The 266,530-nt window shown below is 36.9% G+C and overlaps 3 protein-coding genes across 4 annotated transcripts; 1 reads left to right on the forward strand and 2 right to left on the reverse strand.

Moving 5' to 3' along the window:
• Window positions 1–2,643: 2,643 nt before the first annotated feature.
• On the reverse strand, window positions 2,644–36,342 carry LOC149808332 (uncharacterized). 2 transcript variants are annotated; one of them, XR_016424824.1, is made up of 7 exons: window positions 35,956–36,342; window positions 27,431–27,481; window positions 25,872–26,068; window positions 17,585–18,029; window positions 14,221–14,370; window positions 11,501–12,881; window positions 2,644–11,469 (listed from the first exon to the last, which is right to left on the reverse strand). XR_016424824.1 is itself a non-coding variant. In XM_089975883.1 (6 exons), exons 1-6 carry the CDS (start codon window positions 36,223–36,225, stop codon window positions 12,834–12,836), a joined length of 1,161 nt encoding a protein of 386 aa, XP_089832009.1. In that variant the 5' UTR covers window positions 36,226–36,342; the 3' UTR covers window positions 2,644–12,833. The 2 variants fall into 2 exon arrangements, 1 of the variants encoding a protein (XP_089832009.1); XM_089975883.1 differs by having other exon boundaries at window positions 2,644–12,881.
• A 16,177-nt stretch (window positions 36,343–52,519) lies between these two features.
• On the forward strand, window positions 52,520–95,378 carry LOC149808333 (large ribosomal subunit protein uL4m-like). The gene is made up of 10 exons (XM_089975890.1): window positions 52,520–52,637; window positions 61,959–62,031; window positions 68,377–68,560; window positions 69,684–69,735; window positions 71,276–71,393; window positions 72,309–72,415; window positions 78,064–78,114; window positions 85,891–85,949; window positions 89,548–89,621; window positions 95,153–95,378. The coding sequence occupies exons 1-10, from the start codon at window positions 52,557–52,559 to the stop codon at window positions 95,284–95,286; spliced, it is 933 nt and encodes a 310-aa protein (XP_089832016.1). The 5' UTR covers window positions 52,520–52,556; the 3' UTR covers window positions 95,287–95,378.
• A 10,673-nt stretch (window positions 95,379–106,051) lies between these two features.
• Window positions 106,052–149,964, reverse strand: LOC149808334 (delta(14)-sterol reductase TM7SF2-like). The gene is made up of 11 exons (XM_089975886.1): window positions 149,902–149,964; window positions 145,986–146,024; window positions 139,839–140,033; window positions 135,915–136,079; window positions 131,138–131,324; window positions 126,005–126,199; window positions 123,546–123,772; window positions 120,101–120,269; window positions 115,328–115,408; window positions 111,743–111,865; window positions 106,052–109,619 (listed from the first exon to the last, which is right to left on the reverse strand). Exons 2-11 carry the CDS (start codon window positions 146,004–146,006, stop codon window positions 109,459–109,461), a joined length of 1,524 nt encoding a protein of 507 aa, XP_089832012.1. The 5' UTR covers window positions 146,007–146,024; window positions 149,902–149,964; the 3' UTR covers window positions 106,052–109,458.
• Between the last annotated feature and the right edge of the window lie 116,566 nt (window positions 149,965–266,530).

The raw sequence follows: 266,530 nt of genomic DNA on the forward strand, positions 1-266,530 counted from the left end.
TTAGAATGTCAGAGCCAATTCTTATAAAACGTAGTAGAGACAATTTTTATTATATGCTTTTCATCAATTCATCCAGATTGGAAATCTGGAAACGAACTTTTGGCCCACATCCTGGTCCTCTTACTTTGTCTTAGGGTTTTATATTAAGGTTGTTTACATCAGAATTATTAATTCCTATCTTAACATTTGATGTGGAATCTTTCTTTTAGTTGCGTCGAGTTTTAATGTGAGATGATTTATTTAAATTATTCATTGGAATTGTAAAGTTCTCATTAATACTTTGAGACAAAATCACCATTTTGGGATTATTGTGAACTTATTTATAGACATTCTGGATTATATCATTGTGATACATCAAAACTATTAGCACATCAACACTAGTCCAGGCTATTGGTAAATCAGCACAATCAGTATTGGAATTCAATCTGAATACCATTGGAATTCATTGAGAATACTCTATACTTTTGGACTTCTGATAGAACTTTTTGGACTTTTTGGGGATTTAATTCACAATACTGTTAGTTATTTTTAAATTTTCACTTTGTATTCTAGGGAGATAGATTATTTGTTGAATTTTACTAAACTGGTTGGTTTTTGCTCTTTTCTTTTACTTAGGTTAGGACCATAGGGTTATAGCAGTCACCATTACATAGCATGGTATTTTATGGCTGTGGGTTTAGGAGTCAAATTTTAGTTCAGTGTAATTCATTTGATGTCTATGACCTTCATGTACTTTTTTGTCCAGTAAGTCATTCATAAATAAACAGATAAGGGGCTTACAGCACAACAGATGGCGATACATCCACAACCTAAATTGACCTGTCTCCAGAGTTAAGACAACTATGCCCACTCATTAACATTCTACATTATATCAAAGCAGAGTATTTTATATCAACATTTACCCCATGTGAATTACTGTTAAAAAAAATTTGTGTATACTGGACATCACATGAAAATGGTTGAGGAATATTGAAGTTATGACCAATTTGAATTTGTTGATATGATATATAGTGGCACCTGGTTACTTAACAGACATTAGGTATGAACAACTGTCGAAATTCTAGTGTGCCTGTAAATTACATGATGGCTGACTTGATTGCCAGCAATAGTATTGACAAGTGGTCCATTGGTATAAAAAAAATTGTTCAGATTTGACCGACATGTAGTGTACAGTAAGCATGAAAGAGCAACAAAATTATCCTTGTCTGGCCATCAGATCCTTGTTTCCCCAACATATTTCCACCTTGTGATTACTTGAGCATCCTTATTTATTATTAGATTTCAACCAAAGTTTGCTGTGAAGCTTCATCTCAACATGCTTATTACAATTTGATGATGAACACATTCTGCACTTATAAAAGTTACATCCCTTGTTCATCTTAGCACAGACATTGCTAATGCACAATCATGTTAACACTTAAAACCCACACATATTAATAGATGTTAACCAAATTTCTGTAAAGCCTCATCTCAAGACAAGTTAAGTGATGAGAAAATTCTGTGCATATTTCTTAGAATTATGGCCCTTGGTCTTGTTAGTTTCGTTCTTGTTAATGCACAGACTTGTGAGCACTGTAGGTTCTATTTTATTTAGCTCTACTGGTCATAGACGGGGAGATCTTATGGGATGGTCTGTTCTCTGCTATCCATCTGTTCATTAGCACAAGTTTGTTATATATACAGATCCTCAACTATTTAGTGGATTACCACAAAACTTTACATGCACATTTATCCCATAGTCTAGTTGATCCAAATTAAATTGGTGACAATTGGTCATCCAATATGGTCACCACAGTGGCCATCTTGAATATCTTGCTATTGTTACTCAGTCTGAAAACCAAAAGAATTTTATGAACCCTATCTATGAAACAACACTTTTTATTCACCTGATATGCCTTTCACTTGATTCCTTTAGGCTCCATGATCACATTTACATATTGATTAATATATATACTTTAATGATGTTAAGATCATACATTTTTTTGACTGGTCAAATTAAATGGATTAATTTGAGACTATAGTGATCACAAGAGCTTATACAGTTAGGATTTGCTGGCTCTTGAACTATTTTATTATACCCCCATTACTTAATTTGACACAAAAGACATACTTAACATGATAAAACAACACAAGTCTCCATCAGTGAAAATTTACAATGCAACAAACAGTTCCCCAAGCTGTTCATCAAAACACAGCCAGTACGGTACTTAATTAGGTTCTCACAGAAGTGCTCGCAGTATGATGGTGAAATGACTTTTCATGTTATTATAATAAAACAGAACATGCCACGATTATACTGTTTACAGGTATCAGTGTGATGGTCAAATGACTTTTCATGTTATTATAATAAAACAGAACATGCCAGAATTATACTGTTTACAGGTATCAGTGTAATGGTCAAATGACTTTTCATGTTATGATAATATAGCATAACATGCCACAATATTCAGCCCATACACATGGAGAATAATTTAGTTATGTGCTAGTTGTTTACAACAAATGAAATTTTAAAAAAGTCAAGACAAGTAGAAATGGACTCAGTTTTGGACAAGGTCAAGTCCAGTATACAATGTTACATTACAATAGCATGTAATGAATTTTTTTATAACTAACAAAAAAACAATTAAATTAAATACACATAACAACATATTTAATTGGTCTTTATTCTTTGAATGTTGACACCTGTTAGCATTTACCAGAATTTTTCTTTCATTGTTATTTCACCATAATTATTTACTGTGTATTAAGAAATATTTTTCCAATAAAAAATCTAACAAAACATGTGATTTCTTATTAACACTTCTGAATTTTATGATGTTAATGAAACTTTTTGGCCACTAGCTACCATTTTCGGTGATAAAACAAATGATATGTCAAGGTTTCATTTACAATTCTAATTGCGATTTTCTTCATATTCAACACATACACATAAGGGCAATGGTCTTATATATTTTCTTTAAAAAAATCTGATCCATGCCAGACATCAAATTTTAAGTGGGTTCATGAGTTATCAGAGCATGAGTTATTGATGTAACAGAGAAGTCCAAACTGTAAATCTAATATGACTGCCACCATGGCCATTTTGAAAATCTTGTCACTACTTTCCCTGAATTGATGGTCATAATGACATGGTTTTTGCCATAAGACCCAAAGATGTTTGTTTGGTTCTAAATCAAAATGGTACCAATCTGATGTACAACGCTAAAATTACTTTCAAAATCTTTGTATTGCTAAAGAATAGCAGATAATTTCAAATCTCATCAGTTATTAGGAAGAAATGGTTTTATCTTGAATTCCTGGAGGAGCAGTAATAACATGATTGTTAAGATAGCTTCTGTGGCCGCCATATTGGATATCCAGGCAGAACCATTTTCATTTACGACCAATTAGACTATGGGGTGAATGTGTGCCAAGTTTTAAGACAATTCTCTAATCAGTTTTGGTGGAGTTGCAATAACAGACTGATAGACAACAGACAACAGACCATCCCTTAAGTTCTTCTGGTCTTTTACCAGTAGAGCTAAAACTGCCTCTGTGACATATTGGTGCAGGGACTACTCTGTAAGGCCCACATACTCCTGTCTGGACAAGCTGTCTGCATGGATATTCCTGTTGCCCTGAATATGACAGACTCTTGACAGTGTTCGCCAAGATGACTGCCCATCAGAGAATGTTCCAGACTTCCACTCAAAGACAAAGAGCATGTGTACCTTCTTGATGCCCGAGTTACACTAATACTGACTTGCTGTCAATCATAATGCAATGGTGCCTTATGGAGGGCTAGAAACAGTGACCTCAATTATAGATTGTTTATATGAAGGGTCACCTCCTCGAGATCAAAGTTCTTGAAGGACTACATCTTCTGGCTCCAGGTGCACAACCCATCCCAAATCTAATGTGTGTAAAGGAGTGGGGTTCTGAAGCATGAATTGAAACTCCATTTAGAAACAGATCACAATCAATCCATCAACTCAGGTTGTGTCAAAAATGGGTCCCCAGTGGAGTCAAAGGTGATAATGGGTCCCTGTGTAGTCTCCAGTTTTCTAGGAGTGAGAACTGGAGAGAGTAGAAGTAAAGTCTCCCATGTGAAACTAATTCTGCATCCATGTTCAAAATTCCCATGAGAGAGAGGTAAATATGGGCTGATAAAGAACTCTTTCCCATAAGACACACTAAAGAGTGCCAGAATCAGCATGACCTTCCATTGTTTGGTGAGAAAATTCATCACTACAGACACAAAGTCCTGAGAAGGGATGAGATAAACCAAAACAAGTCACCATCAACCAAAACAGGGAAATGTCCTTCCAATGAGAATCTTTGAAGACAAAGTGCATCAACCAGTTGATGAAATACTAGAGGATGGAAACCCCTGAATATCTCAAGTGCATCAATATTACCCCCATCACTGTGGTAAAAGTTCTAGGGGCAGAGGCAAGGCAGAACAAAAGAGCTTGGAACTGAAAATCCTCTCGGCCAAGACAAATCTGGATGCATTTCTTGTGAGGCAGAGAAGATGAGACTGTGAAGTTTCGCATCTTAGAGAACTATGGAAATTGACTAGTTGTTATTTACAAGTCTAGAGTTTCCAGCTTTTATGGATACCAGAACTATCCGGGCATAGAAATGTGGGTTTGGGTCATATTTTAACCCTCTCGATTGAACCCTTTTGTAGATGGGTATATTATTCTTCCCTTAGTCGAAGCAGTTTGGACATGAAAAGGAATGGGGGTCCATGAAAGTGGAGGGAACAATGCCTTTAACACTCCCTTAAAGTAGAATCGACCCACACATTGTCTGTGATTCCCAGCCAAACCTCAGTAAAGAGGGTCAGTCATTGGCACATGGAGGAGGATAGGGCTGCCTGATTGGGTGCAACTCTCTAGAGCAGATTATCTCATTAGTTAAGGGTTATCAACCCTCAAACTTTCTGCCCTGGCCTCCATGACTGCCTTGCAAGGCAAATGACAGGCAGGAAGGGTTTTGATCTAAGCCTGCTAGTGAGTTTATTGAGGCTGATTCTGCTAGAAAATTTTGAAGATGGTCCCATAGGTCATTCAGGGTGACCATGCTTGTTTGCCAGTTTCAATGGGCCTGGAGTCATGGCCAGGGAGCAAAGTTGCTGGTCCCACAAAACCTGATATGCTATGGAGGGGATTAGACCACTGAAGAGTGCTTTTGCCTCATGAGGTACAGCTCTCAAGAGGTTCTTGCTCTGGTCTAGTAAGGCCTTGGACATCTTCAAGGCTGCATCTCTGCAGAGTTGAAGAATCACTGTAGAAAGCATTACTGACACAGACATCGCATCTCTGGATATCTTAACCATGGCCTCCAGCAAGCATTGAAGCACAGCTGGAGACAATTCCTCCTTAACGAGGCTGAAAGAGGTTGGCTATAAGATGCTATCATTACTTGTGTACAAACGACTGTGAATACATGAGATGCTGTTAAGTCAAGATTATTATTATGGCTAAAGTGCCATTAATATGTCTTTTTGGGGTTTAAAATTCTACCCATACATGGCAACTTTTATTTTCTCTTGCTGTTGCCTTGACCTTGAGGCAGATAACATAGCAATGGTATATGACATACCATGGGTGGGTGGGGTTTAATTGCATTAGCATAATACTGGTGATACAGTGCCAATGAAATGTTAAGTTCCAATAGTGTAAAGATACAGAATTGCAAAAAAATTTGAAGAAAGACAAACCCTTCCAAAAAAACTTTGACATGAAGCATTACAATATGGATGTTAAAATTCTTTAAACAGTACATTAAAATAAAAGAGGTACAAACATTAAATGTCTAAAATATAGGGTGAAAATATCTTATATAAACTACATTCCTTTAAAAACTCAAACATTTTCTATGGTGGAACATTATCATATAACCAGTAAGGAATGTTGTTGTTGTTTTGGTTTTAACACCATTTCTCAGCACAAGATATGCCATACATGGTGGCCAGTATAATTAGTGGAGGAAGAACCCAGGAAAACTCAGTCAGAACCACCAACCCTCAAGAAACTACTGGGAGGCTGTATCACATTTGCCAAGCACAAAACTTTAAGCCATATGGGCAGAAGTGAGATGGCAGTGACCGGTAAAGGCAAGCACTTTTAGACCATTCACCCACCTGGGGCTCCCTGTCTGTTCATATATAAAAAAAAGGTTACAGCCCTTCAGGCCCCTTATGAGACTGAGAAAGGTCTGGGCCACTTTGAGAGTTTGAGAGCCTTAGATAATGAGAGTACTTACGAGATCTAGAAATAACTGGTACCAATTGAGGCCCTTTAGGGGTTGTAGCCCAGGTCAGACCCCCCCATTAAGCCTGCATTCCTCTATCTTGATGGCTTTAAAATTATGGAATGGAAGGGAAAGTGTGATGAAAATATAAAATATTGAACCATGACCATAAGCTTGAAGTTAGAACTCCCAGTGTGGTACACAACACACCTTCTAGTGATGATGTAAAAGTATACCAAGTTTCAACCCTTAGTCACATACAGTTTTAATGTATAGAGAAGAAGGAAAAGAAAACTTAAAATATTGAGCCATGACATTGACCTTGAAGACAGTATCTCAATATGGTACACAACACACCTTCCAGTAACGATGTACAATTATACCAATTTTCATCCTGAACTCTCAAACCTCAAACAGGCTTCAAGTTATGGAGCAGAAGGGAAAGGGGACATAAAACATAAAATAGTGGGCCTTTACCTTGACATTGATGATAGGACCCCTAACGTAGTTCATAGCACAACTTTTTAAGATAATGCATACATATATAACGTTTAACCCCCTAATTACACATGGCTTTAAAGGTAGAGAGCAGAAATGAAAGTGAGATGGGGACTTGCCATAGAATTTGCTCTAGTTGTTTCAATTAAAATTTGGCTTTGTTTTAATTAAAATATGTATTTTTTAATTTAAATTAATTTGTGAAATCCTCTTATAAGCTATTGGTAGAAAAAGTATTGCATAACTTGACAAAGTATTATGAATCCCTTGAAATTTATGGGTAGTAAATTTTGTGCTTTGGTAAAAGTTGTGAAAAAGGATGGCTTCACGAGTACTTAATGGACATCATTTAAACTGTAAAAATAATAAGCATCAAATCAAGGTAGACTTCTTTTGTAAAGATAAGATCTCCAATACCATTAATGTCTGAGCAAAAAAAAATCATATTATTAGTGAAGATGGTAGAAAACAAATTTATTTATCCTGTTTTAAAGAGGCAGAGTTGAATGACAATATGATTTATTTGTTTAGATGCAATTATTGTTTAGCTGTTCCACAATTAAAGTCCCTCAAACAGACTCTCTACTGTCTGAAAACTGGACCATTTCTTCATTTTAACTGCTAATTGTTGAAACCATTTCTGATATTCTTCAGGAATTAAGCAATAACGGGATCTAAATGTTTTAGCCAAGAAGTGCTCTTGTGGAATCTGTACGACAGAAACACAATGTCAAGCAAAATAAATTGAGATTTAATGTGTCAAACATAGTACAAAAAGTGATCGTGGTGTTTTTTTATAACCTTTAATCTGATACAGATGTACTAACCAATAATTAAATGTTCAAAATGCTCAATGATTAAATGAAAATGAACAAAATTCATCAAGGAGTCTGTTAGGTCAAATAACTTCCAACAAAGAATTGGTTTACACTTCTTATGTAAAGACTGGACTATTGTAACTCAATTCTGTCTGGTTCATCTCAATATCTACTCCAGAAACTTCAAAAAGTTTGAAACACAGCTGCTCGGATCATCCTTAGAGTACCACAATCAGAGCACACAACTCCTCGCTGCTCTGTATCTTACACTGGCTATCCATTCGATCCAGAATCAAACACAAAATTTGTTCTCTGTGCTACGTTTCACTACCAGACTCCAGCCCAACATACCTATCCAACCTCATCCATATGTACACACCAGAAAGATATCTATGCTCCTCTTCTGACAATCATATACTCATTATTCCCACTATGAAAACGAAGTCATATGGACGTTCTTTTGCATACCATGGCACAGCAACGTGGAATGAATTGCCAACTGAACTTAGACACAAAGACACAGTGATCCCATTCAAGAGTGCTCTTAAACTTACCTATTTCAACTACAAGAACAATCTTAAAGACCTAATAATGTTTCCAACCTTTAATATTTTCAGCATGTTTTTTTGTTTTCTAATTTCATGGTGTTTGTTTTTTGTAATAATATCATATGTTTATTTTATGTTATAGGTGTTGTCTAATGCTGTAAAGCACTTAGAGCTTCTAAAGATTAAGCACTATACAAAGTCCTCTTTATTATTATTATTATTATATATATGTGGCAGAACTAAAAAGAAACAAGTATCACACCTTCAAGAAATTGCTTAAAACTGAAAAGATTGATGACTATGATGTTAAAGTGGCATACAATTGTAACTCTGAGTTCTCCATTATCATATTTTTATTCAGGCCCAACATGGTATCATAAGAAGTCTTTTGGTTATAACCTCATGCTGATATGACTATCCATCCAGTTGCAGTAGTAATAAAAATATTTTCAAGATGTCAGATAGGCACCATTTTAAGCTATGAGCAACTAGACATCACAAGAAGTCTTCTGGTGAAAACTCCATTTCAATATAACTTTCTATTTAGGAGGAGTAGCAATAACAAGATTTTCGAGAGAGTTGCTATGATGGCCATTGGATAAGAAAATCTGTGCCATTTTCATTTAAAACCACCAAGACATCATGCTAAGTCTTATGGTGAAAACCCCATGTCAATATGACCATCCATCCAGGAGAAGTAGTAATGACAAAATGAATGCCATGACAGCCAGATTGGAGGTCAATGGAGACATCATGTGAAGCCTTCTAGTCAAAATCCCAATGTCAACATAACCATCTATTGAGGAGGTGTACCTTAACAAGATTTTCAAGATGGCCACTGTGGAAGCCATTCTGGATGCCTGAGCAGTATTTTTTTCATTTCATACCAAGCTGACCTTCAGATAAATGTGAGTGTAAAGTCTCATGGCAATCCTCAAAGTAGTTTAGAAGGAGCATTGAAAACAAACTTGTGCAAAATAGGCCATCCCATAATCTCTACTGTCCATGAACATCAAAACTAAAAATTGGTATTACACAAAAAAAACTAATTTATAGTAACAGTACAAAGATATGCTGAAAATAAACTTACATTTCTTAATTTCACCAGAAAGTATCAAACAAAAGTTTTTAAAAAGAATTTTTATTCAGAAGGAAAAAGAGGATATAATTGCATAAATACAAAACTACACTCCATATACTATATATTAAATTGCACAGACTGATACAAAGTCTTATTGAACACATGTAAAATCTGAGTATTATAAATATTCTCAAAACTGAAAAACACACAAATTTGTTTGATTCCTTTGCCAAACTGAAAGATATGTTGCTTGGACTTCATATGTAATGAACACAACCGCAAAACAGGATCAACACTGTCAGCTTACAATCACAAGTAGAACAACTGTAGCCTGATCTACTAGCTCAATATGTAATACTGCTAAACAGGATCTACACTGTCAGGTTACAGTCCTTAATAAACCAAACATAGACCATGATCAACTAGCTCATTATGTTATGGCAGAATGTGAAAATGCTTATTTTAGTTTGCTGCATGGTTAATATGGATAAAAAATGACATAAACAGCTTACGTTTATTTGATAACAGTAAATATCTTACATTTTAACATGATCAGGCCAGTTCTGGTTGGTAAATGTGTGTGCTGTTATCACAACGGCTATACTGAAACATTTGAATACCATGTACAGACTGGGTAAAGATTTATCACTTTTATAATCTTTTTTATTAGCAATTTTGTAAATTGTTCTTTATTTTGTGACGGATCATTAAGAATAATGATCATACAGTTTGCTGAATAATGCAATCAGGTAAAAAAGAAAATTAACTCCTGGCTCCAATTCTTCCCTGGTGACTTGGCAAATGGTATTTTAACAAAGCAGGGGTGCGATATTAAAGTTTGGCAGCATGGCATTAGGCTTGTAAATAACAGGACCTAGCACCTTCACATTAAACTTGCACATAATGAGACTTTTCAATTTCTGAATTATCAAAGTCTGTTATTTCAGAAAGAGAGTACATGTACTTTAAACTACCTTGCAGATCACTGAGTATGTTTACTATCACATACCAAACATTCCTTGCGGTTTCCAACACCATTTGTTTACTAGAAATATTTCCTCCATACAAATCAAAAGAATGTATAGAGTATAATGACATGTCAACACAATACTGATGATACAGTACTGATTAAAAGTTTTAAAACGTAAAGATTAAAAACTGCAGACAACATTATACACAAGCAGTCCTACGAGATAAAAGATACAAGATAAAGATATTGAATTTCTTTAAAAGGCATATATATATAAAAAAGATAAAAGGTTAAATTTTTAAAATATAGCATCAAAATGTGTTATATAAAGTGCATATTTTTTTACAAATCTAAGATTTTCTCATCATATATCATCATACAGATTTTGAACTAGATCACAGAAAAAAAAATTGTTTCTGGTACTGTATAAGCCAATATAATCTACCACCATTGATGGCCACTAGCCACTCTGGTCAAGGTTCACCCATCAAAACAGGTGTCAATCATTTCATTCATGGATTTATAACTTCTAACCTGATTGCTGCCAAGGGGTCCCTAACACCTGAATTATTGACATTTCAATGCTAATAGAGGCTCCCAATGTAAACAAGCAAACAGACTGCTTGCTGTCCATTTCATGTTTCTAGAATAACCTATGTCAGTAAAAACTGTCATCTGCATCCAATATTTGCAATTTCTAGTTTTAATATTTCTAAAACAAACTGAACAAATACAATGGAGGAATTCTTGTATGCTTGTGTTCAAAGAGATGTAAATCCAAAATGTATGGACTTAATGAGATTTTTCAAGAATGGTGAACTACATCACATCTGTTGCTTGAAAACAGACTGGCCCAAACAAATATGGTAACCATGTTACTAAAGAAACCCCTTTAACATCTGAAACATCAACAAGTTGACAGTGCTTGGAACCCCCTGGCAACAATCAGGTTAGAACATAAATCAATGAATGAAATGACTAAGTTCTGTGCATATCATATATCCTTGATGCCTTCTGTTTTTAAAATAGTAGGCAGGGTACAAACAAATGGGATGGTGTGAAAATACTTTAGGCAGCCAACTGTACATTTCATTTTCCAAATTTTACGAACAAATCATCTTTATGTAAGATCTGGATATTAAAGGTTAACAAATGCAAGTTTTCAAAGGCTTTCAGTTTGGAAAGGAATCTGAAAAGATGGTGCAATTTGTTTTGAGCCTCAGATGCAGCCAGCAATTCACCAGATATCAAAACTGAAGAAAACAGACATTAGCTGATGCCACTTGCCTTGCCTTGCCTGACACCGAATGCCACCTGCCTTGCCTTTCCTGACACCGAATGCCACCTGCCTTGCCTTGTCTGACACCTATATATGGACATAAGTTCATAGAGGATACTGAGAACACCTCTTGTTAAGTTTACTTACATATTTCACCGTTGCATATATTATACATACCCACAAATGACAAAATACACTCAAGCCTGCCTTAAACATCAGCTGTATCAAGTAATCAACTGCAAACTGCTTTTCAAAGTCACATAGCCCAACTATGAAAGAACAACAGAATGTATCATATGCACTGGTGAGAGATTTGGAAAATATATTAGAATTTGTGGACAGCAATGAGGCATTACTTAGAAAAACCTAAAATAGAGATGGTTTTGTCCAACTGGAGTCATCTGAAATTGCTATGTCTTCAATTTTCGCAAAATAATCAGTACAAAACAGGTCTGGACATCTTAAAACCTTTGAGACTGATTCTGAGCTTAAGATTTTGTCAGTCAGTATCAAGCAACTTTACTTCCATAATATAACTCTGAGTAATATGATCCAAAGTCCGGTTCAGCACTTAATCAAACACATGTAACAGAATCATTGCAAAACAGAACATTTCAGAGTCATTAAATCTTTGCAAATTCATGAAATTCATCATAGTCGTGACTTAATTCACATGCTGCATAATTATTTTGCTGCTTTAGTAATTTATTTTGAAACTTAACTGTCAAGATAGACTCCTAAAAACAGTATGCCGATATTTTATAATATACTTATTTATGGCCAGTACCAGTAAGAAACAGAGCATAATTTCTATTCTTACATGGCTTGACACTACCCATAAAACATGAACAAAGATTTTCTGGCACAAAATAACTGTCATTTGTCTTGCTTCTAATTTAGATCTAATGCCTGGCACTTATGGTGCAAGCTGATCACTTCTATACATATCTTTTGTGAAATAATTAATATATTTACATGGAAGGCAGTTCAATATTAAATTAAAAAATGTATGACATATTTATAAAAAATACACCAAAATCTAAGATAACATTTCTATATATACCATCAATCATAAGCTGACTATATGAGAAGTCAATATGGACTTCAAGTATGTACAATTTAAAATTATCAGCTACTCAATATAAAATAAAGTTCTCAAAATGTTGTCGATCTAATTGTAAATTCTATATGTTGACAGTTCCTGCAATGAACTTAACTTTCTTACCATTACAAATTAAGGTTCTGAATCACAGATTCCAATACAATTATTTTTTCTTTGTCCAATAAAGAAAATACTAAATTATCCTTCTATCAATGGGGTATCCCTCACTCGAAGAATATAGTATATACATTTAGTTTATGTTCTCCGTTTTTGTCCTGTGAAACTGTATTACAAGTTTCACCAATTGTCCAGAAAGTCCAAGCCTGTTTTTATTAGTGTGGAACTCTGAAAATAAAAGGATGTAGATACTGTCATTACATACATGCCTTTATAACCATGTGGTAGTGCTCTTGCTTTGCACTTCATTTGTCTGAAATTCAATACCAATTCCAGCTTATCTAAGGTTTAAGGTTTCTTCACATTTTCAATTTTCTTTTCCCTTCCTACAGATCACCTTATGCCAATATCTTAGCCATCAAAAATTAATTGAATAAGTTCTATATTCAACTTGTAAAAGGTTATTAACTTAAAATTTTAACCCAGTTACACTTACTAATCTATTTTTCACAATGTTATCAAATTTTAAGCAATCACAATCCATGGTCTGATCACCGATCATTTAACCTCTGATTATGCTTTTGTTTTATACCATAAACTGTTCCAGAATTAAAGTGGTGTAGTAAGGCTAGATGGCACCTAATTTAATTAAATATGAGTGGTGACTAATTTAGATTGTTCTTGGTACTTTTTGTTGACCAGTGAAATTCAAATTGTACAGCTGGTGGATTCACTGAAAATAGTGCCTTCAAACTTGACATGAAACATTAAGAAACTGAGACAAATTGTCACGCAACATATCAGCCTGCCTCAACAGCCTTGGGATCAAGAAAGTAGGATAAGATGGGCATTTGGAATAAAGAGGGGTCTTCATACAAAAATAATGGCTCCGTTAAGCAAAAATAATAATAACTCCAACTTTTACTCTTCTGCTCATGCATGAGTCAAATAGCCAATGAAAAACGATGTTTCTAACACAACTATACAGTATGTTATTGAAAGATGACCGGGAATTTGGTGTTTTCGAGTCTAATCAGAAATAGCTTTCAAAATGTGTTTTCTACTCGATTTTCAGGCGAAAATGTCAAAAAGCTCCAGGGGTTAATGTGTTACAGGTTTATTTCCCTTTTCTTTCTGGTTTCTCTAGAACTAGTCTGCATGGGATTATGTGCCGCCAAAAATCTGTTTAGATCAGTCAAGACAATTTAAGCATAACTGTTTACAACCTGCCTTACATAATTTCCTACTTTTGTGTTAAGAAGTCAAAGTTTTGGTTATCATGGCAGCAAACTCATAATATAATGAAAAAAATCACAAAATTTATCTGTTGTACTGTATAGACTCACTTGCAAGTTGAGTCCTATTGCAAACAACAAAGATCCTGATCTGCTGATAAGGGTCTATGTTATTTGGTCTACTGATTAGTCCTAACAAACTGCATAGACCCAGATCTGTCAGTGCATTAAGTGGTGAAAAATCTCTTTTTTTGGTGCATTTTGAAGTTGGTCTCAACATATAAATAAATATAAATATTTTCCTATATTCATAGGTCCCTACTGTATTTTACCTTTGGAATATCTACAACTGTCTCACTTGGTTTGTCATCCACTAGAAGAATTGCTGATTCAAATCCAGATTCCAAACCATCAGACCTCCGAATGTTCAGTTTATGTTTGTCTGTGTCTGTGCCTCTATCCATAGATATCTCCTCTGGTTCCTGTAAATGTAATATTACTCTACTTAAAGGTCACCAGCCATACTCCAACATTTTTCTTTTTACATCAGATTTGCATTACATGATTAAAAGTAGTTATACTCGCACAAAAAGAATAAAAAAATTATCAACTGTAAAGAAGAAATAATAATTTAATTACTCAAAATAGAAGTAAACTATGCTGTTACTTCCCCTTAGCTATGATTTCCCACATATGAAGGATGCCAATGTAAATGATGTACATTTATCCCCACAAGACGAAGTACATGCTTTATGTTGTCGAAAAATAAAACATAAACCATGGGTAGGGAACATTTGGATGAAACTAGTGAAAACTAATTTTTTGTTCAGCCTTATATCGATGTGCACGCATCATGCACTAGATTGTGTCGCTTTCAAAACTGTTCCATTGTTTCAATTTATTTTCAAAATTCAACTTAATACAGGTGAAAAAAAATCAATACTGGCTTCCCTATGTTGGCAGACTTTATTAAAAAAAGAAATTGGCATACTTAAAAGAATCCAAAGGAAACAAAGTTGGCTTTCTTACATCGGCCAACTTCATAAGAAACAATTTGCACATTTAAAATACACCAAAGTCAGTTTCCGGGGTTAATTGCTTTGTAATAAAATAATCTTTCTATCTGATATCCTGTCAGTAAATTTAAGCAAGGAGTTTATTGCTCACTGCCAGTTGTGTTTATTCATCACCCGGGCTTCTATTTGTTTCCCATATGTAATCATAATTGATATTTGCAGGGTAAATAGTATACACAGCAATAACTTGCTTCAATAATACTTTTGTATACCCATGCTAGCGAAAAGATTATCATCTGCACTCACAAGGAATGTATTTTAAAATAACGATTTTTAGTTGTGAGATACCATAGTATAGTTAACCTGGATACAATACAATCTTGGTCAGTTTGCACCTTATAACTTATCATGCATGAATGGCAGGTGCCTTCAAACAATCGGGTGATATTTTCATCTCTTTTGTGATTTTCTTATCTGACATAAGTGATACACACTACAGTAAGGATGCATACACAGGCCGGCATCCGCTAAATATACTGAGTTTGTGGATGTATTTTTTTCTTTGATTAATTTCGCATCATGAAAAAAGAAGGAATAAATAATAACAATGCAAGGTTAGATTCATTCATTTCATTTTCAAGTAAGTGTTTGTTTATCAATTTTATTGTACCATGAGGGTGGGAGAACATTCACATTGGAATAATTGTCAATAAAGCACTTTTTCCGGTGAAATTGTTCATTATTCTGTATAAATTATATTTATTTTTAAAATGTCCAACATCTGAAAGACTGATAACATAACTCCAACTGGTTTCAACAACCAACATGGTGCGCACAAACATTCATGTATTACATCACAGCTTTTTGTTTTGTTGATTAGTCTGGTTCCAGGAGTGTTGTGGGTAGCCTTTTCCAAAAAAAGGATCTTCGAAGCAGGAAACCAGACAAACTGTTGATACACTACCAAACAAGATTCCTTTTTATATAAAACAATGCAACATTTTGTGAGACCATCATCTATGATGAAACTCAATTTTTTATTTATTCAATTAGTAAGATATTGATGCCATGATTTCATTGCAAGTAACAGTGAAACTTCTTATCATCCCTGAGGATATCTCTAATGCAAATTTGGGAATTCTCCTAAACTCGTTTTCCCTAAAATTATCCATATCTGTGAAACAAAGCCAAAGCTCTTTATTTTAAGAAGTATTCATTTAGCTTGGTTGCCTTGCTATCTTTAATCAATTTTGATTGAGTAGGTTAATTTAAGGTAGATTAATCAGATTACATGCTCAATAATATTCATAACAGTGTTCAACTGACCGACTGAAATGAGTTACCTGACATACAACCGGGGCCACTGGTTCTTAAGCATGTAGGATTTGTATGCCTTTTAACTTGTTTGTTAATTCCACCTCCTTTGATTCAAAAGATGCAATTAACATGATAATAGAAAGGAAGCCTGTTTTGTATTTAGTGCAACAATACAACAAATGCTTACGCTAGTCTGATATAAAAAATTCACTAGTCTGATATAAAAACACAATCAGCACTTAATTAGGTTCTCAAAGAAATGCTCGCGACATAGCTCTTATAGTAGACTGACATGTTTTATGTTTAATTACAAGAGAACACATTGCATTTATGAAGATTACACTTAAAAAGAACTAAAAGATAAAACTAGAACACAAATTTAAGTTAATAAAAAAAATATTTAATTGGAATTATTTATTACTGCCTCCACTAGGCATAAGTGATATTTTGATTGATCAAAATTTCCTTGAAAATCATTAATTACAGTGTACCAAAAATGTTGTTTGAAAAGAAAATTTTATGACTTCTTTTTAAAGTTGATATTTCATAATGCTGATTAAAATGTCATATCTACCGTTTTTGACGATAAAACGAGCAGCATATCAAAGTTTCCATTACCAATTTTGATTGCTATTTTCTTCAAGTTCAACAAACAGGGATCAGTTTTGGGGTATTTTCTGATTGAAAAATAGAATCCCTGCCTGACCCCGCGTTATGAGCGGGTTCGCTAGTTATCAGTGTGATTTGTGATTTGGATTTTTAACATAGCTATAACAATTTTCCAGTCATATCGCTACGATGTCTGCAATGTGGCAGTTTATAGTGATGTCTAGCACTGGGGCATCATGCCGCTGACATGTAGCATGATGTCCCACCCAGTCACATTATCCTGACACCGGGCCAACCAGTCCTAACACTAACCTCTTAATGCTGAGCGCCAAGCGAAGCAGCTGTTAGTACCATTTTTGTAAGTCTTTGGTATGACTCGGCCGGGGATCGAACCCACGACCTTCCACATCCGAGGTGGACGCTCTAACCACTAGGCCACCGGGGTTATCAGGGCAAGAGTTAACAAGGGAGTAGTGTATACTGTATGGAAACAAATCATGAACATCCTTCCATCATGATTCCAAACATTTTGTTTGAAATTCTGTTGCTTGTATACCTATGTGGACAACCCTTGCTGTAGTGTCAATGCATACAATAAAGAGACATATAAATCCCTAAGTAACATGCACACATTCACCTCCCCCCTTGGGTAAAACCATCAATATCTAAATCTACAAAGTAAATTGTTTTAAATGACCTTGAACCTAATCAGACAGTCTAAGATGGACCAGGTGACAGAAAAAGCAGCACTAACCTTAAGGAGTCTCTGTTTACTGGGTGATACAGTTGAAGTGGAACTCCCTTCTGGTGCCTCATTGATAAATACTGACCAATCATCATTCAGCATTGGATTATCAAATGCATGCTCCTCCCCATTCTTCTCTCTTACCAATGAAATTACTCCATCATCTGATGACTCATTTTTGGAGAATGATGAGGAATTGGACATTTTAGATGTTACAGATTTACTCTGAGATTTTGAGGTTTTTGAAGGGAATTTTGTCTGTGGTGGAGGTTTAAAATCTGAATCATTTGAGGCTGTGAAATTCAATTTAGCTGAAGAAGGCTGGGAATACATTCCCTCTGAAGAGATAGCTGTGGTCAGGTTCTCTTCACTCCCCGTGAAAGCATAATTCACTGCTTCAGGACTTGGGTCTTCAACAGTGTGGACTGGATGAGTGGGACTCTGTGTACTGAATCTACAAAAATGAAATACATCATGAAACTGGGATCCACGCCTGACCCCACGTTATAAGATGTTGCAGAAATGAGCAATATATCAAATACAGATATACACGCACGCACACATGCATGAGATACATGAGATCATATAATGTTCACACTTTAAAGCAAAGCAACAGCATGCCATGCCATTTTGGGTTTTCACTGAATAACTCAAATAACAATTAACTTCTTTTTTATGAAGGTTATGAGAAATGTCATAATGTGCAATGAAAAAGAAAATAACTCTAACAAAATTCATAGTGATTACCTTAAACATCAGTTCTTGATTTAAGTTAACAAGAGTCTTTTGAAAGGACTGAAACTCTAATGGGCAGAAAAAATTTCTAGGAATTCAAGATAAAGACCTTTTCTTCCTTTCAACTGTCAAGTGTTCAAACCAGCTCTGATATTCTTTAGTAATAACAAGATTTTCAAAGTAGCTTCTGTGGTGCTGATATCTGGTGTCAACTTGGCATCATTTTCATTCAGGGCAAAGTGGACAACATTAGTGATCTTTTGGAAGAAGCCAATGTTATAATGATCCTCCATTCTGGAGAATTAGTGACACCATGGTTTGTAAGACAGTAATCATGGCAGCCACACTGGCTGTAAGACTATAACAATTTTCATATAAAACCAACTATGTATCAAAAGAAGTATAGAGCTGAAAATCCCATGTTGATATAGTCATCCATTTGGATAGGGAAGAGATAAGAATATTTTAAAGATATGACTTTCTGTTCATGAGTAGCAATAACAAGATTTCCAAGATGGCTGCTGTAGCCACCATCCTGGACATCAGATTGGCACCAATTTCATTTATGGCCAACTGGACAGCACAAGAATTCATCTTGTAAAAACCCCACATCAATATGAATTTCTATTCAAGTAGAGTTCTGATAAAAAATTTAATATACTGGACATCAGAATGGCATCATTTTTCTGAATGACCAGCTAGACATCATAGGAATTAAGTCCTTTAGTGAAAACCCCATGTTGTTACGATAATCCATTCTGGAAGAGTAGCAATAACAAGATTTTCAAGATGGTTGCTGTCGTAGCCACATGGACAGCAGATTGGGTCCATTTTCATTTGGGACCAACAAAACTTCATAAAATGTCTTTTAGTTTTCAGACTGAGTAACAATAGCAAGATATTCAAGACAGCCACTGTGGTCACCATATAGGATATCAGATCAGCTTCATTTTTATTTAGGACCAGCTAGACAGCATAATAAATCTTTTAGTGAAAACACCAGGCTATTATAACCAACCATTCAGGAAGAGTAGCAAAAACAAGATTTTCAACATTGCAGCAATGGTGGCCATATTGAGTCAGACTGGCAAATCTTCATTGTGGAACAACTAGTCATCGTATGAGGTCTTTTAGTGAAAACCTCAGGCTGGTATGATCGACTGCAAGAACAAACTTAAAGACCTAATAATGTTCCCTACCTTAAATATTTACAGCATGTTTTTATGTTTTCTTATTTCATGGTGTTTGTTTTCTGTAATATCATCATATATGTTGTTTTGTATGTTATAGGTATTGTCTAATGTTGTAAAGCACATAGAGCTTCTAAAGATAAGGTACTATACAAAGTCTTCATTGTTATTATTATTATCTCTACTCTGGAGCAGCAACAACAAGATTTTTAAGATGGCCACTGTGGCAGTCGTAGTGGATGTCCGAGCAGCACCATTTTCATTTAGAACCAACTGGACCATGGGATGAATATGTGTGTAAAGTTTAAAGGCAGCAAATAACAGACCTGTACTAGCAGATGACAGAAAACAGACAGATGATGGACAACTAAACACCCCATAAGCTCTTCTTGTCTATGGGATGAATGTGTATGTAAAGTTTCATAGTAATCCTCCAAGCAGGAAGAGTAGAGGTAATAAACTTGTGCTAATGGATGGATGGACGTCACACAATGGACAACAGACCATTACAGAAGGTTTTCTGGTATATAACCAATATAGATAAAAACTAGAAAATGAAAAAAAATTCATCACTTTTCTAACTATGACAGAGCTCGTTTAATTCAATGCCACTTCACTCTGTCAGTGTCTCAAGGGTTTGAAACTGACAAAGTTTCAATTCTGATTTTTCTAGCTACAAAACATTAACCATAAGTTTCTTGCTAGTGATTTTTGGAAGTGTTTAAACTACTTCAAAATATAAATATGCCAATGGACATTGAAAATATCCCATTTTGTGCTAGCTGAAAATATTACAACTATCCAAAATGTTAATTATCAGCCTTGTGTATTATTTATAAGTACATATGAAACACTAAATTTCTTAACTGGTTACCTGCAAAACAATAACAGAATTGTAACTAGTTAACTGCAGCTGAAAACACCTGTTGTACAGAGTGTGAACTGGCATGAATTACAGCATAATCAAAGCTTCCAGTTTCTAAATCCAATGAAACTTACAAGTAATAGTTGCTGATACTGTGATATTTCTCACTTGCTTTTACATGAGATCTTAGGTACATATTCCACCTTATATTGTCATATTCTCTACATTTCAGGCTGTAATTAGTACCAATCAGGCCGACTGTCAGGACTGTCAAGTGCAAATTGTCAAAGAAAAACAAAAGGTTTTGTGTGTTTGCAAATGTGTATATGTGTTTTCACGAAGTATGAGTGACAATGGTATAATATCTTAGAATAGTAAATCAATCGGCGCTGTCATATTACAATCTTAAAGATTTCAGAAGAAATGGACTTCTTGTGAATTCCTGCAAATCTTTTTCTGCTAGTAGTGGATTAGCCTCTTCAAAGGACTCTTGTCATAGTTGACTTTGGCAGTTGCTAGGCACTATTCCTTTCTTATGGTTGACTTTGGCAGTTGCTAGGCACTATTCCTTTCTTGTGGTTGACTTTGGCAGTTGCTAGGCACTATTCCTTTCTTGTGGTTGACTTTGGCAGTTGCTAGGCACTATTCCTTTCTTGTGGTTGACTTTGACAGTTGCTAGGCACTATTCCTTTCTTGTCATGGCCGACTTTGGCAGTTGCTAGGCACTATTCCTTTCTTGTCATGGTTGACTTTGGCAGTTGCTAGGCACTATTCCTTTCTTGTCATGGCTGACTTTGGCAGTTGCTAGGCACTATTCCTTATATTCATATCCTCTGCACACATATACATTACAGTGGTCATGCACTCTAAAGAACTGATCAGTTCCTAATATAATATGGGTACTGATCATTGACCATAACTTTGGGATGAATGTGATATTGCTTTAAGTGTAGTTGCAATATTGCTTTAAGTGTAGTTTTGATATTGCTTTAAGTGTAGTTGCAATATTGCTTTAAGTGTAGTTGTGATATTGCTTTAAATCTGGAAGTGGTTAATGATGGTAATTCAGTTTGGAAGTGGTTAATGATGGTAATTCAGTTTGGAAGTGGTTAATGATGGTAATTCAATTTGGAAGTGGTTAATGATGGTAATTCAATTTGGAAGTGGTTAATGATGGTATTTCAATTTGGAAGTGGTTAATGATGGTAATTCAATTTGGAAATGGTTAATGATGGTAATTCAATTTGGAAGTGGTTAATGATGGTATTTCAATTTGGAAGTGGTTAATGATGGTATTTCAATTTGGAAGTGGTTAATGATGGTATTTCAATTTGGAAGTGGTTAATGATGGTAATTCAATTTGGAAGTGGTTAATGATGGTATTTCAAATTGGAAATGGTTAATGATGGTATTTCAATTTGGAAGTGGTTAATGATGGTATTTCAAATTGGAAATGGTTAATGATGGTATTTCAAATTGGAAATGGTTAATGATGGTAATTCAATTTGGAAATGGTTAATGATGGCATTTCAAATTGGAAATGGTTAATGATGGTAATTCAATTTGGAAATGGTTAATGATGGTATTTCAATTTGGAAGTGGTTAATGATGGTAATTCAATTTGGAAGTGGTTAATGATGGTATTTCAATTTGGAAGTGGTTAATGATGGTAATTCAATTTGGAAATGGTTAATGATGGTAATTCAATTTGGAAGTGGTTAATGATGGTATTTCAATTTGGAAGTGGTTAATGATGGTATTTCAATTTGGAAGTGGTTAATGATGGTATTTCAATTTGGAAGTGGTTAATGATGGTAATTCAATTTGGAAGTGGTTAATGATGGTATTTCAAATTGGAAATGGTTAATGATGGTATTTCAATTTGGAAGTGGTTAATGATGGTATTTCAAATTGGAAATGGTTAATGATGGTATTTCAAATTGGAAATGGTTAATGATGGTAATTCAATTTGGAAATGGTTAATGATGGCATTTCAAATTGGAAATGGTTAATGATGGTAATTCAATTTGGAAATGGTTAATGATGGTATTTCAATTTGGAAGTGGTTAATGATGGTAATTCAATTTGGAAGTGGTTTAGGAGACAAGCATATTGCATTACTGTCTTAATATTTTTATCCAAGGTGATAAACACCAACTATCAATCTAAAATAATGGTGACTAACCACATTTAATATATGAAATGGCACCAGATAATAAATATATATGTCATAACTTAATTACAATTTACTTAATATTATATTTTTTATTTTCTTCAGCTTCAAATCAGATTATTCAATTTAATCTGTGTGGTGTATTTTGGGTAATTCATGACTTGTATTGAGATTGGTTTATCCTTTATTCTTAAATTATGTTAGTTTTGTGTTTCCCAAGGGCGAGAACATCCTTCACAACACAAACCCTTTGAAAAGAACTGATCAAAGGTTAATTCCCTTGCTATGCTTCTGTTGTTCATCCTTCAAGTTCAAAAATGACCATCAATGACTGGTTTGGTATCTGTGAGTGCATGAGTTGCTGATCAGGTCAATTTGTGCTCTGAACTGTCTGTAGCTTAATGGACTGGAGATGCCGCTTGGTTTTGCTTGATCAACATTGGACACAATGCAAGATTTATCCTGCTTGTTCTTCTGTACTGCCTTTGCAATTCTCCTCATCTCATAGCCTGAAGCTCCAGTATAGACAAGACTGCACCAAGTGTGAGATCTTCCCAAGACTCCGGGTCAGTATTCAAGTGTTTCAAAGATGACTTGACTGAATCTTAGAAGCATTTCTTCTGAATTCCCTGACAGTGCTTTCTCTCCTTAAGCTCACTGCATAAGATCTTTGGTAGTCACTTATATGACATCTTGGCAACATGGCCTACACATCTTAGCTGTGATTTCATCAGCAGAGTGTTGATGCTTGGCATGCCTGTCCATGTGAGAACCTCAGTATCTGAGATCCCATCATGCCATCTTATCCTCATCAGTTCCCTCAGGCAGCCCATTTGAAAGTGGTTCAGTTTCTTGGTAAGGTGTCTGTACACCATCCAAGTTTTGCATGCATACAGCAAGATAGGCAACACATCGGCTTTGTAGACCTTCAGTTTTGTTTGCAGATTGAAGCCTCTGCACTCCTACACACATGCACGTAGACTTCACAAGGCATAATGGTGCATAATATATATATATATATATATATATATATATATATATATATATATATATATATATATATATATATATATATATATATATATATATATATATTAGCTATCAGTCATGCAAAATTAATTACACTGTTACTTTCCATCAAACCAACAATTATTTCTATTTATTTAAGTGAAAAGGATCAGAGAAATTAGTGTTATTTGTCAATGTATATGTTAAGACAATCTGTTTTATCCAATCACAAAAAAATTCTTAATTTTTTTCACCTTCATAACTCTAGACCTTATCAGATGACCATGAAGTTTCTTTTTATTACACAACTCTTTTCATTCAGTTTGCTTTTCAACATTATGCACTGTCAACTATCCAAAGAACTATTCAAAATAACTTATCTAATTAAGGAAGGAATACATACTTACTGATGTGAAAATGAAGGAGCCATGTGTTGGTTTGTCAGCTGTTCAACAATGCATGTATCTTTGAGAATCTGAATATCTATTGTGCTTAAATGCAGTTAAAATCAATGCTAAGTGTCTATATTGTCAAGATCAAGGAAAAAGATACAATTATGGTTCCAATCTGTAAAATTCATTACAAATATGAACAGAAGGAGGGCAAACATTCCAGTACACAAGATATACTAACTTTAAATTGGAATATTTTAAAATAAATATGTTGAGGCTGCCAGTGAAAATTGTACCACCTGAAGGCCATAATTAATATATCAGAATGATGCCTGTGGAACATGTATGCTTGAAGTATGGGACTTTGAAATTTCCAACCACTGAACTCCTGAACTTCTAAAAAATAATGGAACCCATTTAGGGTATGGTTAACTCTGGAGACTATTGACTAATGGGTCTCAATGACCTCAACCTTTGCTCAAGTGAGCTTAATTTGTACAGAACATGATATTTTATTGGAATTACCATGGCCATGACCTCTGACCTTTAGACCCCAGAGTTTACATGTCTTTTTATTGTCCTAAGTGCAAACCATCCAAGATGTTTGGTCCAAGAACTTGCTCAAAAACAAAAGTTATTCTGCAAAGCAAATGTTCTTTGAACCACAATGACCATGATCTTTAATTTTTTTAGTCCAAAATCAATAGGCCTTTTCCACACCCTAACGGCCAGCCCTCCACTCAAGATGCATGATCTAGACTTAAAGTCATTATGGAAAAATCATATTTTGTCTTTCAGTCAGTTACTTTGACCTTTAATCTTTTGACCCTAAAATCAACAGACTTCTTCCTTACCCAAAGGGCAAGCCATTCAAGATGTGTCAAGGTCTGTAAAACAGAACTAATGTTAATTTGCAGATATCATTTTTCTTCCTTCAGTCTCAGTGATCTTAACCTTTGACCTCTTGATCCTACAATAAAAAGGCTTATTTCTTACCCCAACTGCAAACCATCAACAACGTTTGATCTGGGTATGTAATGTAGAACTAACGTTATAGTACAGAAACCCTTTTATTTTTTAATCACAGTGACTCCAACCTTTGAATTTTGGATCTCAAAATCAATAAGTCTCTTCCTACTCAAAGTGCAAGCCATCCAAAAGCTTGGTAACTGTTGACTGTGGTCAACTCAAGTTATTGTGCAGAAATCATTATCCTTCCTTTAGTCACAATGACCTTAACCTTTGAACCCTAAAACTTACAGGTTTAATGCAAGCCATCAAGATAGTCCGGAACTCTTAACAGAGGAGAACTTGAGTTATTGTCCAGAAGCCATTTTTCTTCTTTCAGTCACAATGACCCTGATCTTTGACCTTTTAACTTCAAGCACAACCCATCCACAAAGGTTGCTAATAGCTAATGTACAGAAACAAAAGTGTTAACAGAAAGATGAATGACCTTATGGTGGGCATACATAAATGCGCATAAACTACTAGCATGCCACTACAGCAAAGGGATGCTACTACATCTGGTAACTAACCATCTTGTGCATCATTTAATCCATCCAATTTTCTCCCTATTTAGTTAGTCATTATTATGGAAAATACATAAATAACATGATTTTTTTAATTTAACATGTGATATTCTATCTTTAATTCAGTTTGAGTATTTAGTAATCCTTCATACAAGCTCAAGGAAATCTGGGCAAATTTCAGATAATTTTTCAATAAATTCAATGACTTTTCAAAGAAAAAACAAACTTTTTCTAAATTCAGGGAAGTTTCAGAAGAAAAATTCACTAATTTTATTAAGGTTTTATGAACCATGATCGTACATGATAAAAACAGTTATGCTACCATATAGTAACTTAAAGTAAGCGTGTACTTATGTTTTACAAAATCTGCAATGACACTGAAACAAAACATGGGCACTTACTTTGACAGGTGTTCTGGTCTTTGGATGCCTTTGAGAAATGGTGACTCCCAAATACTCTTTGGTGTATCTGTCACAGAGAACTCCCTAGGGGCTGGACTTTGTTTACTCTCTGTCTTGTCCTTCCCCTGGGTGTTATTAGATGTGGGCTTTCCAAGCTGGTCTGGCTCCAGGTCCAAAAGATTTAATTTTTCTTGGCTCTAAGAATAAATTAAACATGAACTTTTTTTAAACAGAACATTTCAGGAACCATTACTAGAATGCATATGTGAGGGGGTAGGGGCATGTGGGTGGGTGAGTCAGTGTGGTTTAACAGCACATCATCATAATCCTGACTAAAATGTACAAGTTCCAAAAATGTAAAGGTAGAAACAAATAAAGGAGGAGAAAAGGGTAAAATCCTTTAAGGTCAACACTTTTCTACATTAACCACTCTTTCCCCCATTAAAATGTGACATTTGGGCTCCATCAATGACAACCATGTTATATACCAAACAACTGTATAGAGATTAAAAGGAAATTCAATGAATAAACAAATATGTGTGTGGGTGTGTGATAACCAAATGCCAGTCAAATGTGTGCATTTATATTGTTATCTTATATACATTCATTTTTTTTAATGGTATATATTCATTTACTTCTGTCAAATAATAATTACAATAATGGCTCAATAGAGACATGGGTGATGTTGGGTGTTCCTGTTAGGAATACAATATCTGACATCAGTTGAATACAAAAGTGACTAATGAAAGTCAAAGATAAATATTAAAAACAGGTTCAAGTGATATCCAAATCAACTACAAAGGTTTCTATTCAATCTTTTAAACAAATCTGTATAACTTTGGTCACGGGTTCATGGTGTTAATGCCTTTTTATTATCTAGAACTGCATTATAACAATGCATATTTTAACAAAGGAGAGCTGTATTTTGTTCTCAAGAGCCTGGAAATGAAATGAAATAAATTAATTATGAATGATGCAAAATTCGACCAATTTAATGGCATCAAATACCACACCTGCATTATGAGAGGTAGTCATATACCAAGGGGTTTTATAATGAGAGGTAGTCATATACCAAGGGGTTTTATAATGAGGCACCACTGTAATAACAACAGAACAAAAACAACTATGATGACCAGCTACTGCAAAAGCCCATATTGTCAATTAAATCTTTTCCTCAAACAACTGCCCATCTTACCTGCCCCTGGACAGTGATGTGTTGTCCTGCTATAGCTGCAACTATAGTTTAAATGTCACTGTAACTGAAAGTTGTATACTGTGGACCTCTGACTCTCCCTCTCCAGACCCAATCATGGAACCTAAGGGGCAGGAGTCGGAAATAATAAACATGCATTAAAAGTCTATCATTTGAGTAAAATATCCACCAAGTTTGCCAAATGCGCAGTGAGTGGTTGAGGAGTTATAGACTGAACAGTGCACAGATCAGCAGACAAACTGATGGAGGCAGAAAAGTATCACCGTGGAGACAGAGATCTGAGACATCATGATGTCTTTTGATAAATCAAAATACCGTCCAACATCATCACATGTTTCCTACCCACCTTTGTTTTCCATGAAAACGGTGCTGAATGTTCATCTTGCCAAGTCCAACACTGAAACAGAAAAAAACTGTATGAATGGCCAATGGTTTATGTAAAATACACAAAATATGTTTCATTATTACATTGATTATTACATTTAATTATTACATTGATGTCAATAAAAAGAGTTGAGTCAAACTACAAGCAACAAAGATCCTGATTTACTGCAGCAAATGTGCCTACAGATTAGGGATATCTCCGAGTTCAGTTGACCTACGTCCTACATATGTAATATCTGTGAGTGCATGTGCTGTAAAATATAGTATATATCATGAAAAATTAAATGGTTCATTTCATTTATATAAAAGAAAATGAAAATCTTTTAAATTCTTATTTACTGAAATTCATTGTGTGTGTGTTTGTGTTGTTGTTGTTGATGTTGAAGGATTTAGTGCCATTTTTCAGCACAAGATAGGCTATATATAACAGCCAGTATAACTGGTGGAGGAAGAACCCTGGAAAACCCCGGTAAAAACCACTAACCCACGAGAAGAAACTGGCAAGCTTTCTCACGTATCCACATTAGCCGAGCCTGAGACTCGACCCCACACAGACAGGGGTGAGATGGCAATGATCCAGAATGGTGAGCACTTTAGACCACTCCGCATGTGTATCGTGTTTTGATTTTTTTAATTAAAAAACAACATGCATAATTTTAAATTAGACGTAAAATACAAAGACATCAGTAGCTATCAATTCAAGTGGTATGATATAGCCATATGGGACTTATGGATTCAGAATCAATTTAACATTAATTTATTTACAGATGAAGAACTGTAATGCATGGAGGAGATGGGGAAAGTGCTTTCCTTGTCCAGTGTATTAACAGTACGTTTGCTGTACTTTTATATATTTGTAACTGCATACATGATTTGTGCATGCTGAAAAGGAAATAATGAAAAAACAAACAGGCTCTTCAATGGCAAGTCCATCACACTGCTATAGCTGAACAACAGTTGGTAACAGGTATTTATTGTAACCAACCATTGAGTGTGTTAGTGTGTCTTGTTTATGTGATTATTTATAAATATATATTTTATATCAAAAACCTGAATACAAATTCTGCCTTTAGTCAAGAGCTTTTCATTACCATATCATTATTTAAAGTGCACTTCTGAACTTCATCAAAGAACCATTTGTTAAGTTGCTTTTCAAATATTTATAATTATTTGCAAATTTTAATAATTCATGTAAGTACCCATCAGTTGGTATTAAAAGGGACATATACAAAATAAATTATGTACCCCGGTTTTATTATTTATACATTTACCTGTGTTTGATCAAATATTTACCATACAGAAGACAAAATATCAGTGTCAGTTTTTGTGTCAGTACCTCTCTCTCTTGACCGTTTTCAAGTTAAGATAACACTCCCCTTTGTCAGTTTTGTGTCAGTACCTCTCTCTCTTGACCATTTTCAAGTTAAGATAACACTCCCCTTTGTCAGTTTTTGTGTCAGTACCTCTCTCTCTTGACCATTTTCAAGCTAAGATAACACTCCCCTTTGTCAGTTTTGTGTCAGTACCTCTCTCTCTTGACCATTTTCAAGTTAAGATAACACTCCCCTTTGTCAGTTTTGTGTCAGTACCTCTCTCTCTTGACCGTTTTCAAGTTAAGATAACACTCCCCTTTGTCAGTTTTTGTGTCAGTACCTCTCTCTCTTGACCATTTTCAAGTTAAGATAACACTCCCCTTTGTCAGTTTTGTGTCAGTACCTCTCTCTCTTGACCGTTTTCAAGTTAAGATAACACTCCCCTTTGTCAGTTTTGTGTCAGTACCTCTCTCTCTTGACCGTTTTCAAGTTAAGATAACACTCCCCTTTGTCAGTTTTGTGTCAGTACCTATCTTCCATGTCAGTTTATCATAGCAGTTTGTCTGAATAAAATATTAAAATAAATTTGCAGATTGTTTTGTTTTGTTAATATTCTTTTTATATTACTACACATTTTATATATACATTATACAGGGCTTGTGTGAAACAGACATTTGGCACACACCCAGATCATTAAAATATTTGCTAAGAAGAGAAGAAAAATGTTTTGTTTTTCATTTTAGCTCCCTTGCAAGTCTGATTTTTGCATCCATATTCATCTCTGATTTTTGCTGACCCTTTGAAAATAGCTCACTGTGCAAGCGCACAGTTCACACATTATCTTGTGCTGGCCCTGACATTATACCTACTTTACTGTTCATTACGATACATTACCCGTGATGATAGCTAATACATATCATCATGCTCCTTATTTAGATGTAGTATCATAAACTTGCAGTTCTCAAAAAAATTAATGAATCTCTCGTTGATGTCAGGAGTACAACACTTGTTTACACCGATCAACACTAAGTCATGAAGAAAGAAACATTTGTCAAAAATCCTATTGTTAATTAGTGGTAATTTGTCAAAAATCCTATTGTTAATTAGTGGTAACTTGAAACAAAGATATATACCATGAAAAAAAATCCATTTTGCCAATTACTCTTCCAAATATTAAGTCCTCATTGAAGTCCTAAGGAACTAATCTGATTGGGCAAATCAACTTCCTGGAATAATAGAGTGATGTGATAGGAACATAACTCAAATTGGATAAATGCATCCATAACACTGTTTAGCATACTGTACAACATTGCAAAGCTTCATGTGAAGCTGTCTTTACTGATTTTCTTTGTTATGCTAATTTTTGTATATTTACTAGAAAAACAGACCTCTACAATATATTCCAGATTAAAATTTGCATCCGCTACATTTTTTATATAAAATATCAAAGTATTCGGATTTCCTGTCGGATTTAAGCAATAACTTTAACAGTAAATTTTCAATTATCTTTTCAGAAAATCTTGGTATATAACTTAACATGACCTATATAATTCTCTATTTGTAGATAATGGTAAGAATGACCCAAACATTTTTTTAACAACCTTCTCCATTACCCTTTTGAATTTTGTTCCTGATTTTCTGCACTTCTAGAGAAATGACTTGTGAAAGATGCATATCTACACTACCAATTCATTTTTAATATAAAAAAACAGGTCAAAAGTTATATATAATATTTTTGATTATATGAAATCAATTTCATCAGAATACCATCATGTTTATTCCTAACTTGAATTTTTCAGCTTTTGAGACAAAATCTCTTAAGAACCAAAATTGTCACAAATAAAAAACACGCTTTAGGAATGCTAAAATTAAGTATCTTCGTCTCATTTTTCCAATAAATTTGTGCTGCTGATGTTCATCTAAAATAAACTTTTTTACTGGAGCATATGAACAACCATGTCATGGGCTGATATGATTTCCTTTAAACTGCATCAACTTAAGTTACATAATACACTATGACCTTTCTAAACCTTTCCAACAAGGTTACTTCTGGTAAAAAGCATGAGGGAATATATCATTTTTTATTTGATATGCATCATATGCTAAAAAAATAACGCATGTTTCAAAATATGTGAGATGTATCAACATGAAATAACAGGTGAAAGCAATTGCTTAATTATGTCATAACAGAGGACTCTGTGATATTTCCTTTTAGAGGGCCTCATGATTCATCCAAAACCACCCAAAACCTGCCCAAAACCACCCCTAACTGCCCAAATCCACCACTAACATTACGTAAATCAAATGAAACATACCCAAAACCACAAGAAAACATTGGAAAGAGTTCTGGGGGCACTCACCAGTTATTATGTACTTTTGAGAGAGTGACGTATGTATGGTGAAGTTGTTTGCATTTAAAATATGCATAATGCATGCATACCTCTATGCTACATTAATGTAATGTGGATGATATTTCTTTGGATATTGTACTTTTGGAAACTGTACATGATCTAAGCATACTGCTAACTAAAATGACTGCTCTCTTGTGCTAAAAAATCTGCCCGAATTAGTCTAAAGTATACTATCCATAGCAGCTATTAAAGTAGGGTAAATGAATTTGCTAGACTAGACAGTACCAGCTTCTGAAAGTGCAATGAATGAATTACCAAATATATCAAATGTAAAAAAAAGTTATCAGCTCTTTTTTATACAATTTACCTCTGAAGTCCAGAAAGTGAAAATGACCAAGTGGAGCAAGCACTTTTTTGAAAGGTACACATCTGGACTAAGGCCAAGCTGTATACTCTATAACCCATATTACATCCATCAATCATACACCAAAATAAAGGAAATTAAAGGTTCTTTGAACAATGCCTAATATATACAAGGTCTTTTTAAAAAAAAGTCAGTATAACCAGTGAGGAAAGCCAGGGAAATTCTTTTTCTTTAAAATTCTAACCCTATGCAAAATACGAAACTGTAGAGCACCACCACTATCTGGTTGAAACAGACGACAAATTATGCCACACTTAGTATTTAAATTGGATGAAAATGACAAAAGGGAGACAAATGTTACTGGATTCATCCCCATTGCTGGTTATCAAGTCTAAGGCAGACTCAGTCAGTACATTCCAAATATAAACGGCCTCATTGTGAAGTAAATAATGGACCATCAGTGTGCCGTACATATCAACGAGGATGACAACAATAACATATGCATAATATTATAAATATGTTTACATGTATTTGTTATTGTCTTTATTAATATTTTGTTGTTGCTAACGGCTACAGGAATATATTCTATTTCTTCTGGACATTTTAAATAAAAATAAAATTTTGAAATCATGTAAAGGTACTGATTCTTTATTTTTAAATTGATGTGAAACTGATTCATTATTTTCTTTATACTTACGTCACTCCATTTAAGAACAGTACTGTCATTGCTTAAATTTTAATGCTAATGAGAAAGCAGTCTTCTGTACATGTGATTCATTTGTGCGAGGCAGATGGGAAGATCTATAAATACATACATATAAATGTAAGGCAAAACATTGTCTTCAAAACACAAACTTTTTTAGTATGAACCAAACTAATTGAGTACATGTTGTAACAAAGCAGTGGTCCATGGAAGTTACAGATGGCGGCACAAATCAGTGAGTAGATAAAAATAGGGTGTTCTACAATGAATGAGAATGGTGATATTATTTTGTGTGTATGTGTGATTAGGATTTTTAATGTTGCTTTAACAATTTTTCAGTCATGTCTGCAGTGTGGCAGTTTATAGTGGTGTCCAGCACTGGGGCATCATGCCGCAGACATGTAGCATGATGTTCCACCCAGTCACATTATACTGACATCAGGCCAACCAGTCCTAACACTAACCTCTTAATGCTGAGCGCCAAGCGAGGCAGCTGTTAGTACCATTCTTGTAAGTCTTTGGTATGATTCAGCCGGGGATTGAACCCACAACCTCTCGCTTCCGAGACGGATGCTCTAATCTCTAGGCCACCAGAGTGGTGATATTATTTGTAATTTCTATCATATAAGGCAAACAATTCATATACAGCAAACTAGAAGCAGATAGGGTGAACAGACCTTTTGCTAGAACAGCATTTTTGAAAAAATAAAGCTTGCTACGAAAATGACAAATTTAAGAGTAATAACGTCAAACCGAAGTCTCTAACTTACCAAGAGTTTCTCTAATTGGGTTAGTTTATTTTGTTACTTTGTTTTTGTCATTCGTCTTTTTTAAAAAGTATGTGCATTTTCGTTTACCCGCTGGACGTTTTATTGAGGTCGCACCCTCTCTGCTGCTATAATTAGATCAGTCTTTTAACCGAAGATTTTATCAAGAACTATATGATATCGTATTCTGGGATCATCTAAATTTATTGTTATAAATCCATGCGGGTAATTAAATCATCACTGATAAATTAATGGCACCAGCTATTGAGTCTAAAACAGCTAGATTAGCTCAAGAGTGACTAGAAACAATAAAGAAACTTCTTCCTGTTCGTGATTCTGTCAAACAAAAACTAAAAGAACGACAAGAATCTCAAGTTGAATTTGTAGAAGGACAGAACAGCTATTTAAACCTGTTATGAAAATAACTGAAAGAATTGCTTCTGCGATAGAGATCAGATTATGAATTATGCACTTTCTTGTACTGAATTTGATCAACTTAAAAAAATACTAATTCTTCAGATTGATGGGTATAAAAATCTCATACGATAATAAAAAATAGTGACAAAGTCCAGATTTTTTCAATATTGATTCTCTTAGTCACAATCACTACAAGTGATGTTGTTACTACAGTCACTGACAGCACTTTCATTTTCATGATCTGGCATAATCTTTCTTAACTGTCCAACATGTGTGTTTATAATCTTTTTCCTTTCGTACTTGTGAGACAACTCTGATCTAATTTTTTCAAGCTCTACATCACCTTCAAATCATGAATGAGTGAACCATATTGATTCATTATAATTGTAATTTTACTTGTAGAATATTATATCATTTATAGGCTGCAAGATCAAGAAACCTAGAAAAATTAACCGCTGCTTTTGATTGCTTTATAAGCCCTGGCTATCTGTTCCTATGAAGCAACATACAGACTTCCCAAGTGTTTATTCCATCGCTGCATATATCATGGCCAACTACGTCAATGACGTATATGGTAATCCCATAAAAACCACAGTTGATGGGAATTGCCTGTATAATGCTATTTCTATACTACTCTTTGGCAATGAAGCCATTGCAATTCAACTGAGATATCTAACATGTATACAGTAGGTGAAAAACAAGTGTATATATATGAAAAGCCCAATTAGCAATGAATTATGCTTGGTATCCAGCGACTACGATAAAGCATGTTTCAATGCTGGTATAAGTGGAGCTTTTTCCAACGCTTGGCATTTACTAGCCCTTAGTGATGTCATCATGCGCCCAATAAGAAGCATATACCCAAATGTTAATGGTGATAAAGATGGTGCCCAGATGTACCTCAAACAAAATCTTTTATCCAAGTAATCTGCTCAACAGCGCTTCACCATTGACCGTGACTGTGGCATTCAATAGGAAAAATGCCACAACTAACTGTGTATTACAACATCAACCACTTTGCAGCAGTCACTGACGTTATAAAACGTGGTATAAATAAGAAGCTAATGGAGATAATGGTGACAGAGATGATGGTGTCAAAGAATATGATCATAAATACATAGATACAATAGACAGTGATATTTCTAGCCATAATGGTCTTATGGAGAACGAGAATGGTACAGATCATTATGAAAATGAAGTTTTTAATTGCGAATACAGCGAATGCTGCATGAAGCAATTGAAGCAAAATGACAGATTTTTAAGCAATAAAGACATTTTGTCAATTCTCACTAACACCAACAATTGCCCAACTGATATACCACCAGGACCTAAAAATAATGTTTATGTTGTAATAGACATAACTGACTGCATCTGGATTATACAAAAACAATTTAATATGTATGAAACAAGTACAAATTAAGAATATTACATATATTCCAACTGAATCACAACCTGAAGAGGTACCTCCTTTCCACAGATATTACACAAAGCTTAAAGGAGATGAAAAGTTTAAAAAAACGAGTAACAACTATAATTAAGGCACCCAGTCATATCAATTTTATCCAAAAACATGCTGTGGTAGAATACTGTGGGGAACGATCTTTAAAAATTAACCAGCCACATGGAAACAGTAAGCATAATGAGTCCTATCTACGAACAAATCCAAACATTCTAAGAGAAGCTGTAAATGGTATAGGGGAGACAAAGGCTTCAGATAGATATTTACAGATGAATAAGGAAGATAGCTTTACTGCGCCAAAATCTTTGAGGCAAATTCAAGGCAAAATTTAAAGAGAAAAGAAAATTAAAACATCTGATCCAGGAAATAAAAATCTAGCCGATGATTTATTAGAAATTTTAGGTGAACTTCACACAAATGACTATGTCCAGGAAGTGATTCTGTCTACAACAAAAAAGCCCAGTCATTGAAATGGATACTACAGAACAAATTTTAGACTTGATCAAAAATTGTTCAGGACAGGATAAAAGTATCATTGGAATAGACAGAACTTTTAACTTCGGTAAGGTTTTTGTAACTGCAATGTCATAAAAAAATAGAAGCGTTGTAAACAGGAAAACTGATCAATACCCTATTTTCTTAGGTCCACTATGTCTTCATTGGGAGTGAGATGAAAACACATATTACAAATTCTTTTCGCTCTAAGATCCAATTTTTGTAATGCAGAATATTTATATTGCACTAAGCATATTAAAAACAACATTCTGCACTCTTTGCATAAACATGGATGTGACGTTCTTGTCACAAAATCAATACCTCCTATGCTCTTCAGTGAAGACAGTAGCCTAATATTCAGTCAAGATGACACTGAGTTTGAGAAACGAGAAGACGATCTGGCAATGTATTTAAAACAATATCCCAATTTCTCACAGTACTTCAAAAAGTTCATATGTCAAAAAATTAAAATGTTGTGTATAAACAACAACAACAAAAAAAACAACACAAAAACCGAGTCATGTTTGTAGTTGATTTGGGCAGGTTTTGGGTGGATTTTGGTGGTTTGGGGTGAATCGTGCGGCCGCCTTTTAGAGACTCTCCCATTACAGTACTTACGTCCGATTCAAAATTCACAATAATTTTCTCTCCTGGCTCGATTTTTAGCCTTGGAAACGAGGGGGGATACGAATCCTTCTTTTCAACGACGGCATATTTTTGTCTGACTGTCACATCTACAAAATAATCGTCAAAAATGCTCTCTTTCTCAGCCAACGTGAACTTCTCCCATTCTTCGCCAATGATCTCTATCAAGTCACTTTCATCTTTCAGGATTTTCTTGGCAAGCGGGTTGATAGACGAAAAATAGGAGAGAGCCACTTTTTCCATTTCTGTTTTAGGATTATACGTATGAAAATGTTAAAGTGTCTATTTGTTGCACTTCACAATATCTTCGAGGCACCTTTTCATTTCCATCCATCTGTCAGAAACTTATGACCTCCTGACCCCAATATTACTCATATGGAAGCGGTATAATATTGCACAAATTTCAAAACACGTACCGGAATAAACGTGTATTGAAATTTGCTTAATATAATTTCTATAGAAAGGTTCTCTATTTAAGAATGCAAGATGCACTCTAAACAATGAATCTAAAATAATGCATTCTTCCCTTTATTGCTACAGGCCTACAATATGTTATATGCATTTATGTTATGAACAGACAAGACAATATTAAAAGCAAATGGGTTTCGTTTACTATGCGTTAAGGTAAAGAAAATTTTAATAAAGTCGCGACATTTTATTTAAATAAAAAGCCGACATTTTGTAGAATAAATTTCCCGAAAAAAATCGTCATTTCGACTAAGGTCACAGAGTTTATATCTCGAAATTTCAATAAACATTTCCACGACAAAAACTCAATTTTTTTATAGCAATCTCAAAATTACAAGTTCGTATTACATTTGCTGTATTTAATTCACCTGGACTTTTTCACCCACAAAAGCTAAGTACTGTCTGACTCAGTCATATTTGTGGAATATTTAAGGGGTGGAACTGAAAAATGCGCCATTTCTTTGATGGACATATTAAAATAAAGATTTACAGTCAAAATGTACCCATAAACGCCAAGTCAAAACAAACTCATACAGTCCAAACGTTACCATGCCAAAATTTAACAGATGTATGCGATTTATTACAAAAGAATTGTAATATCTTTTACGGTTCACGCGCCAAATTAACAAAAATTATATATTATCACATGCATAAAGCAAACCATTATAAAAAAGTGTGTACATGTTCGTGATTCTCTTAGACAAAAACTTCAAGAACGTCAAGAATCACAAGTAGAATTTGCAGAGGGTACAGAACAATTATTTAAGCCTAGTACAAAGAGATTTCTGAAAAAAAAAAAACTGCTGAGCAAACTGCAAAGATAGCAAAAAGTGCTAAACAAAAAAAGAGATATTTTGAAAGATCTTCCAGCTGGAATAGCTGCTGCTCAACCTCCCCCATGGAGGAAGAAATACTTGAAGGTATTGGCAAAGTTCGTACTGAAATAGCCATGTAAAAAAAGATCTTGCACCTAAGCCTGAAGTAATGAAAGAAAATGTTGAAGTAAATAAAAAATGTAAAAAAGGTGTTATTGAAGAACTTTAAAAAAAACTGAAGAGGAAGATTTTCTCGTGTTGCATTTGATAGTTATTCTCGAAGGTCTGAAATTTTAAAACCTAAGTTTTCTAACATAAATACTGATAGTTATTTTAAACGGTTATATGGTGTGTATTATAACAAACCCCACGCTAAAAGTAATGATAAAATATATAATATAATACATTAACGACATAAATAAATTTTATTTTGGAGTCACAACTTCAACAACAACTACAATCTCCCCAGGAAGAACTTTTCCATCAACTTCCTTGTCCGCAGCAACAAATAGAACGACAAAAACAACTACAACCTCCTCAACAACAATTGCCAAAACTAATTGATGTTAGGAATAAAGTTAAGTCTAAAGGTATTAGCCTTATCATAAATTTGCCACGTGAAAAGGTAGTAGATGCACGTGGAAATCGTCAACTAGAAAAATATGTAATATCTGAATATCTTCTTCATTGGAATAATGATGATGAGATTGGATTAAAGAAGTATATTTCATACATAGTAATAGACCTGCAGAAGACCCGTATTTTCGTGATTTTAAACATGATGTAGAACTAAAAAAGAGACAAGAAGAAGACGAATTTCGTGACTTATATAGCAAAGGCGCTACTGGAAGTGGGGTTTTTTTTACTCAAGGAAGTGGTCTTATTGCTTGTCCTGACAGTGTTCTTTCTGACGTGGATAGATTAGAAGTTCTGATTGGAGGAAAACGTGGTGGAAATAATTCGCCTGAAATCATTAATGAAATATCTGATATTTGTCGAAGATTATTTACTGGCGGTATTTTGGATATCAATGTTTATCGTCTCTCATCGATGAATTTGCTGATGATTATCACAGCGACTAAAAAAAAAACAACTAATTATTCAGTATGTAATTTAAAAAATATGATTATACGCAATGCACAACGTGGACCTGTAATGGTTAGGTTAGTAAACTCACTATAGCCAACTTACAAAGCGATTTACGGAGATGGACTCGGTGATACTGTTATGGGTTTATTCAAAAGGATGGCTGCAAAAGCAATACCATTTGTAAAACAATTAGGGATGAAGGCTATTGATGATGTTCGTGATAAAGGTATTAATGCTATTGGTAATCTTGTCGGTAAAGCATTTTCATTGGTCAAAGAAAGAATATCTCGATTAGTACGAAAAGAACCACAACCAGTGAAATTACCTAGCACCGAAGTTATGCCTGCAAATGTCAGTAAAATAATAAATCAAGCCGCAAATCAAAAACTATCAGAGTTGTCTGGTGAAGCAGAAAGAAATATAACGGCAAATTTAATAGCAGGAAGCGGTCTTCGCGTTAGACGATAACAATTATAATAAAATGTTTAAACGTGTATCCGATCCAGCGTTCGATATAGACGCACCAGTTCTCAAAGATGAATCGATACGTGATTATTAATTCTATTGTTATGACGCACGAGAACCAAATCAACAGGGGGAGAATCGAATTACAAGTTCAGGATACAAGCAGATATTTCTTACCCGTTAAAGCATTTATTGAAGCAGAAGGTGAAATTAATAAAGCAAATAATACTGAATTTGCGAATGGTTTTAGAATCGGTTTTGTTAATAACGGTATTTTGGAGTTGTTTGACAGTACTACGTATATGATTGACGGAAGAAATATTGAAACGATCAAAAAAGACGTTGATGTTGCAACAACGATATTATAATGGTCTAGCAAGATCTTCAGATGATTATACAAGATCAGCTGGTCCATCAATGATGTTTTCAAAGGACATTAATGACCATCCTGACCAAAGACCTTATCTTTTGGTACAATTAGAACAAAATACTGCGCCTAATCCACAACCACCTGGAGCGGTAAACCGACCCGCCGCAGCATTTATGATGTTACAGTCTGTCAATCCAGATCATGATCAAGGATTTGCAAAGGGCTTATCAGTATTAGTTGGTAATCGTAGAAGATTTTCATGTGAAATTCCATTATCCCACATCTTTGGATTCTGTAGAAATGTTAGAAAAGTAATTTTCGGAGCAAAACATACAGTTGTACTTTGTAAGAAAGGCTACTGACGATGATGCAATCTGGCGCGCTGCTGGTGATGTTGGTAAAGTAATAATGACAAAACTGTCGTTGTGGATGCCAGTAATGACTCCAACAATTGCTGAAGAACAAAAATTAATTTCTTTTATGGACCAAGGTGGTAAATCGTTGTTGTCATGGTTGACGATGACCACAGATAGTGTTCAAAGTAACACTAATGGTTTATTTACATGGCATATAGCATGACAGCAAGGTGTTTCTGTACCACGACATATATTTATTGTTTTACAAAATACTGCACGACTAAACTCACAAGAACAAAATCCAATGGTATTTGACAAACTTGAAGTTAGTGAAGTTTCTTTAAGAATAAACGGACATCAAGAACCAGCTGATAATATATTGTTAGATTATACCACAAATCATATAGCACGTGCATATCATCGTTTGATGACATTTATGGGACGTGTTCAAAATATAGATACTGGTTTACAAATATCACAGATTTTTGAACTCTGTATCAAATCTATTACTTTTCGCTGGAGCATCTTGATTTAAGCACGACAAACTATCGTTGATATACACTTCCGAGCTCGCGTAAATAAAGGAGTTATTCCAGAGTATAGAGCAATTACAGTTATTCTTTCAGATAAAGCAATGTTGCTTGAAGGTGCTGGTGGAAGAATGCGAGTTATAGAAACACCAGTAGAAAACATGTAATTAATTCACTTATCAATTATAATAATGTCGTACAGTCACGCTAATGTCACTCTGACTTCCGGTCAGGTGAAAAAGTTACAATCAAAACTTGCAAGTAAATGCGGAATAAAAATATCACTAAAAAATGATAAAATTTCTAGTGGTGGTCCAAACAAATTATCATTAAGGTGGCGCTCACCAGATAATATGTATTTTTGAGAGAGTGACGTATGTAAGGTGAACTAGTTCGCGTTTAAAACATGCACAGTGGAGAGAACGTTTGCATACCTCTATGCAACACTAATGTAATGTGGATGATATTTCTTTTGGATATTGTACTTTTGGAAATTTTACATGATTTAAGCACACTGCTAACTAAAATGACTGCTCCCTTGTGTTAAAAAATCAGTCTGAATTAGTCTAAAGTACACTATACATAGGAGCTATTAAAATAGGGAAAATGAATTTTGCCAGACTAGACAATACCAGCTTCTGAAAGTGCAATGAATGAATTACCAAATATATACAATGTAAAAAAAGTTATCGGCTCTTTTTTATACAATTGACCTCTGAAGTTCAGTAAGTGAAAATGACCAAGTAGAGCTAGCACTGTTTTGAAAGATGCACATTTGAAGTAAGGCCAAGCTGTATACTCTATAACCCATAGTACACCCATCAATCATACACCAAAATAAAGGGAATTAAAGGTTCTTTGCATTATACCTAAGATATACAAGGTCTTTTTTAAATAGCTAGTATAACCAGTGAGGAAAGCCGGGGACATTCTTTTTCTTTAAATTCCTAACCTATGCAAAATGCGAAACTGTATAGCGCCACCTAACCAAGACTCAACTTAAACATTTTAATAGGGCCTTAGAATCGAAAACCGGAGTTCAACTTCATCTTTCTCCGAGCGCTATGAAAGACTAAATTAAAACAGGTGATATATTTCCACTTCTTGCAGCTATACCAGGATTTTTAGCCGCTGCAGCCCCAGTCATCGCGAAAACAGCTGCCCTCGGTATTTTATGCGGTAGTGCCGGAAAGGTTGGTAGTATGCTTGTTGATAAATTAACAGGAAAAGGATATAAAAAAGGGAAGGGGTCTAAGATTACCGGGAACCCATTATCGGTATGGAAAAGGTCTGAGACTTCCAGGAACACTTCGCTTATTCTGCCTATGTCAAATTTTGATTTTCTTGATGCTGCTAAAAAATTAAATATAAAAATTTCAGAGTTTTTTTTTTCTTGCATGACCAATTACCAAAACAACCAAACAATATTGAGACGGGAATTATAAATCTTGATAACAATTCAGGGCTTGGTACTCACTGGGTTGCATACGCATTTGACCCACGTGGCTCCATTTATTTCGATTCATACGGGCTTCCTGCGCCAATAGAATTTTTTAAATACGCCAGAAACATTCCAGTCTGGTATTCAACATTACCAACACAAACACTAACTGATCCACCGATATGTGGTCGTGAAGTAATTAATGTACTTGACGCTATATCAAAATCTTCCAATGCACCTCATGAAATCGTGCATAATTATACAAGTAACTGCGTCGTTTTAAACAGATCTTAAAGTATAATAGTTGATATTTACGGAAGATCTTCTCTTAGTGGTACCACTAAGGGCAATAAGAAAAAAGGATGACATTGATTTGTCATATTACGCGACTAAAGATGAACTCGCTGATATTATGAACCTCTCTGGAGTTGACCGATGTGAAGTTGTTATTTTGCAGGATAAATACGGTGTTTTAAAGACGAGCAACATCAAATGGAATGATATTGTTCGTAGAGTTCTCGGTGCCACAACGGATAACATTCCAGTATTTACTGACGGTGGTACACTCAGAGACTCAAATATATCATTCGCAGCTATTAGAAATGAAATTGCAAAAAGCATTGCTAATCGTTTGCATAACGCCGTTGATACAATGACAGGCGAACTCAGCATGAACGGAAATAAGACAGCTGTTTTAAGAGATCCAACATCTGATGAAGATGCTGCAACAAGAAAATTATATGTAGACACAGTAGATACTAAATTATCCACGCTACGAGCTGAGTATGATGCTCACGTAAATATGTTTTTAAATACTCGTAGAAATTTTCAAAAACTCAGTAAAATCGCAGATTTCTTTGGCACCCCGTTGACTGTTGACGTGAAACTCGTTGATATTAACACAAAACTCCGCGATATTAAAACGGCTATATCAGATATTGAAACAATTAGAAAAAAAGAACTAGAAGATGTTAAAGTGGAATTCCTGATATCGTTATAAAATATTGATCTGATTAAAATCCCCCACGGGCAGATTACCAACAGAGTATACACTGTGTCATCAGGATTCTCAACATGGTCACAGCAAAATAAAACTCTCGAACATACTGCAGAAGTCACTGGTGTGTATAGACGGTTTGTGTTCAGCGCTGCAAAATGTGAGATATTTACTACGTATCCCTGGCAGAATTCAGCCGATAAGTTTTCTGGAACCGTGTATATCATATTAAAAAAGGGAGACAAAGAAACATTTGATAAGCATATGATAACAATTTAACCGCAACGTCTTAATGATGGTGTCTGGAATTTGTGGCCGAAACACCTCAGTTGATTACTAAGTAAAATATAATGAATACTTCAATCGACGTTCAAAAATTCAGGTATAATCGAGCACGTGAATGGCCAAAAAAAAAATAATAAAAGATACCGTTGAACAGTATACAGTAAAAATAAAGAAATATCGCAGACGTGTAGTTATTGTTGATAAAATTGTTTATTCAGCGTCTGCTGTTATTGTTGGAACCGGCGTATTATTATCAGCAATAACACCATCACTTGTAATGGCACCAGTAGTTGTGACAATTTGTGTTTCAGCTGCGACAACGATTGCCGGTATTCTTAATATCATTGCCAAAAAAATATGTACGTGCATGAATGCAAAATTGCATGATTATATATAATACAATTACAGCAACGCTAGCATACTCCAAATTATCCTCATTATTATCAACGAGCCTTAGTGATGGAAAAATATCAGATTTTGAGTTAATGGAGATGATCAAAATCTACGAAGAAGCAATGACAGTTATTGATTTAGAAAATCAGGATTTAAATAACAATGTCAACTCCACTGACATCGCCAAGCGAGCTACTACAACAGATTGTAAATAATACGACTCCGTCAAAACCAACAATGATAACGGTAAGTTCAACTAATTCAGAATTTAGTAATAACTTTCCAACTGCAATTTCAGTAAAAGAAATCGCACTAGCACAATTACGAGTATATTACAGTTGGCCAAATATCAGATCAAAACCATTTGGTGGATTACAGGGAATAATTCGCTTGTATTTGCAAATAGAGATAAATATGATGGAACACCAGACTGGAATGTTGTTTCTATTCCTACTGGAAATTATCAAATCGAACAAATCAATGATAAATTTCAAAACAGACTAAAAGCTGCAACCGGAAGAGAAGCAAAAATAGATATTTCAGTTCACGAACCAACTTTATCATCCGCGATAGAGATAAATTCTCCAGATTACGTTGTAGATATTTATCAATCATCAATCAGATCTGTTTTAGGATGGCCTGAAATTCCACCAGAGTATCAAGGACCACCAGAACCAAAATGAGATTTTTATCACAGATGATAAAATACAGTCGACTCCACTTAACTGCACGTCGGTTAACTGCACACTCCGGATAACTGCACGTAGTCATGCCGGTCCCGTTTTTTCCCAATGCTTTTCAATGGGAACAAACTTCGGATAACTGCACTTCGCTTAAATGCACACTCCGGATAATAGCACGATAAATGTTCTGCCCGTGGCACATTATTCATTACAATTTTACTCCGGTTAACTGCACAATGTATAGTCAGGATCATTTATTGTCAGTCCACTGCTGGAGCTCTTCAAATAAGCCGACAATTACGCCGGTAAATGCAACTTTGTAAATGATTGACATGTAAAGAACGCCATAGGTGGTAGATACATGTATATTCCCGCCCACCAGGGAACAATAGCGTGGGAACAATCATATGTTGCAATAGATGACGGTCTTCAGACAGAAGGTGAAATCGACGACTCAGTAGAAAATGACGAAAGAAGTGATGACGACGACGCAGTAGATGACCAGGTTTCATCTAAAGTCGCTATTCAGTCACTCCTGAATTTACGCAGATTCATGGAACAGAGAGAATGTGAGCTGTTTGAACCGTTTTACAAACAGAGTCGTCAATTCACCAACTTATTAGTAAAACTTGTGTGCAGACATCAATTGCCGATTTCTTTCAGAAATTGTCAATTTCATTGTGTTTGATTTAACAATATGACGTTAGTGTTGTTCATTGTAGACTCTTGTTTCATTTCAGTAAACGTTGAAAGAGTGGATTCTAATCATCTTTATACGTTATTCTTCACTTATATTCAAGCCGTGCTGATTTAAAGCTGTACTGTACCGTACTTCGGTTAACTGCACACTCCATTTAACTGCACAGTCTCGTGACGGGCCCGAGGCTGTGCAGTTAACCGGAGTCGACTGTATTTATAAAACCTACAGAATATAGAAAAAGGGATCACTGGCATGATATAAGTAGTAGATCTAAGTGATTCTCCTGGTGTGCGCAGATTTACTATATCCGATGGTACAAAACCTGCTGTATTACTCACAAAAATATCTATAAGAGACATTGGAAGTCATATTCCATATATTAATGAACAAGTTATCAAAGTATTTCCTGACGATATTAAACCTGAATACACCCGCCTATTTAGTAATCTACAAAATTTGTTTTCCAGTATCATACAATACTATAGTAACGATATAAAACAACAGATCATTGAAACAATACAAATTTAAATCAGGTTATATCCGATCTTGAATTTGCCAACTGGGTTATAATTGAGAAAGTATTATCAAACGAATTGGCATTATCATATAGAAATGGAAATGTATTAACTGAATACAGACTACAAAAATTATTTCTCGATCATTATAAAATAACTGAGGCAGAACTACCAACGTTTGTAATACCAGAATTTAGAACTGACGAACTAAAAAAATCACTCAACAATCTTATCAACGAAAACTTTCCCAAAGTACTTGAGTCATGGAGAAAAATAGCCCCTCCTCCAACTATTCTTAAACACAATAATAATCCGTACCGTGAAGGTCGTCATATTTCACCAGGAACCGTTAATATAATCTCCACGACTGCCGTCAATCTTCTATGTGATGTAATCGATGGCAGCTTTCAAATAGATCTTGAAAAATCAAATCAGGCTCAACAACGATATATTTTATATACATTTACACCGAAAGTACCTCCTGGATATTTGATTGTACAAGAACCTATTAATCCTGTTTATCTACGATGTCATAATCCGTTATTATCAAGAATAAATTTCAAACTTACTGACCAAACTGGACAATTAATTGACCTACTTGGAAAATTTCTTAATATACATCCGTATGTCGAATCTTAATGATTTTCAACCTCATCATGAAAGATTTATTTTATTCTGCATAAAATTGTCGAGAAAAATCTATCAAATTTCGTAATTTTTGAGGGTGAAAACCCCAGCGATTCTCTAAATGATTTATCAATAAATCAATAAACTTCTCCTTTTTCTGCTTAAAAAAACAACTAAAATCAATCCAGAAACTGACAAAAACAACTATGAAAAATATAATTTTTAGGTGTTTTATGAAAATTTAGCGATTTATTGATAAATCATTTAGAGAATCGTTGGAGTTTTCGTCCTTAAAAATTACGAAATCTGATAGATTTTCCTTCACAAAAATGACTAAAATAGATGAAAAAAACTAAGAATTTTGACTAATTTTCATGAAAAAATAACAAAATTCAGAATAGTTCAGAAAAAATAAAATCATTATAATAAAAACATTGTCCGTAGATTTTTTGATCAATTAATTGAAATCAGGAGGTGTATTATATAATGTACCAACATGTGAGAGTTTTTATGCATCACAAGGGGGAGGTACTTGAAAACGACACCAGAACAATAATGACACAGTCTCCAGTCAACACAGAACAATTTAGTGTTGATATAGTTATTGATGAATACGGCAAAGATGATTTTTTTTATTGACGCAGGAACAGTTAAATCAACTCCGGCGAGAACATTTTTCTGTGATCACGTGTGATGGAGATCAGATTCTGAATTATGCACGTTCCTGTATTAAACTCGATCAACTTAAAAAAATATTGTCTAGAACTGAATAAAAAATCTGATTTGTTATTTTTTTAAAAATAAAAAATAATTACATATTATAACAGAATATTTTTAATACTAATTTTCATCGCTACTTTCACTTTTACTCTCGCTTTCATAAGTGACAGCGCTTTCGTTTTCACGATCTGATATAATCCTTTTTAGTTGTCTTACGCGTGTATTAATGATTTTTGCTTGTTTCATATTCGTTAGATAATTTTGATCTAATGTTCTCAATTGCGATCGAAAGTGGGACGAAATTTCTACTTGTGTATCTTTTACTGTTGATAAAGATTGTAACATAATCTGCTGGATGGTCTTGATCAGTGGATATTCTGCTGATAGTGTATATCCACCTTCAATTTTACGATTTTGTAATGATTCAAAATCAGAAATGATTTTCTCTGGATCAAGTTGAATTTCTAAGCCATCGTTTTAAAATTTATTTTATTGCAGAAATAATATCATTAATATTTTCAAAATTCATTTTGTTATATATATTATAAAATATATATTTATAATAAAATATATTAGATCATCATTGACCGTTTTTGAGGACGATGCAAGATATAATTTTTGTTTTGGAGATGGCACAAATACATATCGAAGCATATTTGCAGCATTGTATATAAGCATATATTTACAGCATTGTGTATAAGTATATTTACAGCGTATATATACTTAATTCTAAAGACGTCAAAGTGACGTTTGTCTAGTCAGAATAGCCAAATTGATATTTTTCTAGTTTGCCAAATTGATATTTGTCTAGTCAAAATAGCCAAATGATATTTTTCTAGTGAGAATAGCCAGCTTAAGATTTGGCTAGTGAAGAATAACCAACGTGATGTTTGTCTAACGAGAAATGTCAAAGTGACGTTTGTCTAGTGAGAATAGCCAATATATACAATCTTAATTTTATAATTTAATTCTAAGGACGATACAAATACATATAATTATTGTTTTAACATATACGGGACTGTGTCATTATTGTTCTGATGGCGTTTTCAAGTACCTCTACGTTCAACATATTTTTGCTCACACACACACACATAGACCCATAATTAACCCAGGTAGAGTGCAAAAGATCACCCACCACGTGGTGATATGGTGTGTGTGTGTTTTCTGTTGACGTTCGAGACGCAATCATCGACAGTTGTCAGTCATGGGATTCGATTGCCAGACCTCAAATATCAGAATTTGATGCTTTAGCAATGAGCTACGGACACATCTGACAGATATATGCTTGAGAATTATTTATAACCTATGCTGGATGGATTGCTACAGTACTGAGGAAAATTACAGCGTGAATTTATTTCTGTTTAAAAACTCGCTTAATAAAATAATTATATATATATATATATATATATATATATATATATATATATATATATATATATATATATATATATATATATATATATATATATATAATATGGATGATGTAGGCTTAGATTTTATAATCGCTGATACAACGAAGAAAATACATTTCTGAGTCGACGCAATGCTAATTTATCGGACGGAACCAAATTAGATACAATTGTGAGTTATATTGATGGTGAGTCACCTCAGTTTACTCATTTAAGATCTTCAATGCTCGCGTACGTTTTGATAAATCTATCATCGATGATAAATAGAGTTTCTAAGTTTGCTGTCAGAGTAGCTACGGATTTATTTTATATCAATAAAAATTATTTAGTATTGTTATAAAAATTGAATATCGTAAATTATGCATCATGGGGCGAATGGAGAATAAAACAAAAAAATATACTTGATTATTCTGAATCCGCCGACGTTGAAATCAAAGATTTTTATTACAGAAAATATCAGACAATAAAACTATCATCTGCACCGTCAGTGTACGATCCCGTAGCTAGACATAAAACAGTTTATCTTAATGGACCTGGATGTTCTGGTAAAACAACTCGTGTGATTGAACTCTTTCGGAATTTTGATCTGATCGTTTTAACCCTACACACAGACTTGCAAGAGAAATAAGAGGAAGAAATATTAGATCATGTACTTATCATAAATTCCTTCGATGGAAGGGAAATGAATGGACACCTGATCGAATGGGCGAAAAATACATTCCAAAGATTATCGTCTGGGGTGAAATATGTACAGTGTCATTAGAAACATTAAAAACATTTCTTGATTGGTTATTAACAAAAAATGCTGCTGTGATAATGTACGGCGATCATGGTCAACCGCCACCTTTTGTTGGATTGTCTCCAAATAAATGGTTAAAGAATTGTGTAGACTATTATGAAGAAATAGCTGATGATCATAGATCTCTTGATCCAAAATTAAGAGTGTTTTCAAAATTAATCAGATTACAACCAAATAAAATTCAGTGTGAAATAATGCGTGATATAATATCAGAAACTCCAATAAACAATTTTTTGAATTTCTGGAGACCAGATGATTTGATAGTTGCAAGTAGAAAGATAGTTCGCGATACACTTCAACAACAATTATTTATGTTACATAAAGAAAAGTTTTCAAATCTACCCGTACCATTATGTTATCGACCGGTTGATACGCGACGGCAGAATATCGACGTCGATATACCACGATCGTCAGGTAAACAAAATCTTGTGTTAAAGGATAATGTGTTGGTTCCTGTCAATGTTTTTGAGAGCGCGTTATCTATGGACAAAACCCCTTGGACGCTGAGATACGCAATGACAATTCATTCATCTCAGGGCTTAACTATTTCTGATACGCGAGTTTGGATCGTCGATGATCGTATCGAATGGTCAAATTTAGTTTGTCTCGCAGTGACTAGAGTTAGAAAAATATCTCAGTTGCGGAGGGTTTTTTATAGACGTTACAGTAACCACTCGCGATGTTATTGACAATGATATAATAAGAAAACAAATTAGTTAGTTATAAACAGTGTGAAAAAAAAAATAAGCCTGACTTTGACCTTGATGCTGGATTTATAATGACGCTGAAACAACAACAAATTAATCATTATGCGAGCTGTAATACAGTAATGTTGTGGCAATACTCGAGCAATGATCCAAGACAATTTACCGTAGACAGAGTTAACAGTAGGTCTAGTCATACGCGCGAAAATGTAATGCTGACCTGTCTTGAATGTAACCGACGTCGAGGTGCTAGTTTACAAAAGTGAATGCGGTGGTAAGTTTGTGTCTTCAGGAATCACTTGGAATTGTTCACGTACAAATCCACGTTGAGGAGCAGTTGAATCTAATCTGTAGATTGCAGGTCTTCCCGTAGATCTCACCACGCTAGATATTTACACTCCAAATAGGATCAGTCGATCTTCTTTTTCCACCTTAAAGTTCACCAGATTCATATAAATATCTGACAGCAACATTACCTAACACTGATTGTTTTGAAAAATCATATCGTTGTATTGGTATATGTTTATTTGTAATTGCATTAATGGGTTTCATAGAAGTTGTTCGAGTAATTTCATTATTTAATGCTGCTATCACTTTTGGTAATCTTGCAACCCATTCACGAGATCTCGTATCTTGAATTATTTCCTTCGCATACTGATAACCAAATTACCGCTCAGCAAGCGTTCGATTAAATCGTTCAACAATTGCCAGATCACGATGTATTGCATTATGTCCTCGTCTGATTTCGACATTATGTTTTTTCATCAGAAATGATACTGCACAAAGAAATTCCTTGCCAGGATCAACCTGTAATAGTTGTGGTCATCGCAAGGGTCCTCATTGATAAATTCGTTCAAAAGCAGATACAACTTCAGCAGCTGTTTTAGTTGGTAGTGGCTCTACTTCTTTATATCTACTTGCAACATTAACGACAGTCAACTCGTATTTGTATGTTATTTGACGTCTACCAATTTTAATAGTATCATGTGGTCAAAATAGATTATCTGCTTGATGAACTTCATTAGGAAGGCTGACATCAAAACGTGCATGCTGAATTTTTTTTAGGTGGTGGTAGATAAAATTTGCCTTATTGCCTGTCGTGCTAACCAATTTGCGGCGGCAGAACGTGTAGTATTTGCTGCATCAGCGAGCTTACCAATTACTGCTCTACCCCTCTAATATCCCCTAAATCGATTCCATTATTTCAATAATTGGTTGATTAATTACCAGCTCCGAATACTAGTTTACCTTTCACTGCAGATTGTAGATTTTATTATCAATCTAGCTAATTTCTCTTTAAAAGATAAATCTTTTTTGGAATTTGATGCTTGAATTAATTCCACATCTGCAATATGTCTTTTTTTTTAAATCATTGCTTTTATACGCAACATCACGAATATGACACATTTTAGCCCAAGGAGTTCCTGGAAATTTTGACATTAATGTAGCAATATCACCACCATCCTTACGTTGAATTTTAGGTAAAGACGAGGAAAAAAATTCTGTTACATATTGCACATTTTCCACCAAATGCTATTTTTCTATTTTTGTTAGTTGTTGTTGTAACCGTGACTAAACGTAAATAATATAGATTCATGTATATTTATAACATGGATGCAACTGATTTCTCAGCGACACGAAAGCAATAGCCAGTAAAACATATTTCAGCATCACCGAATTCTATCAGAATGATTATAACAGGTCCATCTGTAAGTGGAAAGACACAATTATTACTTAATTTGATAATGAGATGGCTAAAGTGGGATAAATTATATTTAGTTGCACCATCAGTTGATGATCAGAGATGCTACGATGTACTTAAAGATTTTAATGAGAACGCACGATTGTTAAATGAAGATGGTGACGACATTATTAATTTTATAACCGATATTGATGAAGCACCGTCCGTATATGAATTAGATGGGTTTATTAATAATCTCGTATTATACGATGATGTGATGCTGGACAAACAATTAAATCCAGCGCGGATATTTTCTCGAGGTAGGCATAAAAATACAGATATAATTTATATCACTCAGAGATATACATAAATACCAAAAGTGATCAGAGATAACTGTAACATTTTAGTTGTATTTAACGGAGCTGATACACATACCTTAAGAAATATTCATCAACTTTGTGCAGCGGAGATATGAACATAATTAAATTTAGAATTTTTTCTTCAAAACCACAAGCTACCCCACGCGGATTTATAACAATAAATTTACACTATCTCAGAACAAGATATCGTGTATGTCTTGATAAAATGGTTGGTTAATAATTATAGCAGCAGAGAGGGCGCGACCTCGTTGAGACGTCATATGGGTAAACGAAAACATATATACTTCTTAACAAACACAAACGACAAAAATAACGTAAAAAAAAATTAAAAAAAAATACCCCAAGAGAAACTCTCGGTAAAGTTAGAGGCTTCAGTTTGACGTTATTGACCTTTTTTCTTCTTTTTCCCTTGATGTTTTTAGTTTTCAAGGTTACATTTCAGCAAAAGGTCTGTTCGCCCTCTCTGCTGCTATTCTAAGTTGTACAAGAGGCTTTAACTTGAGACAAATCACAAAATATGAAAATTGTGGCCTCATAACACAGGTGTTTTGCCTGCGTGGGAAAAGTATCGTGTCCTCATAATACATGTGTTTTGCCCATGTGGGCAACATATTTGCCCTCATAATACAAGTTGTTTCCCAGTGAGGGCAAAGTATATTGCGTCCAAGAATCTTGCATCGCTACTCTTGTGTGCAATGCAAGAAATATTACAAATTGGTTAGTCAAATTTTCCTCTGACCCTTGCCATCCCATTTGTTACATTTGGACATTTATATTTGGGTGTAGCCATATGCTACAAGATACCTGTCTAAATATAAGAAGATGGGGTGTAAAGGGTCAGAAGAAACTTGGTACGATTTTCAAACTGTGTTGTTCGTGTTAAAGAATAAAACTTTATAAATTGAAAATATCGCTATTCAAGTGCGAGTCATTTAAAAGGTTCTATACGATGTTAAGTCACCAAGTGGTTTTAATTAACAAATATGATCAAAGTGTACCGTTTACACATCGAATGTTATTACTTCGGTCCCGATTTCAAACGTGTACATTGGGTTTGCGAAATAAGCTACATCACGTGAAAGAGACGCTCTTGTTATAGAATTGGAAAATTTGTGCGTTTATCTGTCACGAAAGGTCAGGCACCATCATGTTGGGAAGCAGGTTGCATAGTGTTTTCCCAGTTTGCTACACTTATGCACGAATACAGGAATTGCGCCCCCTTTTAAAGGTTTCTGAATATATATAGAGCTTTTGCAGCTTTTATGCTACAATCATCCAGCAGGTTGCAGTATAAAGGACGAAGAGTGTATCATTCTGTAACATGTTTCCGACGGAATCACATATTTTCGAAGAGGTCCCGTCTGTTGGCAATTAGTGGCACCTATAGATGCTTCCGATAAGGTTACTAGCAGACGATATTCTGCCCATTTTACCTGGAAGATGGACAATCTGGCAGTTTCTCCTATATGCGATCACCAAAATTTACCATTTTCAACAAGGCACACTGAAGCAAAGTCTACTTATAAATCGGAGATACTATAGTCTCATTATACATCCCCGTTTGTTTGTACCCCCTACCGATTTCAATAACGAAAACGTTTAATGTGATAAAAAGTGCACAGAACTAAGTCAACTGAATCATTGATTAATAATTTCTAACCTGACTGTGACCAGAATGACACTAATAATGGCATCCCTTTCACCTTTCATGCTTAACGGACTTTCTAATACTAACACGGCGACATACTGCGTACACTATGGGTTAGTTTATTTTCATCCTACAACATAATGACGTAGTTCATCCTATTCTGTAACTGCCGGATAATTCCGTAAATTACCAGAACATTGAGAGTTTGGAATTGTATCCCTTTGCAACACATGAACATAACAATTAAACCGCTTGTTAAATCCAGTGAAAGGCAAATTTGTTGTTGTCATTCTTTTCCTTTGCTAGATTCAACATTTTAAATATCGGAAGCAGACGACATGTATGTAGTCGTGCAAACACCCATTTGCTGAAAATGGATTATCCACGAACTGGAAATGGATCTTGAGCATGTCCATCTATTATATTGAAAACTTCCATTAAGCATGAATCGCCAAGATGATGACGGCATTAGGGCCACTCTACTCACAGTCAGGTTAGAAATTTTAAATCAATGAATGAATTGACTAAGTTCCTTGCACATTTTGTCACATTAAAGTTTTCCATTATTGAAATCGGTAGGGTGGGTACAAACAAACAGGGTTGTATAGTCAGACTATAACAGAAAGCTTGATTTGCGTTCTGTTTTTTTATGTAATCTTTTAAAAGTACATTGAGATTCAATGAATTTATTTCAACTTCCAAACACCATATAAAATCAACGGTAAATCTGCCTGTTGACCTAAAATATGGTGGCTGATGACATCATTCAGGAACTATCTATTTGCATTGCATCTGCTACCCAGAGGTCCTAATTATAAATGCTTGTGCCATGGAGTGGTCGATAACTGGAACACTGGTGCAACTCGCTGAATACATAATAAATCATACATTCATATGTACAAGTATGTATGTTATCTGCCCATTTTTTCTGACATGACTGGTGGCGGAGAACAACGATATGAAATCACAATTCATGCTGGAGTGTCAGCTTTGTAATTCAGTCAGATTATTGGGCTGCTCTCTACTAATTAATAAATATATTTTGACTAAGGCCAAAGTATGCTTGGTTCTGGTTACCCGACCAACCCTGTTTTTAACTGTCGACCGCAAAAAATTTCCTTTGAAAGAAAAAATAAATGATGGGATGTAACTATGATCAAAGTTAAATTCAGGATGCAAATGACCTTTTTGTCTAGTTTAAGCTTCATTTAAATTCATCCAAACCAACAACAATAAATTTGCTGACCATTCTTTCCTCATTTTTTTTCAGCCACACATACTTTTTTATTCGACTTAACCCTTGTATCTAGATGCTTAATGTAATTCACCTTCTATTGATCCATTGTGTTAAATCCTTTGGAACATTAACACTTTTAGTATTTACCTCGTCAGAATAGATCACATGTTTATTCATCGGCTGTTGAACACAGATTTGAATTGCTGACACGTGTAAAGCAACATTACCAATAGGCGGCTCAGCTAACTAAATTATTTTCTGATTCTGGTAGTCAGTTTCTTGCTGTGAGGTGCAGTGCTTAATTTACATCATCAGAAAAATCTGAAATTGGTACTCACTCCAAATTTTTACAATTTCAGACTTCAGTCAAGGTGTTGATTAGTGCACACAGATAAAATCAAGCATCCAGAATGATTCTTATCCCCGCAGTGGCCATTTTAATTCAGATTTGGCTGAAAAAAACAGTAGGCTTTTGTTACTCCAATGGCTACTCACTTTTGACATGGCACTGTACATTCTTAACTTAGTGTTATCATCAGACAAAGGCATTGTGAGTAATCCAGAAACTGGAGGCAAGTTGTGTAACATTGACCTTGATTCTTTTTAATGATCTTGATTATTCATACTAAAGATTCAGAAAATCCAATATAAAGTACCAGATTGGAAAATGAGAAGATTAGAGAAGATTTAAAGAGCGTTGAGTGGGGGGCCCTGAGTGGCCTAGTAGTCTAAAGAGCTCACCATCATGGATCATTGCCATCTCACCTGTCTGTGTGGGTTTGAGTCTCTGGTTCGGCCAATGCGGGTATGTGAGAAAGCTTGCTGGTAGCTTCTTGTGGGTTGGTGGTTCTTTGCAGGGTTCTTCCTCCACCATTTATACTGGCCACCATGTATAGCCTATCTTGTGCTAAAAAATGGCGTTAAACCATACAACAACAACAATTGCTGAGTGGCGGAAAAATTTACAGTAGTTCCCCTCTTGAACGGCCCCCCAGACCAGCATCCACCCACTTCTTATGGCCCGAATCCCTTGGCATTGATGAGTTTGTATTAAAAAATATCCCTCAAGAACAGCCACCACTCTAATGCAACCAGCAGCCAGCATATTAGTAGAAAATGTAAAATGTTCCCCTCATGAGCGGCCACTTTTTTTCAAATGTATCCAAAACCAATAATTAATTTATATCGTAATGTAAGGTAAGTAATCAGATTATCTTTATCATCGATACATGTCTCCCAATGTCAAGATTCCGTTGCTGATAGAAGTGTTGACTGAAGTACATGTACCAGTAAGATTAATATTGTATCATTGTCTGTAAAGTCGACGTGTATAGGAAATGGGCTCAACAATGTTATGAGAGAGTTTTGGGCTTCACACATCTGTTGAATTTTTCTCTTTGTTGATTACAACCAGACGTAATTATTACAGTCATAACAGGGTCAGCATAGGCTAAAAATAGATTTTGTGCATTAACACACTCAGAGAAATTAATATTGACCTTGAACAAAACAGGGTACCAGACAAAGACTGAAAAATCACTTGACAACACATTTAATGCTTTCTTTATGAAGAAGGCCTTTCGTCCACTTGACAAAAGTTTCGGCTGCATGATTAAATCGCATACAGTTAGCAACATCTGAATAAATCATTACCAAACATTAATATGTCATCACCTAAACAGAGATGTATTATTTTAGAAGAAAATCGGTTAATCTACTCAACATTGTGTGAGGTGGGGAGAAGGACTTGCCGAACAATTTTATGTAGAAAAGACTCTAATATAATAAACAATGTCGTAACTAATGGGGAGGTTATTCAGAAGGAGTGGGAAAATGGAGCAAATGGAAAGTGAATTATGTATCTACCAAGATTTAAATGACATTTTTGAATGGTTTTATAATGTGCATGACAACAATACCCGCTTGCATATCATGCTTATGCCAAGAATAAGAACTATTAATTTATATTCAGTAAGAAATAAGTCTATTATTATAACAAGAAGATCCTTTTAATAATTAATGTTACTTTCAAACAAAGATATTAAATGAAGATATTAAGTGCTTTGAAGTATATAGCATTCTTACTACGTACATTACATATACTTCTCACAAAAAATTTAGTCCCCCTCTGGAAAGGCCACCCGTCTTTTAAGGCCACTTTCCCAATGCAGAAGGGGTGGCCTTATAAGGGGGGACCACTGTACAGCAATTGGATTGCAATTTTAAAAAATGTTTGCATATTAAATAGCTAGAATAAGGAAGAACATTACATTTAAGAAGAGAAGAAAATACTCCAATAAGAAACCTTGGATCATTAAGTGCATTTGTAAGAGCTATGAAATAAAATGGAAAGGTTATGGCATAGATATCAGTAAACTGGAGAAACACTGGCCTATAAAATGTATAGCAAAAAGGAAAAATATCTCACTTTGTTTTCACAATGCTCATTATTCAGTTTATGGCAGTGTTTTGTTAGCAGGGTCCTTGGTGATGCACCTTTCACTAAGAGCTTTTGTTAACATATTTTTCTTTTTCCCTCGTGGCGATCCCAGATTGTTGTAATCTTATGAAATGCAGATCTAGAGGTCCAGAAAAATTCAAAAGGACCAGGAACATTTATTAATGTTACTGGTTCTCAGGTCAGAGAGAAATGTATGGAAATGGGGAATACTGAAAATACAACTTTGTTTACTATCCTAGAACATTGCGTAAAATGTACATAATTAATTAGAATGAAAGATCTAAATAAAAATGATAAAAATATTAGTAGTAAGGCAGCAACATTGACACATGTAAATGGCTTAGTTTTCTGCTCTTAAATGTTTGCAATATTGGTAAATGTGTAACTGAAGATGCATCTGGCTGACAGTGGCACAGGAACTACATATTACAATTAAATATTTTCATACCTCTGCTTAAGACGGCTGTATAGTAAGATTTTTCTTTTAATTATGGCTGATTTTCACATTGTCAGCAGAGACACTGCAGGTGTATTTCACAAAAATGACAACCTTTTCATGGCCAGGCAAATAATAGTCGGTCTGATGCCCCTAACCTTTGCGAGGAGGGAAGAGAGAAACAATATTTTCCCTCCCCATAGCTTCCCACCAACCAACAATGACTTGTCATACCCCCCTTCCAGTAACCCTCCAGTGTTTGCCATACTCTTTTTTTGCCAATCTTGGCTCAACCACGTTCTAGCAAATGATTGGGTGATTCAGATTATCTCAAAGGATCTCTAGATCTCAGTCATCCAGTCCATCCACCTTTGTCATCCCTTTTAATGACAGAGATCCCAAGTGATCCGACAAAAATTGCAGAAGGAGATGGAGCATTTTCTCATAAAGCAGACAGTTGAGATAGTTTGAAAACCAGAATCCCTGGGTGTTTCATTTCAGACTTTTTATTGTTACTAAAGCCAATAGGAAATAGATCAGTTATAAGCAGACACAATCAGTTTTTTTGTTATTACTGCCCAGAAATTCAAGATGGAGATGGAATCGTCTGTTTATCTGTCTGTGCAGTATGACAAATTCATGATCTGTTTCAGCCTGTCCAATAATTATTTCCACTTATTTATTCACATGGTATCATGCAAGTACCTTCACTTCAAGGGGGCCCCGAGTGGCCAAGTGGTCTAAAGCGCTTACCGTTATGGATCACTGCCATCTCACCTCTGTCTACGTGGGTTTGAGTCTCGGGCTCGGCCAGTGTGGGTATGTGAGAAAGCTTGCTGGTAGCTTCTCGTGGGTCGGTGGTTCTTTCCGGGTTTCTGGGTTCTTCCATGTATAGCCTATCTTGTGCTGAAAAGTGGCATTAAACCCTATAACAACAACAACAACCTTCACTTCAGCTTCTGTGTGGTAGTGTACGGGTACTATTCCCTTTCGTTCATGCTCGACCTCAGGTCTTGGGCCATCACCAGGACTTTGGACTACTATATCCCTCATCAGGATGTCCTCCGCAGCAGTGTTAGTGTACCTCGACAATGTTCTGCAAAAGCACTCTGTAAGTTTGGTTTTAGTTCACAATATGAACAGCCTTCTTTACTTCATTCACAGTTTATTGCCAAACACTTCAACCATATGTATTGGCCGCATCATGTGCAAGGATATTCATTTTGGTGAGCCAGTTTCTTAAACTTTTTGGCCTTCTCATTGTAGTGACAGACCTGCTCAGCCTTGGCTGCCCTTACATGCACTCGCTGAAGATGTGTCTGCTTGCACGGTGGCACCTGATCTCATGGCGTTTAGATCACTAGATTGACCAAAACGAAACACCTTTTGCTTCAGGGGAAAAACGGGGTGGCTCGGGGGAATGCCTTTAGAAACCATCCATTTGGAAGTCATATCTTTGCAGATCTCAGTTTGGGGGAGACACACACTTGCTACCAGATTTTGTGAAGGTCGTTGGAGAGAATGTTCTTTACATTAACCCTCTGGAAAAGAAGGCCATTCTTCTGCCCCCTGCACAAGGATGGAGTGCAGCCAAGGAAAGGCATTTTTGATAGTCCAACAGTTTAGTCATAATGATCAACCTTTTTAAACAAGGAGAGACAAAGTCACTAGAGCTTTGCATAACATATTGGAAATACCAAAAGTCATATATGCATGCAAGTCAGATATCCTGGGCGGGCTCATTGCCCTGGCTTATTCATTATCAATGAAAGGCCAATTGTGTCATATGGAATACTCTTTCAATCCATCTGTCTTTATTGTGTTTGTGCTCTATGTAGATGATTGATTCATTGCAGAGAGGTGGAAAAAGAAGATGCTCATCTTCATTTTTCCATTTCAGGATTCAGAAGCCTGGGTAATCCATACCTTTCAATGAGCTGGGAGGCAGCTTACGGGCTTATGCCTTTCCCCCTGACAGATATAATGAAACTATTCCAGAAAATGAGGGGCATGGCTTGTAAAATAGTTCTGATTTCCCCTCTCCAATTGGACAGGCCTTGGGTCAGTGATTTACTTGATTCAGTCTCCTGGAAAATCGTAATGACCCCTACACTGCTCTAGACTGCTGTAGCAGCCAAGGTTGTCAGTATTTCATCCTTGTTCATTGAAACTCCTACTTCATGCCTGGCTCTTTTCAGGATGCCTGTGCAAAAAGGGGTTATGCTTCAGTCATGTAGAGGTTCTCGAAGCTCTCCACTTTGAAGGTATATGAGAGGAAGTGGCACATTTTCGCCAAGTTTGTTATTCATAGCCTTCATCCCCTTGTTGGTCAACTTCCTTATTTTTCTCTTTCAGGACAAAAAGCTAGCTCCTGTCGCTATTAAGGGATACTGTTCCATAATATCAGACACATTCAGACATCATGGAAGAGACTACATTGGCTGCAAGAAGGATCTTTAGTCAGTTATATTTCTATGATAATACTTACCTGATCATGTTCCTATCCATCACCACCCTTCCCAGCAAAGCAAGCTGTTATATGTTTTGCTCAGTCTTAATCTGGTAAACATCTGGAAACTGGTAGCCATGTTGTGTGTGTGTGTGTGTATATATATATATATATATATAGTTGTGAAGTTTTTTTCTCTTAATATTAATGTGAATGGGTAAGTATTATCAGAGAAACATAATTAACTAATTACAATTAGCATTAAATATTTAAGATTTAATATCCTGATATTATATGTTGTTGTTCTCGGGTTTAACGCCATTTTTCAGCACAAGATAGGCTATACATGGCGGCCAGTATAACTGGTGGAGGAAGAACCCTGGAAAACCCAGGGAAGAACCACCGACCCACGAGAAGCTACTGGCAGGCTTTCCCACGTACCCACGCTAGCCGAGCCTTGGACTCGAACCCACGCAGGCAGAGGTGAGATGGCAGTGATCCGGAACGGTGAGCGCTTTAGACCACTCGGCCACCCGGGCCTGATATTATATAAATAGACCTATATTATATACTTGGCATAATATGTGGAATGAAAATTCCAAAGAATGTTTCATAGCTCATAACTTCATACCCATCCCTGGAGAGTGGCATCCCTTATATAGAACAAATTGCAGGGATGATATGTCATTATGTTAGTCATTTATATAGGACACACTTACCTGACAGATGCTTACCACCTTAAGAGTAAACTTAAACTGAAGTGCAATACCCAGCCAGTGACCAGTGTCAGTGAAACACAGTCTTGTTGAGTATACATGTGTGAACTTTCACCCAGTGGAAGAGTATTTTATATGAAATCAGATCAGGAACTTTACAGTTATGTTCCACCAAGAAAATCTTTTACTTTTTGAGTGAATGTAGTTTGTGTAACAAATTTGGATCATATATTTAAGGATTTTATACTTTTTACCTTTTAACTTTACATTTGTGATTACAGAATTGTAACATATTTACTTTTTTTTATATTTTGTAGCCCTTCATGTTTACGTTTATTCTGAAAGTTTTGCTCAAGAGCTTTGTGCAATTCTTCATTATTATATTTTTTTTATTTTTAATGTTGAAATTTAGTTTGCAAAATAGCAGAAATAACCAAAAAAAGTTTGTATCTTAATTGTAGTAATACATTACCTGCCAGGGGGTGGGGGCTAGTGGTCTAAAGTGCTCTCCATTACGGATCACTGCCATCTCATCTCTGTCTGTGTGGGTTCGAGTCTAGGATTTGGCTAATATGGGTATGTGAGAAAGCTTGCCAGTAGCTTCTTGTGGGTCGGTGGTTCTTCCCGGCGTTTTCTTGGGTTCTTCCTCCACCATTAATACTGGTCACCATGCATAGCCTATCGTGTGCTGAAAAATGGCATTAAACCCCACAACAACAACAACAACATTACCTGCCAATTGGCCTGAGACTTGAACCCATGCAGAGAGAGATGAAACTTCCATTTATTAAAGGGAGCTCTAGAATTAAAAAATAACATAATCCCAGTTTGATACCTTGATTCACTTCTGACATTTGAAATATCATCCATCTTTTCTTTGGACTCCCTAGGTTGCTCAACACTTCACCAATTAATTCATCTGTTGTAATTTCTGTTGTCAAAATTGCTGTACTTTTTTGTATTGTATTTTAAATTTTCTCCCTAGTCCTTCCTTTTTTTTCATGTATCTTTGTCCATTTTCATTGAATTTGCAGGTTTTGATTATATCACTAGAAAGCAGTGCTTCTTATGTTTCACCCCATCAATAGTAACCATGGCCAAGGTGCATGTACCACAAAATCCTTTTGTTGAATATTTGAATTCAGTTCTTATCTAAGTGCACACCCCTCTGTGAAATATATAACTGTGGATTGGAACCTAAGGAGTAACTATTTCTTCATAACAGTCCTGGATTTTTGTTAACTTTTACAGTAGTTGTTTGCATCTACTCCATTCCAGGTCTCTTGTAATGTGAACACATAAGCATTTGATTGTTGATACTGAAAGTATTTACTGTTAGTAACCTTAGTATTTGATTTGGGAATTTAGATTTTTCTGAACATATTTCCTGTTATTGGCATCATATTTGATGGTAGAATAGAAAGAAATACTGCAGTTAAATTGTGTTGAAGTTATTTGTTTTTCATAGAAAAATCATTCCCTGGTATCTAACCATTATAACAACAACAAGAGAAAGAAGGAGCTGAAACTTTTTAACCTGTTGTGTCCTTTTAAAAGATGTCTTATTATGCTTCTTTAAAAAAATATCTATTTTTATTCTAGAGATTCATCATTAGATCCACATCATGTAACCAAGACAACATCCTGACAGAAAAATCTTCATTAGCAGTTGGAGGTAAGAGTTAGCTAAGGTGATGTATATGAATAAGTTACACAAGATCTAGATGGTCCAGCATCAACACAGTTTGCAGGACAGAAAAGGAAACACACAGGTGTATATGCACACTTTCCAAGATCGTTGATCGAGAGAGAGAAAACCATGGTAGGTTTGATTCATCATCTAGGGAATATGGGTTTTTAATACTTGCTCAGGACAGGCTGCCTTTCAGTTCTTGGGAAAGGCACTTAGCTTCCATTTCTTCTGCATGATATCGCCAACAATATGTTGAAAGTGCCATTACAACCAACCATGATAGAGACATGTGCAATTATTGCACATAATGTTTCATCCTCATAGCAAAAGCGCCATAAGGTTCATATAAATCATATTTTGATTTGATGGCTTCATGTTGAAGATGACACCTGTACTGATGCAGCCTACAAATTCTCAAGATTCTAAATGACATTTAAGTCCCAAGGTTATTCTGCTTTCAGTAGCATGAAGCATTTGAGGGTACCCCTTCTCCCTCCCCCCGGGGGCCCCGAGTGGCCGAGTGGTCTAAAGCGCTCTTCGTTACGGATCACTGCCATCTCACCTCTGTCTGCGGCGGTTCGAGTCTAAGATTCAGCCAATGTGGGCATGTGAGAAAGCCTGCCAGTAGCTTCTCGTGGGTCGGTGGTTCTTTCCGGGGTTTTCCGGGTTCTTCCTCCACCATTAATACTGGCCGCCATGTATAGCCTATCGTGCTGAAAAATGGCGTTAAACCCCACAACAACAACAACATTCTCCCTCCCCCCACCCAAGGGACATAAGTCTGTTGTGAATGATGATTGTTTTTGAAGTATTGGAGTATTTAACTTCTAAAAAATTGAATTACAGCAGCATTGGTCAAACATATATTCCAAAACGAGAGTCATTACATACGATATTAAGGGGAAGAATACTCTTATACTCATGGTCTACAAGGTAATAGCTGAATAGGTCGTTAAAATTCACCAAATTTGCACAGGTTGTAGATCCTAGATTTCTGTTATTAAATACACAAAGAAATGGGTATGCGGGTGTGTGACTTTTTAAAGTATGACGCAATTATTGAGATCATATTGCTTTGTGCAACAGAAAACCAATGTAGCCAATTTACAGCCAGTTATAAATCCCTAAAGATTTCCAAAGGTCTTGTACACTTTTTATTTACTTTTATCCTTTTTTTTAACTGGACTGTTTTTGCAATATTAAAATTGTGTATGAAGTTGTCATTTTTATTATTTACTAAGAGAAAGAAGTCACAACAATGTCATTTCACATGCAGTTTCTTCCATAGTTCATAGTGCCATGAGACAAGTAGGCAAAAGGTGATAATCCATTGAGTAAGTTTTTGTTGCACATTAAGCATTGATTTTACAGAAGTGAATGACCTTAATGCTGCTAAGTAACAGACTAATTTACCCTATGTTGCTACTAGTCACAGGGCTCGAAATTAGCGGTAGTCCACTAGCCCGAGGCTAGTAGATTTCCTGTTAGACTAGTAACTTTCATAAGGTTAATAGTCTGATGGGCTTGTAAGTTTTGGTTATCAACAGTCAGCGTATGTTTATACCATTCCCTAATAAAGACTTGACTTCAGCAGATGTTCTGTAGAATCAAAGCAGTAACCATTGTAAACACAGTCATAAAATATTAGAGTGAGAAGATTAAGTCAATTTTTGCCTCGGAAAGGTGCGTTTATATAACAAGAAGCCAACAGATTTTGTGCAATTCATTTGACAGCGCAAATTATGGTCCTGTTATTAATAATGGAAGTTTGGTAATTGATCCTAATTAATCTGATAATGAATTAAATGCAAAATGACATGGTATCACACTTTATTCACTTGTCCATAGTAACAAACTACAAAGTGGTATACCAAACATAAGAACATGGCAAAAACTATTCAAAGAAATTAGTTTGCATGTTTGTTTAATTTTTTTTAATTATTTTTTTGGGTGGCTCGCTAGCCAAACACTCCAACAGTGCAAACGTGAAACTGCATATTTTACATTTGCATCGAAATAATTATAAGAATTAGATCACTTTATTACGATTAGGTTATTGACACTTCCTTTCCATACAACTACTTTTTCTATGATGATAAGAATAGTTTTTATATTTTTTCCCTTACAGCAATGAACAAATAATTGAATACACATGAAGAATGCCATACATTTGTTTGGAATTAAAATCTCTGAGCATGGGCATCTAAGATTTGAACATTTTCCACCTAATTATTAATTTCAACAATACATTGAGGTTTGATTAATTAGGAACAATTACCAAACTTACGCTATTAATGATGAGACCGTAATTGGAACTGTTAAATACAATGCACCAAGTCAGATGGCTTCATTTGATGGGAACACACCTTTTCCAAGCTGAAACTAACATTATCTTCTGATGCTAATATTTTATAACAGTGTTTACAATAGCCACTGCTTTGATCCTGCAGAACATCCGCCAGAGTTAAGATTTGATTAGATAGAGGCCATTTAATTTTAGGGGGAGGGAGGCAAAAGCATGTGTTTTGAAACGTGTTTCATGCTCTGACTTTCTGATATAAAGGATACTGCCATTCCTTTTCTTACTTTAAATAATTCATATCAGCTATACTGTAACATCTCATATTTGAACTCGATGCACAGTTCCCTCCTTATAAGACAGGCAAAATGTGGTGTTATCTATATTTGATTTAATTTATATTTGATTTAATTTAATTGTTTAGAAGTTTTAAAATCTTTTTATTTTTTATTTTATTACATGTTAAGTAATGTAATTTTGTTTACTGAAATTTGATACTTTCTAGAAATTATTTTGACCTGTTTGTTTTGTTGTAAACACCAAACTTTGAATCTAAAAGCTGACCTAGTTCCTAGCCTTGATTAAGAATCAAGTAAACAACTTTTTTAAAATATTTTTATTGTGGGATACGTTGAATGAGAATGAGGCTGTACTGGAATACGTGACCTTAGACATGTAAATAGCTTCTAAACTGTTCTGGAAGATGATCATGTGACCCTCATCGGGGCATCTGTTTTGTGCAGTATTCAGGTTTTATAGCGATGTCTGTAGAGAATTTAGTTAGTTGGGCCTTTACACTGGAAAGTGTTTCTTTGTGACCAGTTTGGAATTACATTTTAATTTTTATTCAAATTATTTGGATTCTACAAGATTAATTCTTTTTCCTGGAAATATTTGATTGCTCATACAGAATTCTTGGACAAAGAATTTCTTGAAATTTTGTTCGCAGATTCAAACACCAGAATATTGTTCATGAAACAACAAAGAACTGTAGACACAACAGCACAATACTAGCTACAGTATATGTCATCGCCTTCCATTTTGGAATTTTTGTCAGGACTCGAACTTGAATTCATTAGAACATTTCATTATTAGGACATCTAAAATTTAATTTGTGGATTATTCTTGGATTATTTCTGGAATTGTTTCTTAAAAACGTAAGTTCTTTTTTTTTATTTTTTACATTGTTTTTCCAGGGAAATAAATTATTTGTTAAATTTTTCAAAGCTTGTTGTTTTCACTCTTTCTTTGTTACTGTTTATTAGAGCCTAAACATGTAACATAAGAGTGGTGTTTTATAGAAGGTGTTCAGCCACCGGAAAAAAAACAAAAGTTGAATGAAAATGACATAAAAGACAGGAATGATTCTTATGATAGGGAAAAGCATAAATGAATGTTTCAGAAGACATGGACAAAAGACAGGGAATGGCTGAATTATGATGAGGAAAAGAACATTTTGTGGTGTAACTAGTGTGCGGAATTCACAAAAACAAACAGAGAAAACATCCAGTTTTGTTGCAGGTTATCAGAACTTTAAAATTGAATCTGTAAACGTACATGAAAGCCTTGGGCAACACAAAAAGATTTCAGAGAGAAAAGAAGCTATGCAGATACCACCAGAAAAAATCATTCGCTGGTAAGATCTTGGAAAGTTTACATCAGAATGTGTTGACCAACATGTTAATTTGTTTAGAAATGCACATACCATCATAAAGAACAGAAGACCCTTCATTGATTTTGTATGGATGTGTCAGCTGGATGAGATGAAAGGAGTTGATCTTGGAGAGACTTACAGGAATGATGAACAGGTTGTTACATTTACTCACTACGTGGCTGAAAGGGAAAGGCAGAAATTTGTCAAAGGTTGAAATGAAGCAAGGTTTCTTGCAGTAGTGTGCGACAGTTGTACTGACAGTTCAGTTCAGGAGGAGGGAATTATATATAGAAGAATTTGCAAAGGAGGAGAGATTAAATCATCGTTCCTAGCAATTGATAGTGTAGAGAAGGAAGAAGGGATCCTGAAGGTGATCACCACTGTACTGCAGTGTTTTAGGGAGACAGGTAAGGAGACCAGAACAAATCTCATATGGACCCAGAGTGCAGGTGGAGGATGAGAAAGGACATCTGTTTCCCTTTCTGGAATTGGATCCAGATTATCTTGAGAAACAAGAAATGTGAATTGGCTGATTGATGATTTGAAGTGGGATTTTTACTTCTGTACTTCTGCATTTCAGATGATAATGCTGCTGATGAAATAAAATTGTTGTTAATCTCAATGCAAGTGTGTGACATTGTTTTATGGACAGGACTAGTAAAGATTTGGCAGGACTAGTAAATTTCTCAGTATACTAGTCCTTCTGGCTACAAAGAAATTTGTGTTAAATTCGAGCCCTATAGTCAGGCGTCTCTGCCCTATTGCTACTAGTCAGGCTTCCTATTGCTACTAGTCAGTCTTCTCTGCCCTGTCTTGCTACTTGTCAGGCTTCTCTGCACTATTCCTACTAGTCAGGCTTCTCTGACCTATTGCTACTAGTCAATGTTCTCTGCCCTGTGTTGCTACATGTCAGGCTTCTCTACTCTGTTGCTACTAGTCAGGTTTCTCTGCATTATTCCTACTAGTCAGGCTTCTCTGCCCTATTGCTACTAGTCAGGCTTCTCTGTCCTATTTCTAGTAGTCAGGCTTTTCTCCCCTATGCTGCTACTAGTCAGGCTTCTCTACCCTATGTTGCGGTCCCGAGTGGCCGAGTGGTCTAAAGCGCTCTCTGTTACGGATCGCTGCCATCTCACCTCTGTCTGCGTGGGTTCGAACCTCAGATTCAGCCAATGTGTGCATATGAAAAAGCTTGCCGGTAGCTTCTCGTAGATCGGTAGTTCTTTCTGGGGGTTTTCCCGGGTTCTTCCTCCACCATTAATACTGGCCGCCATGTATAGCCTATCGTGTGCTGAAAAATGGCATTAAACCCTACAACAACAAGTACAACTCTATGTTGCTAATAGTCAGGCTTCTCTGTCCTATGTTGCTACTAGTCAGGCTTCACTGCCCTTTGTTGCTACTAGTCAGGCTTCTCTGCCCTAGTCGGGCTTCTATGCCCAATGTTGCTACTAGTCAGGTTTCTCTACCCTATGTTGCTACTAGCCAGGCTTCTCTACCCTATGTTGCTACTAGTCAGGCTTCTCTACCATATGTTGCTACTAGCCAAGTTTCTCTACCCTATGTTGCTACTAGTCAGGCTTCACTGCCCTTTGTTGCTACTAGTCAGGCTTCTCTGCTTTATTGCTACTAGTCAGGCTTCTCTGCCCTAGTTGGGCTTCTATGCCCAATGTTGCTACTAGTCAGGCTTCTCTACCCTATGTTGCTACTAGCCAGGCTTCACTGCCTTTTGTTGCTACTAGTCAGGCTTCTCTGCTTTATTGCTACTAGTCAGGTTTCTCTGCCCTAGTCGTGCTTCTATGCCCAATGTTGCTACTAGTGAGGCTTCTCTACCCTATGTTGCTACTAGCCAGGCTTCTCTACCCTATGTTGCTACTAGTCAGACTTCACTGCCCTTTGTTGCTACTAGTCAGGCTTCTCTACTTTATTGCTACTAGTCAGGCTTCTCTGCCCTAGTCGTGCTTCTATGCCCAATGTTGCTACTAGTCAGGCTTCTCTACCCTATGTTGCTACTAGCCAGGCTTCTCTACCCTATGTTGCTACTAGTCAGGCTTCACTGCCCTTTGTTGCTACTAGTCAGGCTTCTCTGCCCTAGTTGGGCTTCTATGCCCAATGTTGCTACTAGTCAGGCTTCTCTACCCTATGTTGCTACTAGTCAGGCTACTCTACCCTATGTTGCTAGTAGCCAGGCTTCACTACCCTATGCTGCTACTAGTCAGGCTATTATACCCTGTGTTGCTAGTAGTCAGGCTACTCTACCCTATGTTGCTAGTAGTCAGGATTTTCGATCCTATGTTGTTAAGTAGCCAAACTACCCTTCCCTATACCTAATAAAAAATTATCTCTATAATACACAGTTTTTTTTTTTCTTCTTCAGTGCCAGAAAGCAATATTTATGTTGCACAGCGGCCTTCCATTCCCCTTATCACAAAACGTGAGATTGAGTTCCCAAACAGGTACAGAGAGCCTAAACAAGCATGGCTAGAGAGTCTCGACACTTTGCAAGATGAAAAACTCGGTCTAGTTGATTTGCATCCAGATATATTTGGAACATACCCCAGGTAAAGGAAATACTGTTTTGCAAAGATATTGTATAATTGCTTGCTTTCCTATAGTAATAATTTTAGTCATTTAGTATGTTTTAGATGATATTAAAGGTTAGAGTCATGGAGTTCTGACAAAATGAAAATTATCTTTTCTGAAATTTAAGAGTTTTTATGGTTCTTTTCAAAATCTAATTTTGTTCGGATGATGCTAATATACACTCATATATAAATTTTGTTACTTAAAATAGAAAAACCTCTAAGCAACAGTCTACAGAAAATGCTCAAAATTAATATAATTGTATCCTATCCTAATTATTTTTGAAATTTGTTGAATGAAATGACTTCTTAGAGAAACTACTCAACAGAATTTGACCAATTTTTACAGAAAACATTTTGTTCACTATTGCTACAATAGAAAATCCTCTTATTGACTCCTATAATGCCACTTAAAAAATTTGAACAATATTGACAGAAAGCATGCTGTCATGAAGGGCTTTTAAGTTTGTACATAAATACTGCCAGTCTTCCATCAAGTATAGCTGACATTTTTAAAAATAGAAATTGTTCAATTTCTTCTAAAAAGCCCACTAACAGAATGTGACTGACTTAATAAAAGTATACTAACCTGAAGACCTTTAACAGTTATACAGATAATGTGGTTTCACCATTAAATGTCCCTGTTATTACTAAGATTAGAAAAACATTTCCTTTTTTTTAATCAACATTTTCTTGTTGAAAATTATCTTTATGATTGTCAGAGGATTTCTAAGCAAGTGATGACAATTTTATGAAAGTTTATACAAGAAAGTATTAAGTTATAAGGATTTGAAGTTGTATTTGACTTGGTCTCTGTCCAACTGCTTTACCAATCCAAATAAGTGGAGTCCAAATTACCATGGTAAGTACCCTCTGTTATTAGATTGGTCACAGGTAATTGAAATGTTTGTCATATATTATTTGATTGCTGGCTCTCACACTCAGCCAGTATGTTGATTTCTTTTGATCGTATTCTTTACATGATATCACAGTACTTACAAGACAAAAAGATGTAACTGCACCCTAATAACTAGATGATTCTCCAGTTTATTGGAGATTTTATTATATGATATGCTAATGAAGATGTGTCTTTCTTTTACAGAATTGATATTCTACATGCAAATATACATTGGCAGAGATGGTACAGAAAAATTGTGAGTGTCTTTTCATGTATTTTTCAAGTTTTGATTTTGAGAATCATTATCTTCTAAATGGTATGTAGGTATCTTGAACCTGATCTCAAAAGAACTGTTACATTTCTGGTGCAAAGTTTGCTAAAGTTCACCAAATAATTGAAATAACTATTTCTTTAAGATCAGCATTATCCCCTTGAATAAATATGTGATTGATAGAACTTTTGAATGTGGTGAAAATTTAATGAAAATTGTGAAGGTGAGTATGATCATGCTTGGCTGGTCTGTTTGCTGTATAAACCAGTGGATGCTTTCATGCATGGCTAGGCTGTAAACTCTCTATGTTAATGCTTTGCAACGCTGTACAATGTGTTGACCTGTGAGTACGATCATGCTTGGCTAGGCTGTGTACTATTTAAGCCTGAGAGTACCATCATGCCTAGCAAGGCTGTATAATGTATAAACCTGTGAGTACCATCATGCTTGGCTAGGTTATATATCGTATACATCTGTAAGTACCATCATGCTTAGCTAGGCTGTATACTGTATGAGCCTGTGAGTACCATCATTCTTGGCTAGGCAGTATAATGTATAAACCTGTGAGTACCAGCATGCTTGGCTAGGTTATTTACTGTACAAGTCAGTAGTACCATCATTCTTGGCTAGGCTGTATAATGTATAAACCTGTGAGTACCAGCATGCTTGGCTAGGTTATTTACTGTACAAGTCAGTAGTACCATCATTCTTGGCTAGGCTGTATACTGTATAAACCATCATGCTTGGCTAGGCTATATAGTGTATAAACCTGTGAGTACCATCATGCTTGGCTAGGCTGTATACTGTATGAGCCTGTGAATACCATCAGTCTTGTTTAGGCTGTATAATGTATAAACCTGTGAGTACCATCATACTTGGCTAGGCTGTGTACTGTATAAGCCAATGATTACCATCATGCTTGGCTAGGCTTTATACTGTGTGAGCCAATGATTACCATCATGCTTGGCTAGGCTTTATACTGTGTGAGCCAATGAGTACCATCATGCTTGGCTAGGCTGTATACTGTATAAGCCTGCAGTATCTTTATCTTCAACTAGCACCAAGTAGCCACTATTGTACTGTAAATAATTACTTCCCATCATACTTGGCTAAGCTTTGTAGTGTATAAACCTGCACATATCTTTACCTTGAACTGGCACCATATAGCCACTATTGTGCTGAAGTGCTGTAAAATTATGTACATATATACATACCACCATGCTTTGCTAGGCTGTTTACTGTATAATCAGTGAGTATTGTCAAAAATGGCAAGACTGTATGCTATAAGCCCATTAGTACCTTCATGCTTGGCAAGGCTGTATACCGTGCAATTCTGAGTACTGTTATACTTGGCAAGGCAGTATACTGTATAAGCATGTGTATAGCACACCATATGTGAACAGCATAGGTACAGATATACAGCTGCAAAATGGCATGGCAAATGATTAGTAAAATTAAAATATGGTAAATACAAATTAAAATTCCTATTATATCTGTATATAAAAAAAAATATTTCTTACTGTAGGACTATGCCTTTGTTCGAAATCGAGCAGAAATGCCAGGTGGAGGAAAAAAGCCCAGGCCTCAGAAGAAAACTGGCTTGAAAAGACAGGGCAGCATTAGATCACCACTTTGGAGGGGAGGTATGCAGTGTCTGTTCTAGTATGTACAGTGGTGGGATTCACAATTTTTTCTCAATAATTGCACCAAAAATTGAACTGAATGTGCAAAAATTGTGGATCATATTTTCAGGCCCATCCTTTATTTCTACCTTAAATCACTCCTGTACTTAGAATTTTCCTCCCCTAAATTTGCAGTTCTAGAATAGGTCCAGAATATATATGGAAATATGTCAGAAGAGGTTGTTGTTGTTGTTGTTGTTGTTGTAGGGCTTAACGCCATTTTTCAGCACAAGATAGGCTATACATGGCGGCCAGTATTAATGGTGGAGGAAGAACCCGGAAAACCCCCGGAAAGAACCACCGACCCACGAGAAGCTACTGGCAAGCTTTCTCACATAACCACATTAGCCGAATCCGAGACTCGAACCTACGCAGACAGAGGTGAGATGGCAGTGATCCGTAACGGTGAGCGCTTTAGACCACTCGGCCACTCGGGGCCCCGTCAGAAGAGGTAATTGTGTATATAATTTCATGTTATTAGATTTTGTTAGAAACAATTGTCCAAAAATAAGTACTCTGTGTGCCTGTCCCTGCATAATTACATGTATGCATAGCTTTGCAGTATCCTAGCTTTATTACTGACCATACAAAACCTAAACCTTGGAATATAATAAGAGTTAGTTTTCCAAACTTAATAATTAAATTTTTTATTTTCAGTATTATTTTTTTTAAAGCATTTTTTTATTATCATCTTTTTCTTCTAAATTTGATAGGATATTTTTCTAAGGGCAACTTTTAAGGAAAGGGAATCAATGGAACCAAGGGTTCTCCAGTTATATTCATCATATGATGCACCGTATTTTGGTTGCAAATGATACACATAGCAGTATTTTGTTTTAATTTCTCATTATCTAAGAACACCTCTACTTGTTTCAGGTGGTGCTGCTTTTGGCCCACGAGGTCCACAAAGTTTTTATTACATGCTGCCAATGTCTGTTCGAACTCTTGGATTGCGTGTTGCTCTGTCAGTCAAATATGCTCAGGTACTTTGTTAATCTTATCGTATATATCATGATATAAAGAGCTCCAACAAATAACCTAATATTTGAATGAGAATACTTTATGTAAATGTTTTTATAGAAAATTGGTATTTGAATATTTACTTGCAAGTTTGACAGCATTTCTCAAGAGAAACAAGCAAGGTAAAATATAACTATGCAACTTTACATTGTTTCCAAGGAATAACTTCAAACTGCTAAATCACATGGAAAACTCTAATTTGCAAGGTAATCATAATGTTAAAATTATGAATAGTCACATTGCTCACAACATTGCCATTTCTGTTATTGTCATTTGGGCAACCTTGTAAAGATAATGTTTAAAGAGTAATACAGCAAGTCTTTGAAGAACATGGTATAGAATATGAGTGACATCAAAATGTCTACATGGCATAGAATATGAAAATGTCTTCATGGTATGGAATATGAGTCATATCAAAATGTCTACATGGTATGGAATATGGGTCATATCAAAATGTCTACATGGTGTGGAGTTTGAGCCATATGAAAATGTCTTTATGGTATGGAGTATGAGTCATATCAAAGTGTCTACATGGTATGGAATATGAGTCATATCAAAATGTCTACATGGTCTAGAATATGAGTTATATCAAAGTCAACATGGTATGGAGTACAAGTCATATCAAAATGTCTACATGGTATAGAGTATGAGTCATATCAGATTGTCTACATAGTATAGAATGAGTCATATCAAAATGTCTACATGGTGTGGAGTATGAGTCATATCAAAATGTTACATAGTATAGAATATGAGTCACATCAAAATGTCTACATGGTCTAGAATATGAGTCATCAAAATATCCACATGATATGGAATATGGGTAATATCAAAATGTCTACATGGTGTGGAGTTTGAGTCATATCAAAATGTCTACATGGTGTGGAAAATGAGTCATATCAAAATGTCTACATGGTGTGGAATATGAGTTATCAAAATGTCTACATGGTATAGAATATGAGTCACATCAAAATGTCTAGATGGTATGGAATATGAGTCATATCAAAATATCTACATGGTATGGAATATGAGTCATATCAAAGTCAACATGGTACAGAATAGGAGTTATATGAAACTTGACATGGTATAGAATAGGAGTCCTATCAAAGTCAACATGGTAAAGAATAGGAGTCATATCAAAGTAAAAACACATGGTATAGAATAGTCTTATGTTATGTGTTTAAGCTCAAAAAAAACAGTAACACAAGAAAGAGTGAAAACAACAAGCTTTGAAAAATATAACAAATAATTTATTTCCCTGGAAAAATACTGTAAAAATGAAGAAATATGAGAACTTACGGTTTCCAGAATCAAATCCAAAAATAATACAAGAATAACCCAGGAATGAAGTTTTTGCAGTCCTAACATTGAAATGTTCTAATGATTTCAAGTTTGTCCCGACGAAGAATCCAAGATAGAATGAGTTGACATATGCTGTAACCTGCACTGTGTTGCTGTCTACAGTTCCTTGTAAAAACACAAAAATTTATCCTCCGGTCTTGGAAATCCAAACAGAATTTTCAATAAATATCCTTGTTCAAGAATTCTGTATGAACACAATAATATTTCCAGAGAAACTAGTTAATCTTTTAGAGTCCAAATAATTTGGAGAAAAATTAAGTAATAACTCAAAAACTCGAAAGTTCATTTCTGGTCACAACAGAAGAAAAAAAACTTCACATCAAGTGATTAAAATCCTTGGACTCTGAGATCTCTCTCTAAACATAACTATTAATGCTAAGTATTTTGCAATTTCGAAAATGCCTAATTGCAAAATATATTGCAAAATAGAGGATGACGTGATCATGTTTACATATAAAAGTCACATAGCTCCTGTATGTCCTTGATAAGAACCAGTCATTTTACTCCTAGAAAAAAGTTGTTTACTTTACCTTCAGTCAAGGCCAGGAACTAAGCCAAACATAGAAAAAAGTGTTTCTATTATTAGGTATCTAAGGAAAACTTCGGTCAAACTGAATTTTCTGGAATATATCAAATTCCTAGTAAACAAAATTACATTATATTGACATGTAAAGAAAATAAAAAGACTCCAAAACCCACAAACAATCAAATCAAATCAAACACAACTTAAATAAAATATAAATTAAATCTGATGTATGTAACAATAGGAGTTATATCAAAGTCAACATGGTACATGTATAGAGTAGGAGTCATATCAAAGTCAACATGGTATAGAATAGGAGTCATATCAAAGTCAAAAATCAGTGTATAAAATATGAGTCATATAAAAGTCAACATGGTATCAAATATGAGTCATATCAAAGCCAACATGGTATAGAATAGGAGTCATATTAAGTTCAACATGGTATAGAAGTGGGGTCATATCAAAGTTGACATGGGTCATATCAAAGTTAAAATATAAAGTATAATAGGGGTTATATCAAAGGCAACAAAGACTTGACATATCAATTGATTTTGGGAATCAATGTATCTCAAGTTTATTAAATTAAATTGGCCACATGTCATTATGACTTTGATTGTAAACCAATTCTGACAGAAATTTTTGAGAGAATCACACACACCGCCCCTATTTTTCACTTTTTGATACGATTATTATATGGGAACACTTTGGTGGTTTTATTTTCCAATTGCAATATTATTTTCCATAGTTTCATCATTTCATTTGAACAAACAATGATGGCAAAATGTATGAATGTAAGCTAATGAGGACATGCATGATATGTGTCTCTCTTGCATAAAGTGATTTTTTAAAACTTCTGCCTTCAGTTTATATGCAATGCAGTCGGAAGGCATTTGGTCTACACTTTTGTGATAAAGCTGGAAGAGTGAATAGAGATGGGTGAAGTCTTGGTTGATGGAAGACAGCATCTTCCATTTTGACCTGATTATATCATTGATTGCCAGGGTAGTTGGAGGTGCTATAATCACCCTATTCCCACCCCTGTTCAAAATAATACATATGATGCCTACTTCAGCTGTTATGTTTGGCCAACTCACAATGTAGAAACTCGTGGTTGCAGAGATGCCTATCCCACATCCCTCCCAGATGGTTCTGGAGTCACAAATGTGAAGACTGGTGCATGAAGCAATGGCAGTCGCTGGCCACAGAAAATGTATGCCTCTGTGCCTTTTGCAAACTTCCAGTATTAGCTTGGTGTTAATGGGAGTGTGTCTGCCCTCATTTCATCAGCAAAGAGGGCATAAGCCTCCCTGCATGCCTGAGCTTGGCATTCAGGCTTTCAAGTCTAGGCACATGTACATTTTGGACACTGATAATCCATACACCACTGCTCCAGCTGGCTGTGACCTGACACTTATGCCACATACCATTTAGCCATTCTGGGTATAGAAAGTAGTATGGGGATCTACTGAATCAGACAAGAGTCATCGTATTGCATGCACTTGGATAGGTAGAGTTCTGTGTTTCCTGTCTTTGAAAGAATATTGCAGTGGTTTACTTGGAATTCTGCTGTCTTATAAGGTTGATCAGAATGTTTTCTGTGCCACCTCCAAGTCATTGTGGCATATGGTGGCAAATTTTTTATGCTCTCTATGGCATTCATAGTGATTTTTTGCTTTGCTTAAACATCAGACGAGGATTATGCATGGGAGTAAATGGCCTGTGTTTATGAAGAAAATTAACAGGGCTGCACACCATTTTAATGCTGTTTATGCCATAACAGTGTCAGCAAATGTGGATCATAAGACAAGATGCCTGTCTCTGTTCATCACTGAAGCTCCATCATTCATTAGCTCCCCTTTCTATGTCCTTTGGTATTCCACTGCTGTTCGGTGGTAGCATTGAGGATGCACAGGAACAGGTAGTACAAGATCTCTCTCCAGCTTGATTTGCTGCCAATACCAGCATTCTGGACAAATCAGTCTCAGACACATGAAGAGCTATCAAGGAGGCCAAACACTTCCCAACTGCAACAGTTGTAACCTTGTTTTCATTTCAGGTGGAAGCTTTCCATTCCTGAGACAGTTCAATAAAGGTGATAGGAAGCATGATTTCTTCCTCCCCAACCCTCCCATCAATTATCATTGACTTGCCACCCCAGCTTCCTGCCAACAACCAGCCTGTAGGTACCAGACTGCTTCATTTTCAGCAGTCTTGGTTCAGTCTTTGTGCACAAAATTAATGGGTGGACCATGTAGTTTAGGAGAGGCTTCAAATTATGTTTATCCATGTCATCTGGTCTAGAGAAGTTGAAAAGATTGCATAAGAAGATCTGGTCATTGCTCAATAAACTTGTGGTGGAAAGAGTTCACAGGGTTCTATTCCAGGATTCTTTTAGTGTCCAAAGTTAACTGAAGAGTCAGGCTTGTCCTAGATCTCAGCTTTCTCACTAAAAACATAGCCACACCAAGGTTCAAAATAGAAACAGCATTGTCAGTCAGGTATTCTGTAGAGAGGGACAACTTTATAATTAACATAGATCTAGCCATTGCATATTTCTGTGTCCCCCTCTACCTGACTGTATGCAAGTTTCTACATTTTGCTTCTAAGAAACAGTATACCAGTTTGATGCTTTCTGGCCATAACTCTCTTCAGATTGACCACATCATCAGCAACTGCAGCATACTTTCAAAACAGTGATAATTTCATCTTTGGTGAAGGACAGGAACATTTCTTTCTTTATGTCACTTGGGGTTTCTAGTGAACTGGAGGAGTAATATCTCAACCCATTCCAACATTTTTACCCACTTTGGTATGGAGCTTTTGACCCATTTTGTCCTCATTTGCACCCTTACAGTGAGTGGCAAGTTGGGGGCAGTGGACTTATATTCTGGAACTGAAAGCATTTTTAATAACATTTCATTTCTGGAAGGATCAACTCTATATGAAGGTAATTCTAATCAATGTGGGGCAACTCAATTATATATACTCATACCTGGCGAATTATGGACTTTTAAGAGTCTAGTAAAAGTTATAAGAATGGCTTTTTCATGGATGAGAGAGTAAACTTCTGCTATAGTTCAGTTTAAAACCTCAATCTGTGATTTGTTTACTTATAACCTCATCAAATGAACTAAGTTACCATTTTTTCTGTTCTGTTGTTGATGGCATCAGCAATTCAATAACTTACTGTAGAAGTCCAGTTTGAAGAAAAAAGCTTATATAATTTAATTTCAAACAACTGTATGATATGGAAAAAGTTCTTTTTATGCAAATAGCACAGAAGCAGAGCTTCTTTCTAACTGATCTTTTAATGTGGTGGTTTAAAATCATGTAGATGCGCTTTCTGTTTTGACTCAACTTACCATTAACTCTCTTTTATCATAATTTTTATTTACTTTTGTCACAGTCTATAATTCTCCATTAGATGAAATTATAGCTGTTTGTGCCATGCATTTTTTGTTGTTGACGGATATACTGTTACCAGTGTTTGTCCATTGCTGATCCATCACATCATAGTTATCATTTCTGCTCAATAGCTTTTGAAAAAACATGAATTTAAATCCAGTTAGGTATAGGGCTTAATAGAGAAGAAACAGATAAAGTTTGATTTTCATATTTTTCTCATTACCGATTTAATTTTCATTAGCAATAATGCAGACATTCCATTTCAGTTTACAGGTAGTTTAACATTCAGTTCTATTTAATGTAAGCCATTTTATACTCTTTCAGAATGATTTGCACATTGTGAATTCTCTTGATATTCCATCTGATGATCCCAAGGTAGGTATATACAAGATTGTAACTTATAAAACAGTCAATATACATACATCAAATTCCTCTGCCTTAAGGTGTTGGCCATTTAATTTGCAGAGTGGGGGTGGGACCATCATATTTTTGGAGCTGAAATATTTTATTTCATTTTATCACAAGATAATTCATATTTGCTCCAGATAATATCATAGATATAAAATGGTGTTATTTTCCTATAAATTAGAGACAAATATTTTTCCGACTATTGACAAACAGAAATTAAACATAAAAGTGTCAGGCCCCTTCCCCAGAACATCAAATTGTTGGTCCCTCATATAACTGGTATACCATGGCATGACCCAGCTCAGCTGGAGAACCCATTAGGCTAATTTGCACAGGTAAAATGCACTAAATTAGGTCTAGGTCCTTATATAAAATGCAAAATGTAATTATTTCTTTGAAGTTTGATTTTGCTCCACATATAAAATGCAAAATGTGATTATTTCTTTGAAGTTGGGTTTTACTCTCTCTCTCTCTCTCTCTCTCTCTCTCTCTCTCTATATATATATATATATTGCAAACTATGATTCTTTAAATAGTCAGAATCGAGTACAAGAAGTGTGGTTCCTTTTTTTAATGGCAAAATGTTGAAATGTAGCTGTGATTTAGGAAAAGATGAGCCATAACTTATTCTCAGTTGGATGTCATTTTTTAGGTCATGCACACTGACCTACCCCTTGGGACCTCAAACCACACTTTTAAGTCCCCAGACCCCCCAGTACTATCGTGGAATATGGCAGGTATGTGTCTAATTTAAAGGAAAACAGAATTTTACCAATGCTTGTGCCAGCCGCATGTATGAATAAGTTGCAACCTGTGTTAACTTTTATGAGGAGGAACTCCAATAAAAATTTCATGAGCGGTATTGAACACAGGTAATTGATTATTTAAATGAACTGGAGAACAGTGATGTACATTAATATCAGGTCTAGGTAAACATTTACCCATAAGCCAATGCACACAAAGTGACTTCTCTGCAAACCTGATTTAAATGGGCTTTGATTAATCTGCTAATTGTTTAGGAGCTAGGTGATAGGTGCAGAAATGTATTTATAAATGGAAATAATATGTAATTTAGGAGATAGTCTTTACATTTGTTCATGAATCTAAGTGCTTATGATATATTGTATTCTAATTAAATTGTTTTCTATCAGTTTCAGTTCCTCATCACTCATGTACTTATCCTAACATATATTTCACATTCTCAGCACTATAGACAAACATCATATTAAAACAAAGGAGACAGGTGATGCCTTTCCTTTGCATATGATGGGAGTAGGGAAGAGGTGAACGTTATCCTGTTGATATTTTGTTGTGACTTCAAATTTGAGGCCTGATTCACTGATGAAATCAATGAAAATTGGAACCCCACACATTTTTTGTGTTTCACAGAATACTCTATACTAGTTCTAGGCACTACCCTTTGGCCTGATCATTAGCCATGTGTATTCACAAGCATTGTGGACAGTGTTGTGTCACATTGCCATACCTGCTTCACATCCATGACTTCTAACTAGTTGGACAGCATGTTGCAAAAACACCAAGTGAGTAACACTGGATCTAGACATGAAATCTGCCATAATGGATTCTTTGCGTACAGGGCATTACTTCCTCAAGTACAGTGGAACCCCGCTATAACGCGATGATCGGGGTCCATAAAATCGGATTGTGTTAAAAGCGGGGTTGCGCTAATGCGGGGTTTTACAATATTTAACTTTTTTCCGAGAACATATACGTGTATACATGTGCAATGATCAAAAGTCGGCTTATCATTAGATGAATATTAACTGGAATGCATTAATTAAGATATATTCAAAATAATCAATGACTAATATATTTATAGGTTATTACTGTGCATTAAAAACATTTACTAATTTTTATTTGTTTGAACGATAATACAGATTGACCGATAATACCAGACTATCGCTATATCATGAAAAGTGTATCAACACCGCATGCTACCGTGCCGTCGTGGCATGCAGTTCATCCATAATGGATGTAATTTCATTGAAAATCGTACAAATTTAAAATATTCAATAATTTTGTAATAGTCTGAATTCGTCGTGTAAAATATAGGATGAACAAAATATTGAAACCATTTACTTGCCGTCTGATATCGTACGGTCATTGCATGCAGCTATTCCCGGGTCTACATACGGTGTCTGTACAAATTTCATACCGCTAAAATTTTATCATATGCGACAACTGCAAGAATAATTAACAATCAACGCATGATTTCAGCGTGCAAATAACTTTTATTTCAGATTTTGTGAACATCAAAAGAAACATGTGAAAACTGCTAAATTAATCGTTGCGCAAAGTGCAAAGTCAGTGTGGTTCCAAATTTAAATTTCATCATTTCTTGAAAAATATATCCAATGACGTTTGCTTCTTTGCCGCGAACTGTTGGGTTCTAGCAAAGTCAAGAATGTTTCTTAATTGAAGGACTTTGACGCTGTCAACATCTTGTGTTTCCAGCCACCTTAAACTTGCTTCTAAATGTACTACTGCTTCAGACACTTTTGGTGGGGGAGTTGGGGTGCCATTGTCATCGTTATCATTATCGTCACTGGTTTCAGGTTCTGATTGTGCAGCTTCATTCTTCCTGCTGACATTTGTAACAATTTCGTCATCTGATATGTGTTCGTATATAGGGCAGATGTCATCTACTGAATACCAGTTAAGGATATCATGATGACTGTGCTCGTATTTTTTGAGTGCTTCTTCTGCTAAACGTACGTCGTCTTCAGTGAATCCTGTAAATTCAAGCTCATCGTCACTATCATTTTGTGTCGAGGGCGTAAAAGCTGGCCCAAGACCCTTTATCCAGCATCGTTCAATGCAGCGTGCAGTGATAGCATCCCAGGCTTTACCTCCAAGGTGACATACTTCTTTTAAGTTGAGTAATGCCAATGATGTGTCGACGGATGCGTTATTATCTGCTACCATTCCCTTTATCATTTCACGGCGATAATTTTGTTTAAATACGGAAATTATGCCTTGGTCAAGTGGCTGGATTTCTGACGTGTTTTTCAGGAGGTACGAAACTTTGATCTTGCCATCACTGCTGACAAGACTTTCCGCTGGGGGGTGGGCAGGGCAATTATTCAGCAGTAGGAGAGCTTTTTCCTCCAGCTTGAGTTTTCGTAAATGAGCCCGAACATCTGGAACGAATGTTTTGTGAAACCAGTCGTCAAATATGGAGCTATTCATCCAAGCATTCTTGCTGTTAGTGTACTGAAATGGAAGTGCCTTCATATTTACATGATGAAAACATCTGGGATCTTTCGATTTTCCAATCATCAGAGGTCTGACTTTGTGGCTGCCAGACTTGTTAACACAAAATAAGAGAGTCACTCTGTCCTTCCTCTTCTTGAAACCTTCTCGTTTGTGACTGTCAGTCTTGGTTGCAAGGGTGTGATCGGGTAACATTTTATAACATAAACCAGTCTCATCGCAGTTGTAAACTTGGTCGGCTGTGTAGCAACCGTCCTCCAGCAACTTTTTAAGCCCAATCGGGTAGGAATTGGCAGCCTCTTTGTCAGCGGAGCGGATTTCCCCAGACACAAGAACTTGGCTGATAGCGTGCCTTTTCTTGAATCTGCCTAGCCAGCCATTACTCGCCTTAAATTTGGAATCATCTCCATTGATACGGCAATCAAATTTCTCTGCTTGGGCTTTCAGAATTGGGCCAGAAATTGGAACACCTTCTGAGCGAGCTTGTACAAACCATTGGTACAAAGCTGAATCTAGGACATTGTCATTAGCTAACTTAACCCTTTTACGCTGTAAACCAGTTTCCTCTTCAAGAATGTTGGGTAGACTACGGAGCTTTCCTTCATCTGTTTTCCACCCTCGCAAAGTGGACTCGCTGATTCCTAGATCTCTGGCAAGCTGAGCTTGTTGTTTGCCCTCCTTTAGTTGATCTAGGGCATACAGTTTCTCTTTAGCAGAAAACGACTTGCGTTTTTGAACTTGCTTTTCCATAACAGTAAAATATTTTTTTATATAAGCAAACAACGTACACAGATAAAGCTCGATAACTAAGTAATGAAGGCCTGCAATGGTTACGAATCACTTTTTATATAAAACAAAATTAAGCTGAACGGATGTACCATTTCATACCCTTTTAATTTACAGATAATAAAGTGGATATTATTTACTTTCAACTGTTTGTTGTTTGATCACACCGCCAAGCACAGCATACATGTTGGCGGCTTTCGTCCTTTGATGTTTATTAAATTGTGCGACTCTTGTATCAACCAGAGCTTTGTCTGCTGCTTGGCTGTGATTGCAGTTAAATAAGAAGCCCATGTCGGCTATTGTTTGAGCAACGACTGTATACAGAATTCATGGAAGACAATCACAAAGATGATTTACTGGCTTTACTCATGGATCCGTAATAAGTAACACTTCCGATAATGTTTACTTCGGCTTAACAATTCAAAAACCTAATGAAACCAGTTTTCTGTTCTAGAGTAGAATACGGAGCTTCACCACAACCTGTTCAAATTGATAAATTTCAGAAGCCAAGCGTTGTACACACTATTTCTCGTACGTTATATATATCGTATTATTTTAGAATTCATACATGATCACTTCTCCAAAATTACTTAAAGAACCTGGATAAATTGTTAAGTTCCGATCGTTTATTATTAAAAGTCATACGCGAATTCTTCCACCAAATTATAATAAACGTTTTACACACTATTTCTCATACGTTAAACAAATATTTTCATGGACCGATAAAAATACACGTAAATGAATTTCAAATTTCAGGAACCATGCCACGATCATATTATTTTAAAAGTCACAACTAATCTCATGCCCAAAATGAAATTAATTTCTTGTTTTGTTTTTTTTTTTACTTTTCTCCAAATTTTTTTCTCCATGTGTGAATGAATATACGAAATTTCGGGAGCCATGCTACGACCGCGTTATATCCGAATTCGCTTTATGGCGGGGCGCGTTATAGCGGGGTTCCACTGTACATGCATTGAGTATCATCTTGATGGTGACTTCCATGACTTTCATCTCAGCCCAAACATTTTTTATCCTCCTAGGCTTTCTCAGTGTGGCAGCAGACCTCATTTCCAAGATTGCTTCAAATAATCTTTCTTTCACTGCCCACTGGATCAATCAGTTAAAGTTTTTGATGGCAAGAAGTCTCATCTTAGAAAAAAGGAGGACGTCAACTGGCTTATGGCAGGTGTGCCACTGCAGGACCAGTTTCAAGAAATAACCATCTGCACAGATGTTAGCTCATAAGCAGGACATAAGTTATTGCATATGAACCTTCTGAAGGCTATCTCAAATGTTTACACTCAGAAGCCCTTTTTATGGCAGCTACATCAAGAGGCTTGGGGGAACCAAGTTCCCCGACCTCGGCCTCTTGGCTTGGGATTGTCTCAAGTTGTGTCCTTATCAATAAATCCACCTTCAAGTCTGACACATTTAAATCGTTATACTAGCGGACTCATTTTCCAAGAATATCAGCTGTATGTGTGCCCACTGGCATCAACCTCGGGTACACTTTCATGTAACAAGATGGAATGCCAACCTTTGTCTTTCCCATACAGGTCAAGAAGTCTGTGGCATTGATGCCCTTTCCCTGGAATAGTCTAATGGCATGTGCCTTCCCACCAATACCTCTGATCTCCAGAAATTGCTAGAATCAGGGTGTCAAGTGAATCTCATAACATCCTTGAAATGGAGAAAGTCTTGGATCAGTGTCTTGTGAATCAAATGGCAGAGATTTCACAAAAAAAAATTGCCCATACCATGCATGCTTAAACAGTAATTAATGCAGGTTTTCTATCCAAATCAATAGTTGCTACACATATAGCTCATATTAAGAAGGAAACTCTTCACAGAGTATATGGTTTACAGAATCACTCTCAGATATAAAACCTTTCTAGTCCTTCTGGCTATGGTTGCCAGAATAAGCAAAGTCCATGCTCTTTCTGTCAACCCAAACTATCCAAATCGGTATCTCTCAAAGATTTAATTGAGATGGCTTGGTTTCTCTCATAACAGACCCTGCTTTCATTGCTAAGAAAAAACTTCAAGGCTGTCATTCTCGCATCTTAAAAACAAGTTTCTTCCTTGGGATCCAAAGTGCACCGAGAAATCAGAAGAGATAAATGTCCTTTCCTACCACTTAAAACAAGGTAGCGATGACATTATTGCTCAGATATTGTTGTCATGGTTACATATGGTTATCCATTCAGCATAAAAGGAACTAACTCGAGATGACATGCATTTCTTATCAGTTTTGGCTCATATGGTCAGGGTTGTAGAATTCAAATGGAATTACTCCCTTACCACATATAATACAAGCAATAGGTTGGAGGTTAGAGTTGATCTGTCTTAGTTTCTACCTTGGAGACCATGGAGACCAAATAACTCAACCTAGTGGGTCCAACAGCAGCAGCGCAACAAGCAGCTCTCCCAGATTCATCATAAGCTTCATAAGAATGTGGATCTTTCAACTTCAGGATTTACAGAAAAATTTGTCACTATCAAATGACCAGCATGTAACTATATAACAAGGGCTAACCCTAGTCCATAGGTTATCCATCAGAAGCTGCTAAATGTATGTTAGGGGGCTGGAGTTTGGGCCATTTCTAAGATAAGGAGATGTCCCTCCTCTTACCTGCTATCTTAACATACATGTAACATGATGAAGTTAAATATTTTTACAAACAAATTTTTTTAAGGTAAATTACTTCTTCAGTAAAACTGGACCCTGGGTGACTGAGTGGTCCAAGGTGCTCACCTTTACAGATCACTGACACCTCACCTCAGTCCACGTGGGTTTGAGTCTCAATTTTGGCCAACATAGGTACATGAGAATGCTTGCCAGTAGCTTCCCATGGGTTGGTGGTTCTTCCTGGGTGCTTCCTCCACCAGCTATAATGGCTGTTGTGTACAGTCATGTGTTGATAAATGGCTGTAAACACACAAAACCACAAAGAATTCATCAGTAAAGCATACAAAATTGGAATACAGGCACAACTTCCCATGCCCTCCATGCAGTTACCTTCCCATATATCATTTTGCATCCATTCCAGTCAAAACTGACAACTAGAGGGTATATGATGCCAATTCCTGTATTCATGGGAAGACTACTACAACTTCCTTTCTTGGCAAGCAGACAGTTTAGCATTGTTGTTGCTAACCAAGCCAAAGACATTTTAACATTGCTTTTAGACTTGGGTAGAGTACTGTGGCTGGATTTTTGAGGTAGTGGCTGTACTTCTAACATTATGATAGGATAAGTACTTTTGAAGAAACATATTTTACCTTTTAAAATAAATTGGTTTTCAGAGGTTACACTGGACTTTTTTTGTCTCACTTATTCTAAAGAGCCTAACTAGAAATCGTATTTAACATATTAACATTTAAAAATAAAAGATAATGAACTGCTGTAGAAAAAGCAGAGACCTGGCTCCTCTGTTAAGAGAATATTAATTTTGCTTTATTTCACAAAAATATTATATCAAAACAGTCCAGTGATGCTAATCAGACATTAAAAATGGCCACACTTGCAATGAAATATTTTACAAAAATATCAAAATTTGTTCTCCATCAATTTCTCTCCTTTCTTTACATCTATAGTACACATTCCACTTGTGGTAAATGTATAATAAATATATAATATGTTGAAATATGAGTATTGATCCAGAGTGAATCTCATAAAAAGTATTCCTTGTTATTGAATTGTTGTTCTTATTATTTCTGCAGTACATAGAAGATTTAATTGACACAAGATTCTGGGGATTTTCTGCACTCTTTGTTGATGAGTAAGTTGTAATTAGTCATTTTCTTCATATTTATTACTTTGGATTTTTTTCTCCATTTACTTGTACCTAGGGTAAGGGCACTTTTTGGAGGATTCAATCTAATCCTTTTTCCAGTAGTTTCCACCACCACCCTCCATTAGATTTGAAATAATAGTACTTTTATAAAAGACATTAAGTTGATGTGTTTTTCTTCCACACATTTATTTCTACAACTGTTTTGTTTTGTTTAATTTAGATGTATTAACACTGATTTTAGGGACAGCAGTCTAATGTAATAATTTGTAGGAAACAATAGAAAATGTTATGGAAAGAAAAAGTGCTGTAACATTGCAAGTAAAAATTCCATATTTGCATATAATTAACATTATTTGGGTTTCCAAGATATACATTATTTGTAGAAAAATTGTAGCTTTGAAAAACAGATTGTTAATTTAAATTAAAGTCTTCTCTCCTTTGGGATTTATCCATGAAAAGTTCATAGATGTTTTTTTTTTTTATGTAAATATTTTCTCCGTAAAGCTACTTTTAAACTTATCTCAAATAATCATCAGTATTTTCATGTAAAAAACACGACAAATTCACTAAATACCACATTTAATAGCTTATATGTCAACTCCAGCTACAGACAGTACCGATCTTTGGCACTATGGGATTTATCCATTAAAAGTTCATAGATGTTTCTGTTTTTATATAAAATTTTGCTCCTCAAAGCTACTTTTAACCTTATCTCAAATAATCTTCAGTATTTTCATGTAAAAAACACTACAGATTCACTAAATACCAAATAGCTTATATGTCAACTCCAACTACAAACAGTACCAATCTAGAACTTCCATTACTTAATGCACTGGCAGATCTAGGTCTATACAGTTGGTTAGAAACAACCAATAGGGCAGTAAAACAAACAACATAAACCCTGGTCAACCAGCATTTTATGCAGCAACAGATTGAATTATAAGCAAGTATATACAGTATTGTATCAAGACCCAAGTCATGCAGAGCACATGAAATTAAACTTATGAATATTTTTTTGATTATTGTTTTACTCTGTTACATATACTTATGTTTATTTTTATTTCTTTTTAAAAAATTTATTCATATATTGCATTTGTTATAATTTTTAAAGGTTTATAATACTTATCTGATTAATAAAGTTGACTATTAGTTGCGTGCAATATGATGCCAACCTGATCATCAGGGATACTCCCCAATACAAGCTGTAAAATTTGACCAAGAATGTGGGAATAACTAAAAGCTAATCAAGAGATTGCTTCAGTAGCTTAGTGGTTAAGGCATCCACCTTGAATGCAGGAGGTAGTTGGTTCGAACCTTGGCCAAGTCATACCAAAGACTTATTAGAATGGTAATACCAAAAGACTTATAAAAATGATACTTAAGACTGCATTGCTAGGTGCACTGCATTACGATGTAAGTGTTAGGACTGGTCAGCCTGGTGTCAGGATAATAAGACTGGGTGGGACATCATGCGACATGTTTAAGGCATGATGCCCCACTGCTAGACATCACTATAAACTGCCACACTGCAGACATCTTAGAAATATGACCGAAAAATTGTTAAAGCTACATTAAAAATTCAAAACACACACACACACACAAGTTAATCAAGAATTTCTGTATTTATTGTATGGCCGAGTGGTCTAAAGCGCTCTCCGTTATGGATCACTGCCATCTCACCTCTGTCTGCGTGGGTTTTCGAGTCTCGGATTCGGCTAATTTGGGTATGTGAGAAAGCTTGCCAGTCGCTTCTCGTGGGTCGGTGGTTCTTTCCGGGGTTTTCCCGGGTTCTTCCTCCACCATTAATACTGGCCGCCATGTATAGCCTATCGTGTGCTGAAAAATGGCGTTAAACCCTACAACAACAACAACAACAACATTTATTGTATGTAGTTTGAGAAATCTACTATGCAAAAACCAATCAACCTGAAGGTTGTTCTAAAAGTATAACATGCATGCTGTTTTTGAAAATTTCATTTACTTTTAGAAGCAAGAATTAATAGATTTTAAACATTGAATTGCATTACCCAAGTCAGCACATCAGCACAAAAGATTATATCTACAGCACTTTAACAAGATTTGAAGTCACACTGTATGAACAGTACAGTCAGACATGAACAGGACTAAAAAGAAAAGGGAAAGACACAAGGTTGTTATTCAGCTCTTTTGATTTTAATACCATATATACCTATGTATAGATACATAAAATGTGGGGCTCTGGTGGCTGTATGGTCTAAAGTGCTTGTCTTTACAAATCACTGATGTCTCACCTCTATCTACTTGGGTTCAAGTCTTGGCTCGGCTGACATGGGTATGTGAAAAAGCTTGCCATTAGCTTTTCATGGATTGATGACTCTCCTGGGTTTTCCCAGGTTCTTCCTCATCAAAGATACTGGCCACCATGTATAGCCTGTCATGTGCTGAAAAATGGCATTACACACACAAAGCCAAAACCAAACCATGACAACTTAATAACCAATATGCAGTTGATAAATATTTTTTTGGATTAGGTATTCAAGTATCTATTTTCCCTTTCAAAGTATTTTTGCATTTTCATTATCAGGAAAAAATAATGTTAACAGTGAATTAACAGAAATGTTATCTATTATAAACACAAGTTTATCAAGAATTTCAATTTATTTTGTATATATTGAGGGAATTCAAAAGTAAATAAAGGAAAATTCTCCTTGGAGGCCATTTTAGTTGTATCTCATGCATGCTATTTTTATATTACTTAATCAGTATTTCAGATTCATACATTTTAGAAGACTTGTAGATTTTATACATTAAATGGATAACCCAAATCTATTGGCAATGCAAACAAAGTTTTGCAGTCGTATTGTATAAACAATTGTATATGTGTAGGGAAAGAGAAAGAAGGAAAGATTCCTATATAAACTGCTCCTTTGGCCTAGTGGTTAGAGCGTCTGCCTTGGAAGCATGCCTTGGAAGCAGAAGGTTGTGGGTTCGAACCCCTGCCAAGTCACACCAAAGACTTACAAAAATGGTACTAACAGCAGCCTTACTAGGCACTCAGCATTAAGAGGTTAGTGTTAGGACTGGTTGGCCTGATGTCAGGATAATGTGACTGGGTGGGACATCATGCTACATGTCTGTGGCATGATGCCCCAGTGCTAGACATCACTTTAAACTGCCATACTGCAGACATATTTTATAAAGCTACATTAAAAATCCTTATCACACACACACACACATATTCCTATCTAATATTTAACACTTTTGGCCCCATACTCTCAAAACATTTTGAGCACAGAGCTTGGGCTGAAAACCAAATTAAATGACACTTGGGATATAAATGGGTCACTGAAATTTAGCAGTTATTGAAATGCTGAAAGTTCCATTTTCATTACAGTCAAACGTTTCCGACTTTGAAGTTGAGCTCTAGCCGAGTTGCCTAATTTTAGTAGTGAATCTGTTTGTAACACTCATCCAACTATAAACAGTGCGACTCCAGATATTATTGTGGTGACAGCAGATTTGGTTCTGTTATGTCATAGTTGAGTGCACATTATAAACAGCAAATATTGCATGGTCTAGTTTATCTCAATATTGTTTGTTGCAGCGTTGACATCATGCCAAGAAATATATCACTAGCATTGAAAGAACTTCCACAATTCAATCTTATGCCAGTTTATGGTAAGTTGACTATCAATATTGTCTTGCTTGATCATTTTACTTCATCCTCCTAATCATCACAATAGAACACCTAACCAAAGGTCATGTGAACTTTCAGTATTGCCTGCTTTTCTCATATGCCATTCAGTGTGCCTCATTTTAATCTGCACTATTTGTAATTCAGTGTCAATGAGTTTGCATGTCATTCAGTGTGTATCATGCTAATGAGTTTGCATGTCATTCAGTGTGTATCATGTTAATGAGTTCGTATGTCATTCAGTGTGTATCATGTTAATGAGGTTGCACATCATTCAGTGTGCATCATGTTAATGAGTTTGCACGTCATTCAGTTTATCATGTTAATGAGTTTGCACGTCATTCAGTGTGCATCACGTTAATGAGTTTGCATGTCATTCAGTGTGTATCATGTTAATGAGTTTGCATGTCATTCAGCGTGTATCATGTTAATGAGTTTGCACATCATTCAGTGTGCATCATGCTAATGAGTTTGCATGTCATTCAGTGTGCATCATGTTAATGAGTTTGCACATCATTCAGTGTGCATCATGTTAATGAGTTTGCATGTCATTCAGTGTGCATCATGCTAATGAGTTCGCATGTCATTCAGTGTGTATCATGTTAATGAGTTCGCATGTCATTCAGTGTGCATCATGTTAATGAGTTTGCACGTCATTCAGTGTGCATCATGTTAATGAGTTTGCATATCATTCAATGTGTATCATGTTAATGAGTTTGCACATCATTCAGTGTGCATCATGTTAATGAGTTTGCATGCATGTCATTCAGTGTGCATCATGTTAATGAGTTTGCATGTCATTCAGTGTGCATCATGTTAATGAGTTTGCATGCATGTCATTCAGTGTGCATCATGTTAATGAGTTTGCATGTCATTCAGTGTGCATGTTAAAACGTCATTCAGTGTGCATCATGTTAATGAGTTTGCATGTTATTCAGTGTGTATCATGTTAATGAGTTTTGCACGTCAGTGTGCATCATGTTAATGAGTTTGCATGTCATTCAGTGTGCATCATGTTAATGAGTTTGCACATCATTCAGTGTGCATCATGTTAATGAGTTTGCATGGATGTCATTCAGTGTGCATCATGTTAATGAGTTTGCATGTCATTCAGTGTGCATCATGTTAATGAGTTTGCATGTCATTCAGTGTGCATCATGCTAATGAGTTTGCATGTCATTCAATGTGTATCATGTTAATGAGTTTGCATGTCATTCAGTGTGCATCATGTTAATGAGTTTGCATGCATGTCATTCAGTGTGCATCATGTTAATGAGTTTGCATGGATGTCATTCAGTGTGCATCATGCTAATGAATTTGTATGTCATTCAGTGTGCATCATGTTAATGAGTTTGCATGTCATTCAGTGTGCATCATGTTAATGAGTTTGCATGTCATTCAGTGTGTATCATGTTAATGAGTTTGCATGCATGTCATTCAGTGTGCATCATGTTAATGAGTTTGCACATCATTCAGTGTGCATCATGTTAATGAGTTTGCATGCATGTCATTCAATGTGCATTATGTTAATGAGTTTGCACGTCATTCAGTGTGAATCATGTTAATGAGTTTGCATGTCATTCAGTGTGCATCATGTTAATGAGTTCGCATGCATGTCATTCAGTGTGCATCATGTTAATGAGTTTGCATGTCATTCAGTGTGCATGTTAAAACGTCATTCAGTGTGCATCATGTTAATGAGTTTGCATGTTATTCAGTGTGTATCATGTTAATGAGTTTTGCACGTCAGTGTGCATCATGTTAATGAGTTTGCATGTCATTCAGTATGCATCATGTTAATGAGTTTGCACATCATTCAGTGTGCATCATGTTAATGAGTTTGCATGGATGTCATTCAGTGTGCATCATGTTAATGAGTTTGCATGTCATTCAGTGTGCATCATGTTAATGAGTTTGCATGTCATTCAGTGTGCATCATGCTAATGAGTTTGCATGTCATTCAATGTGTATCATGTTAATGAGTTCGCATGTCATTCAGTGTGCATCATGTTAATGAGTTTGCATGCATGTCATTCAGTGTGCATCATGTTAATGAGTTTGCATGGATGTCAGTGTGCATCATGCTAATGAATTTGCATGTCATTCAGTGTGCATCATGTTAATGAGTTTGCATGTCATTCAGTGTGCATCATGTTAATGAGTTTGCATGTCATTCAGTGTGTATCATGTTAATGAGTTTGCATGCATGTCATTCAGTGTGCATCATGTTAATGAGTTTGCACATCATTCAGTGTGCATCATGTTAATGAGTTTGCATGCATGTCATTCAGTGTGCATCATGTTAATGAGTTTGCATGTCATTCAGTGTGCATCATGTTAATGAGTTTGCATGTCATTCAGTGTGTATCATGGTAATGAGTTTGCATGCATGTCATTCAGTGTGCATCATGTTAATGAGTTTGCATGTCATTCAGTGTGCATCATGTTAATGAGTTTGCATGCATGTCATTCAGTGTGCATCATGTTAATGAGTTTGCATGTCATTCAGTGTGCATGTTAAAACGTCATTCAGTGTGCATCATGTTAATGAGTTTGCATGTTATTCAGTGTGTATCATGTTAATGAGTTTTGCACGTCAGTGTGCATCATGTTAATGAGTTTGCATGTCATTCAGTGTGCATCATGTTAATGAGTTTGCACATCATTCAGTGTGCATCATGTTAATGAGTTTGCATGGATGTCATTCAGTGTGCATCATGTTAATGAGTTTGCATGTCATTCAGTGTGCATCATGTTAATGAGTTTGCATGTCATTCAGTGTGCATCATGCTAATGAGTTTGCATGTCATTCAATGTGTATCATGTTAATGAGTTCGCATGTCATTCAGTGTGCATCATGTTAATGAGTTTGCATGCATGTCATTCAGTGTGCATCATGTTAATGAGTTTGCATGGATGTCATTCAGTGTGCATCATGCTAATGAATTTGCATGTCATTCAGTGTGCATCATGTTAATGAGTTTGCATGTCATTCAGTGTGCATCATGTTAATGAGTTTGCATGTCATTCAGTGTGTATCATGTTAATGAGTTTGCATGCATGTCATTCAGTGTGCATCATGTTAATGAGTTTGCACATCATTCAGTGTGCATCATGTTAATGAGTTTGCATGCATGTCATTCAGTGTGCATTATGTTAATGAGTTTGCACGTCATTCAGTGTGCATCATGTTAATGAGTTTGCATGTCATTCAGTGTGCATCATGTTAATGAGTTTGCATGCATGTCATTCAGTGTGCATTATGTTAATGAGTTTGCATGTCATTCAGTGTGCATCATGTTAATGAGTTTGCATGTCATTCAATGTGCATCATGTGTATATGTGCGCTTGTCATTCAATGTGCATCATGTCATTCAATATGCATCACATCAGTCTGCAGAGGTGGCACTCTACAGATTCATATTTTGCATAGGGTTAGAATTTTAAAGAAAAACAATTTCCCCTTGTTTCCTCACTGGTTATACTAGCTATTTAACAAAGACCTTGTATGTCTTAGGTATTGCTCAAAGAACCTTTAATTCCCTTTATTTTGGTGTATGATTGATGGGTGTAATATGGGTTATAGAGTTATACATCTTGGTTTTACTCCAGATGTGTACCTTTCAAAAAAGTGCTAGCTCCACATGGTCATTTTCACTTCCTGAACTTCACAGGTAAATTGTTAAAAAAAAGAGCTGACAACCTTTTTTTTACATTTTATGTTATTGGTAATTCATTCATTGCACTTTCAGAAGCTGTTGTTGTCTTGTCTAGCAAAATTAATTTTCCCTATTTTCATAGTTAATACATATAGTGTACTTCAGACTGATTTTTTTAGCACAAGGGAGCATTCATTTTAGTTAGCAATTTGCTTAGATCATGTACAATTTCCAAAAGTATAATATCCAAAGAAATGTCAGCCATATTACATCAAAGTAGCATAGAGGTATGCAAACATTCTCTCCACTGTGCACGTTTCAAATGCAAACAACTTCACCTTACATACATCGCTCTTTCAAAAGTACATAATAACTGGTGATCAAAAGTACATAATAACTGGTGAGCACCCCCATAGTGTCATGCAGTGCATCATGTCATTCAACATGCATCAGTGTGCAGTGTCATTCCGCATGTATCATGTCATTCAGTGTGCATCATGTGTCATTCATTGTGTATCATGTCATTCAGTGTGCTTCATGTGTCATTCAGTTGACATCATGTCATTCAGTGTGCATCATGTGTCATTGATTGTGCATCATTTGTCATTGAGTACATGTCATTAAATGTGCAGCATGTTATTCAGTGTGCATCATGTCATTCATTGCATGTCATTAAATGTGTATCATGTCATTCAGTGTGCATCATGTGTCATTGAGTGCATGTCATTAAATATGTATCATGTCATTCAGTGTGCATCATGTGTCATTGAGTGCATGTCATTAAATGTGTATCATGTCATTCAGTGTGCATCATGTGTCATTGAGTGCATGTCATTAAATGTGTATCATTCATATGTCAACATTCTTCACATTTTTTGGTGCTTTTAAGCTGCTGAACTAAGTGTTATCAAACTTTATTTTAAATGTTTATTATAACATTATGCCATAGTTTTGTTTTTGATGGCTTTCCTAGAAACAGTTTGGTTTCTGTATCAACTTTTGACATCACAAAGACCTTTATGGCAGTTTGTTCAAACTCTGTAGAAATGTTCCTTAGACCCTGCTCTAAGATACAGAGCCAGTTTTAGTCAGATTTGAGTGAAATTTTTCTTAGGACATGCACTGTCAAAGTTGTTATATTGGTTACTACCGACAACCATTTGGATTCCATAAAATGCAGGTGCAAATTAAAGTTTTAATATTTCTTCTAAAACCACCAGGTCAACTTGAGTGTATACCTGTTCCCAAGGGATTAACTTGTGTTATGCTTGGATCAAACTTTGTGATGATTATTAAAAAAAAGCTTGAAACATTTACTGCCATTCAACTCATTTCATGTATTTATGACTTTATATGAATTTATTCGGTTTTAGGTCTGAATGTGTACAGTATGTAATGAACATCCATGTGATTAACTGTTGGATATCTGAATTTGTACAGTATGCAATGAACATCAAATTGATTTACTGTTTCAGGTCTGAACCTGTACAGTTTGCATTGAATTCAAGTGATTTACCTATTTTTGGGTCTGAATGTGTACAGTATGCAATGAAGATCCATGTGATTTACTGTTCCAGCTCTGAATGTGAAGTATGCAACAAATATTGTTTCATGTCTGAATATGTACAGAAAATCCATTTGATTTACTGTTTCATGTCTGAATGTGTATGCAATGAACATCCATGATTTAGTGTTTTGTCTGAATGTGTACAGCATAGTGAATATCCATGTGAATTACTGTTTCAGCTTTGAATGTGTACAGCATGCAGTGAATATCCATGTGAATTACTGTATTTTTAGGTATAAACGTGTATAGTAATGCAAGGAATATCCATGTTATTTACTCTGTGTTTCAGGTCTGAATGTGTACAGTATGTTGAAGCACGAGACCCTTGTGCTTACTCTTGCTGCAGTGGAGAAATTAGAAAAGAAACTGTTAGTACAGATGCATAAACCAGAGAATGATGTTGCCTACAGGAAAAAACATTGATCAGATGATTTTTGTACATGTCAGTTTACTAAAGATGGGAGTACTTGTTTTGTGTTTGTATGAAATAAAAATGTATTTAAGAAACCAAACTATTTTAGGTTTTGTTGCCTTGTCTATGTAAGCATGGTACATAGCTGCCAACCCTCACGAATTTGGTGTGAATTTTAAGACTTTTTCAGCAATTCACGGATTCACGCCATAAGCCAAAAATTCATGAATTTTCCAATCCTCAATTATTTTAAATCTTTAATAAAATAACTGATTTCCCATTAAGCGCTAGTCGTGATATTCGCAGTTGCCGAAACGGTCCAGTACTGCTGGTCACAATATTAGTAGATCTGCAGCCGATTAGTACCGTTGGCCCGGTAGCAGGCATTTTAGCCTATTTTAATCTATATGTATAAGAGTAGTTTTACAAATGCTTTTGAGAGAAACTGGGGCCTAACTGGAAATTTGCTCCGCGCATGCGTCAAAACACTGATTTGAGTTACCGTTCAGCATCGCATGTAAGATCTTGAAAATGTCTTCACCACCAAGGAAAAAGAAATGTTATTACTCAAAAAGTGAAGTTTAATTTGGAATATATCAAAAATTGTCCATGCATTCTGCCATTAAACATTGATATTCATTCATGCTTTTTGCACTCAGTGTGTCATTGCAGAGACGATGTGAGGAAGAATGTCGGTTGCAAAAAAAACACATACAAGTTGGGAAAATTAAGAATTCGCGGATTTCAGCTCTGGAAAATTGTAAACCATTGGCGAAAGACATGCAGGCTACCAACGCTGAAGCATTATTTGTGAGTTTTCTTGTCGAACACAATCTATCTTTATCAGCTGGAGACCATGCTAAACATTTGTTCTGACAAATGTTCCCGGACTCGAAAATCGCTTCTAAATTTTCCTGTGGAAGAACCAAAAATGCTGCAGCTCCTGTGCATTCCTCACAGCAACAGTGACGGCGAAAGAGTATTTTCTTTAGTGAGGAAAAATAAGACAGACTTTAGGGCCTCCTTAGCTGCAGAAAATTTGTCAGCAATTTTAGTCCCCAAGATCAACCAGCAGGCAAAAAGTCGGAACTGTTTAGAAAACAAATTTACGATCAAGCAGTTGAGGAAGTTCAAGTCTGCCACAGTATCATGTCTTGATAAATAAATATTTCTGCATATATGTAGTGTTTTATTTTTATTTTGTGAGCTTGATACAGTGTAGTATTAACGGTTGGAGTGGATGGAGTGGTCAGAGTGGATGGAGTTATTGTCATGGTATTTTTCACGAACTCATGTCCAAATTCACGACTTTTTATCCCTATTTTCACTAATTGTGAGCCTGGAAGGTTGGCAGCTATGATGGTAAGACATGGGTATCACCTGTAGGGCAACATCAGTAGTGTTACAAATCTGCATTATAGTTAGTTTTTTCAAGTGTGTGGCAGGAACACAAGAAGGTTATTTATTGCCAAGGCAGTTAGATTAAAATGTCTTTCCCAAGGATACACCACTCTAGCCAACCCAAGCTGATCTGATGGTAGGATTCAAACCCACACCCTTTCAATTGCAACCCCAGCATGCAAACCACTATGCTAATATGGCTACAAGGTAAGAGGGGAATACATACTCCATGCAACAATTCCTTTACAACATTCAATGCTCTTTACCCAAGACAAGACAGCTTTCAAGACTTCCACTATATCAGTTAAAATTGATGAAATCAGATTGGTCTTTAAGAATTTCCACGTTTTATTCCTCAGGTATTCCATATTGCAGGTACAACTTATAAACACATTCAACATTTACTTTTCAGTGTCAAAACCATCTATCAGATGTTGAAAACTAAGTAATCTCTGTTATAAGCAAAACATAGTTTTGGCAAATTACACCTGGTATAAGGTCTTTAAGTTTTTAGCTCTACCCTTGATAGTCCACGAGAGCTTATGGGATGGCTTGTTTTCTATCGTCTGTCATCAGTCAGTCTCTGAGCACAAGTTTGTTATCACTACTCCTCCTAACTACTTGGAGACTGCCATACAACTTTATACACATTCATCCCAAGGTCTGGTTGGTCGTAAATGAAAATGGTTCTGCTCAGGAATCCAATGGCCAGTACGGCAGCCATCTTGAAAATCTTTGTTATTGCTACTCTCTTGAATAGATCAGTGTTGGGCTTTAACTAAAAGACTGTATGTTTAGTTGATCCTAAATGAAAATGGTGCCAATTTGACATCTAATATGGCCACCATAGTAGCCATCTTGAAATCCTTCTTATTGCTACTCCTGAACATAAAGTTATATCAACAAGGGGTTTTCGGTGAATATTTCATATGATGTCTAGTTCGTCCTCAATGGAAATGGTTCTGCTTGGGCATCCAATATGGCCACCAGAGGCAATTTTGAAAATCTCATTACTATTCCTTCTGAACAGATGGGTTTGCTAAGAGATTTCTTATGTCAAGATAGTCCTAAATAAAAATTCTGATCTATTGCCAATATATCAACAATGGCAGCCATCTTCAAAATCTTATTACTTTACCTATCTGAACACAAAGTCAAATTGAAATGTGGTTTCCATCAAAAAACTTCACATGTGTAACTGGTTTTAAATGAAAATAGTTGCACTTTGATATTCAGTATGGTTGTCACTGCAGCCAACTTGTAAATTTTGTTATCGCTACTACCATGAATGTATTGTCATATCAACATGGGGTTTTCACTAAAGACTTCTTGTGACATCTTGTTGGCCTTAAATAAAAATGGTGCAGATTTGACATCCAATAAGGTCACCATGGCAGCCAGCTTGAAATTATAACCGTCCTAAACAAAATGTCGTATTGACTTAGTGTTTTTACCAGAAGATTTCTTATCTGGTCTAGTTGCCTGGACATCCATTATGGCGACCACAGTGGCCATCTTTATGATTTGTTATTACTACTCCTCTTGAATAGATGATCTTGTCAACATAGGTTTCAAATGAAAGGCTTGTGAGGTCTAGTTGGTCCTAAATATATAATGGTACCAAGTGGACATCAAATATGATCACCATATCAGCCATCATGAAAATCTTGTCACTGCTACTAGTGTCACAGGGGCTAATTTGAAAATGTTATTGTTCAAAGACAACAAAGATGGTCTCAATACTCTGCAGTTAAAAAGGTGATCTTGAATTCTTGTAAATGTTTTCAGATAGCAGGGTGCCAGTCCCTTTGAGGGACTCTTTACAAATAATGCTAATCGACTATCCAGTATGGTTAACTTACTAAAAATAGAAAACTCGCTCGACTGAATTTGATCAAATTTGATTGAAAGTATCCCAGCACGAGTCCTGCCAATTTGTAACAAATCTCAGCCAGCTGAGATGGTAGTCCTGACTCATTTTTAAAAAAAAATAGAGGAAAACCCTTCCAACAGTTTCTCTTCAAAAACCAGATTTGACAGGCATTCTGGCTTTAGTCTTTCATACATATACAGATATTGCCCACTTGCCATCCAATACGTTTGCCATTACTCAAAATGAAGAAGAAAAACCTTTAAACAAACTCATAAACCAGTCTTTTCAATGAGACTAATTTCAACACGAAAGCACACGATGACATCTTTGATCTAATATTGTCACTTCCTCCACATCACCCCAAAATATTAATTTCTTTTTGAACCTTCGTCAACAGAATTTAACCAAATTTTTAAAAAATTGTCCTGGTATAAATCCCAGTTAATGTCGTACACTAGACACATATTTGCCATCAAATATGGTTGCAGAAGCTAAACTATGAAATGCTGGAGATTTTTTTAATAAAACTAAGTAAACATCGCAATTAGACATTGTGGTGCATACCATAACCAGGCCTACTGCCTCAAGGTCAGTTATTGCATAGGAAAATTTAACTCACTTGAATCCTTTTTCAGGGTTGAACTTTTGAAGAACTCGAGATATTTCAATTAATTTTGCCTATGTACATGTCATGACCTGATGGCATACCATTCCATAGCCACACCTTCTGCCTCATGGTCAAGGTCAAGAGAAATGCAATTCTGTGACTTTAATATTTGTCCAGGGTCTAACTTTGGAAATATTGGTGATATTGTAATGACTACCACTTATGTAATATGTATAGACATTGTGTAGATGTGCCCCCCCCCCCCAAATATTTGTTTTAGTATAACTTTGAACATATTTTTGATATTTAAATGAACTTTAACCAGTTATACATCAACACTTTAGTTTTTCACTTATTCATACTCCCAACATTCAAGGTTAAGCTCACAAGAGATATGTAAATCTATAGCGGTTTCTTTTCACATTCTGTTATGTTTAACTTCTCAGATATTCTAAATGAAATTTTACAATGGTTTAATTCACATCATATAATGGTCCCCAGCTCTGTGGTCAAGATCTTTCATAGGTTAAAGGTCATGAGACTTGCTGTTTATGGTACTTGTGTATAAGAATGCAGTTCTTTTCCTCATTAATGCTGCTAATTATAACATTTAAACAGGTTCTTACAAGCATCCGTTCTGACTTCCACCTATTTATGGATTTGTATGCTTAATCTTTATCTAGGAATTTTTGTCAAAACAGCTCAACCATGATCCCTGCATTGCTGAGACTAATGCTTTACCTAACCCTACAGTGTAGACATCAACCCCGATATTTATGTTTTGGGGTCAAGGTCATTCTGCCCAATTAACAGCCCTAGGTTCAATATCTGTTAACATCAGACCAAAATCGGTTGAATGAAAGATAAAAATCTGGACCGAATGAAGCTATCTAAACACGACCTTCAATGTTTATATACTTTTAATCATTTTGTTAAAGAAACAGACTTCAATTTAATCTGATTTTGGCATTCATTGCTTTCCAGATGAACTGTAGGCCAATGGAATGAGAAAATAGGTCCATTTGCTTGTGCAAAAATTTGAATTTATTAGGAAAAAAAGCCATCAAAGTAGTCTGATTAAAACATTGACTTTAATTTGTATAAAAGCATCAGTATGGGCTGCCAAGTGAGATATTCCTAAAAATTTTACTGCTTGTTACATGGGGCCCTGAGTGGCCGAGTGGTCTAAAGCATTCTCCGTCACGGATCACTGCCATCTCACCTCTGTCTGTGTAGGTTCAAGTCTCAGGCTCGGCCAATGTGGATATGTGAGAAAGCTTGCTGGTAGCTTCTCGTGGGTCGGTGGTTCTTTCTGGGGTTTTCCCTGGTTCTTCCTCCACCATTAATACCGGCCGCCATGTACAGAATATCCTGTGCTGAAAAATGGCGTTAAACCCCATAACAACAACAACTGCTTGTTACAATGTTAGTCGACATCAGAACATGCTACACACTGCCACTATTTAGGCAGAAAGACCATGACCCCCAAAACAGAAATAGCAGGGTCAGTCTTACATTGTAGGTATAAAGCTTTATTTTGAAAACCTCTTTTATAATTGTTGTCTACCATGCAATAACAGTTTATCCTTTTTGCCATTAAGATCATAAAAGGAATAATGAAATGTGATTACATATTTCCATTTTTGATAGTTCTGGCACCACATTTTTTGGCATGGCATGCTATTGTTCATGGATTAGTTACTTTCAATGGATAGTTTTCAAATAGATGGTTTTGAAAAACCTCTGCCATATATTTCAAATCAAGAAATGTAAAATAAAAGTTGATATCTTACATTGGTATATGATTGGGTACAAAGAACAAAATATTTAATTAGTTTCCTTCCCAATGATATTTACCACTGAAGTCTTAATAAACCGTCAATTTAGTCAATGATGATTTGGAACCTGCCAATGTGATAAGTTGCTCTTATATTTACACAGTATACTATGAGCAAGAAATTAAAATAGTTTGTTTAATCTTAACTTTAGTGGATTCTGCTCCAGCATTTTCTTTATCAATCAAGGCAAGAAAAGGAGCCATTTTTGTTCAATTTTACCTGCATTAAAATCAGGGAAGGAAAATGTTTCAGATTATTCTTTCATTTATATTTGGAACATTTTTCAAACAATATGCAAATGGTGATTACTCTCTCAACATCATACACATAAAGCACTAATATTTTGAATATCTGACTTTTCTGATATTGAAGGAATTGCAACATATTCCTGATAGAATGGAAAGTGTATTGATATTAGATATTCTGCCATTTAAATAGAAACAGGTCACTGTCTTAATCATTTAATAATTCATCCTTGGTAGTAGTTCATTTAAGAATTGGTTTCTTTCATCTATTAATAAAGCTCTTTGTCCCTTTAATTCAGACTATGAAAGAGTGTGTTGAGAAACTGGATGTCGAAGATGGTAATAAATTACGTTGTAATCATCATCAGAACAGGAGTTTTCCTTAAAGACTTTAATGTGACGGGAGAGAGGTGAGGTAGAGAAGAAAAGAAAGATATTTAAATTCTAAGACTAATGCATTTGGACATGAAAATGTGATATAAATAAGAAATAAAGAATACTTTGTAAGTAAATGTACTTTCTTTTCATTAATTTTTCTTCTCACTTTTATGTTAACTTTTTTTAAAACATTTTTTAAAATGTATCTGCATAGCTGCCAACCCCTCCCCTGAGTACAAAAATACCAACTGCTAATGACAAAAATACTGATTTACAGGAACAAATACTGATTTTAAAAATGTAATGCATATGCAACTATTTACAACATCTACAACCATCAGTAAAGCAGGACAGTACCTTACTTAATTATTTAACATCCAATTTGCATATGTTGCACTCTTGCATCTTCTGAATGGGGAACCCTATTCCATTCGGGTGCCCATGTAGAAGGTGCAAGATTGCAACACACTTGGGCACAGGCTGTTTATAGGAGCCTTTTCCACACTTGTTTTTTTTCTTCTCCAAATCATTATCAATTCCAATGTACCATCTTTTATCAATGATCTGAATTCTGTGATTTTCTTTCTGAACTGTTTTCATTCTAGCACATAAAGTAATCCTTTGCAATTTTACTGTCTGGGAAACGTGTGTGAAATAAGTTGCCAGCAACACTAGTAACTGAAAGAGGAAGATTCATTAACAAAAAATAATTTAGTAAACCAAACTTAGATCAAATCACATCAAAGTTATCTGGTATTTATATACATCGTAAGTTCAGGCTATATTATGTCATCGGTGCCTCCATGCACAATAGCGAAATCATATTACACAATTTTCAAAACGTAAAGTTTTCTCCTTTACTAGATGGTTTCACAAATCTAAATTAGACGGCACAATTGTCTTTCCAGTTGTTTTCTTTTCTTTCCTAGAGAAAATTCTGAATCTTTGTTTTCCTTTCCAACATGATTAGAAGTTGAATATTACGAAGATGAGATACAGTGATAGCAGCAACTGTTTGCACAATCTGATATGGCAGTTAAAGACGGGCATGGTAGCCTCGATTCCGAATGAACCAATCATATTTAGAACTCTATTGCTATATATGTGATACATTTCTATCAAAATGGAACAGTGTGTCCATCCTAAACAGAAAATTGCATGTAATTTTTATTAATTATTTTCTTATATAATGAAAAATGAATTATAAACAAGAAAAATCTACAGCCGTATTCAGGTCCAAAATACGGGACACTCTGCAGCCATGTAACCACAGGCTTACCCTGACGTCATCAGAAACAAGTTCCTTGAAGGGACTGATACTCTAGTAGCCAAAAAGAATTGGAAGGAATTCAAGACATGTCCATTTCTTCCTTTTAACTGCCTAATGTTGAAACCATCTCTAATATTTTTGAGCAATAACAATAATATTTAAAATTGCTGCTGTGGTGAACATACTGGATGTCAGATTGGCACCATTTGAATTCTGAACTAACCAGACTTCATTTAGAACCCCATGTTTTAGAGGAATAATGATAAAAAATTAATTTCAAAATGGCTGTCATATTGGATATAAAATTGGCACTATTTCCATTCTGGACCAGCTAAACATAAGAAGTCTATTTGTGAAAGCACAATATCAATGTTACTAGCCATCTAGGTGATGTAATGATAACAAGATTTTCAAGATGGCCATCATCATGTCCATATTAGCAGTCAGATTGGCACCTTTTTCATTCACAACCAACTTACTGGATACAGGGTTCCCGCCACAAATTTAGAAAAATATTCCAGACCCAAAACATTTAATTTCCAGACCTCCTGAAGAGCTCCAACTTGATATACTAAAACTTCTCCCAAATGCAAAAGAGCATTATGTTACTGGTTTCTGACAAAGTTGTAATAACACAAATTTAAGACCTTTTCAAGACTTTTTGGTCATTTTTCAATTTTTTCAGACATTTTAAGACCTTGAAAAGTAATTTTCAAATTTCGGACCTTTTCCAGATTTTGAGACCTATGCAGGATACCCTGTGAATATCATAGGAAACTGATAGACCATCCATTTAGGAGTAACATTAACAAGATTTTCAAGTGGGCCACTGTAGTGTCCATGCTGGATGTGCAAGCAGCCCTATTTTCATTTAGTACCAAACAGACACCATAAAAAGTCTTCTGGTGAAAACGTGCTAATATTACTTATGTTCAGGTGGAGTACCAATAAGATTTTGAGGATAACCAATGTGGTGGCCATTTTGGGCATTAGATTGGAACCATTTTCATTCAGGACCAACTGGTCATCATAATGAGACCTCTTTTGGAAATCCTATGTTGATATGAAAATACATTCATGAGTAGCATTAAGATTTGAAAGATGACCACAGTGGACATCAGATCAGCATCCTTTTCATTCAATACTAACTAGATATCATGAGATGTCTTTCTGGTGAAAACCTCGTGTCGGTGCAACTTTCCATTCAGAAAGATTTTAAAAATGACCACTATGGAGGACATATCAGATGTCCAAGTGGCAATATTTTAATTAAGGACCAACTAGACATCATAAGAAGTCTTCTGCTGAAAACACCATGTCAATAACTTTCCATTCTGGAGCAGCAGTAACATGATTTCTAAGATGGCTGCTATGGCAGCCAATTTGGACTTCAGAGCTGAAACATTTAGGACCAACTAGACACAATCCTTTCATGAAAACACCATGTTGATACAACCTTCCTTTCAGGAGGAGTAGCTATACAAGATTTTCAAGATGGCCACTGTGGCAACATAGGATGTCCACGTGGCACCATTTTCATTCAAAGTAACTAAACCAAGGGATAAATGCATGTGTAACGTTTTATGGCAATTCTCAAAGTAGTTTAGGAGTAGCAATAACAAGCTTGTGCTAATGGCCAGATGACAGACCATTCCATGAACATTTTCAGGTATATGACCAGTACAGTTAAAAATTCCTGAGGAATTCACTGGAAATATATTGTGTGCTGACACTTTATTTACTTAAATTATTTACTTTATTTACTTCCATCCTCTTCCAATATGGACTGCAGCTTTACTCGAAGACAACATTTACCAACAAATGTATGGTTTGATCGCATCTAGGGGTGCATATATGTGACACACATAAAAGTCAAGTCATTGTGAACTATCATGAATTAATGAATTTGGTGAATACTTGGATGAGCTATCTCAGAGGTTCCCAAACCACAGCCCGTGGGCAACTTGTGGCCCATCACTCTCAGAAAGTGGCCCGAGAGGCCTCTATATTTTCTATAATGTATTTTAATAATTTCAAAAATTTATTGACGTTCAAATAAATAAATAATAACTTTATGAAAGTTGCAATAATGCGCAATCTACAGTATTCTAGAGTCTAGAATGTTATTTCAAAGACTTTTATAATTTTATAAACATTGATAAACATTTATAATTTTATAACGCTGTGGCCCGCTTAATTACCGAAAATAGCAGATATGGCCCTCTACTTGAAAAGCTTGGGAACCACTGAGCTATCCTAAAGCCTGTATTTAAATGTCAAATATAAAGTTTTTCTTTCAATTTAATTCTGAATTCTCCATACCTGAAACCCTAAGTTTTTAAAATTGTTCTTTTGCATAATTTATGTAAAATTATATTTAAAGGTGCTATACTCACTAGGTTGGAGCACATTATATCCCAAGGTACATTTGTGGATGTGGCACATAGGAGTACAAAGAACTGGCTTAAGTAGAGATTTCAAAAGAAAAGGGTATTCACAACAGGCCATGAAATTACAGTGATGTCATGGAAATTTAAACAATTCAAATGATTACAGCTACACCTACAATACCAGCATAATAACTGATGGCTAAAAAAAGAATAAACTTAAATAATTATCATAATTGGAAAGAATTATGAAAATATTGTGCATTTCAATGCATTATTCCTTTTGTCTTTTTGTAAATTACAAAGAGAAAGTAAATTAAAAAATTTAAAAAATACCCAGTAGTAAAAGTTAGACAAAAACTCCTTGAGAATAAACTGTTTTTTTTAATTAAAAAATTAATGAGAGGCACTATAGTAATCATCCCATAGTCAACAATATAGTTTACTGTACTCTACTTCATATTTGCCATTTTTATCCCACTTTAAATAATCCATAGAGCAAAACTAAAATAAAGAAAAATGTTTATTATAATTTCTAATGAAGGGGGAAGACTAATTGGGTAATCTCTCTATTTTCCACTATCATATGAAAGAAAGTCTGCTGTTTCTAAATAATACACAGTTCAGTGTGCTTGTGATGATTCTATTGCCTGTAATATACTTAATATAGTTTTTAAATGGTGTCATACATAATATGATACACTCCATCCACTATGGATGGAAGGCGTATAAAAAGCATCAGCATGGTACTTTAAAAACAGAAATTCTTCAGAAAAGTTCACATTTCCTAAAATCAAATTTTATTTCTACCAAATGTCACAACACAAAAATATATACATGTTTCAATGCTAAAATGAATACTGAAAATTGAAAAATAAAAACCACAAAAAAAAAACATTTGGTTATATAAAATTGCCTTTTCATGCATAATTTCCAAATATGTAAATTTGTTTATTTTATTTTCTGGGTATCACTTTCGGGGCTTTGTAACTTTCTTGTTAAAGCTTAAATTTGTGACAGGGGAGGAGGTTTTATTGTGTCAATTGATGGAATATTCTTACTATAATCCACAAAATTGCCCCCCATCCCACCCCATGAATTCATAACATTTTCAAGCATGATGTTAAAACTTTATATTTCAAGTCTAAGGTTCGTTTTGGATGGTCTACACTTGAAAAGAAAGAAAAAGGCAAATGGCTACACAATATATACAATTTATAAGACATAAAAGGAAAGTTTGGATAAAAATATGTAACACAATAATCTTTGGTAAAACTTAAATATATATGAAGTTTGTACAAAAAAGGTTCAGAATGTACAGGTTTTATTTACATTTTATTTTACAAGTAAATTTCTCTTAACATTCTGCATATGCAAAAAGTGCCCACTATCTAACAGTTTAAATCTAAATCCCAGATGTAAAAATAAATTTGTCAACTCTGATTCAAACTTTCTGTCTTTAAATGATTTCATTATTTAATAATTTTTTATTATAACAAAACAAAATTTAAATAATTTTTAAAATGTTAAAATTTCCCACAAAAGTCAACCTCAGGTTCAAAGATTTGGATTTAGTAATGATAATTTTTCAATAAAACTTTAGGTGACCTTTGACAAGATATATTATAGAATTACCTATGGAATGTCATAACAAGACAATAAAAACAATCCTCATACCAACCCTGCATCTACTGTGGGAAAAAAATATGAAAGTTGGATGTTGAATTGGTCAAACCATGAGATTTGACAGCTTGTTTACTCAATATGTTTGACATTTACTTTGCCCTACAGCATAGCTTTTGCAAAACTATTTAGCTACAACAATCACAAAATATTATGTGCATAACGTTTTAAAAACATGCCTAGATTGCAATGAAATGATGAAAGCAATCAGCAATACTGCAGCAATTCAGCTAGCAAGATTTCTTGAGCTCCCTTCCTAATAGTGTCATAGAATACATATTAAACGTAACATACCTGACTAATTAAAAAGAAAGTCTTCAAATCCTTTATCAATAACAATTGATTTAGATCAGTGGTAAAGTGACACAAATTAGATAAAGTAAAATATGAAATCAGATAAAATTTTAAAATTTCCTGTTTTGCTGACATAATAACACATGTAGCTAACCTACTTACATAAAATACATCACCATCAAGTTTCTGGCTATTATGTAAAAATATGTGGAGATACCTGAAAATGTATTAAAATGACACCATCAGAACACTTCTATGCAAAATATTCCCACAGAACAACATTTTAAAGATATAAATGCACTTGAAACAAAATTTTGACAATAGTGCAATTTTATTTACAGGTCACTTTTTTGAAAAGTTTTTTTTTCCCCCCACACTCTGGTATATTTTCTCCCAAAGAACTTGTAGATAACTAAATCTCGAGGGGAAATATGTCGCAGATGAAAGGGCTGGTTAGTCCATCAATACTTAACAAATATGTGTAATGGTATGAGAAACTCTTGCATCATACAAAATGCTGTGAAAGAAGTGATTCGTGATAAGGTATCATAAGAAACATGTTTATGAATCACTTTCGGATCCCATTTCCCTACATGGGAATTAGGTATCATCTTGCTCTCTTCATGTAGCAATAGTCATAAGAGTAACCACTGCCACATACAACATACAGTGACCCTGACCTTTGATCTACCAACTGCAGTCTTGGTAGGGAGCTACCCGTCATCAGGTGTACTGCAACCATGAAGTTGATAACAACTGAGTAAAGGAACTTCATAACATTTTATTTATCATATAGAACCCCAAATGAATATTTGAGCTCCCAAGAACTTCCATTTTGGAACTGAAAATAAATAGGGAGGTGCCTTTGTCCAAGTGTAAAGCACCTATTAAGTTTCACAAAACTAGACCCAGGAAACTTAACATCTCGATGAGAAACCTCAAAAACTACATTACTGGCTCCAGTTACCTTGACCTGTCACCACAGCCTCAGATTTGATATGTGACTGCTTTGCCCAAGTTTAGTCTGCCTATGAAATATGAAAATTAGGCCAAGGAAATTCAATTCATCAAGCAGAAAGCAAAACATTTGCATTCAACTTCATGTTTGGTTCTAGTACCGTAACAAATAGGTTTCTACCTTAACCCATAGCACAGTCATAAAAACATTTGAGAAAAAAATCTAAAGCAAACTAAAGCTGAATTGCAGAAACCTCAAAATATGAATGGATGCCCAGATGGACATCACTATCATTATATCTCCCACATCTTCAGTCAGAAGGTATAACAAAATTTCAAATGGCACACGATATCCAACCAACATAAAGTTAGTTGCCTGAGTACAAGTGAAAAGGCATATGGTTCCAACTCCGAGCTTAATCTTCACCCATTTGGGATTTGTAACTGATTTTTTAAAAATTCGAAAATTAAACAGGGTTTTTATTTGGGCAAAGGAAAACACAGATACCAAGTTATCTTCAAACTGATTATAAAGAAGTTCAGTTTTTATCAAAATTTGAAATGTGTGTGCAAAATCCGTTTTCAGTAATAAGGACCTACCAACTACAAAACTGAAATGACTCTTTCTTAGGTAGAAGGATATAATACTTGCACAAAGTTTTGCTGAAACAGGTTGAAAAGACCTTCTGATACCAAGATGAAATGCCGAAGTCAAGTACATTTGCAGCAATAGCTTCCTTGACCATAAAGCTGTATGCCATCCCACCCCCAATCAATAGGTGTCTTTCCTCACCAGAGGTGGACATTAACAAAATTTAGTTCAAAAGTGTTGTGAAGTGATTAAATTACTGGTCAGAAATAAAATGCAATGCCCAAATATACTTTTAATGATTGGAAATTTTGCGGGCTTATCAAATGATGAAATTATTCCAAAAAGCATCATCAGTCTACATGATGTTGAACAAACAAGCCTCACCAAAACCAAGCTGGTATTTAGCATGTGCAAAATTTCTATGAATTGGATTGGTACAAACTATAATCAGCAAAAATATGTTTAAAATTTCCACAAATTCTTCGTATGCAACATTTTAACAATAATTCTTGCTGTTATCAGAATTTTTTTATTCATGTCACAGAAACCACCAAACATTTCTGTCCCATAAAGCATATTTAACCAATCCAAGGTCTCACACACTTATGGATATTTTGTTGTAATTAAATAATATTCATTGTTATTTGGCACTATTTTCCTAATAGATCAATGGAAATATCCTGTATTTGACTCTTTCACAGTAGCGATCCCAGCTGGCCTTGTATTTCTTGTGGCAAATGGCAGAATCTCTTCTTTCACGATGGATCAACAAGATCAGGAAGTAGACTGGGTAGAAGTACGGGATAATGGATCCGAATCCTACAAAATGAAAGTATTAAATAAATCAATGAAACCAAAAAATAAGTTAATAGCAGACATGTCATTACCTGTCATTTGAATGGTCTTATCCACAATTTTCTTGAAAAATAAACACAGTAACCTAGCTCCGACTTCAGTGTGTTCTCTAAAACAATTATTGTAAATTTGTTCATAACTGACACAGACAAACAAACAGTTGTGGGGGGGGGAGAGGAGGAGGAGGAGAGGGGGGGAGAGACTAATTCAATTGTGTAGAACTAGCATCGATTGCATTGCCAAGGGAAAATTTAAAAAAAAGGTTTAAGCTAGCAACCTAAATAAAATTTGTGTCCTGACCCACATGTATTTGCACACAATAGTCCCCGACTATATAAATTTTGGGGTACCTCTAATAACTTCCTACTTGTAATGTAGATATTATATTTGGATTATCTCGTGAGTTTAGCTTGTATACAACTAGAAATATCGAACAAAGTAGGCACTTGTAACAAGTTTTCCGAATGGTGTTATTTGTATCCAAAATGGCGGAGTTCAAAGAACGTGAGTGAAGTGTCAGATTTTGAATCATCAGAGGATTTTACCAATTTCGACCTAGTAAAGTTGGATGAAAATGAGAGAAGGCGTCTGGAGAGGCAATGGAATGCGCTTGTGGGTGACAATGTTGACGACAAAGAGGACTTTGAAGGTTTTGAACCGGAGGAAGTGTACGCTCCATGTAATTTTGTTTGGACGATGTTGGAAAACCAAGGAGATTTGTTTCAGTTTTCTGAGAGAGCTCGACCCACCTGAGTGTTAGATGGCTCCAGGAAAGCTTTGGAATATTTTCAAATATTCTATTCAGATGAAGTTTTTGGAAACATTGTCCGTCTAACGAATTTGAATGCGACGATCAAAAACGTGCCAGAGGCGATACAGGTGTGTGGACATATCTCGCCTTGGATGAAATCAAGGCATTTTATGGAATTTTAATTTCTACCTGTCATATACCTTAAAGAAAGACTTGTGTTGCTACTGGAATTATTCACGAGTACATCTAGGGTCAATTGAACAAGTTTTGGGAACTTTCTAAGTTTTCCAAGAGGTAAATAGATAATTACTTGTATTTTACCTGTTGTGTTACCTGTTTGCACCTGTATTTTAACAGTTGTAATAAATATGCATATTTTTGTCAATTAGTCATAAAATTTGATTTTTAACCTTGATTTTGACACCTAATCCAGCCAGATATCTTTAAAATTGGCAGTTATGTTATTTCAAAATACACAAGTCGTTTTGCTTTACAACTCCAAAGTTACTTAGTGTTGAGGAGGACTCTATGCCCCCAAAGTTACTTAGTGATGAGAGGGTTAAGTTGGCTATAACAGGAATCAGACAAAGATCACATTCTTTCAAATTTATGGCCTCCAACTATTAACTGAGGAGTGTATATTAAGTGTTGACAGAGAAATTGGCATCCTGGAAAAGGTAAGCAATGCAACAGTAGCAGATCATGTATTATTGCTATTATTTCTGCTGTACCACTTCTGATATGGTATAAAATTAAGCCACAAAATTGTTTTCTTGCTCCCCACTTCTTGCTCCTCCTTTGTTTTTGAATAGTTTGAATATTTTAAATTACAAAGGATTATACTCTGGTATTCTACTAAATATTTACTTATTTTAGGTCTGAATTCTGATGTGGTACTTCAAGAGGAGGAGAGGAAGTTTTCTTACTGTTTGCAATGTCTGCTATGAATCTAAGATAAAAGTGACATATTTCCATCCAATAAACAGAAAAAGTCAATTAAACCATCTTTGTTAGTAAATATTTTCATTTCTTTAATGATATGGTGCAACAATTTACAGGGAAAATTGTTCTGTGATGGATGATACAAGAAAAGTGAACCCAGACCATGTAAAATTGTGAAACTATATTCTTGACACTAAAAAATAAATGCACTAAAATTCATTTTGATCATTTTTCAAAGATGGAGTTCAATGAAATTTCTATCATGTACTATCCAGTCACAATACCACTATAAAGTGTCAAATCCACTCAACACAGAAAAAGCTATATTAAAGAATAAAAAAAATATATTTAAATTACTTTCATAAATATTGCAAGATATAAATGTTACTCTTACCACATGGCAGGCACCAGGACAAAGCCATAATGAGATCTCCCAAATAATTGGGCTTCCTGCAGAGTCCCCACCAACCAGACACAATAAGTCGCTTCCCTGTAGTAGTTGATATTGTCTCCAAATCTTAAAAATACAATTTATTTGCTAAAGTAATTTCTCAATTTTAAGCAGAGACCCAAAAGAGCTTTTTTGATAAAATTGTTCAAGTTGTATGACATGCATCAGCATTATCTGAAAGATAATTGTTACTTGACCATCTAACAAAAAGTGTATCACATTGACAGCCAGTGAAATAAGAAGGCTGATCTGATCTGGTCCTGCCAGATGCTCTTAAAATTTTAAGGTGAGATATGAGTTAAAATATCAACAATACAACCCGATGTACTGCCTAGATATGTGCAGTGGATAGTTTTCTTGGACAACAATACTTACAAATCTGAAATGGCGTTTCTTTAAATGTTCCTAATTAAAGGTACTGTTCATAAGCATGTATTTCAAATGTTAATAATGTACTTAACTCGTTCGGCCCCAGCACTGTTTTCAGTATCTCTGCTGATATGCCTCAGAAGCACAAAGCTGTGTCTAGCTGCTTGTGCCCCATAGTTTTTACCTGTTTGAAAACATTGTGCACACGCATTCACTCTTACCTTAATTTCTCTTCTTTTATCCAAACAAAATCCATGAAATTTTCACCATTTATTTCAAATGAATTTGTCGACACATTGATGTAATTTTTTCTCTATTTGTCAAAGTCTTTCACAACTTATTTATACAGTATTTACAAACTTATGTGCAACGTTTATCCGCAAGAACTCTGTCATCATCGCTGTCAGCATCATTATCTTCGGACAATTCAATCTCAGAAACTTCTATGTCCAAATCTAAATCTCACAAAATATTCAACTGCTGAACATATTTTTCCTCAGCTTGCTCAATAATTTCAAGATCAAACCCGACAAACTCCACATTTTTGATCTCATCAAAAATCAATCTTCCGTCCGCCATCATTTACGAATTTTCATGAACAGAACACGTGTAGTTAAACTGCTCTCAAACTTCAGCCTTTTGCTTCTGAACAATTCAAATTTCCACAAATGAAAGTAAAATCATTTCTGATTGGTTTAATAGTTGTTTAGTTCTTGGAAACAATCATTTCTAACCAATCAGAGACGTTGTATCTAACACACATTCATCACGCCTGGAGACGGGATCGGCCATTGAATGCAGTAAACAATTCACAACTACAGGCGGGATCAGCCAATAAGTGCAGAAACCGGATCACGCCTACAGACAGGATCGGGGCCGAATGAGTTAAGGACATTTTTTTTATCAGTAAATCAAACTGATGTGTAATGTTGCATGTCTGCAACAAGCAATTCTCATCAACTGCTTTTTTCCAAGCAATGTAATACATGTGAAAATTAATACATACTTTAAGAATACAATTAACAGAAACATTCTACTCAACAGCCCTATTAAGTAGATATGTAGAAATGAATTTTTTTAATTACAACAGGTAGTTCTTGTATTACTGAAACGTGTACGTTCATTCATACGGTTACTGATTTTGTAAACATTTCCAGGCATACTGATACGACCATCTCATCAGATCACTTAATGATTTTTTTAAAATATGTTCATTGTAGAAGGTAATTTGAGGTCAGATTGGCACTATTTTTATTCAGGACCAGCTGGACATCATAATTAGTCTTTTGGTGAGAACCCCATGTAGATTTGACTTTTCCATTTATGAGTAGCACTAACTTATTCAAAATGGCCGCAATGGTGGCCATACTGGATGTTACAATTTTCATTTAGAAGTAACTAGGCATCATGAGAAGTCTTCTGGTGAAAACCCAATGTTGATACGATTTTTCATCAAGGTGGAATAGTGATACGAGTGTCAAGCTGGCTGCTGTGATGGCCATACTGAATATCAGTTTTGGCACAATTTTTATTTCAGACAAACTCGATGCAGTACAACATCTTCCAGTGAAAACCCCCATACTGATGTGACATTCCAATCAAAAGGAGTCGCAATCTCAAGATTTTCATGATGGCTACTGACATTTTGTGAAAAAACTCCATATTGATATGGCCATCTATTCAAGAGTAGTAGTGATTACATAATTTCAAGATATTTCTGGATATTAGTGCATAACCATTTTCATTTGGGACAAGTAGACATCACAACGTGTCTAAGGTAAAATCCCAGTGTCAATACGACTTTCTCTTCAGGAAGAGAAACAATAACAAGATTTTCTGGATGGCTACCTTGATGACCATACTGGGCGTTCAGAACCACTTTAACACCATAAGAAGTCTTTCAGGGAAACTCCATTGCTGATATGACCATACTTCTCTTCTGGAGTAGCAATTTAAAAAAATTGAGATGGCTTTTGTGGTGGCTATATTGGCTGTCAATATCTGAGATCTTCTAGTGAAAACCCTATGTTGATATAACCATCCATTCAAATAGCAAGAAAACTTTTTTCAATATGGCCACTGAGTCAGCCATATTGGATGTCTCAGCATCCTCATTTCATATAGGACCAATTAGGCCATCAATGTGTGTGTCAAGTTTCATGGCAATCCACCAAGTAGTTAGCAAGAGTAGCAATGACAAACTTGTGTTTATGGACAGGCTGATGATGGACAATAGGTCATGCCATAAGCTCTCCTGGTCTATTACTAGTAATTGGGGGGAAAAAATACGGTCTTCCATCAGCCATGGCAGTTCAGTGGTTATGGTATTGACCTCATGACCAAAAAGGTGCAGGTTAAATTAACACCAACAGATCTGCCCAGATCAGCTAATGTGTTGTGTCCTTGTGCATGATACTTTACTTTTCTCAAAATGATATAAACTTAGAAATGTTGCCTAAGTTCCAGATAAGCAGCATATTTACACATTTTATATCAAATGACTGAAAACACAAAAAAAATGTTTTCCAAGCATACAATTTAATATAACAATTAAAATGAAAGCATTTAGTCCAATGTTTTCAACATTTAGTCATGCTGTAACCACAGTCCATGTTTTATGGTGACTTTTTCAAACATTATAAACAACGCTATCAACCCAAGTTACAGCTATTTGTACATGACTGAATGGTAATACTTGATCGCTATGAGAGCTTCTAAACAGAACCATAACATCAAATGCACTCTTAACTAATCTTGCCATCAGATGCATTCAATTAGGTAACATTAACAAAATACTCAGTTTATGAAGTTCAAACTCATGAACTTCATATTTGACAAGTATTTTATGAATAAAACTATGCACATAATTAGTCTTTTAAAACTAATTTACAATTCTCTGGAACTTTTATTTTTTTACATAAAAGTTTAAATAACACAAGGTTATTACTTGCCATTCTTGCAATCCACCTTCATACAATTGCTTCAGCAACAAAGATTGTTTGTAAACACCCATGCAATAGTCATGTGAGACATTGATACTAACATTACCTTGCATAATAATTGTAATCTTAAAAACATTTGTTCATCTGAAACATTATTATGACAATAAATGAACTGAATGAACTTGTTAATAGGGATAAGATAGTGAAAGATGCTTACATGCTAAGGCAGGGTTGTTGGGGTTCTTCCTAAACTCATTCTTCTGGGAGTTGCTACCTCTAAATATGTAATAGCCAATCACTGAAAGAAAAGAACACTTTTTCTTAGTAAAATACAACCTTTATCTCAGCACCTTCACATTTAATCTGGAAGAGGTTTTGCAAAAGAGTTAATATATATGCCACAAACGTTCATGCACTGCTAAATCTAACACGAAGTTTAACATTCTAAATTCCACTTGGCTAAAATCAAGCTCTAGTTGCCTTCACCTTTCCATCAAGTGTTTATGTATATCTAAAGATTAAGCCTCTACAAACATCCCCAGTTCAAAATAAATCCATAAATTTTGCCAAGGGAAACTGTTGTCATAAGATCAAGAACAAGATCATAAAATATATCAAAACTGAGAACATTATAAGTCTCAATTAAACAGAAACTGAGCAATGGTGTTACAATTAACACAAAATATTTCTCCAAGGAAAGCATATGTTTTAATGGTACTGTGCACTAAAGAGCTGTATTTAATACAATATATATGAAAGCTGAGATAGTTTAAGGGTTGAATTAAATCAAAATTGATAAGTGCTGTGACAATGAATGAAAGATTGATCAGAAAAGTAAAACAACCAAGTATGGATTTTGTGATCAAATATAACAGTTTCCACTTTTCTTTTTAACTTTACATTTTGGGATGAAATTTCCAGAAAAGGTTAAGTATACCATTAAGAGTTTGTAGTAATGCAGTGATTTATTGTTCTGTACAAAACCAACCCAAGTGTTAACAAAATGACTGACAACAAATATGCTGGTAAACTTCCATTTTACGGGATACATGAAAGTTAACCATCATAATCTGCTCAGATTGGAGGTGCTTCTACTATGTTGTTTAATGCTAATAAAGTGTTCATTTGGACCACAGCAGCATCTACATACACATGGTACTCAGGGAAGGCACCTTTTTAAAAAAGATATGCCAGGTACTCTGATTATATCAAAAGTTGATATGAAAATGATACAAATTTCTAAACTGCATCTATGGCTGACCATTCCACATTAAACAGGGTTTATACATCTTCGGTGTCACAAAATTCTAGGACTTTATCTAATTTTTTTCAAGGCCCCCAATGCCCAGTGCACTTTAGGTATATTTATCAAATGACCATTTAAAGGATTAGTGAGAATGTTATTTCCTGACAAGGGGCTTCCAAATATTTGTGCAATAAGCTTGAGACTTTATAACAGAGAATTAAAAAAATAATCTAGGAGAATAAAACACTTTATTTCTAAGAAAAATAAATGAATTCAGACTTTTATATGAAGAACAAAAACAACAACAAAAACCCACAATAGATTACATAGCAAATAAGGTACACTGGGTTCAACAGTTCTTTAAATTCTTAACTCCAAGTACACTACAAGTAAAACTACTGGAGATCAGAGTCTGCTTGTATGACAGTTACAAATCATCATGTGAAGAACAAAATACCATGGAAGGATAAAAAGTAGAATTGTAACAATCTTTTCTTAAAATTCTACACTCAAATATATAATTTGCACACATAAAAATAATAATAAATAATAATAATAATAATAATAATAATAATAATAACGAGGACTTTATATAGGACCTAATCTTTAGAAGCTCTAAGCATTTTACAACATTAGACAACACATATAACATAAAAAACATATATAATGATATTATTACAGAAAACAAACACCATGAAATTAGAAAACATAAAACATGCTGAAAATATTTAAGGTAGGGAACATTATTAAGTCTTTAAGTTTGTTCTTGTAGTCAAAATGAGCGAGTTTTAAGAGCACTCTTGAATGGGATCACTGTCTGTGTCTAAGTTCAGTGGGCAATTCATTCCACGTTGCTGGGCCCTGGTATGCAAAAGAACATTGTCCATATGACTTCGTTTTCGTAGTGGGAATAATGAGTATATGATTGTCAGAAAAGGAGCATAAGTATCTTGCTGGTGTGTACACATGGGTGAGGTCGGATAGTTATAGAGTCTGTCAGTGAAATGTAGCACAGAGAAAAATTTTGTGTTTGACTCTGGATCGAATGGATAGCAAGTGTGGGGTACAGAGCAGCGGGGAGGTGTGCTCTGATCGTGGTACTCTAAGTATGATCTGAGCAGCTGTGTTTTGAACTTTTTGACGTTGTTGTAGGGTTTAACGCCATTTTTCAGCACACGATAGGCTATACATGGCAGCCAGTATTAATGGTGGAGAAAGAACCCGGGAAAACCCCGGAAAAAACCACCGACCCACGAGAAGCTACTGGCAAGCTTTCTCACATACCCTCGTTGGCTGAATCCGAGACTCGAACCCATGCAGACAGAGGTGAGATGGTAGTAATCCGTAATGGACAGCGCTTTAGACCACTCGGGGCCCCTGAACTTCTTGAAGTTTCTGAAGTAGATATTGAGATGAACCAGACAGAATGAGTTACAATAGTCCAGTCTTGATAGTACTAATGAACAAACGTTTTAGTGGCATCAACTGAAAGATATTTGTGAATGGAGCTGATGTGTCTCAGCTCAAGATATGCAGCCTTGCATATGTTCATGACATGTTGGTGCAACATGAGAGTACTGTCCAGAATGACACCTAAGTTTCGTACTGATTGTCTGAATTTAATGTTGGTGTTAATGATATTTATTGAGGTAAAGGATGTAAATGAGAAAGTTTTTGTGTTGTGATCAGAATGGCCTCAGTTTTATCATCATTCATCTGCAGCTTCTTACATGTCATCCATGATTTCACATCAGAAATGCACCTCTCTACACCTTGGATGGTAGCATCAACTTCAGTTGGGTGGCTAGATTTGTATATTTGGGTGTCGTCAGCGTACAATTGGTGAGACACTGGATGATGATCTATGACACCTGAGAGTAGCCGAGTGTATGGAATGAAGAGAACAGGTCCAAGAACAGACCCCTGTGGAACACCACAACATAGATTAACTGGGCTGAAGTGTATTCCATTTGCAGACACAATTTGTGTCCTGTTGACCAAGTAGGACTTGAACCACAGTAAGACTGTACCATGAATGCCAAATACATGCTGGAGACAGTTAAGTAATACATCATGGTCTATTGTGTCAAATGCTGCAGACAAATCAAGGAGGGTGAGGACTGTTATCTTTCCGCTATCCAACGCAGAGAGAATGTCATTTACTACTTTTAGAAGAGTAGCTTCAGTATTGTGGCAAGGGCGATATGCAGATTGTACATTGCTAAAAAGACTGTTTGAATTCAGATGAGATACAAGTTGGGACAGAACAACCTTTTCTAAGATGTTTGATATGAATGGGAGATTAGAAACTGACCACACTACAACCACCGACTTTTTAAGTACTAAGTTCTTTAATATGGTCAGAAATTTACTTTTTTGATAGTTTCCATTTCTGACCACTTGTGCAGTTTCTCTTGTATTCTTGTTTTTTTTCCACAACAATTTGGGTTGAACACAAACTTCCAAGGCATTTTGCTCCAAGTGAAATGGGTACGCTCTCGTAGAAAATACCCATATAAATCTTCCATACTAACAATGCCACGTACATGTCTTTATCCCTTGGTGGGTGTGAATGCAGCCTCCTGAATATTCGGTAGTGATCAGATTTCATGGAGATTATCAAAGCCCACCTTTTCTCTCTGACATACTTCACAAAAACTCATCGGTCAACCTCATATATAGCGATTTGCATAATTTATGCCTCTCTGAAATTGCCCATGGCACACAAAATTGATTTCTGGAATAACTTTGACACATGCTGTGATACATTCACGTGGCATCTTGAAATCGTCCTCCGAAAAGTATGCTGCATGTCGCTGCATCTAATTTTTTTATGTCTGCTGTCGCGTGAGTGCCCATCAAAATTGTAAAGGTACATTTACATGCAGATGTAAGTACAATGTATAGGAAGCAGCCTTTCTTTTAACAGGCATATGGCTGTATTTTACACCCAAAGTTTGGTCGTAATGCCGATACAGTCAATAATAGACTTCCAGCAGACTTCTGAATTTTAGATCGGATGCCAAAAAATCAGAAGCTTGGATATACAATAAGAAATTGTGACCACTTTTGTTTATATTTTTCATTATCTTTTGTTTCGATAGTTTGAACAGCTAATTCACCATGATTTAAAGTACAAAGATGTACCTCTGCTGCAGAAAATATATCAACGAAGAATGATTGTTGGAAAAGATTCATGCACTTTTTAACACTCTATAATCAGGTCCACCACAATTATAAATGTCTGATTGGTCACGTGTTGTAAACCACCCAACAGCAAACAGCTTTATTTTGATTACATGACAATGGTATGAAAAGAAACTTTCGTACATTCATTTGTCAATTAATTATATATTTTTTACGGACTGAGGCTTATTTTCAAGTACTTTTCAAGGTAAAAATGAGTTCCAAGTACTTTGCAAGGATAAAAAATTGAAATTTAAGTACTTTTCAAGGTACAGTGCAAACCTTGTTATAAGTGACTTCCCTGGGTTTTATGTTAATAGAATAGCCCTTAGTGCTATTACGTTATGGTCATTCAAGATGGGGTCAATGTGAGAAATGAGATTATAATAAAGAATTTACATTTTAAAAAATTTGCAAGAACATATTTGGAACGAAATGGTCACATTTTTTTATGTTCTGACTAGTAGTGTAAGTAGTCTAAGTTATGATTTTACAGCATAATGTTTGCGTATTAAGAACTAGAACATCAATAAAGAGATGAGCAGGACAGAAACTTACAGTTCAGGATGAAAATTCCAGGCAAGCAGCACCAAGGAAGTGAGCTTGGGTGTTCCAGCAGAAATCGAGTCTGTAGGCAGTACAGGAATGGTACCCAAGCCAGGTCTCCAAATGCAAGCATGAAGCCAAAACCATCATGGATGACGTCCATTGTAGTCAAAATTGCCTCCTGATGACAAATACAAAGTTTCATAATACATGAGCAAGAATCATTCAAGTTTATAATGCTAATAAAAATATATCTTAATCTAGCAACAGCCGTTAATATTTCTAAATATACTAGTTTTTAATAATGTACACTTTTTACACGGATGGGCCATTATATCATAATCTTGTTGACTGCCTTTAGGAATCATGTCCAAAGAAATTGATTGCTCATACTCTTTTAGCAAGCAAAGCATCAATTACATACGGAATTAAATAATAAGCTCAAATAATTCTGTTATAATGGATATATTTGTAATAATTCATTTTAGCTGAATGAAGCATATTTTCTTGTCTCAATCTCAGAAGTGATCTTCCAACACACAAAGGTAGAAAGAGAAAACACCTGTACAAAAATCAGTAATGGCCATGTCTGCTTCACTGTCTGCTTGTATGTTTCTTACATAACACAGTACAAGTATTTCTCTTTAGTCAACATTATACAAGAAATCTTATCAGTTTGCTTCACAAATAATGAACAACCCCAGCAAAGAGCACATGACTGTTCAAAACAAATGGCAAAGATTTTAGTTTTGACTCTTGAAACTTTCATTCTGACTTTAAGATTTTGGGGTCAAGGGTCAAATTACTCTTCAGATTTGAATCTATTGAGAACCCTGCAATGACAAGATTCATTCAATTTAGTGGGGATCATTTGCACAACTGCACATCCTGTAGAAATAAGTGAACATGCTTTTTTCTGACGAAAGCAAGGAAAATGCATGGTTGCATTGCCTTATCACTTAATAAGGCTAACACAAATGTCACAACATGTCTGCCCTGTGTTTAACAGTCTCCAATATAAGCATTAGTAATACATGGTCGACTACAATGATTATTGATCAATGGCTCTCAATGACTTTGATCTTTGTCAATGTATGCTATCTTGATATTCAATTTGCACAAGATGTTTAAATTAAAGTAATTTTAAGGGCAAAAGTTAGGGGTTTTTTAGGCACCATAATTAACCATGTGTCAAGTTACCAGGCAAAGTGGGTGACTAAATCGCCTATAAAATGTAAACTTTGCCACCTTTTGTTAGGTAAGTGAAAATGACTTCGCCCTATGATTTTTTTAGAGCAACATTGAATGAACATCCTTTTTGAGATACCCCCTCATCTTGGGCAGGTTAGTTCCTGTGTTGCATTATTTCAAGCTCAAGGCAAAATCCATGCTTCAACCCATCAGACAGCTGGTGTTGATAACATTTATGCCAACAAACTCTTGCACGTTCACAAGCATGTGTTTTGATAGCTGATTGACCATTAGCAAATACTGTATATACTCGTGTATAAGCCCATTCGAATATATGCCGACCCCCCCCCCAAACTGAATTGGTAAAACTGTTATAAAGTGCATGACCCGCATATAAGCCGACCCAAAAATTCTAGACAACCGGTACATCACAAGATGCACAAAGTGAGTTCTGAATACGTTTATTCACTGTCTCTTTTAAACCATTGGGCATACACTGGTTTTGAAAGCCAGCTTAGCCGGAAAAGAGTTTTATTATTGCTACCAGCTAAGCCCATGTTATTTTGAATTTTGTAATTTTAAGGAGCAATGTTATCCTGTCTGGATTGACCTGGGTCTCATTATTACATTTTTATGTTAATCCCACAAGAACCCTAAAATATAATGCAAGGAGTTGATTAAAAGTTAACATCTAAAAATAGCATGTATAAAAATTTGTGACATTTGCAATCATTAGTTTTTTCGGCAATGGGGAATTTGCAAGCATGTTAAAATATAAAACATTTTTTATAGTACCATAAACCAAATAAATATTGGGATATCCAATATTTCTTCAAGTGAATTAAAAAGACAGTGACAATATGTCTCCCTCTTTGATTTTCCTAAGTTCCATTCTAGGGTAATTTGGGGGTAAATCGTCACTGATTGTGAATTTGAATTCACCTCACTTCAATTTACTCTGAAATAAAGACATAATCCAGGCGATGAAGAGAATGTAACTGCATGTTACTGCAAATAGTTTCAATTGCACTCGCTTTTGCACCTGAAAACTGAGATAAGATTCAAAAACACTCCTCAAGAATATTAAGGGATTAATCCAGGTTTATAAGTCTAAAGATTGGTGCTAAAAATCACCAAAGGTACAGCTCAGAAGTCAGGTACCCTTAAGGTGATGATCAGAACTCGTAAAAGTATATATCTGGGGATTCAAAAGTTATGAAAATTATACTGTGTTGTGATTTTGGTCCAAACTTTAATAATTTTTGGAATGTAACATATTTTCTAGCTTTTAGAATGATATCACTAACTGTATGTACTTATTCCACCATGTTACCAATGTATCTTCTGGTTTGGATTACATGCCTGACTCGCTTAATTTAAAACACAATTTCAGGCTAGACACCTCAGGGCTGTTCCAGTAAAACATACCTGGGACACAGGGAAGGCATCTTTAATGTTGGGTACTCTCCCAAAGATGCAATTTAGAATTGTATCATTTTAATATGAACTCCATGCAATCAAAGTACCCTAACATATTTTTTTTTTTTAAACTGACTTCCCTGGATAGCATAGATTTTTAAATGGAACAGCCCTCAGTTAAAATTTTCATAAATATCTTTAAAAGGGCACAAATGATGCTTTCTAAAAATGATATGCCATTATGGGTCTAACAAATAAATAAAATGACCAGATGTCTTCAACTTGCATAATTCACATGCTTTCAGGACCACCTAACAAAAAACCAGGTGCAAAAAAAGCATTTTTGTGCGGTCAGGGTAGAGCTGTTCATCATTATTTAAATCATTTACTTTTTTTTTTATTATTTAAGTTTCCTTGTGTTTTTCGAAGGCCTTCTTTTTATTATAGGTTTTTAAAGTCAAACTCAAATTTTAGACTTTTTAAGGTCCACTGAAGACCCTATTTCTGTATTTCTGTCAAAGTGGCCTAAACATTTTATTCCCAGATCAATACTCTTCTTCCTTACCACAAATGCAAACCATCAACTTTATGTGCAACTGTAAATCGTGGAGAGCTTCAGTTGTAAAGAAACAATTTTTCTGGCTTCAGTGATGACCTCTGACCTTGAAATGTTTAACCTAAGTGCAAGCCACCCACAAAGTTTGGTAACTGTAGATGTTGGACAACATGAATTGTTGTATGGATATGAACTTGTTAACAGACAGATGTATGAACAACAATGTAATAAATTTGCTCCACATTATGTTGATTATGTACAATGTTTCAAATTTCAAATCAGAAAAATTACCTCAAACCAGAGAGCATCTGCCACATAAAGAAACTGGAAAAACGCAACCATAGCAAGTGAGTAGTCAACTGTGTTAGTAGTCTTGTATTGGTGGAGAACAAAGGACAAGTTCAGCATCACCCAACCAATAAGACCCGGACGAAGCTCACAGAAGAACTTTAGATCAAACATCTTTCCTATCCTTGGGTTCAATTCATGTCCGACGAAGAAGTCATACACTATATTGCCTACAAGTAAAAAGATACATTTAGAATGAAAGTGGATTAAAAATACTTTGTCATGTTTACATGTAAACAGCAACATTTGTAAGCATAAGAAATAATGCTTTGTAGCTTTGATCTTTTAATGCATCTATATACATAAAATATTTCCTATATACACAATGTACATGCATTCGCTATTCCTTTCCTCACACCTCACAATAATTTCAGACAACCATAAAAGACCTCTTAGTAAGGCAGTTTTTTAATTCTTTCCCAATTTTCAATGAGTTATAGCAAAATATCATGTATTATTGTTGTTGTTCTAGGGTTTAATGCCATTTTTCAGCACATTATAGGCTATACATTGTGGCCATTATAACTAGTGGAGGAAAAACACTGGAAATCCCTGGAAAGAACCACCGACCCATGAGAGGCTACTGGCAGGCTTTCCCACACTAGCCGAGCCTTGGACTCAAACCCATGTATTGCAATTGTCAACTAAGAAAACACATTTATAAAATGTGGAAATGTCGTCTAATGCAGCAAAGACAACATAATGTTCAAATGTTGTTGTTGTTGTTCTGGGGTTTAACGCCATTTTCAGCACAAGATAGGCCATATATGGCGGCCAGTATAACTGGTGGAGGAAGAACCCTGGAAAACCCAGGAAAGAACCTCCGACCCACGAGAACCTACTGGCAGGCTCTCCCACGTACCCACGCTAGCCGAGCCTTGGACTCAAACCCATGTATTGCAATTGTCAACTAAGAAAACACATTTATAAAACGTGGAAATGTCGTCCAAAGCAGCAAAGACAACATAATGTTCAAATAAAGAGTGCATAAAGTATACAATAACTTAAAGATCTCCAGTTTCAGAAATTGCAGTTAAGGTAATATAAATAAACAAAACTGTCAAATAAAGTCTAAGTGTAAAACTGTCCGTTTACCAACATAACCATCATGGTGATGTAAATGATGAAAAATGCAGTTTCTGTGACTGGATGGCAATCTCCCATTTCTCCTGCAACCTATTTAAGATCTGAAACCAATGCACATATCAAGTTGCAAAAGAATCTACTGAATGTTTCCCAAGCTAAGCTGATTACAAGGTTCTGCAGTGATTTTTCCAGGATTTTCAAAAGGGGAAATTTTCGATTTTTAATGTTTGTACTGCCTTGGTTACTCTGACATACAAAAATTTAAAAACATTTGGTCAAACTGTTGTGCAGTTTTAGAGCTTACATTTTTCTTTCTTTCTTCTAAGTAATGGAAGCCTTATTTGACAGCAAATCAGCATATGTGAAAATCTGAAAGCCGTTTATACCAGGATGCTCTCCATCAAATTTGCTCAAATTCCACTAGGTGACTGCCACTTTAAAATTGTTGTATTTTAAGTAATGATGACCATACTGAATAGGAATCACCATCATTTGCAAAAATACAAAAACCCTTCATGCCAGAATATTTGTTAAATTTGATTAAAATTTTCCCTCGCAATTTTAGTTTTAGAAAAAAAAGTTAAAAATATAAATTCCTGCTGGGCACATTATAAGAAAACTCATAATGGATGCTGGTCCATCCAATAAGCTCACCTGTTCTTACAGTCTGGTACACAAAATCAAATGCCATTTAAAAAAAATAACCCAGGAACATTTTTCCTTATCTTTTGTTGAAATTTGGCAATTTTGAAAGTGCACTTGTGGAAAACAGTTGTATCTACAATATGAAAATTCATTTCTTTATATCAAGAACAGGCAATGTTAATGTTCTTTGTGCAATTTCAAGTAAAGTGTCTGAGCACAAAGAAGCAGTTTTTTTTACATCAAGTGTTTGAATCAGACACCAGTTTTCCTAATAGTGATCAAATAGGTGTCAATCCAAATAAATGATAGACATATAATGTATGCTACTTTTCTATATATCATGAGAGCTGTTGAGCAAATAACTCTGTCCAGTACCTTACCCCTCTTTCAGAAATGTTGCAAAATCCCAAAGTGAAATGTAGACATTTTTTTTTCATTGGCTGTTGCATTCACACTACCTACACCAAAACTGAACTTATGCTTCCAACAGAAACATTCACAAAAATGTTTACTTGATACTTCAATGACACTAGTTCATGACGAAGTCTGTACTTACTTTGATTAAGTAATGAGCTGCAGATTACACATCCAAAACAAAAAATGTGCACATGAACAATTCTCCCTAGATACCATATTAATGCAACCATACAATGTGAGAATCATCATCTTACCTGTGTTTCCACCTTTTGCCAAATTCCTCTTGGAAGCTCTCCTGGCTTTTAAGTACAACAGAATACTGAGCACAGCAGAGAAGACTATAGCTGTAATCATCAGCTGGAAGAACTTCTTGTACAGAATGGTCAGTGGCATGTTGAAATAGACACCAGCTCCAAAGGCAAGCAGACACACAATTAAAGACAGGAATGCTGTTTAAAAAAAACAGATGGTGTTGTTAAACTTGAAAATTTTTAACTTCTCATTCCCTAATGCAAATGGAAGCACCAGCAAAATCAGCATCGGACTTTTACAGAAAGCTAAATCAATAACTGTCAGTGCAAAAGTTAACCTTCCCTAAATCTAATACCAGTCAAATGGCAGCAATTCATTAAAATTTTGTGCACAACAGCTGGACAGATCTTATTTAGATGGATGTTTGGACTCATAAAAATTTACAAGACCAGCTTGAACATTCATTGGTTTACCAGCACCCTTCTGCAATGTGTTCACCAAAGTCCATGTTTTAGGTAATGACTGTTACCAACTGTACTATTTTGTGTCAACCATTTGCATTAGTTACACTGAAGTCAATTTTAACATATATACTCATCTATGTGAGGTAGCTAAACACATCTACCTGTTATTATAATTTCAACAATACCAGTTTTACAGTGTAAAAATGATGCTATACACTATTAAAATGAACATTTGTGAAAGTGCTTCAGTTTGAACAGATCATCATTAAACAGGTCAGAATATGTGGTCAAGGTCAACACGAGTCTCAGCAGCACTGAGGAAGCCATAAAAAAGGATCAGGGCTAAAATGCATATATGGACAGGACCAGGACCTCATGCAGAGCTGCCAACCCTCCATGACACTAGCTCCATCAACTTTGTTGGTCAGTATTGCATTAAATGAAAATCCCAAAATAAAACTAAATCATGTTATTTACACTGATTATAAGTACAAATTTATTTGCAGCCAAATTTACTGACATACACAAACTTCAAACTTCACACTATTCGTCATGATATGATGTTGTGGCAAACTTGAACTTCCTCAATTGGGCTATGGTAAATTTGTTTTCAAGACTGTTCAGGCTTCTTGTCTGCTGTTTAATCTTGGTGATTAAAATTGTTGCAAATTTTCAGCACCTAAGGAGGTTCTAAGTTTGTCTTATCTTTCCTAACAACAGGAAACACTCGTTTACCATCACTGATCTTCAACTGAGAAAGGCAAGTTATATTCAACAAGAAAATTCACAAACAATGCTTCAGCATTTGTAGCTTGCAGGACATGAGTAGGAGGCTTAAGTACTCAGAGATGAAATCTGCTAGGTGCTCTTCATTTTTCCAATATCTATGTACTTTTTGCAAGCTGAGTGCTTTTTCACATCGTTCTGCCACATGCCCAGCCTACAGGGGCTCATATCATGCCTTGCAGCTTATCTATCATACATGTACTATAAAATATTATTATATAGTACATGTATGACAGGTAAATTGTAATGATAGGAACCTCCCTGTTCTAAAATTTGCAGCATGCTACTGTACGAAAAGCATTATGCAGATTGATGTTCGAAGGCTAAATGCAAGGCCAATTTTTGGTGAATTCCAATCTATATTTTACTTTTTGTGGAATACATGTTTCCATGGAGGTGAAAACATTTTAACCGTTGTGTAGCTTAATTATGAAATGGTATTAGTCCATAAGTTGAAACGTCAAGCGATTAATAGTGGTTGGCGCATGCGCAAAAATATGAACTCTTCATTTGGTGTTCGTTTTAAAAAAATTCAGTTGCTACAAGTATGTACATGTGCCATTTAAAAATAAAACAGTTGGGGACCAACTTTCTTCATAAGGATTTGTAAAACTTGTATACTTTACAATGGGGGGGGGGGGCCCCGGGTGGCCAAGTGGTCTAAAGCGCTCACCGTTACGGATCACTGCCATCTCACCTCTGTCTGCGTGAGTTCGAGTCTCAGGCTCGGCTAACGTGGGTACGTGAGAAAGCCTGCCAGTAGCTTCTCGTGGGTCGGTGGTTCTTCCCGGGGTTTTCCAGGGTTCTTCCTCCACCAATTATACTGGCCGCCATGTATAGCCTATCTTGTGCTAAAAAATGGCGTTAAACCATACAACAACAGCATATTTTACAATGCTTGCTACAGGGCAAGCTGTAACAATATGATATAGTTCTAATAACATTGTGACTAGCAATACACTACCATTATGGGTATCAGTGACCACTGCTGCTATTTTGACTAACACTAAACGGGATAAAATTTGCTATTCATGATTTAAGCCAATTGAGAATTCTGGAATTTTTTTGCATGGAGCATGAATCCATGAATCGCCATCAAAAGTTATGAAATTCACGCCAAAATCGAGAGGGTTGGCATGTCTACCAATGCAGGGCTAACAGCTATATTCATTGTTATATTGCTTGTTAATCATAGTCTCTTTCAACTAAAATGAGTGTCCAAGTGGTCTAAGGTGCCTTTAAAGATCACCTGTCTGTGTTGATTCAAGTCTCATGCTTGGCCAACGTGTTATGTGAGGAAGCTTGCCTGTAGCTTCCCAGGGGTCAGTGGTCCTTCCAATGATTTCTTCTCCCTTTAGAAGCCAAATAAAACCTATGAACCCTAACTGGGCAAGAAGCAGATTTTCTTGATCATTTCCAGCACAGATTAAGACTGGGAGTTTCAATAGTAAGACAATCTACTGAAGGTACCAAATCATAACTATGGCTGAACAAATTTGATCCTTGAACACCAGAAACCTGTTGCTATCGAAGCAGCCTGAAGAAAACCAGATTCATCGAGTAGAGGACACATGTTGACATGAAAGTCACATGACACCAACAAAAACACCATTGAGAAAAAGCCTATACTTTATGAATCAGACTTTCTCCAGGTGTCTGCAAATGCCAACTTTTCGATAGCCAAGCGGCTCTGACCCAACATCTCAACATAAATGTCAAAATAGTTAAAATGGGGTTGGAATGGTCAGTGGAAACTTGGACTGTGTAATCAAATTCCACTATAATTACTTTCATTCATCGTCGTAATCCACACAATTCACAAGTTTGATTCCAAGCTCGCTTATAAAGTAGATAGTTAAGGTGTTTACATGCACCGCATAAAAATGTTTAGTTTTAGTAGCTTGGTTTGAGTTGAAGTCTTCAACTTCAGCATCGCTGTCCAGATCACACAACTTATGGTCATCTATGCACAGGAAGTGACAGAATCCAAACCAAACCAGTCCCTCGGCAAACAAACATAGTTATTAATTTGTTTGGAAAAAAAAATAAAAGCATGGATTAACAGCAATGAAACAGAAATATGGGCTATTTAATTTTTACTGCATTGCACACTAGCAATTTGTCACAAACAACAGCACAGGAAGGAGAGTCAGATTATCTCTGATGGCTTCTGGCATTATTTTGAATCAACTAAACACGAAACTGGCATCTAGGCTCCCTCACTTGTAAAGACTGTTAAGATGTTTCAGTAGTTTGATAACCATATGAAATGAAAGTCGACTAGTTTAACAGACTAAGGGGGCAGAATTATACTGCATGTGTATACCATTATGCCACCTGAATCCATCACAGAAATAAGCCAACTCATCTTCTTGTACTCTGTTGCTGATGTCAATCACTGATTAAAAGTCGGCATGGGATATAGGACAATGAGTGCCTGAAAAGAATGGATTGGCTTCTGTCAGACTTCGTACTTTGTCGCTATACAGAGTTTCATTTTTTGGTCCAGTACAGGGACAAATTTCAAACTGTACAAAACTGGCACATGCCATTGTAATGGAATCTCTGGACAGTGCTGGAGAAGGTGCAACTCCATTGGACCAAATCCCTCCCTCCTTTCAACCAATACATAACAAACCTTTCTGCTTATCACTTGTCCCCCTTACCTATATATAGTGCTTATGGCAATTAAATCCAACAGTGCATTTCCTATCAGAATAACTGCGTGATATTTTTAAACATCCCAAATCAGTCAGTTCTCCAGCCTTGCCTGGAACTGTAACCATTTAATTATGTTTTATTGAATGGATGCTAATAAGCACTTACAACACAAGCGTTCAACAAAAAACAGTATGGGGGGGGGGGTATTTTTTATTGATATTTCTATCTATAAATAAGTTAAACTCTACCAAATGATGATACAAAATGCTGACAATAAAATTTTGCAGAAGTCTCATCAAGATCCTGATGCCTATAAAATCCAGTTAAAATCCAGAAGTAATAAGGAAAGTTCTTGTACAGAAATGAAAGTTGGTTGGGCTGACCTTGTAGGCTATAATACCACAAGACGATACACAAAGCTAACAAACTCAGTTAATGTCTCACGGAAATCAAGCAGCATACAAAAGTTTGCATGAAATGCATTAATATTCGAGTTAATGTCCAAAATAAAAATGGGTGGGTCCAACAATCAAAGGCTATAACTCTGCTAAAAGATGGTGCATAAAAATTACCAATGAATTCAGCTAAGGTTTTGTCAACATCAATTTTGCATTATAAAAAAATAATACAGTATGGGTGTTATTTAGCCAAAACAAAAGTGAACTGATCTAACAATTCCGGACAATAACTCTGCTAAATGATGAAACAGAATATCAATTATAAAAATCAAGCCAAGGTCTGATCAGTATAAAGTAGCATAACTAGCCTGTTTGAAATCCAAAACCTGGTTGAAATCCAAAATCAATCAGGCAACTTCTGTGCAGTAAAGTTATTGGGTAGGTCTGAAAATGACAGGTGGGTTTAACTACATGGGGCTATAACTCCCTTAAACTTCAAAAGCATGCTAAAAATCAAAATTAGGCTTTACCTCATCAATCTCAAGTTGCGAACCAAATTTGGCTGAAATATAATAATAAAGATGAGCTAATGGGTCTGAAAATGTGGGACTATAGCACAGCTAATTGATGTCTTGAAATGCTGATGATTAAGCTGCCAACCAACTTGGTCAAACTTCTGTAATAAGGGCATTGCAGTGTGCAAATAAAAGGCATATATACAAAACTAAAGGACATGTGGATGTACCAAATTTAATATCCCCCCTTTCCTTAGAAATACAAGTTTTACGTGCACACACACTCATTTCCTAAAGATATCTACTCTTACCATTACACCTGTACTGCAGACGCTGCCCTGATGGGGTGGGTTGTCCTAACACAACACGTCCCACTGGCAGCATATATAGGAAGCTGAGGAAGACAAACCATCCAATGTAGATGAGCACTGCTTCCAAGTCAAAATAGTCTGACAATTTATTAGGAATGATTGGCATACTTCTGATACTGCATTTGTCCTGTAAAAAATTATTTTAAACTGAAAATGTTATCCATAAAATGTCAATGCTCCTGTGAAAATTAAGCAATTAAAAGCAAAGTCAAAATTGAAAAAAGAACCACAATTCCACAAAAGTTTACAAGAGCAAAATTAAAACTTGACTTAGGTCTTCTTAATGCAAGATCTGCCAGTACCACCATGCTCATGTAATCAACCAATCCCCTGCCCTTACAGGATGTAACAAAGTCAACTCTTACGTGAAGATATTAACTGTCAAGAGTAAAACAACAGACACTGACACCACTTTTTTATTTTAAAAGTGCTGATTTGACAGAAACCAGTTGTTTTTTTTATAAGACACATTGTCTAGTCATAATACAAGAGCATCCAACAGTAAATGGGATATAAATTGTAAATACAATTTTCAAATATAGGAAGATAATTCTGAAAGTACTCATCAGACAAACTTGAATCTTTACTGAGGCACAAACTTGCAACGACACAAATGTATACAAGTTTCCTTAATGTATCTCAAATGGTTCAGAACATATTGTCTGGTGAAGTGTCCAAGAGATACATGGGCATAATATGCAATAAAGCTCTAAAAGTACTAACCCCATAAAGTTCAATCTTGTAAGAGACACAATCATGATAAAACTGCAAACCAACTTTCATGAAGATATCTCTAACAATTTATAAGATATTGATCTGAGAAGAGTTTAGTTTGGTATTTCACGAGACAGTGTCAAGGCATGAATCAAACGCGAATTAGGTTTCATGAAAATTAGAAATCTCATAGGGTTCAGAAATTATTAAGTAAACAAAAATAAATTACAACAGATGAAGTACTACACATATTACTGAGTAAAAACAATGATTGAGGATATATCTAGATCAAACAAGGACCATAACTCCATACAATTCTAATGGAGATAGTATAAAACTGAACATTAGCAAGGTCGTCTTAATTTAAAGCATCAAGCAAAATTTGATTTCAATCCATTAAATTCTCTAAATGTTCTTGAGTAGATATGAAACTAAAGGCAAACTTCAAGTCAAACATGGGCCATAACTCTGATCAACGTTGATGGAAAATGATGAAAATCAATCCTGACCAAGGTCCTCTAAATGAAAAGCTTCAAACCAAATTTTATTTAGATCCATTCTGTCCTTCAGAAGTTACTAAACTGAAACAAAACTTTCTGCTAGACATAATGCGACAAGATAGGATCTGAGGGGTCAAGACAGCTGAAGGAACTAAGACTGGATAATATCTCTTGATTATTCAAACAACAATACCATTATTTGCATATTATATTCCCTTCTCATGTTAAATAGCCCTCCATGGTGGCACTAGTATAGAATGGTTGAATGGAGATTAATGACCAACAAATCTCAATGACCTTGACAGCTGGTCAAGGTATGTGATCTTAACCTAAGCTTACTCTGTACAAAACTTTTCTAAGTACCATAAACGATGCCTTTTTACATGTAAACCCCAAAATCTGAAAGTTTTCTTTTGTTTTTGACCAGAAGTGCAAGCCATACCAAAAGCTGACCAAGGAAAATACTTTAAAACAAAAGTTATTCTGCAAAATCCACTTTCTTTGGGCCACAATGACCCTGACCACAGGCCTCTTCCATACCATATATTTATGCCCTTCAGAACTCTAATCAAGGTATGTGGTATTAATTCATACCTTTTTCAGACAGTGAACTTGACCTTTGACCTTTTTACCACAAATTCAACAGACTTCTTTCCTGCAAGTTACCCATAAACTCTGGTGAAGGTAGTGTTGAGAAGTGTAATGTTTATATACAAGGCCACTGTTCTTTCAGTCACTATAACCATAACCTTTGTATCCCAAGACTGATAAACTTTTACATTATCCCAAATGTAAGCCTTTATGTTATTGTGTGGGAACCAGTTCTTCTTTCAGGCAGTGACCTTGACATTTGACCCCAGATCGATAGGATTTTGCATTAGCCAATCCAAAATGTTTGGTCCTGGTCTGAGAGGTAAAACTAATGTTATTGTGCTGCTACCATTTCTCTTTTCCAACATGTGACCTTGATCTTTGACCTTTTAACCCCAAAATCAAAAGACATTTCTTTTTGCCAAGAACTTGTCTCTAAACTTTGGCAAAGGTAGTTGCTGTAGAACTGAAGTTAACTTGACAAAAGAAAAGTTAATGCACAGATGGATACACAGGTCATGGCATGATATGTTCTCCCAAAATGTAGGCATATAAAAATGACACTCTAAATACACTCTCATTCAGATTCAATAACATACATATTTTAAACAAATTCCTCAAGTGACAAAAGGTAAAACTTAACTTATCAAACAGTTTCACTGTATCATGAAGCATTTGTCATATTTATTTTCAACAAGACACAAGATTCCAGATGCATGCTGATGTAAACAGAATAAAGACAAAATGTTAAGCAATTTAACATGTTGGGTAATAATGTTGTTAATGTAACTCGTCAACCCCATATAAGAAGGGCAAATCAGTCAGTGTATGCCCCCAGGGGTGTAAAATTGAGGGTAAAAAAAACCTCTTTGTGTCAGAACTGGGGGTCAAAAATTTTCATCTGACCCATACTTTTTCAGCTTGAAATAGGATATTGCAACTTAAACAACATACTCTATCTCTCTCTCTCTAAATACAAATAACTAACATGCACAATTAACAAATAAATGCATTGTCCGTTCAAAGATTAATTGTATTAGTTCGTTTATCTTTTAAAGTTGTACTTTCAACAGTCTCCTTATACAGTAATACCTCGAACATTCGCAAGGATAGGTTCCAGAACCAGTCGAGGATCAGAAGGAATCGTAAATGTTTGGTACGAGTCACTAAAAATGCTAATAAATGCTTATTTCTAGGGTTTAAACACTAAATATGACCCAAATCATGCTCCCAAAGCACTTTAATTTCATTTAAAAGTTAGCTTAATACATTGCCCTTAAAAAGAGAAATAAATGGTTGACGTAAAAATAGAGTACAGTATCGCCTAATGGGTATTAGCCACACTAGCGCATTTACAGTATGGTACATGTATACTAATATTACCCCTATACTAATTCATTGGCTGCCGTTTTCTTTTGCACTCACAGTAAGGTAAAACCAAGTAACGAATGGGACTGTAAACTTAATGACTGACGTTTTCTTTGTCATTGTCAGGAAGGTAAACTAGGTAAACTTCGTATGTCACAATAGTCATATAACGAAGGTACAATTCAATAAAATAAAGAAAACATGTACGTAGAGGGTACCAATGAAAATTTTGCGAATCCATGAATCCAGAAACGCGAATGTACGGGTATTACTGTAATCTTTTTGAAGCAATAATATAGACCAACACCTTACATATAAGCAAATACAAAAAGCCAAAAATATCTTTTTAACTAAATGGCGGTTCATTTATTGCCTGTCGTAAAATGTGTACTATCATTGGTTTCAATGTACTTTCAACAAGCAATGAGACCTGACATCTTGCTAAGCTCAATGAAAATCGTGTAAGAGCTCACAATATATGGGGAAGGTACTCAGTCATAACACTGCCTATGCAAGTTTGGTTCCCCGTTTCGTATGCTCCCTGCGTTGCACGCCGCTATACGAACAGGAGTGTAACGCAGGGAACAAAGCAGGAAACCCTCGTCCAATGCATTGGATATTAAATTTCGATTGCATTGTACAAATCCTTTGCGTAAAAAACAAATGCATGGCAACAAAATGTGTGCGTAAATTTTCTCAAGTGTGTTTCCCTGACGCACAAATGTGCGTAAAGGGAAATACTGAATCAGTAGTCTGTGTGCCTTGGAAAATTTAATTATTTACTTTCAAACTATTTGACTCTAAGGTTCTAAACCTTGCTTTACTACTGGTTGCATCTCCAATGGTCTTTATTTTTAATTAGGCAACCTTTGCTGCAACAGTCTGTCTACCTCCCCCCTTCCTTTTTTTAAAAATGAAACACCTGAAGGATATAAAACAACCAAAGAACTTGGTTATTTCATACATTAATTTTACCATTCCTAACCCAATCAGTGGTATTAAGTCCCAAACGATGTCATCTCTTTCATATTTCAGACCAAGTGAAAGTTCCAATATAAATGATGAGCATGCCCAGGGTTATTTTCTGGTTCCTGGAAATGTCCATTTTCAAGGAAGGGGCAAAGTCTTTGGACTATACATACACAGAAGGTAAACAACATTGCCTGCAACCAGTATTTTTAATTCCAAATTTTCTAATCCCCTCCCCCCCAAATAACCTCAAGAATAAAAATAGGCCATCAAATTTGAAAATATGAAAAATGGGCAATTTGAAGAATTGTAAATTAACTGTATAAATTCACTGAAATAAACTCTGACATAAAAATGTATGCAGTTTTAGCAGAGAACCTAGATTTTCATTTGAAACACAAAAACAATGTTAGGGATCCCCTGGCAACAATTGGTTTCACAAAGCAGAAATCAATATATATTTTGCAGTCTTTGCCCAAGTATCATAACATTAAAACCAATTTTGCAGGCTAAGGGAAGCAACTCTATTTACAAATGCCTAAAAATCAGCATAAAAAAATAAAACACAATGTTACCTTATTGCAAGTCAGGTTTATTGCCAGCAATGTTGCAGGTAGGGCAAACATGATGAAGAATGTCCCAATGGGACCACCAAACTCATAACGCTTTGTCCTGGGAACCACCTTTTTCTCATCTGCATCCATATTAAACAATTCGTTTGGCTTTGAAGGTGTTTCCTTCTGTAAATAAATTTCTTGAAATTAAGTAACCACATGTGCACTTCAAAAATTATTTCTTTGAACATATTTTATTTTCAATCCTTTCAAAATAGTGATAACTACTAAGGATACTGTATTGATTGGAGAACTGAAAGATCATTAATGCTAGTGTATATACTCAGAAGTGAGTCCAATTGCACATTTCCCGATCTGCCATCACACAATGTATCAGCAGATCCGAGTCTACAGTTTGCCAGAAGTATTCAGTATAACAAACATCAAAGACCTTATATGCTGGTATATTCAGATACCAAGTCTAATGCAAGGTGTGTTTGTATGTAATAATCTGAATGCAGTGAAAATTTGTTTATGCCCCTGTGGTCAATGTACAATGTTTTATCTCAAACACTGTAACACAACAAAATACATTTTCATTGCCCCTTAAATCTCATAGGCAATGGACAGTGTCCCTCTTTTTTCAAAATGCAGAGAAAGGGACAAAGAAATATAGCAGATGGTACTTAATGCACTAGTAGTGGTAAAGAAAATAAAAATACAAAGATAATCTTATTTGCTTTAAATGTTTTATCATCTGTACTCACTATAATCTATTCCTCAGACATTTACATTATTATAATGTTGTATCAAGTGATCCTGCAGATATTAAAATTAATGTTAATCTGCCCTCCCAGTCTCTGATTTGTTGGTGAAATACAGTTGTTATTGTTTTGAGTTAATGTTACTGAAGTAATAAAATCTCTGAATTAGAGAAAGGACTGATGTCTGTCTGATTTTATCAGGATGAGTGAAATTTAGGCAGGATCAGTAAATGTTATTTTGGTAATCCTGTGGTTTGTAGTCCAAATTTAGAGCCCCAATCAAATAATCCATAAAAACATCACATATTTCAAATACCTGGTTCACCTGAAAAGAATTCACTATGGAATTTTCCATTCTTGATCATGTTCTCATTTAACTTTGGTGTACACACTCATTATCTACCAGCATTTATCATACTAATTCCCATTTATATGAATCATTTTGTTAGAAAGTAACAACTCACTTAATAATCGACAACTTATGTGTTTGTTACAAGTTTTCACCTCATACATATAGACCCTTTAGTCTTTAATTCAATTCTGAAAATACAACAAGGATATCTACATTTTTCTAAGCAAAGATAAGGAAATATTTCTTAAGTGGGAACATTATATTGTTGCTAGTACCAAGCCATTAGGGACAATTCAAAATGTTTCCTTTTCACAAATTAAATATTTTCATGTCTACAAAATAATAATTTTCTTCTAATTATATGTTTATAAAGGCTAAAGCCATCAATCTGCATGGGTTTTCTACATTCTGTGTCAATGCAATTAAAATATGTATTACTAAACTGATAAACAGTTCCTAAATTTTACAATAATACTGGGAAAGTGACACTTTATAAATTTAGCTTATGCATATCAAAACAACTATTCATACAAAAATGAAGAGATTTTAAAAAATTTAAACAAATTTCATGATTGGATTTATACTGTTGGTATGGGGTAGCTAGAAACATAAGTTTCAAAGACTTCAGACCATAACATCTTTAAACAAAATATTTTAATGATTCTGAGTTTACTTTTAAGCACTTTGTTCATTGCTACATTCAAATGTAAATCTAGCCCAGTAGCAGAGGCTATATCCAATTTTCAATCATCACTAAATTTCACTTTGGAATCAAAGTAATCAATGCTAAATATATCCATAATTTTCAAACACTACTGTGATGAGTTAAAATTGGTACTTAAAAATATTGTATTAGTTTTTTAACAATATTTTTAAAAACCTTTACCTCATGCAAGCACATTTGGACGCCTCTACTCCATTCGCATGGAAGCACCTTTTGATGCCTCTACTCCATTCGCATGGAAGCGCCTTTTGATGCCTGCTGTAAATATCAGCCATTTTAAGTGGGTTTCGTATCTCCACATTTGGAGAAAAAACCCTAATAGATACTACATTCATTTCTGCGAATGACCATTATATCAAATCACTGTTTATGCTCTGGTCGAAATCTGCTATTTAAAGTAACTGGGTCGTATTCTGCACTCTCCAAAATGGAGGTCGCAGATCGCAGATTTCATGCAGTACACACGAACTTTTCATGATTAGAATCACAACTATGAAAGATTCAATAACTAAAGGCTAAAGGTAAAGGCTCTGATACTGATGTAGGCAGCAATTAGTTTTTATAAATTATCAAATTCAAATGACTTAGTGATGTAGACGCGGACAAAAAAACTTGTAAATTTCGAGTATGAGAAATGGCAGCTTCACTCACTTGATGGTGAACAAGTTCTCTCAAGATTTTAAAGCACATAAAAAATTCTTCCATGAAAAATAATTACACAGCTATAACGATCGGACTTTACTCTTAAATTTTTCTATACATAATAGTAGTGTACCAAAAATGTAAAATGGTTAAAATTGCTGTTAAACCTAACATACACTACATTGCCTAACAGTCAACAGGCAGGCCTATGTGCATGGAGTCGAATAGGTAACAGGTGTTCTATTTATAGCACGCTGCACTTTGTCACTATGCTCTATGAGGTAAATGGTTAAGAAACAATCTGCTTAAAATCAGAGCTCCACTGTTATACACTACGATCTGACAGCGACTGCTTAGGGTCGTGTCCTGGTAACCTATGTTATTACCATAATCGTTAATTTTATCAACCAATAAGATGAAGTCATATATCTTCGCATTTGGAGCTGGAGCACTGTGGGATGAAAAGCATAAATCTGTACAGAACGATTTGATTCACTTTCAGATTTTTGAAAACTTCATTGCCATTGGCTAATTCAAAGGTCACCAGAACATCACCCTTAAGTGGTCATTGTCAGATCTTCATATAAGCCAGTGGAGATATGATTTTATCGGATTGCTTAAGAAATAACTCTGTGACATACAGAGGAATACTTGTAATTTAAATTGTTTGGAAAAGTGGGAGGTCCAACAAACGTTTGACAAGTTTTTATCTCATGGGTCCAACTGAGAAAACTGCAGGTCCCAGACCTTGGACCAATGCTATTTTCAAGCCGTAATAGGAATTGCAATGAAACTTCTGGTCATATCCTGGAGTCATACAATTGTGGCCCCTGGGTCAGAGCTTAGAAACCATTGATATACACCCCATAACTAAATATTAAGTGGATGTGAAAAGATTAATTCAAATATGCAAGCGACTTTGGACTCAAGGTCTCTTCTTATGTGAGACTTAGCTCCAGGATGACAATGACAACAATGCCCAAATCTCCAAAATGTAACCATATATAAAACTTGTGGGTAATGAAAAGACAAATTTATATGCAATGGACCTAGAGTTCAGGGTCTGTTTATAACATCAAAGGACTTAGCCACTAGGTCACAAATTGGAACTATTGAGATCCTCACCTAAAAACCATATATAAACTTGCTCTGCAAGACAAATTCGGTTATCTAACTGAAATTGGACCTTGCTCTATTCTTATACTTCTGGGACTTGATTCGAGGGGCACATATCTTGTGTAGTGTGACATAAGGCAAAGAAACAGAAGGAATCATGTTTTACAAATCCTACATTTTTTATCAATAATTTCAATGTGAACTGTCCTAAAGTTTCATTAAAAAATCCATGCAAAGTCAAGAGGCATATTGACTAGTCTGATTATTAAAGACTGGTCAGTTCTTAAAGTACTATAATAAAAAAAACAACTGCCAAGAGCAGATAGGAAAAGACATAGTTTTCTCACCCCTTCAACCTTAGCAGCTAGCCTGGCTGAACTCCTCGAAGGTGTGACAGACACTGGTCTTTCTGCCTTCTTTGATGGTGTCCTGCCACGGCTATGACTACGACTCCTGCTTCTGGATCTGGACCTTGATGAACGGCTCAAAGATCGTTTCTTTGTCCTAGTCCGGGAACGAGACCTAGACCTTGATCGAGAGCCCTATAAAAGACAGAATACTTGAATCACACATCCTCTTAAAATATCATTCACTTTCAGTAAATGTACAAATATTAAAATAATTAGTTCCTCTTTTTTCATTATAAAGGTGATGTTGACAACATCAGTCTTTAACAGCTGATATGCTGATATAGCAAATCATTCTAATAATGCCTGTTCTTCAAAACATGACCAAAAGTTACTCTTAGTACACAGAAGAAAAAACTGTTTTGTGTCCCGAGATTTACAGCCATTACAGTAGTGAACAAAAAGACCTAAAAATTGTCAAGTTTAGACATTGGCCTGCAGAAAAGCAGACCCCCTTCTTCCAGTATTTTTTCTTAAATTATTTGGCTTATATGCAAGTATATATGATACTCAACAGGAGCAAAAGATTTAGCTGGTTCTCCTTTGAAACAGAACCTAAAAGTTGGTTGAGAGGGGGATCAGGGTTTAAAAATATAAAAAATTTCAAGGTCTAAAAATATAAAAAATTTCAAGGTCTAAAAATATAAAAAATTTCATGGTCTATTCTTATATACATAACTGCAGACTTTTGCCCTAAAGAATCAGCCAAATGCATGAAAAATGGGCATTAAATTTTCAAGCTCTTCCTTTATTTCTTTATTAAATGTGCATAAAATTCTCCCAATTTCTTAAGGGGGAGATTTCCCACCTAACTTTTCAGTTCTACAAATAGACACTGACTCTTGGTTTGCAAAAAATCAAGATTCTTTATTCTGATGAAATTTAGTGAATACAAGAATATATTTTGGTTTCCAATTTATTTGCAGAAGCCACACATAGTTTAAAATAATATATTTAAAGAAATTATAAAGCAAGATTAAGATGATCACTACAATTAAACTACATGTTTGAAACATTACATCTGAAAGCTACATTTTCATGGCATATTTTAAATTTAGGATAGGTGCTTTGTGTTTAACAGTTTGTGAACAAATACAAATTTTCCAGCTTTGTCAATATCAAACCTGTTCCTGGACTTGCAATGAACAAATCCAAATATAAGAAATATGTGGAAACTGACCATAAAAATTGATTGCTGACTTCTGTTATTATTATCAAAGTCTATTGATTAAGATTTTCATCAGGCAATGGGAGACACATACATTGAATCAAACATGTAAGGATTGAAGGGTTAGCTATAGCTCTCAGGTTTACCACTGTTGACAAGCAGGTCAGATGATGCATTATTCAAGAGCAGTCTATTTGCTCAATGGTGAGGTTCCTACCCAAGTATCTGGGATCAAGGATACTGACACAGAAGTGTACAGGAGTGAGGGCCTCCTTGGTGCAGATCTTGAATTTGTTCATCACATCAAGTTGCTATGAAGTTGCTTGACCATTTCAAGCTTAAGCCATATGTCAATAGCCACAATGATCATGCAGCTGTTGCTCAGCCATCTTATCAATAGCCCCATCAGTTGTCTTCATTCATTCAAGATATTCTTCAGTATTCCTTTTCATACCAAAATTCTTCACCATGTCAGTATCCTTACTTAGAAATTAGACTAACTTCTGAATATTTTGAAAACTTTATGTTCAAATACACAATTACAATTAGTTGAACAGATCCAATATGTGCTTATTGAGTCTCATTTTGAACGTAAGGCATTCTAATGTTATTTACAAGTGATTTAGGTCACGAGACGGGTGCAGTTTATATTTAAAAAATATAAAAATCATTTGGATGGATGATTTTTTGGGGAGTGATTTAAAACAACCCTGCTTCAAAGGTATGGTGATCATAAAGCCATTCTTCATCAGATTAAACTAGAAAATAAAATGCAGCCATTTCTTTTGATCAAATCAAAATTGTGATTATCAGAATCAAATACTTGTATGATAACAGATGAAATGATAAGAGGTGCTAGAAATAATACCATGACTGCTTGTCAATGCTTTTCTGCCAAAGACAAAAACGTCAACCTCTCACCTGTACTTGAATAAATTCACTTCCTGCAGGTGTTATTCTACTTCAAAGCTTTCAATCTAGTCCATTATACAATACACCCTATGTAGAACAATGTGACAGCTAGTTTACATCCCCAGCTTTATTTAACATTTATGTTCCAGATATTACAGTGGGATGTGCTTTTATCAGTTCACTGCTAATTCTGAAAGCTCAAAAGTACACCATAAGGATCATGTGACTTGATCACATGGCACCCTTTCAAAAATACATTTGCAAGGTTCAGTAAATGTTGTGTGCACATTGCAGCCATCACTTCTTAAGATAATTCATGCATGTAAAAGATAGTTGACTTGTGTCCTTGTAAATGAACTACAGCACTATAGTGTTCAGTAAAAGCTCAGGTCTGAATGGTGATATTAAGTCATGTCCAGGTGTTATGACAAGCCACTGCAAACAGCTTTTAAGCATGCTAGTGATTAACTAAAAATCAAAGTATTGAGAATACTGATAACATGGTAATAAGGACTATTAAGCACCACAAGGTCAGACAAAAAACAAAAGGTGGTGGGGACTGGTTGGCCAACCATCTCTATTTCTCATTGCTTAACCTAGTAATTTTTCCCCAATGGAACACACACAAAAAATCATATTATATATTATATAAAAAAATACAACCTTCCTTCCCTAATTTTAAAACCAATGCAACCAGAAACTTTGTTTGGCGAAGTGGAACATGAATTGTAATATACTGATCACAAGCAAACACCAGCATCTCTCTAAAACCATATAATCAGAATTGTACATATTTTAAGTCTATTATGCTTTATCAAACAATTTATCAAAACATTCAATAACAACTTAACAATTTTCAGGTAGTTATCTTCTTTAAACATTTTCTCTTGAAATGATTATTATGAAATACTACAATTAAGCAGTCCAACAACATCAAGTGAGTTAACCCCAGACTAAAATCATTTCCTTGGAATTAAAATTAGAGTTATGTTCCTTTACATAGCTAACTTTTCAAGGCCAAAAGAGCTCAATATAGAAAATGCAAACAATTTCTAATGTTGGAGAGTTGAGAGAATGCTATACACTTCAAAGGGACAGATCTCATCAAGCATTGCAAGAAAATATTCATGTGATCTATAATCTGAAATTTCTGCTAAATCTGTATGATTGGTCAAGATGCAAATTATATTGTCCAGCCTTTGATAGAATAGAAATCTAAGTGCCAATTTGTCATTCTTTATTCACATAAATCAACTTTAAAATAACTTTAGCTGACCTGGTACCTCATAACAATGACCTGATATAGTGTAATCTGTAATGTGGCAGTTAACCTTTCACAGAGATATTTTTAATCCATTTAACCAATTCCAGCTTAAAATTAGCTTTCTGAAAAATTAATATCATGGTCACTTCATAAACGAAGCAATAAAATTCAACTTGTAACAATTGCTTTTAAATTACTTAGAACTCTTGTTTTATTGAATTTGAACAAAACTGGTTGATGGGACTTCAAACACATTTCAATAACAGAAAACATCCACTGATGATTCTAACAATAATATTTTGGACACCACATCCTAAGCATTGGGATCTTTTCATTGCAAACACATAATATTGGGACATTTTAACACTAGCTTATAGTTTCCACCACCAAACTACCATCACTAATAATTTTTTTATTCAATTATTTTTCTATGTTACTTTATAGCCAATTAAAAATTAATATAAACTAAAAGACTTTATATAATTGTGCTGTAGATTTGCAAACAAGTTGCCTTTTTAAATAGTAGCAATAGTAAAGATGCTCTTGCTGACTTGGGTATGATAAAAAGCTTTTTTATTACAAGTCCTTAAATTGAAAAAAAAACTTCTCTCTTCGTTTAACATGTAATTTAATCTGCATTATAATAGTTCTGTTATTTACTTAAAAACGTTTATGGTTAAAGGTGCAATATAATCATATAGCACCATTATTAAATTCCAAGTTTTAAAAGATACAAATCTGTGCAGTACATTAACCAAGCCGACAAACTCAAGAAACTAGAATATTGAACATAATTTTAAAAAATAAGCTATTAAAAAAGTATGAAATAGATTGTCATAACAAATGTGATTTCACTGATTTGAAGTAATCAAAAAAGTCATTTAGCTTTTCAAACTAGATTCAGACATGATTATGATCTTTCATTCAAAAAAGCTGAAATTTTTTTAAGGGGGTGAGTGGGGGTCCTCCCCTAACAGAGTCTCGATCTGAGGGAAGGCCCCCTGCCAAAAACGCATTTAACACTCATAAAAAACTGCTCCTGATGCAACTTTTTATCATAAAATAAACCAAAATAATCATCTGAAAAACTAACCCAAAATGTTCAACTTGACTTCATAAATTTCACAAAATCTATAGTCACACAAATTTGTTCTCCAATACTACTGATGCTGAAGTCATTTTCATGTCAGTGTTCACATCATAATTAAGTCACAATAATTTCTCAGTGTTTGCAGCAAATATATTATACTTCTCTCTTTTTTATAACAAATCTGTAAAATAAACATCCAAATACATCAACTATATACAAATAATCCCATACATTCACCTGTCTTCTTCTCCAGTGGACACAACCTTCGGGGAAAACCCCCTATTAGATACTACATTCATTTCTGCGAATGACAATTACGTCAGATCACGTTGTCACTGTTAATGCTCTGGTTGAAATTTGCTATTTAAAGTAATTGGGTCGTATTCTCCACTCTCCAAAATGGAGGTCGCATATTTTGTTCAGTATTTACGAAGTTTTTACGATTAGAATCACAACTATGAAAGATTCAATAACTTAGGTAAAGGCTCTGAATTTGATGTAGGCAGCAGTTAGTTTTTATAAATTATCAAATTCAGATGAACTAGTGATGAAGACGCAGATAATAAACTGCTATTGTACAGTTGGAAAACGTAATTAGATGTTCAGTATTCAAATCATGCTGCGATGATAAACATTATGTTTAACTGAAAAGTTTGTAAAGTACGCATAGACTTTATCTACCACTAGTGCACTTGTACAAACTCTAGTTCCAAACTCTATGCAGCTCAATGGCTTGTTGCTATCTCTCAACTTGAAATAATTCTTGGAAATTCTTATTCTTTATTTCACATGACGATGGCAATCTATCTCCCACCATGAATTAAACTCAAATTGGCATGTGATGTCCAATAAACATAATTGTGTCCATTCTAGCTTATGTTCACAAGAATTGGAATACTCCTTTTTATTCTTCTGTGTTGATTATTAAAACTTTTCAAGAGGCTTATTTTTCCATTCATCTTAAACACATTGCTTGCTGTGCGCCATTTAAAAATTTTTTATAATCAAGTATGATCATGCAGACACTTAGCATGAACAAATAGGTGCAGCTTAAAGCATCTGAGGTGCTGCTGTAAAGTTAGTCTGGTTTCCTGACTAATTCTAATATGAAACCCAGATTCAAATTAAACAGATGAACAAACTGTCCATATTTTTCAGTAATTATAATTTTTTCCATAGATTTCGCAACAAGACTTACGGCAAAATAATAAGGGTTGGCAGGTCTGCATTATGATACGCAACTGTGGTGAATCAAACTAAGAAAACTTTTAAAGAAACTTGCAGTAATATTTTCATCATCATTTTACAATCTGACAGGTAAAAAAGCCTCTCTATTTTAGTCAACTTCACCATATTCTGGCTACGGAGGTAAGGCAAAATAATGTGTTTCCAACTGGCTGACCATCCCGTTTTTTCATTTCCAATCTGAGCACACACAACCCCACCCAAGTAAACAAAAAATCCTGAAATTGATTTGTGCATCTGAGCTGGTTAAAAATAAAAATTCTGAGGCCAACAACAGTAAGTAGGGTCACCAAGTAGCCCTAATTAGTGCAGTAGAATTATTCCTGACAGTTTATCTATTCTTAGACTGCTACTGTTGATGAACAAAAAATCAGCTGAAAGTATATATGCAACTTCAATCATTATTACCTTTTTTGCTGTTGCTGCCATTCTACTTCACTTGCTAACCTAGAGAAGGAAAATGAAAAAGGCTGTTATATTAAAGGGCTATATGCTTGGACGCATCTTCCACTATTGTGTTACAAATCATGTTTATTGTATCTACATGTACTTTCACACCAATAGAGGTGATCTAGATCATTGACGCATCAATGAATCACAATATTTACTCTACCAATTGTGTATCATGTTACAAACTAATAACTATTCCTGTCATCTTTCTATCCTTTCAAACAAATAAATGCAGCTTACAGCTGTCTCCTTGTATCTACTTTATTTACCTAATTTAAATGCTATGCATTCTTTTTATATTGAAAGAATTTTAGTCTACCACAAGATATAAATTATTATTCCTTGAAATAAAATTAAATGTTATACTTCCCTGTGTACCTCTTTTCAATCTTTTTTTTTTTTACTCCATAGTCTGGTAAATATTTGTTCACCCAAGTATTCATTTCATTTGTACACTTACTCAAACTGTACACTGATTATATCCCATAAAAGTGCATACAAGACCTGCCAATCCTAACAAGACCATCTCAGTAAGGCTGAAGTTTTTCCCAAGAATGACCAACTTTCAGTAAGGTTCAACAAGATAAGCTTGTCATAATTTGATTCAAAAGACACAATTAACGTGATGATACAAAGCTTTTAATTCTGTGCAACAATAAAACAAATAATTCTGCAAGTCAGTTATCAAAACATGGTTGGCGCTTAATTAGGTTCTCAGAGAAACGCTCAGACATAGCTGTTAAGAAAGATTCAAGCATTTTATGTTTAATTACAAGAGGACACATTGCATTTATAATGATTATACTTAAAAGATAGAACTAGAACACAAATTTCAATAAATAAAAAATATTTGAATTTGTAATTATTTATTAAAGTACTGCCTCCACTCAACATAAGTGACATTTTCATTGATCGAAATTTCCTTACATATCATTAATTGCGGTGTACTAGGACTGTCATTTGGAAAGAAAATGTAAACAATTGTGACCTATTTTTAAATTTGATATTTCATAATGTTGATTAAACTTTCCAGGTGCTATCTACCGTTTTCGACGATAAAACGAGCATTATATCAAAGTTTCCATTACCAATTTTGATCGCTATTTTCTTTAAGTTCAACCCATAGGGATCAGTTTTGGGGGTATTTCTGGTTTTAAAAAATGGGATCCACGTGTATAATTGGGTTCACAAGTTATCTGGGCACGCTTTTCCCCCCAGATATTCTATTAATCCAATGAATGCCATATTTACCATAACCTGTTTTTGTTTCCCAAGAAGGATGCAATGTCCTTTTCCTGGCAAATGCACACCAAAATTTGTGTTGAAAATGGAAATAATGCTTGTAGTCTGACTATACCTCCCTGTTTATTTGTACCCCCTATCGATTTCAATAATAGAAATCCTTAATGTGATAAAAGGTGCACAGAACTTAGTCAATCCATTCACCAATTTATAATTTTTAACAAGAATGTGAACATCGTGGCCTAAACACCAGTATTCTCCGCACCATGTTGCGTACAGTATAGGCAAGGTGATTTCCTCAGACAACATTGTGACGTAGTCCATCCTATTCTGTAACTGCCAGATAATTCCATAAATTACCATAATGTTGAGAATTTGGAGTTATATCCTTTGCAGAAATGTTCATAGAAATCACACTTGTTAAATCCAAGTGAATGGAATTTTTGTAATTGTATTCTTTTCCTTTGCTTGATTAACTATTGTAAATATCAAAAGCAGACGACAGTATTTTCCTTCTACCTACATACATGTGTAGTTGTGCATACACCACTTTGTGAAAATGGACTTGTCCAGGAAATGGAAATGACTGGCAAACAAGGTCGTCTTTAATAGTGAAAACTTCCGCTTGGAATGAAACACACTAACGATAGTGGTGTTAGGGTCCCAACCGGGCATAATCAGGTTTGAAATTATAAATCAATAAATAAACTGACTAGTTTGACTATACCTGCCCGTTTGTAGCCCTTATTGATTTCAACAATAATCTTTAATGTGATAAAAAGTGCAGAGAACTTAGTCAATTCATTCATTGACTTACAATTTTTAACCTGAATGTGACCATCATGACCATAACACTAGCATTCTCTGAACCTTTCATGCTTAACAGACTCTTCATACTAACATGGCACCATGTTGTGTATGCTATGGGAAAGTTAAGTTCCTCAGACAACATTGTGATGTAGTCCATCCTATTCAGGAACTGACTGATAATTCCGTAAATTACTATAATGTTGAGAGTTTACACCCCTTGTTAAATCCATGTTAAAAGCAAATTTTGAACTGTCCTTCTTTGACTTTTCTCGATTCGACATTGTAAATATCAGAAGCAGACAACAGTATTTTCCTTCTATGTACATACATGTGAAGCTAAGCATACACCACTTCACTGAAAATGGACTTGTCCAGGAAATGGAAATGACTGGCAAACAGGTCATCTTTTACACTGAAACCTTCCATTTGGAATGAAATGCACACACAATAACGGTGTTAGGGTCCCACCTGGGCAAAATCAGGTTTAAAATGATAAATCGATAAATGAACTAAGTTCTGTGCATCTTTTATCTTGTGCTTTTTGTCTTTTAAATCTGTAGGGGAATACAAACAAACTGGAAGGTATATTAAGACTATAAATTCTGTGCTTCTTTCATCTCACTTGTGCTTTTCATATTTTAAAGTGGTAGGGAGAGTACAAACATAAGTATATTCATACTATAGGTGATTTAATATGCTAGATGATCCAAAATAAAATTTTGTATGAAGAATATAAATGCTTTTAACTTGTTTCCACAGCAAAATTCAGCAACAGTAGTATTAAATAAGAGTACTTTATTTGTTTCTGGATGTGAATGTTCTCTCTTCAAACTTTAAGACAATATGCTTAAAAGGCACTAGGTGTGAATCACACCTGGCTGCTCCATTGATACGTATACAACATTTTAGTGTCTCATCCACGTAATAAGGGTACTACTATTATAGTACTAACGGTCGCTGTGCAAAGAGATACTTCCTTTTCATAAAAAAGGGGGGGGGGGGCTCAAAGCAGTACATTATGGTTTCTATTTAAAATGATAATATATTTAAAAGGAAATGCATTCAAGCATTTTTAAATGGCTCAGCAACACCTTCAAGATCTAAATTTTGTTTCAAAACGGCATTTTCCATACCTATTTCAGAAAATATTTAACTGAAACGTTTTATTTACTAAAGACTTTAGGCTGTACACTTGCTAATTTGGGCAACTGGTGCACAACATTTTTCAAGCCAATTTCAAAATTATTCTTGAACGAAAGGATTTACAACTATTACAAAATAGTGAAGTTTATCAAATTTAAATTAATATTGTCATTAAAAACAAATCTACATTCCGCTGAAGGACTGGCATTTGCAATGAAGTGAGGTGAAAATGATATTCAGCCGCGATCCACAAATAAGCATTCCCCACTGGCGCCTCCAGTCACCGGGTCGTGGCATACAAGACACGGTCAAATTTGAACTGTAGTATAATGTTATACTTAAAATCTGTCATGGCTACATCTTGAAAATATAGCCAGCATATAGGAGTTAAGTCAAACACACGAACTAATCAACCAAAGTGGACCATAACGGTAGTTATGCAATTTACAACTCGCCCTACATTTGTAACAACATACAAACAATGGACAGCAGTAGTTATTCTCGATCACTTGTTACGTACATAACCTAAAACGAAAACAATTTGACCCAATCAATCGCAATTATTCTTAGTTAAAGTATACATTAACACCTTATAAAATTCTTTAACAACAATATTGTAGTCTCTACACAGTCAACGTGCAATATGGTTAAAAATAATGGACAAAATACAAATACTTACGATATATCGTACTACTACAGCACACGAACGTAAAACACGGCGTCTTCCTTGGCGGGCTTCGTTTTGATTGGCTAAAATATGAAATCTAAATTCATTCTGTCTTTCTGTTGGCTAGTATTATTAACCGGACTCGATTTCCCGAATGACTCATTGGCTCTTGAAAATCCCCGGTATTTGGTCCAAGAGCTGTGTATTTCAAATAAAGGAAACAAGATTATGCAGGTCCTCAAGATGTCGGCATGGTTACAATTTTCATAGAAGAAGTTCATCACCAATAACGGGCCCTCAAATAAAAAAGAGTTTACAGTGAAAGGCCTCAGTTGATGCAATGTTTGACAGAATGAAACAAATGCTATAAAACATTTGGCACGGGAAAGAAGTACTACACACATGACAATCTGATACAATCAGATCTCCAGTGTTATACATAAAGGACAGCGGAGCTCTGATTTTAATCAGATTGACACACATGATCATTTGCACATGTCCATGAGTATCTATGAGACAAACATACAGGGGATTTGGAAACTCCACCAAATATCAAACGTTAAATGAGGTTTCCCTTGTGGGGTAGTGGTAGAGAGTAGCAGTAAACAATAGTCAAGAAAAGCGAGTATCTTTTTTACATAAAATAAAAAACAACGAATAGAGAAAAGTGCGTTTCACGTATAAAAAGCTAGTCTTTAGTCTAGAAAAGTCAGTATTGAACAGAGAAAATTAAGCAAATATTGGGAAGAAAAAATCCATATAAGAAAAGAAATTAACGCTAGGTTTTATCTGCGATTTTAATTAACAGCACTTGTCATACGAAGTCTACCTTCAACACAGCACACCACATTTTGTAAAACAATGTTTCATCTCCTTTTTCTGATTTCAAATTTCGTTTTGTCCTAAAGAAAATATACCTCCTCTATCACATGTATGAATCTAAGTCTGTTGATCATTTACTACAAGTTAATTGTTTTCCCCCAACGGAACAACCTTCTTTTATCTCTCATTCTCTCTGTCTCTCTGGATTACATTCGTTTATCGCTTGCATACGTTTTTTTTATGTTTCCTTATATATATATATATATATATATATATATATATATATATATATATATATATATATATATATATATCAGTTCTGACCGCTCCGGTGGCATAGTGATCAGAGCGTCCGCCTCGGATGCGGGAGGTCGCGGGTTCAAACCCCGGCCGAGTCATACCAAAGACTTACAAAAATGGTACTAACAGCTGCCTCGCTTGGCGCTCAGCATTAAGAGGTTAGTGTTAGAACTAGTCGGCCTGGTGTCGCGATAATGTGACTGGGTGGGACACCATGCTACATGTCTGCGGCGTAATGATCCAATGCTAGACATCGCTATAAACTGTCACACTGCAGACATCGTAGCGATATAGCAGAAATATTGTTAAAGCTACGTTAAAAATCTAAATCACACACATTTAGCAGTTCTAAGAGTTCTGAATGAACAAAGTAAATAAAGTTTATAATTGTGATTTTTATTCATGTCATACAAAAAATGAATGACATGTGTGCGTCTTCACCTTCAAGGTGTATTTATCTTACCTACCTCCCTACCTACATACATACATATATGTTGATCATTTTCTGAAAGTTACTTGTTTTCCCCCAACAACCTTCTCTCTCTCTCTCTCTCTCTCTCTCTCTCTCTGGATTACAATCGTTTATCACTTGTATATGTTTTAATTTGTTTCCATATATATATATATATATATATATATATATATATATATATATATATATATATATATATATTGGGATTTTTATTCATGTCATACAATCAGGAGGAATTTCTTACAACGTCGCAATCGAAAAATGAATGACATGTGTGCGTCTCCAACTTCAAGGTGTATTTATCTTACCTACCTACCTATTTACTTACCTACCTAGCTACCTACCTACCTACCTACATACATACATACATACATACATACATACTGATCGTCTCACGACGCACATAATGACTGAAATTTACCATGAATGGATTGGTCAGTTCAAAGACCATGTTTCACAACTGTTTAGTCATAAATTAGGGTAGCGATTGATGCGGCATCTGACACTTCAGAGAATCTTGGTCCAGTAGTCTCACTCTCGCTGATTAATAGTGATTAACTGTAACTAACTGTAAATAAGGAGAGATTCTGAGATCTCGTAAAAAGATATACTGTTATTTCATACACACAACGGAAATTGTACATTGATCAAGCGGGCTTTCCGTACACCATATACAAGCAAATTTGTCGATTCTCTTGCATTACAGTTTTTGAAATTTGATAAAGTACTTAAGACAAGAATACATTCATAAATTCTGTTTAGAAAATTACTTTTCTGGCATATATATATATATATATATATATATATATATATATATATATATATATATATATATATATATATATAACACGTTTTGTCTTACACTAAAATTTTAAACGTTAGAATAATAATAATAATTAATAATAATAATAATAATAATATGCTTTCCTTTATTATGATACGTATGTCTATCCGTAGTTTGTCGCTTTGATAAGTTTCCTTCTCATTCTTGTTTTCTGAACTTGTTATTCGGCAATATTCTCCGTTTTGTCCCACATTTTAATTTTAGGACATCTTTCTCGTTCGCCGTCTACACCTCTTCTGCCCTTGGGTCACATCTCTTGAAGTGGAAGCGAGGTCAAGAAGTAATATACCTTTTTCCTGTTAAAGTTTTTCCATCACCGATAATTTAGTAATTATTTATTTACTTCATGTCTGGAAACAATATTATTATATTCTCTCTCTCTCTCTCTCTCTGGGAAAATAAGAAATTATTTTTTTTAATTGCTGGTTTAAATGAATTTATTCGTATAATAACATATTGCCAAACAACCCAAGCAAATCTCTCCCCCACCTCACCTACACCCAAGGACAGTAACGCTGTCCAGATCAAATTAAATGTTAACGTGTTGCTTCTGTATCACGAAAGATATACATAGTAGTGATAACGTAGTGACCAGTTTTGTCCTGGTAATATCGATGAACTCTTTGTTATGAATTTTCTGTCAGTTTGAAGTGGGGTTTGTTTTATAACACTGTGAGCATGATACAACATGTTCTATTATTTGTTCTTCTGCGTGCTGTAAATACTTTCCATCAAAGTATTGTGACCGTTTTGGGGGGTATGAAAGATTTTAAATTGAGAAAGAGGGAAGGGCATTTTAATTAACTTAGCAACGCCTGTTAGGCTAGTACGAATCACTTTGCCTCAAATGTCTGAAAAACATCGGTTAAAAGTACGGTATTTTTAAGAACAGATACCTCACTCTCCGGTGCAATGGTTTCTTGGTATTTAGCACATTAAAAGCATATCCGAGTCCCCACATCAAATATCTTTAAATTATGAAGAATGATAATTTATGCAATATCTGAAAGGTTTGACCCATTTGATCAATAGTTACAGAGATATTACAGGTTAAATATACATGGCATGAATAGTCCCCTAGGTCATGAACAACTTAAGCAGTCTCCTTTACACGAGTCTGCGTGACTTTGTAAATATGAATTTGATTTGTGTGGATGTCACAGGATATTTGCGGTGCTGGTTTATTTATTGTACAATTTAGACAACGGTTGCGGGATTTTTATTTGCAAAAATGGTATAAAGAAGCCAAAATGATAAACCTCTTTAAAGAATTATAGAAATTATAGAAGTTGTATAGGATGTGAAAAATACATATATGGTGTTAATACAACGAAATAAGACGGCAGTACATTCTCTTCAGGTTAGGAGAACTTCCTATAATATCGATGCGAGCAGAAACAAAATGCATAGATTAAGCTATTTGTGTTACAGTGAGGAAATTGAAGACGAATTCCATTTTTCATTAAAATGAAAAAATACGCAGCAGTTTATTCCAAATGTGAATACAAATCTTTGCAATAAATTTTATGAGGTAATCAGATAAACAACACAGTTCATATATTTTATCATCAGTTTATGGAATGATACTTTATACATTGTGCAATTATGTCTATTCTGTCATATATATATATATATATATATATATATATATATATATATATATATATATATATATATATATATATATATATATATATATATATATATATATGTGTGTGTGTGTGTGTGTGTGTGTGTGTGTGTGTGTGAATTTAAGACTTATCGCCATATTGTTGACTTAGAAATTACTCTTGTGTTTCCATCCAATTTTTATATCGTCTTCATTGTATAATATTGTACTTGAGCGAATGTCCTTATCCGAAAAGCATTTGTTTATATTTAAAAAATCTTCTTCCGATAACGAGTGTGGGGTTTTCTCTTGATTGTTTTTGTTTTTTTGTTTATTTATTGCGAGCATTACTCCACACAGGAAGGATGTGTCATGTGAGTATCACGAAAACTAAAACTAGCCATTTCGTCATCAGATAAACGTCAAATGAAAATGCACCGTATCGAATCGTGGAATTCATCGGTTAAACATATTTTATTTTGCCAAATTTTGCAAAAAAGGCGTCTGGATACAAGTTCTCACAACAATTGATAAGCCATTCCCATATAAAATATAGTGGAAAAGATTAATCAAACATGACAAACGGCAGAAGAAAACAAAAAGAAATAAAACATAAAAAAAGCAAGAAATGATGTGCGCTGAAAATTAGGGGGAAAAAAAGAAGAGGGATATCCAAGGCAAGTAAACAATGATGTCACCAATATTCGAAAGAAGTAGTATGATAATATAAGGTTTAGAATTTCATTACTGATCAAAGCCTTCCACCCCCACCCCGTGACTTTGTCCTCATATCACACACACATGTCCATGCGTGAAAGTTACCCATAACTGCCCTTGTTTGAGCAAAGTCATATGATTAGAAGGCTGTGACCTAGATCACTAATTAACAAAACTACTATTATCATATGATTCATTACATTGGCATACACTTGCTCGATTTTCACTGACTGTAAATCAGAGTCTTCAATGCTCCGGTGCTGCATCTTTGCTCAGAGTGGCCGGTGTTTTCCATTTCTGCCAACAAAGTGTCTCACTCAGTCATGATAATAATTCTATCCTCAATAGCAATTAAGTGAAGTTTATTGATTGTATTGACACTGCTTTGTGATGAAGCCAGAAGTTCTGAATAAACACGTATTCGTGAATTCAGCCGTGACAAGATTATTTTACCATCGCCGCCAGTCACACCTGCTACTACTGATACGGCTCAAACAACATTTCCGATTGATGTACCTGGAGTTGTTGCCGCAGTCTCGATTCCAGCCACACCCAGATCCATGGTGACTGCCGAGGCGATTCCGCAAATAGCATCTACAGCCACACACATGCATTTGTACTTCACAAGTAGCGCGGTCGTCTTGATGATTTCACCTAGTAGGTGTTTTGTTCTGCTTCGATTATTTTTTATGTCGGGTAACACTGTGAATCCAGCATAGATTTTCTAATAATAATAACATAAACGTCTAGTATAATTGCTCGACAGGCTGGCCTCGGTCAGACTCATCACATCCCCGTGAAAGGTGCACACGCATTTTTACCAATTATTTTTCTTCACTGGTACAACTACCACGCAATCGTTGGAAATACGGTCGCGAGGAATATTGATGTCTCCGGCGATTGTTCGCATGATTCCAGGCTTAACTAGAACCTCGCTGATTACGCCCTCTTTTTATGTAGCCAGTGGTTCTTATTTTTGCCCAAGAACTCTTACACGGACAAGCACATTTTTGTGGTATACCGATCTGAGTCTTTCTTTTGCTAGTCTTAATAATGTTAGATGTTAGATCAATATGAAGGTCAGAGAATTTCATCGTCGTGGGTTTGCCGGTGAACATCACATTGTTGTGGTTGAAGCAATTTCTGTGTTTTTACACTTGTCTTTGCAGTCAACGACTGAGCATTTAAAAGTGTTAATGTTATAACGACAAGGTGGGATCGAGTTGGTATTGGTACATCTAGATAGTCCCAACTGTCGATTTCCATTTGTCCTTAACAGGATTATATTTCAGAGAATATGAGGGTTTATTAACACAGTTCTGATGCAGATATTCGTCGACCAGCATAATAAAATCACCATCGATGTTAGCATCACTGGTCAGCTGATCCAACACTCAGTAGGCTAATTCCTAAACCTCATCACCGCAGTAAACATCCATCACTTATATGTAATGATGAATATAATTTTAAACAACAAACACCAAAGAAGGTTAAGTATCCATGCGGATAAAGGTTGAGTTCTTGAAACTGTATTTCATCTCCGGCGAGCAACGACGCGGATATTATGTATGTATTTATACATTAGTTATCTTTAACGGATTGCGTTACTTTTGGTCTACAACGCTGATTATTATTTATCGCTATTGACATTGTACAACACTCGGGATTAAAATGGACACGATGAACATGTATGATCCTGACTCGCGCACCTTTAAGATGTGTGGTTTATGTTATCAAAACCACTCCCTAAAATAATAAAAACAAATCAACCATTTGCTATATTGCCTTTTTCCCTTCTTCAGTGGTTTAGACACACTCCCCCCACCCCCATATGCCACATCATACTATTACTCGTGGTGGTGAGGGTATGGATGATAACACTTCGGCAACCTCTGCGTCCACATTCTGCTCCATCTAAGCTATTTTCAGTCATTTTTGCGACGATCCTCACATCCTCAAAACAATACCTTTACATGTCCACGTTACACGTTTTAAATTTTCCAGCTAGATAAAAAAATCACAAGCTCATCGGTGTATGCGTGGGTAACAACACGGCTAGTAAACGAAATCCAAATTCAGTCTGATGATATCAGTTTCCCTTGTGAGTGGAATCAACGATGAAAGTTTATCACGCATGTCTTTGAATGACTTTGTCAAAGAGAGTAAACCAAAAGCGGTCATTGGACACGTCGATTGCGTGTTCAATATCGAAGACATTTTGCCCAATCCTGCTTTTGAGGCTAAGAGGATCGTCGAGGACCTTTGCCTTTTTATTCGTGTATGAGATGGTATGCGAACCCCAACCAATCTTATTCATAGCCATCCCAGATGCAGTTCAGATAGCTCCTAATGCAGCCATTTGTGCAACCGCTGTATCATCAGCTTCTAACAGCGTTGGAATGGCCGTGAGGAATGAAAATATTCCTCCGATCTTTTGCATTTGTACCACGTCTAATTTTAACAACTTTAATGACCTTTTTTTAATTATTTTTTTTAATTTTGCTTTTCGTTGGCAACATCAATCTGGTCAAGGTGTGTTTGGGTCAACCGAAATTGAATAAATCTAGTTAACATTGCCCGAGATAGCCTCAATGTAACTATGCAGTCGTGTGACGAGAGGGGCTGCGTTGGGATTGTCGGCAAGAATGGGCCCACCTACACGTGTATGAGAGGAAATGTAGACCACATACTGTTCAAACAACTCATAGTGTTCTAATGCGAAGTAATAAATCGGGTACAACGTACGAAATTCGTGCTAGAAAATTTTGCAGACCCGTGTTAACTTTTGATTTAGGTCTAGGTACGACCATAGCTAGATTGGTGTCGAGGATAGACCACATTTATTCAAGGGTTCCTGATCACCGTTTAATCGAAACGAAAACCAAGCCACTCATAGTTTGTCAAATATTATAGCACTCTTGTGTTGTGTGATCTTTCGATCCATATTTTGAAACGCGAAGAACATGTGTTTTTTTTTGCATTAAGACCATGTTGGGTATTTATTTGCCATGTAAAATGTCCTTGAATATCGTCTATTGGGCGCATATATGGTGTGCGCGAGAAATGACAATGTTGAAGAGGTTCCAGATCGCATAAACGACAGGGAACGGTTTTCTATGGTCATTGAAGGGATTAGCGCATATATCCATAATGTCAATGTGACAACACGAATTGGCCAACAGCGGAACCTCGATCAAACCACACTGCATCCTTTGCGGTACCATTTCGTCGTAACAGGATTGTGTACATGGTCCCGAAAATAACTTTGCGAACATCTCTGTTACACGTAAATACGTGACTGAGGGGAATCGCACACGAATACCTCAATGAGTTTTCCTCAAGCTGTAATCAACGCTACGCAAATCCAATGTTACAATTTTGGCTGCTGTATATGACTTCGGCATTTACATCTGTTGTATTAACAACGTTGATGTTTAGTTAAGGTCCACTAATTGCATACGGTTTATGATCGGTAGTATCGAATGAGTCCTTGTGAAACATTAAAAAAAAAGGACAACCTGGAACACGGATAGATATGCGACTTGATTCAAAGCCAGGAGAAGAATCAAGAAATCGCGTCGATGCTTAATGTACCGACATGATCTTGCTAATCAAGCGACAAATGATACCCGTGCGCATCAATGTACTGATATAAATCGCATCAATGACTTAAAAACGCCATCAGTCGTACACTTGGAGAAAGAATTGCTAGATGGATCATCATAAGGGCATGAATGCTAAAATTACTTTTGGCGAGTCACTTGGAGGTAAAGGATATTGATGTAAAGAACTAGCCACGATCAACTACAATCTGTGCAGCTGTTGAAAATGTGAAGCTGCTATTGAAAAGTTAACGAGCATGGCAAAATTCATGAACGGGGTTGTTTGAGCATGATTGGCCAAACAAGTGCTGTGTCAAATTTACTTACCCATGCAAAGAAATATGTTTCGTTCATGGTTTGATGCCAAGACGCCAAACTAAATTCGTCAGTCTGATTTTGTTTGTTTCTTCCACATGATCGCCTTCAGTGAAGGTCTTACAAGAACGCATTAACTAACGTACGGTGTTGCCAATAGATAAAAAGCAGCGGATCCGTTGATGTCTAAAGATCCAGCAAGAGTCGCAGAAGCGCTTAAACGTATTTTTGCACGTTCACTGCTAACATGGCTACTGCTGTTGCAACCTGGCAAAGAATTTATGGGAGCCATTGCTGCATTGTTAATAAAAGAGAAGGTGCGGATTCGTGTCGAACATGTAACATACATCGTGACCAAGATATTGTGAAACGATTTAATTATACATTTGCAAAATGATTATTCGATTATCAGTACGCGCATGCCATGGTTGGTGGGTGAAGGCAAGGCGATATGTGCCCTGACCGCGGATCCAAGTTCGAATCACAATAGATTACAAATAACTTCTTTAACCCGTAAGATAATATTATTTATTCTTATTTTAAAATGTATTTAATATTTATCAAGCATTCCATGTATGATCCAGGGATAGTACTGTCCTATTTTACACTTCGATCATATTGCTTGTACTTATTTTTGTCAAAAATTTTCAGGCGTAAATTTGTTAATTATAACAATTATTTAATTTATTCCGCACTATACTGAATATACGAAATCCCATTCAAGAGCAGATATAAATACTCGAACTATGACCATATTTAGTTATAATTAGTCGTATTGATGGTAAGTGAACCATGCTGCTACTTCTTCATTGTCTGAGATCCCCAAAAAGACCACGTTATAAGCCAGTCATATATTATGACGTAGTCATTGAACAGATGTGTCCACTGAAAAAATCCCGACTGATTTCATCCATTGTTTGCATCTATTACTACAGTGGAAATGTAACACAATACTATAATTTGATCTGATTGTGTCCTGCTATACTTTGGAACAAGCCTTGGAATGCAGAACAGATGCCTGTATATTTCAAATTCGTTTGTACTGATACTCATTGGAGATCTTTATCTGACACAGGACTAAGGACAACTCATATTAACCATAAGCTTTAACTATACATGCAGTCAGCCATTTCATCTCTAAAATCTGGGACTATAAATCCTGTCCTGTTAATGTTTGTAGATTTTAGATGAATATATATATATATATATATATATATATATATATATATATATATATATATATATATATATATATATATATAAAGAGAGAGAGAATTATAAATATACACCAGAGTCTCCAAGCCTACACAACCACACTGATATTTGCGTTGACCTAAGTTATTATTTATTACATCTTGTGTGTGGGGATGCAGGGGTTGGTGTGGGGGGTGTGAACAATCGCTGATTTTGTTATAGATGATATCACATCGTGGTTGTGTAAGTTTAGGAATGTCTGACACCTATAGATGTTTGTTACAACAGCAGCATAAATCTAGATTACACCTCTAACAGATTTCGAGCCAGCTCAGCCAATCTGTAGCCGTTTTTCCGCTGCGGTAACTAAATTTCCCAGTACATCCCCAACCCAAATGTGTCAGGAATGATAAATAACCATTGACAAGCGGCAGTCGTGTCCTATTATATTTTCATTAAACATGACCAGATGGCGTTGGCTTGGCGCGAAGCCTTAACACAAAAAGATGATGTTGACATAAGGGCGAAAACGTCTATAATTTAATGATGATGATGTTGACATAAAGGTAATGATACACTGGACAACAAATTTTTACAAAAGTCATGTTACTGAAATAAAATTAGTCAATTCTTATCAATTTTTATGTGCTGAACACGAATATGACAGTCAAATTGCAAAATTGGCTCTGGTTTTTTTGTAATCTGCAAGAAATTAATGTTTACATAACGAAATGCATTCCAATAGTAAAAAGTCAACTGTAATAGCCTACCTATAAAAAATCAAGTCATTGACTACATCTTAGATTTCTTCGCCTGTCTCTTGTACAGCTGTTCGGGAGCATCTCTGAGGAGTGTCCAGCAGTAGTCAGCCAGCATTGTAGTGGACCATTTTCCCTGGTATCTTTGTTCCATTGTTGCGATATCTTGATGAAAACGTTCGCCGTGTTCATCACTAACAATACCACAGTTGCTAGGAAAGAAATCCAAATGGGAATGAAGGAAGTGAATCTTTAGAGACATATTGCAGCCAAGTTTCTTATACTTCATCAACATGTCTTCTACTAGTTCCTTATAGTTTTCTGCCCTAACATTTCCGAGGAAGTTTGTAGAAACTAGGCAAAAAGCATTCCATGCTTGTTTCGCGTCACCTTCCAGCAAGTTGTTGAACCGGTCATCTTTGAAAAGCTCTCGAATCTGAGGACCCACAAAAACTCCCTCTTTAATCTTTGCTTCGCTGAGTCGAGGGAATTTTTCATGCAGGTATCGGAATGCTGGCAAAGTCCGGTCAATGGCTTTCACGAAGTTCTTCATCAAACCTAGTTTGATGTGAAGGGGTGGTAGCAAGATTTTCTGAGCCTCAACCAGAGCTGGGTGTTGGATATTCTTCTCTCCAATGGCTACATTCTGCCTGTGAGTCCATTCCTTCCTCATGTAGTGCATTTCCCTTGCTCGGCTATCCCACTCGCATAAGAAACACATGTATTTTGTATATCCTTGCTGCAGTCCCATTAAAAGGGCAACTACCTTCAAATCACCACAGAGGTGCCAGCTGTACTTGTTATACTCAATGGAATTCAGTAGCTGCCTTAAGTTATCGTATGTCTCTTTCATGTGGACAGCATACGCTACTGGAATAGATGGAAGAATGTTTCCATTGTGCAAAAGCACAGCCTTGAGACTCAGTTTCGAAGAGTCCACAAATAGTCTCCATTCTTGTGGGTCATGAGTGATTTTTAAAGCATTCATGAGGCCCTCAATATCGGAACAGAATATCAGATTACTTTCCTTTCTGAAGAAAGGCTCCAATTGCTGGTGGCGCTTTCGATATGCAGTAATTGTGACATCTTCTTCTAGAAGATTCCATTGTTGGAGTCTTGATCCTAGCAATTCTGCCTTGTTCTTTGATAAGTCCAAATCACGAATCAGGTCATTTAGTTCTTCCTGTGTTATTCTGTGTGGGGTTGATGATGCACCACAGTGAAAATCTGGATCACTGCATGCTGATGGACCAGGAGAAGAACAGGTCGACTCACCTTTGTCTTCGTCAGATGAATCAAGAGAATATTCTGCTGGAGGTTCTGGAATAGGAAGTCCCTCACCATGTGGAACTGGTCTCAATGCAGACGGAATGTTTGGGTAGACTATTCTCGACTTCTTTCGCTTCATTATTCCGCCGGAAAGAGGAGGAACCAAGCAGAAGTAACAGTCATTTAGGTGGTTGCTTGGCTCTCTCCACACCATTGGGACTGCAAACGGCATTGATGACCTTTTGCAATTCAACCACTGTGAAAGCTGTGTTGTACATGTAGCACAGCATATATGCGGAGCCCAAGGCTTGTCTTGGTCACCAACCTTGCATCCGAAGTAAAGATGATATGCCTTCTTCACTTGAGAATTGATACTTTTCTTCTGGTTGGCAAATGTCACTTCCCCACAAATATAGCAAAAATTGTCCGCGGTATTAACACACTTTCGAGGCATTACTGTTCTTTATTGTACGTAAATGGATAAAATAATAAGTTTTATGTAACAGTAGCTTGAACTGTCTCGCACAACGTCTAAAATATTTTAAATGCTGAACCTATCTGATTGGGCTTTATATAGTACACTGCTTACGTCAGCTTCAGCAGCCGCCTGGCATTAGTATAATAGGCCTACACATGTATAGTACACTGCTGACGTCAACTTACTTCAGCAGCCACATGGCATTAGTATTGCATTGCATCAGAAAATGATGCAATCAACTGTGGATGATGTGAGCATGATGGTATTATGCAATGTTACATCATTATTCCGGATGTTGCTGCAGTCCTACTGGAGAAATTTACACAGTGAAACATAGAAAATGAGGTATATGAATATCTTCAAAACGAGAGCCAATACAAATTTTTCACGGTTATATTCGTGTTCGGCACACCAAAATACTACAGATTAGGGCCTTTTCAAGTCAGTAATGATTTCACTGTTGACCAGTGATATTAATGAATTAACTTTACCCCCTTTTTTTAGCACTATGTGTGTCTTTCATTTTCCTCACGTTTATCTTTATGTGATAGTTATTCATTGATTTATTTATAAACAGAACAAAATTTTGTTTTCAAATAAACAGATTATGACGGAGACAGAGAGAATAACATAATAGACAAAATTATTATTACAAGAAATATTATTAAAGTATTAATAATTACCACAAGAAAATCAGTAACAACAACTATTACTACAACTGTTACTGTGTTGCATGTTGCAGTGTGCGAGTTACGAGAGATTCTAAGGAGGTAAAACAGTGAAGAGTACCACTGAGACCTTCTGTAATAAGGGCACGAGAGAAACTGAAGAAACGACATTTTGGGATACATTAATACAATTTATTTGTACCAGAAGAATGACACAAAACCAATTTAATGAAAAGCAAAATATTTAGTATGTGCATGCATGCATACACATTCACATTACTGTCATTTTATGCACATGTATGTTGCCACGCAATGAAGTGTTATTCTTCATGTATGTATGTATGTATGTATGTATGTATGTATGCATGCATGCATGTATGTGAGTATGTATGTATGATTTGAAATTTGTGTTGGGAATGATTTTAGATTTGTGTTGGGTATGATTTAGATTTGTGTTGTGTATGATTTTATGAATTTTTTCGAGCTGTCTTTTCATTTTACGAGACTAGGCCTATCAGATGATTTTATGTTTAGTCGGGGAAGCAAATAATGTATGAACATGGTCAGAAAATTTGCTTCAAGTTAGCTTTTTCACTCAAGAAAATTCACACAATGAAAACCAGCAATATTCTTTTTTCTATTTGCTGTTTAATGGTTCATAAGAAAATAATACCGATAGTTTTTATTTAACATGAATTTCATTTTTATTAAAATATTGCTATATTATAATTGGAAAAAAATGTTTTATATTTTAACGTTTTTATAATAATGGAAATATCTGATTTTTGCGTGTTTCAAAAACAGAAGTTAGCTACTATACTAGGTTTTGAAAATAACGAATTTATAATTGATTTGCTGCTTAGTTTGATCATTCCTTTCCTGCACTGAAAATGTATTCATAAAACTATTATTGGGCTTTGTTTATCAATACCAATAGCAAAAGTACCAGCAACAGACTATCTAAATACATGTAGATGTATACGACTCCAGTCCCCCGTTTGTAAGTAATCAATTATCATAACTAGAATAGTTTAAATGTGGAGAGGGTATCAAATTACACTAAGACGTGAAAACATCTAGGGCGGCTCAAAGTTATCCAAAATGGTCTGGTAAAACAGTAGGAGTGGCTAAAGAGTGCTGCACAGAGAAAAAAAAAAAAGAAAAGAAAGCAAAACACTTAAATACCTAGCAATTTCTATCTTAACTTTGAGACTAGCAGAATTAGGGTCTTTAGAATCATAACGTTCGCCCATTTTAATCTTATTTGTTTTGGTTTTTTTTTTTTTTTTGTTAAAGAAAATAAAGATTCTGTCGAAACAGGTATAAAAATATACACAATAAGGCGTTTCATTGGCCAAAAGACACGACATTGTAAAGTGAGGATTACTCGGAACGCCAGAGCTGTCTTAAGATAATAATTTTTATTATATGATGACAAACCTCTTATATATGGCGTTCCTTAGTATGGTTACCAGCTCATGACGGGACTACTAGAAATTGAGTCACTTTTCTGTGTGTTGACTGCATTGAGTCCTATTTACCACCTCATGATGAGACTAATTGAAACTTGCCCAGGTCAGGTATCTATGTGTTGACTACAGTGAATCCTATTTACCAGCTCATGATGGGACTAAATGAAGTATACCCAGGTAATTTTTGTGTGTGTCGATAGCAGTGTCCTGTTTGTGGTGCTCGATTTTATTTTTTTTCAATGGGCGGATTATCATTCCGCCCATTGTATGTTTTGTATTTGCCTTTGAAAAGTCGAAAGCATGCATGCTGGTTGGATACTAGTTTTTCATTGTTCGTTTATCAGTTTATTGTATATAAGCTAATAAGCGGCTACCCCATGCCGACACCAAATGGTGTCGGCGAATTCTAACTTTTCGATAAGGAATGGACTCTGACCCTACACCCCAACATAAATGTCCAAATATCAAAAATGGGGTGACAAAGGTCAGAGGAAACTCGGACTACCGTAAAACCTAATAACTGACCACTACATGTTTGCCTCTCCCCCCCCCACCCCCCGACAAAGAAAATTCTGCTGGCGCCCTGCTTGATTGTCTTCTTTTCAGATATTTAGAACCATAGTTGCATCGCAGTCTCAGATATAACAAGTAAGGGACGAAATACATGTACGTTAGTGTCAAGAAAATGCAAGTGTATAAAAACTGCATTTTGCTCCTCTCTATCTCTCTCGCTCTCTCCAGCCTCTTTCGAGTCATCAACCATAATTTGGCTGTCTGGTCTCTGCCCTCTCTGAATGGTGTATATATGAAGATATTTCCCTTTTAAAAATAGATAAATAGGCAACCTAAATATTTTGTCAGGTTTTACTTCTGGGATGGAATATTATCCCCTCTCTCTTTACGTCAGATATCGTCATATTGTGATTCAACAGAGGTCAGCTTGCAGCCTGACAGCTGATAAACAAACCCTCGTAAAAGAAGATTAATGTATCTCCCTAACGGGCTTTATGGCATCCCTAACTGAACAGTGACATTCACTAGGCACAATAAATCCGTAAGCAGCCCTGCCTTTATAAATAACTGACTGGTTTCATTGTTTGCCGGTGTAGTGTTAAATTACGAGGGTCAAATTTAACACTACACCGGTAGGCGCACAATTTCTAGGTTAAATTCACATCTTAATTAATCAAATGAATCAATGAAATTCAGTTCTTGTCTTAACTACATTATTTGCTAAGCAACAATCCATAACGTAGGAATACTCAATTTTTAGGATACATGATTCATATAATTTAAGACAAATAAATTCATCCAGTTCTCTCAAACTCGTATAAAATAAATGTAATGCATGAAATTCTTAGAATATATTAATTCTATATCAAACAAGACAACAAATTATGGAAATTATAGTCACACACATATCAAAGAAAAGTTGATGTATGACTCTAAAACAAATAACTCCATACAAATAATTACAAAATCATATCAAAGAAAAAATTAAATAAGATTGAAACAAATACGTTGTGCTTTCAAGACTCACTCGCTTCTATCGTATCAGAGTCATCTCTGTACCTTTGAGGTTCCATGTTCCTCAAACCTCCAGACACCCGTCCCTTGGGCAGTTTATTTAACGAGATACTTGCTATTTTTCCTCGGAGTCAAGACTTTTCCATTCTGCGGGATATTTAAAACCTGAAATTTAGTCTGAGAAACATACCCTTGTCTTTTAGCTTAGTCATTGAGGATTAGATTTATAAAACTGCCGAAAATTAACACGAGCCTATCCATGTTTGAGTAACTCCTATTTCCGCGCTTTCCAAATAAACCTATTTCCAGAAAGTTTCATTTTATGAACTAATTTCAACGAGTACAAAGCTGTCTCTGCGTCATTTCAGTTCTAGGCATTTCCCGATACCGGGACCCAACATTCAAATCGCCTCATCTATCTGTCCGGCCTTTATCGAACGGACCCTAACTAAACATCAATCATCCCCCCAACCAGGGGCATTAAAACAATGTATTCCAGCACTGGCCATATAAAGGTTATCTCTAGCGCATTTACCTTTTCTTTGATACAGGACAGGTGGGCGGGAGGTGAGTCCTGGGTGATTCCCTATCCAGTTTCCTATCAAACGTATAAACGTTTGTCATGGTTAATTTGGGACCCAGATGCTTTTCCAACTTCGAGAAATTCCGTTTCTAGCTGTTTGAAGAATTTCTGATCGGTTAGAAAGTTAGTACAGTCGTCAGCATTTTGGAGCATTTTGAGTTCTTCCTTGGGATTTGGTGTTTTTTTAATATCCTTTTTATGTTTCTGTCGTTTCTAATCTTGGAGCATAAGACTTCAATTTCCATTACGTATAATAATAGCATGTGTAGAGGGTATCCATGTCAAAATAATCTTTCTGTTTGAAATTGTTTAGTTTTTGCACCATGTTTACCCGTACTGTTGAAATATTCTTGTACAGGATTTTAGTCCGTCTTCGGAAGATCTTTCCGAAACCGAAACTTTTTAGCATTTCATCCATAAAGGTGTGCTCTAATCGATCGAATGCTTTTTCTTGATTAAGATGATATTGTTCGCCCTTCCCTTTTGTACAAAAATAATTGTAATCCCTTCCCCCATAGTCTTAGTCATTTCCCCATAAAAAGGTGTGCTATTACATAGAGTTTATAGCATCGGAAATAATTCATTTTCAGAGAACTGATAGAATTCCGAGGTTAAATCATCGGATCCCGGTGATTTCCTATTGACCAGCTTCTTGATAGCATCGACAATTACTAATCCCCTTATATATTCTTCTTATCTGTCTTTTGTTTTTGTCCTCTTTTTGTCCTTCCTTTCATGGGGAATGGGGCTTCTTTAAGGTATGACTCTATTTCATCCCGGTGTATATTTTGGGTTATAAATAATTCCTCATCAAATAAATTTACATGCTCTAATTTTATTTTTCTTGGTATAAAATCTCAGTCCCTACTATTTTTTAATAAAATTTCGTTGTCCCCTATTTTCTTTAGTTCTTTTTTCTTGTTTGGTTCTACCCCTTTATACCCAGAGGTCTGTTTTATTTTCTTTTAGTTACTTTAAGTGTTCCCATTTGTCTATTATGTTAAAGTGCCATTTGCTTGTAAATTTAATTAGTAAAGTTTTTATCTGATTTTGATATTCGCTATCTTTTAATACTAATTTTTTTATCTACTATGAACCTGATCCCCATTTTTCCTTATCTTCTATTTTATGGCTAGAGTAACCATATTGCGGTTCGACATTATTATTAAGTCTTTGATTTCACATTCTTTAACACATTTCGTCCCTGAGATATATAATATGTATCCATTCTGCTTTCATTGCCAGGACCCTATTTATAGGTATAAATTCTTCTTATTAAATTTTGGTCCCTGTAAATATCACTTAAAATATTTTGGGATGTAAATTTTAGAATAGTTTCCCTCAGTAGATAATATTTCCCTGTTAATCCCCTACTCCTATCTGTATCAAAATCCACCCAGTTTTAATCCACGGTGTCAGAACCCCTCTACAGCATTAATGCTAATAGGGTAGAAAGATGGGCAACAGATTAAATACACGTACAATTCAAGGTAAAATGTATAACAATTTAATCAATATTATTAATAAATAAAACTATTCAAGTCATTTCATGATATAAATCTTCCAATTACACTTCACTCATAAATTAGTACATTAATTGGCCTGTTAACAAATGCCTTCTTTTTTCATCAAATGAGAGTTAAAGTCCTAATGTGAGAGAGACTCTTTCAGTGAATAGTCCCTTGTACTCATCTGCATTCGTTCTCTCTTCTTCTATTCTCCCTTCTTTTTCCCTCCGGCACTCTTCCTGTGCTACTCCTTGTACTGTTTTTCCTTCTCCTGCATCCTTCATGTGCTACTCTTTGTACTCCTCCCCTCCGCACCCCTTCTGTATCAATTCTTGTACTTCCTCCTTCTCTCTCTTGAGAGTTAAGTGTTGTGAGTCTTTGTATCAGTACTATATCGTAGTCTTAGTTTCTAAATTGATCATATTAATTTTTTCTTCATTTATGGCATTTACGTTCATAGTAATCAAACTGAAGTTCGATTCCCACATGATCACTATATAAATGGGTTTCAATCTGTTTAATGTCATCTCTCCACTGTCCTACGTAAAGATCTGACAGCAGTCACTTAGGGGTTATGTTCTGGTGAACTATGCTATTATCATAATCGCTAATTTATCAGCCAGTCAGATGAAGTCTTATGTCTTTGCGTTGGGAGACTGAGCGGTATAGCTGAAGATCATCATTGTATGCCTATCGATTTGATTACTTTAAAATTTCTGAAAGCTTCGTTTCCATTGACTATTTCAAAGGCCATCAGAACATACCCCCTACGTGGTGGCTGTCTTATCTTCACCCAGGGCAGTGAAGATCTTATTTTAATCAGATTAAACTGGTTTAACCTATTCTAAAATAATTTTTATAGCAATTCTGTATTTTTTCCGTCTTATTCATGGCTACAATCAGCCACGAATTTTTCAACATGGCAGTCATGTCAGTCTTGGCCTTCATCGTCGTTCTGCTCTTCCGTTTTCTTTTATTATCTCGTCTGTCCCCTGTTCCGTCGTTTCCGTCCTCTCTTGTTACCCCTGTTTATTTTCTGTCCATTGTTGGTTCGTATATTATTGTTTCTTTGGTCCTGTCCTGTATTTAATGTTCTTTCTGGAACAGTACTGCCCAGCTGTAATCCTCTGTTTGGGGATGACAGATATCGATGTCTTTTTTTCTTCTTTTTTTCTTCACTGGGGTTGTCTCTGCAGCCTCGCCTTGCCCTTCTCCGGAGTGTGTTACGTCTTTACCGTTTGTGTTGAAATTGGGTTGAGGTTAGGGTGTACCAGCTTCCTTCTTAACCTTAGTTTCTTCCCCCTCTTCCCTTTCCATTTCTTCACCATCATCCGATGGAGTTTCTTCGTAATTTTCTGTTACTGTGTCCTCGGCTTCACTCTCCGATGGTGCGTTTTGATTATTCTCTCAGTTTTTATTTGAGGAGACTTCCTGAAGTACGTAGTACCTTTGTATCATAGAATCTGTATTTATTCTTGGGTTTTAGAGTGAATACCTTCTTTTAAGTTGGATTGGGAGATCTCGCTCTTTTTTGGTCTGGACATTTTCCCCACCATATTGTCGTGGTTTTGGCCAGATCCCTACCAGGAGTGATGCTTTCACTCATTCACTCACTGGTGCAGGAGCCTCTATTTTGTATGTGTCATCTATTTCATGTGCTTGTTCTCCTATTTGGGGCCCCATTTCTACTATCGTCTTGTACGTTTCTTTGGTTTGGCGGTTGGGACAGTCCCGGGGAGAATGTCGTGAACATCGTCGATCCCGTTCGCATCCCCGATGCCAAGTTGTTAGATAAACCCAATGAAAAAGAAATGAAAGCTGGTACCGCTTGGTTATTTCTTTGAGAACTGCTACTATGCGGGACACACCACGATATAAAATTTCGGCCACATGGGGGTGGGGGGGACACCTCAAAGGTTTACCAGCTAATATATTTGCGAGGGGCCCGCATATAAGGAATGTACAGCAATCATAATTGCTTTGACAAATTATGACATACTCGTTTGATCTGCTGCGTGCACTTTCATGTGTGCATTCACCGTTATCGCTTACGTTAACACCCATAAAAATAGATAATGAAGCTCTCTTCTTTCTAAACTGGCTTTGTAAAGATTTTGGTTCAAGTACTCCACAGATGATTGAGGCAAGCTATTCAAATACTTTCCTGGGGGGGGGGGTCATTTTCTTTTTGTGGAGACCTTTAAATTTGCATGTAATTATAAGCGTGAAAGACGAGAAGAAGAAAAAAACTTTTCATTTGGTTTGAGTTTATGTTCAAACATTAGTTTACTAGCGTCTTTTTATAGTACCAGTTCTACTCTTGTTTTTCAAAGGTTTATATCAAATCCACATACAAGGCATTATACAGGAAGAAAACTTTTTAAAATGCTATCAAGTTATCCATACACATGAATCTCGGTGTAAAAAAATGAATCCAGACTTGTGCATACGACTTCTACTCCAAAAAGTTAACCATTCGACCAAAACAGGTTGTAGTCAAAGATATGAATTATTTTATAATACGATGTCTAGAGTGATATCTTTAACTCATAAAATGTAGTCCAGCGTATTTAAAACATTTGAGTTTTATACTAATAACTCGATTTAACGTCTTCAAGTTCAGCTTTGTAGTTTATGTTCTATAATCAGATTACTTAATCCGGTAAAAAAAAAAAAATAAAACAAAGCAGGGTGTGAAATAATATTAACCACTTGTCACATGTCCTTATTCAATTTAATGCTTATGATTATGTTGCTCCTCTAGCAAATGTTCAGTTAAATTTGATTTTGTTTCTAATTATATATTGTTTCTCGATTAAGAAATACAATCGACTGGCTTTGCAACAATAAAAGCTAAGATATGTGTAAACTCCTTTTATTGCCCCTACTTGAGCCCCCGCCCCCCCCCCCCCCCCCATCAGTCTGGATTAGAGGCAAGCTCTTAGGTGTCGGGCTTTGACGCCGCTTATCAGAGCCATAAGGAACTTTTCTGACCTGTCAATCAATCTTACTTAATGGATTTATCTTATTACCTACAACCGAAGTCTGCAGTGTGGGTATTTATATAATGTTACTTAACTCATTAACCTCGCGTGCCAATTTTAGGAGTCACGAGGTTGCAATCTACTTCTTATCTCTATACCGTCAGCACCATGTAAGATACACCAAAGTGGGTGATATTACATAAAAGTAGACAGATGTAGTTCTACAATGATAACAAATAAGGCAGAATTTCTATTCGCATTACAAAATATAACTTAATTATTTTACACCCGATTTGTTTTGCACGAAAATTACATGTTTCTGAACCAGAGTTTGTGTCCGTACTTTAGACTTTTTGGCTTGAGATTTGAAGCAGACTGCGTCCGAACTATACACAGACGATTGAATCTTTGCAAAAGGTATTACAAGTTTGAGATTTGGAGTAAAAATTACCTTGACACACAAATCATGGGTCAAGTACGAAAATATGTCAAATCTTTACCTCACTGCATGTGCGCGAGCGAGATAACCATTAAAAAATAACGTCCAAATTTCATTGTTCGGTTTCGTTTTAAAAACTATAACATATGTAGGCATTATGGGATTGTGATCTACAAGCAAGATTTACTTATCTCCGAAATTGAAGAACTTGGTTTAGCACAAAACAACGCACCTCCGAAAATGAAGATTTGACATCGGAAGTGCCACAGGACATACGGTACTAATGATATGGAAAAATGGGAACCAACCTGGAAATGGGTGCATAAAATAAAGTACATATGGGTTTGGCAGACTAGGATTGGTTATAATGTAAGTTATGTTTTAGGAAAAAGAATCTTTTGAGAGCTTATCATAGTTGTAAGTGAAAAAAGAATATTAGAGACATTGTTTTATTGATGGAATTTCAGTCCTTTAACAGTCTTGAGTTTGGAACACTCATTACTAAAATTAGCACCTGACTCTTTGGTGCGGAATTGAAAGCACATATTTCAAACACACGCAAGTCCAGAAAATGCCGCGGCTCATATCCTTTCCTCTACACAGAAGCTATCATCCAGGTTTCATCTATACTGATAAATATTGGTTTGATCATGAGCACTAAAAAATTTAAGTTATTGAATTTTTAATATCATGGTTTTTGTATAGGTTTACTATGGGAACTGAATTAGTACCGTGAGTCCTCCAATAAGCATCGGCAATTTTTGCCCATGGCAAAAACATATAGTAACACACTTTTAAAAACAAAAAGAATTGTGCTTAGTTTAAAATTGCTTCCAAGAGATATATTAGACTGACTTCACTAGGTCATGAAAATTAACAAAGTAATGGGGCAACGTGTTTGGAACTAATTTGTTACTTTTAATATACATACGTGACCTCAAAGTTGGTTGGCGTAAGTATAATAGCCAAATATTGTATAGTGTGAGAGAGAGAGAGAGAGAGAGAGAGAGAGAGAGAGAGAGAGAAAGAGAGAGAGAGAAAGAGAGAGAGATTTGGATTTTTAACATAGTTTTAACAATTTTTCAGTGATATCGCTACGATATCCGCAGTGTGGCAGTTTATAGTGATGCCTAGCAGACATGTAGCATCATGTCCCACACAGTCACATTATCCTAACATTAGGCCGACCAGTCCTAACACTAACCTCTGAGCGCCTAGCGAGGTAGCTGTTAGTACCATTTTTTGATAAGTCTTTGGTATGACAAAATTATATAGAAAATTGCCAGATAAGATAGCAGAGTCGCTTATTTAGCGACTATGGCGCAGAGTGATGCAACGTCTGTTAAGTACACAGACACCCGGGTAAAGTGGCACTCTACTTTTTCGTATTTTGATTTTTTAAGAAAAATAAATTCCCAGGCTTTACTGACAGGATGTAATGTTTATTTTAAGAAAAAGATGTTGTTTATGCTTGGTATTTTGGTCAAAAGAACTTTTAAATCCCTTTATTTTTGTGTATGATTGATGGGTGTAATTGGGTTTTTAGAGTGTACAGATTTGCCTTAGCTCAGGTGTCCTCCTACCAAATAGCTGCCAGGTTCGCTTGGTCATTTTCACTTCCTGGACTTCAGAGTTAAATTGTAAAGAAAAGAGCTGATTACTTGTTTTTCACTTTTTATATATTTTGTAATTAGTTCATTGCACTTTTAGGAGCTGGTATTATCTAGTATAGCTAAATTCGTTTGCCCTATTTTAATAACTGTTAAAAATAGTGTAGTTTAGACTAATCCAGGCTGATTTTTCGAACACAAGGGATCGGCTATTTGTGTTAGATCTGTTCTTAGATAATGTACAGTTTGCACAAGTAAAATATCCAAAGAAATTTCAGATACAGTATATGAAAGTAACATAGAGGTATGCCAAAATTATCTTCATTGTGCATGTTGTAAATGCAGACAACTTTTCACCTTAACCTGTCACTCTAAGTTCATTATATCTGTAGAGCGCCTCCTAGACCGGTACCCGAACGCTACAAGTACCCGTGCTTTTCGAAAACTGATCAAGTGTATTTAGGCATTATGAGATTGCTAACTATATGCAAGATTTATTGACCTCCGAAATTGAAGAGCTTGATAACGTGTAAAAACTACACCTCCGGGAGTGAAGATCTGACAACAAAATAGTTCCATTAGCATGGACAATTTTATGTTTTGCAAACATATGTTGGCACTTTTTTTTTACGAAGAATTTGAATTTAGTTCAAATTACAGTCAAGACAGATTGACTTTAGAAAGGCATGACGAAACACGTTCCCAATGCTAATACCATCGATTCTCGATTCAAAAGAAGTCACAACTTAGTTACACAAATGAATTAATAGACCTCACTCCTTGTCCTAACTACATTATATTGCTAATTAAATTAATTTCTAATTAAATTAACTCTCACAATTCGTATCTGAGTAATGCATAAAAATCCAATAATACTTGATTTCTTTTACATATGAACCATGTAATTCGAACAAATTGATATAATCTGTGAGTCATATAATATTCGAGACAAAATGCATGCAAACAGTTAACTTCTGAACGCAATGAAAATTGAAGCTTAAATTTAAAACGAATAATTCAGCAAATAATTACAAGCTTACATCAGCGAACATATCTTGGATGCAATTCAGACAATGCTTTTGAGCCTTTCTGAGCCTTCGCTCGCTTATCATCAGAAAGTTCTCTCTGTCTCTTCCCTGGTTACGGGTCTCTCAAATTTGTATAGATCCGCGTTCCTCGGAGCTTAATTATGACTTCCCTCAAAACTTAGACTGAATAATTTCGCGAGGGGAATTTCTTGAAACCTTGAATTCCGTATAGGAACACACACACACCCTCCTTAAGCTTAGTCAATCAGGATTAATTTCTCTAACGGCCAAAACATCGAATTCAGATTTTTTATTATCTAGTCCGCCTTTTTAAATAACTATTCTGGAAAATATCATTCTATGACACCTGTTTCAAATGGTCCAAGATTTCAAAAAATGTTTGCTCTTTTTGAACTTGAGATAAACTGTTAGGATTATTTGGGATTTAGTTCACAATACTGTAAGTTTTATTTTTAAAATTTTCACTTTATATTCTTGGGAGATACATTGGAAATAAATTATTTGTTGAATTTTACAAAAGTTATTGGTTTTCTCTCTTTTCTGCTACTTAGTTGAAGACCATATAGTCATAATACTATCTTGATAAACCCTTAACGTGTCTGCCAAGCTAGTCGGCATAGGGATGATTTTTTGTAACTGGATAGTAAATTGAAAGCTATCAAGCTTGGCATACCCGGTGAATGGGTGCCAAGTGCCTCCCTGCTTACGCCGAACAAGCATTCCTTGTTCGCACTATTTTGACACTAGCCATGTCAGACAAGCTTCATATTGTCCTCTGTATATATAACCTGTGTGCATATTTCTCATTACCACTTCGCTTAATCAGTTTCATCAGTCCATCTGTGATCAATCTAGTCCTACAGTATGCAGCAGATACTGATAAAACTAAGGTAGAGTTCTTTTTATGCCAATAATGTGTACGGAAATCTTGAGCTGAACTGATCCATACACCTTCTCATACGCAGTACAGTTTAACTGATGTTGTTCAAAAGCCTTCATTGCTCAATCAGGCTTTTGACAGGTTCTTTAAAATCACAAACTATTAGTTAAGATCAGTAGATAAAATGTGAACCTTTTCCCACATTTTTGAAGATCTAATCAGTATTGATGGCAAAATGGACTCTCTGGCAGCTCGATGACCAAATACCTGATATGTCTACCACTATAGTAACTACACACGTAAAGATTTACGTACATATTGCTGCATGCACGAGATTTATTTTTGGTGATTGCACACCTCTCTTTTTTTTAGGATTCCGCAACAGAAAACTGTAAAAGAATTAGTACATTAGAACCCGGTTTTGCATGCAGTTTTATATCAATCCTTTTTTTAATGATGTAAGTTTCCATTGTTCTATGTCATCATTTACATGTGTTATTGTCCTAACATCGGTTTTAAAAGCATGCAGTTTTAACAAGAATTGATTGATTGCATTAATTTGGCTTTCAGATATAATTTGGATACGTTTGAATTTCAACATTGTAACATATCATCATTCGGATAATCTATGGCCACTGATATCTAGTTGCTCCAACATTGGATTGCACGGCATAACAGTAATAACTGAATTTGGCATGGATCTTGATATTACTGAAACCCTGAATGAGTTCACTTTCAATGTTCCGTTACATCATTAGCAAAAAATGTCGATCCAAACTGCATATCCTTCAACTTTGATTTCAGCAACATAACCATGCAAAGGATTACACTTTTGCGATAGACAGTGATAGGTGTAGAATGTAGCAACATATTTAGAGTATATTTATTTTTCCTCCATACGTTGGGCAGGAACTTAAGAGAGAATTTATATAAATTTTAAATGAAACCAGATCAGGGTACCCCTTTGAATATCTCACCGCTGCCACCACAAATTTTCTTGTAATAATCCAATGAGTTCACTTGACCGAGTGATGTCAAATCCTGGTGCGATTCTGCTAGAGGTCATCAGTTTCCCCTAATTCCAAAGACCTATATACAACAACTGTTGTTATCTAGAAAGTCCAACGTGTCCATTCTATAAATAATTTTACTCTAATTAACACAAGACCACATATCTCACAAATTCCGAATTGTTTATTAATCGCACAACTACATGGTTTTTCTTCATTAACTTTCCGTAACGTACCGTTAGCATTTCACGCCGTAAAATTATACAAGTCCCCCTAATACAGGGAACTGATTTTACTACGCCAACTTAGGCCAGTCAAATCATGGTTTTAAGCCAATTTCTCCTGTAAAACTGCATCACATTTACCACCATGGCAACAATAAACGGCACCTGCAGACGACTTAACAGTCCCTTCGCGTTTATTCAGTTGTGTAATTTACCAGTCTCCAGTGGTAAATATTGCACCTGGAGTCACGCAGTCAATTGACACAACTAGATTTTAAAAGGGTATACTGAACTCAAGGGACACTCACGCGTCTCAGACCTGAATACACCAAAAGTAAACCATGGCATCATAGAAACTCACTAACACTTCACTCCGTGACGTTAGCTCCTAGTAACTGGTTAATTATTTCCGTCTGAGGAATATCTCCCCATGACCTACTTCCCATAATCAAATAAGTAATCACAAACATCTAACAAATCCTTAAAACGGAGCATTATAAACAAATGCGCATACTCCAAATTTATTACATTATTTATACATACAAGCGACACTGATTACAGGATATACCCTTATCAGCGGATGAACTAAGCACCAGGGTCATACTTTGACAACTACTAAAATCATCGCCATGCCACTATGTACATACTATTGTGGAATGAAAGACGTATGCACACACCCTACTGACTTTTGCCATTGAGATATTTCTTACCCAGTAGGTTCAAACTTCTCAGTGGATGTCAAAATCAGGAAGCGTCGAGATACGCGACTTGCAGACACAGAATTTTAATTGAATTATTTTGCTATCGGAAATATTGTGATCGTTTATTTGGTCATTTGACTGGACGTAGCTTATATTTGACAATCATGTAATATTAACAGCGTTAGTTTGATTTCAACTAAATTTGGAATGATGCTTTATATTTTATGAGACCGTTGATAAATTTTGATTTCCAGGTGTTTGACAAGTCTCCATTCACAGAAATTAAGGTAGTTGATTGCCAGTTGTTTCAATTTTGATTTTTGCAACTTAACTTTGTTAGGGATTTATGATTTCATCTGAAGTTAGCATACATCTTTTTCTACTCCACCACGAAAGGAACATTATAGTGTTACAACTGTCAGTCCGTTCATTACACCGTGGTTAAAGACAGAGTTTTCAAAACCGGTCTGCTAACCTATGAGAGTTTATAAAAAACAAAAACAATAAAGTATGTGACCAAACACTCACGTGCCGATTCGGGACCCCGAGTGGCCGAGTGGTCTAAAGCGCTCTGCGTGTTACGGATCACTGCCATCTCACCTCTCTCTGCGTGGGTTCGAGCCTAGGATTCGGCCAATGTGGGTATGTGAGAAAGCTTGCCAGTAGCTTCTCGTGGGTCGGTGGTTCTTTCCGGGATTTTCTAGGGTTCTTCCTCCATCTATGTTTATACCAAAGAATGCTCGCGTGCTACCGGTGCATTTCCAGGGAAAGAAGGTGGACTATAAAATCATTATGATCATGCCCATTTCTGATAAATATTTGCAGCGTGCGTTTGTTGTTTGTTTTATTGTATTTTTATTCGAAACAACTGTGTTTTTTTTAAAATAAAAAAATCATACATATCTTTCCATATCTCCCTTTCTCTCAATGAACTGCTTTTGAATTCTTTCTTGAAAAAGAGTTTTGCAAGAACATTCTCACATCAATGTTTGTACTAAATAGTCGTCTATCACGCTAAGCCTCGACAGGAAAGACAATACTCCAGTAGATTCTTGTGTCCAGGTACAGCACACTATAGTTTGCATGCACTTGAATAAAATGCATTGTTCTCTTGATGTTTATATTTCATTCATGTGTTAACGTTGTTGAAAATGGGAAACTGAAAGACAGCAACAGTAAATAAGGAACGGATAAAAATTGTCACTTTTAACTGGAAAAAGTCACACCAAAATGTCAGTCAAGTTTGAATGAGATACAGTAAAAAAGTAATATAATTTTTATTATTTTCTATAGATGCATGTCAAACGTAAAATTAATCCCCCCAAAACAACTAACAAATAATGCCTGATAATATAACTTATATATTTTATAAAGACAATTTAAGAGTAGCAACCATTTAAACGTCTAAGTTTTAGTCACATCAAATGTCCATGGCACAATCATAGCTGTCACAATCCCTGCTTGAATTCCTTAAATAATACCACTGAGCATATTTTCAATCTCTCTCTTTTTCTACTCGGGTATCTAAATGATGACTTACTCAACGCTAATTTGAGAAATCTCAGCGATATAATTAGTGTTAAATTAGTGAAAGATAAATGTAAAGCTCCGAGCCCCCAGTCAGCAATGCCGACGGTTAAATGATTGATGATACAAAAAGTGAAATTAACGAATAATATTTTAATGACAATTCAATAATCAAATGATCAAATAAGTACTCTCCTTCTGCTCGACCCTGTGGTAGCCTATTGCCCTATTGCATCATTTGATTAGTAGTGTGAGATAGCTTTCCACATGTCCTTGTATTCTACTCATCTGTGTATTCTTCTCTCCTATTTCTCCAATTTCTTCTCCTCTTCCTTCCGACGTTCTCCAGATTCCTTCTCTCCACCGACTCCTTTCCCTCCTCCTCCTCGACTCTCTCCCGACTAGACTTGTCGACTCCAACTGTTCTGCTTGTCGCACTTCCGTCTCCCCTTTTAGAGACTCGGGACTTATCTGAACGGGACAGAACGTCCCCGAAAAAGCTTCCTGTGAAAACACAAGGACGGTTTAATCTTTTCCTAAGCCCTCTCATCTCACACTACACCCAGCCTATCATCATATAATGGCTAACAAATTTCTTCGGTCACGCATTCATTCACATCGAAATACTCATACATTCTTGCATGGTAAAACAATGTCGTAAAAAAAGCACGGTATCAATTACTTCTCATACATATATCAATAAATTGCGTCACATCAGTACATATTCCTAATACCATTATACTATACAATATCACAACAATCAGATGCATTTCGTTACATTACAACTCATACTAAGTACACAAATATTAAAATACCCATGCTCTGATATATCCATACATCCATAGTAACTAATCTTACACACTTCACCCATTTTCCAAATTCACAATTCAAGCATGTGTAAAAATCTAACATATCACATGTACAAATGCACTAGTTCACTACGAAGTAACCTAATAGTGAATTACAAAACTAATTTTAACCACAAGCTAACAATCTACAGAATTCTCTACATAATACTCAAATTCACTTCTCAAATATGCATGTAAATTAAACACTACAAAGACAATTCTACGTACTAAACGAACCTAGTAATTAAGTATACATACTACCCATGCTTACAATTACAATGCTGTAATATTCTGCACAAACTGAGCAAATAACTTACTGACCTTTACTGAGGCTACGTCTTTCCTTAGAATCTCCTCTCTAAGTTTCCCGCCAAATTACGAGTGGCTTTCTCGAAATAATCCTATTTATTCAGCAATCTTTCCAGGATGACTAAATTTTCGCTTGCTAGTTAGAAGTTATAATTCGGATCGAAATTGTTATCACACACACCGTCTCAATTCCGATTGGATATAGCTTTGATCTGTTCCAATCAAACTTGGCGGACTATGTCCTTCTCGCTGTCTGTCCACGTGGGGACGGATTTAATACACCCCCCGGTCCTCACGGTTTATTCTTATCTTTGTAACACATCGGTGGGAAGTCGCTCGATCTGACGACTGTGCCGATCCAAGTGTCAGATCTTCTCTCTGGTCACGGTAACCTTGCGTAAGAGATTAACTCTAGCCTGTGGCTATGTTCAGACATAAAACATGGTTTGTAATAATACCTTAGTGTATACACGACTTATGAACTGGCCTGAGCAAACGTGACAACCACCACTAGAGATACAACAGACGATGGAACTATAATAAGAGCACTGACTGATTTAGAATAAGCAGAATGTTGAAACTATTTTTTCACTGCAATATCTAAAGTTGACGATACCAACGTTGAACCATCTTAAGTCCATTACAAGACGAATGAAACAGTATTATAAATAACTAGTATAGAACACTATGTTCTAGATATAAGAAAAATTGTAATTGGTGAAAAATCTTGTGGAGCTAATTAGATCAGTCATCGAATGTTAAAATGTGTCTCCCCAGTCACTGCGAAGCTGAATCGAGAAAATACTGGAAAGAGATATACTTAAATTTTTTTTACAATCATTTGAATTCAGATAATCTCCTTTATAAATCCTTTATAACTATGAATTTGTATTTTTCCCCCAAAACTCCGCCATGTTTCGGTTAATATATATCAACCCCCTCCGCCGATTGCATCTATCTGCTTTGGATAAACGCGAGGGTGTATGCATATTATTTTGTGATATTTCAAAGGCTTTTGATCTCGTCTAGCATAAGGATTGCTCTTTAAATTTAATTTATACTGAACAGACTCATTAAACTTGCTGAATAAGCAACACTCTTTTTAGTCAAGTTCAGAAAATATTGGTTAATACCTCTGAATCAACGAAAATCACATGTTTGCTACAAGGATCTGTTTTAAGGCCAATATTAATCCTCATGTATATCACCAACATTGCTGACAATCGAACAATTCACAATACATTATGCTGATAGTTCACTAACTAATTCTTCGTTTAATACCAGTGACATCGAATATGATTTTAACTCGGATCTGATAACTATAAACCAGTGGTCCAAGCAATGGCTAATAGGTTTAATCCCTTAAAAAACCGAAGTTACGTTGTTGCTTTTGTTTTCTCCAGCAAATTGAACCCAGTTTTCACCGAGCTTGAATTTCAAAACTCGTTTCTGCATTTTGTTGAGCATCATAAACAGCATGGGTTAACATTCACTAGCTCTGGTATCTTATCGAAACAGTTTTGATAATATATATATTTAAGTGCGTCTATAATACTAAATGTTTTGAGGTCCATTAAATACAATCTAGCTAGGTAAACACTAGAAAGAATGCATCTTTTTCAAATACGCCTTTTCCTAGAGAATGCTGATATTATAAAGGATAATTGGTCTGCTGCTGACTCATTAACACTCGAAATACTCCAACTAAAAGCGGACAGATTTGAAACTGGACTTATTCGTAGTGCTTATACTAACAATATTTACATGGAAACCGGTTGGCTCCCATTTTCGGAAAGAAGAAAATTTCGTAAATTCTGTAGCTTTCACAAAATTGTATATAGTTCTTCTCCCTCTTACCTACAAGATCGTCTACCTCCGTTAGTTGGACACACAAAACAAAAAATTTACGAAATATAAATAATTTTCAACAAATACATGATAAACATGAAACCTCAAGAAATTCCAATATAGCTTCCACAATAAATGCATGGGAAAGCATGAAATAGGTTATTTAATATTTAAACATAAAATTCCACCTCCACACAATCACGTCACTCTAGATCATCATACTGCTAACGGGGAAACATTAATTATTCATACTAGAATAAGAAACAACTTGGGCGATTTGTTGTTGTTGTTGTTGTGGGGTTTAACGCCATTTTCAGCACACGATATGCTATGTATGGCGGCCAGTATTAATGGTGGAGGAAGAACCCGGAAAAAACCCGGGAAGAACCACTGACCCACGAGAATCTACTGACAAGCTTTCTCACATACCTACACTGGCCGAATCCTAGACTCGAACCAACGCAAACACAGGTGAGTTGGCAGTGATCGGTAACGGAGAGCGCGTTAGACCACTCGGCCACACGGGGCCCCATTTCGGCGATTTAAAAAATGATCTAATTTCTCTAATGTTCTTAGTGATAGTCCATTGTGAACATGTAGATAGCACGACTGCCTTCCATACAGTACCAAGACTGAGACTAATGCATGACTTAAGCACAAGTATTCATTCCTGTTAGTACAAATGTCTTGCTGTTTGGATCAGCTGAGTTATCAAATGACCCAAATTCTCACATCTTTGAAATCTTCCAGGATTGTATTAAAGATACTAAAATATTTCAATAATCGTCCAAGACAACTACCTACTGGCATGATCTCCCTCCAACACCTGCCACGGAATCCCTTTTACGCCTCCTCCCCCTCCCCCTTCTATTTTGTTCTTTAAATTTTTTGCTTTGCACTTATTTTGTATTAACTTGTCTAGTGTGGCGAATTTTGTCATTATTCATTGGCATTACTCCACTGTGTTTCTCATCCACGCATAAGTATATAGGTGCGCTGTTAGTCCTTGTCACTTATCACCTACATACTTGTGTATTTGGGTGAGGACATTTGTGAACTCTGCGAACTTGAAGTCCGACCATATGTATTGTAAACGCCAATTAACTGTCTCACGTCCAAATACCATGTAAACACTTTTCAGCTGTCTTATTACAAAGAACTTTTTTATTTACAGATGAAACATACAATGGCAAGAATTCTACACATTGGCTGGATATAAAGAGTAATGGTGTAAAGATTATACAAATTGGCAGGATAGAAAGAGTAATGGTGTGAAAATTTTACATATTGGCAAGATAGAAAGAGTAATGGTGTAAAGATTTTACAAATTGGCAGGGTAGAAAGAGTAATGTTGTGAAGATTCTACACATTAGTTGGAAAGAAAGAGTAATGGTTGAAGATTTTACACAATAATTTGATAAACAGAGTAATGGTGCGAATGTTTTTACACATTTATTGGATAGAAGGAGTAATGGTGTGAAGATTTTACACATTTACTGGATAGAAAGAGTAATGGAGTGAAGATTTTACACATTGATTGGATAGAAAGAGTAATGGTGTGAAGAGTTTACACATTGGCTGGATAGAAAGAGTAATGGAGTGAAGATTTTACACATTGATTGGATGGAAAGAGTAATGGTGTGAAGAGTTTACACATTGATTGGATAGAAAGAGTAATGGTGCGAAGAGTTTACACATTGGCTGGATAGAAAGAGTAATGGTGTGAGGATTTTACAATTTTGTTGGATAGAAATATAATAGTGTGAAGATTTTACACATTGGTTGGATAGAAAGAGTAACTGAGTGAAGATTTTACACATTGGTTGGATAGAAAGAGTAATGGCTTGAATATTCTACAACCTATGAATGTATTCAGTATAAAAAAGTCACAAGTGACGTCATAGTATGTTTTTTTTTTTGGGGGGGAGGGGTATTATTCAAATCAAACTGCAGAATAGACAGTATGGATCCCATATGTTCTTGTCTTGATTATGATGTTATCACATACACAATCTTTGATTGATGATTTATAACTGATGGTGTAACTGCTTCATAGTCCTCGTTGAACATATTTAAAAATAATTTATCCTATAAAGTTCAGCATGTTGATTAATACCAAAACAGGTTTGTAAGCTCCTTTAAACATCTGCAAAACAATTTTTTTTTCATAATAATATCACTAAGTTATAACAAGAAATTCATTTTAACTTTATTTGTATTAAAGAAAAATTATTACAATTATATACTTAAAACTTGTAACTTTTTTCCTGTGATTTTTTTCCGTTACATTTTTGTGATTTTTTACCCCCGGTGATTTTGTTTTCCTGGAGCCTTGAAATTGGATATGAAAATACATTAGTCAGCTCGCGAGAAAGTGATCAAATTTATGTAAGGCCAAATAGAATACACGGAGAATATTTTCTTCCCTACGTTAATGCCAGACGTATTTCATCATACGGCGAAAAACGGTGAAATAACTTCATGGAGACGCGAATGACATCGAATCAAATTTCTTCGGCGAAACTTAATTTCCATGTCTGAAATGTAATGCGGTTTCTTTTTATTTGTTCTAGCTCACGAAGCGCTCGTTTTTTGTTCCTACGGGTGTAACGTCAGTAGGCACACACACTCGAGTTTCTCATAGCATGATGGGAAATCTTATATTTTTACATGTGAAAATAACCGAATGATTTTTTTTTAAATTTTATTTCGCCAATAAGTTTCCATATTTCGCTCTTAAGTATATAATAAGGTGTATGATATTTAGAGTCAGGGTATGACTGTCAGCTGAACCGAGCAGCAGGAATAGGTGTGTCTCCAAGTTTGTGGAGGGGGATTACCGCTATAATTCTATGCATGTATTTCCTAATCTTCCTTGATGCATTATTGTAAATGGCTGCTTGCAAGTTCTACTTTCATAATTCTATCAATGTATATTGTATTTTCATTGATGCATATTGTACGTGGCAGTTTGCAAGCGCTACTTTCCTTCTGTATTATTGTCAATGACTGCTTGCAAGTGCCACATTCATAATTCTAGTCATGAATTTTCAATTCTTCATTGAGCCAAGCTGTAAATGGCTGCTTGAAAGTGTTTCGATCTACTATCCTTCTGCGTCATTGTATCTTGCAATTTGCCAACAATGTAATCCACCTCCATACCAAGCATGTATGCATTACAGACTAATTCCCTGACTAATGCTTACGTATATTCCTAACAAGGACGTGTCGGGGTTAGTTATGCCGTCACTGTGGTAGGTGTGGGGTGGGGTGCTTCCAATATTTATTTAAATTAATATTGAAGCCCCACCCAGACTCGATTTTGGTTGGAAGTTAAATTAGAGAAAGATAAATGTAAAGCTCCGAGCCCCCAGTCAGCAATGCCGACGGTTAAATGATTGAATATACAAAAAGGAGAAATTCAACTAATAACAATTTAATGACAATTCAATAATCAAATGATTAAAATTTCCCAGATACTCTCCAAACCGCTCGACCTTGTGATAGCCAAATGCATCATTCGATTAGCAGTGTGAGATAGCTTTCAACCTTCCTTGTATTCTACTCATCTGTGTATTCTTCTCTCCTATTCCTCCAATTCCTTCTCCTCTTCCTCTCCGCTTTCTCTAAATTCCTTCTCCTCCTCGATTTATCTATCATTATTCTTCTTTTCCACTTTCTCATCCTCGACTCATTTTCCTGCTCCTTCTCGACTCTATATACCGGCTAGACTTGTCGACTTCGACTGCTCTGCTAGTCTTACTTCCGTCTCCCATCTTAGAGAATCCAGACTTACTGAACCGGAAGTAATTTCCCCCAAAAAGCTTCCTGTCAAAACACAAGGACGGTACAATCTTTTCGTATGCTCCCTCATCTCACACTACACCCAGCCTATACTCAGATAATAGCTATTACATTTTTTTTCGGTCACGCATTCGCGTTACGGTTCGCTGCCATCTCACCTCTGTCTGCGTGGGATCGAGTCTCGGATTCGGCCAGTGTGTGGTATGTGAGAAAGCTTGCCAGTAGCTTCTCGATGGTCGGTGGTTCTTTCCGGGGATTTCCTGGGTTCTTCCTCCACCATTAATACTGGCCGCCATGTATAGCATATCGTGTGCTGAAAAATGGCGTTAAACCCTACAACAACAACAACAACAACGACATCAAAACACGCTACACAGCGCCGTTAGTTAGGATGTAAGACATTGACGCCCACAACATAAATATCGGCGTCAGGTCATACATGTAGGACTACGTTGGCAGCCTGTATGGACACAAAATAGTAATTAATATAAATTAATAATTAATAATTTAGATACGTATGTTATAAATAATGTTACTTATTAAAAGAGAAGATATATAATGAAAATTAGTTGCAATATATGAAGAAATAAGTGGTGACAATTAATGATGTATGTAATGCAAACAGAAAACGTTTTGGGTTCAACGCCATTTTTTCCACACTTTGGCCAATCCTGAGACTCAAACTTACACAATCTTGTCTTTTTCATACATATATCTTTTTCACAACTACATATTTAAGTTCTGATAACTTGTTATGCATGATTAATAATTTACACCATCACAAAATACAATCCCTGTATGGAAAAGTAAGATACAATTTGTAGAATGCAATACAATAATGTAATGTATAATGTGATGTATATTTAATTTAATCGTTTGTTAGTTTATTTTTTAAAAATTTCATTACATGTTATTGTAATGTAACATTGTATGCTGTACTTGACCTTGTCCAAAATTGAGTTCTTTCTGCTTGACCTGATTGACTTTTTTTTTAAAAATTGCATTTATGAAAACAACTAATAATAGTTTCATTATTCTCTTTGTGTATGATCTTATTATCAGGATTATTATTCCGGTAAACAAGAAGGAGTAAATGTGTTGATTTGGGTCATGGTTCTTGGAGATTCCTACGTGAATTTTATAAGTTATTGTGTGGTAAATAAACAAGGCTCATTAGATTATTCTAGAAGGTTATTTTCCATTAGGTAATGGTCGTTTTTTAGAAAATGCTAACTGTGACCTGAGGTCAAGCAGAGAACTATATAATCTTGCAACTGTGAGGATTTTACCAGTCGTGCTTTAACATGTAAGCTGTATTATGTTGTGATCAGTTTGGGTTGAATTTTATTTTCTTCAGCTTATTGAAATCAAGTGACAATTTTCTCTGGAAATACAAAAGTGCTCTGATAACATTCTTGGATAATGACATTCACCGGAATTTATAATATATTAAAACCCGGAACAATATTTCTGTAACTCAACAAGAGACTGTTGATACATCAGCACTCCGCAGGCTATAACAGACACGTCATCACCTTCAGTTTTGGATCTCTTCGGGACTTGAACTGAGTTTTATTCAGGACTTTTTATTATTAGGACTTGTGTCTATAATTCTTGGATTATTTTGGGATTTAATTCGCAATACCGTACGTTCTTTTTCTCATTTTTCACTTTGTATTCAAGGGAAATAAATTGTTGTTTAAAGTTTTCAAAGCTTGTTCCTGGTCATTTTGTCTTTTTTTCTGGTAATTACTTTTGCTTTAGTTAGTTCCAGTAAATGTAGATACCACACAAGCATGTATAAATTTAAAAAAAAATGACTGTTTCATAACTGGAGATTCCCGCCTGTTCCTGCAATCAAAATTCTCTTATTAATTTGCTCAGTAATTCTTGCCTTTAAAATTTACTACTACGTCACTTTTCTGACAATAGCGTTAGGTACACGTTACTCTGTAATATAATTAATATTAAATTATCAAAGTTATAATTAGATATAACCAATAAAACACATTCGTAAAAATTACAATATAATGTAAGTGCTTGGCGGTGTTTCCACTGTGTTCCTGAATTACTTTACTCCCATTTTAGGCGGCATGGTATGATAACAAGGTAGGTCTTTATTTTTGATAATGTCGCCATGAATGAAAATATTGCTTTTTGTCATTGTCACTCTTTTTTGTGCTTTCAAAGATGTCTGCACTTTCAATTTATAAAACTTTAACTACGTTCACGCATAGTACTGCCTCTTATGTACCTAGCTTGTATCCTCACAGCCCATTCAGGTTGACGGAAGTTACATAGAAACTCTTGTCTTGTCCTATACAGGAACTAAAAATATGAAATATCGTGTTACTTTCGTTTTTCTGATATATGTAGTTGTTTTTAACTGATTTAAACATAATTACTTATTTGGATGACCATGCGTGAAAACGACTGTTCGAATTCTAATTTACTACAAGACCATTCATTCTCTGCATCAGTCTAGACCACATTTGCTTATGGTATAACGGTACCAATTGCGCAAGTCCAGGTGGGCGGAGCTTAAGGTGTATGGAACATTGTATTCAGAATTAAAGAACAAAACTAGCTGTGATTGGTGCATTATGTAAGACTTGTGCTTTCTGTTTGGCTTAAAAAAAAGTTGAGCCTCTTGGCAACATGTGAGCTTGTGTTAATTTCTATCTAGATCATATTTTGTATTTTTTATGATTTTTTTAAAATATGGTACACATGACTGAAAATGTGCTTGTTGTGACTAGATAACTCTTACCCCTGTCTAGTTCCAGTAGAGTTATCTCTCTTAAATGCAATGGAGTACCTGGTTATGTCATTGTCAAATTGACAATCTAGCATTGTTCTATATGACAGCGTGTGACATGCATGCCCAAGTAGGACAGAAAGTATATTTATTTCACAAAACATTAGCATTGAGGTATATGGAAAAACAATTGGTACCGTGATACCTAAAGGAAAGAATAGCCTCACAGTGTTTCCATAGAAACGCATACATGTGGGCGGCATTTATGAACTATACTAGTTTGATGTAGGAAAACAAATGTATGCTGAACACTTTTGGTCAAATATTGAAAGTTCTTTAAGAATAAAATGTATGAAATCTTTAGAAAATAGCACAAGATGGCTTTGGATGGGGACTTTTGATAACTATAGCTATGATAGATATAGACTTGTGTTACCTGATGCCTTTATGTATGTGCTGTTACCTCCTAGATTGGAATGCATGCAACAAAATAAGTTATGGAAACATAATATAGTTGATTTTGGCCAAATATTGGCTATTGTACCTGCAAAAGATGAAAAATCATGTGTACAAAAACAACTATCTTGTTCTTGTAAGGCATGCCATAAACCAGGATAGAGAACATTCTAAGTACACTTGTAGATAGATCACTTGTATCATGTGGGATGTTCTGGCATGAATAATTTTTAGGTAATTTATTAAGGATTTGGTATTCCTTCCCATTTTGATTTGAATTGTCCTGCTCTAATTGTCCCTTTTTTTTTTACACTCTCCTGCTTTGAAATTGTTCATGTAGTTAGTTCAGTTCTCTTGCATTCCCTTTTGTTGAAGTAGCAGTGAATACCAACAAACAAGAACAGTTTCCTTAAGTCAGCATTTCCCATTGGCACTTATATAAGCCCAATTATAATCTACTATTGACTTTCAATTAATCCTATTTCTTTCTGTCAAGCTGCTCCTGTGGAATTTCCATGTTTGGTCCAACATTACAGAATGATAACCATTTTAGTCACACAGTGCGTATTCATTCCATTCAAAAAAAACACTGTTCTTGAAACTTTGCATCCCATCGCAAGAATCCAAATTGGCATGAGATGATATCTGCATGGTTATGGAAGGCTGCACTCTACATGCCGGCATTGTAGAAAATATGAACTATGTGATATGAAAGAGCTGCGTCATCTTAGAAATTAAAATTACATGACTCTTGAGGTCTCCACTAAACATAGGAGCCTAAATGTTAGGTTCTCACTTTGTCAGTAATGTATTTTGAGATAATTTAATTGCAATGAAGTTAATACAGGTTGTTGATGAACTCATCTATATTACATGGATAATGTATTCAAGGTTACCACACCTTATGTATATCATTCAGTTATCTCCCTTACACCAGTCATAACATTTCAAGGAAATAAAATCGCACATTTTCAGTGACTGATTATGAAAATAAAGAGAAGATTTGTGAAGTATTATATTAGCCCTCAATCTTGATGCAAATGTAAGTAGAAGCAATTTGATAATTTCTCACAGTAAAGTTTACAAGTTTAAAAACTGATAAGGTATGTTCTGCTTGGCTCTGAGATAAGTTTCTCTCTATCTTATGCCAATTATTATTAAATTCTTATGTAGAAGAAATATACTTTATATGTATCTATATTATCTAAATTATTCACCCTTTTATATTAGATGGAAATGAACACAACTTCACTTGAAATTTGGGTCCTGTAAGGGATGTTATAGCACAGTGGCCTTTGGGCTGTCCTTGGACCTGTTGGGCCCTGCCCCATATATTTGTCCAAGGTAAGGTCATCAAACTTTCACTTCTCATTTTTCGCATTGCTGACTTTGCCACCTTTAATTCCTTTATCATAAGCTACCTCTCCCTTTTAGATAAACACTTTCCTCCTGTTTTTAACTCCATTTGATGTGCTATACTTAGTGTTTATATTTGGCATTTTTCTGTATTTTATTCCCCTAATTTCACCTCCCAATCCAAACATAACCACTTAGAAGCTGCGATTTACTATATTTGGTGACTGACTGGCTTATTGAAACAATTTTATTCACATTACAAAGGAGGAAAGCTTACTATTTGTGTTACAAAGAGGATGGGTAGGTGGACCTTTGTGTGAGGACTGGTGGTTAGTGACCTCTTGTATCTGTAGATAGTGTAAAGTGGTCAAAGCTTATACTTTATAATAAGATTGGGTCATGTCCACCTGTCTCTGATGTTAAGTTCTGCACCTACCAAACAAATATAAATTCCTTTCTTTTAGGTGAATTGTACATTTTGAAGTAGGACAGGTGCATACTATTTGGTACATTGACCTTTGACCTAGTTATTACATAATATGATATAATGTAATTTATCCCATATCACCTATGTGAAGTTCAATAATTGCTGATATGAATAAGATAGAACTCATAGTTGAAAGAATTCATTTTATTTCAAAAGATGATTTTGATGGTGAAGCAAAAGTATGAAAACAATAGTTCAAACAGCTCAATGACATTTCTATACACATTCATATAAGACATAGGTTAGTACCTCATCAAATTGTTTTTCACAAGTGAGACTAAGTATATTTGTTACTTATACAGTCCCGAACTATTTCACAGATTATTGGAAAAATTAAGGTTTGCTATAGGTATAACGGTACCAATTGCGCAAGTCCAGGTGGGCGGAGCTTAAGGTGTATGGAACATTGTATTCAGAATTAAAGAACAAAACTAGCTGTGATTGGTGCATTATGTAAGACTTGTGCTTTCTGTTTGGCTTAAAAAAAAGTTGAGCCTCTTGGCAACATGTGAGCTTGTGTTAATTTCTATCTAGATCATATTTTGTATTTTTTATGATTTTTTTAAAATATGGTACACATGACTGAAAATGTGCTTGTTGTGACTAGATAACTCTTACCCCTGTCTAGTTCCAGTAGAGTTATCTCTCTTAAATGCAATGGAGTACCTGGTTATGTCATTGTCAAATTGACAATCTAGCATTGTTCTATATGACAGCGTGTGACATGCATGCCCAAGTAGGACAGAAAGTATATTTATTTCACAAAACATTAGCATTGAGGTATATGGAAAAACAATTGGTACCGTGATACCTTATACAATAGGCTACAGAGCTGTATAAACATGGTCATTAATTTACTTCAATGCTGCATGGAATGGTATTATACTGTCGATATAAAGATCCGGGGGTGGGGGTGGGGTGGGGGGTGAACAGCAGAGAAATAAAGACGTAAGAGACACAGAGGCGACGAAAGAAGACATATATCTATGAAGATATTTGAAATTGTTAATTTGCCAGCGAACTTTACACCAATATTTATGTATCATTCACAAACTTGCCTACCTAAAATAAAGCCAATGGAGCAATCTAGTCATTATCCAGCCCATATTTTTGCAAGAACATTTGTAGTTTACAATGCTGTTTAAGAGAGCCTGCTAGCTGATTAACGTCGTAAATTAAGAATTAAATTACATGCTAAAATATATCATATATATATATATATATATATATATATATATATATATATATATATATATATATATATATATATATATATATATATATATACTTAGTTACAATTTGGAAAACAATGCCGTATGTTTCGCACATTATTTAAAAAAAACGGATGCGTACCATTATCTTACTTCCGTTCATCGCGCCTGATGTGTTATCATTCTTACTTTCCTTTCTAAAGTTGAATCTATTTTTTCTTGTTTCCTTTATTTTTAAATTGGGAACATCATTTTCACTGAATTTGTATTCAAGTGACTCGTGTACACGATTGGAATCTACATTTAAAAAAAGCTAATTCGTAATGTTATCCGCAACCAGTTGCTCTGAAGGGTGCTACAACGTGACATTGTCGAGATCATTCCAAGAGAACTTAAAATAGATATATGAAGGAAAATAAATTATTCACACTGAAAATATTTTAGTATACGTTACATTAGGAACGGCAAAATACAGTGTTGTTCATTGTTATCAACATTCCCAACGTATAAGAAGAGAGAGAGAGAGAGAGAGGGGGGTGGGTGGGGAGGGTAGAAGCATCTGCGTTCATCTTAACAGTCTAGTACCAGATATTCGCCCGCTGAAAAGTGAGGATTTATATTTGAGTGGGTTACGTGGTTGTTTAGGAGGTACGATTCGCAATCTGTAAGAGTTCCACGATATGAAGAAATAAGTTTAAAAATTTGTTGGTGTGCTTTCTGTCTCTTTATATACAGTATTCCATTTAAAGATCACAGTGCTGGCGTCAATGATCTGGATGGAATCATGCGATTGTTTAGCAGCAGTAATATTTTGTACGGGTGTCCTGTGATATGAAAGTAGTGAAGGGGGGCACTATACGTACAATGGGAATTAGCATTAAAAACACCCTTGGGGCACTATACGTACAATGGAAATTTAACATGGAGAAAAATCGTGGGGCACTTTACGTACAATGGGAATTTAACATGGCGATAAATCGTGGGGCACTTTACGTACAAGGGGAATTTAACATGGGAATAGAGTTTGGGCTTGTTTAGGGATAAGGGGAATTTAACATGGGATTTTTTTAAAAAAAAATTTTTAAAAAAGGGGTAGGCAATTCAAAAGACTATCTCTTTTCGAGAAATATGGCTGGCCCTGAAAAGGGCCTTTGGGTTTTCTTCTTCTAATTTCTTCTTTTCCTCCACCAACTTCTTATTTTATCTCCAACACTCTTTCTCTTCTTTTTTTTCTCCTTCTCTTCTTTCTTCTCTTCCTCCTCTTCTTCTTTCTTCCTCTTCTCATTTTCCTCTTCTTTTTCAATTTTTTCGTTCCATGTTCTTATTCTTATCTTTTCCTCTTCATCCTCCTTCTCCTCCTTGATCTCTTTCATGACACCACTAATCTTGTCCTTTGCTTTCCTTAAATTATTAATTTCCATCTTTACACGATGGGGACTATAGGAATAATGGTCTTCAACGAGTCTTATTAGCATCTGTTCCATTATTCCTAAGTTGTCTAAAACGTCTTGCAAGGTTTGTAATTTGTCCATTTGGTTTGACGCCATCTTCTTTTTATTCTTTGCAGAATGGTTTGAACGACCAACACTGTGGGTTCTTATACGAAAAGCGCGAACGTGAAGGAAAACATCCCCCTAAAACATAAAATGGATCTTACCTAGATCATGACCCAACAACGCGCGGACGTGAAGGAAAACATCCCCTACTTTTTTCATATAATATAACCCTAACTATACTCTTCACATACGCTAAGAAACCCATAATCTACTATTCACACAAACTTACTTCACCATTTACAAACACAAACACACAAACACACACTTCCACTATTAATAAAGAGTTAGTGTTTATATTCACACTACTCTACCTACACACATTGGCAAATTAATAGTTATTTCTTTTCTAGAGTATTGGTTAGCCCTGAAAAGGGCTGTTTTGTTTGGAACTTCATGGACACCTGGTTAATGGTGGCACCTTCCAGGCCTGGCGCCACATACACATCTTATCCCCCAGTTACTTTTTACCTTTTGGGGGGAGAGAGCAGAGGCAGGATATGTCGCTTCAGAATCCCAATTTTCACTCTCTCGGATTCTGAAATTTTTTCTTCTCTCCTTTTCCTCCTCCTCTTCTTTATATCTTCTCTCCTCCTCTTCTTTTTTTCTTCTTTCCTCCTCTCTTATCCTTCCCTCCTCGACAATGGCTTCAGCGGCCAGTTCATTTAATATGCGCCTGGCATATTCCAGATGCACATGAAGTTCCAACAGTTTCTCCAGTCTCGTGTTCATTTTTGGTGTTGATCAATCAACAAGGGTAGCTGGACTGCCGAACGAGTTTCAATTTATACTGAAAGCGCGGACGTGAAGGAAAACATCCCCCTAATAACATAAAATTCATCTTACCTAGATCATTAACCAAAAAACAACAACAACAACAACGCGCGGACCTAAAAGAAACACTCACTCACTTTTTATGCTACCCATTACTATTGTAAAATTTTTATAAATCACTTCAATAGACTATCCACATACGCAAAGCAATTCAATCTAACCCAAAATATATACCTCTAACAGCCAAAAAACTAACATTATTTTAATCTACTATCCACACCAACCTATTTTACCACTTACAAACACAAACACACAAACACATACACTTCCACTATTAATAAAGAGTTAGTGTTTATATTCACACTACTCTACCTACACACATTGGCAAATCGATCGTTATTTCTTTTCTAGAGTATTGGGTAGCCCTGAAAAGGGCTGTTTTTTTTGTTTTGCTATGGCATTCTTTTTTAGTTTCTAAGAATGCGATGTCCTCTGAGGATAGACTTTCTGGCAATAGGTCTGCTTCTTCGGAAAGAGAAGAAGAATTCTTTGGTGTCGATACGACAATCGACAAAGCCTCTGTCAGCTTCAGGTTGCTGCTGCTGTTGCTGTTGTTGCTGCTGTTGCTGCTGTCTCTGAAGTCTGTACTTCTCTGTCCATTCTTCTTTCTCCCTGTTCATTTCTTCTCTGAAGAGCTCTTCTATCAGGTCTTCAGTGATTTTTAACATTCTCACATTCTCTATTTCTTCTGGCTTCGGTATCAGACTGTGTCTGACCCTATGCAAATTCACGTAGGCTTCGTTGAGCTTAGCTAGTTTGGAGCACATCTTCTTAGGAGGATGAGTCGACAATGGATGGTTAGACTGGGAACAAACCGGTTCTTAAAGTTAAAGCGCGGACGTGAAGGAAAACATCCCCACACGGTTTTCGAGCCGCAACGTTCATGAGAGGGATAGTAAGAAATGAAAGAGCATCAATCCAACATTCTTATAGCTAAACAAAAGACAAAGGCATTTTTTTCAAAACACAACATTTTTTATTTAAAAATCACTTAACACTAAACAACAACATTTTTAACAATAATCCAACACTATAACATCAATCAATTTTCTTCAAATCACAAACATTTTTTCTTCAAATACTAACTACTTTGAACAAGGCTGACAACGTTGTGAATGAAATTGTGATTTCCACTGTTGGAAATCATTAGGCCATTGATGGACACTACGTTTCCTAGCTTGGGACAAAAGATAAGCATAATGGTCACAAAACCATCGGTCTACTTTCACATCGTTTCTAGCAGAAGAACGAGGATCGAAATGAGTCACTAAATGTTCTAAGGAATAGCCCAGGCTGCGATGATGCAGAAAATACACACAATATTGTCCACACACCAAGGAATCTGTGCCTTGTAATTTCACATTATTGAATCGGGTGGTTTGAGCATTTCTTCTCATAAAGTCAATGATATCGTCTTCCAAAGGGGGCAATCCGTACGAATCGAAATATTCCACACATCCTTCTTGAGGAAAGTAGATGGCTACCCAGTGGGTTCCTGGGAGATGACTGTCGTCCGTGTTGATCACGTAAGCTTGATGGTCTTTAGGTTTGCGATGAGGGAGTTCATCTTTAGCACAGACGACAGGATTCCAAGAAGCCGTATACGAACTGTGGTTCAAAAGGTAATAAAGTTCCCAGGTATCCATTGATTTGCGTGTGCTTTTTTTCTTCTTCACAGGTAATAATAAGTTGTCAATTCGATCCTGACTTTTTGCTTGAAAATGTCTGACGAATAAACGGTTATTCGTTCTGTTTCCTCACTCTGATTCAGGAGAGCTTCGATACGATGGATCTCTTGAGTGGTTAATGGTGGACAAGAATGTTCACGCAAGTCTTTATACCACTGGTGCAACACGTCTTTGTTCGAGATGAGACTCCAAGCTTCGTCCAGATACTCGTCCAATTTTTCTTCTTGACTTAACATCAGGCATTTATCGTGTTGAATTTGACTGGGATGATCGTTTTGACATCCATAGCAATTTTTCTTGATCAATTCCGTCATTTTGTCGACCAAGTGTTTGGCAAAACAGGAGACTAAATGGGCTTCTTGTTCTGGCCATCTCGACTTCATCATGACAATTTCTTCGTCTTGGGATTCTCCTTCCACGGTCTCCTCACATTCCATGTCCAAAGTTTCTTCACTTTGTAAAGAGGGATAACAGTCTTCCATGGCTTCTAGTAATCTAGAATGACTTCTCTCAAACTGTTTATTTCTATGGTATTATCGAATTCTGCATACAGGAGGACGTTCACCGTGTCTGGTAGAGCATTAGTAAACTGAAGTTCCACACGAATCTGGCCGGATTTTATAGGGTGGAAATGTCCCTCGTCGCTGCCTTGGTCTGGAGTGAAATCGAAAGCCCACAAAGCGTAGCCTCCTGCATAATCGTCGTACTTAATACCGTGACTGGTGTTGGTTCCTAACTGTCCGGTAGCTTCGTACAGGGACAAGTACGATCTCAAGTAATTGTTCTGGGCAAAGTTAGGCTCGAAAGGTCGGGTACACAAGGTCTTGCCGTCGCGACTGACTTCAATCTTGGACACATTGTAATGTTTAAACTCAAAAGGATTTTCATGGTAGGCTCCGTTGAAGGCTGAATTCTTGACGATACCAACAATCAAACGCTTGGGTAACTGTCCTTGGAACAGATGATCTTCGATCATGGATCGCTGTCCAGCAGGAATGGTGAAGGTTTTCACTTCCACTCTTCGTATCGGATACTTTGCGTTCGTTCTGCTCAACGTCTGACTGATGTCGTTACCTACTTTAGGCAACACTTCCACACGACGCACATAGAGCCTGGCTTCTTGGATCATGGTTTTGTAAGTGGCATCATGAGCAGCCATCAAATGGAAAGCGGCACTGCTCCGATTCAGTCTCAGGCGGATGTCTACCCCGTTTAGCAAATACTTTTCTTGCAACCACATGTCTAGATGCAAGCGATCCGTTAGTTCTAAAACACGACTTCTAGCAATTTTCTTTTGTCGTTCTACAAATCCCGTTGGATTTGAAGCATCCCCAGCAAGTGTAATGCCGTTGAACTTAGTCGCCTGGTCAGGTCTCCATACCACGCAAGCATCCAGATGACTGTCCTTGGCATTTATTCCGTACGTCAAGAGATTCTCCAGGTAGGCTCGATAAGGGTAAGTATCCATGCTGCTGCTGACTAGTTTGTTATTCAAGTACAAGTCCACCTCGCTAAACAAGGAATGCATGAAATTGTTGACGGGAGCTACTGCTTCATCAGCGTCTATGTTAGTGTTGGGTGGTTCGATCACTTTCACTTTCAAGTATAGGTAACTACTATTCAGATCGATGTAATCTTCGGGCTGTCCTTTGATTTCAAACTCGATGGGAGCGGAATCAGTCAATGAGGAGACGGGATGAAATTCCACCCACTGGGATTCTTGCATCGTCATCATGGTGGGGGGCATGGCAAACATATCCAGTTCCGTCTTGGAACAAGCGCAAGACTCTCCATGCATCATTTTTTTGTTGCTGTGTCTCAATAATCGAAAACGTCTAAGTCTCGAACGGTTCTTCTTTTCTTGGCCTTTCTAGCCTGAAGTCTGGTGAAAGGGTGTTTTCTTCGTCGTCTCTTTCTGCCTTGTCCTTGCTGAATGCCAGACTCGGTAGCGTGCAGGGCATTTATAGGTGTGTCTCGTCGGCCTAAAATGTCTTTGCCCGTTTGCAGCAAGACATTTTTGCCTGCCCTCATGAAGGCTTCTTTAGGGTTTTGTTTGTCGATGATGACATTTTGGAGAAATTCTTTGCCTTGCGTCAGTGCCGCATCTTTCAAGGCGTGCAATCCGCGTGTCACCATCGGTTTCAACACCGGGGCCACCGAACGAAAGGCCGATTTTAACATATCTCCTAAACCGTGTCCTCGCTGTCGAGCCACCCCTCGGTACACTGGATACATGACTTGCTTACGAGTCGTGAGAGAACCGTTTTCGAAAATGGAGTTTCACCGTGACTTTTCCTTTGGTGAATGGAATATTTTGTCCCAAATCTCCTTTTATAGTAATGTTGACCGTGTCCAAATACGACTTGCTAACGGGCAAATAGTGAGGATGGACAAATTCGCGGTGGACGTGGTAAGTGTTTCCACCTTCCTCGTCAGCGTTTGCGGCAGAATCCACTTTGAAAGGAATGACACGCAGTAACGGTACGGAGGTGTGTCCCACCACGTTGTATTCCACCACATCGGAATACACAAACATCAAATTCAGTCCTTGGTTCAGTTCTACCGGGGTATTAAAATACTGGCCAAAAGACTCGTTGTCGTAAATGATTGATAATTCGGGTTTTTTTTTTTTGTTGTTCTACTTTCTTCCTCATCTCCATGTTACCGCCCAACATGTCAAACAATTCATCACAAAAATAGAAACCCATGATTTTATCCTCAGGAAATTTTATCAGTAAGCGACGAGCTGTTTTGTGGTATTCCAGGGTGACAGTTTTGTTCTTGACATTCTTAAAAGCTTCCCCAAACACGCCATTAAACCTGGTGGCTATGGTGTTGACCAAATGTTGACCACTAAAATAATAACCTGGGGGAATGAACAAGTGATAGATGGTGTAATGTCGATTTTTTGTGCCAGGGGTTTTCTTGTCATATTTGCTATGGGTATCCATCCACTGTTGTATTTGTTCGTCATAAACTTCCACATCAAATTTATTTTGATTGGCAACGACACTGAGGACTTGGGTCGGGTGAATCATTTCGACTAAAGCCACTTCCCAATGGGCTTCGTGATCTAAGGGGATGGCTTGAGGTAATTTGGCCGTGTAACAGCACAACGTGTTGTTGGGAAACACCTCCATGGAACTGTCACTGGGTAAGGTTAAGTAAAATTGGTTTTGGTGACTCATAATTCCAGAGTTCTGTGGCTGTCCGAGGGAATATTAGTGGATGTCAGAGGTGTCTCTCCGCCCAAAATGGGGTTCTGGTTGTGGTTGTTGGAGTGGTGACTGACACTGGCACTGGACACAACGTTCCCGTTCGAGGAGAATTTCAGGGAGGGATTGGGAAGCAGGTAACCGATGCAACTGCTCAATAAAATGGTCCACAATTGTTTGTCTCCTTGTTGCAAACTCAAATTGGCGATGGCTGCCCCGATGACACAATACACCACGAAGATTTGGCAGAAAAAGACGATTTGCGTTTTAGGCACACGTTCTCCACACCACACCCACAAGGGTTGTTTTTGTAAATCTTGCACAGAAGAACTAGGGGAAGAAGGAGTGGTCGACGTAGCTGCGTCTGTTGCTGTGTGAAAGGGCATGATGGTCACTTCTTCTTTTTATAGTCGATGACTTGCGAAGCGTCGATCCAAGAATCGAAACTGGGTGGATATCCTTTCCAACGTACTTTGACTTCTTTGACACGTCGTTTGCCCACTTTACGGGTTCTGCGTTCGAGAATGCTTTCGATGTCGTACACGTCGTCTTCTTTTTTGGTGACACGTTGTAACTCGGGCAAATAAAACGTTCCTTTGAGTACTTCTCCGTTCATGTCTTCCAATTTATAGACGGCAGGATGACGGCCATGCACTCGTCCAGTGACGCGAAACAATTCGGTCGTCCAGTTAGGTAAGTAACCTTTGTCGAAAGTGCGTTTGGTTTTGCCAATGCGCACCCAATCTCCTACGGTCAACTCTCCACTTTTCTTGGGGACAGCCCTCGTCGGGGACGTACCAAACAGGCGCTCAAACACCAGCACTTCGTTGTCGGGAGTCACGTCTTGCGGGGCACGTCCGATGCTTCGATGGTAAGATTGGTTGTACGCTTGCACCAGGTGCGGTAAGATGTCGATGTACTTCAGAGTGTGGTGATGCGTAAAATATTTCCACATGCGTTCTTTCAAAGTGCGTTGAAAACGTTCCACGATGCTGGCTTTGGTTTCGGGATTCTCGGTGGTAAAAAAATGAATGTCACGTTTCTTTAATTCTTTTTGGAAAGCTTGGTTCAGAAATTCGGTGCCTTTGTCTGTTTGCCATCGAAGAGGGTGACGACCGCTTTGTTTCAACACCCGTTGCAGGGCTCGCACTAACTCGCTACTGGATTTGGAAGTCAAGGGCACGACCCAGGCAAATTTGGAAAAGACGTCGATGACACAAAACAAATATTTGTAGCCGCGATTGTAGCTGGCCAAATGAGAGACATCGGCTAAATCGGCTTGCCATTGATGATCGATGCCTTCCACTCGGGTGCGACTTCTGGCAAACTTGCGTCGAATGGGTTTGTGTAAAGTGTAGGTAGCTTGTTCTTGTAACCATCGTTGTACTTGAGGTAAACGGAGACTTTTCAGTCGCGTTTTGGCAGCACGATACAATTTTTGAACTCCTGCGTAACCTGCAGGATGGGAGGGATCGTAGTAAATGCTGGCTAAGACTTTTTCCATTTTTTATTTTTTGTGTTGGTGTGTTAATAAGTCACCCACTCTTCGGTGATGCTACTTTGGGTGGGTCGAAAGGGTGGTTTGGAAACGGATTTACGTGTCCGATGGGCTACGGGAGTAGAAGTCGAAGGTAGTGGTGGTGGTGGAGGTGGCAATGGAATGGCTTTGGTTTTCTTTTCTTTTTTCGCTTCTGGTTTCTCTTCTTTCTTTTTCACTTCTGTCGAAGGAGGTGTGGACATCATCTTTTTAACCCAAGCTTTCATTTCTTCTCGTTGGGGTGTGGGGGACGGGGTCAATAAGGATGCTGCAATCTTACTCGAAATGGGAGCTGCTGACGGTGTTTGAAACACTTCGCGCGTCTCTTCTTCCTCAGGTCTTCGTGGGGTAGCATCTCTGGTGACGGTTGGGGATGACAGTGGTGGTGGTAATGATGATGATGGTGCTGGACTTTTCATCAAGGTCTTAAAATCTTTCAGAGTGGGTAAAGCTGTTTCGTCTAAAGCTTTCTGGTGAAAGAGTTGCAGTCTTTGTAAGAGTTGACCGTACTTTTGCGATTTTTCTGTTTCGGACAAATCTTGGCGATCCATCAAGGATTGCAATTCGTGTTGTAACTGGGACATCTCGCTCAAATTGGGATTGGGAGGTAAATGCGGGGTGCGTTGTTCTTGCCACCGATGGTATTCCATCCATCGTTTGTAAGGCACTAAAGCTAGTTTTCGTCCTTCCATGGGGTTGTCAGGGGTGAATTCTGAGATCTTGGGACTTCCGAAGGCCTTTTTATCTTGCTCCCATCAGTCCTCCCAACATGGTTCCCAAGACTCCTTTTAGTATGGGGCCTAACAAGAGAGGTAAAATGCCTCCACGTTGGACCAACATCTTCTTTTTTTGACGAATGGGAATTTTCTTTTGAACCATTTTCCGAAGAACGTGACGATGTTTGCCTAAGCATTGTTTCTGGTGTTTGGACAAAGGGATCGTGCCTTTCAAGACGTTCAAACAACATTCGCACACGGTATCGATGACCTCTTTGGAGGCCGTTTGAATGAGTTTTTTTCGTAGGGGTGGAGAAGCTTTGGACAGGACAGATAACATGTCCCCATGTTTGGCTAAACGTGGTGGCAGTCCTTTCCTTTTTTTTCCTTGGGGTTTTCTGGAGGGTGACATCTTTGAGTCTTTAGGAACACCTAAAAACACTGATACTCTACTCGGTCACAGGCCTTTTTTATACTGGAACGCGTCGCCACTGATTGTCTTTACGGCGTATCAGTTTGAGGACAGGCATGACACGTCGTGCAGGGGTACGTAACGGACTAAATCGAGCCAGTTCTTGCTTGGACAAATCCAGTAAACTTTGTAACATGCCCGATCTTTCATGGACTTTGATTTTGGGAGAAGGTACTTTGTGAGCAGCAGCCACTGCCGCTAAATTGGAAGGTCCTGCCACTGGGGAAGTTCTTTTGGGTGTCATCAACGGAGAAGTTCTTGGTGTAATCAACGTCTCCAAGTACTCTTCAGTTCCTGGTGACATCAACGGAGAAGTGGACAAACGTGAGGCTACCGGAGACGTTGTGGCAGGTCGTGGCTTGCGAGTGTAAGGTTGCGTCCTGGCCGAAGTGCCTCTCTTGCGACTAGTTTTCTTCTTCTTCTGTGGACTTTTCTTTTTCTGGGGACTTTTTCTCTGTTTCTTTTTCTGGGGGCTTCTTTTCTTTTTCCGGGGTAATGGTGGTGGTGTCTGGTCAGAGGAGGGTCCTGCCACTGGAGAAGTTATTCTTCTTGGGGACTTGGTCTTTTTCTTTTTCTTCTTGGGGCTTCGTTGAACTTTTGTCTTGGGGATAACTCTGGGGGCATTAGGATCCCATCTTAAGAGTGAGCGAATGATGACCCCTCCTAGAGTACCGCTCCCTCCAGGTTTCAAAATGATTTGTTTTTTGGTTTGAGTGTCGATGCGGGGATCGGCTAGTTGGACCAAAGCGACTTTGTTTCGATCGAAAAAGCGTTGGGTTTGATGAGGAATCTGAATGATTCCTTGGAGTATTTGACGTGCCGTCACCGTGAACCATCGTAAGACTTCTTTGAGACTAGCTTCTAAGACACGAGCTCGTGTTTGTGGATCTTTTTCTCGACTGATGCCATACAAGGCACGAATCAATTTGACGGGAAGATGCGACTGAAGGGACGTCATGTTCACACTGTGTGAGACAGACGAAAAAGGGTCTGAGGTTTTTATAGATTTTTTTCATGGGGAGTGAAATGAAGTCGAGGACGGAGACGTGTACAGGACAGGCCCTCCGTCTTGGCACCAGTGGTGAAACAAGTGGGTACGAAATCGCAAATCCTCGGGGGCGTAGGTTTCAAATCGACGAGTAAATAGGCGTGTGGAGTTTGAGTGGCATCGTCGTACGCCTGAGTCAGCCAAGGCGTTCCTAACTGTTTGGCTAAGACTTGCACTTGCGATTTATCTCGAGGACTTTTAAACAAGACCACGTAATGCGCATTGAGACTGATGGTGCGATGGGCTTTACTTTGTTGAAACAAATTTTGGGTGATGTAAATGACACTGGCATTACGGTGATGCCCTTTGCGCGTGAACCACAATTTAATTTCTTCTTCGTCTTCTCCTAACATGTCGTCGAAAATAACCAAATGGGTTAGACGGGAGTCAGAGACGATGCCGTCGTCTTCTTTAGGAATGCCTTCCACAAACACGATGGAATCGCCTTGACTTTCTCGCAAAAGGCTGTACGCCGATTGCCACTCTTTGTAACACCACACGATCCGTTGAGGGGGCCGATCGATCAAATGATGTTTATGTTCGATCAAACGTTTGACGAATTCGGTTTTGCCAGAACCGCTAGGTCCAGCAATGAGCATGTTAAAGGGATGGCGAAGATACAAAGCCTCCCAACTGGCACGATCTAAGTGTTCGTCGATGACTTTGACAGTAGAGGAAGAGGGAGCAGAGACAGCAGAGGTAGCCATGGTGTGAGAAATGTCATTTGTGACACGAAAAACAAACAAGACAAGAGTTTATATACTTTTTCAGAACACGTTTATTGAATGTTTCAAATATGAACACGAAAGACAAAAATACATACAACCCAAATAGTGATGTACAGGAATATAAAACACAGCAAAGCGATCAAAGTGGAATATAAACAAGTGTCTGTACAACATGTTTTTGGTAACCAAGATGTCCTAGGGACAGTGTGTAATGTTCTTACAGTCTCTACATGAGGTATTGTCACACAAGTGTCCTCCCGGAATGACCTTTCAGGCCTGTCCATGACAGTCCTGTCCTGAAGCGAGTGGTTGTTCTCGGTGACGGGTTCTTCTGGCACCGTCACTAACACAGGTTGAAAAGTAACTTTTTTCCTTGAACAACTCTTGTGCATACTGGGCCACTTCTTGGGTCCAAGCCTCAAAACCCCCCTTTTTCCAGTCACGAACATCTGTCCAATGAGGGTGTAAGTCACAAGCTACACACACATCGTCATACACGTCTTGGGTAGCTAAAAGTTGACGAATCTTTTTTTCCTGTTGAGGTCGAGAAGTATCCAGATGAAACCGCAAGGCTTTGAGCAAAAGGAGTTTTTCGTGACCATTTAAGGCCATGGAGGTGGTAAGTACTGATCGTAAAGAGTCCACAAAGAATCGGCTGGTAAACGAAATCCCAGAAAACAAGTCACTAAGACACACACCACTTGTCGTCCCAAATTGAATGGATACAGTTCTTGTAATAATTGATGGTAATGATCCACGGTTTGAATATGGTCATTGAGTTCCTTCCACGGAATCTGTTGGATGACATGTGACATAAACCGTGGCATGGCAGCCTGTTTTTATATTCTCTTTTTTTTGGATGCAATACACGTACTTTCTAGCCAGAGATCTTCGTTCTCCAGTAGGGAATCTAAATCTTGCATACTGTAACCGAAACGTCAGAGTTCGTTTAGGTGTTTCCTCTTCCGCTAAGCAGATTCCACGTAAAATATGTTTGTAATCCTTTAACTTGTCTTCCTCAATGCGTTGCACTAGGTGAATCTCGAAGTAACCATAATCATGAACATGTCGATCATTAGCGACCTCAAAGTTTTGAACAATGTCTGACCATTGAAAGAATTTCTGACGAATCAGTTCCCTTATACCATTCAGGTACCAGTGGTTAAAGATCTGGTGACGTATCGGATGCAATTGTTCTTTACGTTTGACTTGTATTTTGACCAGCTCTCGGTAAATGCGTTCTCTCAGCTCCACAGGCAAAGCACGAATGTTCTCTTGTAAAGTATCCATGAATAGGTCATACTAAATCCTCTTTGGTCTGACACAAGAAATGTACTGTTTGCACAAACATGGTTTTAATTCATTGTCGAATCTAAATCGTTTCACCACTAATTTACACATTACAATTCGTTCAGAAGTTTCCTCTTTCACCAAGTTGACATTGCGTGAAAGATGTTGGTAATTCGTTAACTCTTCCTCTGGAATTCGATGCAGTACGTTTACAATGTAGTAGATAGAATCGTCCATACCAAACCATTCCTTTTTATAACCAGGAGGTCGTTGATCAATGTCTGTCCAATGGAACACTTTTAACTCAATCAGTCCTTGTATAGCCTGAAGGTACCAGTGGTTCAAACACCGGTGACGTAACGGATGCAATTGTTCTTTACGTTTCACTTGTATTTTGACCAGTTCTCGATAAATGCGTTCTCTCAACTCCACAGGCAAAGCACAAATGTTCTCTTGTAAAGTATCCATGAACAGATTATTATGGTAAGAAGTTACTTCAATGTCTCGGTCCCACTAAGGGTAAGTAATGACAATTCGGTGACCATCGAGCATGTTCTACGTAGGCCGAATCTTGCGGTTCCCAGTGGTGAAGTGACACACCGCAACTGAAGCACTTGACTTTATCTCCTTCGCCCAAGTAGAAAAATCCGGCTCTGGCTAATTCTTCGGGGGTCGGTCCTCCCAGATACTTAGGCCATTTTCCTTTGAACGATTGAAGACGATTTTCAAAGTCGCAGTATTCCGACAAACGCACAGGGAACGAATATTCGTCTTTCACAGGTTCGTTTCGATGAGGGTTGAGTGACATGGGTAGGAGTTTGCTCAGGGCTGGATGACATCCGTAGGGGGGTAGACGTGAAGGTGAACATTCCCCTTTAAAACGAAACCCAGTAAAATGTCCAAGAGGACGAGCGGCATCACTTTCACATCCCACAGGTTTGACACGCACAGCATCACTTTCCATGATAGGGGTAGGGGCACTAAAGTTCCCATGATGCTTTACGGCATCGCTCAGGTCACAAGGTACAGCATCGTACCCATCGCAAGGCTCACAATCGCATTCCACTTCCGAAGCCTCACACTTGAATTGTGCCCTTCTAAACAACTTGTTCTGTGTTTCTCTGAAAGTATTCATCTTGTTCGCTCGGTCTTGGTAGTCACAATGAACTATCGATTTTGCCTAGGGTTCCTTTTTATATACAGACCAATACCGACGTGAGCGTACGGTAAGGTGAAATGATTGGGAAGTCGAACTCGCTTCTGGTATACAATTTGATAGACTTTTTCCAAGGGTCGACTGACGATGTGGTGAGTGGGTAAACGTACAATCTTGTTCGGTTGATAGGTGGTCACTTTAAAGTTTCCATCCTCTCCCGATTGCAAGGCTTCTTTCAATACCCCAAAGTAGACCACTCGACTGGTACGATAATTCAGAGTCAGTCCTTTCACTTTGCACGTCGTGTGCACTTCTCCTTGTTTGTCCCGGTATTCGTAGCCGTAATTTTTGGGACCGCCACTGACGAAACTTAAAATCTTGTCGTCGGGATGCTCGTCTGTCCAGGCTCCTAAACGGTCTCCTTCGATGTCAGGGTGCTGTTGAATCGGGTGATGGATGTAAATGCAGCTGTCCGTGTCAAAGTACAGGACGCGTTCCCCTAACAGTTCTAAAGCCTCGTACAATTTTAAGCGAGCATGGGCTGTCACGTAAGCCGCAATGATGACATTTCCAAAAGGGTCGTCTTGTACAAAGTCCAGATCTTCTTCGTAATTGACCAAGATCAAATTCTCTCGAACGACGTCCACGTGTTTCATGTATTTGGTTTTGTCGTGAATCATCTGGAAGTAGCGGGAAGGTTCTGTCAAATATTCCGTCTTGGGTAAACACGGGCGTTGTGCCATTTTACCCCACAAGCAATTTAACATCACTTTGGCAAACGATCGCCTGCCTTCGTTTTTCTCGATGTGGTCTAAAGTGATGCCTTCTTGTTCGTAGTATTTCTCTTTGAATTGTATTTGGTCTTCGGGAGTGTGACACCAGGACGGATAGCCGCTGGCTTCTTGTTTCAGTTTCAAAAAGGCATCCACGTAGTCGGCGAAAATGCCTTTCTGACTGGGGTCACCCTTGCAGTATTGTTGTGTCTTGGGAAAGTGGCAAATTTCGTACACTTCTAACAGTTGGTATCCCATGTCCAGAGCTTTGAACAATTCCACGCTGACCCAGGTTCCCGTCAAGGCCCGTTCTTCTTGGGTGTGCTGACAAGGTTGGTCTTGGTTGCACGTTTCGGCACAAGTACGGCACAAGGGAAACATCAGTTTGCCTTGACAATGGTGAGGTAAGACGGGATGGTATAGGTTCGTGGGAGGCAAAACTTTACACTTGATCAAGCCTTCGTATTGTCTAATGTTGACCAGGTCGATGTGTTCCGTCAGCAATTGCGGGTGCCCTACGGGAAAACGACAATATTTGCACACGTAGGGATACAGCGAACACACGTCCAAGTATTTGATTTCTTCTCCTTTCTCTTCGTCGGCTTGGTACAGCAAACAGGTGGCATTGGTCCTTCCTCCGTACAAACTATCCCTCGGGTTCAGCGGGTCCACGAACTGGTAACTTTCCACGAGGCGTTTAAACTCGGGATCGGTTTTCATACGGTGATCGTACTCGTGTTCCCACATTTCCGCCACTTGGTATCCTTGCTGTTCCAACTTTAGGCGCCGCTGACAAGTGTCCTGGTACAAGTCTTCCATGGTTCGTTGCAAAAACTGATTTCACTGGACAACAAATTTTTACAAAAGTCATGTTACTGAAATAAAATTAGTCAATTCTTATCAATTTTTATGTGCTGAACACGAATATGACAGTCAAATTGCAAAATTGGCTCTAGTTTTTTTGTAATCTGCAAGAAATTAATGTTTACATAACGAAATGCATTCCAATAGCAAAAGGTCAACTGTAATAGCCTACCTATAAAAAATCAAGTCATTGACTACATCTTAGATTTCTTCGCCTGTCTCTTGTACAGCTGTTCGGGAGCATCTCTGAGGAGTGTCCAGTAGTAGTCAGCCAGCATTGTAGTGGACCATTTTCCCTGGTATCTTTGTTCCATTGTTGCGATATCTTGATGAAAACGTTCGCCGTGTTCATCACTAACAATACCACAGTTGCTAGGAAAGAAATCCAAATGGGAATGAAGGAAGTGAATCTTTAGAGACATATTGCAGCCAAGTTTCTTATACTTCATCAACATGTCTTCTACTAGTTCCTTATAGTTTTCTGCCCTAACATTTCCGAGGAAGTTTGTAGAAACTAGGCGAAAAGCATTCCATGCTTGTTTCGCGTCACCTTCCAGCAAGTTGTTGAACCGGTCATCTTTGAAAAGCTCTCGAATCTGAGGACCCACAAAAACTCCCTCTTTAATCTTTGCTTCGCTGAGTCGAGGGAATTTTTCATGCAGGTATCGGAATGCTGGCAAAGTCCGGTCAATGGCTTTCACGAAGTTCTTCATCAAACCTAGTTTGATGTGAAGGGGTGGTAGCAAGATTTTCTGAGCCTCAACCAGAGCTGGGTGTTGGATATTCTTCTCTCCAATGGCTACATTCTGCCTGTGAGTCCATTCCTTCCTCATGTAGTGCATTTCCCTTGCTCGGCTATCCCACTCGCATAAGAAACACATGTATTTTGTATATCCTTGCTGCAGTCCCATTAAAAGGGCAACTACCTTCAAATCACCACAGAGGTGCCAGCTGTACTTGTTATACTCAATGGAATTCAGTAGCTGCCTTAAGTTATCGTATGTCTCTTTCATGTGGACAGCATACGCTACTGGAATAGATGGAAGAATGTTTCCATTGTGCAAAAGCACAGCCTTGAGACTCAGTTTCGAAGAGTCCACAAATAGTCTCCATTCTTGTGGGTCATGAGTGATTTTTAAAGCATTCATGAGGCCCTCAATATCGGAACAGAATATCAGATTACTTTCCTTTCTGAAGAAAGGCTCCAATTGCTGGTGGCGCTTTCGATATGCAGTAATTGTGACATCTTCTTCTAGAAGATTCCATTGTTGGAGTCTTGATCCTAGCAATTCTGCCTTGTTCTTTGATAAGTCCAAATCACGAATCAGGTCATTTAGTTCTTCCTGTGTTATTCTGTGTGGGGTTGATGATGCACCACAGTGAAAATCTGGATCACTGCATGCTGATGGACCAGGAGAAGAACAGGTCGACTCACCTTTGTCTTCGTCAGATGAATCAAGAGAATATTCTGCTGGAGGTTCTGGAATAGGAAGTCCCTCACCATGTGGAACTGGTCTCAATGCAGACGGAATGTTTGGGTAGACTATTCTCGACTTCTTTCGCTTCGTTATTCCGCCGGAAAGAGGAGGAACCAAGCAGAAGTAACAGTCATTTAGGTGGTTGCTTGGCTCTCTCCACACCATTGGGACTGCAAACGGCATTGATGACCTTTTGCAATTCAACCACTGTGAAAGCTGTGTTGTACATGTAGCACAGCATATATGCGGAGCCCAAGGCTTGTCTTGGTCACCAACCTTGCATCCGAAATAAAGATGATATGCCTTCTTCACTTGAGAATTGATACTTTTCTTCTGGTTGGCAAATGTCACTTCCCCACAAATATAGCAAAAATTGTCTGCGGTATTAACACACTTTCGAGGCATTACTGTTCTTTATTGTACGTAAATGGATAAAATAATAAGTTTTATGTAACAGTAGCTTGAACTGTCTCGCACAACGTCTAAAATATTTTAAATGCTGAACCTATCTGATTGGGCTTTATATAGTACACTGCTTACGTCAGCTTCAGCAGCCGCCTGGCATTAGTATAATAGGCCTACACATGTATAGTACACTGCTGACGTCAACTGACTTCAGCAGCCGCATGGCATTAGTATTGCATTGCATCAGAAAATGATGCAATCAACTGTGGATGATGTGAGCATGATGGTATTATGCAATGTTACATCATTATTCCGGATGTTGCTGCAGTCCTACTGGAGAAATTTACACAGTGAAACATAGAAAATGAGGTATATGAATATCTTCAAAACGAGAGCCAATACAAATTTTTCACGGTTATATTCGTGTTCGGCACACCAAAATACTACAGATTAGGGCCTTTTCAAGTCAGTAATGATTTCACTGTTGACCAGTGTTTTTAGTGCCACGGTCAGGGTAACAGACGGGACATCCGTGAAATAAGCAACCGTTAAACTCGTACACGATCTTGGGGTTTTCTAAGTCCCAGCCATCGACCGAATACGTTCCGATGGTCTTTTCACCCCCTCCGTTGCGGGCATGCTGAATCCACTTGTCTTCCTTGTCGCACAAGTAATGTAACCAACGTAGGGCTTTGACCGAGTATTGACGTTTGACAAAGTGGGTCGTTTGAGGACTGATGACAGCCACGGTGTTTTCAGGCATGAATCGTTGTCGATACACTAAGGAACACGCTTTGGCAATGGTGCAAGCTTCTTTCAAAGGATCGACCCCTCCGTGTTCCATGAACAGTTCTCGAAATTTTCCACAGCAACGCCGTAAAATGTCCACGTCGGAACGACAATACTTTAGCATTTCTTCCTGAAAGTCGAAAGGGTCCGAGGCGTGAGCCTGGTACCAAGCGTAGAAAGCTTTTCGTTGTTCGGTACGCATGTTGTCGGGGTCGTAATAGTGAGCCTCAGGTAAATGGGGTAGAACGGCGTGTTGATTGGCTTCCGTATTGAAAAAGTGTGGAAAGTACCCTTTAGCCATTTCTGTCATTCCAAACGTTTTAGGCATTCGACTCAAAGGCATGGCCAAATAGCTCATCGAATCTTTAAACTGCACTTGTCCCACTTGCATGAAAATGATTTTGGCTCCGTTCAAAGTCACTTTAGGACGTTCGGTGCCTTGTTCCGTATAGTACCTCAAAAGAAACTGTCCATCGTATCCGGAGAAATTGTGAGCCATCACCGTGGCATGACGATGACAATCTCCGTAACGTTCGATGTCCTCTTGGCTCCACGTCTTGTCGACGGGGTCTAAGACCCATTGGGCAAAATCGGCTAACGTGTTTGGTCCCCGAAAGATTTTTTCACGCCCTCCGGGTATCTTGCTGCAGTGAGAGCAATGACTGAAGATAGGTTCTTGAATGCACTTCTCGCACGCTCGATGAGCCACGCAGAAATTAGGAATGTGAATGCCGGTCTCTTGCATGCATTCGAAATCGAAAAAGATGAAATTGCCTTTCTTCTTGTGACCGTCCTCTTTCTCTGGTGGGGGTTGGTATTTTTGCACGTAACATTGGTGTTCCAAGTCCACGATGTGGTGACAAATGTGACATTTTTTCTTTCCTGAACATACGTGTGCCTTGGTATTATTGGTACGTATGACTTGTTCACACGTAGAGCACAATCTTAGCAGTTGACAAGCGCATTTCTTCTGTGAACCTTGCGTTTTCAGATGTTGTTGGTAACAGGTAGGGCTGACAAACGTGCGCAGACAAGTTGAACAAGGCACTGGTTCTTCGCTCAGACAGGGTGAAGAGGCCAAACATCCTGTGCATTTCGATCCACAATGCTTGTGTTGCTCTCGATTGTTATAACCATGGTCACATTTCTCACAGTAATAACTGTATTTCAGGAATCCGGTGATACTGGTAATGGTATCGAAATGTTCATCGTGATGATAAAGGTGAATGTATTTTCCGTCCTTAAAGTCTTGGCCTCGAAACAACAGAGTTCCGCGCACTTCTTGAGGGTGCACTTTCAAGGTGTATCGTGGAGCTAGGGCATCTTGCAATTTTTGCATCTCAGGAATACCACAGGGTGTGTCTTTGGACAGGCCGGCTTGTCGTAACAGGAGTTCTGCTTCGCTTCGTTGTTTGGCTCGATAGGAACGTTGAATAGTGTTCCAGGTTCTTTTCCGTTCTACCGTGTCGTTCTTGTTGGCATAGGTTCGTCCCACCACGATGGCACGGGCTAAACACATCTGGTCATGAGGATTGTGAATTTGGACAAGGCTACGCTTAATGCTGCGAAGGTCGTTCACCAATAACATCTTTTTGCGTCCGGTCCCTTGAGGAGGAGAGACGTGGGTCATGTCCAATGTGGCTTTTCCATCGGTGATGTCAAACTGGTCATTAGATTGTTGCACGTGTTGAATCTTGTCCATGACTTTGGAAGCGGTCAATTCTGCAGGGGTGCTAAACTCGATCCAAACAGGGGATTTCAAACCGTCGTGTTGTATGGAAAGTCTCAAGCGATCGTCTTCTTTGGGTTGACATTGTTGCTTGAGTGAAGTGAGCAAAGAATCCCACACCTCAGTGATGAACACTTCTGCTTTCTCTAACGGCACTTCAGCCTTGAAATCTTTAAACTTCACCGTGTATTTGTAAGCCGTGGTTCTAAATTTTCTAGAGGAGCGCTTTTCCGTCTCTCGAACGGAATAGTATTTTTCAGGGTTGACTAAGGGTGGTGAACTTGTTTTAGAGGGTTCTGATTCTGGTTCACTCATGTCCTCTTCAAAATCACTGGCATGAATTTGTGCCAAGATTTCAGCTCTGGTACGAGGCGATAGATCACGTTTCTGCCTCTTACTTTCTTCTTCTTCTTCCTTCTCAAATGAATTAGATCGTTTCATCTTGAAAGCAAAAAGTCAAATGACTCAAGTTCAAACACCATAAACTACTTTATAGTCGTAGCAGACCAGCGTATATAAAAGGGTGTGTGTCTTGTCCTTTCACTATTCATTTCACTCTCAAGCCGAGCACAACGATGGAAGAGACTGACCAGATGGAACGTTTCGTTAGAGCTTTGCGAGGGGTCATTAGAAAATTCTCTTCAGACCAGCCGACAGACTACTCTCCTTCCTTTCGAGATAAAAGTCAAGATACTTGCTATATCTGTCAGAAGAAAGGGCATTGGTCTTCAGAGTGTCCAGACCGTCAAAAAAGAACAAAAACAGGGACTAAAAAAGACAAAAGTCAAGATACCTGTTATTATTGTAAAGAAAAAGGACATTGGTCTCCAGATTGCCCAAAAAAGAAACAAGAGGAATCAGAAGAAAAGAAGGATTCTTCAGAAGAAGAGAGGGGTTCTTCAAAGGAAGAGAGGGATTCTTCAGAGGAAGAAAGCAGACAGGTGAAGAAAAAGAAACAGGAGAAGAAAAGAAGAAGGGAAGAAAGTGAGGAGGAAGAAGAGGAAAAGAGTGTGACGGTGAAGAAATTCAAAAAACAGAGAGACTAAACAAGGAGACAGAAGAAGTCAATGAACTTTTTATTATAGTGTTGTGATGTGAATTGTGAATTGGATTGTAAAAAATGGAGAAAAGAATAAATGAATGATATAAGGTAAGAGTCTTTGAGTTTTGATTTTAAAATAAGAAGCTACACTCACGCACTCATACACAGACACGTACTATAAGGGTAAAAATGGGTAGGGGTTTATTTTTGAGTTATTGGCAAATTGAAATTGTATTTCTTTTCGAGAAATGTGGGTGGCCCTGAAAAGGGCCTTTTTTCTTTATGGTGCAGGGGTGAGTTTAAGCAATCAACTTTAACTGCCTTATGCCTTTGCCACGGCCAAGGCCTACTTCTGAACTGCGTAATGCTGATGATGATGATTGGGTTGAAATCACTAAGGGTGGTACGGTAGGCTTAGTCACAGGGTTGACGTGTTTAGCTCGGGAAGGTCGTATTCTCTTCGGTCGTAATAAAGAAGTCTGATACATTTGTTTCAGACTTCTTAACTCCGCTGAAATGTCCAACAGTACCGTGACCGTTTGATTTTCACCCTCTTGTTTCTTTGCTGCTACTACTTCTTCTTGCTGTTGCTGCTGTTGTTTATTTCTTACCTCTTCTTCTTCTTGTTGCTGTTGCTGTAGGAGAAAAGCCTGTTCCGCTTCCTTTTGTCGTTGTATAAATTTCTCCAATTCTTCTTTTTGTCTCTGTCTAAAATTTTCCACTTGCGGTAATGAAGAAGGTAACGAAGGTTCCGGAACAAATTCTTGCGAGGAGAGAAAATCCACAAAATCCCAATTCACTTCTTCTGAAAGTAAGTCCGAGTTCCCTTGGGCAGTCTCTCCTGCTGGTGCACCCCAATGGATCGTTTTCTGAGTTTCCGTCATGTTGAATCACTGTCGCATAGATTGACTGCACACAAGCGCTAGCGAATCTATATAGACTAAGTGACGTCACATACTGCACTCTTACGATTGGATGCGGGCTGACTGAATTCTGTAACGCGTGTTTGGATTGGTGAATGAACTCAATCCGTTTCAATCCTTTCTGTCCCTATAAATAAGCGCAGTTCACTGCATTGATTCACCTATTCTCGGAGCCTCAACATGTGGACCGACGTTGAATCTTCAACCCTTGTGTCAACAATGATGTTCAGGACGGACATGCTCATGTATGTCCGATCCAAGTGGACCGTTGTCCACAGGACCAGCAGCAGCCTGTGGATAAGAAGAGTCTATATAGAGAGACAAGGTTGCCTCAAGAGGACTCTGATGTATGGCCCTGCTGTAAGACGAAGTTTGAGGAAAAGAAGATGTCGCAAATGCCCTCTATGTTAAGGGCATATTAACATAAACCAAAGGCCCTTTTCAGGGCCAGCCATATTTCTCGAAAAGAGATAGTCTTTTGAATTGCCTACCCCTTTTTTAAAAATTTTTTTTAAAAAAAATCCCATGTTAAATTCCCCTTATCCCTAAACAAGCCCAAACTCTATTCCCATGTTAAATTCCCCTTGTACGTAAAGTGCCCCACGATTTATCGCCATGTTAAATTCCCATTGTACGTAAAGTGCCCCACGATTTTTCTCCATGTTAAATTTCCATTGTACGTATAGTGCCCCAAGGGTGTTTTTAATGCTAATTCCCATTGTACGTATAGTGCCCCCCTTCACTACTCATGAATGCTATTTGCTTGAGGTTATGAGACTTTCTTGATAATAATTACATTTCCAATTACAGCATGTTCGGAGTGTTCTTTTTGTGGGTTTTTACTGATCAGTAAGGTAGGGAGGAGCGGAGCGATACACACAGTCGCCCTTACATATCGGTAAACTGGTTCACCGCGGTATAATTTTCCAGTGGTACTTATCATGGTACTTTGTCACTAAACCGGTACTTCGGTAGTTTCCGTCAGTAACGGAATATACGGTAATTCCCGAGTAATCTCGATACGAATTGACTAATATTAACGTAATGTTTTCATTTTTCATAACAAAAAATTCAAAACAATTTTTTTTTCTTCTTCCTTTTACAAAGTTGTATTTGCCATAAACTAATTTGAATATTACAAATATAATTACCGGTATGTTTATGGACCTTTAGTAACGTGTTTGACACGTGTTGCGTATGCCAACGTGATGCTGAATGGAAGATTTGTTTGTGCCAAATCCGAATTTTGGGAAAATTTTGGATTAAAACAATAAAAATTTGATGTTTTAGTTGTTTACCTAGCATCTGTTAATGTATTAAGTTTATGTATTTATTTGTACAACCGCGAATCATCCAAAGATTTTCAGGGGAACAGTTCGAATAATTTTAACTCCACGAACTTGGCATTTGTACCTTTAAACCCATCAATGAGTGCATTATTAAATGTCAGCGTCGTAGACTATAATTACATAGAAAAACTGGTGAATTAGTTGGATAAAAACTAGTGTAATTCAAGTCTCAGGCGGGATCATAAACTTCGGAGGGTGCATCAGTAGTATATGGGGCCACCCTAGCGACAATGGGAATTAGCATTACAAAACCCCTTGGGCCACTCTAGCGACAAGGGAAATTTAACATGGAGAAAAACCCTGGGTCACTCTAGTGACAAGGGGAATTGAACATGGAAATTGAACATGGGAATGTCACCTGGGGATCAGTGGGAATTAAACATTGGTAACGTCATAGGTTTATAGGGTCAAAACCTTTTATAGGGTGAAATGTATTTGTAGGGACAAAGGGTTGATAGGGACAAACATAGACATACAGAAACAAACAAATACACATTGAAACACACAGAAAAGAGGACAGAAATATTCTAAAGAAAGACTCACAGATAGAATAGAGACTCGATAAAGAAAAGTCTGTTGTATGGGTTCAAAACATTTATTCAAGTACATATATACATGGGCTCTCTGGCCTGTGCTTTGGTCTAAGCACTATCCATTAAATGCATAAACATTTGAACATAAAAGAAACATATTTACGAGTTGTTTAGTTATTGACTCTAGTAAACTAATGTTTAAAATTAACGTTCACTCCTTTCTAAAATCACTTCATATGCAACGAATTTACATTAAATGTTCGTTTATAAGAAAAAGTCAAAACAAAACAAGTAACAAACAATCAAATAAGAGAAAGTTCGTGTTTGTCTCTCTATCCGTTACACACGTTGTTTAATATCTGGTCAGCTACCACTTGTGTCCCAGCATAGATGTTTCCGATCTCGTATTCCCTGTCAGTCGTAAATCTGCTGTTACGTCCATCGTGCTAGGTACACTTATCGGTAAGCAGATCAAGAGCAGTGATCGTCTTCTTCCCATGGAGGTGCAACATATGCCATATGAATAGTCACTTTTCCATCGGTGATGTCAAATTTTTCTCTCACCGACCGCACGTCTTCAATAGCCCTCAAAAGTTTGGAAGAAGTTATTTCTGCAGGTGTGCTAAATCCGAGACATACAGGCGAGTTCAAACTGTCGTGATACATAGATAGGCTCAAACGACCTTCATCTTTGACTTGACAATGACATTTGAATTCCTCTAACAGTGAGTCAAGTAGATCCGTAATGAAACCTGATACTTCCTCGGCTGGAACGTCAGACGCGAAGTCTTTAAATTTCATCGTGTAGGTGTAAGTTGTCGTTCTAAATTTTCTCGAGGTCGCTGTCTGGGTCATTTGGATGCTAAAATACTCCTTTAGGTCTATTGAATCCTTTCCCTTCTTGAACGCACTTTGCTGTGACGGTATGGTGGTGAAAGAGGTCAATGATGTTTGTTCCTTCTCTTTTTTCTTCTGCGTAGAGTTATTCATCTTTCTCGTCGCTTGTCCTCGCAATGAAGTGTCGTTCTTGGAAGTCGTCCCTTTTTATAGTGGGTGATATCAGCATGTCCATAAGGTAAAGTTTTGTGGTCTGGACGTTTCACTGGTTGCACGTAGTTTGTCATGGCATTAGTACATAACAACTAAGATGTGGTATTGCATTGGTGATGTGATCGTGAGGCATAGAATCACACCCGAGTTTCTCGTTGGACTTGAGTCTTACGCTCTATACTTGCTGTTTGAAAGGATTCATTTTTGTCGATTGGTCTTGGTAGTGACAATGAACTATTGGTCTTGGACGTTGTCCCTTTTTATATGCTGACCAATATCGATGTGACCGTACGGCAACGTAAAGTGATTGGGAAGTCTCACTCGCTTCTGGTACACGATTTGATAGATTTTTTCCAGGGGTCGACTGACGATGTGGTGAGTGGGTAAACGTACAATCTTGTTCGGTTGGTGAGTGGTCACTTTAAAGTTTCCATCCTCTCCCGATTGCAAGGCTTCTTTCAATACCCCAAAGTTGACCACTCGACTGGTACGATAATTCAGAGTCAGTCCTTTCACTTTGCACTCCGTGTGCACTTCTCCTTGTTTGTCCCGGTATTGGTAGCCGTAATTTTTAGGATCTCCACTCGCGAAACTTAGAATCTTGTCGTCGGGATGTTCGTCTGTCCAGGCTCCTAAACGGTTTTCTTCGATGTTAGGGTGTTGCTGACCCGGTCGATCGATGTAGATGCAACTGTCCGTGTCAAAGTACAGGACGCGTTCCCCTAACAGTTCTAAAGCTTCATACAATTTTAAGCGAGCATGAGCTGTCACGTAAGCCGCAATGATGACATTTCCAAAAGGGACGTCTTGTACAAAGTCCAGATCTTCTTCGTAATTGACCAAGATCAAATTCTCTCGAACGACGTCCACGTGTTTCATGTATTTGTTTTTGTCGTGAATCATCTGGAAGTAGCGGGAAGGTTCTGTCAAATATTCCGTCTTGGGTAAACACGGTCGTTGTGCCATTTTACCCCACAAGCAATTTAACATCACTTTGGCAAACGATCGCCTGCCTTCGTTTTTCTCGATGTGGTCTAAAGAGATGTCTTCTTGTTCATAGTATTTCTCTTTGAATTGTATTTGGTCTTCGGGAGTGTGACACCAGGAAGGATAGCCGCTGGCTTCTTGTTTCAGTTTCAAAAAGGCATCCACGTAGTCAGCGAAAATGCCTTTCTGACTGGGATCACCCTTGTGGTATTGTTGTGTCTTGGGAAAGTGGCAAATTTCGTACACTTCTAACAGTTGGTATCCCATGTCCAGAGCTTTGAACAATTCTACGCTGACCCAGGTTCCCGTCAAGGTACGTTCTTCCTGGGTGTGCTGACAAGGTTGGTCTTGGTTGCACGTTTCGGCACAAGTACGGCACAATGGAAACATCAGTTTGCCTTGACAATGGTGAGGTAAGACGGGATGGTATAGGTTCGTGGGAGGCAAAACTTTACACTTGATCAAGCCTTCGTATTGTCGAATGTTTTTCAGGTCGATGTGTTCCGTTGACAATTGCGGGTGCCCTACAGGAAAGCGACAATATTTGCACACGTAGGGATACAGCGAACACACGTCCAAGTATTTGATTTCTTCTCCTTTCTCTTCGTCGGCTTGGTACAGCAAACAGGTGGCATTGGTCCTTCCTCCGTACAAACTATCCCTCGGGTTCAGCGGGTCCATGAACTGGTAACTTTCCACGAGGCGTTTAAACTCGGGATCGGTTTTCATACGGTGATCGTACTCGTGTTCCCACATTTCCACCACTTGGTATCCTTCCTGTTCCAACTTTAGGCGTAGCTGACAAGTGTCCTGGTACAAGTCTTCCATGGTTCGTTGTAAAAACTGATTTTTAGTGCTACGATCAGGGTAACAGACGGGACATCCGTGAAATAAGCAACCGTTAAACTCGTACACGATCTTGGGGTTTTCTAAGTCCCAGCCATCTACCGAATATGTTCCGATGGTCTTTTCACCCCCTCCGTTGCGGGCATGCTGAATCCATTTGTTTTCCTTGTCGCACAAGTAATGTAACCAACGTAGGGCTTTGACCGAGTATTGACGTTTGACAAAGTTGGTCGTTTGAGGGCTGATGACAGCCACGGTGTTTTCAGGCATGAATCGTTGTCGATACACTAAGGAACACGCTTTGGCAATGGTGCAAGCTTCTTTCAAAGGATCGACCCCTCCGTGTTCCATGAACAGTTCTCGAAATTTTCCACAGCAACGCCGTAAAATGTCCACGTCGGAACGACAATACTTTAGCATTTCTTCCTGAAAGTCAAAAGGGTCCGAGGCGTGAGCCTGCTACCAAGCGTAGAAAGCTTCTCGTTGTTCGGTACGCATGTTGTCGGGGTCGTAATAGTGAGCCTCAGGTAAATGGGGTAGAACGGCGTGTTGATTGGCTTCCGTATTGAAAAAGTGTGGAAAGTACCCTTTAGCCATTTCTGTCATTCCAAACGTTTTAGGCATTCGACTCAAAGGCATGGCCAAATAGCTCATCGAATCTTTAAACTGTACTTGTCCCACTTGCATGAACATGATTTTGGCTCCGTTCAAAGTCACTTTAGGACGTTCGGTGCCATGTTCCGTATAGTATCTGAGAAGAAACTGTCCATCGTATCCGGAGAAATTGTGAGCCATCACCGTGGCATGACGATGACAATCTCCGTAACGTTCGATGTCCTCTTGGCTCCACGTCTTGTCGATGGGGTCTAAGACCCATCGAGCGAAATCGGCTAGCGTGTTCGGTCCCCGAAAGATTTTTTCACGTCCTCCAGGAATCTTGCTGCAGTGAGGGCAATGACTGAAGATAGGTTCTTGAATGCACTTCTCGCACGCTCGATGAGCCACGCAGAAATTAGGAATGTGAATGCCAGTCTCTTGCATGCATTCGAAATCGAAGAAGATGAAATTGCTTTTCTTCTTGTGACCATCCTCTTTCTCTGGTTGGGGTTGGTATTTTTGCACGTAGCATTGGTGTTTCAAGTCCACGATGTGATGACAAATGTGACATTTCTTTTTTCCTGAACATACGTGTGCCTTGGTACTATTGGTACGTATGCCTTGTCCACACGTAGGGCACAATCTCAGGAGTTGACAAGCACATTTCTGCTGTGAACCTTGCGTCTTCAGATGTTGTTGGTAACAGGCAGGGCTGAAAAACGTACGCAGACAAGCAGGACAATGCAATGGTTTTTGCCCTTCGCTCAGACAGGGTGGAGAGGCCAAACATCCTCGGCATTTCGATCCACAATGTTTGTGTTGCTCTCGATTATTATAACCACGGTCACATTTCTCACAGTAATATCTGTATCCCAGGAATCCGGGGATGGCGGTAATGGTATCGAAATGTTCATCGTGATAATAGACATGAATGTATTTTCCGTCCTTAAAGTCTTGGCCTCGAAACAACAGAGGTCCGCGCACTTCTTGAGGGTGCACTTTCAAGGTGTATCGTGGAGCTAGGGCATCTTGCAATTTTTGCATCTCAGGAATGCCACAGGGTGTGTCTTTGGACAGTCCGGCTTGTTGTAACAGGAGTTCTGCTTCATTTCGTTGTTTGGCTCGATCGGATCGTTGAATAGTTTTCCAGGTTCTTTTCCATTCTACCGTGTCGTTCTTGTTGGCATAGGTTCGTCCCACCACGATGGCACGGGCTAAACACATCTGGTCTTGAGGGTTGTTAATTCGGACGAGACTTGTTTTGGTGTTGCGAAGGTCGTCCACCAATAAGACCTTTTTGCGTCCAGTCCCTTGAGGAGGAGAGACGTGGGCCATTTTCAGTGTGGCTTTACCATCGGTGATGTCAAACTGATCATTAGATTGTTGTACGTGTTGAATCTTGTCCATGACTTTGGAAGGGGTTAGTTCTGCGGGTCTGCTAAACTCGATCCAAACAGGGGATTTCAAGCTGTCGTGATCTATGGATAGTGTCAAGAAATCGTCTTCTTTGGGTTGACATTGTTGCTTTAGTGTGGTGAGCAAAGAATCCCACATCTCGGTGATAAACCCTTCTGCTTTCTCCAATGGTACGTCGGACTTGAAATCTTTAAACTTCACCGTGTAGGTGTAAGTCGTGGTTCTAAATTTTCTAGAGGGTCGCTTTTCCGTCTCTCGAATGTGATAGTACTTTTCAAGGTTAACTGGTGGACTTTGGTTTGGAGTGGGCTCTCTATGTCTGGTCGCAGACGTGGAAGGTGTTGGTTCAGGTTTGCTCATGTCTTCGTTTTGAGCGAACACTTCTTTTCGTGTGTGAGGCGATACGTCACTTCGCTGCCTCTTACGTTCTTCTTCTCTCTCACTGAAATCGTGCGATCGTTTCATCTCGATTGCTGATTCAGAAATGATTTAACCAAGTTCATTCTCTCCATATATACCCTCTCTACCTCTTGTTGTCACAATGACTTGGTATATTTCACAAGGGCAAGTGAAAGCCAAGCATATAGGAGCCCAACGACAGCGGTGCGTCAGTAGTAAAGGGGGACACCCTACGTACAATGGAAATTAGCATTACAGGGACCCCTGGGACACTCTACGTACAATGGAAATTTAACATGGCGAAAAATCGTGGGACACTCTACGTACAATGGAAATTTAACATGGCGAAAAATCGTGGGTCACTCTACGTACAAGGGGAATTTAACATGGGGAATAGAGTTTGGGCTTGTCTAGGGACAAGGGGAATTGAACATGGGGAATAGAGTTTGGGCTTGTCTAGGGACAAGGGAAATTAACATGAGGAATAGAGTTTGGGCTTGTCTAGGGACAAGGGGAATGGAACAGGGGACTATAGTGTGGGTCTGTCTAGGGACAATGGGAATTTAACATGGGGAATAGATCGTGGGACTGTCTAGGGACAATGGGAAATTTAACATTACGGAAACCCCTAGGGGATATAGCCTCAAGGGAATTTAACATATGGAAATTGAACATGGTGGATCTGTATAGCGTCAAGGGGAATTGAACATGGTGGGACTATCTAGGGACAATAATGGTAGAGGGTCAAACACAACAGAGACAGAAACATACATACACTAGTACAAGCGTGGGATTTATATATAAAGCATTACCAAGACCTGAAATCTTGCTGGGGTGTTCAAAAATTTGCATAATTGTAATGATGCTATAAATAGCTATAATCAAGGAAATGCTCAACGACAAAATGGATGTGACTAAAAGTAACGTTAAAATGACGAAATTGTCCCAGAATTTAAAGGAAAATAAACATATCCCCGAAAATTAAGTTACAATGGTTTAGACTAAAATGGATAAAATTAGTAACTACTCACAATATCAACTTCTGTGACGATCGTGGATAAATACCTATGTATCTATAATCAGCTGAAATTCCTATGAAATCCCACTATCTATTTATAGCTCCAACTTGTAGGTTTTTCCTTTGGAAAATCCCACTATCTTTTTATAGCCTCAGCTTGAGCGACGTTCCTGTTTATGAATTCTAGTATATATGTATAGCTACAAAATGTGGAAATCCCCAAGTCGATATTTATAGTCTCAAAATTTCCAGCGTCAGTGACGTCACTGTACTGAACACTAGGGGATAAATGGCAACAGTGTTGCAAGTGGCTGACCTGAATACGCGCTACTGTAGGTAGGTAGGTAGAGTGTATCTGATAGGGATAAAGTGAGTTTTATAGGGACAAACAGAGACCAATACACACACACACACACAACATACGCGCAGACACACTCACACGCACACACACACACACACACAACATACGCGCAGACACACTCACACACACACACACACACACACAGAGGGAAGAGGAAAAAACAAACCCCAAATATACTATCCACACTCGGGAGGAAGAAAAAATCAACCAAATATACGATCTACACAACGTACGCTAACACACACACACACACGCACACCACAGAGGGAAGAAGAAGAAAACCATTATACACTATCCACACGGAGTGAAGAAATAACCCTTTATATATACTATCAACAGAGAGTGAAGAAAATAACCCATTATATTCCATCAACACAGAGTGAAGAAGAAAAAGTTTTTGAAAGCACCTAAGCCCTCACCTGCAATGACCAACTCTGCCAAACACCTACACCCCACCCCACCCCCACTCCCAACACTACAAAACCCATTTAACCCGTTATTTTATGGCATCAGTGTGTGCTTTAGGAAACATCAAGACACAAAAATGATGGATGAATAGACTGACTATTGTTTACGGACTTGCATGCCTAAAGAGCGTGCGTGAAGGAAAACATCCTTCCATTTCAATTCTAACTAAAACATGATCCAGAGGGATAGAGAGAGGTGAAAGAGCACAATTTCATAAAGTGTGAGTAAAAACAAAACACGCCATCCTTATTATACAATGTCAAGACCAAGAGACACTTACGTTTTCTTTCTAGTCTATTCTCTTTTAGAAGGTAGTATGAAATTTCACATCAGGGCCAACGCATCGGCTCACATTGTCAATTTTTCCATTTCCATGTCTTTACTGGTACAAGTTCTTCATCATCTTCAATTTCTTCTTCTTCTTCTGAATCCCTCTTCTCTGTTTCGTCTTGTTTTTTGTTTATTCTCTTTTCTCGTAGGGCACTCTGAATTCCAGTGTCCTTTCTCCTGACAACGATATTAGGTATCTTGACTTTTGTCTCTCTTTCTTAGACGAAGCAGGTATTTTGGAGACAAATACCCATTTACCTTTGCAGATATAGCAAACTTCATTAGCACTTACACACTTTCTTATGACTCTCATCAAATCAACGACCAAAAGAGTAAGTTTTGTTGCCACTTTCGCATGTGAATTATGCTTTCGTATGACTTTTAGCAAATATTTGACCAGCAGGTCGATCTATGCTGACTCTTCCATCTTTGATCGTTTGAGAGCGGAATGAATACTCTGACGCTAAGACACTCTCCTTATATACAGAGACCTGCTGCGTATGAAACCTAGTCAAATGTAATTTTGCAATAAGATGAAACGATTTCATTGAGGAAGTAAAAGGCAATGATGTACCGTATCGCCTCACACAAAACCTGAAGTGTTAGTTCAAATCCGTGTCAGCGATTTCGAAGACGACATAACTGGGCTTTAATCAATGCTCTCCATTTCTGCCACAAAACCACGAGTCCTGATTCATGCCAAAAGAAATTTCGTTCGTTCCATAAAAAATAGTATCACATCTGATAAACGCAAAAACGAACTTCCAGAAAACTGAGAACGACGGCTTACACCTACAACGTAAATGTATGAGTTCAAGTAGTGCGTAAAACTTAGTCAAATTAAATTTTTATAGTCAAGACGAAACGATCTCTTTTCGAAGAAGAAAGCAGACACCAAACGACAATGGAGATCCGTGTCACACAACACTTTTCAAAATGTGTATTATCAGAGGTTTGTTTAGCGATCTGCACGGTTAAATTAAATGTTGATGTATTTTGCAATAAGACGGACACAATTTCCATGGGATCGCCCATGGTACGATTGTTCGTGCATTAGTTTAATTTTTAAAAATATTTTTTTATATAAATCGCCTATAGGATAGACCCAGTAAAGCATGGCCATTCTCGTCACTGTCTGAATAGCTACTCAAGTCAATTCGAAGCGAACGCGGTAAGAAAATAAGTATAGCCAATGAAATGGCTTACAACGGGTGATGCATTGTTTTGTTCTAGGACTGTGTGGCATAATAATCCCTATGTTCTTGCGTTGTTACCATTACAGTGCAGACACTGAAATGTGAACTTACAAGCCCTCTTTGTGTGTGTGTGTGTTGTACCATTTCCTCTTACCACATCAAAATACTGAGCGTCACAGTATTGGTTCGCGTTCTCAAGCTGACCATTTTTTTATATCTCACTTAAACATTTCGACATAAACACTCACACTCACATCGGTAGAATCAGAACAAACGTGTTACAGTATTGAGGGGCATGTTATCTTTTTTTTTTCAAACTAATAAATTTGGGGTTTGTATGAAGTAAAGAACCGAAAGTACGGTGAAACTCAAGGATGATGACCCAATCTGTCTGTCTATTGATGCGTGTATTTACTTAAGAAGAAATATGACCTCTAAAACATAAAGAGATACGGCAAGCATGATTAGATTAAACACAACGATGTTTTTCCTTCACGCCTGTGTAATTTAGAGTTTCAATCGTCTTTGAAGACAAACTTGGTCTCCTTTTGTAGGGCTTGAAATAATAAAAAAAGCTGAAAAAATCTTAAGCACTTTGCTATAGATAATTTCATCAACAGACTAAACAACATAAATACCGTTACAACAATAGAAAGCCTTAAATCTTCTATCAAAAAGAAATGCATGAAAAAAATTAAAGATTAACGATAACTAACCAATGAAACCGAATTTAACAAAGGCAATGACATGTGAAGAAATGCCTCTCACTTTGGAAAGGTAGGTGAATGTACTCTGTCATGCACCATCAACTTGAAAAAAAATTATAAACAGAGAGAAACCTGAATTCAAAATTCAGTTGTTTTTTTTTTCTTCAAAATTATTTCGTTTCTTTTTTCTTTTTTTTTTTTTTGGAACAAATCTAAGCACTAATATAGAGTGGAAAAGGGAAAATGCACATACAAGCTTTGATATTTCTGAAAAAATAAGGGGATATTCCTAACGTTCATAACCACCTATATATGCTTGGACTTGTCCGTGACTTATCCACAAAACAAGATGTACATATTTCTGGTCAAGCTGCAAGTGTGTGCGTGTTTTTGAAAATGGTAAAAACTTGGATATACAATTTTCTCGTGACACTTATAAAGTGAAGAGTCTGTGCAAGTGTCAAAACCCAAAGTCATATAAGTTTTGTATTTTGTACGGCTTGTAAAGATTTCCACTTTAGGAAATGTGAAGTATCACAAGTTATTATCACAAACAGAAGTGGAACATAGGGGCTTGCAAGAAAGAAAATAACCCAGACAGTTGGTGTCATCAAGAGTGCTAGAGACGGTACCCGAACTTGTTTGCTTGCTTACTTGAATTAAAGTGATTTTCGCTCTAATGGAGCATGTATCACTGGTTTAATAACGCACCGCGTGATTTTTAATTACTCCTGGGGAAGGAAAGAGAGCCTCATCCCCCAGGCTTTTATGTACTCACAGACTATTTTTAAATTTAGCCACTCAGGTGTAGGACTAACTAGTCCTTAACAACCTGACTGAAAGGCTTTACACATGAGTGGGAATTGTCTCACCACACACTCATTTTTCTGTCCGAGCGTGGTAAAGGAGAAAAAGGTGCTCAGCAAGACAGCCATGGATGTTAAGTACTCACCAAAACGCTAGCCCGTACTTATTTCAAATCAAGTCGTGTCACCAAAAAAAGACAACGTGTACGACATCAAAGGCATTGTCAAACGCAGAATGCCTCAATGCTAACTGGCTAGGTCTGCATTTCTTGCTCCCGCTGCTGTTACGTATATTTCTTCCCTCCACACCGAGTTCTGGGCCTAATTCTTCTAATTTCGTTGTACCCGAACTTACATTATCCATATTATCACCAACAAAAAAAAAAAACACACAGACCTAAAAGAAACACTCACTCACTTTTTACAGAACATTACTAATTTTAAAATTTTGATAAGAGATGGAAACGAAGGACTTAGAGTCACACTTTCTAACCAAGATAAAGAAATCATGTGCTGATAGACTCACTTCTGTATTTTTTCTTCTAACTGACTAACATGTCATAGGCAATGGAATGTTATTTCTTTTCGAGAGTATGGGGTAGCCCTGAAATTTTTTTTTTTTGGGAACTTGAAGCTATGGCGATCGCTTAGGTTATAAGATGGCGGCCTCCTCTGACGACAGGCTTTCTCACAGGATAAGGTCTGCTTCATCGGAAAGAGAAGAAGAACTCTTTGGTGTCGATACAACTGTTGACAAAGCCTCTGTCAGGTTCATGCTGCTGCTGCTGTTGCTGCTCTCTCTGCTGTTTCTGAAGTCTGTACTTCTCCGTCCATTCTTCTTTCTCCTTCTTGAATTCCTCCTTGAAGAGCTCTTCCTTCAGGTCTTCAGTGACTTTCAACATTATGATATTGTCTATCTCTTCAGGTCTCAGTATCAGACTTGTCATGACCCTATGCAAATTCACATAGGCTTCGTTCAACTTGGCTAATCTTGAGCACATCTTCGTAGGAAGATGAGTCGACAATGGATGGGCAGACTGGAGACTGCCCCGTTTTTATGGTCAAAGCGCGGACGTGAAGGAATACATTACTACACGGTTTTCGAGTCGAACCGTTCAAATAGTGTTATGGGAGGGATAGAGAGAAGTCAAAGAGCATAAATCAGGATACCTATAGTTAAATAAACCACAAAGGCATTTTTTCTTCAAAACACAACATTTTTTATTCAAAATCACTTAACACTAACAATCAACTCTAAGATTTTTTTCACAATAATCCAACAATATAACATCAAACATTTTTTCTCATCACAAACATTTTTTTCAAATAACAAACATTTTTTCAACTAACACATTATTTTGGACAGGGTTGACAACGTTGTGAATGAAATTGTGATTTCCACTGTTGGAAGTCATTAGGCCATTGATGGACACTACGTTTCCTTGCTTGAGACAAAAGATAAGCATAATGGTCACAAAACCATTGATCTACTTTCACATCGTTTCTAGAAGAATGACGATCAAAATAAGTCACTAAATGTTCTAAAGAATAGCCCAGACTACGATGATGCAGAAAATGCACACAATATTGTCCACACACCAAGGAATATGTGCCTTGTTATTTCACATTATCGAATCGTGTGGTCTGAGCATTTCTTCTCATAAAGTCGATGATATCGTCTTCCAAAGTGGGCAATCCATACGAATCGAAATATTCCACACATCCTTCTTGAGGAAAGTAGACGGCTACCCAGTGGGTTCCTGGGAGATGATTGTCGTCCGTGTTGATCACATAAGCTTGATGGTTTTGAGGTGTGCGATGAGGGAGTTCATCTTTAGCACAGACGACAGGATTCCAAGAAGCAGTGTACGAACTGTGGTTCAAAAGGTAATAAAGTTCCGAGGTATCCCTGTTTTGTGTGGGTTTTTTCTTCACAGGTAATGATAAGTGATCAATTCGATCCTGACTTTTTGCTTGAAAATGTCTGACAAGTAACCGTTTCTTCGCCTTGTCTCCCAACTCTGATCCAAGAGAGCTTCGATGCGATGGATCTCTTGAGTTGTTAATGGAGGACAATAATGTTCACGCAAGCCTTTATACCACTGTTGTAACACGTCTTCTTCCGAGATGAGACTCCAAGCTTCGTCCATATATTCGTCCAATTTTTCTTCTTGACTCAGCATCAGGCATTTATCGTGTTGAATTTGACTGGGATGATCGTTATGACATCCATAGCAATCTTTCTTGATCAATTCCTTAATTTTTTTTCTGTCAAGACTATAGCATATCAGGAAACTAAATGTGATTCTTGTTCTGGCCATCTAGACTTCATCATGATGACTTCTTCGTCATTGTCTTGGGGTTCTCCTTCCTCAGGATCTTCACATTCCATGTCCAAAGAATCCCTACTAAATAAACATTGATAAAAGTCTTCCGTGACTTCTAATAGTGTAGAATGACTTCTCTCAAACTGTTGGTTTATATCGTATTGTCAAATTCAGCATACAGGATGACGTTCACCGTATTATCTGCGCGTAGATTTTCTGCAAACTGAAATTCCACACGCATCTGGCCGGATTTTATAGGGTGAAAATGTCCCTCTTCGCTGTCTTGACTTACAATTCGTTAGAGAACCGTTTTCGAAAATGGAGTTTCACTGTAACTTTCCCTTTGGAGAAGGGAATATTTTGTCCCAGATCTCCTTTTTTAGCAATGTTGACAGTGTCTAAATACGACTTACTGACGGGTAAATAGTGAGGATGTACAAATTCACGGTGTACGTGATAGGTGTTTGCACCTTCCTGGTCATTGTTTGTGGTACTATCCGCTTTGAAAGGAATGACACGCAGTAACGGCACAGAGGTGTGTCCCACCACGTTGTACTCCACCACATCGGAATACACAAAGATCAAATTAAGTCCTTGGTTCAGTTCTACCGGGTTTCCAAAAGCTCTGTAAAAATCCATATTACTTTTGATCTTGGGGCTCATATTGTTTGCGACCATTTCTGCATGTCCACCCAAAATTTCAAACAAACTACCATTGAACCTGAGGGACAATGTGTCCGTATCTTGAAATTTGATCACGAGACGATGAGCCACTTTATGGTACTCAATCTTCACACTTTTTTTGGCTCTGTTCAGTGCTTTGCCAAAGGCTAAGTTGAACCTGTCCGCAATAGTGTCCACCAAATGTTCACCACTAAAATAATAACCTGAAGGAATTTTCAAGGTGTAGATAATGAAGGCTGGATTGCTGGCTGCTCTTGTGTCCCCTAAAAACCCGATTTTGTTGATTTCTTCCTCCAATTGGGCATTCAGGATTTCCACCTCGAAAGTGTTTTGCTTTTCGGTGATGTTTTTGATTTGTGTTGGGTGAATGATTTCCACTAAAGCCACTTCCCAATGGGCTTCGTGATCTAACTGGATGGTCTGAGGTAATTTGACCGTGTAACAGCACAACGTGTTGTTGGGAAACACCTCCATGGAACTGTCACTGGGTAAGGTTAAGTAAAATTGGCTGTTATTGCTCATAATTCCAGAGTTTTGTGGCTCTCCGAGGTGATACTGGAAGTCAGAGGAGTGTCTCCGCCCAAAATGGAGTTGTTGTTGGAGTGGTGGCTGGCACTGACACTGGGCACAAGGTTCCCGTGGTTCCCGTTCGAGGAGAATTTCAGGGAGGGATTGGGAAGCAGGTAACCGATGTAACTCCTCAATAAAATGGTCCACAATTGTTTGTCTCCTTGTTGCAAACTCAAATTGGCGATGGCTGCCCCGATGACACAATACACCACGAAGATTTGGCAGAAAAAGACGATTTGCGTTTTAGGCACACGTTCTCTATACCTCACCCACAAGGGTTGTTTTTGTAAATCTTGCAGAGAAGAATTGGGTGAAGGAGTGATCGCAGTAGCTGAATCTGTGTGAGGGAATGATGGTCACTTCTTTTTATAGTCGATGACGTGCGAAACGTCGATCCAATAATGATAACTGGTCGGATATCCTTTCCAACGTACTTTAACTTCTTTGACGTCGTTTGCCCACTTTACGGTTTCTGCTAGTTAGCACTCCACCCACCTCGAGAACACAAACAACATCTAGTCAACAGCCGACTATACCTAACAAACAACCCGTCCCGGAAAGAGTGGTGGCAAAACAAAGGTCCAATTATGTTAGACAAACGGTATGGCAAACTCAAATGTAATTATCGGTGGCACTACGTTCTTTTCCCACTCCGATACTACAAGCAATCTCAGCTGAAATAACAACCACAACAACAATAACAGCGACAGACACCATAGCAGCGGATTTGAAACTATCTACCTCAACTGAAGAATTTGTATCAGAACCAGAAAATGAAATTGAGGCGGTTGAGGAGGAGGAGGGGGACGCTGACCCTCGTTGAAAAGTACACCGAAATGGGGCTAGATCAAGCATTGTATGACGTCAACATAGCAGGGCAGTTTATTAGAGCCATACAATACGTTGCCTACAGATCTCTAGACACCTTTAAACCAAGACCTTCTCAATGGGGATTAGGGGTCAGAGTTCTTCCCCAATTCTACAGACAAACCTACACTGGATACCCCCTCAGTCAACTGGTAGAAGCCGCTGCTTACATTATCGCCCATCATGGCTACGCATTTCCTGATATCAAGACTCATGAGACTAGGAGTGCGGGAAAGAACGTGAAAGCAAAAGAGAGACGTGTTACCTTCTAACAGAAAAAACAGACTTTTTTTAGGGCTCCAAAAGATTGCTTTTAATTAAATAGGGAACCATATTTGGCTTGGTATCCCTCCTTGACTAAACTATTCTCGAAATAAACTTGACCCATCGGAACACTGCAACAAACTTAACTTTTCAAACCTAACAGTGACCAAACTGGTATATGTCGCTTAGACATAATAATTTAAATAAGATCAGTATGGCTATTTTTATGCACACTAAGTACTAATATTAGACAGATATGTTAGGAAATTTAACAGACTCGTTAGATTTGAACTAATTGCACAGGTGGTTAACACATTATTGGTACTTATTATTGTCGATTAGCAAAAAACGGGACTTGATTTGAAATAAGTACGGGCTAGCGTTTTGGTGAGTACTTAACATCCATGGCTGTCTTGCTGAGCACCTTTTTCTCCTTTACCACGCTCGGACAGAAAAATGAGTGTGTGGTGAGACAATTCCCACTCATGTGTAAAGCCTTTCAGTCAGGTTGTTAAGGACTAGTTAGTCCTACACCTGAGTGGCTAAATTTAAAAATAGTCTGTGAGTACATAAAAGCCTGGGGGATGAGGCTCTCTTTCCTTCCCCAGGAGTAATTAAAAATCACGCGGTGCGTTATTAAACCAGTGATACATGCTCCATTAGAGCGAAAATCACTTTAATTCAAGTAAGCAAGCAAACAAGTTCGGGTACCGTCTCTAGCACTCTTGATGACACCAACTGTCTGGGTTATTTTCTTTCTTGCAAGCCCCTATGTTCCACTTCTGTTTGTGATAATAACTTGTGATACTTCACATTTCCTAAAGTGGAAATCTTTACAAGCCGTACAAAATACAAAACTTATATGACTTTGGGTTTTGACACTTGCACAGACTCTTCACTTTATAAGTGTCACGAGAAAATTGTATATCCAAGTTTTTACCATTTTCAAAAACACGCACACACTTGCAGCTTGACCAGAAATATGTACATCTTGTTTTGTGGATAAGTCACGGACAAGTCCAAGCATATATAGGTGGTTATGAACGTTAGGAATATCCCCTTATTTTTTCAGAAATATCAAAGCTTGTATGTGCATTTTCCCTTTTCCACTCTATATTAGTGCTTAGATTTGTTCCAAAAAAAAAAAAAAGAAAAAAGAAACGAAATAATTTTGAAGAAAAAAAAAAACAACTGAATTTTGAATTCAGGTTTCTCTCTGTTTATAATTTTTTTTCAAGTTGATGGTGCATGACAGAGTACATTCACCTACCTTTCCAAAGTGAGAGGCATTTCTTCACATGTCATTGCCTTTGTTAAATTCGGTTTCATTGGTTAGTTATCGTTAATCTTTAATTTTTTTCATGCATTTCTTTTTGATAGAAGATTTAAGGCTTTCTATTGTTGTAACGGTATTTATGTTGTTTAGTCTGTTGATGAAATTATCTATAGCAAAGTGCTTAAGATTTTTTCAGCTTTTTTTATTATTTCAAGCCCTACAAAAGGAGACCAAGTTTGTCTTCAAAGACGATTGAAACTCTAAATTACACAGGCGTGAAGGAAAAACATCGTTGTGTTTAATCTAATCATGCTTGCCGTATCTCTTTATGTTTTAGAGGTCATATTTCTTCTTAAGTAAATACACGCATCAATAGACAGACAGATTGGGTCATCATCCTTGAGTTTCACCGTACTTTCGGTTCTTTACTTCATACAAACCCCAAATTTATTAGTTTGAAAAAAAAAAGATAACATGCCCCTCAATACTGTAACACGTTTGTTCTGATTCTACCGATGTGAGTGTGAGTGTTTATGTCGAAATGTTTAAGTGAGATATAAAAAAATGGTCAGCTTGAGAACGCGAACCAATACTGTGACGCTCAGTATTTTGATGTGGTAAGAGGAAATGGTACAACACACACACACACAAAGAGGGCTTGTAAGTTCACATTTCAGTGTCTGCACTGTAATGGTAACAACGCAAGAACATAGGGATTATTATGCCACACAGTCCTAGAACAAAACAATGCATCACCCGTTGTAAGCCATTTCATTGGCTATACTTATTTTCTTACCGCGTTCGCTTCGAATTGACTTGAGTAGCTATTCAGACAGTGACGAGAATGGCCATGCTTTACTGGGTCTATCCTATAGGCGATTTATATAAAAAAATATTTTTAAAAATTAAACTAATGCACGAACAATCGTACCATGGGCGATCCCATGGAAATTGTGTCCGTCTTATTGCAAAATACATCAACATTTAATTTAACCGTGCAGATCGCTAAACAAACCTCTGATAATACACATTTTGAAAAGTGTTGTGTGACACGGATCTCCATTGTCGTTTGGTGTCTGCTTTCTTCTTCGAAAAGAGATCGTTTCGTCTTGACTATAAAAATTTAATTTGACTAAGTTTTACGCACTACTTGAACTCATACATTTACGTTGTAGGTGTAAGCCGTCGTTCTCAGTTTTCTGGAAGTTCGTTTTTGCGTTTATCAGATGTGATACTATTTTTTATGGAACGAACGAAATTTCTTTTGGCATGAATCAGGACTCGTGGTTTTGTGGCAGAAATGGAGAGCATTGATTAAAGCCCAGTTATGTCGTCTTCGAAATCGCTGACACGGATTTGAACTAACACTTCAGGTTTTGTGTGAGGCGATACGGTACATCATTGCCTTTTACTTCCTCAATGAAATCGTTTCATCTTATTGCAAAATTACATTTGACTAGGTTTCATACGCAGCAGGTCTCTGTATATAAGGAGAGTGTCTTAGCGTCAGAGTATTCATTCCGCTCTCAAACGATCAAAGATGGAAGAGTCAGCATAGATCGACCTGCTGGTCAAATATTTGCTAAAAGTCATACGAAAGCATAATTCACATGCGAAAGTGGCAACAAAACTTACTCTTTTGGTCGTTGATTTGATGAGAGTCATAAGAAAGTGTGTAAGTGCTAATGAAGTTTGCTATATCTGCAAAGGTAAATGGGTATTTGTCTCCAAAATACCTGCTTCGTCTAAGAAAGAGAGACAAAAGTCAAGATACCTAATATCGTTGTCAGGAGAAAGGACACTGGAATTCAGAGTGCCCTACGAGAAAAGAGAATAAACAAAAAACAAGACGAAACAGAGAAGAGGGATTCAGAAGAAGAAGAAGAAATTGAAGATGATGAAGAACTTGTACCAGTAAAGACATGGAAATGGAAAAATTGACAATGTGAGCCGATGCGTTGGCCCTGATGTGAAATTTCATACTACCTTCTAAAAGAGAATAGACTAGAAAGAAAACGTAAGTGTCTCTTGGTCTTGACATTGTATAATAAGGATGGCGTGTTTTGTTTTTACTCACACTTTATGAAATTGTGCTCTTTCACCTCTCTCTATCCCTCTGGATCATGTTTTAGTTAGAATTGAAATGGAAGGATGTTTTCCTTCACGCACGCTCTTTAGGCATGCAAGTCCGTAAACAATAGTCAGTCTATTCATCCATCATTTTTGTGTCTTGATGTTTCCTAAAGCACACACTGATGCCATAAAATAACGGGTTAAATGGGTTTTGTAGTGTTGGGAGTGGGGGTGGGGTGGGGTGTAGGTGTTTGGCAGAGTTGGTCATTGCAGGTGAGGGCTTAGGTGCTTTCAAAAACTTTTTCTTCTTCACTCTGTGTTGATGGAATATAATGGGTTATTTTCTTCACTCTCTGTTGATAGTATATATAAAGGGTTATTTCTTCACTCCGTGTGGATAGTGTATAATGGTTTTCTTCTTCTTCCCTCTGTGGTGTGCGTGTGTGTGTGTGTGTTAGCGTACGTTGTGTAGATCGTATATTTGGTTGATTTTTTCTTCCTCCCGAGTGTGGATAGTATATTTGGGGTTTGTTTTTTCCTCTTCCCTCTGTGTGTGTGTGTGTGTGTGTGTGAGTGTGTCTGCGCGTATGTTGTGTGTGTGTGTGTGTGTGCGTGTGAGTGTGTCTGCGCGTATGTTGTGTGTGTGTGTGTGTATTGGTCTCTGTTTGTCCCTATAAAACTCACTTTATCCCTATCAGATACACTCTACCTACCTACCTACAGTAGCGCGTATTCAGGTCAGCCACTTGCAACACTGTTGCCATTTATCCCCTAGTGTTCAGTACAGTGACGTCACTGACGTTGGAAATTTTGAGACTATAAATATCGACTTGGGGATTTCCACATTTTGTAGCTATACATATATACTAGAATTCATAAACAGGAACGTCGCTCAAGCTGAGGCTATAAAAAGATAGTGGGATTTTCCAAAGGAAAAACCTACAAGTTGGAGCTATAAATAGATAGTGGGATTTCATAGGAATTTCAGCTGATTATAGATACATAGGTATTTATCCACGATCGTCACAGAAGTTGATATTGTGAGTAGTTACTAATTTTATCCATTTTAGTCTAAACCATTGTAACTTAATTTTCGGGGATATGTTTATTTTCCTTTAAATTCTGGGACAATTTCGTCATTTTAACGTTACTTTTAGTCACATCCATTTTGTCGTTGAGCATTTCCTTGATTATAGCTATTTATAGCATCATTACAATTATGCAAATTTTTGAACACCCCAGCAAGATTTCAGGTCTTGGTAATGCTTTATATATAAATCCCACGCTTGTACTAGTGTATGTATGTTTCTGTCTCTGTTGTGTTTGACCCTCTACCATTATTGTCCCTAGATAGTCCCACCATGTTCAATTCCCCTTGACGCTATACAGATCCACCATGTTCAATTTCCATATGTTAAATTCCCTTGAGGCTATATCCCCTAGGGGTTTCCGTAATGTTAAATTTCCCATTGTCCCTAGACAGTCCCACGATCTATTCCCCATGTTAAATTCCCATTGTCCCTAGACAGACCCACACTATAGTCCCCTGTTCCATTCCCCTTGTCCCTAGACAAGCCCAAACTCTATTCCTCATGTTAATTTCCCTTGTCCCTAGACAAGCCCAAACTCTATTCCCCATGTTCAATTCCCCTTGTCCCTAGACAAGCCCAAACTCTATTCCCCATGTTAAATTCCCCTTGTACGTAGAGTGACCCACGATTTTTCGCCATGTTAAATTTCCATTGTACGTAGAGTGTCCCACGATTTTTCGCCATGTTAAATTTCCATTGTACGTAGAGTGTCCCAGGGGTCCCTGTAATGCTAATTTCCATTGTACGTAGGGTGTCCCCCTTTACTACTGACGCACCGCTGTCGTTGGGCTCCTATATGCTTGGCTTTCACTTGCCCTTGTGAAATATACCAAGTCATTGTGACAACAAGAGGTAGAGAGGGTATATATGGAGAGAATGAACTTGGTTAAATCATTTCTGAATCAGCAATCGAGATGAAACGATCACACGATTTCAGTGAGAGAGAAGAAGAACGTAAGAGGCAGCGAAGTGACGTATCGCCTCACACACGAAAAGAAGTGTTCGCTCAAAACGAAGACATGAGCAAACCTGAACCAACACCTTCCACGTCTGCGACCAGACATAGAGAGCCCACTCCAAACCAAAGTCCACCAGTTAACCCTGAAAAGTACTATCACATTCGAGAGACGGAAAAGCGACCCTCTAGAAAATTTAGAACCACGACTTACACCTACACGGTGAAGTTTAAAGATTTCAAGTCCGACGTACCATTGGAGAAAGCAGAAGGATTTATCACCGAGATGTGGGATTCTTTGCTCACCACACTAAAGCAACAATGTCAACCCAAAGAAGACGATTTCTTGACACTATCCATAGATCACGACAGCTTGAAATCCCCTGTTTGGATCGAGTTTAGCAGACCCGCAGAACTAACCCCTTCCAAAGTCATGGACAAGATTCAACACGTACAACAATCTAATGATCAGTTTGACATCACCGATGGTAAAGCCACACTGAAAATGGCCCACGTCTCTCCTCCTCAAGGGACTGGACGCAAAAAGGTCTTATTGGTGGACGACCTTCGCAACACCAAAACAAGTCTCGTCCGAATTAACAACCCTCAAGACCAGATGTGTTTAGCCCGTGCCATCGTGGTGGGACGAACCTATGCCAACAAGAACGACACGGTAGAATGGAAAAGAACCTGGAAAACTATTCAACGATCCGATCGAGCCAAACAACGAAATGAAGCAGAACTCCTGTTACAACAAGCCGGACTGTCCAAAGACACACCCTGTGGCATTCCTGAGATGCAAAAATTGCAAGATGCCCTAGCTCCACGATACACCTTGAAAGTGCACCCTCAAGAAGTGCGCGGACCTCTGTTGTTTCGAGGCCAAGACTTTAAGGACGGAAAATACATTCATGTCTATTATCACGATGAACATTTCGATACCATTACCGCCATCCCCGGATTCCTGGGATACAGATATTACTGTGAGAAATGTGACCGTGGTTATAATAATCGAGAGCAACACAAACATTGTGGATCGAAATGCCGAGGATGTTTGGCCTCTCCACCCTGTCTGAGCGAAGGGCAAATTCCACTGCATTGTCCTGCTTGTCTGCGTACGTTTTTCAGCCCTGCCTGTTACCAACAACATCTGAAGACGCAAGGTTCACAGCAGAAATGTGCTTGTCAATTCCTGAGATTGTGCCCTACGTGTGGACAAGGCATACGTACCAATAGTACCAAGGCACACGTATGTTCAGGAAAAAAGAAATGTCACATTTGTCACCACATTGTGGACTTGAAACACCAATGTTACGTGCAAAAATACCAACCCCAACCAGAGAAAGAGGATGGTCACAAGAAGAAAAGCAATTTCATCTTCTTCGATTTCGAATGCATGCAAGAGACTGGCATTCACATTCCTAATTTCTGCGTGGCTCATCGAGCGTGTGAGAAGTGCATTCAAGAACCTATCTTCAGTCATTGCCCTCACTGCAGCAAGATTCCTGGAGGACGTGAAAAAATCTTTCAGGGACCGAACACGCTAGCCGATTTCGCTCGATGGGTCTTAGACCCCATCGACAAGACGTGGAGCCAAGAGGACATCGAACGTTACGGAGATTGTCATCGTCATGCCACGGTGATGGCTCACAATTTCTCCGGATACGATGGACAGTTTCTTCTCAGATACTATACGGAACATGGCACCGAACGTCCTAAAGTGACTTTGAACGGAGCCAAAATCATGTTCATGCAAGTGGGACAAGTACAGTTTAAAGATTCGATGAGCTATTTGGCCATGCCTTTGAGTCGAATGCCTAAAACGTTTGGAATGACAGAAATGGCTAAAGGGTACTTTCCACACTTTTTCAATACGGAAGCCAATCAACACGCCGTTCTACCCCATTTACCTGAGGCTCACTATTACGACCCCGACAACATGCGTACCGAACAACGAGAAGCTTTCTACGCTTGGTAGCAGGCTCACGCCTCGGACCCTTTTGACTTTCAGGAAGAAATGCTAAAGTATTGTCGTTCCGACGTGGACATTTTACGGCGTTGCTGTGGAAAATTTCGAGAACTGTTCATGGAACACGGAGGGGTCGATCCTTTGAAAGAAGCTTGCACCATTGCCAAAGCGTGTTCCTTAGTGTATCGACAACGATTCATGCCTGAAAACACCGTGGCTGTCATCAGCCCTCAAACGACCAACTTTGTCAAACGTCAATACTCGGTCAAAGCCCTACGTTGGTTACATTACTTGTGCGACAAGGAAAACAAATGGATTCAGCATGCCCGCAACGGAGGGGGTGAAAAGACCATCGGAACATATTCGGTAGATGGCTGGGACTTAGAAAACCCCAAGATCGTGTACGAGTTTAACGGTTGCTTATTTCACGGATGTCCCGTCTGTTACCCTGATCGTAGCACTAAAAATCAGTTTTTACAACGAACCATGGAAGACTTGTACCAGGACACTTGTCAGCGACGCCTAAAGTTGGAACAGGAAGGATACCAAGTGGTGGAAATGTGGGAACACGAGTACGATCACCGTATGAAAACCGATCCCGAGTTTAAACGCCTCGTGGAAAGTTACCAGTTCATGGACCCGCTGAACCCGAGGGATAGTTTGTACGGAGGAAGGACCAATGCCACCTGTTTGCTGTACCAAGCCGACGAAGAGAAAGGAGAAGAAATCAAATACTTGGACGTGTGTTCGCTGTATCCCTACGTGTGCAAATATTGTCGCTTTCCTGTAGGGCACCCGCAATTGTTAACGGAACGCATCGACCTGAAAAACATTCGACAATACGAAGGCTTGATCAAGTGTAAAGTTTTGCCTCCCACGAACCTATACCATCCCGTCTTACCTCACCATTGTCAAGGCAAACTGATGTTTCCATTGAGCCGTACTTGTGCCGAAACGTGCAACCAAGACCAACCTTGTCAGCACACCCAGGAAGAACGTACCTTGACGGGAACCTGGGTCAGCGTAGAATTGTTCAAAGCTCTGGACATGGGATACCAACTGTTAGAAGTGTACGAAATTTGCCACTTTCCCAAGACACAACAATACCACAAGGGTGATCCCAGTCAGAAAGGCATTTTCGCTGACTACGTGGATGCCTTTTTGAAACTGAAACAAGAAGCCAGCGGCTATCCTTCCTGGTGTCACACTCCCGAAGACCAAATACAATTCAAAGAGAAATACTATGAACAAGAAGGCATCTCTTTAGACCACATCGAGAAAAACGAAGGCAGGCGATCGTTTGCCAAAGTGATGTTAAATTGCTTGTGGGGTAAAATGGCACAACGACCGTGTTTACCCAAGACGGAATATTTGACAGAACCTTCCCGCTACTTCCAGATGATTCACGACAAAACCAAATACATGAAACACGTGGACGTCGTTCGAGAGAATTTGATCTTGGTCAATTACGAAGAAGATCTGGACTTTGTACAAGACGACCCTTTTGGAAATGTCATCATTGCGGCTTACGTGGCAGCTCATGCTCGCTTAAAATTGTACGAAGCTTTAGAACTGTTAGGGGAACGCGTCCTGTACTTTGACACGGACAGTTGCATCTACATCGATCGACCGGGTCAGCAACACCCTAACATCGAAGAAAACCGTTTAGGAGCCTGGACAGACGAACATCCCGACGACAAGATTCTAAGTTTCGCGAGTGGAGATCCTAAAAATTACGGCTACCAATACCGGGACAAACAAGGAGAAGTGCACACGGAGTGCAAAGTGAAAGGACTGACTCTGAATTATCGTACCAGTCGAGTGGTCAACTTTGGGGTATTGAAAGAAGCCTTGCAATCGGGAGAGGATGGAAACTTTAAAGTGACCACTCACCAACCGAACAAGATTGTACGTTTACCCACTCACCACATCGTCAGTCGACCCCTGGAAAAAATCTATCAAATCGTGTACCAGAAGCGAGTGAGACTTCCCAATCACTTTACGTTGCCGTACGGTCACATCGATATTGGTCAGCATATAAAAAGGGACAACGTCCAAGACCAATAGTTCATTGTCACTACCAAGACCAATCGACAAAAATGAATCCTTTCAAACAGCAAGTATAGAGCGTAAGACTCAAGTCCAACGAGAAACTCGGGTGTGATTCTATTCCTCACGATCACATCACCAATGCAATACCACATCTTAGTTGTTATGTACTAATGCCATGACAAACTACGTGCAACCAGTGAAACGTCCAGACCACAAAACTTTACCTTATGGACATGCTGATATCACCCACTATAAAAAGGGACGACTTCCAAGAACGACACTTCATTGCGAGGACAAGCGACGAGAAAGATGAATAACTCTACGCAGAAGAAAAAAGAGAAGGAACAAACATCATTGACCTCTTTCACCACCATACCGTCACAGCAAAGTGCGTTCAAGAAGGGAAAGGATTCAATAGACCTAAAGGAGTATTTTAGCATCCAAATGACCCAGACAGCGACCTCGAGAAAATTTAGAACGACAACTTACACCTACACGATGAAATTTAAAGACTTCGCGTCTGACGTTCCAGCCGAGGAAGTATCAGGTTTCATTACGGATCTACTTGACTCACTGTTAGAGGAATTCAAATGTCATTGTCAAGTCAAAGATGAAGGTCGTTTGAGCCTATCTATGTATCACGACAGTTTGAACTCGCCTGTATGTCTCGGATTTAGCACACCTGCAGAAATAACTTCTTCCAAACTTTTGAGGGCTATTGAAGACGTGCGGTCGGTGAGAGAAAAATTTGACATTACCGATGGAAAAGTGACTATTCATATGGCATATGTTGCACCTCCATGGGAAGAAGACGATCACTGCTCTTGATCTGCTTACCGATAAGTGTACCTAGCACGATGGACGTAACAGCAGATTTACGACTGACAGTGAATACGAGATCGGAAACATCTATGCTGGGACACAAGTGGTAGCTGACCAGATATTAAACAACGTGTGTAACGGATAGAGAGACAAACACGAACTTTCTCTTATTTGATTGTTTGTTACTTGTTTTGTTTTGACTTTTTCTTATAAACGAACATTTAATGTAAATTCGTTGCATATGAAGTGATTTTAGAAAGGAGTGAACGTTAATTTTAAACATTAGTTTACTAGAGTCAATAACTAAACAACTCGTAAATATGTTTCTTTTATGTTCAAATGTTTATGCATTTAATGGATAGTGCTTAGACCAAAGCACAGGCCAGAGAGCCCATGTATATATGTACTTGAATAAATGTTTTGAACCCATACAACAGACTTTTCTTTATCGAGTCTCTATTCTATCTGTGAGTCTTTCTTTAGAATATTTCTGTCCTCTTTTCTGTGTGTTTCAATGTGTATTTGTTTGTTTCTGTATGTCTATGTTTGTCCCTATCAACCCTTTGTCCCTACAAATACATTTCACCCTATAAAAGGTTTTGACCCTATAAACCTATGACGTTACCAATGTTTAATTCCCACTGATCCCCAGGTGACATTCCCATGTTCAATTTCCATGTTCAATTCCCCTTGTCACTAGAGTGACCCAGGGTTTTTCTCCATGTTAAATTTCCCTTGTCGCTAGAGTGGCCCAAGGGGTTTTGTAATGCTAATTCCCATTGTCGCTAGGGTGGCCCCATATACTACTTGCATCATAAAATTAAATGTAACAAGTGTGACAAGAGACGCAAAGTCAAGGGAAATGTAAAGTTTCGGTAAGGAACATTTATTTGATTTTACGTTTTAACAGAACAACACTCTCGCAAAGAAAGTGAGCTTCTGTTTAATATTGGCCGGGAATATACGCTATTAACAAATTGGCACACATACACACACATACACAAAGGAAGAAAGTTTGTTTCTTTTGGTACTGATATTAGCCAAATACTAAATGTTAATTTAAAATAGTAAACGGAGAAAATATAAAATGCTTTCAAAGAGAACACTGTTAAACTAGATTTTTGCCTCAGTACAATTTCGCCCATGCTTAGCGTACTGTTGGGAACATCACTTGCATATCAAATGGGAATGGCTTAACTCTGGCAGCTCTCTGTATTTTCCAGTCCTTAAGTCTCAGACATATTCTACTATTTGGTCTTAAATTCCTCACACAGTACTATTTATTAATGTAATATCGAGAAGATGACAAGGCAATGGCAATAAATTGCCTGATCTTTTTCTGGTGTCCATTGTTTATTGCACAAATTTAGTTTCAACAACAAAAGCCATAACAACAACAGTACAAACACCTTTATCAACATCTTTGGTTTTCGTATACCTTCGAGGCTGTTAAGTAAATGTTTTCAAGTGTTTTGAAATAACAAGACATACACACCTCGAAACCTTCATCGTTCATTTCAAGGCAAAATCAGACAACAGGTCAAACAAACTAGGTACATGTGTTGAGCCAACATTTTTACTTGATCTAATTATTTACGGTACTGACCAGATGGTACAGCTCGTGGACAATGTTTTGAACTACAGGTGATCCAATTAGCACGCTTGAACTGGTTCCTTTGAAAACAGGCTCTGAACCGACATAAGAAACCCGGTCAATATCAACACGGAGTTTGATAGTAGATAGTGTTTGCAATGGACATTGCATAGTGTTTGCAGCGGACATACGTTTGCTAAATCAGGCCATGATAAGTAATGTTAGTTTGTGTTGCCAACCAGATGAACCTTCATTTTTTTAACCTGCAGTTGAAACATACTTGTTAAGTGTCACTTCACAATGAGCTTATTAAGCAATAATAAAACGCTACTACTACTACTACTACTACTACTACTATTGATACCATCACCACTATCGCAATCACACCACTACTATCGCTACTAATACTGATGTTGTTTATTTACTTTTGCTGCAGCCATTACCTTTCCTCAAAATTAGTTTAAAAATAATTTGGTAATACATCTAGATGCCAGGTCAGCCAAGTCTTGCATTATTTCTTGAAGGTATTACTATAATATGACCTCTGATGTCATTAACATGTTGCTTGCGAGAGTTGTTTAGTCACGTTACTAGGAATGCAAATGGCCAGATCCAGATCAAATTTCAGCAACGATGAACTTTCGTCTCGTCTGTCAGCGGATTCAATACATAACGAATGCTATGCTCGCAATTTCTGAGAAAATAAATCATATTCCTATCGATTTCATGCAGGTATATCTCGCTGAAAGGTCGTTCAAGTTTGCTGGGCCGGCTAATAAGCGGCTACCCCATGCCGACACCAAATGGTTTCGGCGAATTCAAACTTTTTGATAAGGAATGGACTCTGACCCTAGACCCCAGCATAAATGTCCAAATATCAAAAATGGGGTGAAAAGGGTCAGAGGAAATTCGGACTATCCCAGGTGGCTGCGTGGTCTAAAAGCACTCGCCTTTACTGATCACTGCCGTCTAACTAATGTCCGCGTGAGTCGAGTCACTGGTTCGGCGTATATGGATATAATATAAATTTGGAAGTAGCTGCTAGTAGGTCGATAGTTCTGACCAGGGTTTTCCCCCGGATTCTTCCTCCACAAATTATATTGTCTACCATGTATATAGCATATCCTATGCTGAGAAATGGCATTAAGCCCCAAAAGCATCATCAGTACATGATAGGCTATACATGTCAACCATATATTTCCTGGAGGAAACCCCTAGAAGAACCACAATCCCACGGAAAGCTACAGGCAAGCTTTTCTCGCATACCCAGATTGTTTGAGCTGAGACTTGATTCTACATCGATAGAGGTGAGGTGTCAGTGATCTGTAAAGGAGAGCGCCATAGACAACAGGGCTACCCAGGGCCCCACAAACATGCATAAACAGACAGAGAAATGTGTGTTGTATTACTCCAAGTAGGGAAGGAGATGCATCGTTATCTAATAGTGTTTTAAAGTGGGTGCAAATTATTTTTAAAAAGTTCAGTGTATATTGACTTATGCAAATTAACATTACCATCAATTTTAATTATTTGCTTTTAGCACATATAATCCTGTAAAATTTTAATGTAATCACCTCATAAAACCCCAAATAAGCATAATGTTACAAACAAGGGAAATGGTGAACAATCTGCTCACATACTCCTATATCCCCACCTATTCTGCATTCCACCATTACCCAATGATGGAGACCAATTTATAATCATAATAGGTCAGAATTCTTCTGAAAATAGAGTGATTGGTCATGATGCGTATCTTCTGATGATGACCATGGAATGTACAAAGTTTCACAGCAATCCACTAAAATTGCAAGAGTAATGTCATTCTAAAAATTATGTAACACATTGCATCCAGTTGTTGATAAAGAAGGTGAATAACTCTTACAACACGCAATAGCTCCTTGGAGGTATCACGGTACCAATTGTTTTTCCATATACCTCAATGCTAATGTTTTGTGAAATAAATATACTTTTTATCCTATCTCAGAATGCATGTCACACACTGTCATAGAGAACAATGCTAGATTGTCAATTTGACAAGGACAAAACCAGGTACTACGTTGCATTTAAGAGAAATAACTCTGCTGGAACTAGACAGGGATAAGAGTTATCTAGTCATAACAGACAGTTTCAGCCATGTGTACCACACTTGAAAAAAATCACAAAAAATACAAAATATGATCTAGATATGAATTAACATAATCTCACATGTTGCCAAGAGACACAACTTTTTTTAAAGCCTAACAGAAAGTACAACTCTTACATAATGCACCAATCACAGCTAGTGTTGTTCTTTATTTCTGAATGCAATCCTTCCTACACATTATGCGCCGCCCACCTGGATTTGCACAGTTGGTATCGTTATACCTGTACTCGATGCCTCTGTCTTATATCAACATTTTTTTTTACAACGATCCACAAAAGAACTGCAAGGCAGGTTGCATTCTCAAGAATCTGTCAGTAGCAAGATAAAAAGGGCAATAACTCTAAAACATTTGTAGACCAGTAATTTGCTGATATGCAAAACTTGAAATGATTACCACAACATATATCAAGTTTTAAGGTGAGCCACAAACATGCATAAGACCATTTAAGCAGCAGAGAGGGTGAAAAGACCACCTAAAAAAGATCAGCATGCACATTTTGATGTCAGCACTCCTAATCAAGCAGATATTTTATTTGTACCACATGATACTATTAAAATTGGAAGACGTCAATCACGGACATACAAATACGCGTTAACTGTCGTTGACGTTGCAAGTAGATACAAAGAAGCAGAATCGTTATCAACTAAAACAGCAACTGAAGCTTCTGCTTTAGAACGAATTTATCAACGAGGGCCCTTACAATGGCGACAACTATTAAGGTTGATCCTGGCAAGGATTTTCTTGGTGCGGTATCATCGCTGATGAAGCAACACAAAGTTGAAATCAGACGAGGACATACCGCAATTCATCGCGATCAGGCAATTGTTGAACGATTTATTCGAACACTTGCTGAGCGATTATTTGGATATAAATATGTGAAGGAAATAAGTCATAAAGATATGAAATCTCGCGAACGGGTTGCAAGATTACCAAGTGTGATAGCTGCATTAAATAATGAAATTACTCGAACACTGCCATAAAACTCGTTAATGCGTTTACCAAAAAAAATTTACCAATACAACGACATGACTTTTCAAAACAACCAGTATTATGTAATGTTACTGTAACATATTTATATGAACCTGGTGAACTTGAGGGTGGTAAAAAAAAAGAGCGACTAATCTTATTTGGAGTATTACAGCACAATTTCTAGCGTCGTAAGATCTACGGGTAGATATGCAATCTACAGATTAAATTCAACTGCTCCTCAACGTGGATTTGTACGCAAGCAATTACAAATAATTCCTGAAGACACACAATTACCACCGCGTTCACTTTTGTAAACTATCACATCTACGTCGATTACATTCAAGACAGGTCAGCATCATATTTTCGCGTGTATGACCAAGACTACTATTAATCCTATCTACGGTAAATTGTCTTGGAATATTATTTGAATACTGCCGCAACATTACTGTGTTACAGCTCGTACATTGATTATTTTGCTGTTGTTTCAATATCATGATAAATTCGACATCAAGATCAAAGTCGCGCTTATATTTTTGTGACACTGTTTATAACTAAATTTTTTCTTACTATATCATTGGCAATAAAATCGCTTTTAACAGCAGTTTCTGTAAAGTTTATGACAATACTCCGCAACTGAGATATTCTTCTGACTCGAGACACTGCAATATAAACTAAATTTGACCATTCGATACCATCATCGACGATCCAAGCATTTGTATCAGAGATGGTTAATCCTTGTGATGAATGAATTGTCATTGCGTATCCTACCGTCCATGGAGTTGTGTCCATAGTTAACGCGCTCTCAACAACACTGCCAGGAACTAAAACAATATCATTTAATGCAAGATTTTGTTCTTCTGATGATCCTGGAATTTCAACGTCGATATTCTGCTGGTCGATAACACAATGGTGCGAGTAGATTTGAAAACTTTTCTTTATGTAACTGAAATAATTATTGTTGTAGTGTATCACGAACTATCTTTCTACTTGCCACTATCAAACCATTTGGTCTCCATAAATTCCAAAAGTTACTCACACGAGTTTCTGATATTATTTCACGCATTATTTCACATTGAATTTTATTCGGTTGTAGTCTGATTAATTTCTTAAACTCTCCTTATTCTGGATCAAGTGCTCTATGATCATTAGTTATTGGAGACAATCCAACAAAAGATGGTGGTTGCCCATGATCTCCACTCATTATTACAGCAATAGCTTTTGTCAATAACCAATCAAGAAATATTTTTTACGTTTCTACCGGCATGGTGCATATTTTATCCCAAACAATAATCCTTGAAATATATTTCGCCCATTCGTCCATTTATCTCCCTTCCGTCGAAAGAATTTATGATAAGTGCACGATTTAATATTTCTTTCTCTCATTTCTCTTGCGAGTCTGTGTGTAGGTGTTGATACAATTATATCCAAATCCCTAAATAATTCGATCACACGAGATGTTTTACCAGAACCACCAGGCCTATTAAGGTAAACTGTTATATCTAACTACAGGATCAAATACCGATGGTGCAGAGGATAATTTTGATATCTGATTTTTTGGGCAATAAATTACCCTAAATTTCAACGTCGGCGGATTCAGAATAATCGAGTATATTTTCTTGTTTTATACTCTATTCATCCCAAGAAGCACAAGTTCTCATATGTAGTTGTTCTAGCAATCCTGTATTCTTTTTGATATAAACTGAATCCATAGCTACTCTGACAGCAAACTCAGAAACTCTATTTATCATCGATAATAGATTTATCGAAACGTACGCGAGCATTGAAGATCTTAAATGAGTAAACTGCGGTGACTCACCATCCATATAACTCACAATTTTGCCTAATTTAGATCCGTCTGATAAATCAACATCACTTCGACTTATAAGTATGTTTCTATTCGTTGTATCAGCAATTATAAAATCGAGTTCAGCATCATCTATAAACAATCTTGTGTAATGTCGTTTTTACAAAATCAGTCATATCAGGATTTTCATCATCAGAATATTTCTTTTGTTGTGGTAACCAAACTTCTTTCTCGGGACGATACTATATAATTACTTCACTTACACTCGAGGGTAATATTATTTGTACATCGAGCATATACCGTAATAATACTGTTACCCACATTTTTTCTGAAAAATGTTTGCTAAACCAGACATAACAAATCGGATGAAGATTTTCAGCAAACTTAAATGACTCGTTACAAGCGAATCCAGTCAAGTCAAAATCCGGTAATGGTCCATTTATTGATACTCTGGTCATTTCGTGTGTAGGATGTCGAAATCGCTAAAAAATACTAAGAACACTCTCCCATTCCAAGAAAAGTTAGCGGATAACATGCAGAGATATCAACTGAAATAACATCCCTATAATCATATTTAGTATTCCATAATCCACCCTGTCCGTATTCGACACAACTGCGTTTTATTTCTTCAAAACAATCCAATCGTGTCGGCCTCGACGAATTTTTCTCTCGGGAAAAATGATCAGCAACTGACGGAACGGTGAAACAATTACTCAGCAATTGTTCAGCCCTGACATCGTTAGGGTCATGGGTATATTTCAACGCAAGATTTTTCATTTCTTCATGGAGAAATTCTGTACGATAAATATCTCCATTAGGCCGTACAAACTGATCATAGTTTCCATTATCTGAACATTGAAACAGGCACACGGATACAGGATCATTCTTACTTATTTCGTTAATACAATCAAATGTATTTCCTTGGTAAAATTTAACAGTTCAATTTCGTGGAAATATTGTCACTGCATTAGTCCACGCATGCGCATTATGATCAATAATTTAAATCGAAGCTCCTTTTGATTTGTACTTTGATTCGTACAAAATCTCTCCGGTTATTGTTCTTACTCATATTGGGAATTTTAATTTCTTTCCTAATTCAGCAACGTCTTTGACAGATAATCCAGTATCTTTAACCATTTCTCCCCATTCGTTTATTATTTTACGACTTTTGTCCGTTAAACCGTTTCCACGTATCTTACGTTTGTAAAATGTTCCGTTACTCGTTCGGCTACACAATTTATTTTTGAAAATTTCATCGGTTTTAGATTTTTAACACTAGGTTTATCATTTATCAGATAAATTCCATATATAACCACGGTTGCAGGATACGCTCTTTCATAATACGGTTTGTCAATACCAGTCAGCATTCCTGGTTTGGAATTTTTATTTCATACGGCAATATTTTTTATTATGAAGGACAGGGTCACGTTTGTCACTGATAATACAAGTATGATTCTTTGTTTCTGCTAATACAATAAACTTCACTCTGAAAAAAATATCTTCGACTGTCGAGATAATTAATAATCGTCGCTGCTCGTTTGTCGTTCATCGTAGCAGCGATAACACCATCGGTGTTGCGTATAGTTTTAAACGTCGACAACACATGAGATGCACCATCTTTACTAAATTCTTTCTTGGCGTCAAGAATATCATTAATCAAACGTTTGTTCGTCGGACCAACCAAAGCTCGCATCAGTAAGTCAGGGGAAATCCTGTCATGATTAAATTTGTATTTACAACGCTTTATCTTAATCTCTGTTAATTCTTCCATATTTTAATTGAGACAATTATACATTTAAATTGAATCATTGTGTTTATATAATAATTCAAACAAAAAGTAAATGCAGGTGGCTTATGATAGGATCTATAACTCCCTGTGATAAAGCTTGTGTAAATGAATTCTGCGGATATCATTTACAAAATGTACGGAGAGGGAGTTTAGGACCAAAACCATGTTTAATGTGTGGTGTTGGAGTTAGAGGAGGAACGCAGTTGTGTGTGCAATGTGATGGTAAAAAATACAGAGAGCTGAAAAGATATTACGATAAAAAAATAATGCCGATAATAATGATAAAGTCATAAGAAATGTGAAAGATTATCTAGCTAGATTTTAAAAGTAATAATTTAGACAAATCATTATTTAAACAAATGATATTATTAAACAAATGGAGCGAAATGAATTTATGAAACATCCTATCATCAAAGATAGCGAGGAATCTCGTGATGGTATCATCAGATACTGTCTACTAAAAAGACCTTTATTCGGTTATGTTAATAATTTTGGTTATCTAAGAGTTACTGCTGGGAAGAAAATATATTTCTGTCATACATTATTTTCTAATGTTTCAATAGATTAATAAAGCTGCACAGCTCTGCACAATTTTCAAAGTGGGATATGCACTCTTCCCAGCATTCTTTGGTTCTCTCCTATATATACTTTCTCCTCTTCATCACTGTGAATTTGACTTGAACCATGCTCGTAATATTGACATTGATCATCATCGATTACATCACCATGGCCTTTGTCGTCCCCATTCAGGCAAAACTGGATTTCAGGATCTGGGGATTCAGACATTGTCTGTGTCAGTCAACAGGAATATCTGCTTTCCACTTGTTTTGTTTTTTCTCTCTCACTATTTTGACCACCACACTTGACAAAATATGAGGGTGGGGGATGGTGGTAGGGTTCGTATCATAGGATCGATTTCAATTTGACTTTTGAAATCCCACTTCTGACACCACATTGTAAGGCCCTTTTTGGTCCTTAAGGGTGCTACATATTTTTGTACATAGGAACTGAGAGTGTTATGTTAGAAAATGTCAAAAGCTTGGGGTTGGGGCGATGGAAGAGGGGTTATATCATCAACATAAAATCGAGAACAATTTGACATTGTTTAATGAATTGTGAAAATAAATAAATAAATAAATAAATAAGAGCTATAGTTATTGTGTACAACGAGATTATTTAATTTTAATATAACAAACTGGGGGGGGGGGGGCTGTCACATGTGGTGGGAGACAACTGCTACAATCTATTTTTGTTGGAATAAATATATTCATCTTGTTTATTTGACATTGTAAAATGTGCTGTTTCTAAAGATCCAAAATGTACTAACTCGACAAAATGCTTTTTTTTTTTAAATATCACTTTGTATTTTGGCGCCGACTGTACTGGTCAGTTGTCTGACCAACAATGACAGCGCTCCCCTATTTATAACCTTCCCCAGACACCACATGAGACAATTCGACCAATCACTGAATGCACGGCAACCCATGTAACCAATCAGTGTTTTGTATGGTGTGCCGTGTATTGCATTGTAAACAATACAGTTTTTGCATGGTATACCATGTCAACATTACAAATACATAAATTACATAACAATAAGTATTTGAATCCTGTAGGGTTTGTCAATGAAATGAATAAAAACATTTTATGAGCTCAAGTTTATGTGAAATTAAACGTTATGATGATAACTTAAGTCTTGAATAATTGAATCGATTCATGAAGACGCGTGTTCTGCACTTGATGCAGACGACCGCTATTGTCACATCTAAACACGAGTTGCATACATCGATACAACGGTATTGCAATGATGTTATCACTAAAACATGCATATTACTTTCTTATCAGTACCCTACTATCATTAGAGAGAATAACTGCAAATGCGAAAATATAGAATCTCTAAATACGAAACACTCATGCTAATCCAAAATGGCGGACATCGTGATACAAGGATATATATGGACTTTTCTAGTCATGATTTTGTATTTATTTTTCATAGATTACAAATAGAAATATCATAAGAGCATAATATGTGCAGCCGATGAGCTAAACAGTACGCTCTGAAAACTTATGACAGACTTTAAAGTCGTTTTACCGAAAGAACCTCTATCTCGAAAATAGGTTACACATGTTACGATGGCTGCTAATTTGACAGTCCATAGATATTAGAGATAAATATAATTGCTAATTTTTGTAAGTGAACATTCTAATTCATAATCATATGTACCATATTTATAAAAACAAAGTTAATAGAAGCAAAGACTGAAAATAGTATCCGAGTCATTGTGACTCTAGCCATGGTCATTACAATATTATATTTTTTGAAGTTTCCCCACTCGCAAAGGTCTCTATCGTCGGTGGACGTTCCGGATTACTGCCATCTCACCTCTGTCTGCGTGGGTTCAAGTCTCTTAATAAAGTATCGTAGTTCAGGGTATAACTCTATCGTAAGACAGAGTAATTTAATGTTTTTATGACTTGGTCGATGATATAATTTGGCAGCGTCAAGGGGAATAACTCTGTTAGATAAAGATAGAGTCTGTAATCTTGTCAATATTTTATTTTGAATTGAGTAATAATGTTCTTTTCTTTGATTTTTTAAGAAACATTATCTTTATTTTTCTGAATTTGTCAGGTTTCTTGCTTCATCTAGATTTTATCGAACTACAAACAGTCAATAAGCCACACCTGTTGCGTTAGCTACTTTTATATCTATTTGAATACAGAAATACAGTAATTGAACCTTGATTTTGTCAGTGCAGAAATATAATGTGCGGTTATTTTATACAGCGTTTTTAGAAACAGAAAATTAATTTACGCTTAATTTAATTTAGTACTGTATAGTGCAAAACAGTATAACTCACACCCCCGTTTGTTTGTACCGCCCTAACGATTTCAAAAACGAGAATGCTTAATGTGACAAAAAGTGCACATAACTAAGTCAACTGAATCATTGATTTATAATTTTTAACCTGACTGTCACCAGAATGTCACTTATGCTGCCATCCCCTGCACCATTTCATGCTTAACGGACTTTCCATACTAACACGGCGCCATATTGCGTACACCATAGGCTAGTTTATTTCCATCAGACGACATAATGACGTAGTTCATCCTGCTCGGCAACTGCCGGATAATTCCGTAAATTACTTAACGTTAAGAGTTTGGAATTATATCCCTTTGCATATATAAACATAGAAATTAAACCGCTTGCTAATCCACATGAAAAGCAAATTTGTAGTTGTTATTATTTTCCTTTACTTGATTCGACATTGTAAATATCGGAAGCAGAAGACTTATGTATGTATATCTGTAGTCGTTATACACCCCTTTGCTGAAATTGGACTTGTCCAGAAACTAGAAATGGATCCGAGCATGCCCGTCTATTACATTGAAAACTTCCGTTAAGCATGAAACGCGCATAACATGAGGTGTTAGGGCCACTCTACTAGAGTCAGGTTAGAAACTATAAATCAATGAATGAATTGACTAAGTTCCTTCACTTTGTATCACATTAAAGGTTTCCATTATTTAAATCGGTAGTGGGGTACAAACAAACGGGTTTGTATTGTCAGACTAGTATCTAACTAGACTAAGCGCTTTCGATTCTTAATGGGTCTTTTTCAATGACAAATACAAAGCATAGACAAGATAAACAAATAAAACAGAGAAACCGTTGTCTTTGTAAAACTTTACATGACTATGACTTGTTGAGGATGCTGAAATATATTTTATATTGACCTAGAAATGGATGAGCCATAGCATCATCTGTTATTTTATGTAATTAATGTACGCGCAAATTACATCCCGGATATTTCATTGTTATATTGTAATTATCGGTTATTGGGTGACTAATAAGCAAATTTAGAGAATTATAGAAAAGAGAACATGCCGGCTGCAAAAAGGTAATTTTATTTGCGAATGTCTGTCTTTTTCTATAATGAACTACGATGCTATTGTTACCTCTGAAAATAAAAAAAATTTGACGGTATAAAAATATCTGATGAACTAAATCCTGAAAAATAATTTGTGATTTTGAATCAATACAACAACAAAAATTTGAAAATAAATATACACAATCCGCAGAATACAGATTAATGAAGCTAATTCAAGCTATGCTTCAATCTTTGGCTGCGGTGGAGGAAACAAAAAAGTAGGTGAGAATTGTCTCACGAATACGAAAGGAAAAAGATTATAAATAAATGTTAGACAGTTAAGAAAGATTATGTCAGATCGTGAAAATGAAAGTAACGTTAGTGACTGTAGTAGTGAAAGTTAATGATTATGTCTAAGAGAATCAGTATTAAAAAATCTGGACTTTGTATTCGTTTATCCTATGAAATTGTTTAACCTATCAATCTGAGAAATTAGATAATATTTTTTAAGTTTATCAAATTCAATACAAAATTCTGATCTCTATCACACGTGATCATAATAAAATGTTCTCGCTGCAGTTCATTTAATTGTTCCTGCGTGAATAAGAATAATTCACTGCCGTATTCATCAATAATTATATTGACACTAAAATGTTCTTCACCGACTTGGTGCGTTGTCATTATTGTTCTGATGGCGTTTTCAAGTACGTCTTTGTCGTGTATAAAAACTGTCACATGCTGGTACATTATATAATACCTCTTGATTAAATAATTAATTGTAAAACACTCTTCATGATCAAAAGTTGTTAAGATCTTACGTAGTGATTTATATTCAATTTTTTTCTTCTTAAATTCATTAAGTGACCGCTCTGGTCAGTACGTTTGAAATGTATTCTTGATAATAAATTATTATATCACCGGAGATAAACCGGATTGATCGGTTCTTGCACAGTCACATATCCAGGAGGAACTTGAGGTGTAAAAGTATATAAAATATATCCTTGCTGAGCCTGACTGAGTTTGTCAAGATCTATTTGATAGCTGCCATCAATCGCATCACATACAAGACTGACTACAATCGTTGAAGTTATATTTTCAATTCCCGGCAAAATATGTCTGACGCCACCGTACGGATCATTGTTGTGTTTGAGAATAGCCGGTGGTTGGGCTATTTTTCTCCATGACTCGAGTATTTTGGGGAAATATTAATCGATAAGATCATTGACTGATTTCTTAAACACATCACTATCCAAATATGACTGTTACTCGGTTATTTTATAACCATTATTGTATAGTTCTGTAATACATTTTATTCCGTGTCCTCCTATATCGTTACTGCCCTATGTATTACCGCGACGATGCGTTTATTAACAAAGAAAATATCTAATGCAACATTTTATAAATGTTGTATTGTCGCGATGATTCTATGTTTTAAATCGTCATTAGGAAACTCCAAAACATAATTTTTAAATAACTGCACTTACGTCTCGAATGCTTTTATGTATTCACTCTAATTTTGTTAGCGATTTCTTTTGATTTTAACATCATAAACCATAGTATTGTGAGTTTCTCCGTCAACGTCATATAATGCAAATGACGTCACGGGATATTTCTTCCAGTCAGTGGTAATATCAGTAGATGTTACAAGATTATTCCGTAAATCCGCACGAAGTACCGATTTATAACCTTGTAAATATTCCAGATACGTTATGTATTTTGCGTATTGTGTAAGAAATTCATCTCGATGTGGTTCTGGTGGCCCATGATATTCTGGTGAGACTTTAGGCCAACCTAGGACGCATCGAATCGATGATTGATAAATATCTACAACGCAATGAGGTGAATATATTTCAATCGCAGCTGATAATGTCGGTTCGTGGACTGTTATAGCTGTTTTGGATTCTCTTCCTATTATAGATTTTATTTTGCGCCGAAGTTCATCGCTGATGTGTTCGATTCGATATTACCTGTAGGTACGCCGATAACTTGCCAGTCGGGAGTTCCATCGTCGAGATTTTTATTTTCAAATACAAGCGAATTATTTGCTTGTAATCCACCGAACGATTATGACCTGATATTTGGTCAACTATGATATACTCGTAATTGCGCTAGCGTTATTTCGTTCGATGGAATTGCAGTTGGAAAGTTAATATTAAATTCTGGATTGGCTGAGCTTACTGATATCATCGTAGTTCTTGGCGGAGTTGGATTATTTACAATCTGTTGCAGTAACTCGTTCGGAGTTGACATTCTTATTTAAATCCTGATTTTCTACATCAGGCGTGGATTCTATCAAAGTCATTACTTGTACATTTTAATCATCTCCGTGATCTCAAAATCTGATATTTTCCCATCTCTAAGTCTTGTTGATATTAACGAAGATAACTTGGAATATGCTAAAGTTGATGTGCGTAATTGTATTATACAATCATGCAGGTTTGTATTCGTGCATGTACATATTTATTTGCTATGATACTAAGAAGACCAGCAATTATTGTTGCGGCTGAAAAACAAAATGTTATAACTGCTAGCGTCATCATTGCTATTGTCGATAATAATACGCCGATTCCAGCAATAACACAGAGGCCGAATAAACAATTATGTCAACGATAACTACACGTCTACGATATTTTTTTACTTTTACTGTACGCTTGTCAACGATTTTTTTAAAAATTTTGTTTGCAATTCACGTATTTGATTGTACCTAAAATTCTGAAAGTTGATTGGAAGACTCATTATATTTTAATTAGGTGGGAATTTAGCTACTAATTCAAGGCACCAATAATAAATCAAGCAAAGTTTTCTTTTTTTTTCTTTGGGTTTTACAGTAAATGTTTCCTCGTCGTTTTGATTCAGCATCACTAACATAGATCCAGGAGATCCACCTGACGCAGTTAGTGGATAGCGCAGTGAAATCGTGGTAGATATTATAACTGTTGTAACGCCAAGTACTACGAGTCTGTATATGCTAGTAACCTCAGCGCGATGTTTAATGGTTTTATTGACTGGTGACCTTAATGCTTGGTCAGACGCTACTGTATATACCTTGCTGATAATCTGCTTGTCGTGAATTTTAATCAGATTAATTTTTTTAACGATATCAGGAAATTCACTTATAATATCTAGTTTTTGTCTAATGTCATCGATATTGCTCATCGCTATCGTGATTAGCTCTGAAAATGATTTAGGATCTCTGATAACACCTAATCGTTTATTAACCGTTTCAATGCCTGACACAGCTGTTTTAATGTCGCTGAGTTTTGTGTTAATATCAACGAGTTTTACGCCAGCAGTCGACAGACTTCCAAAGAATTCCTCAGCGATTTCATTAATTTTTCTAAAATTTCAATGAAGATTTGTAAACATACTTACATAAGCGTCATACTCAGTTCACCTGTCATTGTATCACCGGTTGATCGTAAAAGATAGCAACACTTTTTGTAATTTCATTTCTAATAGTTGCGATTGATATATTTGAGTCTCTGATCTTTCCGTCATTGGTACATTTATAGAATAGTATCCGTAGTAGCGCCGAGAACTCCACGAACTATGTCATTCCAATTGATATTACTCGTCTTTAAAACACCGTATTTATCCCAAAAAATAACTTCATCTCGGTCAACTCCAGAGAGATTCATAATATTCGCAATTTCATCTTTAGTCGCGTAATTCGACAGTTTGATATCTTCATTTTTTTTTTGTCTCCAGTGATCGTAAAAGATCTTCCGTAAATATCAACCATTATACTTTAAGATCTATTGAAAACGATTAACGGCTACTTGTATACCCGTGCACGACTTTATGTGGTGGTAATGTTGAATTTGATACAGTGTCGAGTAGCGCAATTGCTCCACGACCGCATATTGGCGGATCAGTTATTGTTTGCGTTGGTAATGTTGAATACCGGACTGGAGTTTTTATTGTGGTTGCGTAATTTTAAAAATTATTATGGTGGCGCCAACCCGTGCAAGTCAAAATAAATAATTCCACGTGGATCAATCGCGTATGCACAACAGTGTGTGCCAGGACCAGAACTATTATCAAGATTAATGATACCTGTTTCAACGCTGTTTGGTCGTTCTGATAATTGATCACGCATAAAACACCTCTAAAATGCTTGATATTTAATCGTGCAGTACCGTCAAGTAAATCAAAGTTAGACATTGGAGGGATCAACGAATTGTTCCTGGAAGTCTCAGACCGCGTCCGTAGCGATGGGTTCCTGGTAATCTCAGGCCGCGTCCTTTTTTATTCCTTTTCCTACTACTTTCTCTGCTAGTTTATGACCAGCATATCCAACAGCACCAACTGCAGCTGCTTTTGATACAGCTGGATCTACAGCGGATATCAACGCTGGTATTGCTGCGAGAAGTGGAGATATACCACGTGTTTTAATCGAGTCTTTAATCGCACTTGCAGAAAGATTGACTTTAACGCCGGTTTTTGATTGTTTGGCGCTACTGAAATGCTCGAGTTGACGTTCAGTTAGCGATACTTTATTTTGACCGCCTGTGAGTTGATCTCACTTTAGTAATATTTTCAGTGTACAGTTCTTTGCTGAATTTGATTGAAGGTTTTTAATATGACCAGGAGTCAGACTGACACTAACGTGATGATATGACATTATAAATATCGTGAGTGATTTAATTACGTTTCTACGGGGGCATCAGCGAATCTCATTCGTCCACCAACACCTTCGAGTAACATTGCTTTATCGCCGAGTATAACCGCGATTTCTCTGTAAGCACCATGAACAATTGGTGGACCAGCTACGGCAACAGGACGTTGTGTTACATGAGCTCGAAAATGAATATCAACAACGGATTGTCTAGATAAATCAAGATGCTCCAAAGAAAATTAATAAATCGGATACAGGGTTGCAAAATTTAATTGTGATATTTGCAACCCTGTGTCTATGTTTTGATCGCGTCCCATAAACATCATTAATTGATGATATTCTTGCGCTAAATGATTTTGATCAAAATTCAGTAATATATCCTCAGCTGGTTATTGATGTCCGTTTATCCGTAAAGAAACTTCACTAATTCCAAGTTTGTCAAATATCATATGACTACGTGTTTGTGAATTTACTCGCGCAAGATCTTGAAAAGCAACAAATATATGTCGTGGTGCGGAAACACCCTGCTGTGATGCCATATGCCATTAAACCATTAACACTAGTTTGAACACTGTCTGTGGTTACTGTTAACCATAACAACAACGATTTACCATCTGAATCCACAAAAGAGAGTAATTTTTGTTTTTCGGCGATCGTTGGAATCATTACCGGCTTCCATAACAAAAGTTTTATTAGTATCACTTTACCAGCAGGTCGCCAAATTGCATCATCGTCGGTAGCCTTTCTTACAAGTGCAACTGTGTGTCTAGCGCCAAATATAACCTTTCTGACATGTCTACAAAATCCAAAGATGCGAGATAGTGGAATTGCATATGAAAATCTTCTACGATCACCTTTCAGCATTAATCGCCGTGATGCTAATCCTAAGTTGTAATCTTGATTGCTACCATGAACCACCGACGACACATCAGCTTTAGCGTTGTCGGCAAAGTTTCTTTGTCGTCTTATATTATACTGTCTGCTGTCAGGGTGGTCAGTAATGTCTTTGTAGAACATCAGAGTCGGGCCGGCTAATTTTGTATAATCATCTGAATATTTTGCTAGACGTATTACCGTCGTGGCAACATCGATATCCTTCTGAATTGATTCATTATTTCTTCTGTGATTGATGTACGTGGCACTGACAAATAACGTCATGATGCCGTTCTTGACAAAGCCAATTCTAACATCAGCTGAGTATTCAGTATCATCTGTTTTTATAATTTCACCTTCTACTTCGATGAATGCTACAGTGGGTAAGAAATATCTGCTTCTATCTTGAACTTGAAATTCAACTCGTCCGCTTTGATTTGATTGTCGTACGTCATTAGAATAATACTGATAATCGCATATAGTTCCATCCCTGAGAACTGGCGCATCCAAGTCGAACGCGGGATCGGATATACGCTTGAACATTTTATTATAATTATCTTCGTCTAACACGAAGACCACTTCCTGCTATTATATTAGCGGTTATAAATTGTTCTGCTTCATCAGCCAACTCTGATAGATTTTGATTTGCACCTTGATTTATTATTTTACTGACATTTTCAGGCATAACTTCAGTGCTGGGTAATTTCACCGGTGGCTGCGGTTTTTTCTCTCGTATTAATCGTGCAAGTCTATCTTGATTGCCGAGAATGCTTTACCAGCAACATAACCAATTGCGCCAGGAATTTTTTCACGAACAAGATCAACAGCCTTCATACCTTGTTCTTTCATAAATGATATTAATTTTGGAGCCGTTCTTTTAAATAAATCCTGAACAACATCATCAAGTCCATCACCGTAACTCACTCTATAGACTGGTAATCGCGAGTTCATCACTCTGACCATGATCGATCCACGTTGAGCATTATGTATAATCATCTTATTTGTTATTCATTTATCTAATAACTGTAATAATCATCATGAATTTCATCGCTGAGACATCGATAAACATTTATGTCCATGATGCCGCCACTAAATAATCGTTGACAAATATCAGAGATTTCATTAATTATTTCTGGAGAATTATTTCCTGCGCGTTTTCCTCCAGTCAGAATTTCTAATCTATCTACGTCGGCAAGAACATTGTTAGGACAAGCAATAAAACCACTTCCTTCAGTAGTCAGTGAAGGAAAACCACTTCCAGTAGTGCCGGCGCCATGTGTATCGTAAAATTCTTCTTCTTCTGCAGGTGGACTTGTTAATCCAGGAGAATCTTTTCTAGTTTGTACTTTTTGTTGAAATTCAATAAAATCCGGATCATTCAATCTGACAGAATCTTTATCTTTATGAAAGAGATATATACATTTTTAGCCCAAAGTTTAGGGTTTCGATTTTTAACAAAATTAGGTTTTACATATTTTTCTCTTTCTTCATATTCATGTGCTGCAACTTCTATTGCTTGGTTCGGATCACTTCAGAACAAATATATTTATAAATCTCGATGATTTTATTGTTGGTGTTTGCAAATGTTGTTGTCGCTCTATTTGTTGCTGAGATGGAGGAAGCTGATATGAGGGCTCTTGCTCAGAAGGTTGCGGTGAAGAAGGTTTTGACTCCCTTGATGATCTTGATAGTTCTTTTCCCTGTGTTTCCATCGTTATGAAATAATATTCTTCTCCAGCAAGACAAATTTGATAGACCGGATCATTCGTGCTTACTTTAAAAAATTCCTTGGTTTATACGAAAATCCCAATTAATCAATGTCGTACGATTTAAACCCTTAACATATTTAAGTTTAAAAAGTCTGTCTTTGTTATAAACTTACAGCGGCAAACTTACCTAATTCAAATACATCGTCATTTTTTATTACTTGCATACCATCCCCGGTAATTGTTTTCTTTAATTTTAGCTCCCTTTCTCCCTTTTTGTTCTATTTTTGGTTTTCTTCCTCCTCGCCAGCATCTTCATCACCGGGACGTGATTGAGGAGCAGGTTGTGCGGCAGCTATCTCAGCGGAAAGATGTCATAAAAATCTTTTTTGCTTGTTTGGTTCTTCTCGCTATATTTTCAGTTTGCTTAGCAGTTTGTCTTACTGGCTGAAAAAGACTTTCAGTAGCTGTTGAAACTCTTTCAGTTATTTCTGTAACAGGGTCTAAATAACCGTTTTGTACTTTCTGGGTACTCAACCTGAGATTCTTGACGTTCTTGTAATTTTTGTTTGACAAATTCAAGGGCGGGAGAAATTTCTTTATTGCCTCTAGTTGCTCTCGATCTAACCTAGCAGTGTAAGATTCTTTAGCTGGTGCCATTACTAATGTAATAATGATCTAATTACAGCAGCGGAAAGGGCGCGACCTCAGTAAGACGTTCCGCGGTAAAGGAGACGCACATACTTTTTAAAAAACACAAACGACAGCGATAAAGTAACAAAATAAACTAACCCAACTAGAGAAACTCTCGGTAAGTTAGAGGCTTTGGTTTGGCGTTATTTACCTTTTATTTTAATTTTCGTAGGAAGCTTTTATGTTTAAAAAATGACGTTCCAGCGAAACGTCTGTTCACTCTCTCCGCTGCTATTTGTATTTACGAGAATCTGTCATACACTACATTGCATTTAAACATAAGTCAAAATGGGCAATATCTAAACAAGAATTGTGGGAGCAAAGTGTATTTTTAATATGTAGATATTTAGATGATGACTATAATATTTACAATGTTTCGTTGTAATCCATCAAAAACAGTAGTACTAATTGCACTAACGAGATTGCATCATACACTACATTTTTCATCATGGCAAACTGTGCAATAACTCTCACCATATCCTCTGTTATCAAAAGGCGTCCACCTCCCGATTTGACGGTCTATCATGTGAAGGGGCGTGGGGATTGCTGATGAACAAAACCCGAAGCCCCGCTGACTGACCTGGATGAGCCCCCCCCCCTTTTTGAGGGAACAGGGAGGTCCATTGAGCTCAAATCATTTTGATACAGCTTCTGTACTATTGCAGTGATAGGGGTCGATGTGGGTTCACATGCGACTATCAATGTCTCATCATCCTTAGGGTGTGCCGGGTTATCCTTTGGTTCGGCTTCAAGCTCAAGCGGGTCGCTTGGACGAATCTGCTCGGTCATATCTCTGCAAGACACCAGCTCTCCCTTGATTTGGAGTCATTCTGAGATGAATTAAAAGATTAACAATTATTCAGGGATGAGTCTCCCCCATTCTGTGGTAAAGCGTTGGACTCTTCCACTGACCAGGAAAAAGGGTGACATTAATGTGGCATAATTTCCTGTGAGATTGAGGCTAGCAAGGAGAGAAAATGGATGTAAGGCAATCCTTGTTTCTCCATGTCTTGTCTTATGTGACCCATGGAAACTGAGTTTTCATCAAGGAAGGGATTAAAGTATGGGTTTCCCTGTTTGGATGTCTTAAGGAGGATTCCTGTTTCTCTGATCTCTTCTCAGAAATGAAAACTGGGTCCTGGTTTGCTCGGATGGTGAGCGGTTTGTCTCTTTGGTCACATGTTCCTGACCTCTTTGAAATGGCCATGGAAGAGAAGGTTACAAAAAATCAGCTGCAATCTGAAAATGATTTTGTGGTGATGTTTCTTGATTGCAGATGCCAGGAGAATGGTATCTCTGTTTGTAAGCTGTAGATTAACAGACACTGCAATGGCTTTGGAATGTGTGCGCTGAGCTGTTCTATTAACTACACAAATCACTCGACAGACTGACTCCCAAGCACTCCTCTTGGCAGGTTCTGTATCAGGGGTTGGCAACCTATTTTACATAGCGTGCCACTTCTTTTCTGGATTAATTACAATATGAACAACCGTATGCCACCAGTGAGAGAATAACACTGTTATAATCGAGATTTTTGGTTGTCTTTGACGTACCACACAAAACTTCTTTATGAACCATCCCTGTTCTAGATGAAAGTGTCAAGTGTTCAGCTGATGAAAAACAACCATAAAAACCAAGTTACGCATGGACTGTATCCATATGACATTAGCATATAATTAATGAAGGTCTATGCATACAAAGGAAGGTTTGAACATCCCTATGTAGGTATTGGCTATGTCAAAGTCTTTGTCAACAGGCGGGACTTCTGTGTGAAAAACTGACAGTATGTACATAGCCAGGCTGAAATTTGATAGGAGTTGTTGATGTGAAAAGATTGGCCTGCTCCTGACGATGCCTCTCCGAATAATGTAGTATATCAATGACAAGACTAGACTTGGGTAGATGTCTGAACGATGGCTGGTCTTTCAAATGACGATGCTTTATAAGCAGCCAATCACTCAGTAGGTGAAGGTGGACAAAACTCTAGTACAAAAAGTCAGGAAACCTCTTTGACCACGATGACAACAGTGCTCATTTGGAATGAAAAAAACCTTTGTACTTTAAAAGTTTAACTATAATAAGAAGTGGGTCGAAAGGACAATGATTCCTTGCCCCTGCTTCTTGAATAAGTGGTGCAAGTCACATATAATATATAGGATACACATTTAACACCAGAATGTGGCATAACTCTGGAAAAATGCATCAAATGATGACAGAATGAAATTCACATATTTACCTCGTGTATATAATGTCAACCAAATCTTAAAGAAAACCCATTTAAAAAAAAGTTGGACTGGTTGTGCTTATAAAAGACCATCATGTTGCTGAGCCCATTTTTATTAGCTAGAAAGTACATTCATGTAAATGGGTGCCAGAGTGATCATTATGTTGAGCCTCTGCCAAGCTGAGCTGGACAACAAAAATCATAATATATATTAGCTACCTTTAATACAAAAGATAATCATAATTCAGGGAAATTCATTGCAATGTAGTTTATTTTGGGGTAAAACTAATTATAATTATGCAACACTTACCCATGGCTATTGTTTAGCTGTTTAGCTTTCTTTTTCGTGCCAGAACCATAATCAGTGATGCTCGACCAGGCTTAAGAAAAAAGTCCTAGGTGAGCACTGATGGGAATGCCTGGAACAGGGATATGTGGCAGGAAAGTGTTCAAATCCTTAGGGCAGTCACCCACCGTCTCCTTTGGGAATAGAAGGGGGCTGTGAAAACTGCTTCCTTCCTTTCCAGGTTCGTCAGGTGTGCATGTTTTTCGGTTTCTGAGAGCCAGACGGACGAGAAGGAGGAGGATCATTTTGATGTTGCATACTGAACTGAGGCTGTGTTAGGCCCTCGCCCATGATAATGTTGATTTTCGGGTATGGGGCTGATATCACCTTTTCATAGAAAACTGCAATTATTCGCAGCCACTCTTGTCTGTACACATCAGTGTACATTGTATACACTTACCAGTATTTTTTGTGGCTGTTGAGCTACCATCGGTTGAAGGGTTCTTTTGGTGACATGTACATTATATTTCCAGAGCAAATTTTATGTTTGGTGACTTGTAAATCCACGTGGAATAGCACAACCATTTGTCCAGTGGCCTTTTTAAATTTTGCGCTAGTTATGGCTATTACCAATTACTGGTATGTGTCTAAAGTGTATGCAGGATTGTTCAGGAAATAATTTGCATGCAGCAAAATTGCACATTTTAATTAAAAGGTGACATCAGACCTACATATCAACACAGATTTGTGGGGGTTGATTTATCGGACTATGGCTGTGTCTGCTTAAAGAACTTAGCAGAAGGCCCTTGAGGGTGATTCACATTGACATGCTTCCTGGATGATTACAATAGGCTTAGGAGTGGATGTAAAGGATCTATGTTGATGATCCAACAAGTTTTGAGATGCCACAGAAGGAATGGGGCCTCCAAACAGACTCTTGGCTTCAAGCGATGTACTCCTAAAGATGTCTTTACTGTGATCAAGAAGTACCTTGGAAGAGTTCTAAGCAACATCACAGTGGATATGAAGAAATTCCGCTGACAAAGCCAAAGAAACAGAAACTGCATGCCAAGATGTCTTAGCCACAGCTTCAAGCACACATTGGCGGGGATGCTTCCTTCAGCATACTAAAAGAACCAGCTGACAAGAGATCGGCATAAGAAGCTATGGTGACAAGCAGTCAGACTTTCTCTTTCATAGTTTCAATGACTTTAATGGAAAGGTGTCCCAGGCTCCACTTGAAATATCCACCTTGGCAGCACCAGCATCAAGTTGGGGGGGGGGGGGGGGGGTCTTGGGCCACTTTGGGGAATGTACCCAATAACTGGCAGAAGATACCAAGGGTACCAATGTTGAGGAGGGAACAGCCCACCCTCGATGTTATCAATTAATATTTTGGCCTGTCGAAAACCTCTCAGCAATTTCCTCAATTATAGAAGAATGAGGAAGGAGGAGGAGGTCTAAATGAGGTTGATCCCCAAGATCTTTTCCAGACTAGAAAGGATCTTTATGGACTGTGCAGAGGGTTTGGGGTAAAAGTCAGAGGGTAAGAGGCAAATAACTCTATTTATTGCCTTGTCAAACGACCATAACTCCTCTTCCACATCTAACAGAGATGAAGGAGCAGGAAAAAGAGCAGGCATCACTTGTGCTCCCTCCTTGTCGAACTCCTTAGAACATACAACAATGGAGATAGCATCATTGAGGACACTCTGAGCTGGAGAGTATGTAGGAATCATTAAGTCCCTAGGAGGTGAAGAGGGTATAGGAACACTGCACAAAATTCCGTATTGCAACATAGTGAGTAGAGGCTTAAGGAGTGACAAGAGCTGGAGAGAGAACAACGTCTGTCAGTCCTGGAAGAAGTGAAGCCTCTAGCCTTCCCAATGGTTTCTACCTGATGATGAGGTGATGGTGGGACACGAGCCACAGCATCACCTCTGTTATGAGGGCAAGATCCAAAAGCCCATGGGGGCATACATTATCAAAGCCCTGAGGTGGAAAGCACCATATTCCATAGGGATTCACTGGGATTATAGGAAATGGGGGAATACCGATCCGATCCCCTATCCTAGTCTGAGCCAACTGATTGGACTCCCAATGTTCATAAGGACATGGTAGAGGGTGGAGAGGGGGAACGTGGTCCAAACCCTATTCCCATACCATGAGGCCTTTGTGTGATGATCAGAGGATACAGGATCATCAACTGATGCATCAATAAGGAAGATGTGGTGCTGATCCCTCCCAGTGGGATGGTGCAACACACTACCTCTGACAGGGTGGTGGTGGTGGTGGTGCATCTCCTTGATGAGACTCCAAGGAAGGTAGCGGCATGCTATGGTTCAGGTGTTGCATCTCCTCTCAGTGGGAGGCAGCGACATGCCATGAGATGAGTGGTGCGAGGTGAGCAGTGTATCTCCTCCACAATGGGAGGCAATGACACACTAAGAGGTGAGGAGTGCATCTCCTCCACAATGGCAGGCAGCAAAATGCTATGGCATGAGAGGTGCATCTCCTCCATGGGGGGCAGCGATATGTTGCTAAATGGTCGCTGCATTTCCTTAATGGAATGTAGTGACATTCTGGGAGGGGTATTCCAGACAGAAGACACTTTATTTTCAGTAACAGAGAAGCTGGAAAATTCTGAGGAAGAGGGAGAATGGAGCTTCTTTCTCTTATGAGTGCAGCTGGAGTCTGTAAGATTCCAGCTTTCTGCAGACCATGATTTACAAAATGTACAATGGTTTTTTCTTGTACATGTGGAACATTTAATAGAGTCTGGATGAGTGTCCCAGGAAGACTTACTGTGCCATCCTTTCCCACTGACTATGTTGACATTATTCCTTTATACAGTAAATTAACTAAAATATTTATGTCACATATAACTCACCTTGTTTATATGTACTGCAAACGGAGTTCACCCCTGTGATCTCTATTAACGCAGTAAACCGTAGCATAACTTTAAGTCTTTATCCATTTAAGAAAGAGTTCTCAGTGTTTTATAAATTTGTATTGGGAAATGAAGTATACATACATACATACAATAACAATGTAAACAAAATTCAATGTGTTGAATTTAATGTCTAGTATAGATACCGTATGATGTGGTTCCTGTGGTGTCAATAAAAAATGAGGAAACGAAGTGTCTAGTGTGCACACTGTCATTATTCCTCACAAAAA

This window comes from Sinohyriopsis cumingii, chromosome 1 (assembly GCF_028554795.1).
Source record: "Sinohyriopsis cumingii isolate HCF-2022 chromosome 1, ASM2855479v2, whole genome shotgun sequence".
In the NCBI taxonomy this organism is placed as follows: domain Eukaryota; kingdom Metazoa; phylum Mollusca; class Bivalvia; order Unionida; family Unionidae; genus Sinohyriopsis; species Sinohyriopsis cumingii.

Coding starts and splice junctions, on each gene's coding strand:
- LOC149808332 (XM_089975883.1), bottom strand. CDS start 36,225: ATGGAAAAAGTGGCTCTCTCCTATTTTTCGTCTATCAACCCGCTTGCC. Junction 26,069..27,430: donor CGTTTTCATGGAAAACAAAG/GTGGGTAGGAAA, acceptor ATTTATTCTTAG/AGCCAAGAAAAATTAAATCT. Junction 14,371..17,584: donor GTAAACAGAGACTCCTTAAG/GTTAGTGCTGCT, acceptor TTACATTTACAG/GAACCAGAGGAGATATCTAT.
- LOC149808333 (XM_089975890.1), top strand. CDS start 52,557: ATGTTGGGAAGCAGGTTGCATAGTGTTTTCCCAGTTTGCTACACTTAT. Junction 68,561..69,683: donor ATATTTGGAACATACCCCAG/GTAAAGGAAATA, acceptor TTTCTTTTACAG/AATTGATATTCTACATGCAA. Junction 78,115..85,890: donor TTCCATCTGATGATCCCAAG/GTAGGTATATAC, acceptor TTATTTCTGCAG/TACATAGAAGATTTAATTGA.
- LOC149808334 (XM_089975886.1), bottom strand. CDS start 146,006: ATGGCAGCAACAGCAAAAAAG. Junction 115,409..120,100: donor TGGAATTTTCATCCTGAACT/GTAAGTTTCTGT, acceptor CTTTTCTTTCAG/TGATTGGCTATTACATATTT. Junction 111,866..115,327: donor CAACAACCCTGCCTTAGCAT/GTAAGCATCTTT, acceptor TGTATTTTTAAG/ATTTGGAGACAATATCAACT.